At 43.7% G+C, this 281893-nt stretch overlaps 1 protein-coding gene across 3 annotated transcripts; it reads right to left on the reverse strand.

Moving 5' to 3' along the window:
• Nucleotides 1-19889: 19889 nt before the first annotated feature.
• On the reverse strand, nt 19890-226801 carry fam193a (family with sequence similarity 193 member A). 3 transcript variants are annotated; one of them, XM_078215168.1, is made up of 22 exons: nt 226226-226801; nt 109810-109875; nt 97072-97317; nt 86661-86824; nt 82114-82281; nt 80011-80239; nt 78264-78388; nt 76200-76347; nt 70784-70861; nt 66876-66991; nt 65378-65620; nt 63738-63891; nt 59973-60152; nt 55577-55831; nt 52219-52432; nt 50496-50759; nt 44537-44819; nt 43241-43427; nt 39404-39634; nt 36694-37540; nt 30906-30987; nt 19890-20888 (listed from the first exon to the last, which is right to left on the reverse strand). In XM_078215168.1, the coding sequence occupies exons 1-22, from the start codon at nt 226385-226387 to the stop codon at nt 20795-20797; spliced, it is 4536 nt and encodes a 1511-aa protein (XP_078071294.1). In that variant the 5' UTR covers nt 226388-226801; the 3' UTR covers nt 19890-20794. The 3 variants fall into 3 exon arrangements, with proteins under 3 accessions (XP_078071294.1, XP_078071293.1, XP_078071296.1); XM_078215167.1 differs by having other exon boundaries at nt 36694-37543; XM_078215170.1 differs by lacking the exon at nt 50496-50759 and having other exon boundaries at nt 36694-37543.
• Between the last annotated feature and the right edge of the window lie 55092 nt (nt 226802-281893).

Consider the following 281893-nt stretch of genomic DNA (forward strand, 5'->3'; position numbering starts at 1 on the left):
CAGGTCATAACAAGACTTGTCAGCAAAGCATACGGGATTCTGCGTTTCATAAATAGAGGCAAAGAGTACAAAAGCAGGGAGGTTATGTATCACCTTGCTTGGGTCAGGATTCAACTTGTGTATTGGGTCTCGTTCTGGTCACTACACTTTTGTGAAGATATAAATGTCTTTCAGAGTGTGAAGAGGAGGTTTACCAGAGCGGTTCCAGGGATATGATGGATTTTAGTTACAAGGTTAGACTGCAACGGCTGGGGTCATTCTCCTTGGAGCAAAGGCAAATGAAGGGATTTGATAGAATGGTACAAGATTATGATTGGCTTAGATAAGGAACACAAGGAAATGTTGTTCCCATTAACTGATGGTACAAGGACTAGGGGACACAGATTTAAGATCACGAGCAAGAGATGCAGGGGGAATTTGCGGAATAACTTTTTTTACACAGCGAGTGGCAATGACCAGGAACCCCTTGCCCACAACAGGGTGGTGGGAGCAGAAAACAGTGATTTTAAAAGGAAATTGGATGGGCAGTTGAAGAAAGTAAACTTGTAGGGCTACGGGGATACAATGGGGCACTGGGACTGATTTGCTCCACAGGGAGTTGGCATGGGCTCAAATGGCCTCCTTCTGTGCCATAAATAACTCCATGAAACAGGTCATTCAGTCAGCGCTGCTGTTTGTTTCACACAAGCCTCTTCTACCCTTTCTCCTCTCACCCTATCAGCATATCTTTCCCTTTCTTTCTCCTTTGTGTATTTATTTAGATTCCTCTTAACTGCATCTACATTATTGGCCTCAATTTATGCCAGGGGGATTAGTGGGATAAATATGTGGGGTTACAGGGATAGGATGGGAGGGTGGGCTTGGTATGATGTTCTGTTGGAGAACTGGTGCAGACTCGAAGGGCCAAATGGCCTCCTTCTGCACTGTGGAAATTCTATGAATTACTTCATGTTGCAGCATGTTCGACATTGTAAGCACACTTCCTATGCCCTCCTTCCTTTGTGGTTCTCCAGGTTGTACCTTAGAATTGATTAGACAGTCACTTCCTGAACAGCCAAGGGTGAATTTCCCTGGGAAAGTACCTCCGCTCCCATGTACACCTTCCTCCTTTGCAAAGTAAAAATTGGGAACTCGCTTTATTGGACATTAGCAAGTAGAATCCTGCACATCACGTACAAAGGTACAGCACACAGAACTCTTATCATAATTTCTATCAGTTCCTCCAAATAATGAGTTTGAAAGAATGCAGAACGACATATGAACATCACCACAGACACATCAAGAGAGTTTTAATGAAGACCAGTTAAAAAGATCTGATTCAAGTGGTCAGTCTCAGTTGGGATAGTGTTAGGGGTGGGCTAGTTTAAGGATGCTATAATTGGCCTCAGCATCCCTAGGTTAGGGAAGGGACAGTAAGAAGTCTCACAACACCAGGTTAAAGTCCAACAGGTCTATTTGGAATCACGAGCTTTAGGAGCACTGCTCCTTCATCGGGTGAGTGGAGAGGTGGGTTCACAAACACAGCATATATAGACAAACACACAATTGCAAGATAATGGTTCGAATGAGAGTCTGCAACCCGGGATCTTGTGTTCATGTCACACTACATGTTGCCCCCACCATTTAGCCTGGGCTTGCAAAATCCTACTAACTGTCCTGGCTTGAGACAATTCACACCTCTTTAACCTGCGATTATCCCTCTCCACTTGTACTATCTGTACCTGTAAAGACTTGAGTATCTGTAAAGACTCGCATTCCAACCATTATCTTGTAATTGTATCTCTGTCTATATATGACGTGTTTGTGAACCCACCTCTTCATTCACCTGATGAAGGAGCAGTGCTCCGAAAGCTCGTGACTCCAAATAAACCTGTTGGACTTTAACCTGGCGTTGAGAGACTTTTAACCATGCCCACCCCAGTCCAAAACCAGCATCTCCACATGAGGGAAGGGAGATGATGTCGAGATACACAGAATCCTGCAATACAGGAGGAGGCTATTCAGCCCAATGTGCCTGTTCTGGGCTTTTGAAAGAGTGTACTCCTTGTTCTTTCCCACCACAGCCATGCAAATTTCCCTTTGATTATTAATCAAATTTCTGTTTGAAAGTTACGAGTGAATCTGCTTCCACCATATTGTCAGGCAATACATTCCAGATCATCATAACTTGTCATATAAAAACATTTATCATTTTGCATCTGGTCCTTTTGCCAATTACCTTAAAACCACGTCCTCTGAGAACAGTCTGGAGCTAGAGCGTTTTAAAGTTTATATATTATTCACAAGTAAGGCTTACATTAACACTGCAATGAAGTTAGTGTGAATTTCCCCTAGTCGCCACACTCCGGCACCTGTTCGGGTCAACGTACCTAACCAGCAGGTCTTTCAGACTGTGGGACAAAACCGGAGCACCCAGAGGAAACCCATGCAGACATGGGGAGAACGTGCAAACTCCACACAGGCAGTGACCCAAGCCAGGAGTTGAACCCGAGTTCCTGGCGCTGTGAGGCAGCAGTGCTGCCCCACATAAGGTATAAGAGGCCATTCAACCCATCAAGTTCAGTCTACCCAGAATCCATGTATTATTGATGTTTCATGGACCCCCATCCTCCCCAGGTTTACAGATCATTATGCTTTTCCATTGTCCATTGGAATTGTATTTTCACTGGTGTCACCGCTGGTACACTCCCACTCTCCAGCTCCACACTCTTCGAGACTATTAGCTACTTGCTGGATTGCGATTCCATTGGTTTCTGTCTCCTCACCATAATTTGGCATAATTCATTGAATCCGCCATTATGGACACAGGCCATTCAGCCCAAACAGTCTGTGCAGGCGTTTATGCTTTACACAAGCCTTCTTCCATTCTAATCAATAATTGATGTGTGTGCCTGTTCAATGATATTTAACTGGAGACAATATGGCTATCCAAACTGAGCCCAGTCTGGTCCTCAGAAGGAAATCATGATTCAGGGCAAAATTAATAATCACTTGGGAAATGGTGGGCAAATTAAGGAAAGCCAGCATGGATACTTTCTGGAGATTTTTGAAGAGGTAAGAGAAAAGACTGATAGGGGTAATGCTGTTGATGTGGTGTATTTGGACTTCAATATGCTGTTTGATAAATGCCACCTATAGAAACATAAAAACTAGCAGGAGTGGGCCATTCAGACCTTTGAGCTTGCTATGCCATTCATTAGACTCATGGCTGATCATCAAATTCAATAGCCTGATCCCACCTTCCCCCATATCTCTTGATCCCATTAGCCCCAAAAGCTATATCTAATTTCTTCTTGAAATCAGACAATGTTTTGGCCTCAACTACATCCTGTGGTAGCGAATTCCACACATTCACCACCCTCTGGGTGAAGAAATTTCTCCTCACCTCAGTCCTAAATGGTTAACCCCTTATCCTCAAACTATGACCCCCCCCCCCCCCCAGTTCTGGATTCCCCCACCATTGGGAACATTCTTCCTGACTCTACCCTGTCTAACCCTGTCAGAATTTTCTAAGTTTCTATGAGATTCCCCTCACTCTTGTAAACTCTAGTGAATATAATCCTAACTGACTTAGTCTTTCCTCGTATGACACACACCTGCCATCCCCACGAATCATTCTGGTAAACCTTCGCTGTACTCTCTCTATAGCAAGGACACCCTTCCTCAGATAACTGCACCAAAACTACACACAATACTCCAGGTGTGGCCTCATCAATGCCCTATTCAATTGCAGCAAAACATCCCTATCCCTATACTCAAATCCTCTCGCGATGAAGGTCAACATTTTGATTTGATTTAGTATTGTCACATGTATTAGCATACAGTGAAAAGTATTGTTTCTTCCGCACTATACAAAGCATTCCGTTAATAGAGGAGGAAACAAGAGTGTGCAGAATGTGCTACAGTCATAGCTAGGGTGTAGAGAAAGATCAACTTAATGCAACATACTATTTGCATTCTTTGCTGCCTGCTGTACTCGCGTGCTTACTTTCAGCGACTGATGCACGAGGACACCAAGGTCTCACTGACTATCCAAAACTCTCATTGTACACCGATTCAGGTAATAAACTGTCTTCCTATTATTGCCTTCAAAGTGGATAATCTCAAATTTATCCATATTATACTGCACTTGCCATGCAGATGCCTACACGCACAGCCTGTCCAAATCACGCTGAAGCATCTCTGCATCCTCCTCACAGCTCACCCTCCCACCCAACTTGGTATCATCTGCAAATTTGGAGATAATACATTTAGTTCCCTCTTCCAAATCATTTATAATGTGAACAGTTGGGGTTTCAGCACAGATCCCTGCGGTACCCCAAACATCAGACTTGAGCAAAATTAGAGGTCACGGAACAAAAGGGACAAAAGCAACATGAATACGAAATTAGCTGAGTGACAGGAAACTGAATGGTGGTGAACGGTTGTTTTTCAGACAGGAGGAAAGTTTGTAGTGGAGTTCCCCCAGGGGTCAGTGTTCACACCCATGCTCTTTCTGATACATATTCATGACCTAGACATCGGTGTACCGGGCATAATTTCAAAATTTGCAGGAGACACAAAACTTGAAAGTAGTCAGGAAGATAATGTAGAACTTCAAAACTATATAGGGTGGTTAGTGGATTGGGTAGCTGATAAGATTTAATGCAGAACGTGTGAAGAGATTCATTTTGGTAGGAAGGACATAGACAATAAAAAGGGTACATTTCTAACGGGGGTGCAGGAGCACAGGAACCTAGGGATATACATGCACAAAGCAAACAGGATCCTGGGTTTTATAATTGGGGTATAAAGAGTACAAAAGCAAAGAAGTTATGACAAACTAGTATAGAATACAGGTTCAGCTACAACTGCACTGCATCTATAGCTGGGCTTTAGGAAGAATGTGAAGCATTAAAGAGAGTACAGGAAAGATTCATAAGAATGGTTCCAGAGATGAGTAATTTCAGTTACATAGATTGGAGAGGTAGGGGCTGTTTTTCTTGGAGAATGTTGGAAGGAGACTTGATAGAGGCATTCAAATTGATGAGTTGTCTTGAATAGATAGGGAGAAACTGATGGAAGGATCGAGAACCAGAGGGAACAGATTTAAGGTAATTGGCAAAGAAGAGCACTAGTGTAATGAGGAAAAACCTTTTTACACAGTGGGCGATTAGGATTTAGAATGCAGAAGCTGATGGAGACAGTCTCAATTATGGCATTCAAGACAGAATTGGATCATTATCTAAGAAGGAAAAATTTGCAATGGTCTTGGGAAAAGGTATTAGAGGAATTACTCTTGCAAGGGTCAGGGCACACATGACCAGGCCGAATGGAACCTCACACTTTATCCTCAGGCCAAGACAGAAATGGTTCATTCCCGGTCTTTGCGCAATTTGTTCAGTAAGGTGGAAGATTGTCTGGACCTCCAAAACCTCATGTTTCGTTCTGTCTGTGTTGTTGTTTGCTGACGGGAATCTGTTTTGTGATAATGCAATAGAACCACTGAAACATGTGGCAGGAAATGGGAAATAGCACTAGGAAGCATTGACCATTCAAAAATGACTGCAATCCTGAGATATTCTATGATTCCTGTTGCTTAACGTGGGTGTTTCTGTAGTTAAGTCAAAGGACTCATTAATCTTCCTGTCAATTATTTTTTCTCATATGTACTCATTTACTGGCAAGGCTAAAAGAAAAGCAACACAGTTCCCTTAAGTCAATGAATTATCCAATTACCAATAGAGGAAAGAAGCTGCTGCGCTTAATATCCCTCCAACTCCATTTGTCCTAAAGAAAATATTAAATCGCAGTACCTAGGTTTAGAAATTTTAAAATTCTCATTCTTATTTTTAAACCCCTCATGGCGTTGCTCTCTCTCCCCATCTCTACAATGTCCCCCAGCCCGATAACCCACTGAGATAAGAACATAAGAAATAGGAGGACAAACCATACAGCCCCTAGAATCTGCTCCTCCATGCAATATCATCATGGCTGATTACCTCAACTTCACGAATCTGCATTCTTCCAACCATGGCCTCTTGCGCATTCCTGATTTTAATCATTCCATCATTGATGGTTGTTCCTGCAGCTGACGAGGCCATAAGCTCCAGAATTCCCACCCGAAACCTCTCCTACCCTTACAACCTACCTGCTTGACCAAGCTTTTGGTCACCCGCCCTAAGAGCTCAGGTGGCTTGGTGTCAAACTTTATTTGATAACCACTTCTGTGAAGTGCCTTGGTCCTTTGACTACAATTGTCGAGTACCCTGGTGAGGCGTGCGAGAAGGCATGCTGGATGTCTGTGAATAAAAAGATCTGGTCAGTCCAAGGGAAAATTGCCGAGTCTTTATCCTGGGAGAGGGCAGAGTACCAGAAGTACCTGCAGCATTCAGATATTCCAAGGAATTGTAAAACATGAAATTTATTGAAGTTAAATTCACAACCTCCTAAAGCGCTTTACAACCAATGAAATATTTTCAGACCCTGTTCTGATGCAGGAAATATGGCAGTCAATTTGCACACAGCAAGTTTCCATAAACACCAATGAAACTACTTCAATCAAGCCATGCTCCCCGTCTAAACACTGGAACCTTCCATATTCTAGCACGGTCATTATAAACCACATGTTTATGTCCTCTAGCTGTTGACTCTCCTATCAGTGGAATTAGCTTCTCCTCACCTACTATTTAACCATCTATTTTAATTTAAATACATCAGTTATTGTATTTAAATATTTCTTGGATGTCAAACTGGGACCAGAGGCAGATGATAGAATGATAGAATCCCTACAGTACAGAAAGAGGCCATTCAGCCCATCGCGTCTGCACCGACCACAATCCCACCCAGGCCCTACCCCCATAACCCTACATATTTTACCCACTAATCCCCCTAACCTACGCATCTCAGGACACTAAGGGGCAATTTTAGCACGGCCAATCAACCTAAGCCACACATCTTTGGACTGTGGGAGGAAACCGGAGCACCCGGAGGAAACCCACGCAGACACGAGGAGAATGTGCAAACTCCACACAGACAGTGACCCAAGCCGGGAATCGAACCCAGGTCCCTGGAGCTGTGAAGCAGCAGTGCTAACCACTGTGCTACCGTGCCGCAGATCTGAATGGCATTGTCCAGCATCCTCTTTTCAAACTCTTTCATGTGAGCATTGCTCAAGGCCAGCATTTACTGCCGATCCCTAATTGTTCTCGAGGATGTGGTGGTGAGCTGCCTTCTTGAACCGCTCCAATCAATGTGGCGTATGCACACCCACAGTGCTGTGATGGAGGAAGTACCAGGATTTTCACCCAGCGACAAAGGAACACCAATATCATTCCAAGTGACTTGGATGGGAATGTGGTGGTCTCCCATGCATCTGTTGCCCTTGTCCTTCCAGGTGGCACAGATCATGGGATTGCAAGGTGCCTAAAGAGGCTTGGTGAGCTGTCGCAGTGCGCCCTGTAGATGGTGCACCGATGTTGGAGTGTGAATGTTTTCAAAGTAGTGGGTGGGTTTCGATCAAGCTTTGTCCTGCTTAGTGTTGAGATTAAGTGTCATTGGACACTATGATGTGTCATTATGCCCTCTACCACCAGGCCCCAAACCTCCTTCTATGTAGCAAAGGGCTTAAAAGAGAAGTTTTGCTGATCTTTACTTTCTTAAAGGTCAACTACAGGAAATGAGAAAATCAATGCCCTGAAACAGGAAGAGAGCACAGATCCAGGTACCAACAGTAGACTCGCATTTTCCCCACCAACACACACACTCTTGGAATAAAGAGATACCCTTTACTTTTTGATGAATTTTTAAAAAAACCACGGTGGTATTTTTAGGGAATTTGTGAGGCAGCTGCAGGCGATACTGGAGTGTACACACCCTTCCCCCCCCAGTGCTGCTGTTTACTGCCTCTCATGTTTAAGATGATACACAAGTAATTTCCAGTATCTTGAGTAGGTGAGGTGCTCTGTCAACTGCTGACAGATTCAACACGATCATCATCATCCCCAAGTGGACAAAATAAGCAGCACGGTGGCACAGTGGTTAGCACTGCTGTCTCACAGCACCTAGCACTGCTGTCTCACAGCGCCAGGGACCTGGTTGATTCCCGGCTTGGGTTGCTGCCTATTGGGAGTCTGCACATTCTTCCCGTGTCTGCGTGGGTTTCCTCCGGGTGCGCCAGTTTCCCCCCCCACAGTCTGAAAGACGTACTGGTTAGGTGCATTGGCAGTGCTAAATTCTCCCTCAATGTACCCGAACAGACGCCGTAGTGTGGCGACGAGGGGATTTTCACAGTAACTTCATTGCAGTGCTCATGCTACATGTCATTGCTACATAATCTGTGCAGGGTGCGGAGGGAGGGGAGGAGAGTAAGGCAGAGACTTCTGGGTTTGAGCAGTACTCAACGCACTCATGCACCAGCACCTGGTTAAGAGGTACGAGGGTCTCAGCTTTATATTCTGTATTGAATGTAACCCAACATTCAGGAGCCAATCATCCCCTTTCTCCTGGTCAGCTATGGCTCAGTTGGTAACACACTTGCCTTTGAATCACAAGGTTCCAGGTTCAAATCCCACTCCAGGGCTTGAGCACAAGAATTAAGGCTGACAGTGCAGTACTGAGGGAATACTCACTGTCAGAGGTGCCGTCCTTTGAATGACCGAGGCCCAATCTACTTGCTCACGTGGATATAAAAGATCCCACAGCCACAATTTGGAAGAAGAGCATGGAAGTTATCACCAGTGTGCTGGCTGTTATTTAATCCTCAACTAATATCACCAAAAAAAAAATCAGGCCATCGTTACATTGCTGCTTGTGGAAGTGTGCCGAGTGTAAATTAGGGATTAGTGGGATTAGCAGTCATACATTGTTTTAAACTGAAAAGTGAACTCTGGAGTCAGTATTCTCTGTTTGCTGTCCAAAAATTTATGCAATGTTGATTTGCCTGGGAACAGCTTTACTGGCTGTTCTGCAGTCAATTTGCCACTCATGGCCCTCTGCTGAGTCACTTTTACTGACATTCCTCAGCTATTTTTCTGGTAGTTTTGCGTTGAACTTTACTTGTTCTTTTTTGGGAGCTGGGGGGAAATTTGCTGATTTCACCAGTAGGATTGTTCAGCTTGCTCAGAGGCCAACAACCACTGAACTAATCAAAAAGGTCCCGATAAAGACATCACTGTTTGACTCTGAGCTCAGGCACCAGTAAGTGAATGTTAAAAATTCCATCGCATGATTTAACAGAGGATAGGGAGAATCCGCTCCCTCCACCCCAACCCTACCACCTCCACAAGTCCCGAACAACATTTCATCCACACCCAAAACCACTGAAAAAAACTGATAGCGGTGCTTACATGTAAAGATGGTAAAGTGGTTATGTCGAATAGTATCACAATAACTGTGGTGCAGGAGGAGGCCATTTGACCCACTGTGCCTACATCAAAATCCTTAACAATTAATCCAAAGACTGTGTTTAAATCTCACGATGGCAGCTTGAGGATTTGAAAACAATTTTTTTTTTAAAGCAACTGTGTTGGATTGTTATCAAAACCCAACTCATTTGTTGAAGGGCACGGTGGCAGAGCATGCTGATGAGGTTTGGTGAAATCGGAGGTTCTCATGGAGCATGAACATCGGCATGTTGGTGCTCTGGACATTGTCATTATTAGCATTTTGACACAGGACTCAGCTGTGAACTTGAGTAATGTGAAAGTGCACATCACCATACCTGGCCTCACAATGACACCCTTGCTGACAGTATGAGGACAACCGTAAAATCTTTTTTTTACTTGAATTCGTTCACAAGATGAGAGGCAAGACGACCATCACAAATTATCCTTGAGAATATGACGGTGAGCTGTCCCCTCGAATACGATTGAGGGGCAGTTAAGAGTTAACCACCTTGCTTGCACCTCCAGTCATACATAGGTCAGACTGGGTAAGGATGGCAGATTTCCTTCCCTAAAGTTCATTAATGAACAAGATAGATATTTATGACAATTCAGTAGTTTCATGGTTACCATTATTGATGCTAGTTTTTTAATTAAATATCTGGAATTTTTAAAAATTGAATTTAAACTGTACATCTGCGTCAGTGGGATTTGAACTCACGTCTCTGAATCATTAGTCCAGAATTCTGGATTACTAATTCAGTTAAAAGACCATGATGTGTGTGGAACCAGTAAAAATGAGGAAGGGGGGAAGTGAGAGGTGCAAGCCAGTGAGCTAACTTTGGTGGCTGACCAGAGATTGAGCAGGCATTTCTTGGAAGTGAAACTAGTTGCAATTTGTCTGCATAATCTGTGCCCCAAGTACTGAATGAGAAGAAGAATTGACACTGAGCAATTGGACCCTCGCAATTCCTTTAATTATCCAATAGGCTATTTTACTCTGTGATGGTTATAAAATTGTCCTCCTTGCCTGGTGACACTGACAGCTTGCTGGGGTGTGGTGCCCAAGGGCACTGCTCAACCTCCCGTACTTCAGCCAAGCTATCACCATGAGCCTTGACAGTGAGTTTCAACAATTATTCAGCTGCAGAAGCAGAAGGATACAGGGTTGAGGGGAGGAGGTGTAAAGACAAAATCACTGCAGAATCCAGTTCTACCCATACACTGTCCAGCAAGAGCCATGAGGCAAGAGAATCAGAGCAAGAACTCTAGCTTATTTTTAATCCCCTTTCTAATTCTAGATACCCTTACACAACCTAGAATCATAGTCATAGAGGTTTACAGCATGGAAACAGGCCCTTTGGCCCAACTTGTCCATGCCACCCTTTTTTAAAAAAAAAACAACCCGCAAGCTAATCCCAATCGCCCGCATTTGCCCCACATCCCTCTGTACCCATCTTACCCATGTAACTATCTAAATGCTTTTTAGAAGACAAAATTGTACCCGCCTCTACTACCACCTCTGGCAGCTTGTTCCAAACACTCACCACCCTCTGCGTGAAAAAATTGCCCCTCTGGACACTTTTGTATCTCTCCCCTTAAAACCTACCCTCTAGTTTTAGACTCCCCTACCTTTGGGAAAAGATATTGACTGTCTAGCTGATCTGTGCCCCTCATTATTTTATAGACCTCTATAAGATCACCCCTTAGCCTTCTACGCTCCAGAGAAAAAGTCCCAGTCTATCCAGCCTCTCCTTATAACTCAATCCATCAAGTCCTGGGTAGCATCCTAGTAAATCTTTTCTGCACTCTTTCTAGTTTAATAATATCCTTTCTATTAATAGGGTGACCAGAATTGCACACAGTATTCCAAGTGTGGCCTTACCAATGTCTTGTACAACTCCAACAAGACATTCCAACTCCTGTATTCAATGTTCTGACCGATGAAACCAAGCATGCCGAATGCCTTCTTCACCACTCTGTCCACCTGTGGCTCCACTTTCAAGGAGCTATGAACATGTACCCCAAGATCTTTTTGTTCTGTAACTCTCCCCAACGCCCTACCATTAACTGAGTAAGTCTTAACTTTAAAAAAAAAATTTATGGGATGTGGATGTCGATGGCTAGACCAGCATTTATTACCCACCCCTAGTTGCTCTTGAGAAGGTGGTGGTGAGCTTGGAGGACTTAAACCACTGTAGTCCACGTGGTGTAGGTACACCCACAGTGCTGTTAGGGTGGGAGTTCCAGAATTTTGACCCAGCGACAGTGAAGGAATGGTGATATATTTCCAAGTCAGTATTGTGTGTGACTTGGAGGGGAACCTCCAGGTGGTGGTGTCCCCAGGTATCTGTCGCTCTGGTCCTTCTAGATGGTCGTGGTCATGGGCTTGGAAGGTGCTGCCTAAGGAATCTTGCTGAGTTCCTGCAGTGCATCTTGTAGATAGTACACACGGCTGCCATTATTCTTCAGTGAGGGAGGGACTAAATGTTTGTGATGGGGTAGCAATCAAATGGGCTGCTCTGTCCTGGATGGTGTCGAGCTTCTTGAATGTTGTTGGAGCTGCACTCATCCAGGCAAGTCCTGACTTGTGCCTTGTAGATGGTGGACAGGCGTCAGGGAGTCAGGAGGTGAGCTAGTCACCGCAGCATTCATAGCCTCTGACTTGCTCTAATAGCCATAAAACTTATATGGCTAGTCCAGTTCAGTTTCTGGTCAATGGTAACCCCCAGGATGTTGGTAGTGAGGGATTCAGCAATGGTAATGTCATTGAATGTGAAGGGGTGAAGATTAGATCCTTCCTTGTTGCCCTTGAGGTGGTGATCATTGCCTGGCACTTGTGTGGCGCAAATGTTACTCGTCAGCCCAAGCCTGGATATTGTTCAGGTCTTGCTGCATTTGGACATGGACTGCTTCAGTATCTGAGGTGTCACGAATGATACTGAACATTGTGCAATCAGTGAACATTTCCACCTTATGATGGAAGGAAAGTCATTGATGAAGCAGCTGAAGATGGTTGGGCCTAGAACACTACACCCTGAGGAACTCCTGCAGTGATGTCCTGGAAATGAGATGATTGACCTCCAATCACCACAGCCAACTTCTTTTGTGCCAGGTATGGTTCCAACCAGTGGAGGGTTTTACCTGATTCCCATTGACTCCGGTTTTGTTCGGGCTCCTTGATGCCATACTGAGATCAGTAGAGACAATATAGCGCTTTTGACATAGTAAAGCAACTCACAAAACTCTGTCACTGCATCATATAGAGTCATAGAGGTTTACAGCATGGAAACAGGCCCTTCGGCCCAACTTGTCCATGCTGCCCTTTTTAAAGAAATGATGAGGACAGGTGTCAAAAGCTTAATTAAGCAAGGTTTTAAGTAGTATCTTAAAGGAGCAAAGGAGTTTAGGGAGAGAATTCCAAAAGTTAGGACCTTGAAGATTGGCTGGCTGGCAGAAAACAGAGTATGCATATATGGGCCTTATGATTGACAGGATGCGATGAGTGGAGTCTAACTGGGGCCATCACTTTTTACAATTTATATCAATGAGTTGGATGAGGGGTGTGAAGGCATGGCAGCTAAATTTGCAAATGACACAAAGATAGTTGGAAATTAGTTTAAAGTTTATTTATTAGTGCCACAAGTAGGCTTACATTAACACTGCAATGAAGTTAGTGTGAAAATTCCTTAGTCGTCACAGCCTGGCACCTTTTCGAGTACACTGAAGGAGAATTTAGCATGGCCAATATACCTAACCAGCACGTCTTTCAGACTGTGGGAGGAAACCCTAGCACCCGGAGGAAACCCATGCAGATAGGGGGAGAATGTGCAAACTTCACACAGACGGTGATCCAAACCGGGAATCAAACCCAGGTCCCTGGCACTGAGAGACAGCAGTGCTAACCACTGTGCCGCCCTTAGTCTGGACTCTCACAAATTAGATATAGCTCTTGGGGCTAAAGGGGTCAAGTGATATTGGGGTAAAGGGGGCGGAGAGATCAGGATATTAAATTCAATGATCAGTCATGATCAAAATGAGTGGCGGAGCAGGATGAAGGGCCGAATGGCCTACTCCTTCTTCTAGTTTCTATCCACAGTGTATGTGCCACTGTCAAAAAACTCCAATAAATTGGTTAAACCATGAATTCCCTTTCACAAAACCATGCTGACTCTTGATTATCTTGAAATTTGCCCAGCTATAATCTCCTTATTGACTGACTCTAACACCTTCCCCACGACAAGACGTCAAGCCATATACCTTATGGTTACAGGTTTCTGCCTCCCTCTCTTGGTGAATAGAGGGGTTATATTAGCTACTTTCCAATCTGAAGGAACCTTTCCAGAATCTAGCAGATTTTGGAAAATTAGCACCAATGCATCTGCTACCTCATCTGGCACCTCTTTTAAGGCCCTAGGATGAAGTCCTTCAGGACCCAGAGGCTTTGTTTAGTACCATTTCATGAGTGGTTGCAATTTCACCAGGTCTCCCTGCCACCTCCTGATTTACAGCTATTATTGGAATGCTTTTTCTAACTTCTATAGTCAAGACAGAAGCAAAATATTTGTCCATTTTATCTGCCATTTCCTTATTATCTACTATTAACTCTTGAGAGGACCAACACTCACTTTTGCTTACTCTTTTCCTTTTTAAATACCTGTGGAACACCTAACCAAAACATCCCTTTCCCTATACTCAAATCCTCTCACTATAAAGGCCAACATACCAGTTGCATGCGATGTTAACAGGATGCCACAAGTGACCTTTCAATCCTGTTTCCAAGTTGCTTTTCCAACTTTGCACATTTCCGTGTGTGGCTGATATGTTTGCTATATTTAAATCTGTGGCTGCATGTAATGATTTCCTTACATGTCTCAACCGGTACGCTCAAATTCACCTTTGAAATGGAGCAGCCAAATGAACATACTTTCCTGGATGTACTAGTTGAGAAATCTGCCAAGGGGATCTCTATCACGGCCTATTGCAAACACAACCTCACTGGTCAATATACGTATTGGTATTCTTACAGTTTCACGTGCCATAAATTTGGCCTTATTGGCAACCTCGGAAATCGGGAAGTATGCCAGGGGTTAGGTGGCATTCCATCAAGGACACATTTCTCATGCAACCCAACAAAAATGCTTGCGGGAACTGGGCCTAGAGGGGATTCCATGGCAACACCCTCTACTTTGGGGAAAATTTATTGAGAGTTTTTCGAGGACCTAACAAATGGCCTGCTCTTGTTCCTATTTCTTAAGGTCCTATGGTGTTAAAACTGAACTCAATTGCATGAATTGCTGAGTTCACAAGTTGAATGGATCATTAAAATTTGAGCAACAGGTGAATCTATATTTCATGCTGTCACTAAGCAGGAGTGGGAATTGCCACTCCCAGTGCAGGGTAATTGCCCATCAGAAGTTTGAACTTCTTGGGCAATTCCCATACAATCCTTACCTGGGAACATCTGGCAGGTGGGGGTTCCACAGTGCATCTTTGGGGTACCCTCCAGATACACTGCCCTGGAGCTCGGAGCTTTATGCTGAAGGCACTATTTAAATATAAATTGCTGTGACATGGCATTTGTGCTTAACAAATGCTTATCTTAGTACAATATAAAGGGAAAGACTCTTAGTACGGTAGAGGATCAGAAGGACCTTGGGGTCCGGGTCCATAGGACTCTAAAATCGGCCCCGCAGGTGGAGGAGGTGGTTAAGAAGGTGTATGGTGTGCTGGCCTTTATCAATCGAGGGATTGAGTTTAGGAGTCCGGGGATAATGATGCAGCTATATAAGACCCTCGTCAGACCCCACTTGGAGTACTGTGCTCAGTTCTGGTCGCCTCACTATAGGAAGGATGTGGAAAAGATTGAAAGGGTGCAGAGGAGATTTACAAGGATGTTGCCTGGATTGAGTGGCATGCCTTATGACGATAGGCTGAGGGAGCTCGGTCTTTTCTCCTTGGAGAGACGAAGGATGAGAGGAGACCTAATAGAGGTGTATAAGATGTTGAGAGGCATAGATCGGGTGGACTCTCAGAGGCTTTTTCCCAGGGTGCTACGAGAGGACACAGGTTTAAGGTGCTGGGGGGTAGGTACAGGGGAGATGTTAGGGGTAAGTTTTTCACACAGAGGGTGGTGGGCGAGTGGAATCGGCTGCCGTCAGGGGTGGTGGAGGCGAACTCAATAGGGTCTTTTAAGAGACTCCTGGATGAGTACATGGAGCTTAATAGGATGGAGGGTTATAGGTAGGGATGTGCTCGGCACAACTTGTGGGCCGAAGGGCCTGTTTGTGCTGTAGTTTTTCTATGTTTCTAAACAACGTAGGTGCAGCTTGGCTAAATGCAGAGCAGAAGTAGCATTTACTCTGCTCTGGTAACATGCTCCAGAAAAGTAATAAGCAGTCAACAAGTTACACAAATGCATCCGGTGATAATCAAGGGCAGAATCCACTGCTACCATCCCCTTCAACACGGATTCTGAAGGAAGCAGAGAAAATACAAACCCATTTCCTACCTGTCGGCAGATGTCTTCAGAATGTTGTGCTGCTCTGTTCTGTTGGTTACAAATTTACACTTGAAACAGTGTGGGTTGTTCACCAAAGGGTTTGGCTCCACAGCCAGTCTGGACTCTCACAAACCAAGGATATCCAAATGCACAGCAGCACCTAGCCAGTATTCACTCCTTTTGTACTGGATACCTTTATATCGACGGTCAGACCAGTCCAAACTTATCGACCTGTTCTATAGAAACGGAGGTTCGGCTTAATTCATAGACAATGTTCAGGCCATCCAATAACAGGCTGCACTTGCATAGGGCCGTCAACATAATGGAACACATTATTGCACTGTAGAGAGATGGAAACACTGGGCAATGTGCAATAGGTGACAAAAAAACAATGGGGTAGTGACTGAAAAATCAATGGGACAGTTATTTTTGGGAGGGCAAGTTAGAGATCAAGGAGGTAGCCTGAATATGTGGGATGAAAATGCATCAGAATTAGTGGGGGGGGGGGGGGGGTCATGAAAGGTGGCCGGAAAACAAAAGAGTATTATATCGTGGGATTTGAGCCAGGCAAGAATGCCCATTTCCTATTCAAGAATTGACAGCACCCAAGGCTATTTGGCTCATCACACCAGTGCCAGCTCTCTGGAAGACCTAACCATTTGAGTCTTGTTATCTTGCCCTTACCCAATACCATTTTATTTAGTTTTCTTTTTTCAGAAATTTACCTGCTTCCCTCTTAATAACAGATTTGATCTCCCTCAAAGTTTGAGTGGACATTCCACATCCTAACAACTTGCTGCACTTAAAAACGTTCCCTTACCTCTTGTTCCATTGTCGATGTTCTCCAACTTGCACTCTCACGTTACTGAATAACCACCACTGAAACATATTTTCCCCAATTTACTTTTCACTGCCTTCCTCACACTTAAAGAGTCACTTTCATACCCTCCAGGGCCTTGACATTCTTTGAGGTAGAGCATCTAAAAGTAAATACAGTATTCTGGGAGTATCCTAACCAGTGATATCTATAGGGTTTTCACTTCTGTAATCAAGTCTCTACACAACTTTACACAATGTCAGCTGTGGCTCAGTGAGCAGTGCACTGTCATAGAATCCTGACAGTGCAGAAGGAGGTCATTTGATCTATCGGATCTGCACTGGCTCTTTGACAGAGTGTCTTACCCAGATCCTCTCCCCACCTTTATCCCCGTAACCCCACACATTTACCATGGTTAATCCACCTAACGCACACATCTTTGGACACTAAGGGCCAATTTAGCATGGCCAATCCACTTAACCTGCACATCTTCGGACTGCAGGAGGACCTGGAGGAAACCCAGCAGATACGGGGAGAATATGCAAACGCCACAGACAGTTACCAGAGGCTGGAATTGAATGGGTCCCTGGCACTGTGAGGCAGCAATGTAAACCACCGTGCCACCCTCAAAGTCGAATGTTTGTGTTTCAAGTATAACTCCAGATACCTGACAACAGTTAGATTTGCACTCCAGTGCAGTAACTGAAGGAGTGCTGTACTGTTGAGAAGCCACCTTTCAGATGAAATGTTAAACTGAAATCTCTTCTGTAAATATAAAAGATGCATGGGACGATTCAGAAGAGGATCAGGGGAATTCTCCCCAACGCAGAGTCCAATATTTACCACTCAACATTGATAAGAACAAAGGAGGTTATTGTCACATTGCCATTCGTTGATGCTTACTGTAACTGCTGTATATCTACACTACAATAGTCACTACAAATCAAAAAAATCTTACTGGCTGCAAAGTACTTTGGGGTATCCTGAGGCTGTGAAAGGGGCTATATAAACTCAAGTCAATTATCAATTTGTCATTCACTTTTAAAAGTTTGTTTATCTGAAGAACCAAGTCTCTCCTGAATTTTGCTGAAAAGAGATATGTTGCTAAAGTTTTTCATCTTATACTCATCAGAACAAATGGGAGAATGGCAAATTTCAAATGATCACAACAATTTATACGACAGGTAAAAAGGGAGCTGATTGATTGCAAGTTGACTCTGGGAGAGGCAATGGCCTAGTGATATTATTGCCAGATCCAGAGACTCAGCTAATGTTCTGGGGACCTGGGTTCAAATCCCACAGATTCTAACATAAGAAATAGGAGCAGGATTAGGTCATCTAGCCCCTCCAGCCTGCCTCGCCATTCAATAAGATCATGGCTGATCTGAAGTGGATCAGTTCCACTTACCCGCCTGATCCCTATAACCCTTAATTCCCTTACCGATCAGGAATCCATCTATCCGTGATTTAAACATATTCAACGAGGTAGCCTCCACCACTTCAGTGGGCAGAGAATTCCAGAGATTCACCACCCTCTGAGAGAAGAAGTTCCTCCTCAACTCTGTCCTAAACTGACCCCCCTTTATTTTGAGGCTGTGCCCTCTAGTTCTAGCTTCCTTTCTAAGTGGAAAGAATCTCTCCACCTCTACCCTATCCAGCCCCTTCATTATCTTATAGGTCTCTAAAAGATCCCCCCTCAGCCTTCTAAATTCCAACGAGTACAAACACAATCTGCTCAGTCTCTCCTCATAATCAACACCCCTCATCTCCGGTATCAACCTGGTGAACCTTCTCTGCACTCCCTCCAAGGCCAATATAACCTTCCGCAAATAAGGGGACCAGTACTGCACACAGTATTCCAGCTGCGGCCTCACCAATGCCCTGTACAGAAGCAGCAAGACATTTCTACTTTTATATTCTATCCCCCTTGCGATATAGGCCAACATCCCATTTGCCTTCTTGATCACCTGGTGCACCTGCAGACTGGGTTTTTGCGTCTCATGCACAAGGACCCCCAGGTCCTTTTGCACAGTAGCATGTTGTAATTTTTTTCCATTTAGATAATAATCCAATTTGCTATTATTTCCTCCAAAGTGAATAACCTTGCATTTGTCAACGTTATACTCCATCTGCCAGATCCTCGCCCACTCACTCAGCCTGTCCAATTCTCTCTGCAGACCTTCTACGCCCTCCACACGATTCACTTTTCCACTTATCTTTAGATGGTGGAACTTGAATTCAATAAAAGAAAAATCTGGATTTAAGAATCTACTGATGACCATGAAACCATTGTAGATTGTTGGAAAAACCCATCCAGTTCACTAATGTCCTTTAGGGAAGGAAATCTGCCGTCTTTACCTGTCTGGCCTACATGCGGCGTCAGACCCACAGCAATGTGGTTAACACTCAAACTGCCGTCAGGCAACCAGGGATGGCAATAAATGCTGGCCAGCCAGCGACACCCATGTCCCATAAAAAAAATAAAGATTGGCGGTCCCATGGAGAAAGCAATGGAGAATGACTGCTCCTTTCAAAGGCGGCTTGAACATATTCCTTCTGCTGACATAAAATGGGCTCCTGTGTACGAATATGTGTTGCTTCTGGCAAGCATAAATGAGCCATTACACGCTTGACTGATTACCTTAAATTGGTTACTGTACCAACAGCGCACTCAGGAATATTCAGCAAGTGCTGCCCATTTGCAAAATCACCTATTATGAGCAACTGAAGGAACATGTTGTTTGATTTGATTGGCCAAATACTGGAACATATGGCCGACATACTGTAGAAGCACAGAAATTCATACATTACATTGCCCAACTATGTGGTAGGCATACTTTTTTTTGGACTGACAGCAACATCCTGTAGACAGAAAATGCCACCTGCATAGCAGCAATGTGAAACGGCTTCCTTAACATGTTTAAATTTTTGAGAGACTTTGCTTTCCTCTGTGATATAAGTTGTGATTGTTTGAAACTTGCTATTCTCGATTGGTCGTGATGAGTGCAAGACGATAAGCATCGGCACTATGTCTCTCTTCTCAGCCACATTCAAGTTCAGTACTAGCAAGTCTCTCTTACTTCTCCATGCCTTTTCAAGTGTTACCATTTACTGTACAAGTCCTCTTTTCAATCTTCCTCTGCATATTAAGAAATGCAAAGCACCAAAAGACATTTAGATGTTGAGAGAAAAAGGCAAGTCAGACATTCACCTTTCTGCCATACTACTGTATTCCATCTTTCAAAAAGAAAGACATGATTTTTTTAATATTACTTAACAATATGTTAAAAAAGTAGCCAGTTTAGGCTTCAGTGTTAATACAATTATACACTCTATAACAGGTCGATAGTGTGAGCATTGTTCTTTTGAATTCATTCTGCAAGTATTCTTACACAAGCTGGCTACAAGTCAGAAATCAAACACAATATAGCGTAACCTTGTACACTTTAAACAGTGAATTTGTGAAGGAGTACTGGAGGCAACTGGGTTTTCACTGCCCAGTTCAGTATGAGCATTCCCTTCATTCAAACCATTTTGTTGAGGGAATGCTGGGATCAATGAAGAGTAAAAATCGATGAAGTCCATTCCCTTGTCAGTAGTCGGACTGTATGTACAGTGCTGAATGCAAGACGTGAATAAAAAGTCACGGCAGACTGATGCAAAGGAGGGAACAATCAGATTGACCTTCACCCGAGCATAAGCTTGGGCAGAACACTAGGGAAGAAGAGTCAGAGACGGAAGGTTGTTTGAGTTCCAAACCGAGCAGGTTATGACTACTGTTGAACAAGTCCCACTCACAGACTACAAACACACAAGCAAACAAAAAAAATAAATCAGGTAAGGAGAAAGTGGATTAACAGCTGGCCAACTCGTTTTCCAAAAACCGTAAGGAAGTCCTAGGGGCCAAGGCGTCCTGCACCTATCCCAGTGCAGAACCACACACAGCAGTGGGGGAGATGGGATGGTGAGGGTAGGGGAAGGATGAAGGAGAGAGAAAGGCAAGGCAGTTCCAGAACAACCTGGTGAGCTCTCAGCGCAGCAGAGTACTGTATATCCGAGTGAGAATATTCAGTGGAGTCACAAGTTAGTTCCTGTAGGGAACTTTTCATCTGATCAGTGAGCAGCAAAGGTGGTTTTCTTCAGGCTGAAGTTAGACCAGTTGATGGAGAGTCTCTGTCTGTTTTGCCGGGCTGAATCTAAGCAGAACCTGGGAAGGAAAAGGAAGACAATTACTTAAAAGAACAGAAACTGCTGAAAGTACTCATCAGATTTGGCAGCATCTGTGGAGAAACAAGAATTAATGTTTCAGTTTAAGACCTCAATAAAAAATGCAATGAATTGAAACCCAGGGACATAATTGGTTAATTGAGTGGACGCCATAAAAACTACCACCGTGAACCAACTATTTATTTAAAAACCTATCCATGTGATCAGCCTCCACAGTTTTGCGTCCACCTCTCCTCTCCCCAGAACTCTTACCTGGACTGCCATCCATGAGTGACCATCACACTCTCCATTCTTTTACCAGTGGGATAATAGTATTTCATGAGTCTTGATTGAGAGTGCTTACTGGCAAATTCAGTAAAAGGATGGGATCTCAGATCCAAGCTCAATCTTGTTCCTGATCCACACCTTTGCGTGAGGAATTATGAAACAGTTATCAGGATTGTGTCCATTGGCCAATATCCTGCTCCAGGCCCAGGGTAATGATTAGTACTCACATTATGTACGGGTTTCTTTTCTTTTAATTTCATGGAATCAATACAGGTTGATAGCACAGGAAGAGGTGTTTCCATTCACCACGTTTATGCCCCATCTTTGCAAGGGCAATCCAAAATTAATCCGTGCTCTCGCTTCATGGCTCTGGGGGAGATAGCAGTGTAGTGGTAATGTCGTTGGACTAGTAACCCAGAGACCCAGGCTAATACTCTGGGGATGTGGGCTCAAATCACCAAGTCAGTTGGTGGAATTTAAAATCAATTAATAAGTCTGAATTTAAAGCTCGTCTCGATAATGGTGACCCATAAAACTATTATCGATCGTTGTAAAAATCCATCTGGTTCACTAATGTCCTTTAGAGAAGGAAATCTGCCGTCCTTACCCGGTCTGATCTACATGTGACTCCAGACCCACAGCAATGTGGTTGACTTCCAAATGTCCTCGCAAGCCACTTAGTTGAAGTGTAATTAGGGATGGACAATAAATGCTGGCCTTGCCAGCAATGCGCACATCCCATGGAAGAATTTTAAAAATTCATCGCCACTTTAAATGTTTAACTTATTCTCCCTTTAAAAGACAGAATAGTCTCTTCTATCTCAGTTACTCCCTGTGGGCAAAGCGCCAAATGTTCGAAAAATCTACCAGGTGAATCAACTACTTTGAAACTCTCTCCTTAGTCTCAATCACAATTTTAAATTTGATAACCATTTATCGCAGACTTGGTCACCACCAGTCTTTTCCCTTTCACTTGATCAAAGCATTTCTCAATTTTAAACACATCAAATATCTTCTCGTAACCTCCTCTGCACTAATGGAAATTGTCGCCAAATCTCAAATCTTTTCTAGTTTGCCATCCCTGAAATCACCCAAGTGAATCACCCATTTCCATTCTACTGCTTTAACATCCCTTCGAAAATTGTGCACTCAGAACAGTGTTCGGTGGTCTGCATCCTTTTTGTACAAACTTATTCTATTCCATATCTGTGGTGTCAGGTATAATTGGATAGCACTGTAAAGTTAACACAGTTGTGACGGACCAAATGGCCTCCTTCTGTACTACAAGATTTTATGACCTTATAGATTCTGAAGGACTTTCTCCTCTCGTCAGCAAATTCAAGTGCATCAAGTCTTTGCGAACATTACATGTGCAGTGGACAATGGGGAGCCTGCGGATATGGTGTATCTGGATTTCCAGAAGGCATTTGACAAGTTGTTGCACCAAAGACTGCTACATAAGATAAAAGTGCACGATGTTATGGGTAATGTATTAGCATGGATAGAGGATTGGTTAACTAACAGAAAGCAAAGAGTGGGGGGTAAATGGGTGTTTTTCTGGTTGGTGGTCAGTGACTAGTGGTGTGCCTCAGGGATCAGTGTTGGGACCGCAATTGTTTACGATTTACATAGATGATTTGGAGTTGGGGACCAAGTGCAACGTGTCAAAATTCGCAGATGACACTAAGATGGGTGGCAGAGCAAAGTGTGCAGAGGATGCTGAAAGTCTGCAAAGGGATATAGATAGTCTGAGTGAATGGGCGAGGGTCTGGCAGATGGAGTACAATGTTGGTAAATGTGAGGTCATCCATTTTGGTAGGAATAACAGCAAAATGGACTATTATTTAAATGGTAAAAAATTGCAGCATGCTGCTGTGCAGAGGGACCTGGGTGTCCTTGTGCAGGAATCTCAAGGAGTTGGTTTGCAGGTGCAGCAGGTAATTAAGAAGGCAAATGGAATTTTGTCCTTTATTGCTAGAGAGATGGAGTTTAAAAACAGCGAGATTATGTTGCAGCTGTATAAGGTGCTGGTGAGGCCACACCTGGAGTACTGTGTACAGTTTTGGTCTCCTTACTTGAGAAAGGATATACTGGCACTGGAGGGGGTGCAGAGGAGATTCACTAGGTTGATTCTGGAGTTGAGAGGGTTGGCTTATGAGGAGAGACTGAGTAAACTGGGGCTATATTCACTGGAATTCAGAAGAATGAGGGGGTATCTTATAGAAACATATAAGATTATGAAGGGAATAGATAAGATAGAAGCAGGGAAGTTGTTTCCACTGGTGGGTGAAACTAAAACTAGGGGGCATAGCCTCAAACTAAGGGGAAACAGATTTAGGACTGAGTTGAGGAAGAACTTCTTCACACAAAGGGTCGTGAATCTGTGGAATTCCCTGCCCAGTGAAGCAGTTGAGGCAACCTCATTGAATGTTTTTAAGGCCAGGATAGATAAATTTTTGAACAGTAAAGCGGTAAACAGTAAACAGTGAGCGGACGGGTAAGTGGAGCTGAGTCCACGAAAAGATCAGCCATGATCTTATTGAATGGTGGGGCAGGCTCGAGGGGCCAGATGGCTTACTCCCGCTCCTAGTTCTTATGTTCTCATTAAGTCCTTGTTGATGTACACGGTTATTATTGAATAGGTCACTCTCTAAATTCTGGGTGCAAATCAATCCATTTTGACATCACAACTAAATCAAACAAGATTGTCCACAATCACATTTCAAAACTGAATTGGCCAAGCACCTGGAGAGGAAGATTTGCAGGGCTACAAAGGAAGAGTGGGGGGTTCTAACTCGCTCTTGGAGAGCTGACACAGACAGAGGGGCTAAATGACTTCCTCTGTGCTTTGCAGTGATTTTAACTGTAGTCGGTGCTTACCAACAACAACATCAATGAGCTGCTATTTACTTATGGCGAAGCAAATCAGATGCTGGAATCTGAAACAGAAAATACTGGAAAATCTCAGCAGGACCGACAGCATCTATGGAGAAACAGAGCTAATGTCTCTCAACAAAGAACAAAGAAAATTCGGCTTTCCAAGCCTGCACCAACTACGCTGCCCGACTGAACTAAAACCCCTACCCTTCCGGGGACCATATCCCTCTACTCCCATCCTATTCATGTATTTGTCAAGAAGCCCCTCAAAAGTCACTATTGTATCTGCTACCACTACCTCCCCTGGCAATGAGTTCCAGGCACCCACCACCTTCTGTGTAAGAAACTTGACTCGTACATCTCCTTTAAACCTTGCCCCTCGCATCTTAAACCTGTGCCCCCTAGTAATTGACTCTTCCACCCTGGGAAAAAGCTTCTAACTTTCCACTCTGTCTATGCCCCTAATAATCTTGTAGACTTCTATCAGGTCGCCCCCTCAACCACCATCGTTCCAGTGAGAACAAACCAAGTTTCTCCAACCTCTCCTCATAGCCAATGCCCTCCATACCAGACAACACCCTGGTAAATCTTTTCTGTACCCTCTTCAAAGCCTCCACATCCTTCTGGTATGCGGTGACCAAAATTGAACACTATATTCCAAGTGCGGCCTAACTAAGGTTCTATAAAGCTGCAACATGACTTGCCAATTTTTAAACTCAATGCCCCGACCGATGAAGACAAGCATGCAGTATGCCTTCTTGACTACCTTCTCTACGTGCGTTGCCACTTTCGGTGACCTGTGTACCTGTACACCCAGATCCCTTTGCCTATCAATACTCTGAAAGGTTCTCTCTTGTTTTGTCTGGGTCATCCAAACTCGAAATGTTAGCTCCACGGATGCTGTCAGACCTGCTGAGATTTTTCAGCATGTTCTGCTTTTTAAACTAGTGCTGTTCTTGCATTCAGTGACTTTAACAAGATGTGAGCAAGCAAGTAACCACAGCTGTTTTTGCTTGGAATGAACAGAGCACTTTTTGGTTCAATATTTTGACACTGATACTAATACAATGTTATTAATTTATGTATATAGCTGCTGCTGCCAGGCCAGCCCATCTCATACTGCTCTCGAGAGGTGCTGGTGAGCTGCTTTCTTGAACTGCTACAGTCCACGTGAAGCTACACCCACAGTGTTGTTCGATAGGGAGTTGAACCTCGCAATGATATGCTGGTTAATGAGTGCCTGATGATCACTTTTGGGCTGCTGTCAGTGACTGCCCATTGATAACCTGGATATTTTAAGTGGTGGGGACCGCACTTCAACCCCCCCCCCCCCAAACCCTCCCAAATAGAGTTATGGACAGGAGCACAGTTAATTTAAACAGCCCTGATTTCTTCTTAAGATAAAGGCAAAATACTGCGAGTGCTGGAATCTGAAACAAAAACAGAAAATGTTGGACAAACTCAGCATTTGAGAATGATCTATGCAAGATCTTGCAGTACAGAAGGAGGCCATTTGGCCAGCCCTGACGGAGGTTTATCCAGACTTGAAACCTTGGCTCTATTCTCTCTCTATAGATGCTATCAGGCCTGCTGAGTTTCTCCAGCATTTCCTGATTTTTTTTCTTTCTGCTCTGCCCTTTTTGCACGAATACAATAAAGAGGAATGAGGGAAAGGGAGGGTAGAAACAAGATTTCTACCAAGGGAGAAGGCACGTAGACTTGAGTTCGTCTTGAAGGCACACACTCCGATGTTCCAGTAGTTTGCAGTTTTGACAAGGGGTCAGAGTTCTTTCTGCTCCCACCTAGTTGATGGTAAGATTGTAGACAGCGCAGGCTGTGGTCTAGACCTACTTTTTCACTTGGAGGTCAAATAATAATTGCCGATAACTTCCAACAGCTTGTTAGTTAAAGGAATTCAGACAGCTCAAGTCTCGGTCATGTGGCACTGGTTTCAAGTTGTTTAATGAGGCCCCTGGTTGAAAATCAAAGTGCGTTGGAACAGGTAATGTTTAGGCCATTAGCACCAGATTGGAGGCTGGGAATTGTAAACAGCTGCTTTTATTCATAGCTGACTGGTGCAAACATCTCATCTGCGAAACTATTGTTGGTTTGGTTGAAATGTTAAACGATGCAAGGAGCGTTTCATTCCAGGAGATGCGAGGTGTTAGCCTTTGTCCACTTTCAAACCGCTCAGAAACTTATAGCAGCTAGCATGTGATCAGCTGGAGCAAAGAGGTGTCAGGGAAGGAAGGATAGGAAGTGCTAACATGTGATCAGCTGGAGCCATTTTATCAGTCCAGCAATTGTTCATTTTGGAAATCCGAGAAAAAAATAATTTGATAAAATCATCTCAGAATCCTCATAGTGCAGAAGGAGGTCATTGAGCCCATCGAGTCTGCACCGATTCTCCGAAAAAGCATTCTACCCAGGCCTACCCCGCTATCCTATTTCCGAAACCCCACACATTTACTACAGCTAATCCATCTAACTTACATACCTTTGGACTGTGGAAGGAAACCAGAACACCCGGATGTTAGGGAACTTGCATGTTAGCATGGATGTTAGGGAACTTGGGGAAATAAATAGTGATGTCTTGAAGAGTGTACATATTACAGAGGAGGTGGTGCTGGAAGTCTTAAAGTGCATCAAGGTAGATAAATCCCCAGGACCTGATGAAGCGTATCCCAGGACATTGTGGGAGGCTAGGGAGGAAATTGCGGGTCCCCTAGTCGAGATATTTGAATCATCGATAGTCGCGGGTGAGGTGCCTGAAAATTGGAGGGTGGCAAATGTTGTGCCTTTGTTTAAAAAGGGCTGCAGGGAAAAGCCTGGGAACTACAGGCCAGTGAGCCTCACATCTGTGGTGGCTAAGTTGTTGGAAGGTATTTTGAGAGACAGGATCTACAGGCATTTAAGGACGCAAGGACTGATCAGGGACAGTCAGCATGGCTTTGTGAGTGGAAAATCATGTCTCACAAATTTGATTGAGTTTTTTGAAGGGGTAACCAAGAAGGTAGATGACGGCAGTGAAGTTGATGTTGTCTACATGGACTTTAGCAAGGCCTTTGACAAGGTACCGCATGGTAGGTTGTTGCATAAGGTTAAATCTCACGGGATCCAGGGTGAGGTATCTAAATGGATACAAAATTGGCTTCTGTTGAGGGTTGTTTTTCAAACTGGAGGCCTGTGACCAGTGGTGTGCCTCAGGGATCAGTGCTGGGTCCACCGTTATTTGTCATTTATATTAATGATTTGGATGAGAATATAGGAGGCATGGTTAGTAGGTTTGCAGATGACACCAAGATTGGTGGCATAGTGGACAATGAAGAAAGTTATCTCCAATTGCAACGGGATCTTGATCAATTGGGCCAGTGGGCTGACAAATGTGAGGTGATGCAGTTTGGTAGATTGAACCAGGGCAGGACTTACTCAGTTAATGGTAGGGCGTTGGGGAGAGTTACAGAACAAAGAGATCGAGGGGTACATGTTCATAGCTCCTTGAAAGTGGAATCACAGGTGAACAGAGTGGTGAAGAAGGCATTCGGCATGCTTGGTTTCATCGGTCAGAACATTGAATACAGGAGTTGGGACGTCTTGTTGAAGTTATACAAGACATTAGAAAGGCCACACTTGGAATACTGTGTGCAATTCTGGTCACCCTATTATAGAAAGGATATTATTAAACTAGAAAGAGTGCAGAAAAGATTTACTAGGATGCTACCGGGACTTGATGGATTGAGTTATAAGGAGAGGCTGGATAGACTGAGACTATTTTCCTCTGGAGCGTAGGGGGCTGAGGGATGATCTTATAGAGGTCTATAAAATAACGAGGGGCACAGATCAGCTAGATAGTCAATATCTTTTCCCAAAGGTAGGGGAGTCTAAAACTAGAGGGCATAGGTTTAAGGTGAGGGAGGAGAGATACAAAAGTATCCAGAGGGACAATTTTTTCACACAGGGTGGTGAATGTCTGGAACAAGCAGCCAGAGGTAGTTGTAGAGGCGGGTACAATTTTGTCTTTTAAAAAGCATTTAGATAGTTACATGGGTACGATGGGTATAGAGGGATATGGGCCAAATGCGGGCAACTGGGATTAGCTTAGGGGTTTAAAAAAAGGGCGGCATGGACAAGTTGGGCCGAAGGGTCTGTTTCCATGCTGTAAACCTCTATGACCTGGGAAAACTCACATAGGCACCGGGTGAAATGTGCAAACTCCACACAATCACCCAGGCCGGAATTGAACCTGGGTCCCTGGCGCTGTGAGGCAGCAGTGCTAACCACCATGCTGCTCTTAATCCGGCAGATCGAGATATATTTTCCTTCTCATCTTAACCGGGACAATAGTGGCAATCCACAATAGTTTGGAAACCACAGGGTCCACTTTCAAACTGGTCCAGTTATTTAAATAGTTTGCCACCAGTGTTATAATAACACAGGTTGTAAAATTTAGGCTCATGCCCACAACATTGTTGAAACAGTAACAGATGAAGTACACAGTTGTTTGCAGAAATATAGAATAGCTACAGCACATAAGCAGGCTATTTGGCTCAGTGTGGGCTCACTCCAAGAACAGTTTAACTGGTCTCTCTCCCCTGCCCTTTCCCTGATGCCCTGCACATCATCTCTCTTCAGGTGCTTCCCAAATTCAGATCTGAAAGCCCAAATTGAACCTGCCTCCACCACACTCTCAGGCAGTACATTCCAGAGCCCAACACTCGTTGCACACATTTTTTTGTACCGCATCATCATTGGTTATTTTGCCAATCACCTTAAATGAGTGTCCTCTGAACAAAGAACAAAGAAAAGTACAGCACAGGAACAGGCCCTTCAGCCCTCCAAGCCTGTGCCGATCATGATGCCCTAGCTAAACTAAAAAAAAATTTCTGCCTTTACTTGGTCCGCATCCCTCCATTCTCTACCTATTCATGTACCCACCCAGATGCCTCTTAAATTTTGCTAATGTAGCTGCTTCCACCACTACCTCTGGCAGCGCGTTCCAGGCACCCACCACTCTCTGCGTGAAAAACTTCGCCCGCACATCTCCCTTAAACTTTCCCCTTCTCATCTTGAACCTGTGCCCCCTTGTAATTCCACCCTAGGAAAAAGCCTCTGACTGTCCACCCTGTCTATGCCTCTCATAATTTTGTAGACCTATCAGGTTACCCCCTCAGCCTCTGTCTTTCCAGTGAAAACAGTCCTAGTTTATTCAACCTCTCCTCATAGCCATCACCCTCGAGACCAGGCAACATCCTGGTGAACCTTCTTTGCATTCTCTCTAAAGCTTCCACATTCTTCTGGTGGTGTGGGTACCAGAAATGCACGCGATACTCCGAATATGGGCTAACCAAGGTTTTAGAACATAGAACATAGAAAGCCACAGCACAAACAGGCCCTTCGGCCCACAAGTTGCGCTGATCATATCCCTACCTCTAGGCCTATCTATAGCCCTCAATCCCATTAAATCCCATGTACTCATCCAGAAGTCTCTTAAAAGACCCCAACGAGTTTGCCTCCACCACCACCGACGTCAGCCGATTCCACTCACCCACCACCCTCAGTGAAAAACTTACCCCTGACATCTCCTCTGTACCTACCCCCCAGCACCTTAAACCTGTGTCCTCTCGTAGCAACCATTTCAGCCCTCGGAAATAGCCTCTGAGAGTCTACCCTATCCAGACCTCTCAACATCTTGTAAACCTCTATCAGGTCACCTCTCATCCTTCGTCTCTCCAGGGAGAAGAGACCTGTTTTATACAGTTTTCAATCATTCTGCTAATAAACAAAGAATAAAGGAAAGTACAGCACAGGAACAGGCCCTTTGGCCCTCCAAGCCTGCGCCGATCATGATGCCTGCCTAAACTAAAACCGTATGAACTTATGGAGGCCGTATCCTTCCAGTCCTATCCTATTCATGTATTTGTCTAATTGCCCCTTAAATGCCACTATCGTACCTGCTCCCACCACCTCCCCAGGCAGCGTGTTCCAGACATTCACCACCCTGTGTGTAAAAAAAACTTGCCTCACACATCTCTTCTAAACTTTTCCCCTTGCACCTTAAACCTATGTCCCCTAGTACTTGACTTTTCAATCCTAGGAAAGAGCATCTGACTATCCACTCTGTCCGTACCTCTCATAATCTTGTAGACCTTTATCAGGTCACCCCTCAACCTCCGTCGTTCCAATGAGAACAAACCGAATTTATCCAACCTCTCCTCATAGCTAATACCCTCCAGACCAGGCAACATCCTGGTAAACCTCTTCTGTACCCTCTCCAAAGCATTCACATCCTTCTGGTAGTGTGGCGACCAGAATTGAACACTATATTCTAAATGAAGCCTAACTAAAGTTCTATACAGCTGCAGCATGACCGATGGGAGCAGTTTCTCTTTATCTACTCTGTCTTAACCCCTCATGAGTTTGAAACCATTTTGTTTTTGAGATTAATTAGAAAACAACTGTTGGATGCAGTCTTAGACTTCAAATGTTTACAGCATGTTTTTCATTTGTTTAGCCCTGTTTGAAACAGAGTCGACAGAGAGAGATTCAGGCTATACACCTCATCTGTATTGAGTTAGCTCTTAGAAATAATGGCAGTAGAGATATTACAATTAACCACAGTAACTCTAGATATAGAGTCAGAGAGTCAATATAAATAGCAGAGGCAGTGACCATGCAGTTCTTTAATTTAAAAAGCTCCCTGTTCCTCCTTATGTAATGATCTGTGTAGGTGTTCCTGTGGTGGAGGATGCTATGATCAAATAACCCATGAAATGCCACAGACAAGACTGGCAACGATGAGGTTACAGCATGGTAACGTCACCATTAATATGTAAACCACCAAAATGCACATTACCTCTTGAAATATTCCACTTCACGCTCGGTCTCATCCATTTCCACACTGTCCAAATCGATGTCTTTAGGTAGGAACACATCATCTATTTAAAAGAATATATAAATTGCTCATTAATGAATTCATTCAGCTGCAAATGTTAGATTTCTTTCAGAAAAGTGTATTTTGGGTTCCAGAATGTGAGCAATTTGTTGGGTCCTATTTACTAGGTTGCTGAGAAGGCCAATCTTATCGCAGTGAATCCCAACGGTTCCATGAGAATCGTGTCTTTGATGGAAGGGCAATTACTTTCCTACCTCTTGCATATTCCTAATATGTGGAAGATACGTTAAACCTGTAGCTGCATGTTATAATTTCCTTGTATACCTTAATGGACATCTTCCTGCATTCAAATACATTTATGAACTGAAGCAGTCAAATGAACTCCCTTTCCTTTTTTACGGTCAATATGCGCGTTGAGATTCTTACAGTACTATGTGCTACAAGATTGGCCTTATCGGCAACCTCGTAAATAGGGCCCAAGCAAGCTTGATGGTGAAATTGGCTGCATCAAAGGCATTCTGCGGCATAATGGCACCCTGAACTGATGTTCACACAACCTCATGACTGGGCCTAAGGCTGTCACTTTAAGCCCTGGAAAATGCCCTTAGATTACACTGCAAGGGCATGGTATCTCAAAAATATGAGCAACAGATGAAACTAGCTACTTCATATTGCTACAATGCTGTAGCAGCACGAGTGGTATGCGCCACAAACAGTGTGCTACTGTCGAGCCAAACAATGTTCTGCCTATCACACAAATGAATAATACGGTATCTGAATTTCAGTGCCAATGTGATGTTAGGTATGTAGGTCATACCTCCCAAAGACTGACAGATCATATTGAACAGCACAGCCCTTCTACTGTTCACAATGGGCAAGGTACAGACTTGACCCCAACACAGTGCCCAATAGTAATGGAGATTCCGCGATTGGACAACATTTGTTAAATAATCCTTAATGTGCTAACAATTACACTGATGACCTACTGTCAGTTGGGCTCACAGTGTGGTGAATTTGTGTGTACTAGATGCTACACATAACTAATACACAGGGCCGGCCCTGTTCTTTGCAGACAGGAAGAACATATACACACTTTCAGTTGAACAAAGTCAGGGACAGCTGTTCACTGGTTCATTCCTCAGGTCAATGCCATGACCAGAGTCAAGCTGCCTAGTTAAAATTTTGAATAATGCATGGCAGTTAACTATCAGTCATCATCAACTGGTGCATTCAAATGGAAAAGAACAGGGTGAAACCTGGAAACCTTTTTTCTCCCCCCGCCCGCCCCACACACACACACACAAAGGTCAGCAGAAATTTACTCCTAGAAGGCTGTGAATGCTGGACCAATTAAACCCAAGAACATTAGAAATAGGAGGCGGCTTACAGTCCCTGGAGCCTCCTCCACTATTCAATGAGATCACAGGTGATCCAATCTTGACCTCAACTCCTCTTTCCGCTTGTTTTTCATAACCCTTCACTCGGCTATAGTTTACAATCTATTTCAGTCTTGAATATCTTCAATGACTCAGCCCCCACAGCTCTCTGGATAGATAATGTCAAAGATTCATGACCCTCTGAGAAGAAATTTCTCATTATCTCCCACTTAAATGGACATTGCCTTACTCTAAAACCGTGCCCCCTAGTTCTAGATTCCCCCACAAGGGTTTAAGACTGAGGTGAGTAGATGTTTGTTAGATGAGGGTGTTAGTTAAGTTGAGGTGTAGGTCGGTCACGTTCTGAATTGAGGTGTAACTGGCTCGTGGCTCTTACATCAATATGCACAACCATTCACTATAACCACTGGGACACCAAAAACCACTGCCATCATATCGTTGTACAACTCCTTGCTCAAACTGTAGCCTGGGTAACCAACTTAGATTTCCAGGATGGATACCTTCCAAACCCATGACCTCTATTAACCAGAAGGACAAGGGCAACAAATGCATGGGAACATCAACTGCAAGTTCCCGTTCAAGTCACACACCATCCTGACTTGGAACTATATCACCATTCCTTCACTGTCTCTGGGTCAAAATCCTGGAAGTCCCTCCCAGCACTGTGGGGGTATCTATACCACATGGACTGCAGTGGTTCAAGGTGGCAGCTCACCACCAACTTCTCAAGGGAGACGAGAGATGGGCAATAAAAATGCTGGCTGAACAGAACAAGAATGAAATCATTCAGCTGCAATGAAACAACTGCCCAATGAGGAGCGATTACTTGGCTGTGAAAGCAGAGGGTGGTTGCTGCCTGTCCAGACACACCCAATGGGTAGCTGGTACCACTGAGGGGGAAGGTTTCAAAATTGGTTGGCAAAAGGGAGAGAAATAAACTACCAGCGTCCAAGCAGTTTATTGAGTATCAGTACTACATTGCAAAACTGTAATAACTCAATGTCAACAATTTATGAATACTGCCTAGTTCCACTGAATACCTACAGAGAGTTGAGGAATTCATTATGTAGTGAATCAAAAACATGGCGTCAGGTAGACCTAAGAGACACTGAGAACAGAGTGAAGAAGCAACACTGATTGAGAAACAAAATTGAGATTTTCCATCTGGAGACCATAAAAAGAGAATAGGAACAGGAGTCGTCCATTTGGCCTATCGAGCCTGCTCCACCATTCATTTTGATCATCCCTTCGCTCCAAGAGCTATAGCTAATTCCTTCTTAAAAAGATACAATGTTTTGGCCTCAACTGCTTTCTGTGGCAGCGAATTCCACAGGCTCACCACTCTCTGGGTGAAGAAATTTCTCCTCATCTCAGTCCTAAAAGATTTACCCCTTAACTTCAAACTATGACCCCAGGTTCTGGGCACACCCCCCCATTGGGAACACCTTTCCTACATCTACCCTATTTAGTCTTGTTAAAATTTTTAAAGTTTCTATGGGATTCCCCATTGTAAAGGGGAGAAGAAAATAAAGTACCGAAAGAAAATGATCAATTATAAGGGGTGAATTTTAAAACCTCAGAACAAACAATCAAATAAACAGATGATGGTGAAAGATGAAGGCTTTCAACAAAGATCAGTTTAGCCACACAAACTAGGAAAGACTCAAGGGATGGGTTTTTTGGCCAGTACTGCTGCTTCTCAACATTAAACATCAACCCTCGAGAAGTTCAGATATCAGGTACAGAAGGCCAAGAGATATACAGCACAGAAAAAGGTCCTCAGCCTATCGTATCTGCGCTGGTCAAAGACAAACCACCTATCTATGATAATCCCATTTTCCAGCACTTGGTCCATAGCCTTGTGTGCTTTGGCATCACAAGTGCTCATCTAAATACTTCTTAAATGTTATGAGGGTCTCTGCCTCCACCACCCTTTCAGGCAGTGAGTTCCAGACTCCTATCACCTTCTGAGTGAAAGACTTTTTCTCATATCCCACCCCCCGCTAAACCTTCTGCTCCTTACCTTAAATCTATGCCCCCTAATTACTAATCCCTCCACCAAGGGGAAAAGTTTCTTCCTGTCTATCCATGCCCCTCATAATTTTGTACATCTCAATCATGTCTCCCCTCGGCTCCTCTGCTCCAAGGAAAACCAGTCTATCCAATCTCTCTTCATCACTAAAACTCTCCAGCCCGGTCAATGTTCTGGGAAATTTCCTCTGCACCCTTTCCAGTGCTATCACATCCCTCCTATAATGTGGATTCCAGAACTGTGCACAATACTCTAGCTGTGGCCTAACCAATGTTTTATATAGTTCCAGCATAACCTCCCTGCTCTTAAACTCTATACCTCGGTTAATAAAAGCAAGTATACCATATACCTTCTTAATCACTTTACCACTTGTTCTACTACCTTAATGGACTGGTGTACACGCACACCAAGATCCCTCTGCTTCTCGGTGCTTACCAGGCTTGGCTATGATGATCTTCCTGATGAATGGAATGTAGGAAGTTTGTGTTTGCACACACTTTGTGATTATTACTGAGGTAGGAAATTTAGGTCAATGTGGAGTTATTTAGAGTATGGTTAAATGTCATTGTGGGAAAATACATGACTTTTAGTGTTTGGCAGCAAGCTAATCTAGCTAGTCTCAGAGCTCCCTCTCCTGGTGGAAATGTACTACAGGTTGACAACTCCAAAAATAGCTCATTACGGTATGCAGCTCAAGGCCTAAGTCATTGGAATCCTCATGCAAGAAAGTGTGTGTAAGAAATATTGCGGGAGCATGTAAGGGAATGGGGGCATGAAAGGGAGAAAGGAAAAGGGAGCAAAAGGCAGCATGCGAGAAAGAGAGAACAAAAAAGAATTTGTTTTGGGAGAGTTGCAATGCCAGCCAGGTGTTTTTCTACCTATCCCAGGTACCTCAAGATAACATTGATAGTTTCCAATTTCCAACAACCTGACTTTAGAAAATATTGGGAATAGTGTTAACTCAGTGCCCCCCCACCCCCCCCTCCCCCCCACAACCAATACCAGAGCCAAAGTTTAGCTCATTCTTGGGTCTAAATTGGCTTCTGAGCTGTCAGCCAGAGTTCCAGTACCAAAGTTACTGCTGTCACATCTGAATTTGAGGTATTAGGACTGGAAAACCTATTATCCAGCACGAACACATTTTGGGCACCAAGTGAGATAAAGATCTTTTAGCTGTTCTGGGGAAATGAGGACCACATGTGACTGCGTACCATTTGGCCCAAGTGTTTATCATTATACGGAAATAGAGTGAAGCCTATGAATAGGGGGCTGAGGAACTGGAATGGGCCATTCGACCCTTTGAGCCAGCTCCACCATTCAACAAGATCATGGCTGATTGTGGCCTCAAATGCACCCTCCTGCCCCTTGACTCCGTTTGTCTATCAAAAATTTATCTAACTCTGCCATGAATAAATTCAATGCCCCAGCCTCTACTACTTCCTGGGAGGAGAATTCCACAGACCAATGACCTTTTGTCTACCTCCCACTTTTTAAACAGTGGCGTCACATTTACTGTTTTCAAATCTGCCGGAACCGTCCCAGAGTCCAGCAAATTTTGGTAAATTACCACGAGTGCATTCCCCCGCCATCTCTTTTAGTACCCGAGGATGCATTCCATCAGGGCCAGGAAACTTGTCTACCTTTAGCCCCATTAGCTTGCCCAACACTACCTCTTTAATGATAATGATTGTTTCTAGGTCCTCACCTGCCTTCTTGTCATCAATCTTTGGGTCCCTGGCGCTGTGAGGCAGCAGTGCTAACCACTGTGCCACCGTACCGCCTCAAACTTCCCAATCGCTTGCTGTACCTTGATACTAACATTTTGTGATTCATGTCGCAGGGCACCCAGATCGCTCTGTCTCACTGAGTTCTGCAACCTCTCTCCGTTTATGCTGCTTTTTTATTCTTCCTGTCAAAGTAGACAAGTTTACATTTTCCCACATTCTACTTCATCTGCCAAATATTTGCCCACTCACTTAACCTATCTATACTCCTTTACAGACACTCTACCTCCTGCTGACAACTTACTTTCCAACCTATCTTGGTATCATAAACACATTTAGCCACCATACATTCAGTTCCTTCATCCAAGCCATTGATAGAGATTGTAAATTGTTGAGGCCCCAGCACTGAGCCGAGTTGAGCCACTGCGGCATTCCACTGGTTATAACGTGCCAACGCAAAATGTCCCATTTACCCCTGCTCTCAATTTCCTATTACTTAACCAATCCTTTATCCATGCTAATATGTTACCATCTACACCATGTGGTATGTAGTAATCTCCAATGTGGCGCGTTAACCAATGCCTTTCAAAACTTACCGATTGAGTTGTTCAGCTTATCACCTTTCTTCTTTTTGTTTTTCTTGGTCTTTCCTTTGGGCTGGGGCGACTCCGCAGTGTTTTTGTTAACTTGTTGCTGATCATTAGAAGGGGCAGGTTCACAGACAGCCAGCACTTTGTCTTCCTTCACGTGGTTGAGCTTCTTCGCGTTGCCATTAATTCCTTTCTTCTCCTCCTTCCTTTGCTCTGTCACCATTTGGCACTCGGACAGCTTTGGTTTGGGTGCCCCCAATTCTGCCTGACATTTGGCTGAGCTTTTCTGGTGCACCTCGCAGGGTCTGAAGCCCTCAGCTGGCTTCAATGGCCGTTCAGTACTCTGTTTGACCATCTGCGATTTTAACTTCTGCTTGCCGTTTACTTCACTGTGCACCAATGTGGGATCTGGGCTGAGATTGGCCTCCGGTTGCAAGGCCTTTGTCTCTCGCTGAGATGGAGCCTGGAGCAGTCTGGGGTCTTTCCCGTTAGCTGGTGCCTGCTGTGTTGTATTAGGTTCTGGCATCGCTCTCTGCTCCTCTTTGCTGTTTGCCTGCGTGGGTGGAGAGTTGGGAGGTTTTGCTACAGTGTCAGGTTGCTGGGATTTGCTGTTATCAATCACTAGATCCACAGCGGTTTCTTTTAGCCGTGCATTTTGTAGAAAGCACTCGCTTTTTTGGGACTCTTTCATTCTCTCCTTTTTCTTTTTCTTGGCAGATCTGATTTGCTGCAGCTCTTGAAGCCGTTGCAGCTCCTGTTTTAGACGCTCTTCCTCTTCCCGCCGCCTCTGCTCCTCCAGAAGTTGCAACTGTTCTCTCTCACGGGCTTCGGCTTCAAGTCGAGCCTTCTCTTCCTGCTGGAGGAAAACAGCGCTAAGTTTATTGAGCTAAAGCTTTTGTCGCAATTATAAAAAGGTGTGTTACTCACCGAGTTGTAGTCCTTTAGGTCATCAAATAAACTCCCCACCCCAAGATGGGTCATAATTGGGCCCTAATTGCTCCATGCCTCAAGTTAAGTCTACAGAAAATCACTTGCTGAGGCAGGCATGTTTGGAAACCTGTTAGGTTAACTTTTTTTTCTCCCCAGGCGCTAATTGGCCTATTGAGTATTTCCAGCATTTTCTGCTTTTATCACAGAAACCAGCAATGATACAAGCTTGCTTTGCCAACTGCTGTTAACAACGTTGCCCAGCTGGTTTCAAAGCTCTAAGCACGGGCAGCATGGCGGCACAGTGGTTCGCACAGCTGTCTCTCAGCACCAGGGACCCAGGTTCGATTCCCGGCTTGGGTCACTGTGCGGAGTTTGCAAAATCTCTCCCGTGTCGGCGTGGGTTTCCTCCGGATGCTCCCATTTCCTCCCACAGACCAAAAGACATGCTGGTTAGGTGCATTGACCAAGGTAAATTCTCCCTCAGTGTACCCAAACAGGTGCCAGAGTGTGGTGACTGAAGAATTTTCACAGTAACTTCATTGCGGTGTTAATGTAAGCCTAATTGTGACTAATAAATAAACTTAAAAAAACATGAACCCCCCCAGGTACCTTTTCGGATTGTGCCATTTAATCTTTATTGCCTCTCTCTATTCCTTCCGTCAAATAATAAACCCAATGTTCCTATAAACTCCCGTTCCTAGAATTCAAAATCCATTTGGAGTTCTCCATCTCATTGTTACAAAAACCACTTCTCAAAACCCCAGTCTTAAAACTAAAAATGTTTAAAGCACAGATTCAACCTAATGTGCTGGTTTACAAAAACAATCCAAAATTACTATTGTCCCACACTCTTCCCACAGTCCTGTATCTGTAGGTAATGTAGGGATATGGAGGGCCACAAGATTATAAACTGTGATTGAATACAATTCTATTGCTGCTGCCGATGGCCTCCATGAGATGCTATGGGCCAGTTTTGAGCTGCTAGATCTGTTCTGAATCTTTTCCATGTAGCAAGGTAGTCGTGCCACACAATCTGATGGGGGGTATCCTCAGTGTGAAGATGGAACTTCATCTCCACAAGGATTGTGTGGTGGTCACTTCTACATGTACTGTCCTAGACAGATGCATCTGCAACAGGTAGAGTGAAGAAGACCAGGCCTAGTCGGTTATTCCCTCATTGGTTCCCTCACCACCTGCTGCAGGGCCAATCTGGTAGATATGTCCTTCAGAATTCAGCTATGGCGGTCAGTAGTGGTGCTACCAAGCCACACTTGGTGATGGACATTTAAGTCCCTACCCATAGTACAATCTGTGTCCTTGCCGCCCTCAATGCTTCTCATTCATTTAGGAGCAAACAGCATCTTGCAAAAAAAAAGACTGGTATACATATGTTGAGAAGGGAGTTTGGAAGATATTAACATCTTATTTTCAAGGCGGAGTTTGGGAAATTAATTTACTGCACTCAAAACAGTGACATCAGGGTGGCTTGAGAGGGAACTCATTGATATCTAGCCTGAGATGGAATAACATTGAAGAGTTGAATGGTCAATTCTGTCTCTAGATCTTTAAGTACTGCTTTCAGAATGGGGGCAACAGCTTGTATTCCCAATCTGATTCACATGACAATCAATACTTATCTAGACAAAGTGAATTGTGACCAATTATTGAACCCCAAAAGCGACCACATTACCCATCTGAATCATAACCCTAAAAATCATTCAGTACAGTGTAAACCGACTGTAAAGGAGAGGTTCTTTCCAGCCTGCAGTGTGGAGAAACCTCTTACCTTTCGCTGCTTGTGCCGTGCTCGCTTAGCTGCCCTCGAGCTGCTGACTGGTTTAGATTCTGTGCTATTTATAAACTGTAATAGGTCTTCTACTTTTCTATGATCTACTATCTGCTCTTTTTCGAGGATCTGGTCTGCTTTCTTTGGCTGCTCCTCTTTTCGTTTCGTGAGCCGTAAACGTAGCTTCTCCCGCATTTCTGCATAGTTTCTACTCGTTGGTGCAGCAGGTGGCTGAAAGACATGGGTAATAACAGTCAATTGCAGGGCCCTGCTGTTGTGTGTTCAAATTAACAGAACTTAACAAAGTTAGTCCAACAGCAAGTTTAAACCACTATGCAGTTAAAAATCACATACCATTTAAACAAGCCAGAAATAAAACTTGACCGTTTTTGCAACTGTTAGCAAAGTAAGTCATGTTAGTAATACTGCTGTGCTGAAGATGCAATCTGTCAACACAGTGGACAGCAGATGCACAGCCCTGACAACCTTAGACTATATCATGCAAATTACTTCCTGTTCATATGTATCTAGTGTGGTCGAATTCATGAACAAAGTTAAGGCGGAAACAAAATGCAGTTAAAAGGCGGAAGCAAAATGGCTTTTGGAAATAGGATGTGAATTTTCTGCATGGTTTTTATTCTCTCCCAATTTTGTGGCCATTTAGCAAAAATCATTCAGGGTGCTGCTGAGAGTGCTGCACTTTGACTTGGAGCCCCCTCACCCACCACCTCCAACCCTACACCAAAATTAGCAATGGCCAGAGCTCCCATTAATCTCTATCTGGTAACCCCTCTATCATCCATAAACATAACTGTGGTGAACATAACATGTTTGATGCTCAATTACAATGGCTTTGACTGTTAAATCACCACTGGTTAGAGTCATAAATGAGTAATGGCTCTTTGGTGAGGCATCTCAGGGTGCCTGTGGAACTAGCCCCTAGAGATATTAACCACCTTCAGAGGAGAGAGAGACAAGGAGGGAAAAAATTAAAACAAAAAAAATCCTGCATCATCATAAGGCCATGTTATACAATTAACTGTTTTCCTTAAAACAACTAAAGTACATTAAGTGTTAGGCTGCATACTGACCCATAGTCAACTCATCCTAATCTCCATTTCCACTAACTGTTACAAACATCCAAATACTGGTGAGAAGCTGGTGCAGGAAGATGGAATAACAGCACTCTTCAAGTTAAAGTTCCATTCTTTTGCTTGCTTGTGGAAATTCGGCGAGTTGTATGGTCTGTAATGTTTTACTGCCTCGGGTGAAATTGTGTTAGCTTTCACCCCATAATGCATTCTTTTCGTTAAGGCAATGGAGAATTCTCTGAAGGCAGCACCACCTCACCAGCTCTCAGCTATGAAGTAGCAAACTTCAACGCAGTCTTTGCATTGAAGGCAGCACAGAAACTGTACTGTATCATTTGCATGCCTTTCAAAGTGGCTTCGCTTTTGGTAGAAACTCTAGCAGCTTAGCAAATAAATGGGTAACTGGGCAACCTGGATCAGAAAGGCCTTTACGCTCAATTTCTGATAAGTGCTGAATTAGCTGATTGCAAATGGGATGATGGTAGGAGTCCTAAACTGACCTCTGGGGCCTAGGAAGAGGAAAACTGGTTACTGATCTCTATGTAATGTGCTTGTTTGAGATAACCCGTGGATTTCCAGCTGGTATCAAGGTTCCCTGGGCCTCCAAAATGCTGTCAAATTATGCAGTTATTAACAGTACCCATATAAAGTAACATACACAAAGTGGTGACTATATGTGCTATGCATATTCTTAGCCCCCAAAGAATGAGTCACGTTTCTTCCTTATTGATGCTACCCAAAAATAAATAAGACATCTTATACAGAGTTTAATTGTTGCATTACAACTCCAAACACTTGAGAAAACTTTGTATTTTTAAACACTTAACGCAAATTATGGATTAAATAAACTGTGTTACAAATATTTAAATACTGATCATAAAGGTTCCAGAGCAGAGAGAGATTGAACACACAACTGCGCTTTTTCAACCTCGCAAGGTGCCACAAACAACACCATGAATCAAAATACATGTGCCACTGGATGAATGGGGCCTCAATTTAACAAGTGATCCAAAGTATGGCATCTCCAGCAGAGCAACATTTTGTCAGCAGTGCCGAGTTCTGGAATGGACTTGAACTCATAAATCTCTGCTGTTAGTCGAGTTGGAAGCATGCTTGTATGAAGCAAAGCTTTCTCTTTTTGTTTTCAGGTTCTGCTGCCAGACTTAGCCTTCATGATCCTCATCAACCCAAAAACCTTGATCATTGGCTATGACTATGGCTATGATCATATTTCATTCCCGCACCCTGCAGTATAAATATCTCCCACTTTCTCTGCCTTTTAGCTTTGACAAAGGGTCATCTGGACTCGAAACATCAGCTCTTTTCTCTCCTTACAGATGCTGCCAGACCTGCTGAGATTTTCCAGCGTTTTCTCTTTTGAAACCTTGATCATTCCTTTGCTCCAGTGTGGCTGCTGGATCGACCTGCAACTGTCACTTGTTCCAGCCAGTGAGGTGGATGGAGATACAGAGCTCAAGAATAAAATTGATATAGGATCTACAGTACAGGTCTAGCCCAGTGCGCATGCTCTGCACAAACCTCTTCCCACTTCACGTTAAAAATATTTTAATAAAAGTGATGATACACTATGTGCACAGTATCAATATTAGCAATTCTCACCAAATTTAAAATAGGGAAGACATCTGATTACGCTAAGAAATAAAGTTATGCTTGCCACTGTGGGTGTATAGGTCGCCCTTCTTTTGAATGGGAGGGGGGTGGATCAGAGCTAAGTTAATCTTTCTACATGTATTATCAAATATAAACAGAAAATGTTGAAAAAACCCAGCAAGTCTGGAAGCACCTATGGAGAGAGAAAGAGAGTTAGCATTTCAAGTCCAGACGACTTTTCTTCAGAATACTGTCATCCTTAATTAAAAGAGCAACTCCACTGCCCTTTCTTAGCTTCAATATTCAGATCCCTGTCTTGCAACACTGGTGCAGGTGACAATGGCACCCCTCCCACAAACATTCACTCCCTCCACTACCAACAGATAACTGAACAGTGGCAGCAGTGTATGATCGACAAGATGCATTGCAGGAATTCACCAAGGCTCCTGAGACAGCAGCTTCCAAACCCACGTCTGCTACCAGCCAAAAGGACATGGGCAGCAGACCCAGGTTCCCTTCCAACTCACTCACCATCCTGACTTGGAAGTGTATCGCTGTTCCTTCACTTGGTCAAAATTGTGGAACTCGCTCCTTAACAGCGGTGTGTGTGTACCTGCACAACATGGACTGTAGCAGCACCTCACCACCTTCTCAAGGGCAATTAAGGATGGGCAATAAATGCTGGCCTAGCCTGCAATGCCCACATCCCTTGTGTTTATCTAGCTTCCCCTTGAGTAAATAAATTTCTCCTGAATTTATTAGATTTATTAGTGGCCATCTTATATTTTTGGCTTCTGGTATTGGACTCCCCAATAGGTGGAAACATTTTCCCCACTCTTACATTGGAGTTAGTCGGTGGCTGCTTTAGCACTACAGTCCACACCTATTAAATATTACAAGGCAGTGGGTCTTTAATTCTCAAGAGGAAATAGCAATCCCATGGGAAAATACACTCTTTCATTGTGAGGCAACAAACAATATGGTGCCAACAGTCCTCTGAAAGGTTGAGGTGCAGGTATGTGTGTGGTGGAATATAATTGATAGCGAAAGCAGCAGCTCTGATTGAAATGCTAGACTACATCTCCATCCGGCCACTACACCCCCATCAGCTCCCCGAAAGGCAAGAGTCACTTACCCCGCCGTGCCCAAAGAATTCACAGTAGCAGCAGTCACAATACTTTCCTTCCTTCTGATTGGTTGATGTTGAGGTACTAGAACTGTGTTCTGAGCAGCTGTCTTCATCTTGACTCTCTTCACCATCAAACTGCTGATGATCGTACACATTGCTACTCTCACACGGATGTCCCTCGCAGTCTGGGTCACTACAGAAGTATTAAACAAGCAGTTAGACTATGGTTGAGCTTTCATTCCCTACAAGATCTCATACCTAGTTATCAAGAGACACTATTTTCATGACCAGCTTGCTTTCAAAGGTTCGATTGGAGGTTACTATTCTATGAATTACAATTTATCTTCAATCACAGTTCTCCCTCACTTGCTCCAACCTTTAGCTTGCTTCTTTCCATTCTTCTTGTTGTTCAGTGATACCTTTTGCTGTCCTGTAAAGCAATTGGAGACTCTTCTCTATATGTCAAGTTGCAGTTAACTCCAACCCAACTGCATTTATGTAACAACTTAAGGCTCTCAGACATTTATCTACGCACAAGGAATTATGTAGGCAAATGTGGCAACTAATTAAAGTAAGAAGTTTAACAACACCAGGTTAAAGTCCAACAGGTTTATTTGGTAGCAAAAGCCACACAAGCTTTTTCTACCAAGTAAACCTGTTGGACTTTAACCTGGTGTTGTTAAACTTCTTACTGTGTTTACCCCAGTCCAACGCCGGCATCTCCACATCATAACTAATTAAAGCACAGTGCAATCCCACAGAGCAGCAATACATATTTGGTTGCGGTGCTTAAGAGAGCAACACTGGCTAGGGCATCAGCAGAAGTGGTTTCAAATGGAGTTATAGGACCATTCACCTGAACAAACTGAAGAGGCAGTAGTGACCTTAAGTTCAAATCTCACCCAAAGGTCAGCATCGTCAACAATGCAATATTCCCTCAGTAATGCATGATAGCATCAGTCTACAATATTTATTCAGATGACGGACTTACCAAGATTGGGCATCAGGGCTTCAATGATGACCGAATTTTCTATGCAAGCAAAGTGGAATGGAATCAGGATCAGTTCTACTTCCAGCCTGTGTCTAACATCAGTGGCCACAACACAGAATGGTCAACGTTGGGCAACATTTTCACACCATTGTGACTCAGTTGCTGTCATTCCAAAGAATCCACCATGAAATCTATATATAAATCTTGGATTCAGTTTGTTCCAGACTTGCTTCATGTGATTTATTAAATGGAAACACTTTCCTGAAACAATAAATAATCTTACTAGTCACAGATACTGTTCGTGTACTCACCTGCAGACACTGGCTGAAGCACTCACTGAACCTTCTGTAGTAGCTGCAGGGGGTGCGGTTGAGGTTGGACAGAGCCCAGAATGGGGATCAACAAAACCTGGGGCAGTTGAAGCTGTCTTTGGAAAAGGCGAAGTCACAAGGTTAGGCATGTGAGGTGCAGAGGCAGGGGACAGCGGCGTGGGTGTGAGAGATGGAAGAGATGTTAAACCTGTGGGGCTGTTCCTAGGTGCGACTGGTGTTGGATGTCTGTGGTCTTCTTTACCTAAATTGTGGAATACTTCACCTGTGCCAAAAACAAAACACAAAAGGAAGTCAATAACTTAGGCCACCTCCAACAGAAATGTGAACACCAACGTATTACAGCTTTGGATCAACATATTTCTTCAATTGTGGAAACACTTGAATAGAAAACATTACAAATAACAATGAATTTTACGTTAGATAAACTGAAGCTTAGCATTAATTTTCCATATTAAGTCTGTAATTATTTTAAGCGATACCTTGTCTGCATCGCAACTTTTCAGACAATCTGCTCTAGGCCTCAGGCTATGGTCACTGTGTTTAAAATATTTTAAAAGTTTTTAACAGAATAGATGCTGATTAACAACTCCCTGTGGCTAACAGTGAGAACAGTGTAGGAAGGTGCCCACTTTAAGCTGTCTCATTCGGCTTCATTTTGCTTTAAGTGTCATGGATATCAGAATCGGTATATACATTTAGAGTCAGGAATTTCACTTAAGCATCATTATGTGCTCGAGCCAATACAGTGAGACACCCAATTGGGGCCATTTTGGAAAGGCCTCACCCGTTCCAAAATTCCGCAGCTCGCCACTTCCCTGCCCAATTTTCACCGATAGCCGCTTTCCTACCCGACCATCTCACCGATAGTCTCTTCCCTATCCGACTATGTCTCCCATTCACCAATTCCCTGCCCGACTTTCACTTCCACTCACTGCTTCCCTCTCCGATTCTCTCCCCCTTGTGATGATACCGTGGCTTTTAGAAATGTATTTTTATCATGTTTCTTCTAAGGGGTATGTTTAAAACGGTACACGGTGCTGATATGTCTGGGAAAACATGCAGCTCCATGTTGAGGATGCAGGGTAATGACTGAATGGCTAATGGTGCGTTTGTCTAAACAGAGTTAATGCATTTGTCTTTACATAGGATCCCTTGGGATTTCAGAATAGCGTTTTGATTCAGTTGATTGACAGAGTCATGTATTATTGGGCAGAGCTAGGCTTGCAGGAGAGACTGTCTTAAAACAGATAGTTTCTGTCTGTTCTGAAAAAAGCAAGATGTATGTATCCCTCTGTCGCTCGCTCTCTGGAAGTACTTGAGAACTCTAGGATTGGCAATCTAATTACAAGCTCGCAAGCCTGTGTTTGCTAACTGATCTTGAAGAGGTATATTGCTTGAATTGGAACTCATAGGGATAGTATAGCAGTTAAGAATTGTATCTTGTCAGGTTTAAGCATTGATCCAAACTTAAAATGTTAAGCCATTTCATTTGTTATGGTTAAACTGTGTTGTTAAATAAAGTTGTTTTGATAAAAGCTTCCCAAGTTTGTCAGTAGAATTGTGCCTGGAGTGAAATATCCTACCCTCACATCAATGCCAATATAGTAAATTGGTGGGGTCGAGTCTGACTTCATAATACACCTTGGGGTTTCTGAACTTGTACCCTAACACCGTTCACTGCTTCCCTACCCGACACTCTCTCCCACTCGCTGCTTCCCTGCCCAATGGTCTTCCCATTCACCACTTCGTTGTCTGACGCTCTCTCCCTGCTCACCTCTGCCCTGTCTGATTCTCTCCCCATTCGCCACGGCCCTGCCCCACTGTCCCCCTGATCATCGCTTCCCTGCCCGACTTTCTCTCCTACTCCTGCTTCCCTGCCTGACTCTCATCCCATTCACCACTTCCCTGCCTGACTCTCTTCCACTTAGGAATGCAATTACAATTTTAAGCAAGGATTTCCTATAATATTAAAAATGAGCTATGATATTCAGGAGCAATGTCAGAAAGCACTTGTTCTTCACAAAGAGTAGAAATTTCGAACGCTGTGAATGCTGGCAGATAACAAGAGCTGTCAAGACTGAGGCTGGAAGTCTTTGTTTGGTAAAGGTATCAAGGGATATGAACCAAATGTAGGAAAACAGAGTTGAGGTGCAATTAGCTGTGTTCGAATTGAATGTCGGAGCAAGCCCAAAGGGGCAGAATGGCTTACTCCTGTTCCTGTTAGTCAGCTCGACTTTCCACAACAGGATATTTTTAATCAGTGCTTTGCCAGGCCAAACACAAAGCACAGAAGAGTGTTCAGTACTTGATTCGAATCTCCTGCCCACCAGCTGGAGAAAGAAACTGAAAACTTTATCACCCAAGAAATTTACTCCTGATCAAAAAATTTGTAAAATACATCCTCTCTGCATCAATGGGGACAAAGTGGAAAGGGTCAAGAGCTTCAAGTTTTTAGGTGTTCAGGTCACCAACAACCTATCCTGGTCCCCCCATGCCGACACTATAGTTAAGAAAGCCCACCAACGCCTCTACTTTCTCAGAAGACTAAGGACATTTGGCATGTCAGCTATGACTCTCACCAACTTTTACAGATGCGCCATAGAAAGCATTCTTTCTGCTTGGTACAGCTCCTGCTCTGTTCAAGACCGCAAGAAACTACAAAGGGTCATGAATGTAGCCCAATCCATCACACAAACCAGCCTCCCATCCAATGACTCTGTCTACACTTCCCGCTGCCTCGGCAAAGCAGCCAACCTAATTAAGGACCCCACGCACCCCGGACATTCTCTCTTCCGCCTTCTTCCATCGGAAAAAAGATACAAAAGTCTGAGGTCACATACCAAACGACTCGAGAACAGCTTCTTCCCTGCTGCTGTCAGACTTTTGAATGGACTTACCTTGCATTAAGTTGATCTTTCTCTACACCCGAGCTATGACTCTAACACTACATTCTGCACTTTCTTGTTTCCTTCTCTATGAATGGTATGCTTTGTCTGTATAGCGTGCAAGGAATAATACTTTTCACTGTATGCTAATACATGTGACAATAATAAATCAAATCAAAATCAAAACTGGCTCAGTTGTTATGACATTTTTCTGGCATTAATGCATCTTTTGTCTGTTGTTCAACACAGTCATGCCTCTCTATTGACAACCAATCATTGACCATGTCATATATAACCAACTCTCAGCTCCCATGAATAAGAATTGAGTCAAATGAATACACAAGTGGTTGTGGCCTATAGTATCTTGTAGGTGTTGATTTCTAATAAAACTTGTTTTTCTTTCTTAAAAGGTTTGCGCTACCAACTCTTAAGTGCATAAAAAGTGTTAATTTTTAAAATCTGTGTCAACAATAGGGTAGTCGGGTCTGAAGGAGGCAAAGGTACAAGTAAGGAACATGTTATCAGGAGTAAGCCATTTAGAACCTTGAGCCAATTCCGCCATTCAACTAGATCATGGCTGATGCACCCAAATGCCATTTTTCCATACTTTGCCCATAACCCTTGATGTCTTTATTGACTAGAAATCTATCGACACTATCTTGAACATCCTCGATGACTGTGCCTCCACTGCCCTTTGGGATAGGGAATTCCAAAGATTCACCACCCTCAGTGAAGAAATTCCTCATCTCAGTTCTGAATGGTTTCCCCTTTACTCTGAGGGTTTAGTAACAGCAGCTATGGGGTCAAACAGAATCCTGGCAAAATACTGCAGCTGCTGGAAATCAGAAATAAAAACAGAAGATACTAGAAATACTCAGCACTTCTGGTAGCATCTGCAGAGAGAAAGAAACAGTGTTAATGTTTCAGATCTGTGACCCTTCATCAATATTGTGAATGGCTTGTCTCAACCAAAAGTAGCCAGGGTGGAAACAATGGCAAGGGAAACAGATGCCAACATTGTGATTTCAGTGAAGTTCAGATGACCTATTTGCTGCACAAAACTGAAATAACGCTCGCAGATTCTGTTTCCATACAGCAGGTGACTGCAAACTTGACAGGAAATGAATTCAATTTACATTGAGCTGCAGTGCTAAATCAAGCCTGATGCACTTTAGCTATAGCAATGATAAATTAGTGAGAAAGTGTCCCCAAGATACTGCAGCCTAATAATTAGGATACCGCTGAGTTGAAGCTCAATTTGTACAATGCATACAGCCAGTAATGTCAGGTGTCAAGCTGTCTTCTCTCAAGCAGACAACACTGATTTTGTTCCATTCAGAGGGAAGTGCCCAGCCAGAGCAACCTTCCTCACAACTGGAAAAAGATTCAGAGAAGGCTGTGTACTCGCATTCAGCGCCAGCTGTAACCGTTGCCATCAAACCTCATACTGGTTACTACAGAGCACACATTACAATGGCCAAACACCTGGGCCCTCAACAGGAAAAAATGTGTTTATCTTGAGCTTTTGCAATGTCTGAATTTTTCAAAACGCTTTACTTCTGGGATATAGCCACTCTGGCAACATAGGAAACGTGGTAATCAGATTATGCAAAGCAAGAACCCAAAGAATAACTGGATCTTTTTTTTAAAAACAGAAAGTCAGTTGATGAACTGACTAGGATGTCCTGTTCAAATCCCATCAAGGCGTCTCATGGAATTTAAATTCAATAACAAAATTGAGAACTGAAAACCCGTCTCAGCAATGGTAAGCATGCAACTAGCATTGTATGTCATAACCCACATGGTTCACTCATGTCCTTCAGGGAAGAAAATCTTACATCTTTGCCTGGTCTGTTCTACATGTGACTCCAGACCCATAGCAATGCGCTCGACTCTTAAATCTCTTTGAAAGGGTTCAAGGGCAATCGGGGATGGATAGCAAATGATCGTCTCCACACCCTCACTCCATGAAAGGATACATTTGAAAAATACGGCACACAATACAAAGGGCAAACTGTGTGGCTCTCAACACACAATTATCTGGTGTTGACAAAGCTGCATTATTGTAGCTCACTCCCCAGAAGGAAAGACTTCTGTCTAATGGCTCGCTGCAGTGGATCAGTTCATTTATCTTCTGAGTAACTGAACTATGATGTGGAGATGCCGGCGTTGGACTGGGGTAAACACAGTAAGAAGTCTCACAACACCAGGTTAAAGTCCAACAGGTTTATTTGGTAGCACGAGCCACTAGCTTTCAGAGCGCTGCCCCTTCGTCAGGTGAGTGGGAGTTGACTTCACGAACAGGGCATATAAAGACACAAACTCAATTTACAAAGTAATGGTTGGAATGCGAGTCTTCACAGGTAATCAAATCTTAAAGGCTTTACAGTTTACAGCCTTTGAGACTTGATTACCTGTAAAGACTCGCACTCCAACCATTACTTTGTAAATTGATGGTATGTCTTTATATGCCCTGTTTGTGAACTGAAACCCCACTCACCTGATGAAGGGGCAGCGCTCCGAAAGCTAGTGGCTCGTGCTACCAAATAAACCTGTTGGACTTTAACCTGGTGTTGTGAGACTTCTCACTATCTGAACTATACAGTTGAGCATTGGGATTGCAGGAGCGCACTACAGTCAAAGGAGGGCAGCACTGGGCTCAACTGTATAGATGTCAAAACTAACATGATGTATAATCATTTGGGAAAAGCTACTGGTGGCTTGCCCATTAGTTCTGGAAATGGAACTCTATACGCAAGCGAAAGACCCTTCAAGAAAGAAGGAAACTAGGAGCAATTAACAGGGAAAACACTAAGAAAATAAAAGGCAATTTGTACCAGACAAGATTCAAAAAACATTAAAAATTAAACCTTGGATCCAGTGTGGATTTTTGGGCCAAATGGCCTCCTCCTGTGCCGTAATGACTGACTGAATCTAAACACATTTTAACATACAGTGAATAAAAGAGAATTGATAAAGAAAGCCTCTATAACTTTGATATGTCAAATGATTTAGCTTCACCTGAAGTGAAACTCAAAGTGGGCTGGCTTTACCTAGTGATGTAGGCCTTTTAGATGAAACCTTAAACTGATTGGAACTAGATTGCACGGTAGTAGCTGTTGATGAGACAGAGGAAGTGGCTGAGGAGGTTGCCATGATGACTTTGTTTGTTTCCACAGAAGGAGGGGGGTTGTAGAGACATTTTTTCCTAGATGCGGGCTTTTTCTCCTTGGTGTCCGTGACAGCTGTGTCTGTGCTAGTTGTGGGAGGAAGTGCTTCGGGCCTAATCTCTGGGAGTGGTGACCCCAACATATCACCTGTGAAACAATGACAAATAGATAGTAAACATTGCAAACCCTCCCTGCGAAATTACTAGACCTGCAGTCCTTCATGGCCACCTTAATTACAGATCATACCCTGGTCATGTTAACATCACTTCAGTTTTTATAAAGGAATCTATTAATTTTATTTTTCTCCAGTGATAGGACAGACAGCTAACTGGCCTATAAAGAAGTAGGCAAGAATCCAGGACAATTATCTTACCCACATGAAGTTCATTTTCTGAAAAAATGTTTATGTATGGATACAGCACAGTCTTTTGAGAATGATTCAACAGGTTCCCTGAGATCAGTGATAATAGGTTGTACAAGTGTGTTAAATGGGTTAATTAAATTTGCCAAGTGAGGTATCGTAGGTAACCTTGGTCTGGTGCAGCTTGTCCGCTTGACTTGTAGAATTGGTGAGGAAGTTGTCAGTGTTTCCTCCCAGCAACACACTGCTGATTTATTATTGATTCTCTCCTCTCCATCCAGGGCAGAGAGTAAGGTCTCACCACCTTTGGTGGCTAGAATCACCACTAATGAGCTGAACTCTCTTTTCATCGTCTATCACTACTTGTAGTGAACACATGATAAGGAAAGTTTACCAAATTCCATACTGAGATAGCAGGGTTCTTCCCTTGCATGTGGGGAATTGTATGATTATTTTGCAATTGAGTTGGTGGGGGGTTTTGATACTGAATTAATTTGAGAAGTGACTGGATGCTGCAGTGGGAAGAAAGTTGGCACTCTCAAATAGCAAGACCAAAATCCAATCAACTATCCTTTTTACCTAAACTCATTATGTAAATTTTACTGATGGGTCATAGAACATTTCATTTCAGATATTTAGTCAACAGCAAACCTTCCCAGATCAAGAATAGCAGAGCTAATTAGAGTAAACCTTCCCAGGTCAGGAATAACAAAATGACATGCAGATTAAACCTCCTACTCTATCCTAACAAGATATCTCAGCTCCTGCATCAGACAAGCACCTGATTACTGCAAGGCTGCCACGTGCTTCCATTTCCCATAATAGCCATTCTGGGTTCCCCTCTTAGTAAGGTTCTTTTAGTGCTGAGGTTTTGCGCTGCAGGCACATGCCTATAGGAGTTGGACAGAGACTTCCCAAACTCAGCACGCATATGATCCTTATAGTTCAAGGACTTTCACACCATCAGCTGGCTTTAAATATAAGGCCAAGAGAAGTGGCTGACCCTCTGCCCCCACCCAGCTGCCTATAATATTTAAAAAGGAAAAGGGTACAGTGAAGTAAATTTCTACTGAAGATATCAGAAACAGTGCACAGAAATTTCAAAATATCTGCATGATATTCAAAGTTACACTAACAAAGGGCAACATCAATTGAATAATCATTCAGTCAGGCAGCAGCAATTCACAAGACTGTGTTGAAGGGTTTCTTTCTAAGTGCGCTGAAATGTAAAGAGCAGCTCCTTACCAGATAATGTTTCTGGTAGAAAAGCAGCAGGGTTCCATGGCTTGTCCCCGTTTATTAATTCTGATCCCCATAGACTTGCTAATTTGTGGGACGTAAGGAGCGGGTTGTTCCAGTCAGTACTACCAAAACAACTTGGGTAAATGTGGTCCTGGAGGGAAGCATTGAACACCTGATGTTTGCTCGTATGATTGGGAGGTGGGGCTGACGGAAGAGCCTGCAAAGCAAAGCAAATGACAGTTATAATTATTCACTCCACGAGTAATTATCATGTGAATGACACTGTTCTCAAACTTGCATGGTGAAGCTTCTAGCAAGTCAGATGTAAGAGTCTGACCTGGTAACCTTCTATTTATTGGGTTGAAAAATTAATGATGGCCACAAGACTTCAATTTCAGCAGTTTCAGAAGATATCAAAGTGATGTTATAATTTATTCTAGGCTTCATAGTGGTGGTGGTGGGGTGGGTGGGTGGTGGGGTGGGTGGGTGGGGCGCCAAGACCAGTATAAATGATAATGGTTTTGATTGGACACATGCTGCACCTGCTTTTCTAAAGCACACTTTATAAAGAGAGAAAATGTTTATACAGTACCTTGTGCTACTTCCAGCTGCACACAGCTGGTGGCACTTGCACCTCAAGTCACAAAGCTACACCTTCAAGTTCCACTCCAGGGCTTGGAGTACAAAAATCACGGTTCTCACTCCAGTGCAGTGCTGAGCGAGTGCTGCACTGTCAGAGATGCTGTATTCTAGAGGTGACTGCTTACCATTTATGTAAATCACTTGGATGAAAGATCAGAAGCTTTGGTTGCTAAATTTGCTGGTGTTATAAAGATAGGTAGGAAAGTAAGTCGTGAAGCGGACATGTGGAGGCTACAAGGGGACATAGACAGGTTAAGTGAATGGGAAGAGGGGTCTGGCAAATGGAGGTATAACGTGGTAAACTATGAAGTTGTCCACCTTGGCAAGAATAAAAAGCACATTATCTCAATGGTGAAAGATTGTAAAGCTCTGTGATTCAGAGGGGCCTGGGTGGCCGAGTGCATGACTCACAAAATACTAGAATGCAGGTACAGCATGTAATTAGGAAAGTCAATAGAATGTTATCATTTATTGCAAAGGAACTTGAATATTTCTTGGCTGTTGCTGGCAGGAACATCTCTGCTTGTCACTCCTTGCTATCCCAAAAAAGGTTCTTCGTGAGCCTTCACCTGGAACTGCTCTGCTGCTTTCAATATTGCTTCTACCATATTAGGTCATGGTTGTACGGCAGAACCTGTTTTGCCATACAATAAGATCATGGTTGATCTGTGTCACACCACCATCCACCCCACTATGGCTCCATATACTTAATTAAATTTGACAAGAAAAATCTATTGATAAGAGATTTAAAATTATTAACTGTTATAATCTTCCAAAATTCCTATGATTCTAGAAGGGCCCCAGTAGATTGGAAAATAGCTGACGTCACACCTTTATTCAAGAATAGTGGGGGACAGAAAGCAGGAAACTACAAGCCAGTTAGCCTAACATCTGTCAAAAAGGAAATTGCTAGAATCCATTATTAAGGAAAATTAACACTAATGTATCACTACCTCATTTGCGACCTCTTTTAGCAGCCTAGGATGACGCTCTTCAGGATTGGAGACTTGTCAGTCCTCAGCTCCAGTTTCCTCACTACCGCTTCCCTAGATTGTAATTTCACCAAGTTCCTCTCTCTTCCACCTCCTGATTTATAGCTATTGCCGCAATGTTCTTTCTATCTTCAATAACGAAGACAGAAGCAAAATTTGTTCATTTCATCTTCCATTTCCTTATCAACCATTAACTCTCCACTGTCACTCTCGAAGGAGGACCAACACTTGCTCTGCAGTTTAAATAGCTGTAGAAACTCATTATCTGTTTTCACATTTCTAGCCAACTTCCTCTCGGACAGTAATTTCTTTCTCCTGATTAACCTTTTAGTTATTCTCTACTAGTCTTGATATTATGATCAATCATCTAACCTGGCATTCAACTTTGCAATTATATGCTTTTCCCTCAAGTTTCTTATTTTCCTTAACTTCTTCAGTTCACCGCAGACGGTGGGTTCAGCCCTTAAGAATTTGTCTTCATAGAAGGAGCATACTTATTCGTAGTATTCGGAAATATCTCCTTAAAACTATCACTGCTTCTTTATCAATCTATCTCTAGCCTAGTATCCAATTCACTTCACCCAGTACGGTTCATGTGTTGACCATCCCAAAGGTACAGTCCCCACATCCTAGTGTTGATGCCAGTGATCGACAAACGGAAACCCACTCCTCCCACACCAATCTTTGAATCATGCTTATTTGCCATTTGCCAATTTGCATGTGGTTTGGATAATAATCCAGAGATCATGACCTTTGAGGTTCTGCTTCTTAATTTGGTGCCTAGCCCTTCATGTTGACTATACAGAACCTCTTTCCTTGTCCTGCCTGTGTCGTTGGCACCAACATCCACCACGCCAATTGGGTCCTTACAATGGAAGGGGGAAAAAGGTTCACTAAACTCACTCCTGGGATGAGGGGCTTACCTTATGAAGAAAGATTGAACAGGTCAGCCTGTACCCATTGGAGTTTAGAAGAATGAGAGCTGATCTCATGGAAACATACAAGGGGATCAAGGATTATATGGGGCAGATGGCAAAGTGGGGATGAGACCACAATTAGATCAGCCATGATGTTACTAAATGATAGAGCAGGCTCAAAGGGCTGAATGGCTTACTCCAGCTCCTAAACCCAATGCTCCTGAGCTAGAATCTACCTTTTTGTGGGAGAGTATTCCATACTCTTTGCGGGGGAAAAGAAGTGTTTCCTAACTTCCATCCTGTTTGGTCGAGTTCTGACATTAAGGTTATGGCCCCTTATCCTGAAGTCCGCCATCGACAGGTCAAGTTCCTACATCAACCCTCTGAAACAACTCATAGAAACATAGACAATCCACAAACTGTGGTGGGGCTGAAAAGTCCTGGCTTTAATTTAAGATTTTCTTTTCAGAGAGAGGATAACAAAGAACGAAGAGCAATATTAAAAGTAAATTTGCACAGATTAATGGACTCATCTTGAGTAACATTTATATCAGAACGGCTGGGTACCTAGCCACATACTTCTGGGGAATTTCAATTGCTTGCCAAAACATCATTAGCAACAGTATCACCACTTGCGAGGTATTAAGTTGGAAGTGAGAATCCCAAATATGATGCACATTAAATCGAAGCTGTTGTGCACACAAATTTTAAATGTGTTGCCAGATAAAATCTTTCAGAACGGTGCTAATGCACAAACTAAGAATATGTGGAAAGGAAACCCTCTCCTTTCCAAGCAGAGAAAAGCCTTACCTTGTTGTGCGTGAACGGTGGAGTTGTTGCGTAGAGGGTTGGATGGAGAAGTGGCCGAGGCAAGTGAGGGATAGTGTGCAGTGGTAAATGTCCATGGATGTGGGGGTAGAGATGAAGAGCGGGGTGGGAAGGCTTCTCTGTGGGTAAAAACTGATGGCCGCTGGGAAGACGCCCGGCCGCAAGTGCGGATGTGTTCAAACCAGAGCCTTCTTGCTTGCAGACGTGGCATTCACAAACATTCTGAACCTGGTCAGCCTTTAGAAAAAGAGTAAACATTTTCAGCAGCTTTATCTGATATCAAATGCTCTTTTAAGACGTGCCTTGGATTAGAGTGGCTCCACAATTGAGACACTACAATGTCTGAAGCAGCTGAGGCAGCCAACAGCACAGGGAATGACCATGAATTGCCTGGTGACGACACTGGAGCACCAAACCATACAAAGTCACATAGCATGGCTGTCATAAGCCCGATATGCAGGAGGGATTTACTTGTACATTGCATCCAGCAAGGTAAGTGGTTGAACTCGGGCCACAATCTCATGGTAAATCCCTCAATTCTCCATTCCTACCATGCGAGGTGCAATTTGGTTCCAGAGGACTAGAATTTTGCACAATAGGCACAGAGGCAAGGGAAATGTTGATTTCTAAGTGAAAATGGGAAACAACAAATCTTTGCCCTGAGTTTCCCTCAAGGTGTTCAATCTTTTTAATATTTTTCTCTCCAGACTTTTACGCTAGTTGACAATCATTTTCCTTAAAATGATACAATTAATCCATCAACATTGTGAACAAATTGGTAAATCAAGAATTGAACACTGATCTTTTACAGCTGTCAGGGATCAGGATGTTTGACTAATGGTGGTTACTGAGGGAATCTTAAGGAGGACACTCCCCCAGGTCTGGGAATTCCACTGGGTCGGAATGGCCTTATGCCACTGACAGTCAACGTGAATAGTAGCTTGAGGGACTGAATCTGTAGTGTTACTAACTTCCGCAGTTTAAAAATGAGAGATTTACCAATCAATTAAACACAAAATCATCTTGATGCATTAAATTGTAATTAAAATATTTTGGGGTGCTGTTTCATAACTAATGCAACGGCACAATTCTATTCAAAGAAGTTCCCAGTTTAACAGCCTTCAAATGATACAATGTTTGTAAGAACAAAATGCCCCTTTTTTAGTTTTAAATGCATAAACTAAATGCCGCCTGAAGTAATTATTCTGAGAAAAGGATCAAGAATTTATCACAACATCTACTACTAGCACTAGCATAGCATCTTTAGTGTCCTGAGATCACAAGTGTTGGAGCAGGAGCTAGTGTAGGTCAAAAAGTCCAGGCATTGGAAAGTGAGAATTTGGTCAGCAGAGTTTAGATGAATGGGAGTTTGTGAAGCACCAAAGGACTGCTATGACAGCATGTGGAACAGCTGAGCTTAGTTCACAGCACGGACAAGGCAGTGAAACAGCCTGACAAGCTACAGCATGTAGGTGGAAAACGGTGAGTGCAATGATAGGAATCAGGGCCACGATTCTCCCATCCCACTGCATTAACTTTATAGCATGGTGGGCTGGGAGATTCTCACGTCGACTGATTTGCGGGGTTTGTGCAAATGTTCATGTCCCACTTGTGTCTCCCAGCGCGGGATTTCTGGTGGCATCTGCTCCATGCCAGAAATTGGCAGGGAGGTACAAAGACCATTTACATGGTTATTGTAATAGTTTAAATATGATTAGCAGGTCCAGGACTGAAGTCTCCGGGTCCGCTACATCTCCCATCCCGCCAGAGTATTTCACTCCAGCGGGGATTCCAGTAGCTCCCCACTTTCGGGGAGTTAACGCCCACTGGAGTGGGGGGGGGGGGCAATCAGGGCCCCCCAGAGGGCCAGGGTGCGGAGGGAAGTTGGACCTCTGGGCATTGGCACCCTGGCAGTGCCAGCCTGTGCCCCCTGGCACTGCCCATCAGGCATGGGGGGGGGGGGGGGGGGGGAAGAGAGAGAGAGAGGAGGAGGCGGAGCGGGGAGAAGAGGAGTCGGGGCTGGACAGCAAGGGGAGCATTGAGAATAGAAAATAGTAGTGAGGGGTTTGAAAATGCCGCCAGCATAAGTTAAAATTGACCAATTTGAGTCAAAAACATTCACCAGCTTTTGCAACTGCTATTTGAAGATTAGTGATAACTATATGGGATGAAGTCATATGATGCAATTTACTTAATCAGGCATCCCCTCACTTAACCATAAATCCCGTTTTTTACTTAGAATTACAGCATTTAATAGCACTTTGATCTTTTACAGCTGTCAGGGATCATTCAAAGAGCTTCAAAATATCATTCTGCTCCCCTGCTGCTTTTTCTAGACATTCCTAAATTATTCTGTTTCAAATATCTATCCTGCCCTCTTTTAGAAGCTATTGTGGAATCTGCTTCTATTAAAGTTTCTGGCAGGGAATTCCATGCCCCAAAAGCACTGCATAACAATGAGAAAAAAAATCTCTCAACCACCTCCTAGGTTTTTTGGTAGTGATTTGAAAACGTGCTTCTCCGGTCACTGATTTATCAGCCAAAAGTGTTTTGTCCTCACCCACCATATTAAACCCTTCATATGAAATCCTGTCAAATCCCCTCTTAGCATTAACATAAAAGCAAAATACTTTGGATGCTGGAAATTTGAAATAAACACAGCAAATGCTGGAAAAACTCAACAAGACCAGCACTGGGCAGCATGGGTAGCCCAGTGGTCAGCACTGTTGCTTCACAGCGCCAGGGACCCGGGTTCGATTCCTGGCTTGGGTCACTGTCTGTGTGGAGTTTGCATGTTCTCCCCGTGTCTGCATGGGTTTCCTCCGGGTGCTCCGGTTTCCTCCCACAGTCTGAAAGACATGCTGGTTAGGTGCATTGACCCGAACAGGCGCCGGACTGTGGCGATTAGGGGAATTTCACAGTAACTTCATTGTTAACGTAAGCCTTACTTGTGACTAATAAATAGACTTTAAAAAAAGATATCTGCTGAGAGAGAAGCAGAGTTTGGTCAAGTCCAACATGACTGTTCTTCAAAAAGTCATGCTCGACTTGAAGCATTAACTCTATTTCTCTCTCTCCACAGATGCCGCCTGAGCCACTGAGTTTTTCAACGCTGTTTTTACTCCTCTTAATGTTCGTTTCCTGAACCAAACAGCCAAAATTTTTCAAGTGTTTCCCAACAACTAAAGCCTGGTATTACTGCCGTGATTCTCTTCTGCACTTTGTCCCATGGTCTTGTCATCCTTCTTAAAGTGAGGTGTGCAGAATTAAACAATTTTAACTGCAGCTTAACCAGTACCCAATATCCCTGTTTAAAAATGGCTATAATTCCACAGATTTGTTTTGGTTGAGAAAAAGATTTATCAAATTACCCATCACCCTCAATACATTATTATATCTATGCCCAATGATTTCCTTCCTCCTTTTACAATCGGGACAATTGAGATAAACATAATTTATAACTATCCAAATTGACAACACACAATCGTCATGTGCACTGAAGTGGTCAGTTGCCTATGAGTTAAGTTAGGTTTACAGGCTGGCAAAGCTATTTATGAAAAGCAAGGTAAAAATCTGCTGGCTACTTTTAAAAAGCAGCATCTCTTCAAAATTCTGTTTGTAGGTCATTAAACCTATTGACTGCGTCATTAAGTTAAACACAATTTTCCTTGACTCTTACCTCTCGTCTTCCTTGCTCCCCAGAGTTTCGTTCCTACAAAAGGATCTAACTTCCAGTTAACCATTGAAGATTACAGAACATTCAAGCTCATTGTATCTATGCCAATCCTTTAACCATAATCCCCTCATCTTCCCTCTGCTGCTAAAGTTTCATTACTTTTACCTTAAAAGATGCAATGATCTCCCTCTCAACATGTGAAAAACATCCCATGCTTCAACAGCCATCTAAATAAAGGGTCATTAACCAAACCCCTCTCCTTAATATCTTAATTTTAAATTCATGACAGAATGTGACAAACTTTCCACAGCAAAGCCTTTCCCTGCTTACTCCATTACAACCCTTCGAAATTTCATAAAAACATAAGCAGAATAGGCCATACAGCTTTTGGTTGAGGTACATGATCATTGCTGATCATGTACCTCAACTCCAATTCCCTGTCCTATCTCTATAACACTTCATTATCTGTCTAAAAATCTATCACTCAGTTATGAACATAGCTAACAACTAAGTGTCCATAGCTCTCAGGGGTGGAGAATTCCCAAATCCAAATTCTAACCATCATAACTAGTTTCTCAACCCTTGCAGTACACAGCCTAGTCTATACACGAAAATGGCTGACTTTATTTCCAGAAACTTTTTGCATTTATTTCACATTTCAAACCTTGGTCTTTTCCCCCTTTTTGTCAGGATGGTACATACCTGCTGACTGGGATATGACGGTGGTGGACTGTCCCTCCTCACTTCCTCCTTTCTCGTGGTTCTCTTCCCAGGCATTTCCTCGGTATGGGACACAGGGGGGTCACTGCTGCTCTCTCCATCATCGCCATCTTCGTCATCAACTTCTGAAGAGCTACTACTGGTACTGCTTACCTGGGGAGACTAGAATGCAAATTTAAAAAAGGTATTAAGGAATGGACACATTAACTTGTCGGTAGACAGCACCTTTTGACCTCAGCATGTCCCAAAGCGCACCATGGCCCCTGCAGTAATTTAGGCAATATGAACATAGAACATAGAACAGTACAGCACAGAACAGGCCCTTCGGCCCACGATGTTGTGCCGAGCTTTATCTGAAACCAAGATCAAGCTATCCCATTCCCTACCATCCTGGTGTGCTCCATGTGCCTATCCAATAACCGCTTAAATGTTCCTAAAGTGTCTGACTCCACTATCACTGCAGGCAGTCCATTCCACACCCCAACCACTCTCTGCGTAAAGAACCTACCACTGATATCCTTCCTATATCTCCCACCATGAACCCTATAGTTATGCCCCCTTGTAATAGCTCCATCCACCCGAGGAAATAGTCTTTGAACGTTCACTCTATCTATCCCCTTCATCATTTTATAAACCTCTATTAAGTCTCCCCTCAGCCTCCTCCACTCCAGAGAGAACAGCCCTAGCTCCCGCAACCTTTCCTCATAAGACCTACCCTCCAAACCAGGCAGCATCCTGGTAAATCTCCTCTGCACTCTTTCCTGTGTCTCTACATCCTTCCTGTAGTGAGGTGACCAGAACTGCACACAATATTCCAAATGTGGTCTCACCAAGGTCCTGTACAGTTGCAGCATAACCCCACCCCTCGTTAATAAAAGCTAAATATGGCAGCCAACTTATGCACAGCAAGCTCCCACAGATAGTAATGAGATAAACTGGTGCATAGTTAGTCCTGATTGCAGAGATGGAGATCCTCTCCACTTTGAGCCAGCAGTTTGCGGTGTCGGTGGCAGCCATGGTGAAACCAGCAAAGGAGGGGCCGCCGTCATACTGAACAGAACGGATTATTGTAAAGAAGTGTACCAACAACTGAACAACCAGGAACACTACAGACAGTTACCCGCAGATCCGACCAAAGAACAGGCCTGCCAACTCAACAGACTGATTAAGATCTTTGATCCGGAACTTCAGAGCACCCTCCATGCTCTCATCCCACGTACTGCCCGCATTGAAGATCTCTACTGCCTCCCGAAGATACACAAGGCCAATACACCCGGTCGTCCCATCGTATCAGGCAATGAGACCCTGTGTGAGAACCTCTCTGGCTATGTTGAGGGCATCCTGAAACCCATTGTACAAGTAACCCCCAGTTTCTGTCACGACACTACAGACTTCTTACAGAAATTCAGCACCCATGGAGCAGTTGGACCAGGAACACTCCTGGTCACAATGGACATCTCTGCACTCTACAACAGCATCCCCCATGATGACGGCATTGCTGCAACTGCCTCAGTACTCAATGCTGACAACTTCCAATCTCCAAATACAATTATATAACTCATCCGTTTCATCCTGGACCACAACATCTTCGTCTTCAACAACCAGTTCTTCATCCAGACACACGAAACATCCATGGGGACCAAATTCGCATCTCAGTCTGCCAACATCTTCATGCACAGGTTCAAACAAGACCTCTTCATCGCACAGGACCTTCAACCAATGCTATACACTAGATACATCGATGACATTTTCTTCCTTTGGACTCATGGCGAAGAATCACTGAAACAACTACATGATGACATCAACAAGTTCCATCCCACCATCAGACTCAGCATGGACTATTCTCCAAGCCCACGGATAACCTCACGATGCTCCACTTCTCCAGCTTCCACCCTAAACAAGTCAAAGAAGCCATCCCCTACGGACATGCCCTCCGTACACACAGAATCTGCTCAGATTTGGAGGAACGTAACAGACACCTCCAGACGCTGAAAGATGCCCTCATAAGAACAGGATATGGCGCTCGACTCATCGATCGACAGTTCCGACGCGCCACAACAAAAAACCGTACTGACCTCCTCAGAAGACAATCACGGGACACGGCGGACAGAGTACCCTTCGTCGTCCAATACTTCCCCGGAGCGGAGAAGCTACGGCATCTTCTTCGGAGCCTTCAAATGTCATCGATAAAGATGAGCATCTCGCCAAAGCCATCCCCACAGCCCCCTACTTGCCTTCAAACAACCACGCAACCTCAAACAGATCATTGTCCCCAGCAAACTACCCAACCTTCAGGAGAACAGCAACCACGACACCACACAACCCTGCCACAGCAACCTCTGCAAGACGTGCCGGATCATCGACACGGATGCCATCATCTCACGTGAGAACACCATGCACCAGGTACACGGTACATACTCATGCAACTCACCTCACGTTGTCTACCTGATACGCTGCAGGAAAGGATGTCCTGAGGCATGATACATTGGGGAGACCATGCAGACGCTACGACAACGGATGAACGGACACTACTCGACAATCACCAGGCAGGTGTGTTCCTTTCCTGTCAGGGAACACTTCAGCAGTCAAGGGCATTCAGCCTCCAATCTTCGGGTAAGCGTTCTCCAAGGCAGCCTTCAAGACACAGAACGCAAAGTCGCCGAGCAGAAACTGATAGCCGAGTTCTGCACACACGAGGACGGCCTCAACAGGGATCTTGGGTTTATGTCACTCTATCTGTAACTCCCACGACTTGCCTGGGCTTGCAAAATCTCACTAACTGTCCTGGCTGGAGACAATACACATCTCTTTAACCTGTGCTTAACCCTCTCTCTAATCACATTGTCTATACCTGTAAAGACTTGATTACCTATTAACACTTGCATTCCAACCATTATCTTGCAATTGAGTCTGTGTCTATATATGCCCTGTTTGTGAACCCAACTCTCCACTCACCTGATGAAGGAGCAGCGCTCCAAAAGCTCGTGCTACCAAATAAACCTGTTGGACTTTAACCTGGTGTTGTGAGACTTCTTACTAGTCCTGACTAGCCAGTGATGCAAAAAGGAAGACAGAAATTGTGCCTAGGCCTGGACATGCCAGGCCCTAACCACAACATAGTCTCAGCAACCACAACATAGTCTCAGCAGGGCAGTGGGGAAAAGATACATGCTGCTTGGAATGAAATCTCCAACTGTCCCTGTCTTCAAATCCTATGCAACATGGAGCAGGGATCAATGAGGCATGCCAGCTTAAGAGACAAAGGGGTTTAATTAGGTACACTCCTAGAACCAAGGATTGGAATTAAAATTAACCCTTCCTAATCCAAATATGAAGCAAAAAGAAACAAGCGAAGAGTTAAATAACAGAGAGAATGTGCAGAAACAAGAAAAATCTGATTTTATTGTATTTTTAAAAATATAGCTTAGGAGTAAACTGGAGGAATCAGTTAGAGGGATCATAAAATCAATAGGTATCAAATAGCTTGTTCCAAAGCAAAATGTCTTGGTGAGAACAGAACAAGTCCTGTGCGGTTACAGGCACCCCTTGTTTTGATTTATTCAAAGCAGACAGAGCTACACAAAATCTATTATTTGTATAGGAAGAATAAGTGAAGGAAAATGCTCCATAAAAATTCAAGCCAACTAGCTTGACCACTGTAATGGAGGCAGAAACACTGAGGCGAAAGTTTATGCAGCACAGGGACAAGCTCACACCCCCAACTTCTATTTCTTTATGTTAACATACCTCATCCTTTAATGCCATATTTTCACCCCCACCGTTGAGTTCTCCATGGATGCCATTCATGTTGGCCACTACTTCTGCATCATCATAGCTGTTGAGTGGATATATATCAGCAAATTTAGCTGATAAAGGGGTCACATCTTCATCATCACTGCCACTGAGGAGAAAAATAAAACAACCATATGATGTGGTTAGGCAGTAAGGTGTTTAATAAGATCCCATGGTACTAGTGGAAGAATAGCAAATTAGGTTTCCCCAGTGTCCTGACCAATATTTAACCTCCCAGCAATATCACTAAAACAGATCATCTCTCGTCATTCACCTCAGTGCTACTTTTGGGATATGGCAGGTACTGCAAAATGGTTGCAGTATTTCCTACACTAACACAACTGCCACTTCAAACGCATTTGATTAGATGGTCACACGGACTAGTGGATTGACTGCCTGCTTCTGTGCTGTATATTAGATAGCCACATGAACAGACTGGGAATAGAGGGATACAAACGAATGGTCTAGTTGGGCACATGAGTGGCGCAGGCTTGGAGGGCCGAAGGGCCTGTTCCTGTGCTGTAAAGAACAAAGAACAATACAGCACAGGAACAGGCCCTTCGGCCCTCCAAGCCCATGCCGCTCCCTGGTCCAAATTAGACCATTCTTTTGTATCCCTCCATTCCCACTCCGTTCATATGGCTGTCTAGATAAGTCTTAAACGTTCCCAGTGTGTCTGTATTGTTCTTTGTTCTTTAGATCCTATGAAGCACTTCAAAATGCCCTGAGGTTGTGAATGGCACTACATAAATGCAAGATGCAAGTTCTTTCTGGCTGAACAGACAAATAGGACAATGGTTTAACAGTTCACATGGAGGAACAGTATCTCAGGTAGTGCAGCATTCCTTCAGTCAGGTGTTGGATTTCCAATCAATTTTGAGCTCAGGTCCTGTGTCTGTCTCAAACTTACATAATCTCTTTGGGCCCAGAGAGGAGAATCCTCTAAGTGAGTCAAACAGCACAAGCATACACAAGCAGTTTTTGTCTGACTCACTTTTGACTGCAGCAGGTAATACTTTGTGTACAGAAATGGCTCTAGACAGAGTGCAGAGGAGAGTTACAAAAATGTTGCCCGGGCTTGAAAATTGCAGCTATGAGGAGAGATTGGACAAGGTGGGGTTTCCTTAGAACGGAGGTGGTGAAGGGGTGATCTAATTGAAGTGCGCAAAATTATGAGGGGCCTAGGTAAGGTTGACAGGAATGCCTTGTTTCCCCTAGCTGAGGGGGGCATAGGTGATTGGTAGAAGAATTGGAGGTGACATAAGAAAAAACCTTTTCACCCAGAGGGTAGTGGGCACCTGGAATTCACTGCCCATGTTAGTGGTTGAGGCTGAAATGTTCAACTCATTTAAAAGGTACCTGGATCTATCAAGTGTTGTGACCGGCAAGGCTATGGACCAGATGCTGGAAAGTGGGATTAAAATGAGCAGCTAGGTTCGTTGTTCTACAGACACAAAGGGCTGAATGGACTCATTCTGCACCATAACTTTTCTATGGTCCTGGTGAGAATATGTTTTCCTCCAACTCTGCTCACCGTCCTAATAATTGAAACATGTTAATAACATCACAAATAATACTGAACTCAAGATACTTACAAGGTGGGGGCGGAGTTGCTATCAGCCAGGATGAGCCGTGGGTGTTGCTGAATGGTGATTGGTGAACTCGAGCCAGATCCCGAGCTTGCAGATGACATGCTAGGCGGGCGTATCTCCGAGAGGTAATCTGGCGCAGATTCTACTTGCAATGGTAATGTGTTAATAGAAAGGTCATCAGGAATAGGTGAATCCATGATGCCACATGTGAGTATATGAGAAAGGCTGCAGTCGTCACAGGTACACCTGCAAAAAGGTCAAAGCAAAGCTGAAGCATCTGAATGGGTCCTTTGTGTAATGAACAATATCACAGGGGACTGGCTGGTAGAGAGAGTTAAGTGCGCTCTCTTTACACATCTGGTATCTGGGCATGTACTAGGCTCCAATTTGTGTAATGAAAGGCTCCTTTCTCTTTCCCTCCAGGATTGGAGACAGGCATGTCATAAATTTGAAAAAAAAAACACTCCCATCTCAGGAGGCAAGAAGTTTGTTCTGGTCAGGTAAGGACATTAGCATTGGGGAATGCGAACTATTTCTCCAAGGGCTCTCACAAAAGCTTAGCTACCTTAAATAGCAAGCTGCATAAACAGTGAAAGCCCAAATTCTGATGAAACCAATGGGATTGAATGCATGGCTGCTTTCATACCGTTTACCAGATTTTACTCTCCACTGAAGTCAACTGTAAACCCAGCGTTCAATCCAATCTTTTGAGTTCCCCATCCAGTAAGTTAGGTTAAAATTATCTCAATTTCTGCTGATTTAAAGACTTCTTTAGTAGGAGGCATTACAACTGACCTCAGCATTCCAAGTTCTGGAAGGAGAATTGGATACACCCCTCAAATTTAATTGCTATCCAGCAACAATGGTGAAGATATGTGATTGCCTGAGTGTCAAGTTGAGGACCAGGTCAACCTAGGCTATTGTGCCCTTCGAGGCTGAAAGATCCATTAGCACTCAGCATCAAAGTTTATGGATGAAGAATGCTACTTGGGGCAAGATACCCAGACATCAACTGCACCCAGCAAGAAGCCAACATCACCAGGAAGGGAGAGTACTAGCGGGATAAAAGGTAAAATTTCAAGGCTAGAGGACTAAAAGAAGGCCCACAGATACTTGTGAATAAACAGACTGAATCTATAAATAGCAAGGGCATGAAAATCACAAAGAATGCGCACAGAATGAGGCATTATATACAGTAATGTGGGAGAATGTCAGCTAAATAGCCAACATACAAGAAAATTCCACCCCACTTCCACTGTGGGGGCCATAACGAATGCATGATACAGACTACAGCAGTTCAACTCGGCGACTCACTATCACCTTCTCAAGGGCAATTAGGGATGAACAATAAATATTGGCCTAGCCAGCAATGTACGCATCCCATGAAAGAATAAATTTTATGAAGGGGAGAAGGAAAATGAGAAAAAAATTAAAAATTATTAGTTAAATATTTAATACACTGAAATCCTTAGCACCAGATGCATGTTCTCTAGACACTTACCTGCGTCTATAGTTACAGTTGGGGCAATCAGGCATGCTCAACCGCGACGACAGCATATGCCTCATTGTGTCTGTGAAATTATTCTCCCCAGTTAGTGCTTTCTTGCTGTTTGTAAGCTGGGGAAGAAAATGGTGAACCTTAATAGGTAGAATCTGAACATAAATAAATCAATGTCAGGAAGAAGGGCCATTACTCATTAATATTTTCATGAAGAGATAAGGAATGATTGTCTTTTATCTCCTGGACCTTGGTCTCAAGTCCAGCACAAACTGATGGAATGAAAATTCTCCCTCTCTGATGGAACTGAGGAATCCTACACATTAAATCATATCAGGCAACCTCAATCCAATTCTGGCCAGATAAAACTGACTCAACTTCATCAAAGGTCAATGATGGCATAAAACTGGAAGAAAGAAATAGCAAAAATAATGTCACACTGGGAGACCAAAGGCTTCTTTTGAGTTAGGGGTATGGTTGAAGCACACTGCTGCTTGCAACAGAGTGGAGGGAATAGCAAATACCTGGTCCGCGAGTGCTTGTGGTTGGCTATGGGTGCCTGAAATGGAAAGCATTCCAATTCCCAACTGACTGATATCCCTCACCTTGAAGAGCACAAAAATGTAAGAACTTGGAAGTGCCATAATTATATCCTCGAGGTCTACAAGTACTTCACATCCAATGTATCTAATTGCCTCTTGAATAATAGTGATTTGCTCCATCATTTTCACTGATGGGTAACAGCAAACATTTAGTGCTCTTTCAATGAACTTTCCCATGGAGCTAGCTCAAAACATATTTTTCCTAATTTCTACCTGACCTCTGGCTTTACTTTAGAATGATGTTGAGATGCCAGTGTTGGACTGGGGTAAACGCAGTAAGAAGTCTCACAACACCAGGTTAAAGTCCAACAGGTTTATTTGGTAGCACAGGCCACGAGCTTTTGGAGCGCTGCTCCTTCATCAGGTGAGTGGGATTTCAGTTCACAAACAGGGCATATAAAGACACAAACTCAATTTACAAAATAATGGTTGGAATGCGAGTCTGAGACTCTCATTCCAACCATTATTTTGTAAATTGAGTTTGTGTCTTTATATGCCCTGTTTGTGAACTGAAATCTCACTCACCTGATGAAGGAGCGGCGCTACGAAAGCTAGTGGCCTGTGCTACCAAATAAACCTGTGAACTTTGACCAGGTGTTGTGAGACTTCTTACTGTGTTTACTTTAGAATCACAGGATATCATTCAGCTCATCAAAATTGTGCTCTGATTACCCATTCTTGCCCGTTGAAGTTTCACTTAGCTTACTTTATCTAACACTTTTTTTGCATATTTGAAATTAATACCTGGCTTTGCCCGACCGACATATACTGCTGACCGATTTTGTCATTGTTGAAGTTGATGTTTGAACACTTCATAAAGATGGATTGCCTCTAATACAAAGAACAAAGAACAATACAGCACAGGAACAGGCCCTTCGGCCCTCCAAACCCGTGCCACTCCCTGGTCCAAACTAGACCATTCTTTTGTATCCCTCCATTCCCACTCCATTCATGTGGCTATCTAGATAAGTCTTAAATGTTCCCAGTGTGTTCACCTAATTGGTCATCTTCTGGGAAGTTTTGTTCCTTCCCATTTCCTTTCTACTGTTTTGTGGTCAGCTGACCATCACAAAGGATATTGTTCTTAACGATCAATGTATTGAATGCAATGAAAAGTGAAGCATAGAAGTGAAAATAGAATAGTGTGCGCTCAATAAAACCAAGGTAGCCAGGTCAAGCCAAAAGAAAATCCCCATGTTTTATTTTACTGTCGACTATGGCTCAATGGGTAGAATTCTAGTCTCTTAGTCAGACGGTTATGGTTCAAGTTGGGACACTTGGGAATAAGATCCAGTGTGATACTCCAGTGCAGAACTGAGGGACCTCTGCACTGACTGATGAACTACTGTCAGAAGTGTCGACTTTTCAAATGAAACATTAAACCAAGACATTGCCTGTCCTCTTGGGTAAATGCAAGTGATCCCATTGCATGATTCTGAACAGTAGTTGGGGAATTATCCTCAAGTTCCTGGTTAACATATCTCCTTTAATCAACACCACTAAAACAGATGATCTGGTAATGATTATGAGACTGTTCATGGGAATTTGCTGTGTTCAAACTGGCTGCTGTGTTTCCAACTGTTCTTAGATTTAAAAAGAAACTTAATTGGCTGTAAACTCCAAAGATGTGCGGGTTAGGTTGATTGGCCATGCTAAATTGCCCCTTAGTGGCAGGGGGATTAGCAGGGTAAATACGTGGTGTTACGTGGATAAGGCCTGGCTGGGATTGCTGTCGGTTTAGGCTCGATGAACCAAATGGCCTCCTCCTGCACTGTAGGGGTTCTCTGAAACTGCTTCGGTGCATCCTGATGTCATGAAAAGTGCATTATAAATACAGGTTTACAATTCTTGTAATTCTTTACCGTGCATTGTCTAATTCTTTTCATTCAAAGTCGCTAATTTATCTCAACTCAATTTTTATTCCAAAAGGTGTGTGTTGTTTTTGTTCAAGTCACTTAATTTGAATCACTGGATAATCGGAGTTTTTCTGGCATAAACTGTGTCTACAAATACCATTCCTCTAAGTAACACATCTTTTTCAAATACTGAATGAATTGCTTTGTACTGTATTTCCTCTCACTTTTCCTAAATGGAGATGGGAGAACAGGGCTGACAGGAACCATCAAGCAGCAGCAGGCTATGATTGGGCTGTCTCTGGTGGTGAGTTCATGATTGGGATGGACTGAAGATGTTATATCCACGATGGACTGAAAGGCTCCTCCTCTGCTGTGACATTTCTTGACTTTCTTGCATCAACTTCAACAAAACATTGTGACCTCTGCATCTAATACCTTTTCCAAAATACAATGTCCTGATGATGCAGCACTCCTTAATTGATGCACTCAAGTGGCAGACTGGTGTGGAGCTTGAATCCACAATCTCCTGACTATGAAATGACCAAGCCAATCTAACAGTCAATTTTATATTCTATGCACTTCAATGTGTTAGAGTCACTCTCTAAAGAACAATGTACAATAGGATAACTTCTCTTGTTGTTGCTTCTGTTGCTTTGCTGGTCATCACTTTGAAATTCTGAAGCTGAAATCAGGGGGTCCATTTCACCATCAACTGAGCATGATTAGTGAATATGACCGCAAATGGTAATATTCACAGGAAAGTGTTTCTCTGTTCAATTCTGGTGCATCGGCCCTGAATGAAGAAATGCAACATTGACAACAACTCTCAGGAGGCTTTTGCCTTGGACTGAACCAGATGGAGACAGAGTTTATGGGAAGGATCTGAGCGTTTTGAGAACCAACTATGACAAATCGAAGAGGGAAAGCAGTATTGACAGAAAGAACACGCCTTGGCCTGAACTGATAATACGCGACCAAACATCCTGCATGACAATAAATGCCCGACGTGCCATAAAGTCTGCAGATTCCAAAATCAGCCTCATCAGCCATCTTCTGGCTCATGGAACACCTCCATCCTCGCTAGAGGGGGATAGCAAATAATAGCAATCCACAGTAACATAGGAGCAGCAGTAGGCTATTCAGTTCCTTGAATTCATCCTAAAACTCAATAAAGCCATGCTTGACCTTTTCCTGAGATTCTTTTATCCACCTTGATTGCATAACCATCAAAGCCTTTGCTTAATAAAAATCTATCAGTCTCACTTAAGAAATTTTCAATGTGTTTTAGGGGGATTTCCACTATCCTTATATGTGAAGAAGTGGTTCCTGACATTACCCCTAAATGGCCAAGCACTAACTTTAAGGTTTTGTTCCTCTGTTGTGGGCTCATTACCAAGTCAAGACATTTATTTCACATTATTTGCAGACACGATAGTGGAGGTTGCCATTTTACCTGCTCTTCCAATAACCGGCGCTGTTTGAAGAACTCCCAATCTTCCTTTAGCATGCGCTGTTTGGTCTTCATCGCCATCTAACAAGGAGGAAAAACACCAGTCAAATTGGACCCAATAATTACAGCACAGCCCTTGGTTCACTGCTTTTTTTTTTCCCAAATTGAAAAACTGTTGGCTTATCAAGCTGCAGGTGTTATCTTGACTCAGCAGAAGCTTTGTCACCATTGAGTCAGGAAAACGTAGGTTCAAAGTCCACTCCAGAGACCTGAGCACATAGACCAGACTAATAGTTCAGAGTGCATTATTCTGAACTGACTTTTGAATGAGGCTTTAAACCAAGGATATGAAAGATCACATGGCACTATTCAGGAAAGAGCAGGGAACTAATCCTCAACTAACCCTTAAAAGGCAGATCACCTGGTCACTTATCACACTACAATGTTTTGTGTTTTGCTGTGCACTACTTAACCACCACATCTCATAGAATCCTACAGTGCAGAAAGAGGCCATTCGGCCCATCGAGTCTGCACCAACCACAATCCCACCCAGGCCCTATCCACATATCCCGACATATTTACCCACTAACCCATCTAACCTATGCATCCCGGGACACTAAGGGGCAATTTAGAATGGCCAATCAACCTATCCCGCACATCTTTGGACTGCTTATATTATAACAGTGACAACACTTCACAAAACCTTAACTGGCTTGAAAGCGCTCTGGCATGATACCAGATGGTGGGTTCACAATAATGTAAGTTCTTTCTCTGCTTTAAAAGCATCTTAGAAATGTCACCTCCATCTGTAAAACTTCTGGAAATGATGAAAACGGAAATGACTTGGGGTTGTTGCACTCATTTTCTTCAAAAGGGATACTGAAAGCCATTTTAACACAATAGGTGTTAAACACTGTACTGCAATAAATCAAAATAAAATGAGGAGTTTCAATTAATAGCAGTTAATTTCTGTGATCGATATTTTATGGAAACTATGTTTTCAGCTTTAACTATGAAAGTTACTTAAATAACAAAACGCTTCAAGAAAAAGGAAAATGCTCAAAAACTGTTTTCAAATGAAAATAAAATTCTTGGGATGTCACTGGAAAGTCCAGCAGTTACTGCCCAATCCTAGTCATCACTAGTTTGATGGAACTATGTGGCTTTCTGGTTACAAACAATGAATGTTACAAAACGGTTCTGCTTTAAAATGTCTTGTTAATTTAAGCTGAAACAAAATGTTCTAAATGGTGGAGGAAAGTGATCATTCTAAACTTCTTCCTGGAGACAGACCCATCTGATCTGGTTGTCATGGAGAAAGAAATCCAAACCCAAACCTACCGAAAACCAATTGACAGTTTTCACACCTTGACATAAAAGGGGAAGCTCATTTTCAGAGCCAGAGACAGACAGAAAGAAACAAAGCAATCACTGATGCGTGGAGAAGTTCCAACTACGGAGAGCACGGTGAACTGTTGTGTTAACAACTAAACAGACTGCTTGTAAAAGTTGGTTTTCTGTTTGAAAGATAGGAAACAGGGCTGATGACACAGGTGGAGATTTAAGGATTAAAGATCAAGGAGACACCAAGGTGAGACTTACTCGCAAAGCTTTTGTTTGAATACTCCGGCTGAGTGGAGTGATTTTTGAAGGACATCTGAAGATTTCACCTGATATGGATGAAAGAAGTGAGCCAGCTGGGAGTGCCTTGGGACTTAATCTTGCATTGCTACCCATCTGCCAGAAGTGCAGTACACAGAAAAAGGACTGAAAAAGAATCTCAATGATCATCAGAGTTGTGGACTTCTTCAAGCTCCCTAGTTGTTTTTGCCGATGCCAAGCTTTTTATTTTACTTTCACGAGGGGTCATAGGTTCAAGGTGAGAGGAGGGTGGGGGGGGGGGAGGTTTAACACGGATATCAGAAGGACGTATTTTACACAGAGGGTGGTGAGGGCCTGGAATGCGCTGCCGGGCAAGGTGGTGGAGGCGGACACACTGGGAACGTTTAAGACTTATCTAGATAACCACATGAACAGAGTGGGAATGGAGGGATACAATAGAACGGTCTAGTTTGGACCAGGGAGCGGCGCGGGCTTGGAGGGCCGAAGGGCCTGTTCCTGTGCTGTATTGTTCTTTGCAAAAAGTAATTTTCAATTTTCAAATCAGATTAAATCCTATAATAGCTGCCCTTTCCGTCACTGCTTCCTTACCATCCAGCATTTTGGGAGGGAGTAAGGAGAGAGGTGATGGAAGAGAGGGGTGATGAAGAGATGGTCAGTCAGGGAGATATGTTGTTTGCGAATAGATGTTGGTTGGCAGGGAGAATAGGTGGGTGCCATTCTGTTGATTGATCAGGTAGGAAGACATTGGGTTGGGCTGAATGGTGCAAAGCAACTGGACATGGCAAAGCAAGGCAAAGAGCTATCCTTTTAAAAAAGACAACAAAATCTAAAAATAAAAACTGGAACAGAGGATTTCCCAGTGAAAGAACTACAAAATTATGGTTACCAATCTGAAGCAGCTAAATGTTGGAGACAGTTTCGGAATTTGAAGCGCACTCCCAAGTTCAAAGAGGGAATGATGTGTGGAGGTTAACTGTAACCTGACAGAAGGCTCAAGTCCTACATGGGCGGCACGGTAGCACAGTGGTTAGCACTGCTGCTTCACAGCTCCAGGGTCCCAGGTTCGATTCCCGGCTCGGGTCACTGTCTGTGTGGAGTTTGCACATTCTCCTCGTGTCTGCGTGGGTTTCCTCCGGGTGCTCCGGTTTCCTCCCACAGTCCAAAGATGTGCGGGTTAGGTTGATTGGCCAGGTTAAAAATTGCCCCTTAGAGTCCTGAGATGCGTAGGTTAGAGGCATTAGCGGGTAAAATATGTGGGGGTAGGGCCTGGGTGGGATTGTGGTCGGTGCAGACTCGATGGGCCGAATGGCCTCCTTCTGCACTGTAGGGTTTCTATGATGATGATTCTACAACTTGGTCCAGTACTACAGGAGTCAGCAAAAGAAAAATAAAATCCACATAGTGGCATCAGTGTCCTAGGCTCAACCACCTTCAGCTTCACCTTCATCAATGATGTTCCTTCCATCATCAGGTCAGTTGTGGGGATAGAAACATAGAAAACTACAGCAGAAAACAGGCCCTTCGGCCCCACAAGTTGTGCCGAACATATCCCTACCTTTTAGGCCTACCTATAACCCTCCATCCTATTAAGTCCCATGTACTCATCCAGGAGTCTCTTAAAAGACCCTATTGAATTTGCCTCCACCACCACTGACGGCAGCCGATTCCACTCGCCCACCACCCTCTGTGTGATAAACTTCCCCCTAACATTTCCCCTGTACCTACCCCCCAGCACCTTAAACCTGTGTCCTCTCGTAGCAGCCATTTCCACCCTGGGAAAAAGCCTCAGAGTCCACCCGATCTATGCCTCTCAACATCTCATATACCTCTATTAGGTCCCCCACTACGTCTCTCCAAGGAGAAAAGACCGAGCTCCCTCAGCCTATCCTCATAAGACATGCCACTCAATCCAGGCAACATCCTTGTAAATCGCCTCTGCACCCTTTCAATCCTTTCCACATCCTTCCTGTAATGAGGCGACCAGAATTGAGCACAGTACTCCAAGTGGGGTCTGACGAGGGTCTTATATAGCTGCATCATTATCCCCGGACTCCTAAACTCAATCCCTCGATTGATAAAGGCCAGCACGCCATACGCCTTCTTAACCACCTCCTCCACCTGCGGGGCCGATTTTGGGGTCCGGGTCCATAGGACTCTAAGGTCCTTCTGATCCTCCACAGTGCTAAGAATCTTTCCCTTTATATTGTACTCCTTCATCCCATTTGACCTGTCAAAATGGACCACTATGCATTTATCTGGGTTGAAGTCCATCTGCCACTTCTCCGCCCAGTCTTGCATCCTATCTATGTCCCTCTGTAACTTCTGACATCCCTCCAGACTATCCACAACCCCACCAACCTTCGTGTCGTCGGCAAACTTACCAACCCATCCCTCCACTTCCTCATCCAGGTCATTTATGAAAATGACAAACAGCAAGGGTCCCAGAACAGATCCCTGGGGCACACCACTGGTGACCGACCTCCATTTCGAAAAAGATCCATCTATACCCACTCTCTGCCTCCTTTGGGCAAGCCAGTTCTGGATCCACTGGGCAGCAGCCCCTTGGATCCCATGCCCGCTCACCTTTTCTAGAAGCCTTGCATGGGGGACCTTATCGAACGCCTTGCTAAAATCCATATAAACCACATCTACCGCTTTCCCTTCGTCAATGTGTTTAGTCACATTTTCGAAGAACTCCACCAGGCTCGTAAGGCACGATCTGCCTTTGACAGAGGATGTTGGCTGATAACTACAGAATGTTCAGCATTATTCGTGACCCCTCAGATACTGATGCAGCCTGTGTCTAAATGCAGCAAGACCTAGACAATACTCAGGCTTAGGCTGACAAGTGCCAAGTAACATTCGTGCCATACCAGCACTAGGCAATGACTATCACCAACAAGAGGGAATCGAAGAATCCACAGAACCATAGAAAAGTTACAGCACAGAAGGCGGCCGTTTGGCCTAACTTGTGCATGCCAGCCAGTAGACACCCAGGTGCCCTTTCTAATCTCACTTTACTGCGTCCAGCCCATAGCCCTGCAGCTTACAGTACTTAAGGTGCAGATCCAGGTATTTTTAAAGAAGAGTTTAGGGTCACTGCCTCCAACACCAACATCACCCCATGACATTCAATGGCATTGCCATTGTTGAATCCCCCATTATCAACATCCTAGGGTTACCACTAACCAGAAACTGAACTGGACGAGCCTTATAAAATACTTGGGCAGCAAGAGCAGGTCAGAGGCTAGGAATCCTGTGCCAAGTAACTCACTTTTTCAAATACTTTCTAGAAAACAAACTATAGCCCAAGACTTGCATCAGTAAGTCATTTTAAGACACACAGCAATTAATACTAGTGGCATTATTACTAGACTATTAATCCAGAAACTCAGCTAATGTTCTGGCGGACCCGAGTTCAAATCCCGCCATGGCAGGTGGTGGAATTTGAATTCAATAAAAAATGTCTGGAATTAAGAATCTACTGATGACCATGAAACAATTGTTGATTGTCAGAAAAAAGCCATCTGGTTCATTAATATCCTTTAGGGAAGGAGATCTGCCATCCTGATCTGGTCTGGCCTACATGTGACTCCAAAGCCACAGCAATGTGGTTGACTCTCAACTGCCCTCTGGCAACTAGGGATGGGCAATAAATGCTGGCCCAGCCAGCGATGTCCATGCCCCACGAATGAATAAAGAAAAGCATGTGCATCTTTAAGATGGAAAAGTTTGGGGTAATGTTCAAGTTGGAAAGTTGAAGTTGCAAAGGGATTTCAATAAAATAAAGCCTCACCTGTTCATCCACGTAGTCATCTATTCGCTTCTGACACTCCAGCCACTCTGCAGCGACTCTACTCATCTCCTGGTCCATCTGTAGGTACCGCTGTAGTAACGTACTATACATATCCTCACTGTATGAGTCATGAGATGCCGTACCCAGCCTTAAAAGAAATCAATCAGCATCATTTAAAACAAACAGATGAGAATATAGACTGTGTGGCCCACTGTTCCACCACATGGTGCAATCAAGTGCACTGCCTTCCCCAACTGCTGGTAATACTAATTACTGTGTGGGTGGATATAAATAACAGGGGGAGAACCTTCAGCAACCAACTTCAGGAAAATGACTGCATTATACAGCAATTACAGAGGAAAGTATTCACTAGAACTGATAAAAAAATTTACCATTAAAAGAAATTGTAGGGCAACATGGAAAGATCCGGAGAATAAGACAGATTGAACAGCTCTTTCAAGGAGGGGAGGCAGTGGAATTGTGCTATTGTCACTAGACAAGTAATGCAGAGACCCAGAGCAAGATTGGAGGACCCGAGTTCAAATCCCACCAGAGCATCTGGATATAAAACCTCTAACAATGGCCATGAAACCATCGTCGATTGTCGTAAAAACCCCTCTGGTTCACAAATGTTATTTAGGGAAGGAAATCTGTCACCCTTACCTGACCTTCATGTGACTCTGTGGTTGACTCCCAAATGACCTCAGAAATGGAGGCCAATAACCCATAAACACATTTTTAAAAAATGGAGCAGGTATAGGCTTAATGGGCCCATTATATTTCTGATCTAATGAAGGGATACAATGAGATAAACAGTTCCAGACAACAGTGCTTTTTTTCAAAGATGCTTAATGTTTAAAACGGAAATTCTGATGTCTGAATTCTGTTTGCAGAATTAGACCAAACAACAGGTCACGATAACTCCTGTTCAGACAAGGAGAGAGCTCACTGCAGATGAAAGGATTTCCCAGGAGCTCAGACTCAGGACACACACCTGATCAATGATTAAGTTGCAGAAATAGAGATAGCTCAAGTTGTGCTTCAATAAATCATACAAGTTCTCACATCACAAAGGCACTATCTTCCAGCACAATCCCCAGCACTTACACAGCATGACCCAGGGAGAAGGATAAAATGCCAGTGCACTCATTTTGTTTTGATATTGCGCAAACCCCTGATAACACTGCTCAATACAAAAGCGAAGGCTTTGCAGTTTTATAGGAAGTATAGTCCACAAGATTTTGTTGGCATCTGAATCTAGACCGAGATCAGAATGAGCATTCACTGTTAGAATACATCGGGCTTCTGAGCCACACCTGGTGATGTTTAGCACACAGCTCACCATCATGGCAAAAACCATTGCCTAACAGGATGGAAGACTGCCACAGGGCTCACTGAAGCACGAACATATCCAACTGTTAGATTTATCGAAACTGTTTAAGCATACTTTATTTTAGCTCTTAACCATTCCTTCCCGTTCTAAAGGCTTTAACTCAAGGCTGGGATGCAGTTTTATCTGCAGTTCAATTTCATGGCCATTTGCCTGTCTGGTACCTCTGCTATTGTTCAAATGTTGACAGGCTATTTGACCACAGGGAATATTACATCAATCTTATTGTCACTTAGCGTTAACATACGATGAGATTTCCAATACACATCATTGACTAGAGGTTAGCAGAAGGAACCCACCGCCCAATCCATCAGGCCAGTTGCAGAAATCCTGCCCAACGAGGCAGAGACCAGCGTATGGGATTAAATATATATTTAATACCCACCGTGCCGCATATGTTCAAATGCAATTTCACATAACTCCCATAATTACTCGATACACAACGAGCTTGATCTAAGAGGCAACAAGCATAGCTAGTATCTCAGCAGAAGACAATATCCTTAAGAGGTTAGTTAATTGGATGCTTTACACTCCACAGAATCCAAAAACTGGCTGCCACAAAAAAGACTTCTTAGTTCAACAACACAAAACACTAAACTATAAATAGTTATCCTTACGTTTTTGGATTTAATGCTCTCTTTTAGACAAAGTGTTCCAGTTATAGAGGAGCTTACCGGAGTTGTGCTACTAGTGATGGTAAACTACTCTGCAGAAGTGGCTCAGAGAACACCAAGTTTTCAAAAAGGTGCTTGTTATGAAGTTCCCACGTCACCTGGAATTTCTTCAAATGTTCACTTTCCTATGAGAGAAATCAAGGAAGACATTTATAGTCCGTACAAGTGGAACAGGTTTTCAACATACAAGGGATGTAATGGTGCAGAGAATTAGATAATATCCTACTGGAGACAGGTTCAAATCCAGCTCTATTGAAAATTCACAGGCTGGAACAGTTTGACAGATTCAACCCAGTGACCATGGGTTTGCATCACAAAAATGCCCCTGATTTGATAATCTCACTCAGAGAAGCGAAACATAGAAACTGGTGCAACAACAATAATCTCTCCCTCAATGTCAGTAAAACGAAGGAGATAGTCAACAACTTCAGGCAGCGTAGTGGAGAACATGCCCCTGTCTACATCAACAGAGATGAAGTGGAAATGGTCAAGAGCTTCAAGTTTCTCTGTGTTCAGATCACCAACAGCCTGTCCTGGTCCCCCCATGCCAACACCTCTACTTTCTCAGGAGGCCAAGGAAATTTGGCATGTCCACTATGACTCTCACCAGCGTTTACAGATGCACCACAGAAAGCATTCTTTCTGGTTGTATCACAGTTGCTATGGCTCCTGCTCTGTCCAAGATCGCAAGAAACAAAGCCCAGTTTATCATGCAAACCAGCCTCCCATCCATTGACTCTGTCTACACTTCCCACTGCCTCAGAAAAGCAGCCAGCATAATCAAGGACCCCATGCACCCCAGGCATTCTCTCTTCCACCTTCTTTCGTTGGGAAAAAGATACAAAGGTCTGAGGACACGTACCAACCGACTCAAGAACAGCTTCTTCCCTGCTGCCATCGGACTTTTGAATGGACCTACCTCGCACTAAGTTGATCTTTCTCTACACCCTAGCTATAACTGTAACACTACATTCTGTACTCTCTCCTTTCCTTCTCTATGCACGGTATGCCTTGTCTGTATAGCGCGCAAGAAGCAATACTTAGCATTGTATACTAATACATGTGACAATAATAAATTAAATATAGAAACTAGAAGCAGGAATAGGCCATTTGGCCCTTCGAGCCTGCTTGCCATTCACTATGATCATGGCTGATCATCAAATTCAATATCCTGATCCCGCCTTTGTCCCATATCCCTTGATCCCTTTTGCCACAATAGCTATACCTAATTCCTTCTTGAAATCACACAACATTTTGGCCTCAACTACATTCTGTGGTAGTGAATTCCACGCATTCACCGCTTTCTGGGTGAAGAAATTTCTCCTCACCTCAGTTCTAAAAGGTTTACCCCTTATCCTCAAACTATGACCCCTTGTGCTGGACTCCCCCACCATTGGGAACATCCTATCTGAATCTACCCTGTCTAACACTGTTGGAATTTTATAAGTTTCCATGAGATTCCCTCTTACTCTTCTAAATATTTGGGACAACTTCTGCATTTTTGGCTCAGTATCAAAGAGGACACAAATGACAGTCTGATATTTTAGAATTAAGCACTTTTAGGAATAAGTGTTGTCTTTTGCTGGGTTTTGAGGGTGCATGTTTAATCATTATGTTTTGGGCAGCACAAATGTAGCTCATAGGCTTGATGGAACGTATGGCCTTTTCTTGCTGGTCAGTGCTTCTAACTGTCACATGAGAAATGTAGCACACAGCATTACGGCAATTACTTATTTTTGCGACTTACCAGTGTTATGAGGAAGGTGCTGATTGTGCGAGCAGCTTGACAGAGTGCGCTGTATTCCTCCAATAGGAGTGAGATGAACTGATGAGCCTGTGGTGGGCCCTGCACCACAGTTGTGACTTTGGATCCCAGTGACAGATGTCGGAGCAAGCGTACCTTCATTTCAAGAACATATTCCCTTGCCTGCTGCTCTAAGCGTTGGTACAACTGGTAAGGGTCTCGTTCGCATAGCCTTTGACCAAGGAAACAGAAGAGAGCACATTAATCATCTATTACAAGTCTTGGTTTTTCCCAAGTTAAAAAACTCTGTTTAAAATTAATTAAGCCTAGTCCACCAAGCACGTGCAATATCAGGAATAAAGCACTAGAGTTAGGGAGACATTTTGCAAACTAATTATACACATATGGGACTAACTTTTAATTCATCATCAACTGCTAATGCAAGATGCCTTCTGTAGCATGCATAATTTTATTTTCTATTGTATTTTGCATCAGTTAGTGTAGTTATAAGTTGACAAAACTTTGTGATAAACAAATGGGGTTTAATAGAGTTAACTGTGCAACTGGAGAGAAGTAGGAACAGATATCCAAAATCATGCCTAAGCCTGGAGGGAAAACAACACCCGAAGAGGAAAAACTGGTTTTGGGATTATACAAATATTGCCACAAGATTCTCTGTTTATTGACTTCTGTAACAAGTGTACCTAGATTGGAATGAGCATTACATAAAGTAGAAACCATGCAACAACAGAAATATAAATTTCTGCCTTTTCTGTCGTTACATGGATTCCTTTCCCTAAACCTTTATGGACAACTAGCCTATGTTTGGTTCACATTAATGCAAAAACATTCCGTCATAAACTCAAACATTGGGCAGCATTTTGAGACGGATACAGATCAGGTTGGGGGACTGCAGCCAAATTGCCATCAGGTCCAGGCAACTGAAAGCACTGCCATCGAGAAATACTGCAGCAAATATTACTGGGAACACACACACGGTCTGAATTAGAGGAGCACAGATATCTTGGAAAACTGTGGAGCTGGTGGAGGTTACAGCGATTGGGAGGGTAGGTCCATGGAGGGATTTAAAAACAAAGATGAGGATTTTAAGCTCAAGCTGTTGCTTGACCTTGTGCCCATATAGGCCAGCGAGCTCAAAAGATGATAGGCGAATGGGACTTGCTGAGAGTTAAAACACAGATTTCAATTCTTCCTGTAATCTTTCCTCAGAGCAAATCCTTCAAGTTTCGGACTAGTCTCACGTGCTGTTTTAAATACTTAAAATTATATTGTTCCCACAAATTGTGTTTTCAGTTCATTTTAAGTTAACTATTGACAATTTGCTATCTTCACTTTAATTTTAATCCTTTTTTTAAGAAAAATCTGTTTAGGAAATAGGAATTTTGAATTGGATCAAGCGACCAGCTCAGAAAACCAAAAGGAAATACTGATATTCCGCTTTGCTCACTCAACAAGTCTCTTCCGACTACTGCAAGGTAACATATTTGAGTTTACGGCACAACACATTTGTTTTCATTTAACCTGCAATGAATGTTCTGCACACAATTGGGTTTCTGATGATGGGACTAAGACATAAGGTCTGTCTGGGCTCAGGTGTTGCTGAGGTATGGGGAAGGGGGTAACAATTAACTGGTTTCAGAATGTCTATTACTGGAAGCATTCATATTCAGGCCAGGATCGTGCTCAGTTCTGCTTCAGAAGTCATACTAAAGGGCACGAACAACTTGCAGGGCTATGGGAAAGAGTGGGGGAACGGGACTAATTGGATATCTCTTTCCAAGAGTTGGCACAGGCATAACGGGCCAAATGGCCTCCTCTTGCGCTGTATGATTCCATTATATTTTCACTGTTTAAATCAACTCAGTAACTTCTGACACAGAATTTTGGTCACAAATGCTATATGTGAACTGCGTGCTGAAGGCTGCTGATTCATTAAGTGGTTGAACACCAAGATAACATGAATCATTTCATACAGCAATTAAAATAGATAGCCAGTTACAGTCAATCTCCAGTGACTTTGCCTACATTCCCCACAACCAAGCTTGGTTTAACCATAGAAATTTGCATACTTAATAAATCATTTACCTGTCTACCAGTTCTTTCATCCCCTCCTTATCTGGCACCAGCGATTGATCCTGATCATCAGCCAACGGTGTCCCAGCTTGGCGGTAAATACATCGAACCATATAACGTACCTCTGACCAATAATGCTGAAGCTGCTGAGATTCTCGCTCGTTCTCTGCCGATATTTCTCTGCAAAGAATTAGGTCATTCAATAACAATTAGTTCAATCCCTGAGCAGCAAAAATGTCCAATTTTAATCAGCCAATTTCTTGAAATAAATCAACCGGCTCCTGTTTACAAAACAGTGTCTGCATGTATGTTAAACTTGCTGTATGTGATATCTCTTTAAGGGCACTCTTAGGCAAGGTCCAGACAACTCGTACTACACACAGATCAGCTGCCTCAGAGTCTCTTTACTCAACCAGCTCAATCATCTTCAACTCTCGAGTCCTGCCTCACATGCAGCTGGACATCTGGACTGAGGTTTCTTGGCTTTGGAAGGGCTGCAGCCCAAGTTCAGAGAACGATACCAGGATTAAAAAGGTTCAATTATGACAAAAGGTTGCACAATGCTAGACTTGTTTTACCTTGCACATAGAAAATTAAGGCATGGGCATGGAAGTGTTTAAGAGGATTTAATAGGGTATGTAGAAACTATTTCCTGATGAGAGGGTCTTGCATAAAAGGGGATGGCCCCCTTAAAGTTAGAGCTAGGTAGTTCAAGGATAATGTCAGAAGCACTTCCTCACATTAAGAGTAGTGGAAACCTGAAACATTCTGCTTCAAAATGTCATTGAGGCTGGGAGTCATAGAGGTTTACAGCATGGAAACAGGCCCTTCGGCCCAACTTGTCCATGCCGCCCTTTTTTTTTTAAAAACCCAAAGCTAATCCCAATTGCCTGCATTTGGCCCATATCCCTCTATACCCATCATACCCATGTAACTATCTAAATGATTTTAAAAGACAAAATTGTACCCGCCTCTACTACTGCCTCTGGCAGCTTGTTCCAGACACTCACCACCCTGTGTGGGGAAAAAATTGTCCCTCTGGACACTTTTGTATCTCTCCCCTCTCACTTCAAACCTATGCCCTCTAGTTTTAGACTCCCCTACCTTTGGGAAAAGATATTGACTATCTCGCTGATCTGTGCCCCTCATTATTTTATAAACCTCTAAGGTCACCCCTCAGCCTTCTACGCTCCAGGGAAAAAAGTCCCAGTCTATCCAGCCTCTCCTTCTAACTCAAACCATCAAGTCCCGATAGCATCCGCATAAATCTTTTCTGCCCTCTTTCTAGTTTAATAATATCCTTTCTATAATAGGGTGACCAGAATTGCACACAGTATTCCAAGTGTGGCCTTACCAATGTCTTGTACAACTTCAACAAGACATTCCAACTCCTCTATTCAATGTTCTGACCGATGAAACCAAGCATGCCGAATGCCTTCTTCACCACTCTGTCCACCTGTGACTCCACTTTCAAGGAGCTATGAACATGTACCCCTAGATCTCTTTGTTCTGTAACTCTCTCCAAAGCCCTACCATTAACTGAGTAATCAGTAAACAGAGTCATCAGAGACTTTCAAAGTTGAGATCGATAGATTTTGGTTACAGAACCCTAAGATTTACAACTGATCTCACGACAAGCTGATTGGCATACTCCTGTTCTTAAGTTCCCATTGATAGTATAGCATGCTGACAGTTAAGTGCAGGCACTGAATCAATTACTTGAAAAAGATAATTTAAATTTTGGTATTTGCTTCTTGCTAGGCAAAATACACAGGGCACGTAACATTCCCCAATTCGTGGTCTCAGTTCCTGCAATGATGTTTATCTATCTCAGTAGAATTACCAGGACCATACTCAGAAGTAACTCCCACAAAAGACCATTCCGACATGCACACCTGAACAGGAAATGCCGAACTATTTTATTATAGAAGACATCACAGCAAAACCCCACCTCAAGTGACTGCCAATATTTACATTAAATAAAAGCAAATTGCTGCGGATGCTGGAATCTGAAACAAAAACAGCAAATGCTGGAAAATTTCAGCAGGTCTGACTGCTTCTGTGGAGAAAGAATAGAGCTAACGTTTTGAGTCAGAATGAGCCTTCCTCAGAGCCCAGCTCTGACAAAGGGTCATCAGACTTGAAACGTGAGCTTTAAATTTAGTTGTTTGGTAGTACAGGTTTTAAGTATTGTTTTTAAAAAGGAGACGTGCTGTCGAAGTTTGTCATCTTGTACGCATCAGGACAGATTCTCAAGAATACAAACTGTATAGGGAACAACAATTTATGTTGCCTAAGAAGAGATTGTTGAGTGGTTGGCAAGTAGACTGATTTTGAGAGGCATTACCAAATTTGGGAGATCAACAACATGGATAACTTTCCTGCAAGTCGAACTATCAAATTTCACAAGTTAGACCCAAGTTGTATCAATTTTTTTTAAAAGTTGAAGTTATTTATTAGTGTCACAATTATGCTTACATTAACATTGCAATTAAGTTACTGTGAAAATCCCCTAGTCGCCACACTCCAGCGCCTGTTCGGGCCAATGCACCTAACCAGCACGTCTTTTGGACTGTGGGAGGAAACCAGAGCACCCATATTCTCTTCCAAATGTATTGATGCTGCTAAAGTGATAAAGTGTCCTATGATTGAGTGAGTATTTATGTGAGATAAGATTGAACAGACCAGTTACTAATTTACATTGCGTTTGGTCTGAGGTTGGCAAACCTCTTGAGCTTTTTTTGGTCAGTTTGTACTGCAAGATTGCCTTAATAGATGACCATACCATAAAATACCCACTTGAAACTCATTGGAACGCAAAAACTAGGAGCAGGAGTAAAAAATTCAGCCCCTCCAGTCTGCTCCGCCATTCAATATGATCATGGCTAATCTCATCTCGGTCTCATCTCCACCTTCCTGCCTGCTTCCCAAAACCCTTCATCACGCTATTAATTAAAAACCACTGCTCTCTGGGGGTAGAGAATTTGATGTGGAGATGCCGGCGTTGGACTGGGGTAAACACAGTAAGAAGTTTAACAACACCAGGTTAAAGTCCAACAGGTTTATTTGGTAGCAAAAGCCACACAAGCTTTCGAGGCTCTAAGCCCCTTCTTCAGGTGAGTGGGAATTCTGTTCACAAACAGAACTTATAAAGACACAGACTCAATTTACATGAATAATGGTTGGAATGCGAATACTTACAACTAATCCAGTCTTTAAGAAACAAAACAATGGGAGTGGAGAGAGCATCAAGACAGACTAAAAAGATGTGTATTGTCTCCAGACAAGACAGCCAGTGAAACTCTGCAGGTCCACGCAACTGTGGGGGTTACAGATAGTGTGACATGAACCCAATATCCCGGTTGAGGCCGTCCTTGTGTGTGCGGAACTTGGCTATCAGTTTCTGCTCAGCGACTCTGCGCTGTCGTGTGTCGCGAAGGCCGCCTTGGAGAACGCTTACCCGAATATCAGAGGCCGAATGCCCGTGACCGCTGAAGTGTTCCCCAACAGGAAGAGAACAGTCTTGCCTGGTGATTGTCGAGCGGTGTTCATTCATCCGTTGTCGCAGCGTCTGCATAGTTTCCCCAATGTACCATGCCTCGGGACATCCTTTCTTGCAGCGTATCAGGTAGACAACGTTAGCCGAGTTGCAAGAGTATGTACCGTGTACCTGGTGGATGGTGTTCTCACGTGAGATGATGGCATCTGTGTCGACCGCTCGACAATCACCAGGCAAGACTGTTCTCTTCCTGTTGGGGAACACTTCAGCGGTCACGGGCATTCGGCCTCTGATATTCGGGTAAGCGTTCTCCAAGGCGGCCTTCGCGACACACGACAGCGCAGAGTCGCTGAGCAGAAACTGATAGCCAAGTTCCGCACACACAAGGACGGCCTCAACCGGGATATTGGGTTCATGTCACACTATCTGTAACCCCCACAGTTGCGTGGACCTGCAGAGTTTCATTGGCTGTCTTGTCTGGAGACAATACACATCTTTTTAGCCTGTCTTGATGCTCTCTCCACTCCCATTGTTTTGTTTCTTAAAGACTGGATTAGTTGTAAGTATTCGCATTCCAACCATTATTCATGTAAATTGAGTCTGTGTCTTTATAAGTTCTGTTTGTGAACAGAATTCCCACTCACCTGAAGAAGGGGCTTAGAGCCTCGAAAGCTTGTGTGGCTTTTGCTACCAAATAAACCTGTTGGACTTTAACCTGGTGTTGTTAAACTTCTTACGGTAGAGAATTTCGCAGATTCACAACCCTTTGAATGAAATACTTCCTCCTCACAGAACTCTGCTTTTTGATTAGTGAAATAAACCAACTTTATTTGGAAGCATTATCTGATTGACAGATCCGTCTGGAGCATTTCTTCTTTCTCCCCATAGTTTTCTCCTTTCCTTGTGTTCTGAAGCTTGCAAGGAGAGTATTCCTTACACACTGCTGTCTTTCCATGTCTTGCTCAAGTGGTTGCTTTTCACATGATCAATGATATGAACAGATTATTTAATGACTGTCAGGGTGGGAGAGTGCGTGTCCAGAATGATAAGAAACACTTACCTGCGTTCATTGCATGCCTCACAGTTGCAAGCTATTTCTGAAGGTGCAGGGGTGTTGATATCTGTACTGGATACAGATTGCGTTCCGACAGCCAGTCTTCCACCTATTGATTCCTGGGGTGCTCCATTATTTGCCATTGGCATATGCAGCAAGAAGTCCTGGTTCTTTAGTCACGCGGCACAGGGAAACAGAAATAAAATTGAATCAGTGATGCACAACACTGAAAAAAGCATCTAGCAATGGCAGCCCAAACGCAGCCAAACCTGGCTCAGTACTCTCAATAGTTCTGGGTTTAAACTTAATTTCCAGGATTTAAATCACCATCTAGGCCAAAACGCCAGTGTAGGACTGAGGGAGTGCTGTATTGCTGCGGTCCTAACCTTTGGATAAGATATGCTGCCAGCAGTTCTAGTGGATCAGGTGGACATTAAAGGTTGCATGGTATAACGTGAAGAGCAGCAATGTTCTCTTGGCCAATTTCCCTCCTTCAACTACCAAAACATATTAACTGGGTTGCTGGTTATTGCTGCAAACATTACATCCTCATTTAATAATTAAGAGCTACTGGACAACAAACCAAATAGAAATCCAACATTAAAAAATTAGTACTTCATGCCCTGCAGTGACTTATTAATAAAAACAAGTGCTTCTGGCAAGGTAAAATGTCAATCAAAATAGCTCAAGCTGCCAGTTAATAGCTAAAATAATGGTGAACCAAGGAGCGAATCAGTGAGGAACTTCAAAGTAGTAAATATTAATAAAGAAAAGGTAATGAAATTAATGGGACCACAACTCACCAAATTCCCTGATAGCCTGCATCCTAAGGTTTTAAGGAGGTAGTTGGAGAGATTGTGGACACATTTGCTTTGATCTTCCAAATTTACTAGATTCTAGAACTGCCCCAAGGATTGGAAGATAGCAAATGTAACACGTGATTCATGATAGGAGGGAAGAGGGAAACAGGGAACCGTAGGCCAGTTAATTTGACATCAGCAAATGCTAGAATCTATCATGGATGTGATAACAGTGCCCTTAAAAAAATCAATTTGATTAAAACGAGTCAACATAATTTTATGACAACGCAGTGTTGACAAATCCATTTGAGCTTTATACGGTTTTAATTAGCAGGATGGAAACAGCGAAATCAGATGTAGATAGACATGCCAATGAGGAAGAAAGATCCTGGGAAAGGTATAAATCAACCATGGTTAACCAAGGAAGGTTGGAATCAAACTGAAAGAAAAAACAAACAATATGGCAAAAATTAGTGGGAAGGTAAAGGTTTAGGAAAGTTTTAAAAAACAAAAGCTGACCAAAAAAAGGAGGGAGAAGATAAACTATTAGGGTAAACTAGCAAATAATATAAGGATCTTATGGATGGACAGTAAGAGCTTGTTTAAATAAATAAAAGGGAAGAGGGAGGCCAAAGTGAACATGCGCCCCTTAGAGAAGACGACTGGAAAAATAACAATGAGAACCAGGAAACGACAGAAGAAATAAATAAATACTTTGTGCCAATCTTCACAGAGGTAGACACTAATAGCATTCCAAAAATGTGTGGGTTAGGTTGACCTGCCATGCTAAATTGACCCTGGTGTCAGGGAGATCATGATTTCCACTCCATCTGACGAAGGAGCAGCGTTCCGAAAGCTAGTGGCGTTTGCTACCAAATAAACCTGTTGGACTTTAACCTGGTGTTGTTAGACTCCTGACTGTGTCAGGGAGATTAGCAGGGTAAATATGTGGGGTTACGGGAATAGGGCCTGGATGGGATTGTGGTCAGTGCAGACTCAATGGGCCGAATGACTGCCTTCTGCACTGTTGGGATTCTATGAAAAATACTGAATAATCAAGGGGCAAAGGTGGGGGAGGAAATAAATACATTAATTGTCACTAGAGAAAAAGTACTCGGGAAACTAATGGGACTAAAGGCCGATAAACCCTCTGGACCTGATGGGTTGCATCCTAGGATATTGAAGGAAGTACCTCAAGAGATTGGTAATAATCTTCCAAGAATCCTTAAATTCTGCAAATATCCTAGAGGATTGGAAAACAGCCAATATAACAACACCCTTATTCAAAAAAGGAGGAAGACAAAAAAAGGTAATCATAGGCCAGTTAGCCCAACATCTGTCACTGTGAAAATGTTGGAGTCGATTATGAAGGATGTAATAGCAGAGCATTGAGAAATACTCAATATAATCAAGCAGATTCAGCATGGTTTCATGAAGGGGAAATCATGCCTGACAAATTCATTCGGAATTCTTTGAGGTGATAACAAGCAGGATAGATAAAGGGGAACCAATAGATATAATATACTTAGATTTCCAAAACACGTTCGATAAGGTACCGCAAAAAAAGCTACTTTGTCGGATAACTAACATACGCTCTTCCAGCTTCTTCCATCAGGAAAAAGATACAAAAGTCTGAAAACACAAACCAACCATTTCTACATTTCTAAGAGGGTCATACAGGGTAGATTCACAAAGAATGTTCCCAATGGTGAGGAAGTCGAGAACTAGGGATCATAGTTTGGGGATAGGGGGGGGGGATCAGGATATTGAATTTGAGGATCAGCCATGTTCATAAAGAATGGAGGAGCAGGCTCGAAGGGTCAAATGGTCTGCTCCTGCTTCTAGTTTCTATGGTTCTATAAATGTATGGCACGGTTGTTTAATCACACAAAAGCTGCAATTTAGTTGTAGTCAGCTGCTTGGAATGGTCTTGCATGAAATTGGAATCCAAGTTGAAGGAAATTCACCTTGCGATCTGGCCATACTATTCCTGACTTTGACCGTGATCAAGGGGACAATGCATTATTAAAAGAAAAATGTTCCCTGACCTTGACTTTAAAAAACAGAATTTTTAAAGTTATTTTCAAAGGCCACATCAATACATCAAAACCAGCAGCAAGAGAAGAAATGAAAGCTGAATTTAGAAGATTACAAACATGAATGATCAAGAATCTATTTAATAAATTCCATCAATTTCATCTCATCCCACCGACCGGCAGAACAATATTTAGAACTATTTAGTATGATAGGAAACAGAGTTCTAACAACCCAGCTCCCTAGCAGTGAAGGACAAAGGTACTGACAATTAAAAGGCAAACACCCTTACAAAGATGTTCAGCCAACCAATTTGCACTACTCAAGAAAACAGCTCAACAAACCTAACGCGAGTACAAATAACATGAGACACACCTGCAGCACTGAGATTTTACCACAGAATCCAAAATCCTACAGTGCAGAAGAGGCTTTTCGGCCCATCAAGTCTGCACCAACCCATGAAAGGCCCTGACCTGCCCACCTAATCCCACTTGCCAGCACTTGGCCCCTAGCCTTGAATGTTATGGCGTGCCAAGTACCCCAATGTCAAATACTAACATTCATTCCAAATCTGCCTGGAGGAGGATCAGGAGTAGACACGACACTAGTGATCTGCTGCACACCTACAAGGGACCCAGATGCAAAATGTATTCATTAGAAAGGAATCGTATCACATGGGAATGTTAACGCTTCATGGTAACAATCAATGACTGAAACAACCAACAGCAACAACTGGAGACAGAATCTCCAAATGGCCAAGAAAAATTAAACACAGCATTGGAGACATCAACAAGGTAGGAACAAGCATAATCCCAAAGCTGTCAGCTTCAAGAATTCTGTACCCTCTCAGCTGTGCAGTGGAGATGTCAAAAACATGAAAGGGTTTCTAATCTCTCAAGTATTCAATAAAAGGATCTTTCAACATTTATTTTTGCCATCATTTTTCACAGCCTAAAACAAATTAGTAAATATTTTAGTGCCAAATTCATAGTGTCCAAAAACAGTGTCCTGTATAGAAGATTTGTCCTGATCACTGTGTTTGAAGCTCCCCTGTCGACTTTACATAGGGCAAATGATAGTGAAGCATCTAATGGGCCCAACCAGTCCATATCAGTGTTCATGCTCCAATCAAGCCTCCTCCCATCTTTTCTTATCTAACTTTATCAGAACTATGGGCAGCACAGTGGTTAACACACTGCTGCCTCACAGCATCAGGGACCCGGGTTCAATTCTGGCCTTGGGTGACTGTGGAGTTTGCACATTCTCCCTGTTTGTGTGGGGGTTTCCTCCAGATGCTCCTGTTCCGCCCACAGTCCAAAGATACGCAGGTTAGGTGGATTAGCCATGGTAAAATGCATGGGGTTATGGGGACAGGGTGGGGAAAGTGGCAAGTGGGATGTTCTTTGGAGAGTCCGTGCAGACTTGATGGGCTGAATGTTCTCCATCTGCACTATAGGGATTCTATGATTCTAATCATCTATTATTTTCTATCTCAAATGCATGTTTAGTCGTTTCTTAAATGTATTTATACAATTCAGTTCAGCCACTTCTTGTGGCCCTGACTTTCACATTCTCACCACTGGATAAAGCAGTTTCCCATTTTTACAGTATTTTCTCCATGTTCCTTTTTCTGCTCTCTCTACCTTTCTCATTTAGTCCTAAATGAGCTTGCTGGCATCTTACTGAAGTGACCAATTCTTCACGAGTGGGCTGGGACAGCAAGCCTTGGCAGGTCTTCACAAAGATAAGCACAGGGAGAGGTGTCATTTGGCCAACTTTGCTTTTGCTTCCACAACAAGCCACAATCCCAACCTTCGGCCACTGGGAAAGGAAACAGCCTAAATCTGATCCTAGACTCGGGTCACAAAAATACACGTTGTCTATTAATATATATTTCATTTCATATGAATTGTAGAATTTAATGAATAAATTGTTTGAATTTAATCACAATTTTAAAATGTTTTTATTGAAGATTTTCCAATTTTACCAAATAATGCAACCACCCCCCAAAATTCAGCATAGCTCAGAACAATCATTTTTCTACACGTACTTACAGAAAAGACCAGATGTTATTACAATTGTTTTGGATTATCGATTAAATTCATTGTAATCAACACCTCCCACCGCGTGGATAATGAATGGATATTACAAAGAGTGGGGGATATCAGGATTAAGCCATGAACACATGGCACATTGGTGCACATTCTCACCCACAGGATGACAAAGATGGAGCTACACAACATAAGAAAACATCTGTAGGATCAAACACAACCAATCAGAAACTTAAACAGTACCTCAAAACCTCCAAACAATGAAAGGAGACCTCAGAAAGACGGGAACATCAGGATACACAAGAACACAAGAACTAGGAGCAGGAGTAGGCCATTTGGCCCCTCGAGCCTGCTCCGCCATTCAATAAGATCATGGCTGATCTTTTTGTGGACTCAGCTCCACTTACCCGCCCGCTCACCATAACCCTTAATTCCTTTACTGTTCAAAAATTTATCTATCCTTGCCTTAAAAACATTCAATGAGGTAGCCTCAACTGCTTCACTGAACAGGAAACTCCAGATTCACAACTCTTTGGGTGAAATTCCTCCTTATTTTCAGGCCATGACCCCTCGTTCTAGTTTCACCCGCCAGTGGAAACAACTTCCCTGCTTCGATCTTATCTATTCCCTTCATGATCTTATATGTTTCTACAAAATCTCCCCTCATTCTTCTGAAGTCCAATAAGTATAGCCCCAGTCTACTCAGTCTCTCCTCTCTCTCTACAACCCCAAACCTAAAACATGGCGTGACAGTGCACACACTCACTGGGTAACAGGAACAGAGCTACACAGCCTCATGGGAAGCTTGGAAATAAAACAGAGCTCAGGTATCTAAATTCACCCTCGGGCCCAACAGATAACAGGATACCTTTCATTAGAAGTATAAATATCTACTGAGATTTACTAGGATGCTACCGGGACTTGATGGATTGAGTTATAAGGAGAGGCTGAATAGACTGGGACTTTTCTCTCTGGAGCGTAGGGGGCTGAGGGGTGACCTTATAGAGGTCTATAAAATAATGAGGGGCATAGACAAGGTAGATAGTCAATATCTTTTCCCAAAGGTAGGGGAGTCTAAATAGAGGGCATAGGTTTAAGGTGAGAGGGGAGAGATACAAAAGTGTCCAAAGGGGCAATTTTTTCACACAAAGGGTGGTGAGTGTCTGGAACAAGCTGCCAGAGATAGTAGTAGAGGCGGGTACAATTTTATCTTTTAAAAAGCATTTACATAGTTACATGGATACAATGGGTATAAAGGGATATGGGCCAAATGCGGGCAATTGGGATTAGTTTAGGGGTTTTAAAAAAAAGAGGGCGGCATGGACAAGTTGGGCCGAAGGGCCTGTTTCCATGCTGTAAACCTCTATGACTATCTCCATACCTGGATGGATTTTCTAAAGTAGCTGCCACCCTTGCCTACACAGTAAGAGATATTTAGATAAAAGAGCCAATAAGCAATGATTATCCACAATTGGGATAACCCAGGGAAGGACAAGAACCTCTTTCTCCCGACAGGATGGCGTGCTTGTCACTGTACATTTTAGGAGTCAAACTACCAAATTAGCCACCATCACAACCCACACAGCCAATGAAAATATAGGATACCAAGCCATGAAAGGTTACACAACCAAGGATTGCCCGACCATGCTCAGGCACGCACTAGTAAATATTTTCCCAACCCCAGCTATGCTGGAGGCTCCAACAACAATAAAACCCTGTCTTTTCCAGGATACATGCTCTGTCTGTACCCTCACAGAAAACCAACATGGATTCTTTAACTTCAAAATAATAAAAAAAACCAAAAGAAAAGCACAACATCATTAGTTCTAAAGACGGTTTTGAGGACTGACCATGCCCACCATCTCTATACCAAACTGATTGCCCACCACCCTGCTCTAGCGCTGTTATCCATAATTAAAGTCAAGGATACCATATAATGTAATCCTCCATAAGACATGCCAGGATTACAATACAAGAAAAAGGATAAATATCGCACAACCCTGCCATATAACCATCCCAGCACACTCCTAAATAGAACGATGAAGACCCATTACAAGTCCACAAGCAGAAGAAATATCTCCGTATTACAAATATTATCCTAAGGATCAAAATTTGACACAGGACCAGAAACAGAGTGGGCATAAATCTTACCCACACCATTCCCCCATGGAACAACCAAGATTGAATGCAAATGATAACACACTTTAAACTAACGTCTCCCTTGTTCCACCGCCAAAGCATACCGGTGGATGAATTCCGTTATAAATAAATGGATATCCCTGGCTTTCAAAAAAAACAGGATAACAAGTGACATATGCCACAGTGCTCAAAAATCAGATACCCTTATCAAGATAAAATAAATCACAAAATCCCGATTATAATCACAAAGGGAATAGTTCAGGCTTAATATTGCCATCCATGGAGCTTGAAAAGGCCAAAGCCTCGATAGGATTGTTAATGGATCCATCAATAGTTTCATCGAGGTCTCTGCACTTCCGCTGTGCTGTCGCTCCGAAGTCCAGCGGAGACGAACCTAGGCCCCAGCAGGTGTCCAGCTACCTCCAGCCCTTCTTGACGAACACTGAGGTCAAGGCAATGTAAGACCAGTGATCAGGGCACATAGCTGACCCCAGATCTCGAAGACTGGATACAGTATGCCTCTTGGAACGTGAAACAACTAGCTTTCAAATTGACATTATGAAAGTATGGCAGCCAGTTCTCAAATTCAGTCAGGAATTTATCCTTGGCTCCTCTCGGGCAATTGGCCACACAGACACCACTCCTCCAGCCCCGTCTCCCTGAATTAACCAGGATGTCTGACATGCCATGTAGTAGGACTTTCAAGGACTGAAGGTGAGCCTCCACCGAGGAAACTGCCCTCTCAACTAACAGGATCTTTCCTTCACTTCACCTTTTTTTGGGGTATCTTCAGGTTCATCAATGAAAGCACCAATGTTTTGTTCCAGGGAGCCGAGACCGTCATCCACAACCTTACTCACAACAGTAGCCTTCATCACAATGCCTACAACATCGCTAAAGCACGAACCTGTTCATCAACTAAACAGCCAGTGCGAACAAGGCCTTGATCAAGCAAGGATTTTCTTCTCTTTTGCTGGGCTCCCTATCATCCAAACCTAACCAGGATCTTCCAGGAACATAGCATGGAATATACACTTCAGGATTAGAAAATTATGGGTTGTGCATCAGGACAAATAAAGGATTTTAAAAAATAAGTGGCGCCAGAGCTCGGAAAAACACAGCCGTTCTCACATTTCCATCACGTGACCCTTTCAGAACATAAATTTGAAAAAAGTTCAAACATGAATTGTTGCTCAAAGATAAATTTTAAAGGAATCTGTCCTACTGAGGAGCATAATGCCTTGCAAGGGAAACAAAATTCTCTTATGGACATTTTCTCTTGCAGCTAGTTCAGGAATCCTATCGATAACTTTAAACACCTTGATCAATCCAACACTTCATATTGGACATTACCTTGGGATCCGTGCTCTGTATTGGTGCAATTAATCATGCACTCCGTATTGTCTGTTTACAAAGACATTTATGAGCCAAATTCTTTGCAGCCTGCACTGATTACAGTGCATCCTTATGTTGTAGAATGTGGCGATCTTCCTGTGTTGCGAAGTGTGCTTGAAAGCAAATCCAACTATCAAACAATAGCTCTGATTCTGAGCACTCCATGGGGACAGGACCAGGTGATACAGCAAGCTAACAGACTTTCCAACCTTAGAATAATAGTTCAAACACAGCATAGACTAATAGGATAAAAGCTTCCTTCCCTAATCGCAATGGCCCTTGCTTCAAACAAACTCAAGTAGCATCAGTGCACTTCTTGGTGATTAAACTGGTAATCTCACTTGTGAAACACCCTAAAGTTGGCTGGTAAGAAGTGGAAAGATTGCCATTGCAACAGTGGGAGTTGCACGCCTTAGTCGGAATTTAAGAAATATTGTTGGAACAGAACACAGGAAGCTTTACTCTGCATTTGGTCTGTGAGTGAAGAAGTTGAGCATGAAGAAACTTCAATGTTCTAAAATACTTGCGGGAGGATCACAAATTGCTTCTAAAACCTTATCGTAGTAACGAGGTCAGTTTGCTAAATGCTCAAGGTAAAAAGCACTTGTACAATCCCTAGTGCAGAAGAGCCAACCATAACCTTCCAAGGCCCTCTAGATTCAGGAATTCTGTCTTTGGATTTCTGATTGCAAATATCACAACCTTTGTTTAAAGAAGACTGAGAGGCAGAAACCAGGAAATGACAAACCTGTCTGTTTAACCCAAGTTATGAGCAATCTACTGGAATCCATCAAAGGGGACAATGTGACTCTGCATTTCGACAAGTATGAGTGATCAAAAGAGAGTTAGCACGGATTTGGGTAGGTTATGTATGTCACGGTTGACTACTTTCATTTTTTTTAAGGCCTTGAATCCAAGGAAGAATAACCAGACTGTTCTCTTGCAATCTGAGACTGGGGACTTAAACATTCATTTATGGGATATTATCACCAGCATTTATTGCCCATCCCTAGTTGCCCTTCAGGAGGTGGTAGTGAACTGCCTTCTTGAACAGCTACAGTCCCAGAGGTGTAGGTACACCTGCAGTGCTGTTAGGGAGGGAGGGAGTTCCAAGATTTAGACCCAGTGTAGAGCAGCAAAGTGATTTGGGTGTTCCAAATATATACAAATCATTACAAGGTAGTGTATAGGTACAAAAGTAAAGGCTAATGCATTGTTGACCTTTATCTCAAGAGGGCTGGTAAAGCTGGGATAATTGCTGCTTCAGTTGCACAAAGCTTTAGTGAGACCCGATTCTGGAGTGCTGCATTCAGTTTTGGGTACTGCACCTCAGGAAAGATATATTGGCCTTGGAATGGGTACAGCACTAATTCTCCTGAATAATCAGAGGGCTTAAAGGGTTACTATCTGACAGTCTAGTTTGTATTCCTAGTGTTTCGATGGCTGAGGGGCAATCAAAACTAAGTGTTTAAAATGATAGAGGCTTGAAAGAGAAGATATGGCAAATCTCTTTCCTCTGGTGACTGAATCCAGAACAAGGGCACAATCTTACAGTCAAAGCTAGGTCTTTTAGGAATGAAATGAAGAAGCATTATCTCATACAAAGGGTAGTGGAAATCTGGAAGCCTCATTGCAAAAATCTGAGGAAATTGGGGAAATCCAAAATTATAGGACTGACAATGATAGATTTTTGAGAGCCAAGGGCTTCAAGCAACATACAACAACGGTGGGCATGCAGAATTGAAGTACATCCAACACCCTAATGGCCACAAAATTCCTGATGAGGCGAATGGTTTACTCATACTTGCATAAATTCCATTCAACTCATTTGAATGTTTTAAGTTTGTAAACTCTTGATTTTCACAGTAAGGCTGCAAGCAGAATTGATTAAAGAGGAAAAGTGGAAACAAACAATTTGACGTTTAGAATTTTAGAAAGAAAATCCAACAGTACCAGGTTAATCTTATAGAAAGAGAATATTAACATTGTCCTACTTACCACCAGAGATTGCTCCAGAGAAACCTGCCGATCATCCTTTTCAACTGTACGCCTGCAATCTGGACACACCCAGAGTGGAAGGTGCAACATGCTATTGGTTTTTGGAGATGTAGAAAGTGCCATTTTGTTTGGGTTTGTAATCCCACTCTCTGAGAGTGAAGAGTCTTTGCGTTCGCTTCGACACAGAAGACATCGTTCTCCTGTCGAGTACGGTGCCCTCTGACCCAGGCCAAAAGTGAAGGGCGTCTAGATGGAATAAAATAGGAGGTGAATACACCATGAGGAAGCACAAGAACAATAATAAAGTATTTAAACATCTACGTTTTTAAACATCATCATGTTTCATTGATTTATACGGCATTGAGGAAAAATTTCCAGTTGATCTAAGATTCCAGGATTTTCTGATATTCTGAGATAGTGTCCTGCTATTTCCTTCATTTTTCTGAGGGAAACTCGGATCAGCCAGTCACATTTCACTCTGATCTAGAGTGTAAACGTAGTATAATGTAAAGACTGAAGGTAAGATAAACTGTTACTTGCTTGTCAAACTTGCATAGCTTTGCAAACAATTAGCTAGCTGTTCTTAGAGCCAGAAAACAACAATTTATCTGACTTTAGTCAGCATGATTTTCAACCTTGCTGCCAAAACCACATTTTCCTACTTTTATCCCTAATGAAGTGATGCAGTGAGAGTTCTCCAAACACCCAAACCCATAGAGTATCCTGCTAAATATCAACCCAGAATCCAGAACCAGAGCTCCATTTTCGGGACTGTCTGGAACGTAACTTGAAACATGCACATTCTGGCATTGAGATGGTAACCTTTGGGTCAAAATCCTGAAATGACCTCCTTAACAGTTCTGTGGGTGCACCTACACCTCAGGGACTGCACCGTTTCAGGAAGACAACTCGCCACTACCTTCTGAAGGGCAACTAGGGATGGGCAAGAATTGCTGGCCTAGCCAGCGACGCCCACATCCATAAATGAATTTTTAAAATGCTGCTATTACAACAAAGGCTTACTTTGAGAAATACAAGTCACCTTTTCCACAAAGGAGAAAGTGTTATGGAGTCAGTTACTCGAGGGGGACAGTACAAATGAATTCATGAGACAACTGAATGACAGAAGAGATTGAAAGATTATGGCGAGAAGGTAGTTAGGTGGGTTTGACTTTTCAAAATAAATCAGAATTGCGTGACTGGGATGTCAGTCTTGATACGCCTACTCAGTCGGCATGGAGAAAGTGCACAGCAGAGATTGGGAACTGTCAAATAATGAAGAAAATCAATTGAAACACATGTGAATTAACATCCTTTCTAAAACAACTTTCACACAAAAATATTGAAAGGAACATTTTGGACCACTGCAAATATACAGGTCAATTGGAGCACAGCTTGAACACTATTGTCTTGGAACGTCTTCATCAAGACTAAGCTGGATGAAGGCAAGCAAGTTCCTCCAACAAAGAACAATACAACACAGGAACAGGCCCTTCGGCCATCCAAGCCTGCACCGATCATGTGTTCCTAACTAGACCATCTGTTTGTATCCCTCTATTCCCAGTCTGTTCATGTGGCTATCTAGATAAGTCTTAAATTATCCTAGCGTGTCTGCCTCAACCACCTTGCCTGGTAGTGCATGCTCCATGGCAAGCAGTGTCAAAAGAAGCTCTCTGTCTATCAGACAAAATGCTCCAGGCTTCTAACTACTGAAATACACGCAAGCAAGGTGGCCGCCTCAAATCTACAACAATTGTCATTCACAAAACTAAATGTTTCAAATGGGTCAGACAGCTGAACACACAAGAGCGGAGTCTATGCTCGCATCTATCAGAAATATGCTAAATGAAAGGAGGTTTTGAGGGATCAAATAGGGAAAGATTACTTCTACTGCTCAGGTGATTTGCTTTCAGGAGGCATAATCTCAAGATCTGCCCTATAAAGTTAAGACTGGCCAGTCTGTGCTTCCTTTCGCAAAAACAGTTGTTCCTGTACTGTTATCCTCTCTTCTCAAAGCAACCAAGACTTTGATATCTTGCTGCATCAACAAAAAAAAACAAAAGCTTCATAAGAATCATCATCCCAATAACTCAGATTGTCCTGGTAACCCCCATCATTCTCATGACTCCTGTGGACAGTCAATGGAAATGCAGATCTTAATTGTGCATTGACCAAAGTGCTCAGGATGTGTCTTCATTGTCTGATATTGAACATATGAAAATTACATATGTTTTTTGGTACCTTCAATGTAGAAAAACAAATAGTGGAGTTGATTCGAGCAGCCGAGTGGCCTACTTCTGCTCCTATTTCATGTGTTAAATAAATGTGTTGCTGATGATAATGGGATTCGAACAAGATCTTGTGTTTATATAGGACCTTGAATAAAACATCCCAAGGTGCTTCATAGGAGCATTAAAAAATATCTGGCCCCTTGCCACATAAGTTTGCTCAAAGAAGTGGGGTTTGAGTATCTTAAAAGAGAGGTAGAGAGTTGGAGAGTTTTAGTAAGGAAGTCCAGAGCTTCAGGTCCATGCAGCTGAAGGCACAGCAACCAACGGTGGATGCGGCTGAAGTTGGGGATGCTTAAGGAGCCAGAATTAGAGGAGCAGATATCTGGGATTATTGTGGGGCTGGAGGAGATGTCAGACAGACGGAGGAGTTAAGGTCATGACTGATTTGAAAACAAGGATGAGAATTTTAAAATCAAGGCATTGCAATCAAACCTTCAATAAATGCAGAAAAAGAAAGGAAATTATGACAACTCTGAGGGTTTTAGTGGAAAACACTAAGTCAGCAAGCTTGTGTCTGTATAAAGAGCACCCATGGCTGCAGAAAGCAGACAGATTGTAAATAAAAACATGGGAAAAACCCAACGACTGTGGCCCTACACGATGGAGTGTTTTTTAACGAGCTTCTGACCTTGGTGCCCTTTACTCTTTGTAATTCAGCATACCAGTATTCCTTTTCATACTGAAATACTGAAGGAATGAGAAAGTAAAAGGAAGAGATGTGCTTTTTTATGGGTGCACATATCACGTCACCAAACTATTAAAATTTTATCACAAACAATTCGAGTCATGATGGAAGTATTGTTTAGTTTTTCAGGCTTCCCAAGTAAAGGTAGCCAAGCAAAATTCTTGTGGAAGAATCAAGGAAACTAAGTGCATATTTTGAGTTTCTGAATGCCACAATGAATAGCTTGTACGTTCTGAGAGTGCAGTGTTTTTTGATAGTTGTGTCTGAAAATCTCAAGTCATGGCACAGCCTTCCCTTCGAAGCATACAACAGTGAGGAATTCAATCAAGCCCAATAAGAGCAGATGGAGTTTTCATACTGTGTCCATTTCAACTGTGAAAGAGCTTGCATTAGATTTTCCCCTTATAACATGAATGATGCCTGGAGAAATCATAAGACGTACAGCACCAGAGTTGCAGAAAATTCCCTGGTACTGAGGCAGTAAACTGAGAGCATTCCGGATGAAGGGGGTTGCACAATCTTCAAATGCTTATGTCCCACACTCACTATCATTACAGCCTGGGAAAAGGAAAGGGAGGGAGGGAGGGGGGAGCGAGGAGGGCAGAATGTACTACTTAGTGGACGTTTGAACAATCAACATATGGACCTTAGAAAATTACTTGCTGCAAGACTTCAGAAAATGTGATTTATTAGAGTTTGATAATCTGGAACATCTGTTTGGGCAACAAACTGAGGTGAAGCCATCCAGGTCTGTGCATTGTTTTGCTCAGTTGGTCTTTCATCCACAGTGCACAGTCTTGCAAGCTTAAGCCAAATTGTTCTCATGTGAGCCTTGCTTGAGCAACACAGGGGGAAAAAAAGCTAGACTGTCAGGTCAGACAATAGATTTCTCTCTCCATTTTCAAACGTCAAGGAAGCATGCTCAAATGAATCAGTGACACAAGGCAGGACAAAAGTTGTCTCCAATTTTTGCTTCTTCTCACTTGTTCGCCATTCCACTATGTGAAATGCATTTTTCTTTTTGATACTTCAAAACTTCTGACTATAATTCACCATTTGGGGGAGGGAATGTGGTCAAAACAAAATAGGATGAAAATTAGAGAGAACTGAAATCACTTGAAAGGGTAGGCTTTCTGAGACATCTGAAGTCAGTGAGACAGAGTGAATGTGTATAGTAGAGGTAGAGGTATTTAGATGGAACAATACCAGTGCTGAGACAAGATGGCCAAGACCTTGTCAATCAGGAAGCGATAGGGAAGAAAAAGGGAGAACACAGTGGAGCAATTTTACAAAATTCAAGGAGGACTGGTATTTGTACAGCTTCTTTCATGACTTAAAAACCTCTTAGAATGCTTCAATGCCAAAGTACTTTTGAAATGTAGTCACCATAATAAATGATAAAGATAATGTTAAAGATAAGCCAGGCAACATCCTGGTGAATCTTCTCTGCACGCATTCGAGTGCAATCACATCCTTCCTATGGTGTAAGCCAAATCGTGCACTCCAACCTCACACAAACATGTTAATGATCAGATGGGTCATAAAATCATGGAAACCCTACAGTGCAGGAGGCGGCCATTTGGCCCCTTGAGCCTGCTCCATAATTAAAATCGTAGCTTGTCTGGCCATAGAATCTTACTGTACAGAAGGCGGCCATTTGGCCCATCCGAGTCTGCACTGACCACAATCCCACCCAGGCCCTATCCCCGTAACCCCATGCATTTACCCTAGCTAGCCCCCTGACACTAAGGGGCAATTTAGCATGGCCAATCCACCTAACCCGCACATCTTTGGACTATGGGAGGAAACCGGAGCACCCAGAAGAAATCCACGCAGACAGAGAATGTGCAAACTCCACACAGACAGTGACCCAAGCTGGGAATCGAACTCGGGTCCCTGGCCTGTGAGGCAGCAGTGCTAACCACAGTGCCACCATGTCGCCCCAAAAAACTTATCTGGTCATTATCATATTGCCTGGAACTTGCCACGTACAGAATAGTTTAAGTTTATTTCTTGATTATTGTCACAAGTAGGCTGACATCATCACAATGAAGTTACTGTGAAAATCTCCGAGTCGCCACACTCGACGCCTGTTCTGTGCCACCCAAGCTGATTGTGGCCTAAATTCCACAATCCCATCTACTCCCCAATATCCTTTAATTCCTTTGTTAGTCCAGAATCTATCTACCACTGCCTTAAAAATATTCAACGACCCTGCCTCCACTGCTCTCTAGGGAAGAGAGTTCCAAAGACTCCCAACCCTCTGGAGAAAAAAATTCTCTTCATCGCTGTCTTAAGAGGAACACCCTTTATTGTTAAACTATGCCCATTCGCTATGTATTCTCCTACAAGGGGAAACATCCTTTCAGGATCCACTTTGTCAAAACCCCTCAGGGTTTCAATAAGGTCACCTCTCGTTCTTCTAAACTCCAATGGATATAGACCCAGCTGTCCAATCTTTCCTCATAAGGTATTTCCTCCTGGCGATCCCAGGTATCACTTCAGTGAATCTTCTTTGAACTAGTTCTAATGCATTTATATACTTTCTTAAATAAGCAGACCAAATCGTTCAAAGTATTCCAGGTGTAGTCTCGCTTGTCCAACTGTAGCAAGCCTCTCCTACTTTTAGAGAAGTAAAACGATGTTATGTTTCAGTCATGATGTGGAAATGCCGGCGTTGGACTGGGGTAAGTACAGTAAGAAGTCTCACAACACCAGGTTAAAGTCCAACAGGTTTATTTGGTAGCACAAGCCACAAGCTTTCGGAGCACTGCCCCTTCATCAGATGAGTGGGAGTTCTGTTCACAAACAGAGCATATATAGATTCAAACTAAATTTACAAAATAATGGTTGGAATGCGAGTCTTGACAGGTAATCAAGTCTTAAAGGTACAGACAATGTGAGTGGAGAGAGGGTTAAGCACAGGTTAAAGAGATGTGTATTGTCTCCAGCCAGGATAGTTAGTGAGATTTTGCAAGCCCAGGCAAGTCGTGGGGATTACAGACAGTGTGACATGAACCCAGGATCCCGGTTGAGGCCGTCCTCATGTGTGCGGAACCTGGCTATCAGTTTTTGCTCAGCAACTCTGCGCTGTCATGTGTCGTGAAGGCCGCCTTGGAGAATGCTTACCCGAAGATCAGAGGCTGAATGCCCGTGACTGCTGAAGTGCTCCCCCACAGGAAGAGAACACTCCTGCCTGATGATTGTCGAGCGGTGTTCATTCATCCGGGCTTGCAAAATCTCACTAACTGTCCTGGCTGGAGACAATACACATCTCTTTAACTTGTGCTTAACCCTCTCTCCACTCACATTGTCTGTACCTTTAAGACTTGATTACCTTTAAGACTCACATTCTAACCATTATCCTGTAAATTGAATTTGTATCTATATACGCCCTGTTTGTCAACAGAACTCCCACTCACCTGATGAAGGAGCAGTGCTCCGAAAGCTTGTGGCTTGTGCTACCAAATAAACCTGTTGGACTTTAACCTAGTGTTGCGAGACTTCTTACTATGTTTCAGTCACGCAGGGCATTGGTGAGACCACATCTTAAATACTGTGTGCAGTTTCAGTCCCCATATTTAAGGAAAAATGAAAATGCACTGGAGGCGGCGGTTCAGACAAGTTTTAGAGTCAGAGTTTTATGAAAAGTTTTTCCTCCAATCCCCTCTAAATCTCAAAGAAGAAAATTACAGCACAGGAACAGGCCCTTCGGCCCTCCAAGCCTGCACCGACCATGCTGCCCGACTGAACTAAAATCCCCTATCCTTCCAAGGACCATATCCCTCTATTCCCTCCTATTCATGTATTTGTCCAGATGCCCCTTAAAACTCGCTATCGTATCTGCTTCCACTACCTCCCCTGGCAGCTGTTCCAGGCACCCACCACCCTCTGTGTAAAAAACTTGCCTCGTACAACTCCTTTAAACCTTTCCCCGTACATCTCCTTTAAATCTTGCCCCTTGCACCTTAAACCTATGCCCTCAAGTAATTGACTCTTCCATCCTGGGAAAAAGCTTCTGACTATTCACTCTGTCCATGCCCCTCATTTCATCTCCTTAACATCCCCACCCCACCACCCCTCCCCCACCCCCCACACCAAAGCACATCACCTCACGCTTTTCAGACTTAAATTCCATTTGATACTGTTCTGCCCATCTGACCAGCCCGTCTGTATCATCCTGTAATCTAAAACTTTCCTCCTTGCTATTTACCACACCACCAATTTTCATTTCATCTGTGAACTTACTGATCATACCACCCACATTCACATCTAGATCATCAAGGTGCACGATAAACAGCAAAGGATCCATCCCCAATCCCTGTGGTACCACTGGACAAAGGCTTCCAGTCACAAAAACAACCTTCCACCATCACTCTCTGCCTCCTGCCACAAAGCTAATTTTGGATTCAATTTGCCAAATTATCCTGGATCCCATGGGCTCTTAACTTCCTGACCAGTCTCCAAATGTGGGACCTTGTCAAAAGCCTTACTGAAGTCCATGTAGACCACATCAAGTGCACTGTCCTCATCTACACACTTAGTCACCTTCTCAAAAAATTCAATCAAATTTCCGCTAGTTACATCCTCAAAAAACTCCAGTAGATTTGTTAAGCATGATTTGCCTTTTATAAACAAACGTTGACTTTGTCCAATCACATTAATGCTTTCCATTGTCACATCTTTTAAAATAGACTCTAGCATCTTCCGAGTGGGGTTACATTAGCCACCGAGGAGCTGCTCCAGATTCCATAGAACTTTGGAAGATGACCACCAATGCGTCCAATATTTCCAGGGCTACTTCCTTTATTACTCTGGGATATAGATTATCAGCCCCTGGTGATTTGTCAGCCTTTAACCCCATGAATTTCCCCAGCACCATTTGCTTACTAATACCGATTTCCTTCAATTCCACCCTCTCACTAAACCCTTGGTTCCCGAACATTTCAGAGAAGTTATTTGAGCCCTCTTGTGTTAAGACAAAATTAAAGTATCTGTTCAATTCTTTTGCCATTTCTTTGTTCTCCATTATAATTGCCCCGGCTTCTGACTGGTGAGTGACCCAAGTTTGCCTTAATTAATCTTTTTCTCTTCACATATTTATGCAAAGTTTACGGTCAGTTTCTATGTTCCCTGCAATTTTATTCTCATGCTCTACTTTTCCCCTTTTGATCAATTTTTTTGTCCTCTTTTACTGAATTCTAAAATGCTCCCAAACCTCAGGCTTGCTGCTTTTTCTGGCAATTTTATATGTCCCCTCTTTGGATTTATTATCCTGAATTTCTTTTGTAAGCCATGGCTGAGCCACCTTTTCCCTTTTACTTTTGTGCCAATGAATAATTGTTGTAATTCGTGCACACTATTTAAATATGAACCATTGCCTATCCACCGTCAGCTCCTTTAGTAAGGTTCCCCAATCTATCCTTGCCAGTTCGCACCCCATATCTTGATAGCTCCCTTTATTAAGATTCAGTTACAACTAGTTAAATGTCACAGCTGGGGGCTTCATGAAGGACCGCCCTGTAGGCTTCGCTGTACAGTCCATTTACAGCTACATTTAGCATCAAGTTATTTTCTTGTCGTATAACCGGAGCACAAAATGTAGCTCAACTTCTCAGTTGCAAGGTATGATAGGTGTCACATCACTTGTAATTTATAGACTTACAAAATATTACTCTGTGAAAGGGTGAACATAAATGATTGACATAAACTCAAATTACCATGAACAAAAGAATGATACAGTCTCCCTCTTCAATATAAATCATCAGGAAAGCTTGTGACTAATCAAGTGCAGTTTGTACAACTGATGTCAATTCTAATGATTTTATCTGAAAAAGTATGATGAAAGTGCCATTTATGCATGCTGACCTGATTTAACCAGTTTAAATGATGTCTATTATAATGTGGATGAACAACCAAGGACAGTTATTTCAGGAACTTGATAAAACCCTATAAAATTTCTCCCATGTAGCATCTTACTTTTTCCCCCATATAAAAGTCAATCAGAGCAATAGGCCAGTCACGATCTATAAGCAGGCAAACAACAGGATAACAGCTGGTGACTAAGATAATGAGTTTGAAATCAGGATGAAACGATGTGCATCATTTCATCATCCACATGGAAAGCAAGCTGCGATTTCAGGTACAGCCAGATTGCTGTCCATGTGTTTACACTCCTTGATAAGTAGTCAGTTTAGTGAAGAAATGTTCATACAGGCCAATATAACCAATTAACCACTCAGGACAGTTAATGCACTGATTTGGAAAACGGCCTTTTGTCCGCTTTGTCCAACTACCCAGTGGGCAAACTACACTCACCCTAAGAAATCTATAACAACGCATAGCTCTGGGATTTGGCAACACTTATGGAGTGGTGCAGAATCTGGCAGAAACAAGCAAGGTGAGCCAAAGCTGGATATGAGGGCCTAGGAAAATTTCAGATACTGTTTTTTTTGCATTGTTTAAACATACAAACATAGAAAAACTACAGCACAAAACAGGCCCTTTGGCCCCACAAGTTGTGCCGAACATATCCCTACCTTTTAGGCCTACCTATAACCCTCCATCCTATTAAGTCCCATGTACTCATCCAGGAGTCTCTTAAAAGACCCTATTGAGTTTGCCTCCACCACCACTGACGGCAGCCGATTCCACTCGCCCACCCTGTGTGTGAAAAACTTCCCCCTAACATTTCCCCTGTACCTACACCCAGCACCTTAAACCCATGTCCTCTCGTAGCAGCCATTTCCAACCTGGGAAAAAGCCTCTGAGAATCCACCCGATCTATGCCTCTCAACATCTCATATACCTCTATTAGGTCTCCCCTCATCCTACGTCTCTCCAAGGAGAAAAGACTGAGCTCCCTCAGCCTATCCTCATAAGGCATGCCACTCAATCCAGGCAACATCCTTGTAAATCTCCTCTGCACCCTTTCAATCTTTTCCACATCCTTCCTGTAATGAGGCGACCAGAACTGAGCACAGTACTCCAAGTGGGGTCTGACGAGGGTCTTATATAGCTGCATCATTATCCCCGGACTCCTAAACTCAATCCCTCGATTGATAAAGGCCAGCACACCATACGCCTTCTTAACCACCTCCTCCACCTGCGGGGCCGATTTTAGAGTCCTATGGACCCGGACCCCAAGGTCCTTCTGATCCTCTACAGTACTAAGAGTCTTTCCCATTATATTGTACTCCTTCATCCCATTCGACCTGCCAAAATGGACCACTACGCATTTATCTGGGTTGAAGTCCATCTGCCCAGTCTTGCATCCTATCTATGTCCCTCTGTAACTTCTGACATCCCTCCAGACTACCCACAACCCCACCAACCTTCTTGTCGTCGGCAAACTTACCAACCCATCCCTCCACTTCCTCATCCAGGTCATTTATGAAAATGACAAACAGCAAGGGTCCCAGAACAGATCCCTGGGGCACACCACTGGTGACCGACCTCCATTTAGAAAAAGACCCATCTATACCCACTCTCTGCCTCCTTTGGGCAAGCCAGTTCTGGATCCACAGGGCAGCAGCCCCTTGGATCCCATGCCCTCTCACTTTTTCGAGAAGCCTTGCATGGGGGACCTTATTGAATGCCTTCTAAAATCCATATAAACCACATCTACCATTTTCCCCTCGTCAATGTGTTTAGTCACATTTTCGAAGAACTCCACCAGGCTCGTAAGGCACGATCTGCCTTTGACAAAGCCATGCTGAGTATTCTTGAGCATACTAAACCTCTCTAAATGCTCATAAATCTTGTCCCTCAGGATCTTCTCCATCAGCTTACCAACCACTGAGGTTAGACTCACCGGTTGGTAATTTCCTGGGCTATCCCTATTCCCCTTTTGAAAATAGGAACCACATCCGCAATCCTCCAGCACCTCTCCCGTCTCCATCGACGACGCAAAGATGATCGCCAGAGGCTCTGCAATCTCTTCCCTCACCTCCCACAGTAACCTGGGGTACATCCGATCCGGACCCGACGACTTATCTATCATGATGCCATTCAAAGATTCATAACAACATAATGTTATCTATGAAAAGATCCTCTCAGGGTAAAGTAGAAGTCAGTAGTGCTTCGTTCAATTTCTTTCACAAACTAACATTTTGGGAAACTATGAGACGTGACATGTGGCTCGTGCAGAATACTCGGGACAAAAGGGTGACTTTGGACAAAGTTCCAACAGCTCACCACGGAAGCTTTCCTTGTTCATATATGGATGTGTTGCGGAGTAAACGATTTGAGATTGATTGCTGTGATGAATCAACAATCCCTTTATCATGGTTTCATCCAACTGTCTGGATAGTAGAAGGCAAAGTTGATGGGACTTCAGCCTTTATTCCATCTTCTGTGATTGCTGACCAAATCTCAAATGACAGCGCTCAGCTGAAGCTGCGAAGATTGAAGCCTGGTTGTCCTGGGTTTGGAGATTTCATTTTTAAATCAGGTTCAAGTTTAATTATTATTGTCACAAGTAGGCACAAGTCACACTGCAATGAAATTATTGTGAAAATCCCCTAGTCGCCAGGGGACCAGTTCGGGTACACAGAGAATTTAGCATGGCCAATGCACCTAACCAGCACGTCTTTCGGACTGCGGAGGAAACCGGAGCACCCGGAGGAAACCCATGCGGACACGGGGAGAATGTGCAGCCTCCACACAGTCAATGACCCAAACTGGAAATTGAACCCGGGTCCCTGACACAGAGGCAGCAATGCTAACCACTGTGCCACCGTGCAAGAAAGCTTAGCAAAGGGCCGTGGTCTATTGTGTGGCAACAACATTAAAGAGAGCATGTAAAAGACTATATATAGTAAATCAGAGTCATGATCAGGTATCCCCAATCTTGGGTTTTAAATGGTTCAAGAACCTAGCAATGGTAGAGAAGATCATTGGTTGCATGGCTGGATTAGAGTCATGATGTGGAGATGCCGGCGTTGGACTGGGGTGAACACAGTAAGAGTTTTAACAACACCAGGTTAAAGTCCAACAGGTTTATTTGGTAGCAAATACCATTAGCTTTCGGAGCGCTGCTCCTTCGTCAGATGGAGTGGAAATGTGCTCTCAAACAGGGCACAGAGTCACAAAATCAAGTTACAGAATACTGATTAGAATGCGAATCCCAGCAACTTGCGGGCTATCCTGTCTAGAGACAATACACATCTCTTTAGCCTGTGCTTAATGCTCCCTCCATCCACATTGTCTGTATCTTTAAGATCTGGTTGGCTGTAGGGATTCACATTCTAATCAGTATTCTGTAACTTGATTTTGTGGATCTGTGCCCTGTTTGAGAGCACATTTCCACTCCATCTGACGAAGGAGCAGCGCTCCGAAAGCTAATGGTATTTGCTCCCAAATAAACCTGTTGGACTTTAACCTGGTGTTGTTAAAACTCTTACTGTATTAGAGTCGGCAGACTGTATACTGCTGGTCACATGATAATTCCATCTCTCGGAATTCAAATTCTTGTAGAGCTGGAACTAGCAACCATCTGTGACTACATAGACACAGTAGCGCAATGGCCATGATATTCAGGAGTTCGAATCCCATTTGTTTTTCCAACCACGTAGCTAGCATCTGGGTAACAACATATGTTTTCAAAGCTACTTCTCAGGTCCATGAAGCGTGGACAATAAATGTGGCTTTGCCACCCTTAACCTCAAATCAAAAATAATCAGAATCCTCAGGAACCCATCTTATCTATAAATCATTGCATAATTTATTTAAGCAAAAGATGAAATATATAACTGATCCTACCTGAGGAACCTCTGTGAACTCTGATCCCACAGACCCATCTGACAACTGTGTGCCATTTATGGAAACCTGAAGAACAAAATATTGACACATGAGTAAAAGAAAACATTAGAAAGCTAACCAGAAATCAAAAAGCAGAATACTTGTGGATGCCAGAAATCTCAAATAAAAATAAAAATGCTGGAAACACTCTGAGGTTATAGCAGCATCTGTGCAGAGAGACAGGGAGTTAGCATTTCAGGTCTGTGACCTTTCACCAGATGAAAAACAGTTCATGCCCATTTGATGAGAGGTCACAGATCTGAAACATTAACTACTGTTTTTCTCTCCACAGATGCTGCCAGACCTGATGGGTTTTTCCAGCATTTTTTGCTTTCATCTCTCCTCATTCATATCGTTTGTCTTTGGCATCATCCTGACTTATTAAAAATATTCTAAGATCAGTCCACCCATCCTTAATTTGGATATTGGCCAAGAATGTCCTTCGTGCCTCTCCCATTCCTCTGACAACACCACTCCAACAGAAACACAGTGGGAACACCTGAAGCGTGGGTCCTTCTGATGTAAAAGCTGGCAGTGCACTTTGTGACAAAACACCAGGACATTCCTGCAGGTGTTCTGGTCAATGTCCCATTCAGCCTGGATTTACTGGCTATATAAATGCTAGCCGCTGTTGTTCAAAAATGCTCAGAGCACCCTTTATGGCCTTCAAATTGGAGGCTTCTAGCTCAGTGCACCAGGCAGCATTCAGAGGACATGCAGGTGAAAGGACCGACTCCAGTCCACTAATCCATCCACTTTGTCACTGGGATTTCAGAAAATACAATTGTCATGGTAAACATTCAGTGACAATCAGCCAGCAATATAATTACAGATTGTATTCCTTCAAACTTTAGGCTGTCCCCAGGTGCATTAACACTGCTGGCAACTACTTGTTCCAGATCTCTTGTTGCTTGTGTCAATAGTAGGATGTGTGATAGTTACGCATAGCACAGAAGAAATATATTGCCACAACACCAAATTATAATTCTTCTCGTACCATTATGCCAAGCAAACCTAGTGACAACACTGGTACTTGGCACAATGCCCTCTATTTTAAAATAATTAAGGATTGTCCACTGAAGCATACGTGAATTTTAAACTTACATGACCCGAAAAGTCTAGGGAGGGTCACGTGATGAGAGCACGGGAATAACTGTGTTTCCATGAGCTCTGGCACTACTCAGCCTGTAATCCTTTTGGTTATCGCGTTTACACAGCTTGTAATTACCTAACCCTGGAGTGAGAACTCCATTTTATGTCACTGGAAGATTTCTGGCTGAAGGTTGGTGACAAAATGCCAAGAAATTCAAAGACAATTATCGACAAGAGGGCAGTCAGAAGTAACTTGGGTGAAGGTGACACCAACATGGCAACCTAATGAACTGTCATGATTCCGCACATGAGGACGGCCTCAACCGGGATCTTGGGTTCATGTCGCACCATCTGTAATCCCCACGACTTGCCTGGGCTTGCAAAATCTCACTAACTGTCCTGTCTGGAGACAATACACATCTCTTTAACCTGTCCTTAACGCTCTCTCCACTCACATTGTCTGTACCTTTAAGACTTGATTACCTGTAAAGACTCACATTCCAACCATTATTTTGTAAATTGAGTTTGTGTCTTTATATGCCCTGTTTGTGAACAGAGCTCCCACTTACCTGACGAAGGAGCAGCGCTCCAAAAGCTAGTGGCTTTTGCTACCAAATAAACCAGTTGGACTTTAACCTGGTGTTGTGAGATTTCTTACCTAATGAACTGACAGGCTCTCGATCCAGCACTCAAAAGCATTTGATTTGATTTGTTATATGTATTAACGTAAAGTGAAGAGTATTGTTTCTTGCGCGCTATACTGACAAAGCATATTCATTCATAGAGAAGGAAACGAGAGAATGCAGAATGTAGTGTTACAGCCATAGTTAGGATGTTAGAATGAAGTTTTAGAAGCATAGAACAAGAGTAAAAGATAGAATTAGAAGGTATGCTGGGCACAGCTTGCAAGAAGTCGCCTCGCTTGCATTACAACTGATGACTGCTAATATTAAGGTATTTGATGAGAAACTTGGTTTATTAGCGCAAAATATCAGTGCTCATGCTATAGAACTTCAGAATACAGGCAAAAAGCGAATTGAAGTGGAGGAGAGAATTGTTACTGTCGAAAATGCCACTTCCTCGGTTGAGTTAAGGTCCACTTTCAATCCTTGGAAAAGCAGCTGCGTGGTAGATCAGAATTCCCTGCTAATCTGGAGAACCAAGGCCGGAGGGAAAATGCCCAGATCATCGGTTTGCCAGAAGGAGCCGAGGGTAAGCTCCCAGTTAAATTCTCTGAGAGCTGGCTACAACATTCCCTTAATTCAGGAACACATCAGAAATGTATTAAGTTTGTAATCCCACCTCTGAGGCCTAGGGACAATCAATGACCCTGCTCCATAATTATGCATTTTCATAACTTCAAGGATTGCCAAAGAGTATTGGAGGCAGCGTGACGTAATTGGGCCTTGCTCTATGATGGACCAAAGGTCTCTTTCTTTCAAGATTTCTCAGTGGTGATACAACACAGGCGCAGGAGCTTTGATGAAATTAGAAAAAAACTAAAGACCATTGGAGTGCAATATGCCATACCGTATCCGACTATACTGGGGGTGACATTTGACAACTTTATAAAGACGTCCGACAATCAGGGTATAGCTGTGGCTTTTGTGAACTCTGTGGAAGGCAACAATGTGGAGTAGCAGTCTGCAGTTCACTGTAAAATCCAGACTCGATCCCTTGTCATTATTAACTCCTTCCTGATTCTGTGTTGGTATTTATTACTCTGACAGGGACGATCTAATAATTGAACACTACATTGAGTTTTCATCCTTAAGATTGGCAGGACTTCCATTTGTCCTTAATGGAAAATATTCCTCAGCGTGCTCCTTCTAGTTAAGTAATACGCTGTGCAGATTGTACAACACTGGAGGGATATGTAAAAACTATCCTTTCTTTTCATCCATACACTTACAATGGCGGTATATATTTTAAGGTCTCCTTTGCTCTGATCATGGTAACCATGAGTAACACCAGTGCTGGGAGGTGGGTGAGTGGCTTAAGTCTTAATAGCAAGGGTTTGAATGCAGAATGGGTGCCCTGTACTTGCCCTTTTCGTGACATATCTTATTTCCTCTTTTTTTGATAACAAAGATTCCTTGAATTATGGAAGGTTTGTAGGTATAGCCCTAAAGGGTCCTACTGTTGGTGAGGAAGACAGCCACAGAACTAACGGTTTCACGGTTTTTTATTCTGGGGTTAAATAATTGTTGATCGGTTCCTGCAAGAGTACAAACATAAGAACATAAGAAATAGGAGCAGGAGTAGGCCATCTAGCCCCTCGAGCCTGCCCCGCCATTCAATAAGATCATGGCTGATCTGACGTGGATCAGTACCACTTACCCGCCTGATCCCCATAACCCTTAATTCCCTTACCGATCAGGAATCCATCCATCCGCGCTTTAAACATATTCAGCGAGGTAGCCTCCACCACCTCAGTGGGCAGAGAATTCCAGAGATTCACCACCCTCTGGGAGAAGAAGTTCCTCCTCAACTCTGTCTTAAACCGACCCCCCTTTATTTTGAGGCTGTGTCCTCTCGTTTTAACTTCCTTACTAAGTGGAAAGAATCTCTCCGCCTCCACCCTATCCAGCCCCCGCATTATCTTATAAGTCTCCATAAGATCCCCCCTCATCCTTCTAAACTCCAACGAGTACAAACCCAATCTCCTCAGCCTCTCCTCATAATCCAAACCCCTCATCTCCGGTATCAACCTGGTGAACCTTCTCTGCACTCCCTCCAATGCCAATATATCCTTCCTCATATAAGGGGACCAATACTGCACACAGTATTCCAGCTGCGGCCTCACCAATGTCCTGTACAGGTGCATCAAGACATCCCTGCTTTTATATTCTATCCCCTTCGCAATATAGGCCAACATCCCATTTGCCTTCTTGATCACCTGTTGTACCTGCAGACTGGGCTTTTGCGTCTCATGCACAAGGACCCCCAGGTCCCTTTGCACGGTAGCATGTTTTAATTTGTTTCCATTGAGATAGTAATCCCATTTGTTATTATTTCCTCCAAAGTGTACAACCTCGCATTTCTCAACGTTATACTCCATTTGCCATATCCTCGCCCACTCACTCAGCCTGTCCAAATCTCTCTGCAGATCTTCTCCGTCCTCCACACGATTCACTTTTCCACTTATCTTTGTGTCGTCTGCAAACTTCGTTACCCTACACTCCGTCCCCTCCTCCAGATCATCTATATAAATGGTAAACAGTTGCGGCCCAAGTACCGATCCCTGCGGCACGCCACTAGTTACCTTCCTCCAACTGGAAAAACACCCATTAGTTACCTTCCTCCAACTGGAAAAACACCCATTTATTCCGACTCTTTGTTTCCTGTCGGATAGCCAGTCCCCAATCCACTTTAACAGACTACCCCCAACTCCATGTGCCCTAATCTTCTTCAGCAGCCTTTTATGGGGCACCTTATCAAACGCCTTTTGGAAATCCAAAAACACCGCATCCACCGGTTCTCCTCCATCAACCGCCCTAGTCACATCTTCATAAAAATCCAACATGTTCGTCAAGCACGACTTTCCCCTCATGAATCCATGCTGCGTCTGATTGATCGAACCATTTCTATCCAGATGCCCTGCTATCTCCTCTTTAATAATGGATTCCAGCATTTTCCCTACTACAGACGTTAAGCTGACCGGCCTATAGTTACCCGCCTTTTGTCTCCTTCCTTTTTTAAACAGCGGCGTAACATTAGCCGTTTTCCAATCAACCGGCACTACCCCAGAATGCAACGAGTTTTGATAAATAATCACTAACGCATCCACTATTACCTCTGACATTTCTTTCAATACCCTGGGATGCATTCCATCCGGACCCGGGGACTTGTCCACCTTCAGTCCCATTAGTCTACCCAGCACTGCCTCTCTGGTAACATTAATCGTATTAAGTATTTCTCCTGCTGCCAACCCTCTATCGTTAATATTTGGCAAACTATTTGTGTCCTCCACCGTGAAGACCGACACAAAAAACTTATTTAAAGACTCAGCCATATCCTCATTTCCCACTATTAACTCCCCCCTCTCGTCCTCCAAGGGTCCAACATTCACTCTAGCCACTCTATTCCTTTTTATATATTTATAAAAACTTTTACTATCATTTTTTATATTAATTGCTAGCCTAGCTTCATAGTCTATCCTTCCTTTCTTTATCTCTTTCTTAGTCTCTCTTTGTTGTTTCTTAAATTTTTCCCAATCACTTGTTTCTCCACTATTTTTGGCCACTCTGTACGCAGCTGTTTTTATTTTAATACTCTCCTTTATTTCCTTCGTTATCCACGGCTGGTTCTCCCTTTTCTTACAATCCTTGTTTTTTGCTGGAATATATTTTTGCTGAGAACTGAAAAGGATCTCCTTAAAAATCCTCCACTGTTCCTCAGCTATCCTACCTGCCAGCCTGCTCTCCCAGTCTACCTTAGCCAATTCATCCCTCATCCTATCATATTTCCCTCTGTTCAAACAGAGGACACTGGTTTGAGACCAAACTTTCTCCTCTTCCATCTGAATCAGAAATTCGACCATATTGTGGTCACTAGACCCAAGAGGGTCCTTCACAATAAGATCCTTAATTCTACCTACCTCGTTACACAATACCAGATCCAAAATAGCTCGTTCCCTCGTCGGTTCCGTAACATGCTGTTCAAGGAAACTATCCCGACAGCATTCTAAGAACTCTTCCTCCATTCCACCCTTACCGACTTGAGTCTGCCAGTCAATGTGCATGTTGAAGTCCCCCATGATTATTGCCGTTCCGTTTTTACACGCATCCCTTATCTGCTTGTTTATAGCCCTCCCTACCTCAACATTATTATTTGGGGGCCTATATACCACACCTACTAGTGTCTTTCTCCCTCTACTATTCCTCATCTCTACCCACTATTCCTCATCTCTACCCAAACAAGTCTCATATCTTTTAAAAATGCTTGATAATGTGTTGCTGGCATTTCTGGTATAGCTAGAGATTGGGGAAATATGTTTTAATGCAAGATCTGGGTGCATGGGTTCAAATCCCACCATGGCAGATGGTGAAATTTGAATGTAATAAAAATCTGAAATTAAAAATCTAACGATCATGAAACCATTGTTTGTCATAACCCATCTGGTTCATGAATGTCCTTTAGGAAAGGAAATCTGCCATTTTTACCTGTTCTGGCCTACGTACGACTCCAAATTCACATCCATGTGGTTGACCCTTAAATGCTCTGAAATGGAAAGTTGGGATATTGACTCACCTGAAGAAGGGGCTTGGAGCTCCGAAAGCTTGTGTGGCTTTTGCTACCAAATAAACCTGTTGGACTTTAACCTGGTGTTGTTAAACTTCTTACAATAAATGCTGGACCAGCCAGCGAAGTTCACACACCGTGAATGAATTTTTAAAAATGTCCTAGTGGGACAGGAAAATCTTTGGCTGTTTAGCCATTTTCTTTGTATCTACTCTCTCTGGCTGAATAAGTAATGGTAGTTACTTATTCGGCCAAAGAGAGGAAAATGGAATTCCTGATCCGCATACGCTGATCCAAATTGAATACATTCCGGAAAGTATGGGGCCCTATCTCAAATATATACGTTCCATAACATCTGACTTACTCCTACAAGGTTTTCCATAGGCGATGTAACACTGCTTCTAACATACGATATGCGAGGGTGTGTACTTATCCTTCTTTCCCCAATCCTGGTGATTGTCCTCTCTATTTTTTGTGTATGTTGAAGCACCAGGTATACTAAACATACTGAACCAACTGCATTGGTTTCCTCCTGTCTTTTCTACATTCATATGTGGAGAAATGATTAAACTGTACTGCACCAGTTTTGAGGGTGTGTTACGTTATTTGTAGAAATGCTAAAACTCTGATAAGGCTTTTTTATAAAAGCTTACACTGCAGAAACATTATTAATCATTCCAGACAACAAGTAGGAGCAGTTTGATTATGAAACATGTCAGAAGGGGCAGAGGGATCATCTCAATTAAAATTTCCATTTGGAAACCTTTTAGTGTGGGTTCAGTAATCGGATGCCCTGGACTTATTAAAGCTAAGCAAATAATGACAAGCTTTTATTGGAGAGAGGAGAATAGGCATGTCTATTTGGAAGCAGCTTAACCAATTCCCTACTAACCTAGTGTAGGCAGCCTTTGTGTACATTATGACAAGGCTTTTGCCTTTTCAGGGGAATCACCATCACATCAATTCCCAATTCTTCAGGTACACTAGCAGTGACACATGGTTAAGTCCTTACATTAGGTCATCTGAGAGAGACAGCACACAGTTTATGTAACAAGTTATTTTGTGACCCGCACAGGTTTTTTAAAAATCGGTTACGAGTATTTTGCTATTTGAAAAATAATGAAGTTTCCCCCACAACCAAGTCTCTGGCTGGGATGGATGACCGCCTACTCATAGCAACCGACAATGCAAATCAAGCAGCTAATTGCAGGCTCCAAGCACTTGGTTTTTCTTTGGAATGTTATGAATTTTCGTAAGCCAATTCAATGCTTTGTTCTTTGCAGAAATACCAAAACAAATAATTTCCAAAACTGTGCTTCACTCTTTGGCAAAGGGTTACGTGAAGTTTCTGAACACAGCTAGTTTAACTGTCTTGCCCACTGCCACTAAAGCTCTCTGTTTCACCACGTTACCTCTAGTCTCTGGTTTCAAGCATTGAAACATTGACAATGCACCAGTCAATCTGGCTTAATAGATAAGGGACAACTTAAGGCCTTTCTTTCACTTGCAACAATGTGCAATTGAATGGGCCAGCAGAAATAGTCTAAATCTGCTGTGGCTATTACAGAGACCTGGCTCAAATGAGGGCAGCACAGGATATTAAATATTCCTGGTTGCAAGGTGTTCAGGAAAGATAGGACAGGAAAAGGAGGGGAGATAGCAGTAGGAGGAGCGCTCATTGCAGAGTGGCCCAGAGGGATCAAAGACAGAACCTATTCAGCTTAAACTAAGGAACAGAGAGGATGCAATTACATTGTTCAGTTTAGTCTATAGGTTACCAACTAGTAGGAAAAAGAGTTGGTTAGCTCAGTTGGCTGGTTCGTGGTGCAGAGTAGAGTGATGCCAAATTTCCTTACTGGCTGAGGTTATTCATGAAGACCCACTTTCTCACCCTTGCCCCTCACCTGAGGTGTGATGATTTTCAGGTTAAAATTATCAGTCAAAGGGAGACCAGCCTATGGCCATCTGGTATAATGGTTACTTTACCTTTTTAGATGTAGAGGAATAATGTGCAAGAAGTATGAAGTAGTGATAAAGGGACACTTTAGTTACTTAGACTGCAATAGTAATCGTGTAAAGGGCAGAGGGTCCTTAGCGTTGTGAAGCAGCAATGCTAATCACTGTGCCACCGTGCCGCCCATCATTTCCATTCCCAAATGCAAGGTTATTCACTTTGGAGGAAATAATAGCAAATTGGATTATCTAAATGGAAAAAATTACAACATGCTACTGTGCAAAGGGACCTGGGGGTCCTTGTTCATGAGACGCAAAAACCCAGTCTGCAGGTGCAACAGGTGATCAAGAAGGCAAATGGGATGTTGGCCTATATCACAAGGGGGATAGAATATAAAAGCAGAGATGTCTTGCTGCATCTGTACAGGGCATTGGTGAGGCCGCAGCTGGAATACTGTGTGCAGTATTGGTCCCCTTATTTGCGGGAGGATATATTGGCCTTGGAGGGAGTGCAGAGAAGGTTCACCAGGTTGATACCAGAGATGAGGGGTGTTGATTATGAGGAGAGACTAAGCAGATTGGGTTTGTATTCGTTGGAATTTAGAAGGTTGAGGGGGATCTTATAGAGACCTATAAGATAATGAAGGGGCTGGATAGGGTAGAGATGGAGAAATTCTTTCCACTTAGAAAGGAAGCTAGAACTAGAGGGCACAGCCTCAAAATAAAGGGGGGTCAGTTTAGGACAGAGTTGAGGAGGAACTTCTTCTCTCAGAGGGTGGTGAATCTCTGGAATTCTCTGCCCACTGAAGTGGCGGAGGCTACCTTGTTGAATATGTTTAAATCACGGATAGATGGATTCCTGATCGGTAAGGGAATTAGGGGTTATAGGGATCAGGCGGGTAAGTGGAACTGATCCACTTCAGATCAGCCATGATCTTATTGAATGGCGGGGCAGGCTCGAGGGGCTAGATGGCCTACTCCTGCTCCTATTTCTTATGTTATGTTCTTTCCAATGGTTCTTAAGAATGAGATGGACCAAATGGATCCTGTGTCAGTGGGAGAACATTTAGGGGACAGACAGTGCTCACTGTATCATAAAGTTTAGGTTGGTTATGGAACAGCCCAGAGCAAGAATAATCAGTTGAGGGAATGCCAACCTCAAAAGGGTAGAAATATAAAAGTGCTGGAAAATTCAGCCGGTCTGGTAGTATCTGTGGAGAGGGAAACAATTTCAAGTCGAATAGGACTCTGCTACCTCCCTTTAATTCTGAAGAAATGTGATGGGTTTTATGTTTTTGTAAAAGGGAGGAGGAGCAGGTGGACAAAAGTGAAAAAACATACAATCATATGAATTAGGAATAGGTAGGAAGAACATAGAGAGACAATACAAAGAACAAGTCTTCTTCTGCCTGAGTGTGCTTCTATATTAACAAGCTTTTCAACCACCTCCTTAGTAAATGAGTATGCATTATTACAGGACAACCTTCATGCAGCACCATTCCCCAATCTGCAACAGAAAACAAGGTTGGTTTGTTTGACTTCTCAACATCCACCAGCATTACTTTATTATAGTATTCATCATTTAACTCACGACCCCAAGACCCTTCATATTGGGTCCAGTGCAGCACAACTGTTGAAATCGACTCTCACAATCTTGCTAGATATGGGATGTTTGTTGAATTGGAATTCAGTGCTGGTCTTACTTACTTACTTACTCTCTCAGAAAGCAAAAAACAACTGCTGGGTGATTTGGGCATCCCAGCTTCCATTCACCAAGTGAAATGCCCCTATTTAAATATGACTAGTTAAACAAATAAGTCAATACCAGAGGATGTATTTAGCATCAAGGAAGAATGTGACAAAATACAAGTCATGAAAAAGTACTTGCAGTGTGGGCCCGTACAAAATGGAGTTTACTTACAAAACCAATCATCAACTGATTAGGCCATTCTAAAGTGCTTAGCAGTAAAAGAAGAGGAAAGATAACATATAATGAAAAACTATTTTCTTTATGACCAGACCAACTAAGCAGTGACTGACATGCTTTGAAGCCAGTTTATTTTTAAGACAACATCTTTAAATATCAGAACCGTCACAAATAGATGAGTCGAGACATGAACTGGAGTAAATCTGAAGTTGTCAAAATAGTATGAAAAGATTTATAATAGAAAATTAAACCATGATCCCAAATTGTGGTACTGCAGGCTGTACTGCAAAAATTCAACTAGGGGTAATCGCTGTTTAGAACAAATCATTAAAAAAAGACAGGAAGCTGCCGTTCATATCAGACACCAAGACAAATCTTTATAAATGTATAGAAAACATTTCTTCCCACAGCCAATTTACCCAGCTCCTCTCCTGTGGGCAGAGACACACATTATTCATGCAAAAGATGAGAGAGAATCAGCAGGCTGTTCAAAGACAAAGGCAGAATCCAATCCTGTCCCAAACTGGTACCTGCACTTTCCCGAACAGGGATCACTGGGTTATAACTAGGAGCGGGAACTCCTCTGTTCGAGCCTAAGGATGCTCAAGACTTGTGGCACCGTTAGAAATCGAGGTCAACTAACTGAGAAGGATTGGTGATCTGAGAGCTTTTCTTTCTGACTCATTACCACACCGGATTGCTCACTGGCCTACTGAGCCTATCATACATCTCTGAGCCAAATAATACTCAGAGGAAATATTTTTCTTTTTAACCTTACTGCTCGATTTCCACTGTTAAATTTGCTGCAAAAAAGCACTATAAATAGAAAACTTCCCTTCACTTTCTCTCAGGTTACTGTGGTAAAATCACAGCAACCTCATTTGACTTGGCTACAGAAGTCAATAAGGCCCCAGCATGATCCAGTGGTCTACACCACATTGGCTGATCTCAGAAAGCCTCACCCTCTTCTGGATTGCATTGAGGACCACCTCCCTTCGGAAAAACCAAGCCAACTGGCCCACGTAGAGACAAGCGCTAAAATTTAGTTCAGCAGGTTTCAAAGCCAAATTTGCAACTCCATCATCATCCCTGGGTACATCCTGTCCCAGAGGTCAGATCCAACGGAGGTGATGGAACAGTGGGATACATTCTGGGGGGAGTTGCCCCGGGAGTCCTCAAAATAACTCTGATCCCAAGACATCTCAGCATAAGGTCAAACATAGGCAAAGAAACCTCCTCCTGATGACCATCTACCACCCTCCCTTAGCTGATGAATCCTCCATCTTGAATATCGCTGGTAAGCACGGAAGGTTGCAAGGGAACAGACTCTGGGTGGAGGACTTCAACGTCCATCATCAAGTGGCTCGGTACGCCACCACTGACCAAGCCCTGATAGATATTTCTGCCAGATTGGGCCTGCAGCAGTTGGTGAGAGCACCAAAAGGGAAAACTCCACTTGACCCCACCAATCTTTCTGTGGCAGGTGTATTTGCTATGGTAGTACTGGTAGGAATAACTACTGCACAGTCCCTGTGGAGATGTATCCTCTTACTGAGGATACTGTCAATCAGATTGCATGGCATAATAACTGTGCGAAATGGGATAGATTCAGAAGATCTAGCAGCTCAGAGCTTGGCATCCATGTGGCTCTGTGGGCCATCAATCACAATATGTAACCTCATGGCCTTGCAAGTAGCTCATCCCATTGGTTCAATGAAGAGCGCGGAAGCTCAACCCTAGTTCAATGAAGAGTGTGGGAGGCCATACCAGGAGCAGCGCCAGGCATACCTAAAAATGAGATGTCAGCCTGATGAACTTACAGCTCAGGCGGGATGTTGAACAGCAAAATAGAGTATAAAGGGCTAAGCAATCCCAGCCAATAGATTAGAACAATGCTCTACCGCCCTGCCACATTCAGTTGTGAATGGTGGTGGACAATTAAATAACTAACTAGGGGAGGAGGCTCCACAAACAACTCCATCACAACTGAGATGTCCAGCATTTCAGTCCAGCCAATTACCAGCCCATCAGTCTGTCCCCAAACATCCAAGTAATGGGCTGATAACTGGCAAGATTTTTCACACCACTCAAGCGCCAGATAATGACCATTTCCAACAAGAGAAAACTTAACCATCTGCCCTTGACATTCAACAGCAAGACCATTGCTGAATCTCCCACTATTAACATCCTGAGGGGTAATGCTTACCAGAAAATGAACTTGCCCATCCATCCCAGTGCCCCGCAAGTCTGTGTCCTCAGCCCCTTACTATACTCCTTATACACTTGTGACTGCGTGGCCAAATTCCCCTCCATTTTCAGGTTTGCTTATGACACCACTACAGTGGTCAGATCTCAAACAGCAACAAAACAGAGTACCTAGTGAAATGATGTGATGAAAATAATCTCATCCTTTTTATAAACCTAACAATTGTGAAGGAATGGTGAAATATTTCCAAGTCAGGGTGGTGTGGGGCTTGGAAGGGAACAGAGGTGGTGGTGTTCCTATGTATGTGCTGCATCTGTCCTTCTAGACAGTAGTGGTTGCAGATTTTTTGTCTGACAAGCTGTGGTGAGTTCCTGAAGTGCAACTAGTAGATGCTACACATCTACTGCCACTGTGCGTCAGTGGTGGAGGGAGTGAATGTTTGTAGATGAGGTGCCAATCAAGTGGGCTGCTTTGGCCTGGATTCTATCGAGTCTCAAGTGCTGTTGGAGCTGCACCCATCCAGGCAAGTGGGGAGCATTAGATCACACTCCTGACTTGTGCCTTGTAGATGGTGGACAGGCTTTAAGGAGTCTGCACCATGGACTATCTTGAATGTTGCTAATAAAACATATGCAGATCAAACTCAGTATATTAATTTCGAAACTACAATATGCTGTAAATTACTTACAGCAGATGTGTGAGAAAAGAATTTCTACTATAATTACTCAAAGGCAAACACTTCTGGGGTAATGCTAAAATGAGAAGCTGCTCAGAAAAATTGAACATGATCAAATTGGTGTTACTGTCTCAGTGATCCCAGATAATTCATTCCCACAGCTATTCCTTTTATAAATCCACATAAAAGATTGCAGCTTGAAAAGTCTAAACCGTAGCAACACTAAGCAACAATTTAGAGTGATCTAATTAACAGAGGTTAGAAATTCATACACTTGAGAAGCAATTGAACATTTTTAATTCAAATTTACGTCATCTTTCCCACCCATCTTAAAAGCTTTAGTCCAATTACACGTGGTATTCATACTGCAACATTGCAGTGTATGTTGCAAGCGAAGGCCAAGTGTCAGTTAATGACAAAGATAACTGACAGAACTCGGGTGCTGGCTAATACCTAGAGCGAAAGCCTGAGGGCACTATTTCACAGTTTGGAAACTACTATAACCAGCGGAATCATTTTACAGATGCAAGTTCTGGTTTTATTATGCCCTCAAATCTATTTTCAACAAACTGCAAGCAAACCTCTGTTATTAAGTAATAATTTACCCGAGGGCCTAAAAATGTCACAGACTACAGCAAGGGCATCCAAACTGCAACTTTCTGGGCAATTTTCAGCCTCTGATCTCCAGCAATCTTGAGAATCACAGAAGGAAACCATTTGGCCCATCATGTCTGCACTGGCTATTCAAACATGCATTACAACTTAGTGCCATTCCCTTGTACCCTCGCACATTGTTTCTATTCAAGTAATCATCCAATGCCTCTTGAATGCCTTGACTGATCCAGCCTCCACACCACACTTCCAGGCAGTGCATTCCAGACCCGAGCCACTTGTCGAATGAAATTGTTTATTCTCACTTCACATTTGCTTCTTTTGCAGAACATTTTAAATCCATTCTCTCTTGTTCTTGATCATTTACGAGCAGGAACAGTTCCTCCCTATCTACTCAGCCCAGCCTCCCATGATTTTGAACATCTTTATTAAATCTCCTCTTAGCGTTCTTCCCTCCAAGGAGAAAAGTCCCAACATATCTTCATTACTGAAGTTACTCATCCCTGGAAACATTTTTGTAAACCTCTTCTGCACTCTTTCCAATGCATTAACATCCTTCCTTTGGTACACAATATTCCAGCTGTTTTGTACAAGCTCAGCATAACCCCTTTGCTCTTGTACGTTATGCTCCTATTAATAAAGCCCTGACAACTCAGTCTCAGTTGTTATCATTTCTCATTCCTTAGTTTGTTTGTTCAAATTTTGTAGGCCACAGGATTTGAAAGGGGGATGCCTGTTAACACTGGTCTCTCCTATGGACAGGGTGGCTAGGAAGCAGTTAATTAAAGGTCAACAACGAAGGGACATAATTTTCATGTGACGGACAAGAGGTTTTGAGGGGATCTGTGGAAATCTTTTTTCACCTGGGGGTGGTGGGAGTCTGGAACTCATTGCCTGAAAAGGTCGTGGAGGCTCAAAACATCACATACACACAAAATTGAGGATGTTTAATGTTTAAAATAGTAACTATGTAGTACTTTCCCCTATATGTATAGTATTCTCTGCCTTTCATGATTGGTTATTCTACTTCAGTAGGTTCCGTAGCCTTGGCAAAAGCTTAATGAAAATAAAAAGTTTGGACTAAACCACACTGTCCAGTTCTGGGGGTCGCACCGTAGGAAGGATGTGAAGACATTAGAGAGGGTGCAGAAAGTATTCACAAGAATGATTCGAGGGATGAGGAACTTCAATTTTGAAGACAGATTTAAGAAGTTACGACTGTTTCCTTAGAGAAGAGATTTGAAAGAAGTATTCAAAATCATAGTCTGGCCAGAGTAGATGGGGACTAAGTGTTCCCACTCATGAAAGATTATTTCCCTTGTGGGAGAGTCTAGGACCAGGCATAATCTCAAGGTAAGGGGTCATCCATTTAAGACAGAGATGAGGGGGAGTTTCTTCTCTAAGAGGATAGTGAATCTGTGGAATTCTTTACTGCAGAAGGCTGGAGAGGCTAGGTCATTAAGTATGTTTAAGGCTCATTTTTAATCAGTAAAGGAATCAAGGGTTATGGGGATTAGGCAGGAAAGTGAAGTTGAGGACTATCACATCAGGTCAGTTATGGTCTCAGTAAATGGCAGAGCAGGCTCAATGGGCTGAATGGCCCCCTTCTCCTCTGTCTCACAGAGAATGAGAAGTCAGAGATTGGGGTAATTTGTAAATGATGCCAAAGTGTTGCAAGGAGAGATGAAGGATTGGAATGTACTGCCTCAGAGGGTGGTGGCAGCTGGTTCAACTGCAACACTGGACAAGGAATTCATCGGAGAAGGAAGAACATGCAGGGTTATGGGTAGAGGATGGGGAAAATGGTACTACGCATGGGGAGTGGGGGGGTAACAATTCTGCGATTTTTGTCCAAACTCATCTGGCAATTAACAATTGTTCATTTGAAAGTAAGCAAAGTGCTACACTTCAAGTAAAGGACTATTTGTCCCAGTAACGTCAGAAACCAGGAAACAGACATTTGCCACTAAACGGTCAGGAGTTTTGCTGCAAACAGTAGAATGCAAAATATGCTTTTCATAAAACCAATCTTTGCACACTTGGGTAGGTTCCATGTTGTACTGTTTAGGCACAGGAATTCTGATGTTCAGATTTACATTTGTAGGAAAGCGATTGTCATTTACAGATGCATGACTTTCATAATGCAGTTTGGGAAAAGGTGTTCTTGAGGGAAGGGGTGAGCCTCTTGCTGAGGCTATTATACAATTGGAAAACTCTTCAGCGGTGTCTGTTCCACTTATCCACCAACGCAAAAGGATATTCCACACTGAGCTAAAAGCTCCATCCAACCGTTCCACATTTATTTTGACTGCATCCTCTTGCCATGCCACTGGCATCATTGCTGTTGGATGCTATGCATCAGTGTCTCAAACAGGCTGGCCTGTCAGCTTCCCTCAATGCGGATAAGTGCCAAGCCTCCACTTAATGCCTCATTCAGGCATCCCAAGGCCCAGCATTTAAACTATTTCAAGCCGATTACGTTAAGCCATAATTAAATTATTAATTCAAAACAGACATTAATTAAGCACTGGCTGAAAAGTGCTTTCAAAATACTGCAGAATGTAAAGGAGAAAGTGAAGTATCTTTTGCTTAAATAATCTGCAAATTTATTTAATCAAGTGTAAAGTTTCAGGGAATTCTGACTTGATTTTTGATTGTAAACAAAAGCATTAATTTGCTTCCTAGCTTTGGAGACCTGCGATTGCTCTCCCTCTCCACTAGGCTGCTCTTTTGCTATCCCCCTGCATTGTGGGACAAGGAGCACAATTCCAACCCATTCTGAGTTGTGTTCAATATACTTCTGTTCACTTGAGAATGACAGTTCTAAAGCTTCACTCAAGTTGGTCCAGAACCATGCCCTTTCCTGTTCCACTGCTTTAAAACATCCCTATCAATCTTAGATCAGAGAGCAGCAAGCAGGAATAAGGATTAGTCATAATTAGAAATTATGCTGGGAATTTCTTCCACTTAAAAGCAGGAATTATATTCAACCAATACTTGCCCCATTGATTTTCCTTTGCTCCTTGTGAATAATATTTTAACACACCTGCAGGCTTTTATTCCTTACTTGCCAAGACATACATAGATGGCTGCATCAGGCATTGTGAAGGTCAAGTTTGCTGTTTACCATGGTCTCCAAACACTCAGCAATTTTGCAAGCCAGACAAGACTACACAATTTCAGGCCACTCTGACCTAAACATAAGCCACAGCACATACTCAAAAGGTTGCTTCATTCAGTCCAAGTGCATGTCAGCCAACTACTCTTACAAATATCCAAGTAACATTGGTAGATGGACAGATGCAGTTTCTTGGACCCAGCTCTCATGACGAGCCAGTCAACCCAAAGGACGAGCGAGTTCAGCTTTCTGACCTCAAGTAACCTAATGTTACTTCGCCAAAAGCAATATACTGTAAACGGTGGGAATTTGAAAAAGAAACAAAATGCTGGAAATATTCAGCCGATCTGCGGAGAAGAGAACAGAGTTAACTTTTCGGGTTGGATGACCTTTCATCAGAACTGATAAACCGAACCTGCTGCACGTGCGCTTTATTAACCATATTCTCAACTTGCTGGACCACCTTCAACAAATTGTGTATATACAACCCTAGGATCCACTGCTCCTGCATCCCCTTGAGAATGGTGTCCATTATACTGTCCACGTTCTTGCTACCAAAATTCGGGGGAGATGGTGGCGTAGTGCACGATCACTGGACTAGTAATCCAGAGGCCCAGGTATATGCCCTGACGTGAGTTATGAGTCATTACCTGGTCTGGCCTCCATGTGAATCCAGCCCCACGGCGATGCGATTGAGTCTTAATTGTTCTTGAGGGTAATTAGGGATGGGCAACAATTGCTGGCCTTGACGGCAAGGTCCACATCCATGGGAGAATAAACTTAAAAATGCATCACATCACATTTCTGGGCATTAAATTTCAACAGCCATGTGTCCACTCACTCCAAACTCAAAGCAGAAAACCCTAAAGCACTCTTGTTGATCACACGAAAAGGGTATTTCTCTTATATGACTAGGGCAGAAGTCAGCAATCTTAAGAGGACCATTTCTTAAATATAGTCAGAAATGCAGTATCTTATGGGCTGTTACTTAAATGCCAAAAATGGAAAGAGTCATAAACAAGAGACACATTAAACATTTTTACAGAAATGCTAATTTGTTAGTTTCTCACACAAATGTTTTTATTTGTTCATGGGGTGTGGATGTTGCCAGCTGGGCCAGCATTTATTGCCCTTGAACTGAGTGATTTGCTCAGCCATTTCAGAGGGCAGTTGCCCTGGGTTTGGAGTCACTTGTAGGTCAGACTGGGTAAGGACGGCAGATTTCCTTCCCTAAAGGGCATTAGTGAACTAGATGGGTTTTTACAACAATCGATAGTGGTTTCATCATTAGATCTTCAATTCCAGATTTTTATCAAATTCAAATTTCACTATTTGCCCATGGTGAGATTCAAACCCAGGTCTCCAAAATATTACCCTGGCTCTCTGGATTACTAGTCCAGTGACAATACCACGATGCCACTGCCTCCATAATAAACATTTATAAAAGCAAAACAAACCATATAATTATCAGCAAAAGGGGTTCATTTGATCAAGGTCTAGAGTGGTTTGAGACCTTAAAGTTGCAGACTCCTGGATGAAGATGAACCAAATTCAGGGCAGGAGAAATGTACCCTGACGCTAGTGTAGGTTGGCCAACTCTCTTAGACTGCCCTCAAGTCCCCTGATTTGCAAAACTGATCTCTTGGGTACTGCCTCGAACAACCCAGGAAAAGTGGTTGCAGTTGACACTTGCATACATCTGGTACAAGCTGGCACGCAAGTTAAAACCCTGTACTGATTGTGGCCATGATGTGGAGATGCTGGCACAATAAGTTATTGTGGCATCATATCTAGAAGCTGCTAGGATCACTGCAGCAGAATTCACCCTATCTCTATTATGAGTTCATGAGCTCAGGTGTAGCTGAGACTTGCGGCTTCAAGAGGGAAGAGGAATGAGTACATCCTGGTGATGGTAATATATTTTCTTGAACATATTTGCAACCACAAGATCCTGTCCTTCCTCCAGTATGTTGCGTTATCCTAAACTTCAAGCCACAAAGATTTGGTGGCTCACTCTCACCCCACATCACAAAAGTCACATGCTGAAGAAGAAATACATCCTTCCAGAATTGAACAAAGAACAAAACAGCACAGGAACAGGCCCTTCGGCCCTCCAAGCCCGCGCCGCTCCCTGGTCCAAACTCGACCATTCTTTTGTATCCCTCCATTCCCACTCTGTTCATGTGGCTATCTAGATAAGTCTTAAACGTTCCCAGTGTGTCCGCCTTCACCACCTTGCCCGGCAGCGCATTCCAGGCCCCCACCACCCTCTGTGTAAAATACGTCCTTCTGATATCCGTGTTAAACCTCCCCCCCCCCGCCCCTCACCTTGAACCTATGACCCCTCGTGAACGTCACCACCGACCTGGGAAAAAGCTTCCCACCGTTCACCCTATCTATGTCTTTCATAATCTTATACACCTCTATTAGGTCACCCCTCATCCTCCGTCTTTTCAGTGAGAACAACCCCAGTTTACCCAATCTCTCCTCATAACTAAACCCTTCCATACCAGACAACATCCTGGTAAACCTCCTCTGCACTCTCTCTAAAGCCTCCACGTCCTTCTGGTAGTGTGGCGACCAGAACTGGGCGCAGTATTCCAAATGCGGCCGAACCAACGTTCTATACAACTGCAACATCAGACCCCAACTTTTATACTCTATGCCCCGTCCTATAAAGGCAAGCATGCCATATGCCTTCTTCACTACCTTCTCCACCTGTGCCGTCACCTTCAAGGGTCTGTGGACTTGCACACCCAGGTCCCTCTTTATGGTTCTGCCATTTATCGTATAGCTCCCCCCTACGTTAGTTCTACCAAAATGCATCACTTCGCATTTATCTGGATTGAACTCCATCTGCCATTTCTTTGCCCAAATTTCCAGCCTATCTATATCCTTCTGTAGCCTCTGACAATGTTCCTCACCATCTGCAAGTCCAGCCATTTTCGTGTCGTCCGCAAACTTACTGATCACCCCAGTTACACCTTCTTCCAGATCGTTTATATAAATCACAAACAACAGAGATCCCAATTGGAAACCCAGTGAAAAGTAAAGTTTATTTATTAGTCACAAGGCTGACATTAACCCTGTAATGAAGTTACTGTGAAATTCTCCTAGTCGCCACACTCTGACGCCTATTCGGGTCAATGCACCTAACCTGCACGTCTTTCAGACTGCGGGAGGAAACCGGAGCACTCGGAGGAAACCCAGCAGACACGGAGAGAATGTGCAAACTCCACACAGACAGCGACCCAAGCCGGGAATCGAATCCAGGTCCCTGGTGCTGTGAGGCAGCAGTGCTAACCACCATGCTGCCCAAAATGTTTCGCTGTAATTAAATGAATCTACTACAAATATCAGCAAACAGAGCAATTCAGATGCTGAAGCAGACTTCAGTTCCAAACATTCCTGTTCACTGGAGGATCAAGTCTCAGATTTTGTTTAATGTTTGAGGGAGATGGGCCAAGTGAGGGGGAAGAAAATAAAAATGTGAAGGCACTTTGACTCATTTACTTCCATCTTCCTAAGAGAAAGACTGGAAGTTAAAAAGACAGCCATGCTCAATAAATTTAGTAATTAGCCCTCAAGTCATTCATGCAGCTTTTAAAAGCAGTTTATGTAACCATCTCAAAAAGAACTTTCTGCAGCTTTCAGATTCCACAGCATTGGTTCAAAAAGGCTCTCTTAATTGGATAAAGGGGAAGGGCGACGACTGCAGCACATAGGATGGATTTTCACATTCAGGATGGATTTCACGTTCAGGTTTCCATTCACCAGATTCAACATCTCTATTCAGTTAGTGAATCAGCCCCAGTGTTACTTTGCAATGCCACTAGATTTTGAGGGAACACTAATAATCCACAGCAAACCATGGCCTTATGCCAAGACATTTCAGTGCTGTATCAATGCATCTCATATGAATCTCTTAATCCATCATCACAAATTGCAAATCTGTACGTACTTGCATTTTATAATGATGTTGTAATGCTTAAAGCGCAAACAACATTAGTAAAAATGCAGAGAGGAAACCCAATTGTGGTGCCGGGTATTTTAAGTTAATGTGAAAGTAGTCCTAAGATTTCAAACATCCAGTAATGCTGAAAAATACTTTCCCAAATTTTAATGAAAGCACCAGGGCAGGACTATTTGTACAGCTCTGTAACAGTGCTCAGGGTACAGAGCTTTCAGCACATTTATCATCAAGTAACACAATGTTCCAGAGTTCAACTCAGAACGTACTCCAAAGTCAAACCACAGATCAGGTTTGCCAACCTAAGCAGCCATGCAACAAACCCTTTTATCATCTGCCCAGCTTACATAGTGCACCCCAGTCATCCTCAGAGCCCAAGTTCACATTTACACTCAATTTTTAAAAAATCAGACCAACTTAAAGGTGGAAAATAAATGTCATTCTTTTAAATTATCTACAGAATTGTCAATACAAAACTATTCTGATAATCCTCCACTGCCCTGAGATGTTACCTCCATTTCTCTAGCCATAGATGCTGCCTGACCTGCTGAGTGTTTTCCAACAACCCTTTTTTTCCAGTTATCCGTATTGCAGCATTTTGCTTTTGTGAAGTATCTCAGGCCTCAGCCTCTATACTTTAACAAAATAGTTATAGAAAACAAGTTCAAGGTGAGGGGCAGGAGGTTTAAGGGGGATGTGAGGAAGAACGTTTTTACCCAGAGGGTGGTGGTGGTCTGGAATGTGCTGCCTGGGAGAGTGGTAGAGGTGGGTTGAATCACATCCTTTACAAATTACCTGAATGGGCACTTGGCATATTATAGCATTCAAGGCTATGGTCCAAGTGCTGGTAAATGGGATTCGATAGTTCCAGTGTTTCGCACATGGCGGTGCAGCTTCGATGGGCTGAAGAACCTCTTCTGCACTGAGAGACTCTGTGACATCCTCATGGCTATTTCTGTAACTTTAAAAACCGGACAGAAACTTTTTTTAAATGGCTGGAGCCATAGCTGTCTGTGACCTTTGAAGTAAAAAGAGCTTTCTGGCAGTATCAGGGAAATTCACACCCCGATCACTGAAGAGATACTAATGACATTCCTGTGGACTGCACAGACCAAATTCAAAGGGAACTATACAAAAACCATCTGCGTTTCATAAGTCGGATTGGCCAACCAGAGTCTATTTGTCTGCCAAGAGAAAGGACCTTGAAATGATTCTTCAATTCTTAATGGTTGAGATATTCCACAATCTCAGGGACTCAAGATGAGGGATACAAGTCCTTTGTTAAAAACAGGGTACAGAGGTGGAATTCATATTACACGGACCTAGCTTGTGGAACCAGTAATATTGCCTTGTGGAACTGTAAAGCTCAGTCTATCATCTAACCAACAGAAACACAGAAAATGGGCCCTGCCTAGAATGGATATCTAACACACTCTACTGGAATTTCCGTACCATCGCCTACAAGACTGATTCATCTCCACATGCTTATCTCATCAGGTGAAATCAACTCTAAAGGAAAAGTGAATTATACAGCATCAGTTTTTATCCTACCAATTTCTGTGAAGGAATACCTCATTAGACTTTTGTTATGGATTCTGGAACCTACGTGAAACAATAATAAGTTTCTTGGTTCTTTTCTCTATTCCTTTTTTATTATACGGAGACCCTCCTCCCACAGTTTGAGAGTGTAAGTGTACAAATAAACTAATCCTTTGAGTTCATCCTATCTTGAATTTGCTGTGGGGTTAGTAATAAAAAATTGGATCACACCAAAACTGAGGGGTTGGGAAATATGCTACAGCTTAGAAAGGCAAAGCAAATCAAAACACCTTTCTGTTTAGGGACAGGTTGAGAGAGCAGAAATCAAGGCTGTTTAAATCAACACCCCTCATGTCCATAACATTTATCCCAACAGAAACAATTTGATTTCAACAATAGAATCTAAATATTCTGTAGTAGCATTCCATATAAAATGGCTGATTAAATGACAAGCTAATGAATAATTATTTTGTTTAAATTGAAAAACTTAGGTAAATGAAAGCACTGAAGAGATCACAAGATAAAATGGGTTGAATCAAGTAGCAATTAAATGATTCCAAATATGAGTTTTTAAAGACTCATCGATGGTAAGAGGAAAGCTGCACAGAGATATGAGGCAGAGTCCTGGGACAGAGCAAATTATACTAGCTTGATTTCAATACTCTGAGCAAATAGAGAGGAAGTTGCAAGGTCATGTATCTGCAAATTAATCAATAGACAAGAACGAAATATTGAGATCGCTGACTCCAAAATAGAGAATAAGATGCAGAAAAGATGAAATCCTGCAGTGATGGGCAAACAGCAAGACCTTATTTTAGTTTTTCTCATGTCACCCCTAACAGCTTTAGCCGTTATTTAACCTCAACCATGTTGGCAGCAGTTACCCTGCATGGAGAAAGTGACATAACAGCAACATTGCTCCTGCCTAAATAATGCAGGATGAAACTTGGCTGGAATGCATTGCATGGTTAAATAGCCAGTCGACTCTGACTGCCTGGTTGCGCACACATGAACAAGTCATTTGGATGAAGTGTCACAGTGTTGCTGGCACATTATGCAGAGTTGCCAACTAAGGAAACGGGAGGGGTGAGTGCAATGAGATGATACCTTTTTAAAAAAATGTAAGGGAAATTTGGTGATTGTGATGTATTTCTTAAATCAATATCTGTTAACATATTACTTCTGTAACTCGATTTCAGATAGAGGTATTTGTCAAATCACTTCAAATACAGTCACAATATAGTGACACGCTTATAAATGTGGGTGTTCAGTAAAATGTCCACCTCTGAAGAGGTAGCACATTATTGGAGACGCAATCGTTTATTTATGCCTTTGTTCACAACACCCGAAATCACCGGCTGTGCTTTATGCTGATTTTGGAAGAGACATGAGGCATTTAGTCCCAGAAAACAGTTTGTAATTAGAACATTTCTTTGAATTGTTTCATCATGTTCCGAAAAGCGACCCTATTTTTTTTCCAATGGGGTGGGGGATAAAGAGTAAAAATCACAAATCTGAAGAGTTGGCAAAAAAATTCATCTGTTTTTAACCTGTTGTTATTTCAAGTAATCTCAACAGATTTTTAGTTAAGAGCATGGTGATACTTCTTATATATTCATATTTCCACTCATCTATTCTCCCACATCTTGCTGTCTTTACGAATTCTAATTTAGCCAAAATGGCACAGATACTGCTCATGTCATTTCAGATGTGGTTTGATACTGCTCCTCCACTGCTATCACCTCTCCACCCCCAGAGAAAACAAGACAAATACAAGATGCTGAGTTACAATTATGTCTTCCAAGGAGCCGGCTGCCGAAGAAATGGAAGGTCCAACCATAATATAATGATTTAAGCGACGAGATTACAGCAACTTAAATCCACCACCTGGATGCAAAACGAGTGTTAAATTACAATACTGCTGATGTCACAGGCCCCTCTGGGAACGGCTTCAGCCAGTCTTCCCAGCCCAACCAAAATACAGCATTACACACAACAAAACCATCTGGCACAAACAGTAATGCCACTTAGAAAGATTCAGATAATTTTATCCATAGAATACAGCAAATGAAGCTTATTGTGAACAAATTAGCAGGCCCAGGACATCACTTGTTAGTCTGGGTTGGCAGTGCGCAGTTTTGACATGCAGCATAGCCTCATTCCCAGCCAGAGAATGGTGCACAGCAAGGGAGCTGGACAGCACATTAGCGAGGGAAGGAGTGAGTGGGGGCAGAGAACAGCTGGAGAAGAAAGCAAGCAGAAGGATCTGGAACAAATTGGAGGAAAGAGGCGAGGAATGATCACACATTTAGGGGTTGGGGCTGAGGAAACTGCACCCACATTAGCAGAGGTAGCAGAGAGGAGAATAACATTCTAAAGATCAAACCTTGAGAGAAGATTTGATTTACCGATTTAATATGCTGGGACGGTGTGTGTTCTGAAATCACATTGACAATCAGATTGTATGAGATGATTTTTGTTTGTTCAGACAGAAAATTGGGATGAGTCTTAAAAGCACTAGAACGTGTTTACGATTAGAAAGATTAGCCATTCAGGGTGGCTGAAGTCAACAGCAGCAGTAACCAGGGATCAACCGTGGATTTTTTTTACTGGTGTTACACTGGGTACTCTCTTGACTTATAGACCATAAATCACTTCTGCAATACCAAGCAAGGGGCAGCAATTCACTTGTCAGGTACCACAAAAACAAAAACAGAACACACGTTTAGGGGACATTGTGGAATATTCTGTGTCAATTGTAGACGATGAGGTAAACAAGGTTATCTTGAGCCAAATACATCTTCTAAAAATGAATCTCTAAAGTTCCTTCCAAATGGACTACAAAACTCACTGAAATCCATCAGTCAGAGTTTGTTTTGTGTGAACTAATCATCTCTCAATTTTGCCAAAAGATGAAGAGTAAGAATGATTTAATAAACTGAACTTCATCAGCTGTGCAATTCAAATTTACAACCTGCTTTTTGATTAGAAAAGCTTGGTGCAATGCTTTTCAGTGCATCATCTTTGAACTGAACTCAGATGGAATTTGCAAAAACAAGTTGTATCCCTGCATCAATGGGACAAATTAAAATCTTTCTAAAACAATATGCATGCACATGAACTGGTAGCTAGGATATCATGTGGCATTAAACCATATCCCCCCTTCCTGTCTTCAATTGAGCATGATTAACCCAGCTGTCAAGCAAGTAATTTGGTGAACCAAATTTCTATGCTTGCCACGTGCTGCACGATTTGGTGCAGGTACAAAATTGTGCATTCCAAGTCTGAGCAACTTCAAATCAGTCATCACAACAAATCTAAAACAGCCAGAGCCAGGAATGTAGTTGTTGGATGCGTGGTATATGGACAACAGGAAAGCATTATGTTCCTCATTACTCAGGCAGGGTGATCAGTATTTAGTTGTAAAATAAGGGCTTTAAAGGAAAGAGATGAGGTAGAGAGAAAAGGAATTCCAGAGCATGGATCCTGGATGACCATGTCCCAGGTTTGGTCTCCATTTTGTGCTGAGTTAACAACTTGTTTCAAGCCAAACGCGTAGACATGCTTTAGTTAGCCTCCGCATTTCTGGATTTGAGTAAGGTGTCAGAAATAAAAAAAGCGCCTGGATTCTTTGCTGGAAGGGAGAGGCGAGCAGATGGTAAATGGGAACAGGAGTGGGCTCAGCTTTGATATTGCCCGAATGATTGAATATCCTGCCGACACCGAATGTACATCCTTTCACATTGAAAAAAATTCACGTTCGGTGGAGATGGTGCAATGATCAATTTCACCAACGTACATCAACAGGGAGTCAACACCTTAGAGAGGGGAGAAATTAGCAGAAAAAAGATAAAGGGGAAAAAAACAAGTGAGAGACTCAGCCATCTGCTCTATTCTTCAGCACAGGAAGGTGTTAGGAATACATACGTCTCGGAACATATAAAGCAGGATCACAAAAAAAATTCAGCAGGGATAAGAGTCAATTAAATCTCCTTTATTTCTGCAGATTTCAATTCCCCTCGCTCTCTGCAAAACAGAATCTTATTTTTTTTTAAATTCACGTAAAGCTATGATTTAACAAGTTTAAATTTATTTATTAATATTTACTCTTATGATTCTAACACTGGCCAGAATTCTTTGAAAATGACTCTCTTTATAAAGGAATAGAGCTTTTTTATTAGCAATTCTTTGAATGTATCTGTGCTCCCTGCCCACCCAGTTCCATTTCCCCTCTGGGAAACACAGTATGTTACTGTGCGTTACTCCACCCTTGGAAACAGCAACGTAAGTGGAATCAGGCCATCACATGTACCCATCAGCTAAGTGGCTTTACATCTGCTGTTCGATATAAATCTTCCAAACTATCAGGGTGGAAAAAATCTACAGTAACCAGTAAAAACTATAGAGAGAATGATATTTGTGTTTGATAATGCGATGCATGCAACACAAAAGGTTAGCAGCACGGACAGCAGTGCCTCTTCTTCAGATACCGCCACCTGAGAGTCGTTTTGACAAAATCAGGGCTGGTAGTGGACAGCAATGGACACACTGCAACTTTCTCAGCACTGCGTGATTCAAAATGGCAGTGCTTATGGTACAGCAGCATTGACACTCAATGGAGGTCATTTTAAAAGCTATTCAATAAGCTGGTAAAATAAGATTCCAATATCTTCAAACCCATACTTGCCTGATCGGCTGGATTTGATTTTGAGTTGCAAAGTTTCTTAGGCAAATTCTTCTGGTTTACTAGATAAACAGCACTGGCTAGTACAATACCGACCTACACAGATGAGGAGTGCCCAACATTCAATCCCTGGATCTACGAAGTGTAACTCTGAGCTGGGATGACATCAGTAATGTACTAAATTTACGAACACACACTCTAGACTAACAGGGGCATCTCTTACAAATGCTGCCAGACCTGCTGAGTATTTTCCAGCACTTCGCTTTTATTCTTGGATAAGTCAGCAAGTTTCGAAAGGATGAGGGCAACATTTTATTTCTCCTCAGTAGATGCCATTCAAATACACTAATTTCCTATAATGCAATAGTGCAGTCCCAATCCTACAAAAGATATTTTTAATAAACTGAGCTTACATCCTAAAATTCACCCAATATGATGACTAAGTAATGCATTAGCAAGGCAATTTCACATTTAACTTTGGGTTTCACATCCTAACAAAATATATCTGCACTAACTGAACACAGAAGAACAAATTCATATACTCGCCAATAGCAACCATGTGCAAAATTAGTTTTGAAAGAGGAAAGGTTTCCAGTAGTGCCTATTTCACATCAACTATTACAAATATCCATTCACTAAGATAACAGTCTATTCAAAAATATAATTATCACATCTGGAACAAGTCTACAGTTATATTTCACATACCATTAAGCAGTTACACTTGCATCACTAAATAAACTCTGCATTAAACATTTCAGCAAGATCTACAGTATGTGGAGAATATAGCAAGCTGAAGTTAGAATAGTTTACACTGAAAATGTCAGGGAAAGCTCTCATCGGATCATCTGATCCCCCCAAAAATTGTAACGTTAGGAGCTTTGCTAATGAGAATAAAAGTACTAGCATTTATATACCATTTTTCCAAGATGTCCCAAAATACTTCACAGCCAATGAAGAACTTTTAGTTTTGAAGTGTAGTGTAGGAAATGCAGCATTGAATTTGCACATAGCAAGGTCCCACAAACAGCAATGCGATAAGGACAGATTTTAGTGATGCTATTTGAAATACATATTGTCCTTAAAAATAGGCCATTGGATCTTTTAAGTCTGCTTGAGAGGACACTGGGCCTTTGTTTAATATTGCAACACCTTGGGCAGTGCAGCAGTCACTCTCAAGTGTCTGCAAGTGTCACTCGAAACTTCATGCTCATATCTTTGGTAATTATTTACATTTTAAAAAATAAACAGAGTTTAGAGAAATGTTCGTGTATGAGGTGGGAAAGAAAGCAGTAAAAAGTTATTTCTGTAACACGTGAAAGTAATTGATAATAAACTCCTACTTTACAAAAAAAAGCCCAAGCAGACAGAATTTCCTCAGTGCAAGTGCACTCAGCTGACCTGGTCAACATTTCTGGTCAGTCTACTCAAGACAAAATTAAATGCATCATAGTTTTCAACCACTCGGTACAGCCAGGATTCACTTATGACACCATTACCAAGAAAGATAGGTGAATATTATCTCAGGCCCTCTCATCTGAGAAAAGAGCAATCTACTCAAGACTTCATAGTGCAAGATTTAACACAGAGACAATCTGGTAGAAAAAGACACAACCCATAACAAAGCAGGCAGTGTTTCGCAGTTTGCGTTGAAGAACTAGAGGAAGAGGCATATTATTTTGTTTTGTAGAAGACTGTGGTCAGGCGTCACTTGAAATATTGCGTCCAGGTTTGGTCGTCTCACATGGTGAATGATATTTAAGCTTTGGAAAATGTAAATATTCCCAGTATAAAGCATTTTCGTTAGCAAGATAGGCTTAAAGAGTTGACAGGATGGAGAAGTGTAGACAAATGGACTATCTGATTGAGGTTTAAAAGACAATGAAAGGAACGGATTCTGTGCCAATTAAATAGATTCGGGAAAACCAGGGTTCCGAATTTAATTTGTACAAGGCCACACACGAGTTTAGATGTTGGGCAGTGGTTCTTTTCCTGAGCTAAGTGCATCTCCAGATCAGGCTGCCCTCTCGTGCAATAGATGTTTACACGCTGAATTCTTTTAATTGAGAGTTAGATTCACTTCTGGTTGGAGCAAACATCTCCTCGTACAAAAGAAACATATTTCAGGGATGATCTCCTGGACTAGTTTTGATTGCCTCGATGGGCAAGAAAACTCACGCAGATTTTTCTTCCCCAAATTGACCTTGATTTTTAGTCTGGATTTTCAGCTCTCCCAAGGAAAACATCTGGTTTTGGAAGGGATGGGAAGCGATTATATTAACTTGCACAAGGTTTGACACATTGTGGGACAGGCTGAATTGTTAGAGAGTTTTCACTGTTCCGTCATTGTTTCTCCATAACCCACAAACTTTCATACATGTGCACACATTTCATTTTAAATCCATCTCAACTGAATTGATATTTAAGCAGCATAATCACAATTTAATCATGTTCATGTGGACAATTTTAAATTAGAGACTGTAAAACTCTAAGCACTAGACTGTAAAACTCTAAGCACGAGACAAACACTGCACAAAATTTAACCTTAGATTACAAACTAATACAGAGGTCTTGACTCAGCTTGTTAACATGGTTCCATTTCCTAAAAGTTAACATTCTTCTTTGTCTAAACCGGTTGAAATAGCAGAGGCACTCAATGAATACTTTGCTTCAGTATTCACAGTGGAAAAGGATCTTGGTAGTTGCAGTGCAGACTTGCAGTGGACTGAGAAGATTGAGCATGTGGGCATTAGGAAAGAGGATGTGTTGGATCTTTTTGAAAAGCATCAAGTTAGATAAATCGCCGGGACCGGATGGGATGTACCCCAGGTTACTGTGGGAGGCGAGGGAAGAGATTGCTGATCCTCTGGCGATGATCTTTGCGTCGTCAATGGAGACGGAAGAGGTTCCGAAGGATTGGAGGATGGCGGATGTGGTTCCGTTATTCAAGAAAGGGAGAAGAGATAGCCCAGGAAATTATAGACTGGTGAGTCTAACCTCAGTGATAGATAAGTTGATGGAGAAGATCCTGAGAGGCAGGATTTATGAACATTTGGAAAGGAATAGTATGATCAGAAGTAGCCAGCACGGCTTTGTCCAAGGCAGATCATGCCTTACAAGTCTGATTGAGTTTTTTGAAGATGTGACTAGACACTTAAAGACGGGGGAAGAGCGGTAGATGTGGTTTATATGGATTTCAGTAAGGCATTTGATAAGGTGTCCCATGCAAGGCTTATGGAGATAGTGAAGGGGCATGGGATACAAGGGGACGTTGCTTTGTGGATTTAGAACTGGCTTGCCCACAGAAGGCAAAGAGTGGTTGTAGATGGGTCTTTTTCAGAGTGGAGGTCAGTCACCAGTGGAGTGCCCCAGGGATCTGTTCTGGGACCCTTGCTCTTTGTGATTTTTATAAATGACCTGGATGAGGAAGTGGAAGGTTTTTCACTCAGAGGGTGGTGGGTGCGTGGAATCGGCTGCCGGTAGTGGTGGTGGAAGCAGATTCGACTGAGTCTTTTAAGAGACTTTTGGATAGGTTCATGGGGGTTAGTAAGATAGAGGGTTATAGATGAGCCTAGAAGGTAAGGAAATTGTTCGGCGCAACTTGTGGGCCGAAGGGCCTGTTTGTGCTGTAGCTTTTCTATGTTCTATGTTTATGAGTATGTTAAGCATTTGATGTCGAGGAAAAATTCCACACAGTCAACCAAGGCCGGAATTGAACCTGGGTTCCTGGCGCTGTGAAGTAGCAATGCTAACCACTGTGCCACCATGCCACACGTTAGCACCTGGCACTACAAATATTTACTGAACTGAAGAGCGGAGGAAGCAATTATGATTTAAACTCCACACGTGCAAGCAGTTTGCTTAACACGGTCACAATAACTGATTTGACTTGATTTATTATTGTCACATGTATTAGTACACAGTGAAAAGTATTGTTTCTTGCGCGCTATACAGACAAAGCATACCATTCATAGAGAAGGAAACGAGAGAGTGCAGAATATAGTGTTACAGTCATAGCTAGGGTGCAGAGAAAGATCAACTTAATGCAAAGTAAGTCCATTCAAAAGTCTGACAGCAGCAGGGAAGAAGCTGTTCTCGAGTCAGTTGGTACATGACCTCAGACTTTTGTATCTTATTATATGATAACTGGGTTATAAAGCTGGTGGGGAAGGTCCATGCAGATTAACTGTACAATCTACATCACTGGATGTGACAAGGCGGCTGCCCATGGCCTGAAGATAGATAGCCAGCAATAATCAGTGTTTGCGCTTCAGCACCTCCCCATCCTGGGCTAAATGGAAAGCCACCTCCGAAGCTAATTCAGTAGCAATTGCGTTATTTCTTTTTGCTGTTGACTTTGGGCTGCCGTTGGTAGCAGTGATGTAATAAAAAAGGGAGTAAAGTGCAATACTAACTGACACTGAAAGCTGTGGGACCAGTTGTGACATGACACAAAATTCTCAACTTATATCGCAAGTTTAATTTCAACTCAGTCAGCAATATACGCAAAACTAGGTAAAACTTTAGTAGAGATATCAGAAATGTTCACCTTTCAGGTTCTTAATTTACTTCAAAAGCACACGGGTCTGCACCTAAGTATGAACTTGTCTTCTGTTCTCAGCCTGTTTGATGCATTATGCATTTCCAGCAATGTCTGTTTGTTTCAGATTTTCCAGTATTTCCCTGAATTTCGAGGTCAGAAAATTATGAATTTGAGTCTGACACCAGAACTTGAGCCAAGTTGGCAATATTCAGTGTGTGCCTATCTTGTCTGAAAACAAACATAAGAAAGGAAAAGACCATTCAGCTCCTCAAGCATGTTCCGCCAGTCAATTAGACCGTGACTGATCTGTTTCTTAATTCCATTTACTTTCAGTAAAGACAGAAGAAATGTTACTCTTAAAAGAATGAGATGAGATTAAATAGGCCAAAAGAGCTTGCTTATCTGTATCAATCTTCCAAGTTTAACATATAAACCAATTATTTCACTCTTTTGTTCTTTGACAACTTCACAAAACAGAATAAAGTACAGAAAGTAGAGCAAAACCAGCAGCTCAAATCATTTCTAAAATAAATGAAGTTGATATGCATTTCAAATAATAAAAAGGTTAAAAGGCATCAAATCTCAGGGTGGTGCATACGCTGAAACTGTATTCGCTTCTGCTCAGAGCATTCGTACCTTGTCAGGTGCTGTTTATTCTATATGCCATACAGACAGCTCTGAGGATTTTATTATTTTCTTATTCTATGTGAGCAAAGTGAATCACAATTTATCGGATGACATCATTAAGTCACCCAATTCAATTAAAGAAAAAAGTGACTCACTGAGAACAAACCATTTAGATCATTCTCTGTGACTGGGGCTGTGGATTACTGTCTGTCGTTTCCTACATCACTGCAACCTTGGACAAGGCTGATGACACCACCCTCTTCCACATATCAACTGCCGTGCAGCTTCGTATTTCTCGCCAATCGCTGCCAGAGTATCCAAAAGTAACTTCACCTCTCTCCTGAAATCCCACCTTCAGAGTTTCTTAAAAATGAAGCATTGAACCCTTCCTCTTACTCATGTGTGCTCCCCCTTGGAAACATTATCCAAAAACAGTTACCATTTCAGTGCCGGGCCTGCAATGTTAACTCTGTTCCTATTCCACAAAAGCTACCAAATCTGCTGAGTATTTCCAGCATTTTCTGATCTCATTTCAGATTTCCAACATCTGCAATATTCTGCCTTTGTATCCAAAGACAGAGTCATGAATGCTGATGTTCTTCCTCTATACATCTTTCAGCCTCTTCTGCTGTTTCTGGGCTGTCCCTGCAAAATCCAATTTTGGATGAGCCACAAATTCCTCCAGTTAAACATTGGCAAGACCATATCTATTGTCATTGGCACTACCTACCACAAACTCCATAACCAAGCCACCTATTTCCTGGCTGGCCTCAGTCACTGGCTCAGGTTAAAATGGGCCATCTGCGAGTGGACACGATTGCACCACAACTTGAGCTTCCATTCTCCCATACACCCTCTTTAACAAAGACCACCGGATTCCACCTCCACAACATTACCAGCCACCACCCAAGCCTGGTCTCACCTATTGCTAAAACATCTCATGCATGGCTTTGTCACCTGCAGCAATAATATTCCAACACTCTCCTGGTTAACCCTATCATCCTCTAAACTCAAGCTGATCGAAAATTCAACTGTCCATTCCAGGATGTTGCCTGGTATGGAGGGGAGATCCTATGAGGAGAGGCTGAGGGATTTGGGATTGTTTTCGCTGGAAAGGCGGCGGCTAAGAGGGGATCTTATTGAAACATATAAGATGATTAGAGGTTTAGATAGGGTGGATAGTGATAGCCTTTTTCCTCTGATGGAGAAATCCAGCACGAGGGGGCATGGCTTTAAATTGAGGGGGGGTAGTTATAGAACCGATGTCAGGGGTAGGTTCTTTACCCAGAGGGTGGTGAGGGATTGGAATGCCCTGCCAGCATCAGTAGTAAATGCGCCTAGTTTGGGGGCGTTTAAGAGATCCGTTGATAGGTTCATGGACGAAAAGAAATTGGTTTAGGTTGGAGGGTCACAGTTTTTTTTTTTAACTGGTCGGTGCAACATCGTGGGCCGAAGGGCCTGTTCTGCGCTGTAATGTTCTATGTTCTATGTTCTTATTCCTTAAGTTTAAAGTTTATTCATCAGTGTCACAAGTAGGCTTACATAACATTGCAATGAAGTTACTGTGAAAATCCACTAGTCATCACACTCCGGCACCTGTTCGGGTATACTGAGGGAGAATTTAGCAAGGCCAATGCACCTAACCAGCACGTCTTTCGAACTGTAGGAAGAAACTGGAGTACCTGGAGGAAACCCACACAGGGCCAATGTGCAAACTCCGCACAAACAGTGACCCAAGCCGTGAATTGAACCTGGGTCCTTGGCGCTGTGAGGCATTAAGTCTGGTTCTCACAGATCAGGCCTCGCTGAATCCCAGTTCCACATCACTGCTGCTTGATCATGCCTTTGTGAAGTGCCTTTTGACTTTTATTTAAACATGAAAGGCTATAAGTGCAAGTGTCTGTTTGACACGTGCTACACAGCTGGCTGCCACTAGAGGCCCTCTGGAGTTACACAAAATACAACAGTTCCACTTGTGGAAGAGCACAATGCAATTTACAGTAATTTACCCAGATCCAGTGAACTTCATACACTTCCATAGTCAGCACATGCTGGCCAGCCAGTCAGCTTTTAAAACAAATACAATACAAAATTGGCTGCTCCTTCAACCTGACTGATCTCCCCTCCCCATACAAATTAAGAGTCTTATGTCAGGATCATTATGGACAAGATCTTAAGACAGCACAATTCTAATTGACTATTAGCTTCCAAGTGTCCAGAGGGCCTTAAGCATTTTTCATCTACAAATGGTCCAAAAAGGTTAAGCAGAAGCATGTAAACTTTAATTTTTGGCAGAAATTTCTGTCTTCACAGTGTTTTGAATGTATACATTTCTCAAGAGATCCAATAATGTCAACAGCAAGTTGAATGTCCATGCCAAAGTCAGTCATTTTGACTAACACCGTATAAACACTGCAAGAGCTGAACTTTATATTTTAACCTTTCAGTTTAAGTTGCTCAGAGATTTGACCAATATTATGAAAGCCAATTCTGGAAGTGACTGTAAGCAATGTCTAAACATTACCAATTGCAATTATTCTGTTTAAATGAATATTCAGCGGACCGTTTGGATAAACTATTACATATTTTTAAACAAGCTATTTCAAAAGCTAACAAAGTGCACACTGAACATTTCAGAGATCACAAGAGTCACTGAAACAAACTATCTTGGATATTTTTGATTGCATTGTAGAGCTGCCCGACACAGCTCTAAAATGAAATGTTGTTCCCAGCTGGCTCAGCCCCCACACACTCAGGGCTTTACCATCTCCAGTTTCTATCAGCACGAGCAAACAGGCAGCTCTGAAAAGAAGTCAAATGGGCTGGAAACATTAACTCTTTCTCTCTCCAAGGTTGCTGCCAAACCAGCAGTTTTTGTTTTTATAGGTAAAGCCATGACTCTATGGATGCGGATAGAGGCAAAAGGGAGAAAAAAAGCATTTACAAGAGGCCCCTTGTATTCTGAGCATCAATGCTGGATAATCCCAGCCATAGAAATCAGTTCCTGCAATAGAGCGATTGAAACAGTATTTTATTTATAAGAAACAGAAAAGAAACATGAGGGAGAAATGGTGATGGAACATTTATGTGACTCTATTCTATGGTAATAACTCCTCTTTTATGCTTACTATTTACAGACAGATGCTTATAGGATGGATTCACAAAGCAGTTGATTAGTAAAACACTAACACCCAGTGCACGATTCTTTCAATGCTGCCATCCCGGGTGATAGGCAACATATTCTTTACACCTCACATTCCAAAAGCATTGAACCTCTGCCTGTCAGTGTCCTATCCTTAGCAGCAGTATGTGAAATGAGAAATGGCCTCACTCTTATATTTTCTCATCTGCTCATGGTCTCTCCACTGCTCACACAATTATGTTTCCATTGTTCATTATAGAAAAATAATTTCCAACCAGTAATCACCTTCTCCATCTCCACTCATCTCATGCTGTGAACACTAACAGTTCTCACACATCAGAAGGCATGCAACTTATACTCGCGTTTACAAGCCTTTATCTACCATAATAATACTCAGCTCTGTTACTCACACATTTACAGAAAGTGACAGATGTGGAGGCCCAGAGGATGACATCAGTGGCTGTTTGAATTGATGAGCCTGGTTAAGTGTTAATTAGAACTCAGATAATACTTGCACTCTCTCCACGGAGTTGGAATAGAATGCTGTCCCAAACAATAATCCCGTGAATGGTGGCATTAGCAACAAAGAATCATTCAGTCACTTGAGCAAACAATTTGTTGGAGAGCAATCTAACTGATAAGCCACAAGGTGAGGAATTTTCACTATTCAGTAATGACAAATAGACAACTAATGGAATGATCTCACAGCTGAGTTAACAATACTCAGTTCCCTGTCAATACATCTCAAGCTTCAATGATTAGTTTATGAGAACCAACATTTAATTTTTTGGGGGTCATGGGTGTCGCTGGCTGGCCAGCATTTATTGCCCGTCCCTAGTTGCCCTTGAGAAGGTGCTGGTGAGCTGCCTTCTTGAATCGCTGCAGTTCATGTGCTGTGGGTTGACCCACAATGCCGTTAGGGAGGGAATTCCAGGATTTTGACCCAGTGACTGCGAAAGAATGGCAATATATTTCCGAGTAAGAAATCTCACAACACCAGGTTAAAGTTCAACAGGTTTATTTGGTAGCACAAGCCACTAGCTTTCGGAGCGCTGCTCCTTCATCAGGTAAGTGGCAACTTCCCACTCTAGTTTCCACTATTCAGGAACATGGCAAATTATTCTTGAGTGTTGCTGTCAATGCCAACATTTATTTTCCTTCGCTAATTAGTTTTGTGGTGGTGGTTCTGGTGAGCCGCCTTCTGGGACCACTGACGCCCATCATGTTGCGTCACCCCCATATAACTGTTCGCAGAAGAGTTCTAACAACCTGACACTGCGGCAGTGAAGGAATGGTGATATTGTTCCAAGTTAGAATGATGCATGGCTTGGGGGGGGGCAACTTGCAGTTGGTGATTTTTGCATGAGTCTGTTAATTCATCACTTTTGTATCTCACACTTTTAAAAATAGGGCTTTGGGTTTCTAAACGCTCCTATCCTGCTTGCCACCATGGTATGTCATCAGCTGTCTTGTGCCACCCTCACATCTACTGCAGCTGGTCCACAATTGCTCTGTGACAATGATCCAACTATTCATTATTCCTTCACCCCGGTATTCTCTTTACAGATACACACAAAAGAGCAGGATTTTTCAGTTGCACTCGCCCCAAGACCGGAAAATCCCACCCGAGGTCAACAGACCGTTGCATGGTCTTGCCCCGCCTGCTACAATTATTGTGCCAGGCGGGACAGGAAACCTCTGCCCAAATTTGGAAAGATAAAACAATCTACCATATCTATCTAATACTATAATGTTCAGGCTAAGTATGCAATACATGTAAACCAATTGGCAAACTTGGACAGACACACCATGCTCCAAGTAAATGACAGACGTGACTTAAGCAGATTCTTGAATTCTCAGCAACTCACCAACACAATTGTCACACTGAGCCAACCAATCTCACTGAAACCCTGTCTCTCTCACAAGAGTGTCTAATCTCTGCATTTGAAGAGCTTAAATTGGAATTCTCTCCAAATGTCGCTCCTGCAGCTTCAACAAAAATCCATCTCCAGGGTTTCAATCTCACTATGAGATTAATCTCCTCAATCAATTTGCACATCCAAGCTTCACCTCTGTAGCACAGCTTCAGATCTTCAACCATGCCTAGCAGAATATTCACTGCCTCAAAAGGGTATGAAAAACCTATCTACTTGTTCCAGTGTGCCATCATCCTATTCAACCTTCACTAGTTGCTTCTGATGTAGCCCTTCAGACTACCATTGCATTTGACTTTTTGATGTTCATACTAAATCCATATTCTAACCATTTCTAGGTTTTAGAACAATTCAACGTAGGCTAGACATGATAGAAAGTTTCCTGCCGTGAAGGATAGTCGTAGGGCTTTACAGCAATCTGGTAGCTTTCATGGTTTCCCACACGCCCAGGGCTAGGTCAGCAAATACCAGATTTATTGGATTCATTTTATATATCTGCTTTCCAGCATCATTACCAGACATCTACTACAGTTCTTTCAATGCCACAGTCATCTATGAGCCTGAACCTGAACATTATCCAGGTCTTGCTGCGTGCTTCCTTGATGCCACATTTGGTCAAATGCTACCAACCCTCAAGTTATGGGAAGTCAGGCTCACTTCATCTCTTTGGTCCATATTTGAACTAAGGCTGAAATGAGGTTTGGAGACTGGCATAAAACAAACTGAACAGTAATTAGGTTATTGTCAAGTAAGTGCATCTTCTCAGCACAGTCAACAACTCCTTCCCATCATTTTACTGAGCTAGAGTTGGGGGCAGGGCAGCGATTGGTCAGATTGGATTTGTCCTACACTTTACTACTTGGTCCAGTAAAAGCCATTGTAATAGTTCAACTGGAACGGCTTGGCCAGAGGTGTGGCTAGTTCAGGAGCACAAGTCTTCAACACTGCAGCTGGGACATCATCAGGGCTCAACGCCTTTTCAGCTTTCAGTGCACCCAACCATTTTTTGATATCACATGGGGAATGTTGTGTTATTCTGTAAAGAAGGGTGTGTGTGCATATAAATTATTTCATTAAACTGGGAAAACAATAATGGAGACCTTTTGACCGGAAGAGTTGAAGGAAAGGGAATAAAGGTGCTAGATCGATCAGTAAGGGTAGGCAACAACACCTTCTCTACAATCATCCTCAACACCGGTGCCCCACAAGGCTGTGTTCTCAGCCCCCTACTATACTCCTGATACACCCATGACTGTGTGGCCAAATTCCCCTCCAATTCGATTTTCAAATTTGCTGATGACACCACCATAGTGGGTCGGATCTCAAACAACGATGAGACAGAGTACAGGAATGAGATAGAGAATCTGGTGAACTGGTGCAGCAAAAATAATCTCTTCCTCAATGTCAACAAAATGAACGAGATTGTCATTGACTTCAGGAAGCATAAAGGAGAACATGCCCCTGTCTACATCAATGGGGACGAAGTAGAAAGGGTCAAGAGCTTCAAGCTTTTAGGTGTCCAGATCACCAAACTGTCCTGGTCCCCCCCCATGCCGACACTATAGTTAAGAAAGCCCACCAACGCCTCTACTTTCTCAGAAGACAAAGGAAATTTGGCATGTCAGCTACAACTCTACCAACTTTTACAGATGCACCATAGAAAGCATTCTTTCTGGTTGTATCACAGCTTGGCATGGTTCCTACTCTGCCCAAGACCGCAAGGAACTATAAAAGGTCGTGAATGTAGCCCAATCCATCACGCAAACGAGTCTCCCATCCCGTCTACACTTCCCGCAGCCTCGACAAAACAGCCAGCATAATTAAGGACCCCACGCACCCTGGACATTCTCTCTTCCATCTTCTTCCATCGGGAAAAAGATACAAAAGTCTGAGATCACATACCAACCGATTCAAGAACAGTTTCTTCCCTGCTGCTATCAGCCTTTTGAATGGACTTACTTGGCATTAAGTTGATCTTTCTCTGCACCCTAGCTATGACTGTAACACTACATTATGCACTCTCTCCTTTCCTTCTCTATGAACGGTATGTTTTGACTGTATAGCGCGCAAGAAACAATACTTTTCATTATTTTAATACATGTGACAATAATAAATCAAATATAAATCAAATCAGATGCATGCATTTGTAATGAGACTTTCCTGGTCAAATGGTTTTGTAAGTAAATAGGCTAGATTTAGATATTTGCATTAGGAGGTAGCTAGTGATTTGTTAAATCAAAGCTTTTACAGCTTGCAACATTTATTAATTAAAACGTTATTAAGTTTTATTTGACCCAAAAGAAAGAAGTCACAGGAAAACGAGAAAGATTTTTATATTTTGGAAAAGTTAATTTCAAAGAAGTGCTGAGGACAACGGAATCGCAGATGAAGCAAAATAACCTTTAAGAAGAGATGCTCAGAGCTTAATGGTTGACTAAGTGAGGAAGACCTGCTGGAAACAACTCTGAGCTGGAAGAAAAGGTGCAGTTTGATTCAGCCGTCCAGTCAAGCCAGAAAAGTTTTGAGGATGCAGAAAGCAGTTTTGCTGTACAGTTTTGTATTTCCAAAGCAGAAGGGAAGGAGTTTGAGAGGTTATGTAGTGCGCCTTATTAAAGTGACAGCAATTTTGCCTTCAGGTAATATTACTGGATTTTTATAGTTAATTACCCGTCAGGGAGTATTGCCTGGGTTTAGTTATGGGTCTGACCAAGTAGGAAGTCTTTTTGGGGGAATATTTTCTAAGACTAATTTTTAACTGGAATCTTGTGAGAAGTTTTCTTTTCTTGTTAATAAACCTGTTACTCTTAATTTTTAAAATTTCAACAGTGTTACTGGATTTTATGCTGCTGAGATTAGTATGTTTCTTCTCATTTTTGGAATACAAAATAAAAGTGTATGGTCCAGTAAGCCAAACTTCCCTCTGGACTTTGATTTGCTCGGCAATTAACATCTGCTGTGGTCATAACACTGAAACATGACTTCTCTGGTGCTGGGGACCTCAGGAGGAGAACGAGATCTATCATCCATTGAGCAATTCTGGCTGAAGACGCTTACAAACGCCTTATGCTCGTCTTTTGCACTCGCATATCGGGTTCTGCCATAATTGAGAATGGGGATGATTTCCATGATTCCTCATCCTCCCATAGTTACTTAACTGTCCATCATCTTTCATGATCAGATGTAGAACTTCAAAGCTTTGATCGAATTTGTTGGCTGCGGGATCTCTTGGCCACGTTTCATATAATTGTAAATCTTGCATTGTAGCTTCACCAGGTACATCTACTGCTGTTCTTAGCATGCTTCCTGCTCTCCCCATTGAATGGGGTTTGATCTCCTGCTGTGATGGAAATGGAGTGAGGAATATGCCAGGCCATGAGGTTTCACACTGTGGTGAAATACAATTCTACTGCTGATGGTCCACAATGCCTCAAGGATCCCCACTTTTGGGCTGCTACGGCTGTTCTGAATTCATGCCATTTAGCATGGTCAGAGTGCCACACACAGCATGGAGGGTTTCCTCCATGTGAAGACAGGACAATCATCTCTACAAAGACCATGCGGTGGTCATGGACATTTGCATCTGATAGAGTAAAGATAAGATTAAGCTTTTTCCCTCTTCCCCACCCAAATTCCACAAGTTCATCTGGCGGCTGTGGCCTTCAAGACTCTGCTACTTCAGTCAGTAGTGGTGCTAACAAACTACTTTTCTTCTGAGTGGTGTTCAACATAATGCGCTGTTTCATCAACTGAGAGGGGGTGGGAAGTGATTACCATGAGGATTCCTTACCCATGTTTGATCTCATGTCACGAGATTTCAAGGCATCTAGTGTCAACGTTGAATTCTCCCAGGACTAGACTGTCCATGGAAATGGAGGGATCTGATAACCTTGTATGTTAATACATGTGACAATAATAAATTAAATCAAATTTTGTCAGTTTCTTTTTCCTTAATAAATAGCGATGTAAAGTAGTCATTAAGTATTCTAGTCTTGCTCTATGCCTCCAAGCATACATAACCTTTTTGTCCCAATAGGACCCATAGAACCATAGAACCCCGATAAGCCGAATGGCCTCCTTCTGCACTATCAAGTCTGCACTAACTCTCCGAAAGAGTATCTTACCTGGCCCAACCCCATACTATCCCTGTAACCCCATGCATTTACCATTGCTAATCCACTTAATCGACACATCTTGGGACACTAAGGGGCAATTTAGCATGGTCAATCCACCTAACCTACACATCTTTGGCCCCACACGCCTCTTATGACTCACTTACCTTTTACATAATGGAAGCTGGTTTTCAGTTTCCCTTTCATGCAGGCTGCCATTCTATTCTCATATTCTCTCTTTGCCAGTCTTATTCTCCTCTTCTCTGAACACAACTAAATTCTCCCTCAGTGTACCCGAACAGGCGCCAGAGTGTGGCGACTAGAGGATTCATTGCCCTGTTAATGTAAGCCTTACTTGCGACTAATAAATAAACTTTAAAAACTAAAAAAAGTATCCGGAAGTGGATTATGGAAAAGTAACTGGAAGAGCTCCAACAAGACAGATAAACTTTAACCTTAGAATGAGTAATGCACATTGGCATGAAAACATGTATATAAACAAAGGGTGTTTATTAGTGACGACCAACACATTGTAAAGCTGCAACAAATCATTTCAATTTTCAACACCATGTTTGTGGTACCCTGTATAATTATGGGCATCCTACCCCCAAAATCAGACCAATGGCATTGGGGTAGGGACTAACCACCTGGTTAATTCCAGAGATAATCAACAGATTACCTTTAAGTTCATTTATTAGTCACAAGTACACTACAATGAGGTTACTGTGAAAATCCTCTAGTCGCCTGTTCGGGTACACCGAGGGAGAATTTAGCACGGCCAATTCACCTAACCTGCACATCTTTGAATTGTGGGAGGAAATCAGAGCACCCGGAGGAAACCCGCATCGACACGGGGAGAGAGTGCAAACTCCACACAGACAGTGACCCAAGCCGGGAATCGAACCCGGATCCCTGGCGCTGTGAGGCAGCAGTGCTAACCACTGTGCCACCCTGCCGCTTTCACATGCTCAATGATGTCGTCTGCACTCTCAAAAATTCAGAGTGCTGGTCAAATTAATAGGTCAAAGAAACAGGTGAGGACTAGCTTTCAAAGTTACATTAGCCCATCACTGCGCAACTATGGATTTATTTTACACACACGATGCACCAGCACTCACCTAGAAACCACCTATCACAAAACATCATTTTTAAAGTAGTGAAACAAAGCGGCTTCATGATGTGTATTACCTTATTTACCTCCCTAGTCATTATTTGAGATGCTTTTAACCTGTCTCTTTTCCAGGTCCCGTGACACTGACCTCTGTCCATTATGCTCTCCCATTTACATTTGCCGGGTGCCTGCTGGCCTCCGATACAAAACACAAAGACCCAATCTGCATTTGCATTAAAGGACTGCAAACACATGGGACTGGCTACATGCTGCTCGCTTGCTACAACAGGAGGCGATTAGTCAGAGGACAGATTCACAGACCCTCGTCTTCATTCACACTGACTCTATACAAGGCAAATCATTTATAATTAAGAGCAGCTGACGGTGAGGGATGTGGGGGCGGGGAGAGAGGTGGAGTGCCTGTGATTCCCTGACACAAAATTGCTTCCCAAAGCCTTAAGCTCAAACTGATTCCAAGGCGCAGGATACAGACTCTTCAAACAAAATATATAACGGAATTTAGCTCACTTACCTTTGTCCATGTCCACCAGTCTGGCCATGTCTGTATTGGAAGTGCTAATGGTTTCCTGACAGCATTAGTGAGGGACATTTCCATTCTCTATTGTGACCCACCTCAATCAGTCCCTCCTTTCTTAACACTTAAATTCAGCAAACGGGAATTTGCATCATACCCCAAATCATCAGGTTATGATGCCTATATAATTAATAAAACAGCTCCACTAGATTCTTGAAGTCACACCTGCATTTTTGGAAATGGTGGGATCCTGATTTTGGAAACCCAGATTCGAGCCCCAGTTCTTGGTCAATGTTTCTGGGGGTGGAGGGGGAATCACTACGTCAAAAGTGCTTTGTGACGGGCAGCACAAATGTAAAAGTAAAGCTGCTACCCACCATCATTGCAATTACAGCAGCACTATAGTGGAACATCCAGGCTGGCAACTGGAACTTAATTGAATTCTACTCACTAGCTCTCTCAAAGCTGTGCAAACACCAGCAGAACTGTCAAATAAACGACGGGTGAAATAAAACTCTGAAATTGAATTATGTGCACCAGACCACATACCTGCATAAAGTGAAGGCAAGTATGTGAAACACAGAGGAGGGGGGGGTGGGGAAGAAAAAAGTAGGGATGGGGAAGAAAAAGGAGAAGAAGGAGGGGGGGAGGAAAGGAGAGAGAGAGGGGGGGGGGGGAGAGAGAGAGAGGGGGGGGGAGAGAGAGAGGGGGGGGGGAGAGAGGGGGGGGGAGAGAGAGAGAGAGGGGGGGGAAGAGAGAGTGAGAGAGGGGGGGAGAGAAAGAGTGGGGGGGGAAGAGAAAGAGAGGGGGGGAAGAGAAAGAGAGGGGGGGGAAGAGAAAGAGAGGGGGGGAAGAGAAAGAGAGGGGGGGAAGAGAAAGAGAGGGGGGGAAGAGAAAGAGAGGGGGGGAAGAGAAAGAGAGGGGGGGAAGAGAAAGAGAGGGGGGGAAGAGAAAGAGAGGGGGGGAAGAGAAAGAGAGGGGGGGAAGAGAAAGAGAGGGGGGGAAGAGAAAGAGAGGGGGGGAAGAGAAAGAGAGGGGGGGGAAGAGAAAGAGAGGGGGGGAAGAGAAAGAGAGGGGGGGAAGAGAAAGAGAGGGGGGGAAGAGAAAGAGAGGGGGAGGAGAAAGAGAGGGGGGAGGAGAAAGAGAGGGGGGAGGAGAAAGAGAGGGGGAGGAGAAAGAGAGGGGGAGGAGAAAGAGAGGGGGGGAAGAGAAAGAGAGGGGGGAGGAGAAAGAGAGGGGGGAGGAGAAAGAGAGGGGGGAGGAGAAAGAGAGGGGGGAGGAGAAAGAGAGGGGGGAGGAGAAAGAGAGGGGGGAGGAGAAAGAGAGGGGGGAGGAGAAAGAGAGGGGGGAGGAGAAAGAGAGGGGGGAGGAGAAAGAGAGGGGGGAGGAGAAAGAGAGGGGGGAGGAGAAAGAGAGGGGGGAGGAGAAAGAGAGGGGGGAGGAGAAAGAGAGGGGGGAGGAGAAAGAGAGGGGGGAGGAGAAAGAGAGGGGGGAGGAGAAAGAGAGGGGGGAGGAGAAAGAGAGGGGGGAGGAGAAAGAGAGAGGGGGAGGAGAAAGAGAGGGGGGAGGAGAAAGAGAGGGGGGAGGAGAAAGAGAGGGGGGAGGAGAAAGAGAGGGGGGAGGAGAAAGAGAGGGGGGAGGAGAAAGAGAGGGGGGGAGAAAGAGAGGGGGGGAGAAAGAGAGGGGGGGAGAAAGAGAGGGGGGGGAGAAAGAGAGGGGGGGAGGAGAAAGAGAGGGGGGGAGGAGAAAGAGAGGGGGGGAGGAGAAAGAGAGGGGGGGAGGAGAAAGAGAGGGGGGGAGGAGAAAGAGAGGGGGGAGGAGAAAGAGAGGGGGGAGGAGAAAGAGAGGGGGGGAGGAGAAAGAGAGGGGGGGAGGAGAAAGAGAGGGGGGAGGAGAAAGAGAGGGGGGAGGAGAAAGAGAGGGGGGAGGAGAAAGAGAGGGGGGAGGAGAAAGAGAGGGGGGAGGAGAAAGAGAGGGGGGAGGAGAAAGAGAGGGGGGAGGAGAAAGAGAGGGGGGAGGAGAAAGAGAGGGGGGAGGAGAAAGAGAGGGGGGAGGAGAAAGAGAGGGGGGAGGAGAAAGAGGGGGGAGGAGAGAGGGGGGAGGAGAAAGAGAGGGGGGAGGAGAAAGAGAGGGGGGAGGAGAAAGAGAGGGGGGAGGAGAAAGAGAGAGGGGGGGGAGAAAGAGAGGGGGCAGGGGGGAGAAAGAGAGGGGGCAAAGGGGGAGAAAGAGAGGGGGCAAAGGGGGAGAAAGAGAGGGGGCAAAGGGGGAGAAAGAGAGGGGGCAAAGGGGGAGAAAGAGAGGGGGCAAAGGGGGAGAAAGAGAGGGGGCAAAGGGGGAGAAAGAGAGGGGGCAAAGGGGGAGAAAGAGAGGGGGCAAAGGGGGAGAAAGAGAGGGGGCAAAGGGGGAGAAAGAGAGGGGGCAAAGGGGGAGAAAGAGAGGGGGCAAAGGGGGAGAAAGAGAGGGGGCAAAGGGGGAGAAAGAGAGGGGGCAAAGGGGGAGAAAGAGAGGGGGCAAAGGGGGAGAAAGAGAGGGGGCAAAGGGGGAGAAAGAGAGGGGGCAAAGGGGGAGAAAGAGAGGGGGCAAAGGGGGAGAAAGAGAGGGGGCAAAGGGGGAGAAAGAGAGGGGGCAAAGGGGGAGAAAGAGAGGGGGCAAAGGGGGAGAAAGAGAGGGGGCAAAGGGGGAGAAAGAGAGGGGGCAAAGGGGGAGAAAGAGAGGGGGCAAAGGGGGAGAAAGAGAGGGGGCAAAGGGGGAGAAAGAGAGGGGGCAAAGGGGGAGAAAGAGAGGGGGCAAAGGGGGAGAAAGAGAGGGGGCAAAGGGGGAGAAAGAGGGGGAGAAAGAGGGGGGCAAAGGGGGAGAAAGAGGGGGGCAAAGGGGGAGAAAGAGGGGGGCAAAGGGGGAGAAAGAGGGGGGCAAAGGGGGAGAAAGAGGGGGGCAAAGGGGGAGAAAGAGGGGGGCAAAGGGGGAGAAAGAGGGGGGCAAAGGGGGAGAAAGAGGGGGGCAAAGGGGGAGAAAGAGGGGGGCAAAGGGGGAGAAAGAGGGGGGCAAAGGGGGAGAAAGAGGGGGGCAAAGGGGGAGAAAGAGGGGGGCAAAGGGGGAGAAAGAGGGGGGCAAAGGGGGAGAAAGAGGGGGGCAAAGGGGGAGAAAGAGGGGGGCAAAGGGGGAGAAAGAGGGGGGCAAAGGGGGAGAAAGAGGGGGGCAAAGGGGGAGAAAGAGGGGGGCAAAGGGGGAGAAAGAGGGGGGCAAAGGGGGAGAAAGAGGGGGAGAAAGAGGGGGCAAAGAGGGGGCAAAGGGGGAGAAAGAGGGGGGCAAAGGGGGAGAAAGAGAGGGGGCAAAGGGGGAGAAAGAGAGGGGGCAAAGGGGGAGAAAGAGAGGGGGCAAAGGGGGAGAAAGAGAGGGGGCAAAGGGGGAGAAAGAGAGGGGGCAAAGGGGGAGAAAGAGAGGGGGCAAAGGGGGAGAAAGAGGGGGAGAAAGAGGGGGAGAAAGAGGGGGAGAAAGAGGGGGAGAAAGAGGGGGAGAAAGAGGGGGGCAAAGGGGGAGAAAGAGGGGGCAAAGGGGGAGAAAGAGGGGGGCCAAGGGGGAGAAAGAGGGGGGCCAAGGGGGAGAAAGAGGGGGGCCAAGGGGGAGAAAGAGGGGGGCCAAGGGGGAGAAAGAGGGGGGCCAAGGGGGAGAAAGAGGGGGGCCAAGGGGGAGAAAGAGGGGGGCCAAGGGGGAGAAAGAGGGGGGCCAAGGGGGAGAAAGAGGGGGGCCAAGGGGGAGAAAGAGGGGGGCCAAGGGGGAGAAAGAGGGGGGCCAAGGGGGAGAAAGAGGGGGGCCAAGGGGGAGAAAGAGGGGGGCCAAGGGGGAGAAAGAGGGGGGCCAAGGGGGAGAAAGAGGGGGGCCAAGGGGGAGAAAGAGGGGGGCCAAGGGGGAGAAAGAGGGGGGCCAAGGGGGAGAAAGAGGGGGGCCAAGGGGGAGAAAGAGGGGGGCCAAGGGGGAGAAAGAGGGGGGCCAAGGGGGAGAAAGAGGGGGGCCAAGGGGGAGAAAGAGGGGGGCCAAGGGGGAGAAAGAGGGGGGCCAAGGGGGAGAAAGAGGGGGGCCAAGGGGGAGAAAGAGGGGGGCCAAGGGGGAGAAAGAGGGGGGCCAAGGGGGAGAAAGAGGGGGGCCAAGGGGGAGAAAGAGGGGGGCCAAGGGGGAGAAAGAGGGGGGCCAAGGGGGAGAAAGAGGGGGGCCAAGGGGGAGAAAGAGGGGGGCCAAGGGGGAGAAAGAGGGGGGCCAAGGGGGAGAAAGAGGGGGGCCAAGGGGGAGAAAGAGGGGGGCCAAGGGGGAGAAAGAGGGGGGCCAAGGGGGAGAAAGAGGGGGGCCAAGGGGGAGAAAGAGGGGGGCCAAGGGGGAGAAAGAGGGGGGCCAAGGGGGAGAAAGAGGGGGGCCAAGGGGGAGAAAGAGGGGGGCCAAGGGGGAGAAAGAGGGGGGCCAAGGGGGAGAAAGAGGGGGGCAAAGGGGGGAGAAAGCGGGAGAAAGAGAAATAGAGGGAGTCCGAAAAGGGAAGTGAATAGAGATAAATCGAATAAAGTACAGAAAACAGAGGAAGAACGGGTAACAGTCAGAACACAACTATAATACTTGTAACGTTTAAATAATCAATATACTGCTTATGGGAAAAGGATGCATTTATCAAAGAGGCGATACTGAAGGTTTTCAGAACTGAAATGACTGGGAAACCTGCTGAAGTTGACTTGTGGAACTGACAGCGTTCCCAGCACTGAGCACCTGGCAGCCTGAATTGGCCTGTGCAACCTAATGAATGCTTTTGATGACACAGCTTTGATATGAGGCTTTTCAAATCTGCATGTGCAATTTCTCTAATCTGCTTGCTATGAGAATCTAACAAGTAAATCTAACACAGGCTTTCTGCTTTGCAGCAGCTAATATTTACAGGGCACAAAATGCAACAGCAAGCAGATGCAAAAGTGGAAAAACTAGGGCTTGAAAAAAATCCTGCAACACAAAATCAGTGTAAATGGTGTAACAGAGGGAAAAAATCAACACAAGTCTCAAAGGATTATTCAGAGCCTGCTTAAATCTGAAATGGTCACCTGCCTCCTTCAGTAGCCATGTTGTACAAAACACTTATAGAGCAGAGATCAGGAAATGAAATCCCTTTGGGGGTCCCACATCATTAGGTTGAGGGGCCTGGGACCTATTGGGCCATATGCTGCAGGCAGCATTGAGAATTCTAAACTTGTGTGTTCATCTTTCTGCTTGGAGCATTTGGTGTAGTTTGCCACATACCAATTTTAAAAACACTTTTACGTTGATAACTGTTTCCTTTTCAATAGCGTGCAGATGTTTTAAAAGTTAGAACAAGGACACTCAGGTGCAGATCTGTAATTGCAATGGATTCCGGAATATTGTGAGATTTTCAGGTAGCTCCTACGAATATGGCGAGTAGTCGATATTAAGGAAGGGGGGTGGGGATGGGATGGATAATTGTTTGCTTCTCCACGGCCATGAACTGCCCTGTATTCACACAGCAAACAAAGTCAAATAGAAGCAGTGCCAGTGAAGTCAACTGGCATGAGAATTTAAATGTAACACATCCAGATCTATGTTGCTGGTTATCATATTGGTACCCGCTATCCCAACATAAGTCCACTTTAACACTGGGCCTTGAAGCCTGCACAATCTTCTAAATCCAAGTCAGAAATAAAAGGTGAATTCTTTTTTAAAGTTTATTTGTTAGTGTCACTAATTCTAGATTAGCTTGAAGCTATTTTAATTGTGTGTTTCAAAGCAGTGTCACTGTATGCCAAATAAAGGAAGAGGTAGACATCACAATGGTATTATAAGAACTAGGAGCAGGAGTAGGCCATCTGACCCCTTGAGCCTGCTCCGCCATTCAATAAGATCATGTCTGATCTTTTGGTGGACTCAGCTCCACTTACCTGCCCGCTCACCATAACCCTTAATTCCTTTACTGTTCAAAAATGTATCTATCCTTGCCTTAAGGAAGCCCTCAACTGCTTCACTGGGCAGGGAATTCCACAGATTCACAACCCTTTGTGTGAAGACGTTCCTCCTCAAGTCAGTCCTAAATCTGCTTCCCCTTATTTTGAGGCTATGCCCCCTCGTTCTAGTTTCACCCACCAGTGGAAACAACTTCCCTGCTTCTATCTTATCTATTCCCTTCATAATCTTATATGTTTCTGTAAGATTTCCCCTCATTCTTCTGAATTCCAATGAGTATAGCCTCAGTCTACTCAGTCTCTCCTCATAAGCCAACCCTCTCAACTCCAGAATCAACCTAGTGAATCTCCTCTGCGCCCCCTCCAGTGCCAGAATATCCTTTCTCAAGTAAGGAGACCAAAACTGTACACAGTACTCCAGGTGTGGCCTCACCAGCACCTTATACAGCTGCAACGTAACCTCCCTGTTTTTAAACTCCATCCTTCTAGCAATGAAGGATAAAATTCCATTTGCCTTCTTAATTACCTGCTGCACCTGCAAACCAACTCCTTGAGATTCCTGCACAAAGACACCCAGGTGCCTTTGCACAGCAGCATGCTGCAATTTTTTACCATTTAAATAATAGTCCATTTTGCTGTTATTCCTACCAAAATGGATGACCTCACATTTACCAACATTGTGCTCCATCTGCCAGACCCTCGCCCACTCACGTAGACTATCTATATCCCTTTGCAGACTTTCAGCGTCCTCTGCACACTTTGCTCTGCCACCCATCTGTGTCATCGACACACTACACTTGGTCCCCAACTCCAAATCATCTATGTAAATCATAAACAATTGTGGTCCCAAACTGATCCCTGAGACACACCACTAGTCACTGATTGCCAACCAGAAAAACACCCATTTACCCCCACTCTTTGCTTTCTGTTAGTTAACCAATCCTCTATCCATGCTAATACATTACCCGTAACACCGTGCACCTTTATCTTTCGTAGCAGTCTTTGGTGCGGCACCTTGTCAAATGCCTTCTGGAAATCCAGATACACCACATCCACAGGCTCCCCATTGTCCACTGCACATGTAATGTTCTCAAAGAATTCCACCAAATTAGTCAAACATGACCTTCCCTTCATGAATACTTTACTGATGTTCTTAACCTCAAACCAGCTCCAAAGGATTTAAGAACTTATATTTCACTCAGTAAAACTGCAAGTTTCCAATTCCTCCTTCTTGAATATTTAATATATTTGACAGGACCACAACAGGCAAATCCGACTGAACTTCAAAAGAAATAGCATACAGTCATCATAGGAAACAGGTGCTCACAAGTGTGAGCGGTTCAGATGTTATAAACCGTTGAGTCTTACTAACATTCTTTCAGCGCCATTCGAGCTAAATCTTGCAACCAACTCCAAATTGTCAACTTCACAAATAATCAACATTGCATGAGCTCCACTAACACTGCTTTTCTAACAAAGGCAGGAAATATAATTCAGCCTTTGCATAAACATTCCCCCATATTTTAATATATATGTTAACAGTTTAATTTTAGAGTTCAATCACAGCTCTGCTCAAACACAAATTTTGGAACACACCAACGAGAAACATGTTTGATTCCAAAAGAACAAGCTTCAATTTAAGCATGTCAACACATTTGCCCAAACACTGCAGGAAGAAACATGTAAATCTAGAAATAGGTCAGTCAGGAAATCCTACTGCACGCAGACAAGCAAAGTTAGCGCATACATTAATTGTTTTAACAGTGGTTTCATTGCTCAATAGTAAGGCAGCCAGTCCAATTTAAAAAAGCAGAAATGACGAAAAGCTATTTCTTCAGAATAAACAAAACTAACTCCTCAGCAACTGAGGCCTCACTGTCATAATAGCATGCATACCTTTACAGATTTTTAAAATTATTTTAATGCAGGTATTGGCAAGTTAGTATTACAATAAGTGAACAGTTCTGTTAAAATACAAACACACCATTAATGCTCCCCTATCTGTGAAGATGCATTTGCCTCCTCAATTAACATTCGTGCTAATTCCAAAGTTCCCAGTGAGATTCAAATACTAATTAAAGGAATAACATATTAAACAACTGTACATTACCGGGTTGGCAGATTCACATGGTTAAGAAGCCACTTAGTGAAACATTCCAACTTCCAACCCAAGATGCGCTTTCAAGCATTCAGATAGTCTGTGCTTTGTCTGCAGGTCTCTATATTTTGGCAGTTTTATCTCATACCATAATTTATGTACAATTTCAGAAAACATACAACACAGCAATGGATCATTTCTACATGCTGATATTTATGCTCCACACAAGCTTTCACCCACTCCTCTACATTTAACCTTCTGTTCCTTTCTAGCTTCTCAAAAGATGCTCTGCCCCACAGCAATCTGACCCCAAAGAAAGAAAAATATGCACTTATACAGCACTTTTCATGACCATAAAGTACAAAGCCCTTTACAGGTGATTAAGTACTGAAGTGTAGTTGCTGCTGTGACGTTGGCTATGATAGGGTGGATAGTGATAGCCTTTTTCCTCTGATGGAGAAATCCAGCACGAGGGGGCATGGCTTTAAATTGAGGGGGGGTAGTTATAGAACCGATGTCAGGGGTAGGTTCTTTACCCAGAGGGTGGTGAGGGATTGGAATGCCCTGCCAGCATCAGTAGTAAATGCGCCTAGTTTGGGGGCGTTTAAGAGATCCGTAGATAGGTTCATGGACGAAAAGAAATTGGTTTAGGTTGGAGGGTCACAGTTTTTTTTTTAAACTGGTCGGTGCAACATCGTGGGCCGAAGGGCCTGTTCTGCGCTGTAATGTTCTATGTTCTATGTTCTATGTTCTATGAGGCGGCCTATTCGATGTTTGTGGGAGTTTGCTACACACAATGTGATAATGATCCAGATTAACTATTTTTTGTGATATTGACTGAGAAATAAAAATTTGCCAGCACACCAGGGATAACTGCTTTGCTCTTCTTTGAAATAGTGCCATGGGATCCTTTACTTCCGCCAAAATAGTGGTACAGTGGTAAGCACTGGTGCCTCACAGCGCCAGGGACTTGGGTTCAATTTCCGGCTTGGGTGACTGTGTGTGGGGAGTTTGCACGTTCTCCCAGTGTCTGCATGTGATTCCTCCGGGTGCTCCGGTTTTTTCCCACTCTGAAAGAGGTGCTGGTTAGGTGCATTAGCCATGCTAAATTCTCCCTCAGTGTACCCGAACAGGTGATTTTCACACTAACTTAAAACTTTAAGCAGCCAGCTGGCCCTCAGTTTAATGTCTCATCTGAAATAAGGCACTTCTGATAGTGAGGCTCTCCCTCAGTGCTGCATTGAGTATCAGCCTGGATATTTGTCCTTTAGCTTTGGAATGAGATGTGAACCTGGAACTTTGTGCCTCCTAGGCAAGAGTTCAACCAACTGAGACACAGCTAATACGGTCCTTGTTTCTTGAAAAACAACATTTAACCTCAATTTAAAACGATGCATTACAAATCCTAGATTCCCTGAAAGCAGTTTTCCTTAAAACAAACTCTGCAATATAAATACAGCATGAGAGGGGCACACAGAATACTGCTCATTATAGGTGGAGCTCCTCCTTCAGGTCACATTCTCCTGACACTCTTGTTTTAATAAATGAACAAAACATTAATTGGTTCACATTAAATTGAATGTAAACTTCTATGGTGTACTGGCAAAACCAGAGAAAGCAAAACTTTATGAGAGGAGCTGCTTCAACATGCTGAGGAATTACTAGTGAGGTGCTCATGAGTGTTGGGACCACTGCCATTTGGAGTTATGAACAGCCTGGAGCCAAGCACAGAGACAAAGTCAAGTTTGCAGATGATACCAATTGGGGGTCCTCAAACAATGAGGATCAGGCAAAGGCGAAACGGGGGAGACCACAGTCTAGGCCCTGCTACTAAAACAAACTGAGGAAGTGGAACTAGTGTTAAAGGCCACAGGCCATATCCAGAGAATGTTGGACATCAAATGTATACAGCAATTGCAAACATAACCTGCAATTCATGAGACACCATAGCATGCCGTAGCTTGAACTGAAAGACACTGAACTGTATTGCACTTTACATAACAATTCAGATGTGATGTTGCATAATGTAAGTGTACTTTTATGAAAAGTACGTTTTTTTAAAAGTGTTGTAGTATGTCGATTATAAGATTGTGTTTTGGACTGTCTCTAACAAGCTTGGGTGGCTTGGTTGTTCAAGGTTAACGGGGACCCAGGTTATTTAACTGGGAGGAAGGCATGAGAATTTCACACCTGTAAAATAATGGCATTAACAATTGTTTTGACTGTGGGTAAACTATTAATCTCCAAATGTCAAATTTTACAACCTGTTGCATTTTAAACTATTTAATTCCAAGACAGAATGGAGTAGAGGGCTGCAAGAGGACTTCTACCTGGATGCAAAGCCCACGTGATTCACGTTGCCATGGAGATATGCTATGGGAGGGAAAGTCCAGAGAAAGTCATTGTTAGACCAGGCTACAGGGTTTCCAAAGAGATCATAAAATCACAGAAACAAGTCAGTCTGCACTTTACAGCCAACGAAAAATAGCTAGGCACAAGGTGCTTACCAATACAAACCAAGCTGACAAACAAGTCACTGCTTTGTGTGTGTGGGTGGGGGGGTGGGGGGGGGGGGGGGGGGGGAGAGAGACAACGGAAGGATAGCAGTGAGAAAGCAAAAATTGGTTAACAAAATGGTACAATCCACATCCTAACTTTCAGCAGTTAGCAGTCTACTCTTTCGACATCCGTATCAACATTCTCCATCCAGACAGTGATGAATCTGTGGAATTCACTATCACACAAAGTAGTTGAGGTCAAAATGTTGTGTGATTTCAACAAGGAATTCGAGGTAGCTTTTGGGGCTAAAGGGTTCAACGGCTGAATGGCCTACTCCTGCTTCTATTTTCTATGTACGCTTCTATGTAGTAGAATTGTACATTATAGTTATCCGTGCATTCAGTTTCTACTTTTATACATTTTTTCTTCTTTGGATGCAGTTTCTAAAAAAGCTGGGACAGGATGCAATGTTTAGCCAGCCAATTTAATAGGTGGATCAAACACTTGGACAACTCAGTCCTAACACAGACACAAATGCATAGTTAATGTAGCAAAATAGATTCTCCTACAATGACAATGGCCATGGATTGTCCAACATACTGTTCAGATAACAAAGCCACCTTTCATAGTATGGAATGCACTAAGTGCACAGCACAAGTTCAATATAAATGCCCAATATCAGATTGAGTTATAATAAATAAATGCATACATCCCATTATTTACAAATCTAACAGTGCATGCATTTATATAGCATCTTTCATAACCTCAAGACATCCCAATGCCTTCTGTGACCAAACGGGCCATCTAAAATGGCGATTTGTAAAGCACTCTGGGACAATTGGGCAAGAACTAAAATGACAGGCTGCAGCCTAAAAGACAGAGATAAACAGGCTGCAACTCAGACGGCTGAATAAACAGGAAATAGGCCATCCCAAAGACAATGGACACTCTCTGGTCAAACGGACTTGTTTACCTTAACCCCTTATTTGGGAGGAAGGTATGTGACCTACATGCCTCCAGCACCTACAGGCATGGCCATTGGGTACATACAGTAAGAAGTCTAACAACACCAGGTTAAAGTCCAACAGGTTTATTTGATAGCAAACGCCACTAGCTTTCAGAGCATTGGGTACACACCCGGAGATCGGTGTGGCAGCACCTGATTGGATTGTTATTGATCAGGGTGATCAAGCCCTGATCGATTGATTAACAAGAATCAGGGGACTGCCCAAAAGGACACAAAACCAGGGAGGGATAAAAGTTGCTGCACAACAGAAGAAGCTCTCTCTCTCTCTGACCCCACGGACGAGCTACAACACCGGTGACCATCGCCAGCGACAATCAGCATGAGGAGAGCCACCACACCCGAGAAGGAAGGAAGACTAGAGCCAGAGTGCCAGACCAGACCAAAGGACCAGACTACGCAGAGGACGACTGAGACCAGCGCACAGATAAAGGCCAATATCTGCTTGGGTACTTGCCAGTCACGCAAAGTCAAGTCAAGGTCTTGTATTGGACTTGAACTCTCGCATTTTCTGTAAAGATAACTTATTGTTGGTTGGGTGGGTGATTATTGATTGTGTCTTAAATAAATATTGATTGAACTAACCAGACGTCTGCTCGCAGTTATTTGTCCACCGTATAAGGATTAAAACAGACTGTGCGGCAGGCACAACATTTCTCGGTTCATTCATTGTTTTCAAGCATAATCATGGCTGTAATGTAAGAAATGCAGCAACCGATTTGCACACAACAAGGTTGCACAACCATCAATGAGATAAATGACCTGCTTGTGTGTTTTTGGTGATGTTGCTGGAGGGATAAATTTTGTTCAGGGCATTGGACAAACATCGCTGCTCTTCAAATGGAAGCGAGTAGACAGGACTTCAGTTTAACATCTCGTCTGAAAGATGGCACCTTCAACACTGCCCCAATAAAAAGGGCTCAACTTTTGTAAACCACTTAAGTCAGGACAGGAACAGCAACCTGAGAGCTGCATGAGTACCCAAATCCCATCAACCCAGTAAAAGGTCTAAGTTAGGCAGAGGTCAGGTGGCTCTTTAAAATAGTTATTTGGAGTGTAGGACTTGAGTATCACTGAAATATGACATGCCAAAGCTTTTCATCGTGCACTCATCAGGACATTCACAAGGATACTAAATGTAAAGAGAACAACACCTTCTTGAGATGTGCCGCTTGGTTGGTAAATGCACTCTGATTGATTGGCACAGGCGTTACCATTGAGAATGCACTATTTAACAGATGTTAAATGCATCATGAATGCACCATTTAACAGTATTCGTCCCATGAAGTATGAACTGTTTCCTTTACATTTGGTACTCTTACCTTGTGCTGCATTTTCAGAAAAATGAACCAAGATTAAAGGAGGCCCGATGCAGGACAAACACTGACAGACCCATTCGGTTAAAAAACTATTCCTGTTCTCTCATGATAACGTAAAGGCAGAGGCTTGCAAACAAAACCACAAACCACCAAAACACCTGAAAACATGCGAGAATGAAGCGTTTCACTATTGCTGGTTGCTGCCAGCTCCCGAAGCATAAATCTTGCATACTAGTGTCAGCTATAAAGCAAACTTTCCAGATTCACCCAGTTCAGGGCTGTCACCATTGCCAGCCACAATGACTTTCACAAGCCTGGCAGGTTTATATTGGTATTGCTACCAACTTTGCAAGACCCATGTGTTGGGAGTTGACAATTCTAAAGTGGCAATGGAGTAATATAATCTACTCTTCAGCCCCCTCCCCTCTCCCACCCTGCAAATTAACACACCAAGCACTCCATTACCTATTAAAACAAAATAACATTTTCAAATAATTTAATCCCACAAATGAAATTTAGCAAAAGCTGAACTTTGCAGAGTACTCATGCAGCATCTGGGGACATTGGTGAGATGTATTTTTGATTTCCTATTGATGTTACAGTTGCTGCATTAACACAGGTGGAACTGGAATCAGTGTCTGAAGTGGGGAATAAGGGAATCATTTCAACTTGGAACCAGTTCGACCTTTAACACCTGACTTATACCCCGCAAGTTTGGAGCTGGGTACAAAACTCAATTCATCCTATTGCACTGTTTAAGCACCAAGAACACAGAGGAGAAACTAATTACCAAGTTGCATTTACCTAGCAAAGCAACAAGATGAGCTGCAACCATTCCATACATGTCACATCTGCAAATTAAAGCACACAGTAGCAGTCAAAAATGGTCAAAATTAATAATATTTCAGAAAACAGCAAGAACACCTGTAAACTTCACAGCCTTTTCCTATCAAGAAAATTCACATTGTCAAACAGTTCACAGGACAGCTGCCCTAAAAGCTGATCATTTTAAGGAATTCAGCCAGTCAACAGCTAATAACGTACCTACAACCCCAGCCCAAATATGGCACGAGGGTGAGGTGGGAAGTGTGAGCCTCTGCAAGGTGCCCTTCTGGTTTCTCTTCAACAGCTTCAATACATGGAAACTTGACAGGTTCCTTTACAGTAACCCAAATCACACATTTTCAAATATTCAGTGGCTGAGCAATAGGAGACCGACGGCTACGATTGCAAGATGCTGACCCTGGCAGGACGGGAAGTTGCTGTAGAATGACAATGACATTCTTCACAATTTTCTGTTTGCTGACGACTGCATACTCACTGCCAGTTCAGAACTGGACAGTCAATGTAGTGCGGACTAGTTCTTCAAAGAATATGACAATTTCAGCCTTACAATCTGCACGAAGAAAACTACTGTACTAACCTGTTCCAAGTAAGCCCTACCTTGAGCCGAAGGTTTCAGCCAATCACCAGTACCTGTGTGGTGGATACGTCAGCAGCACAGTCTCTCGAATGGTCTATACTGAATATGTGACACGTGCAAAGATTGCGAAAACAATTCAACACACTTTGAACAACAGTCTGGGAACAAAGATAAGTGTGTTTAGACTAGAGCAATTAGTCCTGCCCACTATGCTCTGCACATGCAAGATGTAGACTGCGCATCAACATCATACCAAGAAGTTCAATCATTTTTACTCAAACTGCCTTCAGACACTTCTGAAGATCAGATGGCAGGACAAAATGCCAGACATTGAAGAGTTCACCCGAGCTGGCATGTCAAGCATCCATACCGTATTGAGGCAGTCACAACTGAGTTCGGCTGGTCATGCAGCTAGAATGCCTGACACTAACTTACTGAAGTGAATCTTCTATGGAGAGTTGGCATCTGGGGTGCAATCTCATGATAGTCAAAGGAGTTATGACATCAACTTCAAGTCCTGGAGAAGCTCACGCAGAAATACAGCATCTCGGACAACCAAAGAAAAAGTAGTGCAACTTCCTCTGAAAGCAGTCATCTCTCAGAGGTAGAGAAAATGCAAGAGGAGGAAATCCTAAGCCAATAATTCATCAAAAATGTAATCATCTGCGGAATTTGACCCGACATTCAGTAGAACCATTTGAGCACAGTTGGGCCTTGCAGTCACCTACATACCCACCAGAACCCTTGCAAACACCTCAGATGATGAAAACGGTCATCATCATCTCAAAGGACAAACAAAAAGAGCGAGGCAATCCAGTGAATGGGGGTATGCATCCAGGAAATGCCCAACCAGTGTTAGTGACTTTGTAACAGAAGATGGAACTTGAACAGAGAACCCAAGGTCAGGGAGGATAGACAGAGGTTAAAGGTGGAGTTTCAGAGACAGAGGAAATATCAAGGATATGATGATGCAGTGAACCACAGTCACAAAGGGTTCTTGATGGGGAGGAACAGGGTCAGGTTAATTAGCAAGAATGAATCTGAGGAAACTAAGTTGAACTGGGGGAGGGGGTGGCAGAACTGTAAAAATGTAATTACCTATTTTAGTGCAGGGATTGCTTCAATTTTCTTTTATTTGCAACAATCAATTAAAACAATATCCTTTGCATCATTTCCTGGTGTGCAGCTCCCTTTTGTAAATAAAAGCAAATTACTGTGGATGCTGGAATCTGAAACCAAAACAGAAAATGCTGGAAAATCTCAGCAGGTCTGGCAGCATCTGGAAGGAGAAAAAAGAGCTGACATTTGAGTCCAGATGATCCTTTGTCAAAGCTTTTTAAACGTCAGCTCTTTTCTCTCCTTGCAGATGTTGCCAGACCTGCTGAGATTTTCCAGCATTTTCTCTTTTGGTTCTCTTTTGTAAATGTTGCGCATACTTTGGCAAGAGGAAGGGGCTACATTCAAACCCCTAGATTTTGTTTTGCTGTTTTCTATTATCAGAAACTGACGATTCAATAATGAATTTAGGTCTACACTTCACTCTCTCTTATAGGCATGGTTCACTGTACAGGAAATTTCAGAAATCAGGTAATTGGCTTGCGTCGTATTAGTCATTTAAATTCTGTAATGTGACTAATAAAAACACTTCACATTTTTTAAAAGTGGCACTTTTAACCCCAAGTGCACGCACATTCACATATGTACATGCTCATGCACAGACAAGTCTCAAGTTCAAACAATAGGCTGCGCAAAGGTAAGTTTAGATACCTGTTGAGGTGACCATAGCACAGCACATAGCTGCCCAACTGGAAAAATGTCACCCTGAGGATGCTGTCAAAATTCCTGGAACACATTGCTGCCTTATAACTGCAATCATTTCTACATTGATCAACAGCAATGCCCGGTGAGATTCTAAAACACAGTAATGCGAAAGTCGCTTGAGAAGGCCTCCTCACACCACCTGTGCTTCACACCATACGGAATATAACTGAAGTGTGGAGTCAATGCCGGCTTAGTAATTCAACAATTTGAATACATCAATTCAAGGTTTGTTGCAAATTCAAGATCATTTACAGGTAAATGGAAAGAGGATGTTGTCAGCTGTATTTTGCATGCAGCTTTTTTCACACTAATTACAACGAGGCAACATAACAATGATTCTGCACCCAGCAACTACCAGTCTCAGTCAGGTGGCATAATATGGGCGCAACCTAAGCAAGTGGCAAGTAGCATTTACCAAGATACCAAAATTGTTAAATTTGCACATCGTCACAAAAACCATTAAATGAGTTGAAGCAGTAAAGCGAATTTGGTGCAGTAATTGGTTAAACATAGAACAGGACAGCACAGAAGAGGCCCTTCAGCCCACGATGTTGTGCCGAGCTTTATCTGAAACCAAGATCAAGCTATCCCACTCCCCATCATCCTGGTGTGCTCCATGTGCCTATCCAATAACCGCTTAAATGTTCCTAAAGTGTCTGACTCCACTATCACTGCAGGCAGTCCACTCCACACCCCAACCACTCTCTGCGTAAAGAACCTACCTCTGATATCCTTCCCATATCTCCCACCATGAACCCTATAGTTATGCCCCCTTGTAATAGCTCCATCCACCTGAGGAAATAGTCTTTGAACGCTCACTCTATCTATCCCCTTCATCATTTTATAAACCTCTATTAAGTCTCCCCTCAGCCTCCTCCGCTCCAGAGAGAACAGCCCTAGCTCCCTCAACCTTTCCTCATAAGACCTACCCTCCAAACCAGGCAGCATCCTGGTAAATCTCCTCTGCACTCTTTCCAGCGCTTCCACATCCTTCTTATAGTGAGCTGACCAGAACTGCACACAATATTCCAAATGTGGTCTCACCAAGGTCCTGTACAGTTGCAGCATAACCCCACGGCTCCTAAACTCCAACCCCGTTAATAAAAGCTAACACACTATAGGCCTCCTTCACAGCTTTATCCACTTGAGTGGCAACCTTTAGAGATCTGTGGATATGGACCCCAAGATCTCTCTGTTCCTCCACAGTCTTCAGAACCCTACCTTTGACCTTGTAAACCACATTTAAATTAGTCCTACCAAAATGAATCACCTCACATTTATCAGGATTAAACTCCATTTGCCATTTTTCAGCCCAGCTTTGCATCCTATCTATGTCTCTTTGCAGCCTACAACAGCCTTCCACCTCATCCACTACTCCACCAATCTTGGTGTCATCAGCAAATTTACTGATCCACCCTTCAGCCCCCTCCTCTAAGTCATTAATAAAAATCACAAAGAACAGAGGACCAAGCACTGATCCCTGTGGCACTCCGCTAGCAACCTGCCTCCAGTCCGAAAATTTTCCATCCACCACCACCCTCTGTCTTCGATCAGATAGCCAGTTATCTATCCAATCGGCCAACTTTCCCTCTATCCCACACCTCCTTACTTTCATCATAAGCCGACCATGGGGGACCTTATCAAACGCCTTACTAAAATCCATGTATATGACATCAACTGCCCTACCTTCAACAACACACTTCGTTACCTCCTCAAAAAATTCAATCAAATTTGTGAGGCACGACTTGCCCTTCACAAATCCGTGCTGACTATCCCGGATTAATCCGCATCTTTCTAAATGGTCATAAATCCCATCCCCAAGGACCTTTCCCATCAATTTACCAAACTAAGTAAAAATAGCACCAATCACACCAGAGTGAAAGTGGCCTCATAAAAGCACTGCTCAGATTCGAGTAATTGCAAACTAATACTGCAAAGGGTTCAAGTAGCCAAAAGTTGGTACAATTACAAATGGGGATTTAGATAGAGATAAATCAGTTCTCCTTGTGGCCAGTATAATTGTTCGAGGACCACAAACAAGACTGCCAACTGCTGCAGTGAAGGCAGACTGTACTGAAAGACCCAAGAAAGTGGTGGACACTTTCTTAATTCAACAGTGATTCAGACGAGAGGGAGTTAAATTCCTGTCTGTGTGGGTCCCAAATCTGAATTGACAGAACAGTACATTGGAAAGAAACATTCTTTCGTCATCAGCTTAATCACCAGCAATAGGAACCCAACATTTTAGATACCAAACCTACACAAAACACATTTAGAAACTCCTATACTCAAACATATCAACAGTGTTACTATAAATATTAAAGCAGAATTATAGCTATAAATACAACTGAGCAAATCAATTCTATTGGGCAGAGTCTAAATATACAATGACGTTATAAACTGAATACCAGAGGCAAAGACTGCAAACTTCAAAGTTAAATGTACTGTAATGGACCAAACTAGGTTACACATTAACTAATGTGTATGCTTCTTTTAAAGACTTCTGACAGTTGTGTGTCAAAAGTTATAGGGATTTTATCACAACGTTTTGTCTTATAACCTGACAACAAAGAAAATTACAGCGCAGGAACAGGCCTTTCGGCCCTCCAAGCCTGCACCAACTATGCTACCCAACTTAACTAAAACCCCCTACCCTTCCGGAGACTATATCCCTCTATTCCCATCCTATTCATGTATATGTCCAGACGCCTCTTAAAAATTACTATTGTATCTGCTTCCACTACCTCCCCCGGCAGCGAATTCCAGGCATCCACCACCCTCGGTGTAAAAAACTTGCCTCGGTACATCTCCTTTAAACCTTGCCCCTCGCACCTTAAACCTATGCCCCCTAGTAATTGACTCTTCCACCCTAGGAAAAAGCTTCTGACTATCCACTCTGTCCGTGTCCCTCATAATCTTGTAGACTTCTATCAGGTCGCCCCTCAACCTCCGCCGTTCCAGTGAGAAACTGTCTGCAACTATTCTGTGATTCTATGCACAGAGATGGTGTTATCGTGGGAGCTCAATCTGTAGTTTTCTTTATAAGAGGAATACTTGTCTCAACTGAAAAATAATAATTTCCCCTTAACTGTTGAACTTAGGATATTTCAGGTGAAGAATTATTTGTCAATTTAGTCACAAAACAGTCCTGTATCCAAGTTGAAATACTACTTGGGAGTCAAGTACTCTGTCTGTTGTTTCTCAAACAGAAAGTAGCCAGTCAGCGAGTCCAAGCCAAACAGCATGGATTGCCTGAGAGAAAAACACTGAAAAATCGCTTGGAAAACAAGCTGGGAGAAAACAAACAGTGGAATATTAAGACACAACAACGGGAGGCAAATGGACCTCAGACAAGTACTTAGTCAGGAATGACAGAAATCCATTCAGTTTCAATATCTTGCCTCATGTAGAACATGATTTATTTTATTGATTCTCTCAGGGATGTGGGCATCTCTGGCTAGACAAGCATTTATTGCCCAGCCTTAATTTTTTTTATTCATTCGTGGGACATGGGTGTCACTGGCTGGCCAGCATTTATTGCACATCCCTAGTTGCCCTTGAGAAGGTGGTGGTGAGCTGCCTTCTTGAATCGCTGCAGTTCATGTTCTGTGGGTTGACCCACAATGCTGCTACGGAGGGAATTCCAGGATTTTGACCCAGCGACTGCGAAGGAACGGTGATATATTTCCAAGTTGCCCTCAAGATAGTGGTGGCGAGGTGCCTTCTTGAGCTGCTGCAGTCCATGTGGTGTTGGTATACCCACAGTGCTGTTAGGGAGGGAGTTCCAAGATTGTGACTAGCGACAATGAAGAAAAGCCAATACAGATCCAATCAGGACGGTGTGCATCTTGGAACGAAACCTACAGGCGGTGATGTTCCCATGCATCTGCTGCCTTTGTCCTTCTGGATGGTAATAGTTGTGAGTTCGGAAGATGCTTGGCGAGTTGTTGCAGTGCATTTTGTGAATGGTACCCAATGCTGTCACTGTGTCAGTGTTGGAGGAAGTGAATGTTTGTGGATGGGGTGGCCATAAAGCAGGCTGCTTTGTCCTGGATGGTGTCAAGCTTCTTTAGCGTTGTTGCACCTGCATTGATCCAGATAAGTGGAAATTATTCCGTCACACACCTGATTTGTGCCTTGTAGATGGTGGGCAGGCTTTGGGGTAAACACAGTAAGAAGTCTCACAACACTAGGTTAAAGTCCAACGGGTTTATTTGGTAGCACAAGCCACTAGCTTTCGGAGCGCTGCTCCTTCATCAGGTAAGTCTACATGACGAAGGAGCAGCACTCCGAAAGCTAGTGCAGAAAAGTTAAACCAGGTATGCCATTTCAGGTGCTACCAAATAAACCTGTTGGACTTTAACCTGATGTTGTGAGACTTCTTACTGCGTTTACCCCAGTCCAACGCCGGCATCTCCACATCATGGCTTTGGGGAGCCAGCAGGTGGGTTATTGCAGAATTCCCAATCTGCGACCTGCTCTTGTTGCCACAGTAAATGTTTATATATTTTTATTAATTCGTGGGACATGGGAGTCACTGGCTGACTGGAAATTATTGCCCATCCTAGCTGCCCTTGAGATGGTGATGGTGAGCCACCTCCTTGAATCGCTGCCATCCTAATGCGTGGGTTGACCCACAACGCCATTATAGGGAGGAAATTCCAGGATTTTGATCCAGCGACTGCAAAGCAATGGCGATACATTTCCAAGTCAGGATGGTGAGTGGCTTGGAGAAGAACTTGCAGGTGGTGGTGTTCCCATGTATTTGCTGCCCTTGAGCTTCTAGATGGAAGTGGTTGTAGGTTTACAAGATGCTAAGATTCTTTGGCCAGTTCAGTTTAATTCTAATTAATGGCAATTCCTAAGATATTGATAGTGGGGGATTCAACAATGGGGTAATGCCATTGAATTTCAAGGGAAGGTGGTTGGATTCTCTCTTGTTGGAAATGGTCATTGCCTAGTACTTGCATGACATGAATGTTACTTGCCACTTTCCAGCCCAGGGCTGAACACTGTCCTTGCTGCAGACTAAGATTGCTCCAGTATCTAAGGAATCAAGAATGGTGTTGAACTTGTGCAATTATCAGTGAACATCCCCACTTCTGACCCTATGATGGAGGGAAGGACATTGAAACAGCTGAAAATAGTTGGGCCCAGGACACTATCCTGAGGAACATGTGCAGCCATGTCCTGGAACGGAGATAATTAGGGAATACTACAGATGACCAGAAACAAATGGGCGGCAGGGTGGCACAGTGGTTAGCACTGCTGCCTCACAGCGCCAGGGACCCGGGTTCGATTCCCGGTTTGGGTGACTGTCTGTGTGGAGTTTACACGTTCTCCGTGTCTGCGTGGGTTTCCTCCAGGTGCTCCGGTTTCCTCCCACAGTCTGAAAGATGTGCTGGTTAGGTGCATTGGCCCGAACAGGCGCCGGAGTGTGGCGAATAGGGGAATTTCACAGTAACTTCATTGCAGTGTTAATGCAAGCCTTAGTTGTGACTAATAAATAAATAAACTTTAAACTTTAAAATGACAGGAGAAATCAGGAAGGGAGTCACAGTGATGGAAGCAAATATGGGCAAAGAAACTCAACTCAAGATCAAGCAACATGTCCAGCAAACACAACCATTGTGGCCTTCAGGACAGACAGAGGACCAAGATTTGTACACTAAGCCAGAAGTAATTTCAACTTGTCCCAGGCGTAATACCGGAGAAGCAATTGAAGAGCTGAATGATATCCTGAAGAGGATGCGGAAGATAAAGCTGAATGACATCATCGCAGCCAGGATAGACCCAAGCCTGCTTCATGAGCCATGGTTTGATGAGTAGCACTTTCTCCTCTGAGTCAGAAGACAGTGGCTTCAAGTTCCACTCCAGTGATGAGCTCAAAACTGAACTTTTAAACCAGTACAGTACTACAGTTGCACCGTCTGAGGTGTCAACTCGGATGAAAAGTTAAACCAGTTATGCCATTTCAGGTGGACATAAAAGCTCCCATAGTATTATTCTGAAGAGGAACCAGGGAGTTCTCTCTGATGCCCTGGCTAACATTTATCCCTCAATCAACACCACTAAAACACATTAGCTGATCATTAACACATTGCTGATTGTGGGAGCTTGCCATATGCAAACTAGCTGCTCTGTGCAGGACACTGGTGAGACCACTTCCTGCATACTGTGTACAGTTTTAATCTCATTTAAGAAAGGACATACATGTATGAGTAATTCAGAGAAAGTTCACTCAACTAACACGTCAGGTGGGGGGTTATTTTATGTAGAAAGGTTGGACAGGTTGGGCCGGTTTCCATTAGAGTTTAGAAGATTGAAGTCCTGTAATCTTACTGAAACTGAAGAGATTTGACAGACAGGGTGATGCTGAAAGAATGTTTCCCTTTGTAAGAGAGCCTAGAATACAGTTTAAAAACAAAGGGTCTCCCATTTAAGGAGATGAGGTTTAAGGAGATGAGGAGAACCTTTTTCTCTCAGGGGTTGTGAATTGTTGGAACTCTCTCTCTCTCCCCCCTCGAGTACTGGAGGCAGGAACAATTAATATTTTTAAGACGGAGGCAGATAGATTTTTGACTGAGAATGGAGTCAAAGATTATGGAGGGTGAGGGTAAGTGGGATGTGGAGTTGAGGCCACAATCAGATTGGCCAGGATCTTACGGAATGGTGGCGGGTCAGGCTCGAAGGGCCAAATGGCAAACTCCAACCCTTGATCCCTATGTCCATATGGTTTCCTATACATTTCAAAAGCACATAAGAACTAGGAGCAGGAGGAGGCCATTCGGCCCCTCGCGCCTACTCTGCCATTCAATAAGATCATGGTTGATCTTTTCATGGACTCAACTCCACTTACCCGCCCGCTCCCCATAACCCTTAATTCCTTTACTGATCAAAAATCTGTCTATCTTTGTCTTAAAAACATTCAACAAGGTAGCCTCAACTGCTTCACTGGGCAGGGAATTCCACAGATTCACAGCCCTTTGGGTGCAAAAGTTCCTCCTCAACTCAGTCCTACATCTGCTCCCCCTAGTTTTTGGTTCACTCGCTAGTGGAAATAACCTCCCTGCTTCCATCTTATCTAACTGGCTGTCAGGTGTTTTTGGATGTCCTGGTGTTGTGAAAGATGCTATATAAATGCAAAGCATTCTTTTTTATCTTAACTGTATAGAAATAGGAAAGGGCATTGGAGAGATATGTTGAATTGGGTCAGACATTAAAATGATCAGGAGAGGCAGTGCCACAAAGTTGGACAGCTGTGAAGAAAGGACCAAATTATATGAAGCTTCAAAGAAGAAACACAGTAAACTATGGTCACAGTCACAGAGGATTACAACCAGAGCAAATCTGATGGGCAGACAGAATTCAAGTGACAGGCTCTCTAACAAGGATTGTGAAATTATAGAGCAATAAAACACTGGAGCACAGGCAAAGAGGGAAAGATATGAAACAGCACATTATACTACCCCGCCGGTTCTAACATCATCTTTTGGGAAGTCACTTTCAAAGATACATAAAGTATAGAGATAAGTTGATGATTTTCACAATTAAGGAGCTAACAAAGAGAAGTTGGGTCAAGAGCTCGAAAAAAATAAAACGTAGACCTGATTTGACCAGGGTATGTTGCTGGTTCAACAGGCTGTTGCAGTAGATCTCCAATAAACTCAAACTTCTAGGGTTACTAACAATGATACCACTCTTCCTCATGCCTTGTCAGCCAAAGAGCTCATGGGATTGGAGGCAATATATTGGCTAACAGAAGGGTGGGATGAATGGGTCACTTTCAGGTTGTTATGCTGCAGCTAGTGGAGTGCCACAGGAATCAGTGCCTCAACTATTTACTATCTACATCAATGACTTGGATGAAGGAACCAATCGTAACTGCAGTCAAATTTGCTAACTACACAATGAGAGCAAGTTGTCAGGAGGACACAGAGATCTGCAAAGGGAAGTAGATGGGTTATGTGAGGAAAATTTGGCAGATGGAGTGTATTGTGGGAAAATATGAGCTTACCCACTTTGGTAGGAATTGAAAAGTAAAATATTATTTAAGTGAAGAGAAATTACGGAACAATGCCATACACAGGCATTTTGATCTGAATGTAGAGTGGAGTATAAAAGAATAAGCATTAGTTCAGACAAGGCTCACTCGACTGATTCCTGTGATGAAGGGATGAAAGGTTGAGCAGATTTGGCCAGCACTCAAGAATTTAGAAGAACGAGGGGTAATCTTTATGCAAGAATCTGATGGGACTTGGCAGTGTGAATGATGAGAGGATGTTTCCCCTCATGGGGAAAATCAAGATCTAGGGGGCAGAGTTTCAGAGCAAGGATTTTCCATTTAAGATGAAAATTTTCACAGGGTCCTTAGTCTTTGAAATTCCCTTCTCTTCCCCAGACACCAGCGGAGACTGAGTCATTGAATATATTCAAGGATGAGTTAGGCAGATTTATTGATTTAAGGGTTATGGGGAGCAGACAGGAAAGTGGAGTTGAAGCCATGATCAGATCAGCAAATGGTTATCTAACACAAAGGTCACTCACCTTTCCCCAACCCCCCTTGTTTGGTAAGCAGGTAGTTAATAGTGGATGGATTCATGAAAAGAGATGAGTTTACTGGAACTTTGCTTATTAAATAGACTCCTCGCATAACTCTGGCTGATTTCAAATGCAGTTTTTTTTAAAGTAACAATGATAAAAATCCATCTTATGTACAGGTGGTCTGCAAGCCAATGAAACCCCATGCTTCAGGAGATTTCCAAAGCTGTAAGCCAACAAAAATGTGAAACCAACTTCATTTGTGCAACATTGCTAATTCAAAGTAGTTTTCTTCTTTAATTAGAAAGCATAAAATAAATGACTTCCAATTAAGATTAGGCTGTTTTCCCAAACCTACAGCTGTAACCAAAAAAGCACTCAAGAATAAAAACTATAATGTTCAAATTTACAAGTCTTAGTCGTGCATTTTTCTACCTCCCAACTGCATGTACCACATATTCTCCTCCCACGCAACTCCCGCAGTGGCTCAGCTGGCATTTATTACCCACTTCCAGATGCCCTTCATAAGGGGGTGGTGAGCTGCCATCTTGAACTGCAGTCCCAGAGGCACAAGTACACACCCCCACTCAGGAATAAAAACTATAACGCTCAAACTTACAAGATTTACTCGTGCATCTTTCTACCTCAACCCCATACACCACACTCTTCACCGACCCCCCCCCCCCACACACACACAACTCCCCCACTAACAACTCGTTTGATAGCTCAAGACAAAGGAAACAAAAAAAATCACTTCAGAAAGCCATTGCCATCACAGAGTATCCCTAAATGACTTGCAACATGATTAGATAAAGTATCTTTCCAGAATCATTTTTAAAATTCAATTACAGGATGTAGGCATCGCAGCCTCAGCCAGCATTTATTGCCCATCCCTAGTTGCTCTCCATAAGATGAGCTGCCATCTTGAACCAGAGTCCCAGAGGCATAGGTACATCCTTAGTGCCGTTAAGCAAGGAATTCCAGGATTTTGACGCAGTGACAGGAACAACAATATATTTCCAAACCACGATAGTAAGTGGCTTGGAGGGAAACCTCCAGGTGGTGGTGTTCCCTTCTGTAGGTTGGCAAGGTGTTGCCTAAGGAACCTTAGTGAGTTCCTATAGTATATCTTGTAGGTGGTTCACATGGCTGCTATTGTTCATTGGTGGCGGAGGAATTTAATGTTTGCGGAAGGGGTAGCAATAAAGGGGGCTGCTTTCTCATAGATGATATCGAGTTTCTTGAGTGTTATTAAAGTTGCACCCACCCAGGAAAATGCAGAGTATTCCATCACACACCTGACACTTGTGCCTTGTATAGAATGGACAGGCTTTGGGGAGCCAGGTGGTGGTTGTTGATGGCTGATGAATTCCTAACTTGCAACCTGCTCTTCTAGCTATAGTATTTATATGGCTAATCCAGTTCAGTTTCTGGTCAATGGTAACCCACAGTAAGTTGATAGTGGGGGATTCAGCGATGGTAATGCCTTTGGATGGTTAGATCTACTCTTGTTGGAGATGTTCACTGCCTGATATTTGTGTAAGAAGTTTAACAACACCAGGTTAAAGTCCAACAGGTTTATTTGGTAGCAAAAGCCACACAAGCTTTCGAAACTCTAAGCTCGAAAGTTTGTGTGGCTTTTGCTACCAAATAAACTTGTTGGACTTTAACCTGGTGTTGTTAAACTTCTTACTGTGTTTACCCCAGTCCAACGCCGGCATCTCCACATCATGATATTTGTGTGGCATGAATGTTGCTTGCCACTTGTCAGCCCAAGCCTGGATATTGTCCAGGTCCTGCAGCATTTGCTTCAGTATATGAGTCGTCAGGAATGATGCTGATCATTTTGTGCTCAACACTGAACATTCCCACTTCTGATCTTGTGATTTAAGGAAGGTCATTGATGAAGTAGCTGAAGATGATTGGGCCTGGGACATTCCCCCAAGGAATTCCTGCAGTGATGTCTTGGAGCTGAGATATGATTCACCTCCAATCACCACAACCATCTTCCCTTGTCCCAGGTATGACTCCAATCAGCAAAGGGTTTTCCCGATTTCCACCAACTCCAGTTTTGCTTGGGCTCCTCGATGCCATACTTGGCTAAATGCTGCCTTGTGGTCAAGGGCAGTCATTCTCACCTCACCTCTGGAGTTCAACTCTTTTGTCCATGTTTGAACCAGAGTTGTAATGAGATCAGGAGCTGAGTGACCCTGGCAGAACCCAAACTGAGTGTCCATGAACAGGTTATTGCTGAGTAATTGCCACTTGATTGCACTGTGACGGCCCCTTCCACCAATTTGCTGATGATTGCGAGTAGACTGATGGGGCGGTAATTTCCCAGGTTTGATTTGTCCTGTTTCTGGTGTACTGGACATACCTGGGAAATCTTCCACATTGCTGGGTAGATGCCAGTGCTGTAGCTGTACTGGAACAGCTTGGCTAGGGGCACGGCAAGTTCTGGAGCACTCTTCACAATCTGGCTGCAACATTGTCTGGGGTTGTAGCCTTTGCAGTATCCAGTGCCTTCACCTGTTTCTTGTCATCAGGTGAGTGAATCAAATTGGCTGAAGACTGACATCTTTGCTGCAGGCGACCTCAGGAGGCCAAGATGGATCTTCTGGCTGAAGGTTGTTGTGAATGTTCCAGCCTCATCTTTTGCACTGATATGTTGGACTCCTCCATCATTGAGGATGGGGATATTTGCGGAGCCTCCTCCTCCAGTAAGTTGCTGAATTGTCCACCAACATTCACTGCTGAAAATGGCAGGACTGTCGAGCTTAGATCTGATCCAATGGAATTGCTTAGCACTGACTATTACTTGCTGCTTATGCCATTTGGCATTCAAGTAGTCCTGTGTTGTAGCTTCACCAGGTTGACATCTCATTTTTAGATATGCCAAGTATTGCTCCCCACATGCCCTCCTGCACACCTGGTCCAAAGGAAGGGGTAATTATGAGTGGGAGGCTAATTTTTTGTTATCGGTGTCGGATGTGGGAGTTCATGGAGTCGCCGAGCCTCCCGGAAGTCCATATCTGCGCCAGGTGCGTCGAACTGCAGCTCCTGAAAGACTGCGTTAGGGAACTGGAGCTGCGGCTCGATGACTTTAATCTAGTCAGGGAAAATGAGAAGTTAATAGAGCGAAGTTACAGGCAGGTCGTCACACCAGGGCCACGGGAGGAAGGCACCTGGGTTACGGTTAGGAAGAGTAAAGGTCACGTACCAGAGAGTACACAAATATCATGATGTGGAGATGCCGGCGTTGGACTGGGGTAAACACAGTAAGAAGTTTAACAACACCAGGTTAAAGTCCAACAGGTTTATTTGGTAGCAAAAGCCACACAAGCTTTCGAGCTTAGAGCTTCGAAAGCTTGTGTGGCTTTTGCTACCAAATAAACCTGTTGGACTTTAACCTGGTGTTGTTAAACTTCTTACACAAATATCAAATAAGACTCCAGGATGGTAGTCTGCCTCCCTGGTGCCGGGGTCCTGGATGTCTCTGAGCGGGTAGGAAGCATCCTAAAAAAGACGGGTAACCAGACAGACATCAATGTCCACATTGGTGCCAATGACGTAGGCAGAAAGAGCAGGGAGGTCCTGAGAAAGCAATTCAGGGAATTGGGTAGTAGGCTGAAAAGCAGGGCCTCGAGGGTAGCGATCTATGGACTACTCCCAGTGCCACAAGCTAGTGAGGCTAGGAACAGGGAGACTGCACAGCTGAACGCGTGGCTAAAGGACTGGTACAGGAGGGAGGGTTTCGAATTCGTAGATCACTGGGAAGTCTTCAAGAGAAGATGGCACCTGTACAAGGAGGACGGGTTGCACCTAAACTGGAGGGGTACGAATATCCTAGTTAGGAGTTTACCAGGATGTTGCTTGGTATGGAGGGTCTCAGCTATGAGGAGAGATTAGGTAAACTGGGGTTGTTCTCCCTGGAAAGACGGAGGATGAGGGGCGACCTAATAGAGGTGTATAAAATTATGAAGGGCATAGATAGGGTGAACAGTGGGAAGCTTTTTCCCAGGTCGGAGGTGACGAACACAAGGGGTCACGGGTTCAAGGTGAGGGGGGCAAGGTTCAACACAGATGTCAGGGGGACTTATTTTACACAGAGGGTGGTGGAGGCCTGGAATGCATTGCCAAGCAAGGTGATTGAGGCGGACACGCTGGGATCGTTTAAGACTTATCTAGATAACCACATGAACAGACTGGGAAGAGGGATACAAAAGAATGGTCTAGTGGGCACATGAGCGGCGCAGGCTTGGAGGGCCGAAGGGCCTGTTCTTGTGCTGTATTGTTCTTTGTTCTTTGTTCAATGTGCCCATGCCAGCTCTTTGAAAGAGCTATCCAATTAATCCCATTCCCTGATCTTCCCTCATAGCTCACAAAATGGATTCCTTTGCCAATGGATAACAAATTCCCTTTTGAAAGTTCCCACTGAATCTACTTCCATCACTATTATGGGTAGTGCATTCTAAATGATATCTTGCTGCGTCAAAAAAATCTCATCTCCTGTCTGACTCAACACAAATAAGTACCTCAGTCTCAAACTCAGAACAGCAGTCTTTAATGTACCAGAACAACAAGTTTTCATTTTTTACATCAGCCACCCCGGCATAAAACCCATCAGGAATTAGACAAGACTGCCAAAACTTATTTCACATACAAGCTTTCAGCAGAACTTCCAACCCATCGGCATGCAGTCTGTGAATTTCAATACCTTAGCCTAATCTGTTAATTTCCTTCAATTCAACTTTCAGTACGTGAGCTCCTATCCAAAGGTGTGAGGATGGGGGAAACTGGGCATGCAAAACTATCTCTGCATCTGGTTCTTAAGGAAAACACTAAATACTGAACTACTTTACACTAACAATTCAGCAATGCCTTTACCAACAATTCCAAAGATCTTCTGTATCCTGTCATCAAATTGAGCAAAGTAGGCCTGGTGTATTGACAGATAAAATTATGCTACAACAAATAAGGTTATCAACAGGTAAACAGGTGGCTATTTTTAGCTCTTGTAGGAAGCCACTGAATGATGTTTCTTTGATGTGCAAACTATATTCTCATCCAAGTCGTTTACATAAATGACAAAAAGCAGTGGATCCAGCACCGATTCCTGTGGCGCACCGCTGGTTACAGGCCTCCAGTCTGAAAAACAACCCTCTAACTCCTACCGGCAAGCCAATTTTGAATCCAATTAGCTAGTTCTAACTAGTAGAGTTGACCGTGTGGAACCAGTGGATGTTGTTTACTTAGAAAGCTTTCGACAGGGTCTCACAAAGCAGACTACTATGTAAAGTGAAAGCACATGGGATTGCAGGGAATGTCTTGAGATGGATACAAAGCTGGTCAGGTTCCGCAGGGACCTGTGCTGGGCCCCAACTGTTCACATTATCTATTAATGATTTGGAAGAGGGAACTAAATGTATTATCTCCAAATTTGCAGATGATACAAAGTTGGGTGGGAGGGTGAGCTGCGAGGAGGATGCAGAGATGCTTCAGCGTGATTTGGACAGGCTGAGTGCGTAGGCATCTGCATGGCAAATGCAGTACAATATGGATAAATGAGAGGTTATCCACTTTGAAGGCAATAATAGGAAGACAGTTTATTACCTGAATCGGTGTAAAATGAGAGGTGGATACTCAAAGAGACCTTGGAGTCCTCGTGCATTAGTCGCTGAAAGCACGCACGCAAGTACGGCAGGCAGTAAAAAAGGCAAATGGCATGGTGGCCTTTATAGCGAGAGGATTTGAGTATAGGGATGTTTTGCTGCAATTGTATAGGGTGTTGGTGAGGCCACACCTGGAATATTGTGTGCAGTTTTGGCGTCCTTATCTGAGGAAGGATGTCCTTGCTATAGAGGGAGTACAGTGAAGGTTTACCAGGTTGATTCCTGGGATGGTAAGTCTGTCATATGAGGAGAGACTAAGTCGGTTAGGATTATATTCACTGGAGTTTAGAAGAGTGAGGGGGATCTCATAATTCTAACAGGGTTAGACAGGGTAGATTCAGAAAGAATGTTCCTAATGGTGGGGGAGTCCAGAACTAGAGGTTATAGTTTGAGGCTAAGGGGTAAACCATTTAAAACGGAGGAGAAATTTCTTCACCCAGGTGGTGTTGAATGTGTGAACTTCACTACCCATAATTTAGTTGAGGCCAAAACGTTGCCTGATTTCATAAAGAAATTAGATATAGCTCTTGGGGCTAAAGGGATCAGGATGAATATTGAATTTGATCATCAGCCATGATCAAAATGATGTGGCAATGCCAGCGTTGGGCTGGGGTGGGCACAGTAAGAAGTCTCACAACACCAGGTTAAAGTCCAACAGGTTTATTTGGAATCATGAGCTTTCGGGGTGCTAATGGAGCAGTGCTCCGAAAGCTCATGATTCCAAATAAACCTATTGGACTTGAACCTGATGTTGTGAGATTTCTTACCATGATCAAAATGAATGGCTCAGCAGGCTCGAAAGGCCAAATGGCCTACTCCTGCTTCTAATTTCTATGTTTCTCCCTGGATCTCACGTGATCTAATCTTACTGACCAATCCACCATGGGATACCTTGTTGAAAGCCTTGCTAAAGTCCATGTAGGCAGAGTCTACTGCACTGCACTCATCTATTTTCTTGGTCACCCCTTCAAAAAACGCTATCAAATTTGTAAGACACGATTTCCCACGCACAAAGTACTGACTATCCCTAATCAATCATTGCCTTTCCAAATGCATGTAGATCCTGCCTCTCAGTATCCCATCCAACAACTTACCCACCAACAGCATTAGGCTCACCGGTCTGAAATCCCCTGGAGAAATATTTGTTTAGGATCTCGTCCGTCTCCTGTGGCTCCACACAGACAACCTCATTAATCTTTAAGGGGCCCTATTCTCTCCCTCGTTACTCTTTTGCACTTAATATACTTGAATCTTTTTGGATCCTCCTTTACCTTATTTGCTAAAGATAACTCATGTCCCCTTTTTCAGAGAGAATTTTTGCCCTCCTGATTTCCCTTTTAAGTGTACTGCTACACCCCCCTATACTCCTCAAGGGATTCACTTGACCCCAGCTGCCGATACCTGACATATGCTTCCTTCTTTTTATCGTTTCTTTCAAATACATTTCTTAATAATGATTAAATTGGACTTTTATATTCTGAGCTTAGCATTGTACGTTGGCTTAGCTTTGCACATTTGATGGGCAGAATCAAATTTTTGATTTGCAAGAATTAGAATTCAAGAGTTTAGCACAATGCAAAACACAACAATTATAAAATTTGAGAAGTCAAGCTAAAGATAATAATATTGAACTGCTGCAGTCATAATAATAATAGTATTATTTGGGTAGAACTTGCTTCACCCATTTCTACAGTTCTTCCTATCCAACTGTAGACAACCAAATCAAGGAATATGCAAAGGGAAAAAAAATAGACCTGGAATAGTTACTGTCACGGATTGCAGGATGTGTCAGTTTGTGTGTGTGTGTGTGTGTGTGTGTGTGTGTGTGTGTGTGTGTGTGTACCGGGGCGGGGCAGTCACTATTGCTGTCCACGAAGGAAGCTGGTACATACTAGCTTCTGTTCAAGGCAGCATTTCTCTCTCAAAAGTCTGGCCAATCTTCTCTCTGTTCTCTTTATGGAAAGACCATCACCGCCACAAAGTCACACACCATTCTGACTTGGAAATGCATGGCCATTCCTCCATTGTTGCTGGGTCAAAGCCCTGGAACTATGAGAGCACTTCTTTCATAGAAGCTGCAGCAGTTCAAAAAGGCACCTCTCCACTATCTAAAGGTCAATTCGGGGTGGGCAATAAACGTTGACCTTGCCAATCATGCTGACATCCCATGAACTAACAAATTTTAAGTATTATTTTTAGTTACGAACATTAATCTCTATGGCAGGCCATGAAGCAAGTGGGTCTTCAAGATGACTGGAAAGCCTACGGAACGGAAGGTTCAGGCTGTGACAAAAGCAGAATCGTCATCTTGGCTTGGATTTTCTCTGTAGCCTCTTGCTCTCAGAGCACTGAGCCCGAGACAGAAATGCCATGCATTACTTTTTACCATTTCACCGTTGACCATCTTGGTCTCCTTTAGTCAAATAGAAATTATTGGGCCAACAATAGATTATCTTAAGATAGCGAAAACAGACTCAAATAGGCAAGAGACTGGATTCAAATAGTGCATTTCAGTAGAGTTTTTCTGCATGGTTGCAATCAATTTAGGAGTGGCATTGTGGTATTGTTAATCCAGAGACCCAGCATAATGCTCCAGGAACCTGGGTTCAAATCTAACCATGGCAGATGGTGGAATCTGAATTCAATAAAAATCTGAAATTAAGTCTAATTATGACCATAAAACCATTGTTTATTGTTAAAAACCCATCTGGTTCAATTATGTTCTTTAGGGGAGGAATCTGCTGTCCTTACCGGGTCTGGTCTATATGTGACTCCAAATCAGTGAGTTCCTTTTACAACTGTGCACTCACAGAGGAATATAGGAATTAGGAGCAGAAGTCAGCAAATTCAACCATTTCAGCCTGCTCTGCCATTCAATCAGATCATGGCTGATCTCTTCCTGGTCTCAAATCCATCTCCCTACCTGCTCCTCATATTCCTTTTTGATTAGAAATATATCCATCTCCTTCTTGAAACTATTCAACATATATTCAGTGATCTGGTGCACATGGGCACAAACCCAGGAAAATTTCCCATTATGCCTTCTCCAACTGTAGAAAACATACATTTATACAATCATAGACAGGGTTTCCTAAACTATGTGAAACATTGGAGACTATGTAGAAAAGTTTCACAAAATGTTTACAAGGATGAGGAACTTTAGTTATTTAGATAGATTGAAGAAATTGGGACTGTTCTCCTTGGAGAAGGCTGAGGGGCAATTTGACACATCAAAATCACGGAGGATCTGGACAGGGTAGATTGGAAGAACCTGTTCCTACTCATGAAAGAATCAAGAACGAGGGGGCATAGATTTAGTCAAACTGGCAAAAGAAGCAAAAGCGACAAGAGGAAACTCATTTCATGCAGCAAGTGGTTACGGTCTGGAATGCACTACTCAAGTGTATGGTAGAGACAGGTTCATTTTGAAAAGGAAGAATGTGCATAGTTACAGGGAAAAGGCCAGGGAATGTCACCAGGAATAATGCTCAGAGCTGGTGCAGACACCAGACTGAAAAGCCTCCGTCTGCGCTATAACTATTTTGTGATGTCATGTATGTAAACAACTGATGCTGATATTGATGCCAAGACACTGAGGCTTGGAATTACATAAATGATTACATGAAAAATATTACCTACAAAGATTCTGCAATATTGTAATAACACCAATATTCTGAATAAGCCCAATGACATCACTGACTGGCATGTGGGCTCATGTCATTTTTGTATTATTGTGGGCATGGTCTGTTTCCTGGAAAATAAGATCCTACGCAACATTTTCCCCACACCCTCTGTGCTTTATGATGAATAACTCCGACCTTAACTTTCCCTTTAATGTCAAACACCTTGGCTATTTATCAAGCAATCATTCACATAAGTGAACGGTCAAAGCTGAGGTTCTGATAATTTTGAATGAAGATCTATTATGTTTTCCTTGATTCTACAATGCAGTAGGCAGATCTGCCATTCAGCTGAGTGTAGGCCCTACCACAGGTTGTACTTAAGAAGCAAAGTAGTTCTTACTTTGTCATTGCACCACCTCCTGGCTGGAAGCAGATGTACTACCACACACTGCAAGTCAACTAGAGAAGCTGGAGTTGTTCATCATAAAGCAGTGAAGACTAGAAAGAGATTTGGTGGACAAGTCCAAGAGTTTTGATAGAGTCAGAAGAAATGTTTCCATTGGCAGAAGGATCAATAACCAGAGGCCACAGATGTAAAGTAATCCGCAAAAGAACCAGAGGTGACGTGAAGAAACTTATTTTACGCAGCCAGTTATGCTAATCAGGAGTACACTCCCCACAAAAGGGGAATGGAAGAAGATTCAAAGTACCTTCCCAAAGGGGAATTGGATCAGTACCTGAAGGGGAAAGCATTTGCAGGGGTATGAGGTTTGGGGAAGGCATTAATTGCGTGCCAAAGAAGCAAATCCCTGTGTTCCCCAACCGGAAACCATGGATAAACAGGGATATATCCACTGCTTGCCTAAGTTTAGGTCTGAGGCGTTCATGTCAAGCGACCCTGACCTATACAAGAAAGTCAAATATGATCTAAGGAGACCCATCAAAGATGCCAAATACTGAACCAAGCTAGAGTCCCAGGCTAGCCATACGGACCCCTCGCTGACTATGGCAAGGTCTGCAAGACACAACAGGCAACAAGATGAAAGCATGTAAAATCGTCAGCTCCAATGCACCCTCCCTGATGAGCTCAATGAATTTTATGAAAGGTTTGAGCAAGAGGTCAGCATGCCCCCCCCCCCCCACCCTGGAAACCTCGGATGAACCTGTATCTGAGGTCACTATTGCAGATGTCAGAGCAGCCTTCTAAAGGTCAATCCACGGAAAGCGACTGGCCTGGGTGGGGTACCTGGCCAAGCATTCAGATCCTGCGCAGATCAGCTGGCAGGGGTATTCGCAGACAGCTTCAACCTCTTTTTACAACAATCTGAGATCCCTATCTGCTTTAAGAAGACGACCATCATCCCAGTACCAAAGAATAGCCAAGCAATGTACCTTAATGACTATCGTCCGGTGGCTGTGACATCCATCATTATGAAGTGTTTCGAAAGATTACTCATGGCACAAATCAATTCCAGCCTCCGGATTGCCTGGATCCACTACAGTTCGCCTACCGCCGCAACAGGTCCACAGCAGACGCCATCTCCCTGGCCCTGCACTCAACCCTGGAACACCTAGATAACAAAGACTCCTATTTATTGACTACAGCTCAGCCTTCAACACCATCATTCCTACGAAGCTCATCTCCAAACTCTGTGGCCTGGGCTTCGGTTCCTCCTTCTGCAGCTGGATCCTGAACGTCCTAACCCACAGGCCATAATCAGTAAGGATACGCAACAACACCTCTTCCACGATCATCCTCAACACTGGTGCCCCACAAGGCTGTGTCCTCAGCCCCCTACCAAACTCCTTGTACACCTATGACTGTGTGGCCAAATTCCCCTCCAACTCCATTTTCAAGTTTGCTAATGACACCACATAGTGGGTCAGATATCAACCACAGCGAGACAAATTACAGGAATGAGAGACAATCTGGTGAACTGGTGCGATGACAATAAGTTTTCCCTCAATGTCAACAAAACGAAGGAGATTATCGTCGACTTCAGGAAGCGTAAAGGAGAACATGCCCCTGTCTACATTAAAGGGGACAAAGTAGAAATGGTCAAGAGCTTCAAGGTTTTAGGTGTCCAGGTCACCAACAACCTGTCCTGGTCCCCCCATGCCAACACTGTAGTTAAGAAAGCTCGTCAACACCTTTACTTTCTCAGAAGACTAAGGAAATTTGGCACGTCAGCTACGACTCTCACCAACCTTGACAGATGCACCATAGAAAGCATTCTTTCTGGTTATATCACAGCTTGGTATGGCTCCTGCCCTGCCCAAGACCACAATAAAAGGTCATGAAGGTAGCCCAATCCATCACTCAAACCAGCCTCCTGTCCATTGACTCTGTCTATACTTCCCATTGCTTCGAAAAACAGCCAGCATAATTAAGGACCCCACACACCCCAGACATTTCTCTCTTCCACCTTCTCCCGTCGGGTAAAAGATACAAAAGTCTGAGGTACGTATCAACCGACTCAGCCATCAGACTTTTGAATGGACACCCTAGCTATGACTGTAACACTACATTCTGCACCCTCTCCTTTCCTTCTCTATGAATGGTATGCTTTGCCTGTATAGCATGCAAGAAACAATATTTTTCACTGTATACTGATACATGTAACAATAACAAATCAAATCAGTAATTGGATAGCTGTTTCCAAGAGCCAGCATAAGCAATATGGTTCCTTTCAGTGCTGTACAATCCTATGAAACCACGTAGCACTGGATCATCTCGCTCTCCAGTGACTCCAAGTCTGCAGCCCAAAGTTTATGCGTGGTGCACCATGGACCGAAAGATTTGAACTCCATGAATAATCCTTCTATTTCTGACGGTCCTCTGTATCCAAATATATTAAATGTTCATCAGCCTACTTGCAGGAAAATGAAATACATTTTGAACGCTTTTATCTAGGCTGTCACTCCAGCACATTATTCAAAACAGATAGAGAAAACACAATAAAATATTAAAACTGTCAACATGCTCAATTAGAACAAAGCATCACGACTGGCTTTCCCAGAACCCATTTCAATTAGCAAACAGTCTAAAGATATTTTTCTCTAAGAGACCCATACATTAAAATAGTTAAGTATGCAGGTAAACATGGCAACATTCAAATCTTTACAGAATTCTGCTCAGTACTAATAAAGCATCACCAGAGCATGAAGGATGTCAATACCTCAGCACACATAATAGTTTTCCTTTAGAAAATTTGGAAGAGTCACTATACAGTACCTTTAATATAGTGAAACATCCTAAAGTGAATGTCCATAGCACAGAAATAGGCCAACCAGTTCATCCACGCTACACACAATCCTCTTTCCATTCTACTGCTTCTAACCTGAACATGTCCTTCCACTACTTACTCCCTCAATATACGTCTTTAACTTCCCCTTCAAAGCATCTAGATTATTCACCAGTCAATATAATCAAGAATTCCCACGCACCCCGGACATACGCTCTTCCACCAGGAAAAAAGGTACAAAAGTCTGAGGTCACGTACCAACTAACTCAGAAACAGCTTCTTCCCTGCTGCCTTTTGAATGGACTTATCTTGCATTAAGTTGATCTTTCTCTACACCCTAGCTATGACTATAACACTACATTCTAGAATCCATCGTTAAGGATGAGATTTCTAAATTCTTGGAAGTGCAGGGTCGGATTAAGACAAGTCAGCATGGATTTAGTAAGGGGAGGTCGTGCCTGACAAACCTGTTAGAGTTCTTTGAAGAGATAACAAATAGGTTAGACCAAGGAGAGCCAATGGATGTTATCTATCTTGACTTCCAAAAGGCCTTTGACAAGGTGCCTCACGGGAGACTGCTGAGTAAAATAAGGGCCCATGGTATTCGAGGCAAGGTACTAACATGGATTGACGATTGGCTGTCAGACAGAAGGCAGAGAGTTGGGATAAAAGGTTCTTTCTCAGAATGGCAACCGGTGACAAGTGGTGTCCCGCAGGGTTCAGTGTTGGGGCCACAGCTGTTCTCTTTATATATTAACGATCTAGATGACGGGACTGGGGGCATTCTGGCCAAGTTTGCCGATGATACAAAGATAGGTGGAGGGGCAGGTAGTATTGAGGAGGTGGGGAGGCTGCAGAAAGATTTGGACAGTTTAGGAGAGTGGTCCAAGAAGTGGCTGATGAAATTCAACGTGGGCAAGTGCGAGGTCGTACACTTTGGAAAAAAGAATAGAGGCATGGACTATTTTCTAAACGGTGACAAAATTCATAATGCTAAAGTGCAAAGGGACTTGGGAGTCCTAGTCCAGGATTCTCTAAAGGTAAACTTGCAGGTTGAGTCCGTAATTAAGAAAGCAAATGTAATGTTGTCATTTATCTCAAGAGGCTTGGAATACAAAAGCAGGGATGTACTTCTGAGGCTTTATAAAGCACTGGTTAGGCCCCATTTGGAGTACTGTGAGCAATTTTGGGCCCCATACCTCAGGAAGGACATACTGGCACTGGAGCGGGTCCAGCGGAGATTCACACGGATGATCCCAGGAATGGTAGGCCTGACATACGATGAACGTCTGAGGATCGTGGGATTATATTCATTGGAGTTTAGGAGGTTGAGGGGAGATCTGATAGAAACTTACAAGATAATGAACGGCTTAGATAGGATGGACGTAGGGAAGTTGTTTCCATTAACAGGGGAGACTAGGACGCGGGGGCACAGCCTTAGAATAAAAGGGAGTCACTTTAGAACAGAGATGAGGAGAAATTTCTTCAGCCAGAGAGTGGTGGGTCTGTGGAATTCATTGCCACAGAGGGCTGTGGAGGCCGAGACGTTGAGCGTCTTCAAGACAGAAATTGATAAATTCTTGATTTCTCGAGGAATTAAGGGCTATGGGGAGAGAGCGGGTAAATGGAGTTGAAATCAACCATGATTGAATGGTGGAGTGGACTCGATGGGCCGAATGGCCTTACTTCCGCTCCTATGTCTTATGGTCTTATGGTCTTATTCTGCACTCTCACGTTTCCATCTCTATGTATGGTATGCTTTGACTGTATAGTGCACAAGAAACAATACTTTTCACTGCAAGTTAATACATGTGACAATAATAAATCAATTCAAAATCACCTCATCTGCTCCCTGTGGTAGTGAGTTCTGCACTCATCATAAGAGGACAAAAGAAGTAGGCCATTCGGCCCATTGAATCTGCTCCACTATTCAAGGAGGTCATGACTGATCGGATATGATAATCCTCAACTCCACTTTCCTGCCTTACCCTATAACCCTGGATTCCCTTACTGATTAAAAATCTGTCTATAAGCTTTAACCATCCAGCCTCCACAGCCCCTACGGTAAAGAATTGCATAATTCACTACCATAGAAGAATCATAGAAACTCTACAGTGCAGGAGGCCATTCAGCCCATCAAGTCTGCACCGACAACAATCTCACCCAGGCCCTATCCCCGTAACCCCGCAAATTTACCCTGCTAATCCCTCTCACCTACGCATCCCAGGACACTAAGGCCAATTTAGCATGGTCAATCAACCTAACCCACACATCTTTGGACTGAGGGAGGAAACTGGAGCACCCGGAGGAAACCCATGCAGACACGGGGAGAACGCCACACAGATATGGACCCAAACCAGGAATCGAACCCAGGTCCCTGAAGCTATGAGGCAGCATTGGAGGAAGAGGAGGATGATCTTGATGATGATACAATTTCTGATCGGAGTTTAAGAAAATGTTCCGCTGCTGCACTGGATGTGCTGGCTAATGTTTTCCGGGATGAATTGTTGCCATACGTTCTACCACTGCTGAAAGAGCTGCTATTTAACCCAGATTGGGTGGTGAAGGAGTCTGGAATTCTGGTGCTTGGAGCTATCACCAAAGGCTGTATGCAGGATATGATCCCTTATCTGCCAGACTTATCCCTCACCTTATTCAGTGCCTGTCTGATAAAAAAGCTTGTGCTTTCTGTGCCACCCTCAAAAGAAATTCCACCTCATCTCTCTCTTAAATTTGTGACCCCTTACTCTGAGATTATGCCCTCTGATCCTAGACACACACGGTGGCACAGTGGTTAACCTCGCAGCGCCAGGGTCCCAGGTTCGATTCCCGGCTTGGGTCACTGTCTATGTGGAGTTTGCACATTCTCCCCGTGTCTGCGTGGGTTTCCTCCAGGTGCTCCGGTTTCCTCCCACAGTCTGAAAGACGTGCTGGTTAGGTGCATTGACCCAAACAGGCACCGGAGTGTGGCGACCTGGGGAATTTCACAGTAACTTCATTGCAGTGTTAATGTCAGCCTTACTTGTGACTAATAAGTAAACTTTAGACTCTCCCACAAAGGACCACAGCCTCTTAGCATCTATCCTGTCAAGCCTCCTGAGACTCCTGTGTGTCTTAATGAGATCATCTCTCATTCTCCTAAACATGTTGAAGCTTATTCTTCTTGGATTTAAAGTGATCATTTACATCTGATAATTTGAGACTTTCCCACGTGGATTTTCAGAATTATTTTCAGAATCTTCAACAACTCTACCAGGTCATCTCTCAACCTTCTCTTTAGAAAATGTTTCATAATGGGGAAAATGAAGAAACTACAAAGGAATGAGGGGGGGGGGGGGATCAGAACAGAAAATGCTGGAAATGCCCAGGTGAAGCAGCATCGGCGCAGAGAGAAACAGAATTAACACTTCAGGTCAATTGCCTTTAACTCAAACTCTGCGAAACAGAGTGTCAGTTGAGTGTGGGAGGCTGCAAAGGTTTGGCTGGCACGTGGGACATCTAACCATGGACAAAGATTTTGCAGCCAATGAGCTAGGATATTGGCAACAGTGCAGGCTTGCACTGACAAATAACAGGGAACTAGATTTAGTACAGGATGTGATGCTGGTGTGACAATAGTTTTTAATCCAGAGAACAAAGCTTCCATTAGCCCAAGCTCTGGCAACTGATTTAGCTTTCTGAACATCAAATCCTTGTCCTAATGATGTGAGCAAAGCTAACTTATTATGTATCTCTGATACTCTGTTACAGTGAGCAATTTACAAATGACTGGCTTCCACATCACGTAAAAGTGGCGTCACATGTAGAACACAAGTACAAGTGACAGGTTCTCTTGCTCATTGGATGTTTATAACAACACCTTTTCCTGGTGCCAGACCAGAAACTAGCAGATTCATTGCATTCAATTCACAACTCGTCATTGAGATATTCCAACACAGCATCTAGGTTGTTAGTTCAGTGTCTTTTATAGCTAAACCACTTAAACCCTAATGCAACTTGAATTCTAAATGACTAGTCGGTGTATGCAATGTAATTGACAGTAAATCACAAAGGTGTGGGATGGGGAGTAAATGAAAAGCAATTATCTCCTCGGTCTTCAATGCATTGTGCTGAAAATTAATACTAAATGGAAAATACAAGTACAGAAAATAAGGAAATATGAATAAAAGAAAACAGACAAAGAACTGCTGTCATAAGATAGCTTTCTATACCTGCTCCTGCAGTGTCCTTTCAAAACGTTATCGCCTTTTAGCAACCATTCAGCAAGCCCTCCTTGTCTTCTGATCTTACTTCACAAAGTCCTTGAACTCATCATTACTACCTAGCTATATGTTCACCTATCTCACCAGCCCCTATCCCAATCCTTCCATAACAGCTTAGAGTATTGCAGTATAGTCAGTAAAAGGTCCTAAAGCACTTCACTGTAGTATTATCAAACAAAATTTCACACTCGAGCTACACTAGAAGACATGAGGGTAGGTGGCCAAAGGCACTCCTGCTGTCGTATGACAAAATCTTCAATGACTACTTTCTCACTACAATTGTTGTATGCTATGCCTCTGGCTTCCCTGTACAATATCCAATGAAAGTTAACTATTCCATTTACCTCCAGTGTCTTTTCTTCATTGCGTACCACACAGCAGCTACCCTTGCTTGGTTCCACTCCGATCTATACCAATGTAGCCAACGTATCTCTAGGAATGATTTCACCTTCCAAACCTGCACAGTAACTCTCAACATTACACCCTTGGCTCTCCCATTTCCCTCATTATACATGCTTCATACAATATTGCTGATGTAATTGATAACTCAGTTTCCAGATGGATATGGATCACTTCCAGTTCAACACTCCATCTGAGAAACAGCTTGATGGATATCAAGTCATTGATCGAGGCAGATTGGCTACACTTGCATAAGTAGGAATGGAACTAGATGTACTTCTACCTCCACCACCAATGCTCACTTCCACATTTACTTAATCACCAATGCTTCTGTTAAGACAATTAGCCAAATTTTGGCTTCCTCCAGACAATACTTCAATGCCTTTTCCACTGTCTTATCTTATCACATCTGACTTAAACTTCAATTTCCCAATATTCCTAAACAGGATCTATTTATTAATTGACTGTTCTAGTGACCTCCATTAGCTTAGTGCCCATCAAATCTAAAAATTCACAGCCGTACTATCTCAGTGGTTGGTAAGCTGATGGAGAAGATCCTGAGGGACAAGATTTATGAGCATTTGAAGAGGTTTAGTATGCTCAAGAATACTCAGCATGGCTTTGTCAAAGGCAGATCGTGCCTTACGAGCCTGGTGGAGTTCTTCGAAAATGTGACTAAACACATTGACGAAGGGAAACCGGCAGATGTGGTTTATATGGATTTTAGCAAGGCGTTCGATAAGGTCCCCCATGCAAGGCTTCTCGAAAAAGTGAGAGGGCATGGGATCCAAGGGGCTGCTGCCCGGTGGATCCAGAACTGGCTTGCCCAAAGGAGGCAGAGAGTGGATATAGATGGGTCTTTTTCTAAATGGAGGTCGGTCACCAGTGGTGTGCCCCAGGGATCTGTTCTGGGACCCTTGCTGTTTGTCATTTTCATAAATGACCTGGATGAGGAAGTGGAGGGATGGGTTGGCAAGTTTGCCAATGACACAAAGGTTGGTGGGATTGTGGATAATCTGGAGGGATGTCAGAAGTTACAGAGGGACATAGATAGGATGCAAGACTGGGCGGACAAGTGGCAGATGGACTTCAACCCAGATAGATGCGTAGTGGTTCATTTTGGCAGGTCAAATGGGATGAAGGAGTACAATATAAAGGGAAAGACTCTTAGTACTGTGGAGGATCAGAAGGACCTTGGGGTCCGGGTCCATAGGACTCTAAAATCGGCCCTGCAGGTGGAGGAGGTGGTTAAGAAGGCGTATGGTGTGCTGGCCTTTATCAATCGAGGGATTGAGTTTAGGAGTCCGGGGATAATGATGCAGCTATATAAGACCCTCGTCAGACCCCACTTGGAGTACTGTGCTCAGTTCTGGTCGCATCATTACAGGAAGGATGTGGAAAAGATTGAAAGGGTGCAGAGGCGATTTACAAGGATGTTGCCTGGATTGAGTGGCATGCCTTTTGAGGATAGGCTGAGGGAGCTCGGTCTTTTCTCCTTGGAGAGACGTAGGATGAGAGGAGACCTAATAGAGGTATAAGATGTTGAGAGGCATAGATCGGGTGGACTCAGAGGCTTTTTCCCAGGGTGGAAATGGCTGCTACGAGAGGACACAGGTTTACGGTGCTGGGGTGTAGGTACAGGGGAAATGTTAGGGGGAAGTTTTTCAGAGGGTGGTGGGCGAGTGGAATCGGCTGCCGTCAGTGATGGTGGAGGCAAACTCAATCGGGTCTTTTGAGAGACTCCTGGATGAGTACATGGGACTTAATAGGATGGAGGGTTATAGGTGGGCCTAAAAGGTAGGGATATGTTCGGCACAACTTGTGGGACCGAAGGGCCTGTTTTGTGCTGTAGTTTTCTATGTTTCTATCTTCCAGCCCAAAAGTATCCTCAGGTCTTGTACTGACAATATTAATAGTGATATCAGTTGTTTCTTCCCTACTCTATGCAATTTAATTTCCAAATCCCTCCATCTTGCGATCTCCATGCCCACTTTTAAAAGCCTTTTTTAAACTTCACTCTCAGACATCTATCCTAATTGTTTTATCACTGTACTACTTAGCAACCATTCCTTCACCATAAAGCACTTTGAGGTCTTTTACCATGTCTAGGTCGGAGATGATGAATCATTCAAATATAATAATTTCACTCTAAACAGCTCTTTGATATAATCAGAAAGGCCAATTAACCATGCTAATTATATCCCAACAAGAATTAATGGGTTTACCTTCCAGTTTTCATTTGCACCCAAGTATGATAGCATTGAATGAGGGGTAAAATATTACCTGATATTGTCTGATTGTGCTCCTGTGAAGTGCCCCGGGACATTAAAGGTGCTGTATAAATGCAAGTTGTTATTGTTGTTTTAATTAAGTACACCCAAGCACTTCATATATTCAGATACCACACGTATATCTTTCTTCCTGTAAGAAGAGGGAATCCCTTTGGATGGATAACCAATCTAACACTGGATACAGAAAACTCTTTTGTAATGCATTCTAACTATCTTCTCAAACGTCCCATACACCTGTTAATTCAAACAGTAGCCTATAATCCAGCAAATAACAAAGTCAAAATCCTGGAACTCCCTCCCTAATGGCACCGTTGACGTACCTATACCACATAGACCACAGTGGTTCAAGAAGCCAGCTCCAAGCCACCTTCTCAAGGGCAATTAGGGATGAGCAATGAATACTGGCCTAGACAGCAATGTGTACATCCCATTTACACTACAGATACAAATTCACTGTCATTTATTTAGCTCTCGCCTCCAAGTGTGTCATGTGGTTATGGCAATAGACTATAAACTTTAAGCTTCCAATTTCAAATTTCATCATGACACCAGAAATAAAAAAATGATCTTAAAAGCTGTTTGATGCCTCCCCTCATGTTTTAAAAAAAAAGCTTGCCAACAATATATGTGTCTATGTGGCTAACTCGTAATCTACTCAGGGTATCTCAAAATGGACAATACATACCAGCTTGCAAGTGTCACCCACGTCCCAGAAGCAAATAAAGAACTAGTTATAGAAGAATTACAGGTCAAGGAATTGAGTGTAACACCCTGTTCCTACACTGAGTTCTTGTAGGCTAGTTCAGAATGCCAAATTATATCTAATTCACATTTAACTAGAGTGCTGTGTGATCAGGGAACACAAACAGGAATAGGCTATTCACTCCCTCAAGCCTGTTCCACTATTCAATTAGATCAATCGGATCTATATCTCAACTTGATTTTCCTACCTTAACTTTATGTCTCAATGCCCTTGCTTATCAACCTCAATCTTGAAAACTTCAATCCTCCCAGCATTCATAGCCTCTTTGGGAAGTGAACTCCAGATTTCCACAACACTTTCTGGAAAAAATGCTTCCTGCAGTCACTCTGAAATAGGCAGACTCCACTTTTAAGATTGTCACATGGTTCTTGATTCCATACCAGAGGAAACCCTTCTCTGAATCAATGCAATTAACTCCTTTTAATATTTTACATGCCTTCCACAGGTCATCCCTCAATTACCTACACTCTGAGGAATACAAGCCACGACTATGCAGCCTATCCTGAAAATGTAACCCTCTAAGCTCTGGTATAATTTGGCCGAATCTATTCGAAGGCTGATGTATCTTTTCAGAGGCTTGATACCCAGGAAGCTAAATGAAGGGACCATGAAAGGCCAAAACATATACGGGCGAATACGATATTTACAGAATTGTTCAATGAGCCAAAACACCAGAAATTGCAGGCTGACAGTGAATGAAACAAGGACTTTTCTCTCCGCAGCAATCACTACATTACAATGATTACATCACAACAATTACATCTGCACTCTCTCATTTTCTTCTCTATGAACGGTATGCTTTGTCTGGAAAGTGCACAAGAAACAATACTTTCACTGTATGCTAATACATATGACAATAATAAATCAAATCAAATGATAAATTCAACAATTAAGCCATACGACCCACCTCACTAAATGTTCCCCTTCCTTTTCCAAAAGTGTCAATGCTTGCAAGTATATAGTTGTAGAGGTGCTCTCCAGCGTTTCATCCTAGCAGCCAGACTTCATAGGCAAGCCGAGACAACAAGCGTCATCTAGATATTGTATGTTAAGAACATCACTTACCCTGGTCTCACTCAAAATCCACCTGCCAACAAGGGTCACCTGACAGTGAAGAGAAGCAGGAACACCTGCTAATTCTGCTGACCCCATCACAAACCAAACTGCAGCATTGCAAACATTGCCCAGTAGAGATCAGCTTACCCGGATTGGGAATCCGGGTAATTCCAAATATATTACTATTTTGCCAAGAAACATCAAGTTTTCTGCAGCTGAATGAAGAAATAATATTCACAACTTCAGGTAAAAGGCAAGTTCTGGCCTGGTATTGTTCAAGGATAGAGAAGATTTGTTCCACTGGGATGTAGATTATCAGAACCTATCCAATTTCAGATCTAACAAGTGAATGGCAGAATTTTAAAGCACACATCCATTAAATGAAGAGAAATATTTTTCAACTAATATAAATTAAGATCAAATTTCACAAGTCAAACAAATAAACATGCAAACCTGTATATATTCCAGTACAAGGCTAAATATTTAGGTCACAGGAGATTGAAAGTAGAGGGTATCCACCTTAAATATGAGCATAAATAGCAACATATTGCACTAAGTTTGAAAGTAAGCTTTGAAAGTTGATATGGTATAAATAATATGCATTTCACTGGAAAACAGTATGAGAGTGATTGAAGAAATAAAGACCACCATAAAGATTCTCCATTATCAAGCAAACCCTAACCTCATGCAGCACAATTTGCTGACTGCTGCAATTTTATTCAAAATCGCACAGGCTGTGTTCCGCGTTTCTAATCAAATAAACCACAAGATGTGTTCCCCTGCACAAATTGCAGACTATTTTCACGTAATCCAATATCCGCTGCAATTGTTTGGTCCTGATGCCTACTCATGTAAAGTTTGAGTAACCAAGAACACAAAGAAATGAGACTTGCAATTCGACAATGCCTTCCATCGCCTCAGGATGTCTCAATGCAATTTACAGCCAAAGAACTTTTGAAGCATCATCACTGTTGTAACGTAGGAATGCAGTAGCCAATTTGCACACAGCAAGCTCCACAACAGCAACAAGACCGTGTAAGTCATTTTTATGACATTGATTAAGGGATGAATATTGGTCAGGACACCATTTATGTCTGATCTTCCAATCTCGAAACATAGTTTCAATTTTTATACTCTGCTACAGCCAAATTCAAATCTATTTTGAGTTGAAAGTCAGGAAGCCTGCAGTGCCACACAGTGGTGGGGTCCAACTCTGCTGACTTACTGGCCTTGCAACTGCAGGGATGTGATGATGAATGGAGGCAAGCATTTTCCAAAGGAGGGGACAGGAAATTGCCCTAAGTTACCCATCATTACACTGACAGTTACAACGTAAAACACTTTGCCAATAATGATAATGCTTTCTTCTCTCTTACCTTCATCAAAACTACTAATCTTTTACCTCACTCTTACTCTCAATAGAAGAATGTGCAATTATAAAAACACCTACGAACAAGCACCAGCAATGTTCCATTGAATGAGCTTTCTAGCTTTAGTCTATTTCCTACTATTTGAGAAGAGCTCCCAAAGCTTGTAACTGAACCATATAAAACCAAGAGGCCCCAGTTTGTTATGTCCGTGTTGATAAGCTGAGATTATGGACCTCTATTGTAGTGTGAAAAAAAGCCATGGTCGTAGCATGAAAATTAAATTTATCTGAATATATTATATACATGAACTTATTCAAATCATGTTTTGTGTGTAAAACTGTAAATAAAGGCACTTATTTGCAACTTATAAAAATGTTCCTCAGGAACAAAAGGTAGAGGTCACAATATCTACAAGTTCTTAGTTGACTTTCCCACAGACAGAAGCAGGGTTTTGATCAAAGACCTAAATAGCGATTAGCATTTTCATTGTATCAACTTTTACTAAATCTCAATTACTTTGTAGAATGAAGGTGACACTGTTACAATGTTCCTGTCCATTATAAAACAGAACATCCTGTCATTCAGGCAGCACCAATTTATTAAATATACACAGAAAAGCTTTGCATCTATTGCACAATCACACTTCGAACAAAGCACCTGGAATATTTTTGGGCCTCATCTCATTTCAACCTGAACTTTCATGAATATTATATCTGAACCAATTCTCAGCTAAAAAAGTAGGAAACTATCAAGTTGGAAAACTGACTGTGAAACCTCAGGAAAATTACACTGCAGTCCACGAAAAACTCATACAAAATACTTTCAAAAATCCATTTAGCAGAGAAAGAAAGATTAGCAACCCAGTAGAGACAAAACCAATTATATAATTTACAAGTTATAAGCTTAGGTTCATGGCGCCCAAGATTCAGGATGTGACAGAAATAAACTCAGAGAATGAATCAGTTCTTATCAATTTCCAGATTAGTTTGGAATAGTACCAACAGTACAGACTGTTATTGGGGTCCTTTTTCATATCTATTTATTGGATATTGGCATCGCTGGCAGGGCCAGCATTTATTGCCCGTTCCTAATTACCCTTGAACTGAGCAGCGGGCATGTTAGGAGTCAACCACATTGCTACGGGTCTGAAGTCACATGTCGACCAGGCCGGGTGAGGATGGCAGATTTCCTTCCTTAGAGAACATTAGTGAGCCAGATTTTTTTTTAAACTAACAATTGACGGTCATTCCAGAATTTTACTGAATTCAAAATGTCACCATCTGCTGTGGTGAGATTCGAACCCAGGTCCCCAGGGCATTATCATGGGTCTCTAGATTACTTGGCAAGTGATACCACTACACCAGCGCCTTCCCCGAAAGCCGGGAAGGTAGAAATCAGTTTGATTTTTCTGTAGAAGGACAAAATGATGTAAAACATTAACTTTTTGAGAGCTTAACTGATCAGAAGTGTAAATGTACATACCTATGAGCACTGACTTTTGCAATTTATTAAAGCTGTAAGTATTTATTCGCTCCAGAGAGTCTTCTCTCACCCTCAGTTCCTCTCTAGGAAAAATACTCCACTGTGGTTACTCAGCCCAATATGCCAACCTACATTCAGCTACCTTAGCACCAATCATAAACATGCATTCTTACCAAATCTGATTAGCAACAAATTTACTTACCATTATCCTCTTTACCACTCTACTGGACACATGGTCCTGAGACATTATTTTTCACCACTGCATGCACAGATTTAATTCTTCCATAACTCTGGTACATGAGGGGAATAAATCTATTTAGCTTCTCAAAGTGGAAGTATATACTCTTCACTCCTCATTTACCCCGTCCCTCCCAGGAAATAATAACCCACTCACTCACAAATGGCATTACTGATTGGTTCTCTTCAATACCCTGGCCAAAACGTACCCTTCAACCAGTTTCATGAAAGCAAATTATCTGATCATTACCATTATTAGGATGTTGTGTGTAAATTGGCTGCCATGTTTCAGAGATTACAACAATGATTAAACTACACAAGCTCTTCATCGATATCATTGGCCAGGTCAACATTTATAATCCATCCCCAAATGTCCTTGGTAGTGGCGGCTACCTTCCTTGTAGCTGACTGAAACAACTGAGGACCTTGCAAAGCCACTTCAGACAGTAATTAAAAGTCATAATGATAGAAACATACTTGAAAAGGTTAAACTATGAATTCCTTTGAAGAAGAAAATTTTCAACAAAGAACAGTACAGCACCGGAACAGGCCCTTCGGCCCACCAAGCCTGCACCGATCACGTTGTCCTATCTAGACCAACCGCCTACATCCCTTTATTCCCCATCTGCTCATGCATCTATCCAGATAAGTCTTAAATGTCACTAACGTACCTGCCTCAACCACCTCACTTAGCAGTGCATTCCAGGCCCCCACTACCCTCTGTGGAACAAACTTCTCCTGCACATCTCTACTGAACCTTTCCCCCCGTTACCTTGAACTTGTGTCCCCTTGTAATTGTCATTTCTGCCCTGGGAAAAGGCTTCCAACTGTTCACCTTATCTGTGCCCCTCATAATTTCATAAACTTCTATCAGGTCACCCCTCAGCCTCCACCTTCTCGGAGAACAATCCCAGTTTATTCAACCTCTTCTGATAGCTTCCTTAATAGGCAACATCCTGGTAAACCTTTTCTGTGCTCCCTACAAAGCCTCCACGTACTTCTGATAGTGTGGTGAGCAGAATTGGACACAGTATTCCAAATGTGGCCTAACCAACGTTTTATACAACACTAACATAATTTGCCAGCTGATGAAGACAAGTATGCCATATGCTTTCTTGATCACCTTTTCCACCTGTGCTGCCACTTTTAAGGATCTGTAAACCTGTACTCCCAGATCTCTCCGTGTGTCTATGCTCCTGATGGTTCTACCATTTATTTTATAGTTCCCACCTGAATTGGATCTACCAAAATGCATCACTTTGCATTTGTCCGGATTAAATTCCATCTGCCATTTCTCCGCCCAATTTTCCAGTCTATCTATATCCTGCTGTATTCTCTGACAATCTTCATCACTATCCGCAACTCCACCAATCTTAGTATATTCCACAAACTTGCTAATCAGACCAGCTACATTTTCTTCCAAGTCATTTATATACATTACAAATAGAGATCCCAGCAGTGATCCCTGCGGAACACCACTAGTTACAGACCTCCATTCAGAAAAACACCCTTCTACCGTTACCCTCTGTCTTCTATGGTCAAGCCAGTTCTGAATCCATCTAGCTAGCTCACCCATGATCCCATGTGATTGAACCTTTTGCACCAGCCTGCCATGAGGGACCTTGTCAAATAGTTTAATAAAGTGTAAGCAGACAACATTCACAGACCTTCCCTCGTCAATCATTTTTGTCATTTCCTCAAAAAACTCAAATTACTGAGACATGATCTCCCTCATACAAAACCAAGCTGTCTGTTGCTAATAAGACCATTCAGTTCCAAATGTGTATAGATCTCCAAGAATCTTCTCCAACAATTACACTATTACTGACGCCAAGCTCACTGGTCTATAATTACCTGGGTTATCAACACAGGTAGATGGATTTTTGTTACTAAAGGTTACAGGACCAAGTAGATATGTGGAGTTAAGATACATATCAGCTATCCTCTGACTGAATGATGGAACAGGCTTTATTTTATTTCATCAGTATGGACATCGTTGGCAAGCCCAGCATTTGTTGCCCATCTTAATTGCCCTTGAACTGAGTAGCCTGCTGGGCCATTTCAGAGGACAGTCAAGAGTCAACCACATTGCTGAGTCACTTACAGGCCAGACCAGATACTAATGGCAGATTTGCTTCCCTGAAGAATATTTGTAAACCAGATGGTTTTCTCAGGGATGAATGGCCAATTCATGTTCCATAGATTTAAAAGGCAACCATGTGGCCAATTATGCCTGTTCTTTGAAAGAATCCCACTACCCTGATTTTTCCCTGAAACCATGAAAAGGTTTCCTTTCAAATGCAAGTTCAGTTCCCTGATTCAAGCACATTGGTACTGGACTGGAATCACATACTGGCTTTCTTTCATAAATGGACATTAATAAAATTGGGTTTCAGGCTCAAGCGCGATGCATACCCTGCTCCATTCTGTAAAGGTGAATTAGTCTGCAATCACTGACTCAGTGCATTTAACTCATTCAGCTGAAGGTATTAGAGGGCTGAAAGTACCTGTGAAACCACACCCAAGTGCAACTGGCCTTCAACTGGAGAGGGAGCAAAAGAGAAAAACCAAAGATGGATGGGTTGCTACCTGAACTCTTGTAAGAAATGACATGTTTGTTACTCACTCCCAACCTTTCATAACTGAACAAATCATCAATTTAGACACATTTGGAATAAAAGCCACATGCCAAATACAATTCAAATTGAGAACTTAATGCAAAGTCTGACACTGCAAAAAGTCTGTTTAACCTAAACCAAGAATGTGACTAGTCTGACTGATCAGTAAATGCATTCTTAACCATACTCAATGACTGTTTTGGAGACCAGATATTGAAGCTGGTTTTGAAGGTATGATTCCTGCAATACAGAATTTTTGCATCTTAATTTTGAATTCAATTATTTCAACAAAAGGTCATATGCCCAAACAGCTGCTCCTGCTCCTCCCAAAAAAACAATTAAGCTGTTAAGTATTTATTCAGTATTTCAGTAAGGAGCCATAAGTAGGTGTTCCATGCTCCTTACAACATTGAGTTTCCAAAATGGACGATATCTGGAGTGTAATTTAGTCTGGTTGATGTCAGGATGAAGTACCACTAATTTAAACTGTTGAATTGACAGAAGTGCAAAATAAAAAACTTGCAGTTGCACGATGGCACACTGGTTAGCATTGTTGTCTCACAGCGTCAGGGACCTGGTTCAATTCTGGCCCCGGGTGACTGTCTGTGTGGAGTCTGCATGTTCTACCCGTGTCTGCACGGGTTTCCTCTGGGTGCTTCAGTTTCCTCCCACAGTCCAAAGATGTGCAGGTTAGGTGGATTGGCCACGTTAAATTGCCTCTAGGGTCAGGGATTTACAGGGTAAATACATGGATTTACGGCCTGTGTGGGATGTTGTCGGTGCAGGCTTAATGGGCTGAATGGCCTCCTTCTGCACTGTAGGCATTCTATGATACAAGAACCTTATAACTACAGTGATCAGAGTCCACAGCAAGCACTATTTTTGTTAGGCCATATTAGTACCAACGTGCAAACAAAACTAGTAACAGAGAAAAAAAAACTTCCCCATCCCTGTGCTAGCAATCAACTGGGGTATAATTGTTTTTAGCGGAGTTGGTGGCATGGTGGTAATGTCATAGGATTAGCAATCTAGAGATCCCGGCTGTTGCTCTGGGGGCATAGATTCAAATCCCAATGACAATAGGAGAACTTGAATTCAATTAATAAAAATCCAGAATATGAAAGTAATCTCAGTAATGGTAACAAAGAAATTGTTGTAAAAGCCCGCCTGGCTCACTAACGTCCTGTTGGGAAGGAAATCCGCCATCCTTACCTGGTCTGATCTACATGTGATTCCAGACCCACAGCAATGTGGTTAACTCTGAAATGTCCTAACACATCACTCAGAGCAATTACAGATGGGCATCAAATCCTGGTTTCACAGCAATGCCTACATCCCATGGAAAAGTATATAAAAATGGAAAGCTTGGACTGGAAAAATCATATTGGCAAAGGTAGCGTAGATGAGTTCATAGAATGTTTGAGGTAGTTTCTTAGAACAACACCTTCTGGAGCCAACCAGAGACCAGGTTATACAAGATCTGATAATGTGCAACAAGATAGGATTAATCAATAACCTCAGAGAAGGCACCCCTTGGTAGCAGTGATCATAATATTATTGAATTTTACATCCAGTTTGAGGGTGAGAAGAATGTGAAGACTAGTATTTTAAACTTAAAATAGGGGCAATTACGACGACATGAAAGCAGATCTTGCTAAATTGAACTGGCAAATAAGGTTAAACGATAGGTCAAGAGGGACTTTAGAAGGATGTTTCAGAATAAATACATTCCAATCAGAAAGAAAAATTCCAAAGGGAGGACCCACCATCCATGGTTAATTAAAAAAAGAGTTAAAGAAAATCTCAAACTTGAAGAAAAGGCATATGATTGCACAAAGACAGATGGTAGTTCAAGAGATTAGACAGGATAGAAATGACAGCAAATGGGAAAAATTAGAGTACAAGAAAAATATAAAAACAGATAAGAGTTTTTATAGATATTTACATAAGAGTTAACAAACATTGGTCCTATAGAAAGTGTGTTTATGGAACACAATGGAAAGTAAGGAGACAGTGAATGAATTGAACAGATATTCAACCTTCACCTTGCAGGATACAAGTAACATCCCACACATAGCTGTGAATCAGGAAGTGAAAGGGAGGAACGCAGAAAAATTACAATCACCAAGAAAGTGGTATTGAGCAAATTCTTGGGGCTGCGGGCAGACAAATCCCCAGATCCAGATGGACTTCATTGGGGTTTTGAAAGAAGTGGCTAGCGAGATAGTTGATTTATTAAATTTAATTTTCCAAAATCCCCTAGATTCAAGGAAGGTTCCTTTAGATTGGAAAATAGCAAATGTAACTCCTTTATTCAAAAAGGGAGGGAGAGAACAAGACAAACAGGAAAGTACAGGTCAGTTAGCCTAACATCTGTCAGAGGGACAATGTGAGAAGCTATTATTAAAAACGTTGAAGGAGAGTACCTAGAAAAATTCAAGGCAATCAGGCAGATTCAACAAGGTTTTGTCATAGGGAAATTATATTTACCAACTTATTGGAGTTTGTTGAAGGAATCACATTTGTTGAGGATAAAGGGGAACCAGTGGATGCACTGCACCTAGATTTCCAGATGGCATTTGGTAAAATGCCATACATCAGACGTTAGGGTGGAAAATAAAAGTTCATGATGTAGGGGATAACATATTGGCATGGATAGAAGATTGACTAGCTAACAGGAAGCAGAGTGGGCATAAATGGGTCTTTTTCTGGTTGGCAAGATGTACTAAGTGGTGTGCTACAAGGAACAATGCTGGGGCCTCAACTTTTTACAATTTATATAAATGGCTTGGATGAAAGGACCAAAGGTATAGTTGTGAAATTTGATGACAAAACAAGGATAGAAAGGAAAGTAAATTGTGAAGAGAACACAAGGAAGCTACAAGTGACATAGATAGGTTAAGTGGTTGAATAAAGTTCCTGCAAATGGAGTATAATGTGAGCAATTGTGAAATGGTTCATTTTGGCAGGAAATTTAAAAAAAAGAAACTTATCTAAATTTAGAGAGATTGCAGAGACCCGAGATGCAGAGGTATCTAGGCATGAATCACAAAAGGGTAGTACACAGTTACAGCAAATAATTAGGAAATCTAACTGAATGTTATCATAGATTGTGAGGGGAATTGATTACAAAAGTAGGGTGGTTATGCTTCAATTGCACAGGGCACTCGTGAGATCACATCTGGAATACTGTGTACAGTATTGGTTTCCTTTTTTGACAAAGGATGTTAATGTGTTCGAAGCAGTTCAGAGAAGGTTTACTTGACTAATAGCAGGAATGGGCAACTTGTCTTATGAGGAAAGGTTGGAGGTTAGGCTTGTATTCACTGGGGCTGAGAAGAGTAAAAGGCGACTTGATTGAAACATACAAGACCGAGGGGTCTTGACAGAGTGCATGTGGAGAGGATGTTTCCTCTTACAGGAGAATCTAGAACTAGGAGTCGCTGTTTAAAATAAGTGGTTGTTCATTTAAGACAGATATGAGGAGATTTTTTTTTCTCAGAGGGTCATGAGTCTTTCGAACACTCTTCCTCAAAACGGAAACAGTCTTTGAATATTTTTAAGGGAATTTCTCAAAAGTGCGTGCCAGGAACAAACTGCATAAAAGAAAAGAATTGTAAACAAAAATATACAAAATACTGTGTGAAAGACAGATTTGAAAAACTAGACAACTCCTGAACCGGAGTCAGCCAATTATAAGATAGCCTGACATTGCAGGTGTGTTTAAATATTCAGTCTTCCAAAATTGTACTGATGCCATTAGAGAAGAACATTTTAAAAATTAACACTTCCAAGTAGGCTAACTGATAGTTAATTAATGTGCTGCAGCACAGATTAGTGCACTCAGAGAGCATCCCTAATCCCATCGGCAGTATGGCTTGGGAGGCACTAAGTAGATGCATTTCTGCCGAAAATTAGGCATTATGGTAATAGATAACCAGCAGCCTCCTGCTTAACACCAATATAGCTAGAGTCAAGAGCAACAGCTGCTGATGACCACATTGGCTGGAAGTCAGAGGTATAAAAAAGATGTGATGGGAGGGAAGGGGTGGAGGTAGTAACTTCCCATCATCACTCTGCAATTATGCAAGGGGCCAATACTTCAAGTGATCTATGTGCAATTTTGCAGATGTTGAATCTCCCCATTGATATGCAATCACAATTTTGCTACAAAGCAAAAAAGGGGACAAATTGAACCTCGACCAGTTCCCAGCATCCAGCTGCTAGGGATCATTGGCAAAGGTCCACCTGTCCTTTAAATTGGAAGACAGTGCTTAATACAAGGTAGACATAACCTTGCTTTTGCACAGCGACAGCATGCTATTGGAACAAATAATCTCTGGTAATAAACTATGATGTTAGTCCAAGCCTGCTGAAGATTTGCAAATAATCTATGCCTCACCTCAACAGGATAGAATAAAAGTACAACAGGAAATTTCCTCATCTAGAGCCTAAAACCTTTCCCAACCATTCTAATTGTTTTGTCTTTCTCCATTTTGTTGATGATTCCACTCAGCTTCCCAATAAATTGCAAATACATCTAATGCGAAGCAACCTGTCATTGCATTGAAAGTGAGATTCACTGTCCAGCATGCTCTAACTAACCTTTCCAAAGAACTCAAAATCACTTCCTTCAGACTTTCCTTCTCCAAAATATTTTGCAGATTTTAAACCAGGTTCAGCCTCTTCCAATCACCACCATCTAATATATTTCATCTTCCCTTTGGCTTTTCAGTCTTGGGAGGTCCTGAAACACATGCTTTGACTCTTCAGCATGCGTCAATTGTTAAAACACTTCAATTGGAAGACTAATAAAATAATGAGTTATGACATTTCAGTTTGGGCTATTTTTTTCTGCATAAACTACAGAATATTTGATGTTTGATTAATTCTATTCAATTTACTATACTACTTCACAATGTGCAACCTTAGAGAGTTAATCCAATGAGTAGTTGAGTCATGCATATTAGGTTCAATCTGGAGTGAACATCTCAGCGCCAAGACAACATCTGAAACACCCCAAGGCCTGCACTCGAATGATGCCCACTTGGATCCAATGGTGGACATATTCTATGATTCTTAGAACAGGGATGTTCAACTTATGGTCCGAAGATCACATGCAGGACCTACATTCCGTCAATCAACCCTTTCAAGGCAGGCAACTCAGTCTTACTGGTTTAAGATATTATGTTTTCTGAGTTGACCTGCTTGCATTTTGTGGGCCTGGATTTTTGCGAAGAGCTGTTCTTAGCACTGTGGCCTCATTAGAAGGTTAAATCTGAAATTAGGACCCAAAGTCTGTTAGTATCAGCAACTTGAAATGCAAACAAATTAACAGAAATACGGAAATGAATGTTACAACTTGCCTCTCAAGCTCCCGTGATATGCACCTACATGCCCCATGAAGGCAAAAGCTTGGAGAGACAGCTTCCATATGGAAAATACCTAAGATAGAGTTAAAGCCGAGGATTCATATCACAGCTATGAATAGTTTTACAGAAAAAGACATCTGACCGCGACTCCCACAAACCCAACTCAAGTAGGTAACAGCCTTAATTATAGAAAGGCTCCTGGATAGACCGAAAGGAAGTGTTTCAACATCCCTTCTGGGAACTTTCTTTTTCTGTTGCAGCACACTCAGCTAAGAGTCCTTGATTGTTGTAACACTTCAGACTTCCAATGTTCCAAACATTTCATTGTCCAATCTTGGTTATTACTCATTGCATAGAGTCTTCCAACTGAAGGCAGATTTAGAATTACCGTTACCACTGTGTCCATCAAGTGATTTTTGGCAAATCTTTCATTAGCTCAGAAATACTGCGTGGTGAGTGGATGACTTAAGTTTTGTAGTCTTCATAGTTATTCAGGAAACAGAGCAGCAGCAAAACAGGATATAACATCAGCAGTTTTGCACAGGTGTTGAAAGCTAAGTATGCACTCACCTGCAGACTTATCTACTGCCAGTGCCGTTCGTTAATGGTGTAGAGTGCAAAAATGCATTAGATAAGTATCACCCCAATTGTTTCAATTGGCATTTTTAACATGGGCATGGCATGTGAAAAGAACATTGTAAATGAGCTAAGAATCACACAACACAGAGGTTATTTGACGCAACGTGCTTTTTCTAAGAGCTATCTAATTATGTCCACTCCCTCTGTTTCCTGAAAATTTTTCCCTCTCAAGTTTTAATTCAATTCTCCTTTGAAAAAATTACTATTGAATAAGTACCCACAAATGCTGTAAGCAGGGCATTCCAGACTATAACTTGCCGCATAAACATTTTTCCATGCACCACCGCTGTTTCTTTTGCTAATTACCTCAAATTCATGTCTTCCGTTTACTGACCCTTCTGCCAATGGAAAATTTCTCCTCCTTTATTCTATTGAAAACCTTCATCAGGAACACATTCTTGAATCACTCTACATAAAGTAAATTGTCACAAGTAGGTTTACATTAACACTGCAGTGAAGTTACTGTGCAAATCCCCTAATCGCCACACTCTGGGCACATAGTTTGGGCCTGTTCGGGTACACGGAGGGAGAATTTAGCATGACCAATGCAACTAACCAGCACGTCTTTCGGACTGTGAAAGGAAACCGGAGCACCTGGAAGAAACCCACACAGACACAGGGAGAACGTGCAAACTCCGCACAGTGATTCAAGTCAGGAATCGAACCCAGGTCCCTGGCACTGTGAGGCAGCAGTGCTAACCACTGTGCCACCCATAACTGAAGTCTGACAACTTTCATACCATTCTACTAAATCTCTCCTGTTAATTCATAAATAAATTACATTCAAACCACTGCTAAATCCCTGCAATCTATGTGCATGTTATACACTATTTTGTTTTACCATGAAGGATGTTGATAAACATAGATCAGATACCTAATATAATAGACATAGATTCAGTTGTTTTGCTTTGCTGAACCTCATCCTGTAGTGATCCATTCAAAAGTAGCCATAAGAAAGAGCACAACCATGCTGCAAAACATTTGAGCTTCCATGTGGACAAGGGCACTTCTTTGTGTGATATTGAGTGGTACAGAATAGAATGGTCCAGTCCCAGTGAGTTATATGATCAAATGCACAGGCATCACCTTCCATATTCCTGGGTCAAGTTCAACACAAGTTAAACATAGGCTATCGCTCACTTGCCACTGCCAAAACCCGAACAAAGCTTCCCAAGCTACACAAGTAACTATTGCTTCCCACCTTTGTGAACACACCAAGTGAAACTGATGTCAAATTCATAGCAATTCTGTATCATGGAAATCAGAAATAAGTATTTGCATTTCTGTGGTACCTGCTACTGCTTCAAAACGTTCCAAAGCATTTTACAGCCATAATACTCCTCCAGTCATATAGGAAATACCTCTCTTTACAACAATCTGAGGTCCCCATCTGCTTCAAGAATATGACCATCATCCCAGTACCATAGAAAATCCAAGCAGCGTGCCTTAATGACTATCTTCCAGTGGCTCTGACATCCATCATTATGAACCACCACAACAGGTCCATAGCAGATGCCATCTCACTGACCCTGCACTCAACCCTGGAACACCTAGATAACAAAGACACCTATTTCAGACCCCTATTCATTGACTACAGCTCAGCCTTCAACACCAGTATTTCTACGAAACTCATCTCCAAACTCTGTGGCCTGGGCCTCGGCTCCTCCCTCTGCGACTGGATCCTGAACTTCCTAACTCACAGACCACAATCAGTAAGGATAGGCAACAACACCTCCTCCACGATCACCCTCAAAACCGGTGCCCCACAAGGCTGTGTTCTCAGCCCCCTACTATACTCCTTATACACCTATGACTGTGTGAACAAAGTCCCCTCCAACTTCATTTTCAAGTTTGCTGATGACACCACCGTAGTGGGTTGGATCTCAAACAATGACGAGACAGAGTACAGGAATGAGATAGAGAATCTGATGAACTGGTGCGATAACAATAACCTCTCCCTCAATGTCAACAAAATGAAGGAGATTGTCATCGACTTCAGGAAGTGTAGTGGAGAACATGCCCGTCTACATCAATGGGGACGAAGTAGAAATGGTCAAGTGCTTCACGTTTTTAGGTGTCCAGATCACCAACAACCTGTCCTGGTCCCCCCCCCATGCTGACACTATGATTAAGAAACCCAACCAATGCCTCTACTTTCTCAAAAGACCAAGGAAATTTGATATGAGCTACGGCTCTTACCAACTTTTACAGATGCACCATAGAAAGCATTCTTTCCAGGTATACCACAGCTTGGTACGGCTCTTGCTCTGCCCAAGACTGCAAGAAACTACAAAAGATTGTGAATGTAGCCCAATCCATCACGCAAACCAGCCTCCCATCCATTGACTCTGTCTACACTTCCCGCTGCCTCGGCAAAGCAGCCAGCATAATTAAGGACCCCAAGCACCCCAGACATTCTCTTCCAGCTTCTTCCATTGGGAAAAAGATGCAAAAGTCTGAGGTCACATACCAACCGACACAAGAACAGCTCCTTCCCTGCTGCCATCAGACTTTTGAATGGACCTACCTCGCATTAGGTTGATCTTTCTCTACACCCTAGCTGTGACTGTAACACTACATTCTGCACTTCCTCGTTTCCTTCTCTATGAACGGTATGTTTTGTCTGTATAGCACACAAGAAACAATACTTTTCACTGCATGCTAATATATGTGACAATAATCAAATCAAAATGTGGTAGCCAATTTGAATTGGACTAACAGCAATGAGTTTCCTGTTTTTCTTTCATGAGATGTGGCTATTGCTGGCAAGGCCCAAGGTGGTGAGCGACCTTCTTGAACCGCTGCAGTCCATCTGTAGGTACACCCACAGTGGTTAGGAAGGGAATTTCAGGATTTTGACCTAGTGAAGGAACAATGATAGTTCCAGTCTATCATGTAGTTTGGAGGGGAACTTGCAGGCATCTGCTACCCTTGTACTTCTGGGTGGTCGTGATTGCGAACTTGGAAGTTGCTGTCATAGAAGCCTTGATGAGTTGCATCTTGTATATGGTACACACCACCTCCACTTTGCGTTCATGGGGAAAGAGGAGAATATGAAGTTGGTGGATGAGATGTCAATCAAGCCAGCTGCTTAATCCAGGCTGGTGTTAAGCTTAGAGTGTTTTTGGAACTGTACTCATCAAGGCAAGTGAACACTATTATCCTGAAGAATTCCATATCTTGGGACTTTGATGATTGTCCAAACAATCATAACCCAGCTGATTCCTACTAACTTCAATTTTGCTAGAGCTCCTTGATGTCACACTCAGTCAGATGCTGCCTTGATATCAAGGGCAGTCACACCCACTTCACCTCTAGAGTCCAGCTCTTTTGTCAGTGTTTGAGCCAAGGTTGTAATGAGGTCAGAAGCTTATTAACCCTGGCAGAATCCAAAATGAGCAATGAGCAAGTTATTGCTAAGTGCCAGTTGATAGCATTATTGTTGGCATCTTAGATCACTTTGTCGATGATAAAGAAGTGGCTGATGAGACAGTAACTGGCTGGATTTGATTTATCCTACTTTTGTGGATGGGACATATTTGGGCAGTTTCCCACAATGCCAGCTAGATAACAGTGTTGTGGCTGTACTTAAACAACTTGGCTAGGAGCACAAATGGTTGCACAGCACAGGTTTTCAGTACTATTGCCATTGTTGTCAGGACCCATAGCCTTTGCCATGATTGTGCTCGAGGGATAAATATTGACCAGGACACTTTCCTTACCTTTAAAATATTGCCTTGGTATCCTCTAGAGCCACCTGAGTAAAAATCAGTTTGCTATCTCAGTCAAAAGATTTAACCTCTGCTAGTGCAATGCTGCTTTAGTACTTCACAGAAGTATCAGCCCAAATTCCTGTGCTCATGTCTCTGGAGTGGGACTTGAACCAACAACAGTTGGACTCAAAGGTAAAAGTGCTAATAATCCTCATCAGATTGAGACAGCAGATATTCATTTCACTTAGAATCATTACAACAGAGACAAAAGCATGGCCAGTTGGGGCCGTTTTCAAATCCAGATTAAGGAAATAGTATGCTAACCCCACCCCAACAAAGGTATATTTCACAATAATTTACATTTCCCATCATCCCACTCCAACTCATTTTGCCAGCAAACATCAATTCTCCACTCTCCCCCCCCCCCAAACGCTTCTTAAATGGGAGACCCCTTTTCTTTAAATCATGTTCTACTCTCCATAAAGGGAAACATCCTTTCACCATCCACCCTTCAAGTGCCTTCAGGACCTTATGTTTCAGTAAGTTTATCTCTCATTCTTCTAAACGTCTATCGATACAGGTCCAATCTTTACTCACAAGATAACCCCTTCTTCCAGGGAATCAATCAAATGAATCTTCTCTGAACTGTTTCTAATGCAATTGTGTCCTTTCCTAAATAAGGAGAGCAAAACTGTACACAGATGTGATCTCACCAATGCCCTGGACAACTACAGCAAAACTTTCCTATTGTTTAATTCCAACCCCCTTGCAAGAAATAACAACACGCCATTTGCCTTCCTAATCACTTGTTGTACCTGCATGCTGATGTTTTGTGACACCCAGATCCCTCTGTATCGCAGAGTTCTTTCTTTGCCAAAGAACACCACAGTCTTGGAGGACATTCAGAAAAACATGGCTGGTTTGGAGGGGTGAAGGGTGAAAATGTACTGTTTAACTACATTTCATTTAAGAAAATGAATACAGAGGAATAATGTAATTCCCAAGCCAAAAGTTACATTAAATAAATCCAAGGCAATGATTGTATTTAAGTCTTCAATGGGAAATATCATTCATAGAAACATAGAACAGTACAGCACAGAACAGGCCCTTCGGCCCACGATGTTGTGCCGAGCTTTATCTGAAACCAAGATCAAGCTATCCCACTCCCTATCATCTTGGTGTGCTCCATGAGCCTATCCAATAACCGTTTAAATGTTCCTAAAGTGGCTGACTCCACTATCACTGCAGGCAGTCCATTCCACACCCCAACCACTCTCTGCGTAAAGAGCCTACCTCTGATATCCTTCCGATATCTCCCACCATGAACCCTATAGTTATGCCCCCTTGTAATAGCTCCATCCACCCGAGTAAATAGTTTTTGAACGATCACTCTATCTATCCCCTTCATCATTTTATAAACCTCGTCACCCCTCAACCTCCTCCACTCCAGAGAGAACAGCCCTAGCTCCCTCAACCTTTCCTCATAAGACCTACCCTCCAAACCAGGCAGCATCCTGGTAAATCTCCTCTGCACTCTTTCCAGCGCTTCCACATCCTTCTTATAGTCAGGTGACCAGAACTGCACACAATATTCCAAATGTGGTCTCACCAAGGTCCTGTACAGTTGCAGCATAACCCCACGGCTCTTAAACTCCAACCCCCTGTTAATAAAAGCTAACACACTATAGGCCTTCTTCACAGATCTATCCACTTGAGTGGCAACCTTCAGAGATCTGTGGATATGGACCCCAAGATCTCTCTGTTCCTCCACAGTCTTCAGAACCCTACCTTTGACCCTGTAATCCACATTTAAATTTGACCTACCAAAATGAATCACCTCACATTTATCAGGGTTAAACTCCATCTGCCATTTTTCAGCCCAGCTTTGCATCCTATCTATGTCTCTTTGCAGTCTACAACAGCCCTCCACCTCATCCACTACTCCACCAATTTTGGTGTCATCAGCAAATTTACTGATCCACCCTTCAGCCCCCTCCTCTAAGTCATTAATAAAAATCACAAAGAGCAGAGGACCAAGCACTGATCCCTGCGGCACTCCACTAGCAACCTGCCTCCAATCCGAAAATTTTCCATCCACCACCACCCTCTGTCTTCGATCAGATAGCCAGTTACCTATCCAATCGGCCAACTTTCCCTCTATCCCACACCTCCTTACTTTCATCATAAGCCGACCATGGGGGACCTTATCAAACACCTTACTAAAATCCATGTATTTGACATCAACTGCCCTACCTCCATCAACACACTTAGTTACCTCCTCAAAAAATTCAATCAAATTTGTGAGGCACGACTTGCCCTTCACGAATCCGTGCTGACTATCCCGGATTAATCCGCATCTTTCTAAATGGTCGTAAATCCCATCCCGAAGGACCTTTTCCATCAACTTACCAACCACCGAAGAAGGACTAACCAGCCTATAATTACCAGGGTCATTTCTATTCCCTTTCTTAAACAGAGGAACAACATTCGCCACTCTCCAGTCCTCTGGCACCATCCCCATGGACAGTGAGGACCCAAAAATCAAAGCCAAAGGCTCTGCAATCTCATCCCTTGCCTCCCAAAGAATCCTAGGATATATTTCATTAGGCCCAGGGGACTTGTCGACCTTCAGTTTATTCAAAACTGCTAGTACATCCTCCCTCCGAACATCTACTTCCTCCAGCCTATTAGCCTGTAACACCTTCTCTTCCTCAAAAACATGGCCCCTCTCCTTGGCGAACACTGAAGAAAAGTATTCATTCATCACCTCTCCTATCTCTACTGACTCCATACACAAGTTCCCACTACTGTCCTTGACCGGCCCTAACCTCACCCTGGTCATTCTTTTATTCCTCACATAAGAGTAAAAAGCCTTGGGGTTTTCCTTGATCCGACCCGCCAAGGACTTCTCATGCCCCCTCCTAGCTCTCCTAAGCCCCTTTTTCAGCTCATTCCTTGCTAACTTGTAACCCTCAATCGAGTCATCTGAACCTTGTTTTCTCATCCCTACATAAGCTTCCCTCTTCCTTTTTACAAGACATCCCACCTCTTTCGTGAACCATGGTTCCCTCACTCGGCCATTTCCTCCCTGCCTGACAGGGACATACCTATCAAGGACATCCAGTATTTGTTCCTTGAAAAAGTTCCACTTTTTATTAGTGCCTTTCCCTGACAGTTTCTGTTCCCATCTTATGCCCCCTAATTCATGCCTAATCGCATCATAATTACCTCTCCCCCAATTATAAACCTTGCCCTGCCGTACGGCCCTATCCCTCTCCATTGCAATAACAAAAGACACCGAATTGTGGTCACTATCTCCAAAGTGCTCTCCCACAACCAAATCAAACACTTGGCCCGGTTCATTTCCCAGTACCAAATCCAATGTGGCCCAACTTTACTTCCAATTCAAAATGTTTCCAAGACCAATACAAACCATTGTGGCTATGATTCTCAGACTATGGAACCTCATCAACCTTGAAGGAGGCACCTAATTTTTCCACTCAGCATCTCAGGAGATCATCGATCGGATAGCCAAACTCGCATCCCATTATAAGCATTTCTCATCATACACAAGTAATAGTAATATAATTCTCCACACTAGTTGTTTGGTATGAAAGAATGGTGTAGGTTGTGTTCAAGATTTCCACTCAGTTCATAAAAAGGACAATTCCACCACCAGTCTACTCTTGATTGTCAACGAAGTGATGGAAGAGGTCATTGATAGTGCTATCAAGCAGCATTTACTTAACAGTAACCCGGTCACTGGCACACAGTTGTGGTTCCACCAGGGCCACTTAGCTCCCAACCTCATTACAGCCTTGGTCCAAACATGGACAAAAGAGCTGAACTCAAGAGATGAGACACAAATGCAAAGCAATAACTAACTCAAACAAGATAAAATCTAACCATCGCCCCGTGACATTCAACAGCATTATCATTGAATCCCCTACTCTAAACATCCTGGAGGTTAACATTGACAGAAACTGAACTGCACCAGCCATATAAATATTGTAGCTACAAGATTAGGTCGGAGGCTAGGAATCCTGTGGCAAGTAATTCACCTCCTGACTCCCCAACTAGAAGGACATGGGCAGCAGATGCCTGGGAACACCATCCTCCATGTTCCCCTCCAAACCATCATATCATCCTAATTTGGAACTAGTATGCCATTCCTTTACTGTCGCTGGGACAAAACACTGGAAGCCCCTTCCTAACAGCTCTATCGATGTACATACAGCACATGGACTGCAGCGGTTCAGGAAGATGGTTTCTCATCAGATTATCAAAGGCAATTGAGAATGGGCAACAAGTGCTAGCCTCACCAGTAACACACACACCCCGTGAAAAAGTTTTAAAACTGTTGCCTCTACCACAACTATTTTAGCAGGGAACATGACATTCTATGAGCAAGGACAAATTTTTGCTCTCACCGGATGCTCCTCTCAAGCTGTTATGGCATGAAGCAGCCAGAACTCCTTTATATATCAAAACAGGCCTCGCAAACTCACATTTATACAGCAACTTTAACAAGTAAAACATCCCCAAGAAAGTTAACATTTTTCACCAATCCACATTATAACAGGCGACCAATAGCTCAGAGTTAGGTTTATAGCAGTAGTTTTGACGAGAGATGGGCAAAGGGATTTGGAAATGGAATTCCAGGGCTTTGGGTCGAGATAACTTTAGGCTGGATGAGGATGGTGAAGTGAAGAAAATCCAAGAGTAGAATTGGAGAAGCCTAAAGAGTTGTAAAGCTGGAGGAGATTACAGAGATAGAGATTAAAGAATTTGAAAATCAGGATGAAAATTTTAAAATCAAGGCATTGAGACTTTGCCAGCCTGGAGTCAATGCAAGTCATTGAGCACAGGGGTGGCGATTGAAGCAGACCTGGTGCAAGCTCAAGCTTACAAGGTGAAATTGGCCAGGAGAGCATTGGAATAATCAGGCCTAGAAGAAACAATGGCTTGAATGAGAGTTCCAGCAGATGACCTGAGCTTCCTGTCAAAGGGTTAGCTGTGAAAGCAGTCAGTGACATCAGAGCTTGGACTACCGCAGTCTCAGCTCAGTAAAGCTACATGGTCCAGGCAGAAAGGATTCAAGGGAATACCTGGGCACAAACATATTTTCCTAAAAACAGTTGAGAAATGCAAGAGACAGTGTACAGTTTGGATTTTAAAATGTTGAGACCATGATGGAATGCATTGATTTATCCCTCCATCCTGTTTCAATCTCTTGCTCCTATATTCCAAGTAACAATCTCTCTTTATGCACCTGTGACAGACAATCTGACATAAACCATATGACTGAAGTACAATCCTCCTCACATTATACTATTTTTAAATTGGATTTGATTGTGACAGGGTACAGTAGCATAGTGCGACTGAATTAATGGTCCAGAGACTCAAGTTCAAATCTCATCACTGGCAATTGGAGGAACTTAAATTCAATTAACTAACTAAATCTGAAATAAAAAGACAGCATCAGTAATGTTAACATTGGAACTACTGGACTGGCATCAAAGTCTTCACTGACTCACTGATATCCTTTCAGGAAGCCAACCTGCCCTCCTTACTCGGTCTGATTTATATATTTTCAGACCAATAGCAATGTGGTCAACTCTTTCCTAGCCTCTGAAGTGGTGGATGGAAACAAGATACATAATTGTATGCTCCCACTGAGGGAGTGCCTTCATTGCACAGGCCACACCAGTTCAAGGCGGCAGCGCACCACCAACTTCACAAGGGTGATTAGGTATGAGCAATTCAAATCCCATATCCCTTGAAGAGGGATTGGAGGCATTAGAGAAGATTCGTGGGATGAAGTGGCTGTCTTACGAGGAAATGTTGAGCAGGCTGGGCCTGTATCCATTGAGAGTTTAAAAGAATGAGAGGTGATCTTATTGAAACATAGGATTCAGAGGGGAATTGACAGGGTAGATATTGAGAGGATGTTTCCTTACATGGGGCACCTAGAACTAGAGGACAAAGTATAACAACGAGGAGCCAATTTACGATGGAGGAGGTGGAATTTCTTCCCTCAGAAGGTCATTAATCTTTGGAATTCTCTCCTGCAGAGAGCTATAGATGCTGGATCATTGAATATATACATCCAAGGTTACATAGACAGATTTTTGATCTACAAAGGAGCCGAGGGTTATGGAGGGCTGGTAGGAAAATGGAGTTATGGCCACAATCAGATCAACTATGATCTTACTGACTGGCAAAGCTGGCTTGAGGGGCCAAATGGACTACTCATGGTCTTATGTTTATTCTTTCATGAGATGTAGGCATCACTGGCAAGGCCAGCGTTTACTGCTCAGTCCTAATTACCATGGAAAAGGTGGTGGTGCGTCACCTCCTCGAACCACTGCAGTCCATCTGGTTATTTTCTTATCTGGAACACATGGTAGCTGCATAAGTGCAGGCAGGGTACAGTGCAGGAGTAATAAAGTTGACTGTGTTGCAGTATTCAGGTTGCACATTTCTTAAATCCCCAACTTAGCTATTAAGGACATTTGTTAACCTAAAAATGTAACTGAAATGTAGTGTTGAGTTAGTGTTACAGGGCTTGCATATGGAATCTCTTGCACAGCACAATGATTTTTCATTTCTATCCTGTGAAACTGATCATATTTTCACACGAACACACAAATCAGGAGCAGGTCACTCAGCTCTATGGCCTGCTCCACCATTTGATAAGATCATGCTCATTCTGACTGTTGCCTCTAATTTCCCATTTACCCCCAGATAGAAACGCACAAATTACATAGCAGCATCAGACTTAGGGGCAGTTATAGCCATGAGAATTCATAGAATCATAGAAACCCTGCAGTGCAGGAAGAGGCCATCTGGCCCATCGTGTCTGCACCGACCACAATCCCACCCAGGCCCTACCCCCCTATCCCTACACATTTACCCGCTAATCCCTCTAACCTACGCATCTCAGGACACTAAGGGGCAATTTTAGCTTGGCCAATCAACCTAACCCGCACATCTGTGGGAGGAAACCGGAGCACCCGGAGGAAACCCACGCAGACACGAGGAGGATGTGCAAACTCCACACAGACAGTGACCCAAGCCGGGAATCAAACCCAGGTCCCTGGAGCTGTGAAGCAGCAGTGCTAACCACTGTGCTACCGTGCCACCCCATTCACATTGCTGTCCCATACATTGAGTGATTTTACTTTCCCCAAAACATTAGCCACCAGTTAAGTTGAAATGAAGAATTTCACATATCAACTCAACATCTTCTGAAGTATCCAGCAGTAAAAGTGCCAGAAGCGCAGATGAAAATATTATCCCTAATTAGAATCAACAACTAAATCTAAACCACAATATATAATTATTTATTTCATATTTAATTAAGGGTCAATTCCAGGCAACAAAAATCTGTGTGTTAAATGAGTTCAACTAATTTCTATAAGGAATACCACACAATTGTTCTTTAAGAAAAGACAGCAGTGCCATTTCATAACTGCATGCTTTGGCAATGAGATTTGGAGAACTGCACGCAAGTGAACAGAAATACCAATGCAGGTCATTTGACCCACTGTACCAGTTCCAATGTTAACTTATCACCAGAGTCTTCGATTATAATCCTGTTTCTTCCTTTCTCCCTTTGATATGCTTCAAATATTTATCTCACTCATTCTTTATGTAAGCAATTCAGCTTCATTAATCACTTGTGATGCTATATTGTAATAACCACTGGCATTTCTCCTGATCTCGAACCAGGGGATCAGAGTCTCAGGTCAAAGGGATTGACTATTTAGGGCCATGATGAAAGAATGTTTCAGATTTATCAAGGGGCTTTAACCTAACTTAACAGCAAATTCGGCATTTTTGTCGTCACTTTTTAACGAGGAATGATTTCTTCATTCTGAGGGTGGCGAATCTTTGAAATTCTGCACTGCAGAGGGCTGTGGAATATTTGAGTATTTTCAAGAATTGGCTACTAAGGGAATCAATGGACCTGGGATAGTGAAGGAAAGTGACATTGAGGTAGAAAATCAGTCATGAACTTAGTGAATAAGAGAACATGGTCTACTCCTGAACTGGAAACACAGTAGGGATCAACAGGGCGTTTTCACAGTTTGACAGGCAATGACTAGAGGAGTATGCAAGGATCAGTGCTGGGGTCTCAGCTCTATACAATCTATATTCATGACTGATACAAAGAGATAGAGTAATATATCCAAGTTTGCTGATAATACAAAGATAAGTGGGAATGCAAATTGTGAGGAGGACATAAAGAGGAAGCAAAAATACATAGAAGTTTGAGTGGGTAAAAATGCTTCATACCAGCAAATCTAAATTGCACTTTTGCCATGGTCCCTATTCTGAAGTACCCAAAACTGCACATAGACTTACAATGGTGAAATGAAGTTTTTTCAAATAACATATACTGCATTTTATGGTAAACAGACTGGATTCTTCTACTGAACTAACTTTGTTGGGATGATTGGAAATTTGAAGTGCAGCAATTGAAACATACAAACATTAACATACAATAAACATACAAATTAGTAATAGGTCAATTTTTGGCCCCTCGACCCTGCTCCGCCATTCCATAAAGCCATGGCTGATCTGACTGTAATCTCAACTCCACTTTCCCACCTATGCCTGTCAATCTTTCACCCCCTTGTTAATCAAGGATCTATCTAGCTCTGCTTTAAAAAAGATTCTGCTTCCACCACCTTTTGAGGAAGAGTGGTCCAAAGAGAGACGACCCTCAGAACATAATTCTCCTTATGTCTGTCTTAAATTATGGACCCCTTATTTCTAAATAATGACTCCTAGTTCAAGATTTTCCCACAAGAGTAAACATCCTTTCCACATTCACCCTGTCAACCACTAAAGAAAGTCAATCAAAAAGGGGGTTGTATTGGTCAGAAAATTATAAAGAGTCCATCAGGAAGGATAGAACTACCAATTCAAAATATGTAAGTGTTTCTATTGGCACTGATGTTCAAACCAGTGTTATAAAATTGCAGTTACAGGTATTCACATCCAAATGTCATATTTTGTAACATAAGAACAAGATAGGCCATTCGGCCCCTCAAGCCTGCTCTGTCAATTAACTAGTTTATGGGTGACTCTTTGAAATGCACACATTTCAGAGTCATCTAAAGATTGATAGGAGACACACACTTAGATTGACAGTGGACATTTTTGAAAACAAAACTCTGACACTAATCGATAAAAGTTCGCTTTAAAGCTTTGAATGAATTATTTGGAATACAGAATAAATTTTAAAATAACCAGTCAACAAAGTGATTTTGATTATCCAAGCTTTGCTCCATCATGAAATGGTTATTGCAAATAACCACTCAATTTGTGCACAGGATTTCCGGTAATGTATAGGAGTACAGGGCTCTGATGAAGAGTCACCCAGACTCGAAACATCAGCTCTATTCTCTCTCCACAGATGCTGTCCTACCTGCTGAGATTTTCCAGCATTTTCTGTTTTTGTTTCAGGATCCAGCATCTGCAGTAATTTGCTTTTATTATAGTACAGTAATTGACTTCTCCTTCATCGAAGTGTCAATCTTTCAATCAACAAGAAGCAAATGGAAAATTATTTTTCATGGTTTATGTTGCCCTCATTCAATGAATTAAAGTCTGAGTGCTTCATTGCACACCTGCAAACTGCTCACTCAGCTTGCAGAAGGATCTCAAGTCTCTAAAATGATAACACTAGTTTCTGTTCAGCTGCTCAATTGACAAAATCACATCACTTACAAACTAATCTGGTACAGCATACACAATCTGTAAACTTTTTTAATTAACCAAATTTCTCCAAATTAAGCATCTCAATGACCAAGATTAAGAAATTCATAGCAACAGGTTTAAATAGAATGAACAAAGGAAGGTAATGACAACAGATATGTTTTCAAAGCTCATCTAACTTCTCAGAAATTATCATGATCCAAAAATTGAAATGATAAAGGAGGATCTGAATGGCAATTGAAAAAGAAATGGATTATATAAAATGTAAAACATAAATGCACACATTTCAACTAAATAGCTAAATAAACCATTCTATGGCAAAGCATGATTTTTTTTCATCTGCTGCATACAAATGATTGGACATTTCTTATGGCAGATGGGAATTTGTACTAAACTTGCAAAGTGAAGCAGTTATATTTGGATGTTTATGCCAATAAGACCATGGACTATATAAAAAATAAAAGATTGCCATTAAACCAAATTCTGTTTTGTAATCTGTCCTATTGCAACTTAAGCTGAAGTACATGTAGAAGTCTGAATTGCCATATGTAAATTTGTAATACTTAAACCAAAGCTCAAGACTTCTCCATTACAAAGGCCACCTGCTTCCACCTTCCTATCACCAGTCTCCAGTCAGCCCATCTGTTGCTGAAAACCTTCACTGATGTCTTTGCTACTACCAGATTTGAGACTATTTCAATGCCCTCCAGACCAGCCTTGCAACTTCCATCTCATATAAATTTGAGCTGATCCTAAACTCTGCATCCCATATTCTAACTCCATGCCGTGCTAGCTGACCTACACTGATGCCTGGTTTGTCTCAGATTTTAAATTATTTAAATCCCTCCAAGACAGCACTCCAACATAACACTGTCCCCTTCCATTCCCACCAACCGAAGCTCTAAAATTCCCTCCTTAAATCTCTGCCTCTCTCTCCTCCTCAAAGGTTATCAAAACGTACCTTTGACCATGTTTTCAGTCAACCCTCTAAAGACAACCAACTTAATATCAACCTTGTCTATTAGAATCCAATGAAGCACCTTCATCACCTGAAGGTCCATTTTTCTATGACATACGCACAAAATAAATCCAAACCATTGCTCTAACAAGCACCTCAGACTCTTTTTGCAATTTATGTAGGGCACAAAGTTTCAAAACTAAAGAGTTGAATTTTTTTTAAAATTCTAACAGTCTTCCTTCACTCGTTAAATCACAGTTCACTGGATTGCTTATTTCAAAACTAGAATATCAAACAACAGCTTCCAAGATCAAAATTGCACACGAGAAGTCAACTTTATGTATGAAACCCGAGTTCCCATTAGAAAGGGTAACTTTCTGTCATGATCTATGGTCAAGTTCAAAGTAAACACAAGAATTTGTTTTACTGCCAGACATTGAAACTTCAATCACTTTGCAAATTTGATTGACAGATACTTTTATTACCCCTACCATTAATGTGTATTGCCAGTCGTCCCAATGCAATATTTCTTTGCAAAAATTTTCATTAAACGTTACTGTGATCAGCTAACTATTTTTCACCCAAAACAGCACTGAAATGCCATAATAAGCATTCCTGAGAGAGTATACTGCGGGTATGCAAAATATTCTTCCAAATGCAATTCCCTTTACAGCACAATATACACTATCATTTTCATCGAGATAAACAAACACCGAAATACAGATGAGAAAAAACAGATAGTGTAGAAATCCAAATAAACCACCTGTCTGGTATGTAAAAAAAACATGCAGGTAGACTTCAAAAATAATAAAGGCGCACAATTTGAAACAAATGTAAGAGATGATCAGACTGCGCTGCTCAAAAACTTAAAGAGGACTGGAGAATTCATTACTACACTCTGTGGAAATATAGTGCTAACTACTTTGTGTTTGTGTGAGGAAAATATGTGAAGGATGCTCTCAAAGTGGGGTTAAAGAGTTGGAAGGAGCCCAAATCTTTGAGAGTGAGGGTGGCGGGTTGGGGTTGGTTCACTAAATGGTAAAGAGGGGTTTTGGTTGGGAGTTGCAGGGTTGAAGAGTTGCAGGTAGCAAAGGCCTAGCGAGCGAGGCTGAATTTACAACGCCCTTTACATGTCCCTCTCTGGTACACCGGCTAATTTTTGGTGTGTGTGTGTGTGCTATTTTACTCCCCCTGGGCCTTGCACACACACATATATATATAAATATATGTAATGCAAGAGGCTGCATGCCTCCCTGATTTACCTCCCCGTGTAAGGTGCCGTTGGTCCCGCCGCCTCCTCCTCCACCGCTGCTGCTCCCATTGCTGGACGAGGGCGTCAGGCTTTTTTGTTGACGGCTCACTGTCTTGCCACCGCCCCGCTTATTTTTCCTCCTCTTCGCCCGTTTGGCGTCGGCAGGGCTCATTGCGACTGTGTGGGCCGGCAGGGGGGAGGGGAGGGATGCTGGGGAGGATGGCTCGGCCTGACCCAGGGAGGGAGCAGGCTGTCTGGAGGGAGCTGAGGGAGGGAGGGAAGGCCGGGGCGGAGGAGGAGGAGGGGAGAAGAATCGTCTCCTCTCCTTTTTGGCTCTTCTTTCCTCCCCACCCTCTCTCTTTCTCTTCTCTCCGATTATATTGTTTGGAGAGGGGTTTTTTTTTGTTTGGGTTGCTTGTTTGTTTATTTTTTTTCCCCTCCTCCTCCTCCTCCCCCCGCCGCCGATGCGAGCAGGAATAAGCAGCGAGAGCCGCGCTCTTTGCTCCGGGCTCGGGCTCCGCTCTCGGCGCCGCTGACAGGATCCGAACCGATTCCAATATGGCGGCGAGTGCAGGGCCCTATCCCGGCGGCCCCCGCGCCGGCTCACCGCGCCTGCGCCGCCCGCCGCCCGCGCTGCATGCCGGCCATTGTAGTTCCCTGCTCCCTTCCCCCCCCCTCAGCCTGCCAGTCCTCCCTGCCCTTCCCCCATCCCCTTCTCCCTGCCCCCCCCCCCCATCCCCTTCCCCTCCTCTCTGGGTCTCTCAGCCTTTCTTTCTTTAAAACCTGTCAATTTTCACTCCCACTAGGTCTTTCCTTTTCCTTAAACCTCTCCACCTTTTCTCCCTCTGGATATCCCTTCTTTTCATTTCAACCTTTTTCCCACTCTAGATCTCTGAATCTGTTCTTATGTTTTCTCTCTTCCAGCCCTCCCCCCTCTCTAGGTCTCTTAGTCTTTCTTTCTTAAATCTTTCCGTTTTTATCCCTCTCTGTCTTTCCTTCTTAAAGCTGTCCACCTTTTCTCCCTCTGGGTATCCCTTCCTTCTGAAACATTTCAATCTTTTTCCCACTCTAGATCTCTCAGCCTTTCTTTCTTAAACCTGTCAATTTTCACTCCCACTAGGTCTTTCCTTCTTCTTAAACCTCTCCACCTTTTCTCCCTCTGGATATACCTTCCTTTTCATTTCAATCTTCTTCCCACTCTAGATCTCTGAATCTGTCCTTATGTTTTTTCTCTTCCAGTCCTCCCTCCTCCCTGGGTCTCTCTGTCTTTCCTTCTTAAATCTGTCCACATTTTCTCCCTCTGGACATCTCTTCCTTCTGAAACATTTCAATCTTTTTCCCACTCTAGATCTCTTAGAGTTTCTTTCTTAAACCTGTCAATTTTTACCCCGTCTAGGTCACCTGGTATTTCCTTCTTCTTAAACCTCTCCTTCTGGGTATCCCTTCCTTATTTTTATTTCATTTTTTCCATTCTAGATTTCTTAATCTGTCCTTAAACCACTCAACATTATGTTTTCTCCCTTTAGGCTTTATGGTAGAAATCATAGAATCCTACAGTGCAAAAGGAGGGCATTCAGCCCTTCAAGTCTGTACCAACCATAATCCCACACAGGCCCTATCCCCATAACCCCATACATTTGCCCTCGCTAGTCCCCCGGACACTAAGGGAATTTAGCACCGCCAATCCACCTAACCCGCACATCCTCGGACTATGGGAGGAAACCAGAGCACCCAGAGGAAACTCATGCAGACACAGGGAGAACTCCAGACAGTGACCCAAGCCGGGAATCGAACCCGGATCCCTGGCACTGTGAGGCAGCAGTGCTAGTCACTATGCCGCCCCTTTCAATAAGAACGTAAGAACCAAAAGCAGGAGTAGGCCATCTGGCCCCTCAAGTCTGTTCCGCCATTCAATAAGATCATGGCTGATCTTTTTGTGGACTCAGCTCCACTTACCTGCCAAACTTTCCCCCTTCTCTTACCCTTCTTTCTTTAGGCCTCTGACTATTTGCTTCTCCTCTTCCACCTAAGTCTCTCAATATCCCACCCCAGGATAGGCCTCTAACATCTTTTCTGTTTCCAGGCCTCAGTCCTTCCTTTTCATCCCTCGGTGCTCCCCGCTTAGTTTTTCACTCTTGTCCTCGCTTTTCCTTCTTTTCTCCCCAGCCATACATTCTGTATTTTTTTTGCAATGTTATTGTCTAAAAGCCTGAAAGTTTTTTTGATGGAGAAAATAAGATTAATTTTGATTTGATTTCTTATTGTCACATGTATTAACATACAGTGAAAAGTATTGTTTCTTGCACGCTATACAGACAAAGCATACCGTTCATAGAGAAGGAAACGAGAGAGTGTAGAATGTAGTGTGACAGTCATAGCTAGGGTGCAGAGAAAGATCAACTTAATGTAAGGTAAGTCCATTCAAAAGTCTGACAGCAGCAGGGAAGAAGCTGTTCTTGAGTCGGTTGGTACATGACCTCAGACTTTTGTATCTTTTTCCCGACGGAAGAAGATGGAAGAGAGTATGTCCGGGGTGCATGAGGTCCTTAATTATGCTGGTTGCTTTGTCGAGGCAGCGGGAAGTGTAGACAGTCAATGGATGGGAGGCTAGTTTGCGTGATGGATTGGGCTACATTCACGACGTCCTTGCGGTCTTGGGCAGAGCAGGAACCATACCAAGCTGTGATACAACCAGAAAGAATGCTTTCTATGGCGCATCTGTAAACGTTGGTGAGAGTCGTAGCTGACATGCCAAATTTCCTTAGTCTTCTGAGAAAGTAGAGATTTGGCAGGAGAGTTGGTAACCCGAGGACATAATTTAAGGTGGTTGACAAAATGAGTAGAGGGGAGATTAGGATATTTTATTTGTTTATACAGTGAGTTGTGGTCTGGAATATGCTTCTGAGTGAGTGACAAAAGCAGATTTACCAATACTTTTAAATGGGAATTGGATAAATACTGAAGTAGAAATCATAGAAACCCTACAGTACAGAAAGAGGCCATTCGGCCCATCAAGTCTGCACGAACCACAATCCCACCCAGGCCCTACCCCCATATCCTACCTGCTAATCCCTCTAACCTACGCATCCCAGGACACTAAGGGGCAATTTCAGCATGGCCAATCAACCTAACCCGCACATCTTTGAACTGTGGGAGGAAACCCACGCAGACACGAGGAGAATGTGCAAATTCCACACAGACAGTGACCCAAGCCGGGAATCGAACCCAGTTCCCTGGAGCTGTGAAGCAGCAGTGCTAACCACTGTGCTACTGTGCCGCTATTCCCCTATGAGTACTATGAGAGAAGGCACTCATTAGAGAACCCTTTCCGAATCACAATGGGGCACTTCTGTTGTACGTGTTATGTCAATCTCTTTGGAAGACCCACCCCCAATCTTGGTCATTGTAGTCCTTTGTTTGTCTCACTTTCCCCTTTTCCTTCACCTAAAATTTTTGGGTTTTTTTCCTCTCTTTCCACCATCCTGGAGGCACTGACCACCATTCCCCCAGGTAGCTCGCCCAGCTAGCTCTTTATTTTTGTGCGAAGCTGACAAACTGATGAGCATGGGGGTGATGTTTGGTCCAGGGAGGGTGGATAAGCTGAGGGGATGGTATCAGTCCTGTACACGTGCCCAACTGAGGGGTAATGGGGAGTGAAAATCCTGGTTGATTTTACCCCCTTCCGAGTCCAGAAAACCTAAGGCAATTGCAGCTTTCACCCCTGTCCCACCTGGCCCCTGATCCTTCCACCTGCACTTGTTAACCAAATAACCCAGGTGAAGAGTATTGCTTTTCTGCCAACCTTCTCTTTATTTACACCTTGCCCATTCCCACTCGCCTGCCACCACACTCCACACCCCCCCCACTTCCCACTTCCCCCACACCACCCTCTACACCAACCACCCCCCCTCCCGCCAGCATCACCCACTACCCTGCTGCCCCCCCCCTCCAGTGCTTTTATGTCTTTGGCAGGTGGGAAAATTGAACTACATTCCCACAATGCCATGGGCCCAACAATCCATCAGAAGAGAGGGACTGGCCGTGTACAGAGAGTGCAGTGGGAGCTGTAGTTTTGAGTGGTGTTTTGGGCATTGCACTGTGGTGTTTTGAGTGGTGTTTTGGGCATTCCCCCAACTATCACATAAGGCAGCCAGGTAAAAGGCTCGTTTTATGGTGAAATGCAAGTGCTGTTTGCTTATTGAAATTTTACTTTGACGAGGGAACAGTATGTAAATTACAGCAATTTTTACAAAAACAAAAAAAAATTGTCAAGAACATAGAAACATAGAAGATAGGAGCAGGAGGAGGCCATTCAGCCCTTTGAGCCTGCTCTGCCATTCATTACGATCATGGCTGATCATCCAACTCAATAGCCTAATCCTGCTTTCTCCCCATAACCTTTGATCCCATTCACCCCAAGTGCTATATCCAGCCGCCTCTTGAATACATTCAATGTTTTGGAATCAACTACTTCCCGTGGTGATGAATTCCAGAGACTTACCACTCTCTGGGTGAAGAAATGTCTCCTCACCTCCATCCTAAATGGTCTACCCTGAATCCTCAGAATGTGTTCCCTGGTTCTGGGCACCCCCATCATCGGGAATATCCTCCCTGCATCTACCCTGTCTAGTCCTGTTAAAATTTTATAAGAACAAATGAAAAGTCTAAGATAAGAAAAGGTTCTGTGAAGGTCACCTCTCATCTACTCCAAATCACCAGCCTCTGCACAGAAAGTAAACTATTTTAACAAAATGCTAGTTAAACTCAAAAACCAAAATGTCTTAATCAAAATATAAGCTTTGAATTAATTGCAGCAGAAATTATATATTGTGCTGACATCACAAGGCATCTTTTATTTTTCATTAACCTATCTCTTTTTGTTCTCTCCAGTCTCCAAAGAGATGAAAAATTCTTGATCTGGTTTCTGAGGGAAACTTTACAACAGTTGTGAAGCTTATGATGTTGAGTGACCCAAGGTCAAATTGTGAGTTCACCAAATAGATTTCCAGATGAAAAGACCGGGATATGATCAGGATAAATATTGTTCAGGGTAAAGCTGTATGTCTTTCACAAATACTTCTGAAATAACCAGATGACAAACTGGTAATAATTCAGATTTCATTAGATCATTAAATTAATTCTGTACAGATGGGAGAAGCCATTCAATTCAGCCCATTTCCACCCAGAGAAAGCCCGACATCTCCTCCAGATCAGGTTCCACTCCTCCAGTAGAAAAACAGTTCTAGGCAGTGATCACCCATTGCATTTATCAATCTTCCTTGCTGCAATACTCCATTTCACACTCAGCAATCTCCCCATTAGAGTGGAGCTAAACTACAGAACAAACAGGAATCTGTCAAGCCTCTGCTGCCTGCAGACCAGACCCATAGTCGTCCCATCCTTTATCATTGAATTACAGTATAACTATACCGAGGCATACGAGAGCATGGGCCTTACACTAAACACCCAGAAGACAAAGTTCCTCTATCAATATCTGCCCCCACAAACGCCAGTTCAAAATCCACAACAAAGCCTTGCACAATGTGAACCACCTTCCATACCTTGGGAGCTTACTGTCAGCAAGGACAGGCATTGACAACAAGGCTTACACCAGTATGCTAGTGCAGCTTTCGGTTGCCTGAGAAAGAAAGTGTTTGAAGACCAGGACCTTAGACCTGGTAGCAACACCTCTACTTTCTCAGAAGACTAAGGAAATTTGGCACATCAGCTACGACTCTCACCAACTTTTACAGATGCACCATAGAAAGCATTCTTTCTGGTTGCATCACAGCTTGGTATGGCTCCTGCTCTGCCCAAGACTGCAAGGAACTACAAAAGGTCATGAATGTAGCCCAATCCATCACACAAACCAGCCTCCCTTCCATTGACTCTGTCTACACTTCCCGCTGCCTCAGGAAAACAGCCAGCAAAATTAAGGTCGAGACGCACCCCGGACATTCTCTCTTCCACCTTCTTCCGTCGGGAAAAAGATTCAAAAGTCTGAGGTCACCTACCAACCGACTCAAGAACAGCTTCTTCCCTGTTGCCATCAGACTTTTGAATGGACCTTCCTTGCATTAAGTTGATCTTTCTCTACACCCTAGCTAAGACTGTAACACTACATTCTGCACTCTCTTGTTTCCTTCTCTATGAACGGTATGCTTTGTCTGTATAGTGCGCAAAAAACAATACTTTTCACTGTACAAGTGACAATAGTAAATCAAATCAAATCAAATTCATGGTCTCCAGAACTGTAGTGATACCTGCCCTCCTATAAAGCTCAGAGATGTGGAACTATGTACAGCAGGCACATTAAAACCCTGGAGATGTACCACCAGCGCTGCATCCACAAGTTTCTGCAAATCCATTAGTAGGATAAGCATACCGACATCACTGTTTCTCATTCGGGTTAACATCCCCAGCATCAAAATATTGGCCACACTTGATCAGTTCTGCTGCGCAGGCCATATCATATGCTTCAACAACAGAAAATGCTGGCGAACCTCTGACAACATCTGTGGAGAGAGAATAGAGCCAACGTTTCGAGTCAGGATGACCCTGCGTCAGAGCTGAAGGCAAAGAAAATCAGACAAGATTTATACGATGAGAATGGGGAGGGGTCTGTAATTGGACAAAGGGAATGTATTTTGCCTTTATCATATCATCCGCTTGCCTGACATGAGACTCCCGAAACAAGTGCTCTACTCGAATCTTCGATGTGGCCACTGAGTGCCAGGAGGGCAGAGGAAATATTTTGAGGATGCCCTCAAAAGCCTTCTTGAAAAAATGCAACATCCCCACCCATACTGAGGATTCCCTGATCCAAGATCGCCTGAAGTGGAGGAAAAGCATCCAGGAAGGAGCTGAACACTTTGAGCTTCATATTGGCTAGGACACCTTCCCTCTTCATCTTTGAATATTGCTGTGGTTATTTTACACTTACCCGTGAGGGGAGATGGGGCTCTGTGTTTGACATCTCATCCAGAAAAGAATTTCCAAAAGTCCTGCGCTGGAATTGTCAATCTAGACAATGTAGTCTCAAGTGGACATTTATTTTTTTATCTTTTCATGGGATGTGGGCATTGCTGGCAAGGACAGCATTTATTGTTCATCACAAATAGCCCTTGAACTAAGTGGCTTGCTCAGCCATTTCAGAGAACAATTAAGAGTCAACCACATTGCTGTGGGTCTGGGTTTACGTAGTAAGAATCTTTCAATGAACAATTACAACAATTGACAATATTTGCCATGGTCAGACTCGCTTACAATTCCAGATTGAATTCAAATTTCGCCAGCTGCTGTGGCGGGATTTGAACTCATGTTCCCCAGAGCATTAGTTCTGATTACTAGTCCCATTCCAATATGCCACCATCTCCCCACAATTGAACCCATAATCTTCACATTCAGAGGCGAGAGTGTCACAGTTGAAATACAACTTATAGACAGTGGCTCAGTGGTTAGCACTGCTGCCTTACAGCGCCACGGACCTGGGTTCAATTCCTGGATTGGGTCACTGTCTGTGTGGAGTTGTATGTACTCCCTGTGTCTGTGTCTGTGTGGGTTTCCTCCGGGTGCTCCGGTTTCCTCCCACAGTCCAAAGATATGCAGGTTAGGTGAATTGGCCACACTAAATTCTCCCTCAGTGTTACCCGAACAGGCACCAGAATGTGGCGACTAGGGGATTTTCACAGTACTTTCATTGCAGTGTGAATGTAAGCCTACTTGTGACTAATAAATAACTGAAATATATTCTCCCTGACAGCTACTCTAAATGTTTCTTTCACCAATGTTAACTTATGACTCCTGTAATCATTGCAGTAAGGCTCCATTTAACTTTATTTATGCTTTCTAATATCTTTCAGTAAGCTCCATTTCTGTCACCTTTTTTACAAGGATGAGCAACACTCTTTTCTTTAGTCTTCCCTCTACTGACAACTAAAGTCGAACTTAAGCCTTCTCTATCTTGGTGATCAAAACACACAAAAGCACAAGAGATAGGAACAGGAGTTGAGCCTGCTCTGCCATTCAATATGATCCTGGCTGATCTTAAGCATCAACTCCACTTTCCCCCCACTCCCTCTATCCTTTGATTCACCGCGAGACCAAACATTTGTCCATCACACCCGTAAATATACTTTACAGCAGAGCATTCATGACTCTCTGGGGTCGAGGCTTTCAAAGATTCACATCAGTTTGAAGAAATTTCTCCTCATCTCATTCCTAAATGATTGGGCCCTTAAACTGAGACTGTGCCCCATGTTCGAGATTCCCCAGCCTATGGAAACAACCTTTTGATGTCTACCCTGTAAAACCCCTTCAAAATCTTGTAGGTTTTAATGAGATCACTTCTCATTCTTCTGAACACCAGAAAATATAAACCCAATGTGCTCAGAGTCTCATCACAGGACAGCCCTCTCATCCAGGGACCAATCTGCTGAATCTTCGTTGTACAGCCTACAATGCAAATATATCCTTCCTGAAATATAGAGATAAATTGCACATAGTATTCCAGGTGTGGTCTCCCCAAAGCTCTGTAATATTGTAGTAAGAATTCTGGCAAGACAATACAGTGCTGACTTTGCAGTGTGATCAAGTCCCTGTACAACTCTGTACAACTTGACATGACATCCTCCATCTTGCAATCAACCAAATTGGAAATATAATGGACAATTCTGTGTCATGAAGGTAGCTTGGTTGCCTGAAAGAAAGGAATGAGAGCCCCTTTAGCCCATCGTGCTTCTACTAATTCCTGAAAGAGCTATCCAATTAATTCCAACCCTCTGCACTTTTCCATCATCTTGAAATAATTGTCTCTTCAAGCACTTATCCATAAGGAGGAACAGAAGTAGGCCATTCAGCCCATCGAGTTTGCTCTGCTCTGTCATTCAATTAAATCACGAATGATCTGATATGATAATTCTCAACTCCACTTTCCTACCTTATCCCCATAACCCTGGTTCCCTTACTGATCCAAAATCTGTCTATCTCAGCCCTGATCCAATTGTCTTTCAGAAGTTACTGTTGGATCTGCTTCCACCATCATTTCAGGCAGTACATTCTAGATATACGTCAATTTTCCAGAGTTAATGTCTGAAATTGTTTTCTCCAGTCCCCATGGATTGGAGTGATTAGTGTCATAAGTAGGCTGGGATTTGAACGCAGGTACCTAGCTCTGTGAGGCTGCAGTGCTAATCACTGTGCCACCGTGCCACCCTAGACTGATAGAATTAAAAAACAGAAGACTTCTGCTCCAGGACTTGCCGCTCCCCTAGCCAAGCTCTTCCAGTACAGTTACAACACTGGCATCTACATAACAATGTGGAAAATTGCCCAGGTGTGTCCTATACACAAAAAACAGGAAAAATCCAACCCGGCCCAACCGCCCAATCAGTCTACTCTCGATCATCAGTAAAGTGATGGAAGGGGTCACCGACAGTGCTATCAAGCAGCACCTGCTCAGCAATAACCTGCTCAGTGACGCCCAGTTTGGGTTTCGCCAGGGTCACTCAGCTCCTGACCTCATTACAGCCTTGGTTCAAACATGGACAAAAGAGCTGAATTCCAGAGGTGAGGTGAGAGTGACAGCCCTTGACACCAAGGTCACATTCGACCGAGTGTGGCATTAAGGAGCCTTAGCGAAACTGGAATCAATGGGTATCAGGGACAAACTCTCCGCTGGTTGGAGTCATACCTGGTACATAGGAAAATGGTTGTGGAGGGTCAGGCATCTCAGCTCCAGGCCATCTCTGCAGGAGTTCCTTAAAATAGACCAAGGCCCAACACTCTTCAGCTGCTTTATCAATGACCTTCCCTCCATCATAAAGTCAGAAATGGGGATGTTTGTCGATGATTGTACAATGTTCAGCACCATTCGCGACTCCTCAGATATTGAAGCAGTCCATGTTCAAATGCAAAAAGATCTGGACAATATCCAGGCTTGGGCTGACAAGTGTCAAATAACATTCGGTCCACACAAATGCCAGGCAATGACCATCACCAATAAGAGACACTCTAACCACCTTGAGATTCAATGGTGCAACCATCACTGAATTCTTAGGGTTACCATTGACCAGAAACTCAACTGGACTCACCACATAAACACAGTGGCTACAAGAGCAGGTAAGAGGCTAGGAATATTGCAGCAAGTAACTTATCTGCTGACTCCCCAAAGCCTGTCCACCATCTACAAGGCACAAGTCAGGAGTGTGATGGAATACTCCCCACTTGCCTGGATGGGTGCAGCTCCAACAACACTCAAGAAGCTCGACACCATCCAGGACAAAGCAGCCGGCTTGACTGGCACCACATCTATAAACACTCAATCCCTCCACCACCGACACTCAGTAGCAGCAGTGAGTACAAAATACAAGATGCACTGCAGCAATTCACCAAAGATCGTTAGACAGCACCTTCCAAATCCACGACCACTTCCATCTAGAAGGACAAGGGCAGCAGATATATGGGAACACCAACACCTGCAAGTTCCCTTCCAAGCCACTCACCACCCTGACTTAAGAACATAAGAAATAGGAGCAGGAGTAGGCCATCTAGCCCCTCGAGCCTGCCCCACCATTCAATAAGATCATGGCTGATCTGAAGTGAATCAGTTCCACTTACCCGCCCGCTCCCCATAACCCTTAATTCCCCTACCGATCAGGAATCCATCTATCCGTGACTTAAACATATTCAACGAGGTAGCCTCCACCTCAGTGGGCAGAGAATTCCAGAGATTCACCACCCTCTGAGAGAAGAAGTTCCTCCTCAACTCTGTCCTAAACTGACCCCCCTTTATTTTGAGGCTGTGCCCTCTAGTTCTGGTTTCCTTTCTAAGTGGAAAGAATCTCTCCACTTCTACCCTATTCATCCCCTTCATTACCTTATAGGCCTCTATAAGATCACCCCTCAGCCTTCTAAACCCCAACGAGTACAAACCTAATCTGCTCAATCTCTCCTCATAATCAACACCCCTCATCTCCGGTATCAACCTGGTGAACCTTCTCTGCACTCCCTCCAAGGCCAATATATCCTTTCACAAGGAAGGGGACCAAAACTGCACACAGTATTCCAGCTGCAGCCTCACCAATGCCTTGTACAGATGCAGCAAGACTTCTCTGCTTTTATACTCTATCCCCCTCGCGATAACTGCCAACATCCCAATTGCCTTCTTGATCACCTGTTGTACTTGCAGACTGAGTTTTTGCGACTCATGCACAAGGACCCCCAGGTCCCTTTGCACAGTAGCATGTTATAATTTTTTTCCATTTAAACAATAATCCAATTTGCTATTATTTCTTCCAAAGTGAATAACCTCGCATTTGCCAACGTTATACTCCATCTGCCAGATCCTCGCCCACTCACTCAGCCTATTCAAATCTCTCTGCAGACCTTCCGCTTCCTCCACGCAATTCACTTTCCCACTTATCTTCGTGTCGTCAGCAAACTTTGTTACCCTACACTCAGTCCTCTCCTCCAGATCATCTATGTAAATAGTAAACAGTTGAGGCCCCAGTACCGATCCCTGCGGCACGCCACTAGTCACCATCTGCCAACCAGAAAAGCACCCATTTATTCCAACTCTCTGCTTCCTGTCGGATAACCAATCCCCAATCCACGTCAACACCTTACCCCCAACTCCGTGTGCCCAATCTTCTGCAGCAACCTTTTGTGAGGCACCTTATCGAATGCCTTTTGGAAATCCAAAAACACCGCATCCACCGGTTCCCCTCCGTCAACCGCACTAGTCACATCTTCATAAAAATTCAGTAAGTTCGTCAAACACGACTCTCCTCTCATGAATCCATGCTGCGTCTGCTAGATCGAACCATTCTTATCCAGATCGCATTCTATTTCTTCTTTAATGATGGATTCCAGCATTTTCCCAACTACAGACGTTAAGCTAACCGGCCTGTAGTTACCCGCCTTTTGTCTACTTCCTTTTTTAAACAGCAGCGTAACAGTAGCCGTTTTCCAATCAGCCGGCACTGCCCCAGAGTCCAGTGAATTTTGATAAATAGCCACTAACGCATCCGCTATTACCTCTGACATTTCTTTCAGTACCCTGGGATGCATTCCATCCGGGTCCAGGGACTTGTCCACCTTCAGTCCCGTTAGTCTACCAAGCACTGCCTCCCTAGTAACAATAATTGTATTGAGTACCTCTCCTCCTACCAACACTCATATTTGACCCTTTTTAACAAGGCACGCAGAGAAAAGTTAAGAATTAAAACACTAAGATTTGAAACTCACCCTTGCTCACCCTTACCCTGAAGCCCTGTGACCAAAGCCCTTACAGTTCACACTCTGCTTCCCACTCACTCCACTGCCCGCTCCCGACGCTGCCCGCTGTGTACTGCAGCCTCCCTTTTATACTTCGCGCGCTTTAAAAAACTACAAAATGTCCGCCCACTTGACCCCGCGCCTGGTCTACTTCCGGTTTAAACTTAAACTTTTAAATCACTACAACCCCGCGAAAAAATAAATAATTAAAGTCGCTCCCTTACCCTTTTCACTGTAACCACCAAACACTCCTCTCTCTCTTGCTCCAGATGAACAATCCAGATGAACTTGGAAATATATCGCCATTCCTTCATAGTCGCTGGGTCAAAATCTTGGAATTCCCTCCCCAACGGCATTGTGGGTCAACCCACAGAACATGGACTGCAACGATTCAAGAAGCTCATCACCACCTTCTCAAGGGCAACTGGGGATGGGGAATAAATGCTGGCCAGCCAGCGACACCCAACTCCCACAAATGAATTTTTAAAAAGGAGCTCTCCAATTAATTCCACTCTCCTGCTTGTTTCCATAGTCCTGAAATATTTGTCTCTTCAAGTATTTATCCATTAGTAGGAACAGAAGTAGACCATTCAGCCCATCGAATCTGCTCGGCCATTCAATTAAATCATGAATGATCTGATATGATAATTCTCAACTCCACTTTCCTGCCTTGTCCCCATAACCCTGGTTCCCTTACTGATCCGAAATCTGTCTATCTCAGCCTTGATCCAATTGTCTTTCAGAAGTTACTATTGGACTCGCATTCCAACCATTATCTTGCAATTGAGTCTGTGTCTATATATGCCGTGTTTGTGAACTCAACTCTCTACTCACCTGATGAAGGAGCAGCGCTCCAAAAGCTCGTGATTCCAGATAAATCTGTTGGACTTGAACCTGGTGTGTGAGCCATCTTACTGTGCCCTCCCCAGTCCAATGCTGGCATCTCTCCACATCTTGGTCCTCTGAAATGGCCTTGCGAGTATTCAGTTCAATGGCAGTAGGGGTGGCCAATAACTGCTGGCCGGGCCGGCGATGTTCACATCCCATGAAAAATTAAAACAATACACAAATTACTAAAAGTAGCGACACAGGTATAAGGCCATAGAAATAGCAAACAGAGCACTGGGAATAATTTCTCCCACATTCTGAAAGACGTACTGGTTAGGTGCATTGGCCGTGCTAAATTCTCCTTCAGTGTATCCAAACAGGCACCGGAGTGTGGCAACTAGAGGATTTTCACAGTAACTTCATTAATAAACTTTAAACTTCTAAAGTTTTTTATTTATTAGTGTCTCAAGTAAGCTTACATTAACACTGCAATGAAGTTACTGTGAAAATCCCCTCGTTGCCACACTCCTGCGTCTATTTGGGTACACTGAGGGCAAATTTAGCATGGCCGACACACCTAACCAGTACATCTTTCGGACTATGGGAGCAAATCAGAGCATCCACAGGAAACCCACACAGACACAGGGAGAATGTGCAGACTCCACACAACTGTCACCCAAGTCAGGGATTGAACCTGGGTCCCTCGCTCATGTGAGGCAGTAGTGCTAACCACTGTGCTACCGTGCCAGCCTAGACTGATAGAATTGAAAAACAGATATCCTGCTAAACTTGTACAAAACTTTGGTTACTGTTTGGAACTGCTAGACACTGTTCTGGTCTCCATATCATAAAAGGGCCATAAAGGTATTGAGAAGATGCAAAAATGATTTATAAGGATGATAGCGCAACTGAGAGATGAAACATATCTGGGGGAATCTTTCTTCTCCAGGGAAGAAAAGGCTGAGTAGCGACGTGATTGAGGTTTTTTAAGATTTTGAAAGTGTGGATCAGGTAGAGGAGATGTGAGAGACCAAAACTAGAGGCCATGAGTATGAAAATAATGACTAATAAATCCAATAGGAAATGCAGCAGAAATTTATTTTCCAAGATAGTGTTTAGAATGTGGAACTTGCTACTGCATGAAGTTAAGGCGAATAGTACAGATGCATTTAAGGGGAAGCCAGATAGACACATAAGGGAGAAATGAATAGAAGGATTATTCATTAGGAACAATGGAGGAAGTTCATGTGGAGCATTAACATTGACATAAATCTATTGGGTCTAATGACCTGAATCTGTGCTGTACACAGGAGTGAGCGAAAGAATGATCAAAGTAACCGGTTTCAAACAGAGTCTTATGTTGGGCTTTACCTGTTGCACAAAGTTCTAACTTCAACTTCCAAAATTTCTAGAACCTTCAGTATGGAATAGAATCCTGTTTCCTTCAGAAACAAAGTCCTTTATGATGTACCTAGGAAGTTATTGAATTTGTACGGTGTCCTCAGAGGGGAACAATTCATGGTCTCCCACTGGTGTATTTTCAGGAGGGGAGGCATGTAAAATGGAATGGGTGGCTAGCCCACTGCCTTGTGGCCCAACCCCAAGCTGTCCCCCATAATATGCTGGGTGGGTTAGGTGACAGCCAGCCTTTGAGGCCCTTAACTGGCCAAATGATGTCAATTAAAGGCCTGTTTCTGCCAGTGCAGCAATAACCTGCCCCTTGGAAGACCAAACAAAGGAGACCAGCCCGCTCTTTCACAACCTCAGGCTAAAATGAGGGAAGGAAAGGGGCCCTACCTCCTATGGGGATGTGTGCCTGGGCCCATCGGAGGCACCCCCCATCAAGATGGTACATCCCCTGGCTTCCAGAGCTCGATTCCCCATATCCTGTCCCTCACACCCAAGGGTTCCCGATCCCTTCCCGACCAAAAGTCTGGACTCACTTGCAAATCTGGAATCCGTGCTTGTAGTTCCAGCAGTGGCCACTACTGAGCTGTGCTGCTGCTGGGGCTACTAGCTCTCAAGGACGAGACTTCCTTTCCCTAAGGAGTGGAAGTCCCACTCCCAGCACGGCAGCCAGTTGGCTCAAGACCAACTTGTCAAATGGGTTGTGAACTCTTCCCACCACCTGTAAAATCACCCCAAGAAATGAATGTTTGTCTTTTTGTAACACCTGCAGAAGGTCCCCTCCCTGGAACATGTTATTCAGTATCATTCCTTATTGCCATGATGCATATCATTAATGTTCGAATTTATTTGTTTGTACGTGTAATGCTTTCCTCTGCCAAGTGGCTAACTCTCCATCTGAAAGGTAAGAAACGATTGGTTCGCTCCAAAGAGAGAGAGATGGAACTGTATGTTTTAATTCGGGAATTGAATATCTCTAGCTGGACCAACATTTATTGCCCATCACTAATTGCCCTTGAGAAGGTGATGGTGAGCTGCCGTCTTGAACCACTGCAAGCTGTCTGGTGTAGGTACATCCACAATGGCATTAGGGAGGGAGTTTCAGGATTTTGATCCTGCAACAGTGCAGGAATGGCGATGTAGTTCCAAGTCAAAAGGTGTGTGACTTGGAGGGCAACTTGCAGGCAGTGGTGTCTCCTGGCCTTCTTCTTCTAGATGGTAGAGGTTGCAGGTTTGGAAGGGAGCCTTGGCAAGTGCATCCACTGTGCACCAGTGGTGGAAGGACTGAATATTTTAAGTTGTAAGATCGGGTACCGATCAAGTGGGCTGCTTTGTCTTGGATGGTGTTGAGCTTCTTGAGTGTTGATGGCGCTGCGCTCATCCAGGAAAATGGAGATTATTCCTCACACTCTTGACATGTGCTTTGTAATTGGTGGACAGGCTTTGGGGAGTTAGGGAATGAGGCTGCAGAATTTCTAGCCTCTGAGCTGCTTTTGTAGCCACAGTGTTCTTATGGCTGGTCCTTCTCAGCTTCCGGTCAGTGGTAATCTCCAGGATGTTGATTGTGGTAATAACACTGAATGTCAAGCAGTGATGGTTAAATTCTTTCTTGTTGGAGAAGGTCATCGTCTGCACTTGTGTGGAGTGAATGTTAGATGCTATTTATCAGCCCAAGCTTGAATGCTGTCCAAGTCTTTCTGGTGCAAGCATCAGCACATCTTAAGTTTAAGTTTATTTATTAGTGTCACGAGTAGGCTTACATTAACACTGCAATGAAGTTACTGTGAAAATCCCCTACTCGCCATACTTCAGTGCCTGTTCAGGTACACTGAGGGAGAACTTAGCATGGCCAATGCACCTAACCAGCACGTCTTTCAGACTGTGGGAGGAAACCCACACAGACACAGGGAGAACATGCAGACTCCGCACAGACAGTGATCCAAACTGGGAATCGAACCCGAGTCCCTGGTGCTGTGAGGCAGCAGTGCTAACCACCGTGCCACCGTGCCACCCATATGTGTATGTAGAAGTAATAGTTGAACTGCAAATCCATGAAGATCCTCAGAACCTACCGAATACGTGACTCAAATCAGACGAACCTCTCTGGAACTCTGCCAATGCTTTGAATGTTGTAGGTTTTGACAAAAAGGACAACTGGTGAAATTTCTGGGCTGACCAGTATCACAAACAAAGATCTGGTGAGTGATCCAACAGTAGGGTCTCCAAGATTTAACCCCTTTGGAAAACAGTGGTCTACACTGACCAGGATCTGCTCTCTCCACACAAGGACATCACGGTTCCTCTACAAATGGAATTTCAAGGACAGTCCAGCATGTGACTTGTTCACCTGGATTAGATTATTCACTATATTGTCAATGAATGTAAGTCTATGAAAATTTACTGCAGGATTCAAGGCTAGGCATCTAACAACACAATGCTGTGACTTGGCTGTCCAACTTGGACTTAGACTTGTAAAGCTGCAAGATTTCATGTGCAAGAAGACCTTATGTTGGAGGGAAGGTCATCGATGAAGCAGCTGAAGATGGCTGAGCCAAGGACACTCCCCTGAGGAACTCCTGCAGTCATGTCCCGGGACTGAGATGATTGACATCCAACAACCATCTTTGTGCCAGGCATGACAGCAACCATTGGAGCATTTTCCTACAGATTCCCATTGACATCAATTTTGCTAATTATGTCTCCTTGACGTCACACTTGGTCAAATTCTGCCTTGATGTCAAGGGCAGTCACTCTCACCTCACCTCTGGATTCAACTTTGGTGTCCATGTTTGGACCAAGGTTGTAATAAGGTCAGTAGCTGAGTGGCCCTCTCCTGGTACAGTGGAGCAAACTAATGTATTATCTTCATTTTTGAGAAGGCCTCCCAGATCCACACCTAAGCCACCTTGAACGTAAACGGCAGCAATTGCAAAGAAAACCATCAACTCCAAGGTCCCCTCCAAACAATACACTATCCTGATTTGGGCAAATAAGAATCATTCCTTCATTAACACTGGGTTGAAATACTGGAACTTCCTGCACTGCGGGAGCAACATAGACTGCCGTGATTTAAGGGGCAATTAGGGTTGAGCCTTGTGTAAACATTTTAAGAAATCAATTCGATAAGTGATGGATTTGATGCTATTTCCCACTCACTTCTACTCAGTAAGGAAAGCAAAGCTCTCTTCAGCTATAAACTCTTGGTTCCTTGGCAACTCAATCTGATTGATGGTGGTGCAAAGAAAGGTAGCTGGAGGTATTGCTAAAGAATGAGAATTTTCAAAGCACCAACAAGATTCACCTGAGAAGGCAGCCAGGACCTTAGGTTAATAATTCATTTGAAAGGTGATTTTCTGACAAAGCAACACTCCCTCGGTACTGGACGGGAGTGTCAGCTGGCATTGTCACGTCATAAACCCTTTAATTACAATGCAGGCACAATGTGAAATGAAACCAAAATCCACCGAAATGCAGGCACCTTTGTTTAATGTGAAGCTAACTGACATTTTAATCCTTTCTTATACAGGACAACACAAAATGAAACTTACTTCAAGCCATACCTGGTTTCTAATATGCCAACGTGCCACCAATGCCTCTACTTTCTCAGGAGACTAAGAAAATTTGGCATGTCTGCTACGACTCTCACGAACCTCCACAGATGCACCATAGAAAGCATTCTTTCTGGGTGAATCACAGTCTGATATGGCTCCTGCTCTGCCCAAGACCACAAGCAACTACAAAAGTTGTGAATATAGTCCAGTCCATCACACAAACCAGCCTCCCATCCATTGACTCTGTCTACGCTTCCCGCTGCCTCGGCAAAGCAGCCAGCATAATTAAGGACCCCACACACCCCGGACATTTTCTCTTCTACCTTCTTCCTTCGGGAAAAAGATACAAAAGTCTGAGGTCACGTACCAACCGACTCAAGAACAGCTTCTTCCCTGCTGCTGTCAGACTTTTGAATGGGCTTACCTTGCATTAAGTTGATCTTTCTCTACACCCTAGCTATGACTGTAACACTACATTCTGCACTCTCTTGTTTCCTTCTCTATGAAGGTATGTTTTGTCTGTATAGCGCGCAAGAAACAATACTTTTCACTGTATGTTAATACATGTGACAATAATAAATCAAATCAAATCAAAAAGTTATATGGGTTAGATTGATTTAGAGGGATGTGGGCCAAACATGGACAATTGGGACTAGCTTAATGGTAAAAACTGGGCGGCATGGAAAAGTCGGGCTGAAGGGCCTGTTTCCATGCTATAAACCTCTATGACTGTATGACTCTAGAAACTCAGCTAATGTTCTGGGGACCTGGGTTCGAATCCCACCATGACAGATGGTAGAATTTAAATTCAATAAAAAATATCTGGAATTAAGAATCTAACTGATGACCATGAAACCATTGTCGATTGTTGGAAAAACCCATCCAGTTCACTAATGTTCCTTAGGGAAGGAAATCTTCCGTCCTTACCTGGTCTGGCCTACATGTGACTCCAGAGCCACAGCAATGTGGTTGACTCTCAACTGCCCTCTGAACAAGGGATGGGCAATAAATGCTGGCCAGCGACACCCATGTCCCACAAATGAATAAAAGAAGAAATGTTACTGAATCCAGTGGCCTGGAATTATAAGATAAAAGCAACTTACTGCGGGCACTGGAATCTGAAACAAAAACAGAAAATGCTGGAAAACCTCAGCAGGTCTGACAGCATCTGTGGAGAGAGAATAGAGCTAATGTTTTGAGTCAGGATAATCGGCATTTTCTACTCTTGTGACAGGAATAATAACGAGAGAAAGGGAGTTCAAATCCCACTGTGGCAACCTGAATTCAGTTTAAAGGAATTTGATAATTGAAAACAAAGTTAGTAAATTGGTATTGCTAAAAGTGACAGTAAGGCTGTTGGATTGTGTAAAAACCCACAATAGGAAAACAAAAACCATTCCTTACCCAGTCAGGTCTCTATGTTCCAGTCCAACACCAATGCAGTTGTCTCTGAATTGGCTTTGCAAGCCATTCAAAACCACAAGAAGTCCTACAAACAGGCAAATTAAGGGTGAGCAGCAAATGCCAGCCTTGCCTGAGACTTTCCAAAAATTAATACAACACAAATGTACCCCCTGCATAAACAAATACTGAGTCAGCTAATTCAGCAGGATTGGGAGACATGGAACCGGCACCCTTTCAGCTTGTAGCCACGCGCTGCCTTAACTTGCTGAGCAATCAAAGGGACCCAATCAGGTTAGAAATCTGGCAATGGGCTCCCGGAAACAAGTGTTGTACAACCTTCCAGCTGGAACACTGAAGGATTGGTGGATGCTTGACAGACTAATCGGAAATTCAGTCTTTAAGTTTCATTTATTAGTGTCACAAGTAGGCTTACATGAAGTTACTGTGAAAATCCCCTAGTCGCCACACTCCGGCGCCTGTTCGGGTACACTGAGGGAGAATTTAGCATGGCCAATGCACCCAACCAGCACACCATTCGGACTGTGGGAGGAAACCAGAGCACCCGGAGGAAACCCACCCAGACACGGGGAGAATGTGCAATCTCCATACAGACAGTGACCCAAGCCGGGAATTGAACCCAGGTCCCTGGCGCTTTGAGGCAGCAATGCTAACCACTGTGCTACCATGGTTTTGATTTGATTTGACTTATTATTGTCAAATGTATTAGTATACAGTGAAAAGCATTGTTTCTCGTGCGCTATGCAGACAAAGCATACCGGTTGTAGAGAAGGAAAGGAGAGAGTGCAGAATGTAGTGTTACAGCCATAGCTAGGGTGTAGAGAAAGATCAACTTAGCGCGAGGTAGGTCCATTCAAAAGTCTGATGGCAGCAGGGGAGAAGCTGTTCTTGAGTCGGTTGGTACGTGACCTCAGACTTTTGTATCTTTTTCCCGACGGAAGAAGGTGGAAGAGAGTATGTCTGGGGTGCATGGGGTCCTTGATTATGCTGGCTGCTTTTCTGAGGCAGCGGGAAGTGTAGACAGAGTCAATGGATGGGAGGCTGGTTTGCGTGATGGACTGGGCTTCATTCACAATCCTTTGTAGTTTCTTGCGGTCTTGGTCAGAGCAGGAGCCATACCAAGCTGTGATACAACCAGAAAGAATGTTTTCTCTGGTGCATCTGTAAAGGCTGGAAGTAAAACTGTTTATATTTGTTAACTTGGATGAAGAAATGTAGATTATATTGTTTTTTGCTGAGTACTACAATGATAAAACATGCCATTGAAGCAAGTGTTGTCCATTGCATACAACATTCAATTTAGTAATATACAATGTAATTTGGACCATTAGCATAGAATATTAAATCAACCATCAAATCCTCATCAATTTCTTATATGTACTCCTTGTGGTAGCATATTAATCATAGGTAACACTGAAAATAGAATGCCGATATTTGTTGGATTTTGTGTTCATTTTCTTTTAAAGATAACGTCACAAATTCATGACCTGCAAATGTACGATTACATGGAGGAAAAATTCAAAATTGTGGATGAATTTGATCATTTAAAAGCTGGCCAGCCTCTCCCTGTGATCATTACATCCCAGAGAGTTCAGCCGGCAGGATTGAATTGAGTTATAATGAAGCACGGTGGGTGGCAGGAAATGAAGGAAATCTCCAGTGGATTGTTAAATAAAGATCCTTTATCCAGGTTTGTTCCACCCAGAAACCAAAACCATTTAAACCTTTATTTTTCCAAATATCCACTTTCTTCTGCTGATAGATCACAATTTGCACGAATAATCTGTCAAACATGCAATGAATGGAATCAAGCGAAGAATATTTTTTTGCTAACGCATTCTGTAAATATCTGTTTTAACGGTGAGATTCTGGTTAAAGATTTTCCTCTCCTCCCCACAGACTTCTCTGTATCTTCCCGATCCCCACCTACTCCAAGCGGCAGCGAGAGCTGAGGCAGCCCCAGCAAATGCATTAGTAACCACTTCTTTCTATCTGAGTGATAAGGAGGACTCATTCTTTACAGAGGACTGATCGGGCAGGTTGTGGCATCCCTACAGCATGGAAGGAGGCCATTTGGCCCATCAAGTCTATACCAACCACAATCCCACCCCGGCCCTATTCCCATAACCCCCATTAACCCCGCTAATCCCCCTGACATTAGGGGCAATTTAGCATGGCCAATCAACCTAACCTGCACATTTTTGGACTGTGGGAGGAAACCGGAGCACCTGAAGGAAACCCACACAGATATGGGGCGAACATGCAAACTCCACACAGACAGTGACCCGAGGCTGGAATTGAACCTGGGTCCCTGGCGCTGTGAGGCAGGAGTGCTAACCACTGTGCCACCGTGCCGCCCCTTTGGTTAGTATATAAAGCAAGGTTTAATGCAAACTCTTATTGATCTGTGCATGATGAAGATGAGAATGACACACGCCACTCATTTAAAATGAACGTTTGTGGGTGACCATGTTTGTTGTGGCAAAACCTAAGGAGCAAATTGCTTACAATAAGGAAAGAAGTTGTATTTATACAGCGCCTTCTATGATCTCAGGACATGCCAAAGAACTTTATAGCTACGGAAGTAAATTTGAAGTGCAATCGCTGTTGTAATTTTGGAATCGTGGCAACCAATTTGTGCACAGTAAGGCCCCAAAAATAGCAATAAAAGAAAATGCCCAGATTAGCTGCTAGTTGAGGGATAGATATTGGCCAGGGAGCCACGGTGAACTTCCCCGCTCTTATTCAAAGTCAGGTCCATGTATACCCCAAGAGGGTGAAGAGGGCCTCAATTTAACATCTCATCCAAAGGACAACAATTTACAACACTGCAGCACTGTCTCAGTACTTACTACATTGGGAGTGTCAAATAGATTGGGTGGATTGGGGCGGCACGGCGGCACAGTGGTTAGCACTGCTGCCTCACTGCGCCGGGGACCCGGGTTCAATTCCCGGCTTGGGTCACTGTCTGTGTGGAGTCTGCACATTCTCCCCGTGTCTACGTGGGTTCCCTCCGAGTGCTCCGGTTTCCTCCCACAGTCTGAAAAACGTGCTGGTTAGGTGCATTGGCCGTGCTAAATTCTTCCTCAGTGTACCCGAACAGGCGCTGGAATGTGGCAACTAGGGGATTCTCACAGTAACTTTGCTGTTTAATGTAAGCCTGTTAGTGACAATAATAAATAAATTTTTTCCTTCAAAGGAATTTTATGAGATTTTTTTCGAAGTGTCCAGCGTGAAAACGCGAGAGTTCCTGATCCGTTTTTCAGGTGATTTTTCACACCCAATCTTTGACAAAATGGACTAGACCATTTCCAGCTGCGACAGGCAGTGGGCGGGGCCTAACTTGCCTGCAGCTCAGATCGGAGCCAGAAACTGCGCATGTGCAGGGAAAAAAACAGAGCCCTCTGGGCCAGATACAGCCTGCTCCTCCCCCCACAGACATCAGAGACCCCCACCCAACAATACTGACCCCCTACCAGCCCCCAGACCCCCTTCCCTGGGTCCCCTAGCACATGGCCCCCCTCATCACCCCCCCCCTCCCCCACCTCCGCCGACCCCAATGGCTGACTGACATGACCCTCTCCCTCCTCTGCCCCGATCATCACAGAAGCACAATTCCTCCCCCCCCCCCCCCACCCCCCGACCCCATCAGCACACCTGCAAGTGCTGACTTGGCTTCTCCTCCATGGTAACAAGACAAACTGCATTAAACTCTCTGCAATGCTCTAACGGGCGTGTAACTCACCCAAGCTGCTTGTAGCTGATTTGCCCTCACAAAGGAGAGCTCCATAAAAACCCCAAGGATGGACAGACAGGCAGGCAGTGCAGGAAGACATGGCCTCCAGGAAGACAGCTCCCTGATTTTCAGATGCTGATCTGGCCGGGTTGCTGGAGGCAGTGGAGGCAAGGAGGGATTGACTGCCATGGCAAGAACGCAGCTGGTCTTCCAGGACTGGCAGAGCCAAGTGATGCTGGAGTTTCTGGAGCTCCCGTGGAGTGATCCAGAGGCCCACAGGAATCCCGGGGGAGGAGGAAGGGCTCAAGCCCATGCCGGGGCCTTCCACCCAGGAGACTGCGACTGTGGCTACACATTCTAACTCCCCCCTTCCTGACACCGGGGCATCTCATAGAACATAGAACATAGAACATTACAGCGCAGAACAGGCCCTTCGGCCCACGATGTTGCACCGACCAGTTAAAAAAAAAAACTGTGACCCTCCAACCTAAACCAATTTCTTTTCGTCCATGAACCTATCTACGGATCTCTTAAACGCCCCCAAACTAGGCGCATTTACTACTGATGCTGGCAGGGCATTCCAATCCCTCACCACCCTCTGGGTAAAGAACCTACCCCTGACATCGGTTCTATAACTACCCCCCCTCAATTTAAAGCCATGCCCCCTCGTGCTGGATTTCTCCATCAGAGGAAAAAGGCTATCACTATCCACCCTATCTAAACCTCTAATCATCTTATATGTTTCAATAAGATCCCCTCTTAGCCGCCGCCTTTCCAGCGAAAACAATCCCAAATCCCTCAGCCTCTCCTCATAGGATCTCCCCTCCATACCAGGCAACATCCTGGTAAACCTCCTCTGCACCCTCTCCAAAGCCTCCACATCCTTCCTGTAATGTGGGGACCAGAACTGGGGCAGCGGGATGAAGAGGGTGTCATGGATATGTCCCTGACACCTGGAAGGTGGACAGGGCCCTCAAGGTCCAGGGCCTTCAGAAGACGCTCGCCAAGGGCATCTCAGGCAACGAGGCGAGGGAGGCAGCTGGCCACTTTCACCTCTGATGTACATCCTGGGGAGACACCAAGACGTAGTGGTAGGCCATGTAAAGTTAAGAAGTTGTAGTGGCACAAAGATGGCACCGGTGAAGGATGAGGTGGGTAGAATATTTAAGCACTTTAAAGCCTCACGTTCACATGTTTTTATAGTATCACTTATTCTGAAAGCACTATTATTGGCAACAATAAATGTTATTTCACTCCACACCTCTGACTAACCTGTCTCTAATTAGCCTCAAACAGGGATGTACTTACCCCGACGGTCACCAGACGGACTCTGCACATTGATGTCAGTGGGGGAGGCCCCCCGACGCACTGCTACTGAGAAAATCAAGACGCTCAAATAATTCACTGGCTACAATGGGTGGCATTCATTGGCAGCGACTTATAGCATCTGCCATGACAGCCCCAGAACACACAAGAGATTCCCTGTCTCCCCCCACCCATCCCGGTGCCCTGCATGGGGGTTTACTGCTCCCTTACCCACCACCCAGATGTGGGCCCAGGTGCCAGCGTGCATGCGGAGCCAAGTTCAAAGTGGGTACCCCATGTTCCCCACGAGCCATCCCTGCATCCTGGGCTCCTCCTCAAAGACCTCCAGGACATCAGATATCCTCGGGGCGAATGGCGGCCACATCCTGCCTCCAGCGGCCCTCTAATTCTACTCCTGCGGGTGGTAAGACCTGGGCCTCCTGCTCCCCTTCCTCTGCTCCAGCAGCAACCAAAAGTTCAGCAAGATCAAGGGGTTGCATTGCAAAAGCCATCTTGTCAATCTGAGGAGAGGGGGGATTTGAGTAAGGGGAGAGGCACATAAATACACACGCACACGCAGTGCGATTTTTCCACCAGCTGCACAAAAAGATGGCAGCTTCACGGTGAAGCCCACCAGATACGGTGGAACGGTGCCCCAGCCCAACACACACACACTCCCCATACCCCCCCACATACCCCCCCACAACACACACTCCCCATACACCCCCACACCCCCCACAACACACACTCCCCATACCCCCCCCACACACACACCCAGCAACACACACTCCCCATACCCCCCCACACACACCCAGCAACACATACTCCCCATACCCCCCCACACACCCCCCACAACACACACCCCCAAAACACACACTCCCCATGCCCCCCCACACACCCAGCAACACACACTCCCCATACCCCCCCACACACACCCAGCAACACACACTCCCCATACCCCCCCACACACACCCAGCAACACACACTCCCCATAACCCCCACACACCCCCCACAACACACACCCCCCACAACACACACTCCCCATACCCCCCCACACACCCAGCAACACACACTCCCCATACCCCCCCACACACACCCAGCAACACACACTCCCCATACCCCCCCACACACCCCCCACAACACACACCCCCCACAACACACACTCCCCATACCCCCCCACACACCCCCCACAACACACACTCCCCATACCCCCCCACACACACCCAGCAGCACACACTCCCCATACCCTTCCCATAGACCCCCAGCAACACACATTCCCCATACCCCCCCAGCAACACACACTCCCCATGCCCCCCCCCACACACCCCCAGCAGCACACACTCCCCATACCCCCCCACACACCCCCAGCAGCACACACTCCCCATACCCCCCCACACACACCCAGCAACACACACTCCCCATACCCCCCCACACACACCCAGCAACACACACTCCCCATACCCCCCCCACACACACCCAGCAACACACACTCCCCATGCCTCCTACAGATCCTAGAATGGCAACACAGACCCCCCCGTTCCTCCACCCCACTCAAACACACAACCGGAACCCATGCAGTAGTGGCCACAGACAGTGCTGCTTGATAAGTCCTGAGGCTGTAGCACTAGCACTTCAGAGAGTTTCCAGCCCATCCCCCACCTGCAACAGTGCTTGCTGCTGACAGCACTAGGACCCAGAGTCAGCGCTAAGACCCGAGGTCCGCGCTCTGACCTGGGTCTGTGCTGAGAGGCTGAAGTCGGACAACAACAACAGCCCCTCACCCCCCCCACACACTTGCAGCACCCCCCCTGACCTGAAACGCTACATGGCCACCATGAAACAGCCCCCTCTGAGCAGCACGGGGCAGTTTGAACGCAGAAACTCCTCGCTCAGCCTCTCTCCTCAAGCACCTGAATCCGACTTTTATACATGAGGTGTTTTCCTGACCGATCCGGCTGCAGTGAGTGAGGTCATTAAGGCGGGTGAGCTGGGATGATTGGGAGTGAATCTCACTAATTACATTATGATGAATGCAAAAACAATGCAAATTGATGTTTTGCCCGTTTTGGGTGGGGGTCCCGAGCGCGCCAAATTTTTTTTTCATAAAATGGGAATGAGCGTGAAAATAGGCAGCATTCCTACTCATCGCATCACGCCCAATTTCCCGCCACAAAATGGGTGCGATGAGGTCATAAAATTCCACCCATTATATGCATAAGACACGAAGACTCAGGCCTGGGTTTTCCAGTCCCCCCCGGCCGTGGAGCTGACTCGCCATTGGCTGCCAGCAGGATCTTCCAGTCTGCTGAAGTCAGTGGCCATTAGCGTTTCTTGTTGGCCGTGCTGCCAGGGAACCTACTGTGGGGGGGGGGGGGGGGGTCACCTTCGGCAGAACCGGAAGATCCAGCCGGCGGGTAGGGCTGGAAAATCCTGCCCGCAGTCTTTGAACTGAGGGGCAAGGTGTGCTGAGCCACTGTGCTGCAGCTGATAATCACCAGGGAAAACTCTGTGGAGGGGGAAACCCCCCTCAACCCCTCACCAACCCTGGGCTATATTGTGACTGCATTGGAGCTTTGTTCTGTTTTAGAAAAGTCTTGCAAATGATTGTCATCTTTGTTTAATTCTGAAGAATATTATTTTTAATTTCCTTTATTTCAGCTTAACTGTTCAGCGGGACAGGAAGTGATTCACACTGTGCCCTACAGCAGCTCTTCATCCTGGTACTCTGTATCAAAGACTTTCATTTATATAGAGCCTTTCACAATGCCCCAAAGTACCTCAGAGCCAATGAGGTACTTCTGAACTGTAGTCATTGTTGTAATGTAACAGACAAGGGCCGGAATGCTACCGTCCCGCCCGCCACGGGAATCGGAGTGGGCGAGGGGCCGACCATGGAAAGGTCTGTTGACTTCGGATGGGGTTTTATGGTTTCAGGATGAGCGAGGCAGTAAAACCCGCCCAATGTGTGGACAGCAAGCAGCCATAAGCCATAATAAGCAGATAAACTCCTTTCTGTCATGTTGGTTTGGGATGAATATTAATCTGGGCACCATCCTGTTATTCTCTGGAAGCACAGCACTCCCTCAGAGTGAAGGCCTGGATTAACTGCTCAAGTCTCTGGACATTGACTTGAACTTGGACCTTGTAACTCAGAGGCAAGAATATTATTCACTGAACTACAACCTTTCGTTAATAACTAGGCCACATGGTCTGACTGAGCAGCAGCGATGTTTGCACTGGAAAGAGTGAAGCTGGAGGTGACAGAGGGACAACCTATCAAACTGCAGGTTTTGTCTCATATTCCATGGATATCTAGGAATGCCTGAAATCATGACAAGAGTCTACAAAGATACTTAAAGAGCTTTCAACTCTTCAATGGCCTTGGCTTGTATGAAGAGCTATGATGCCAGTCTTGCGCTTCCCACTTTATTGCACTGGTGAAATGCACAGAGGCCAACCTTTCCCTCATCCATTAACTCTGAGACTGCTCACTGCAGGACTATAATGGATCAGGATTTACAGGAGCTAGATACTGATGGTCAACCCTTGCAAGACCTCTGCTCTCCCTTTGGCCTGCTTCTCCCTCACTTCTCACCATCTCTCCCCATCTTTCCCCATCACTCCTCATCACTCCTCCATCATTCCTCCATCATTCCCCCATCTTTCTTATCTCATCCCATATCGCTCTCCCATCATTCACCCATCTCTCCCCATCTTCCGCATCTCTCCCCCATCTCTCCCCATCTTTCTCATCTCGCCCCATATCGCTCCTCCATCATTCATCCATCTGTCTCCCATCTCTCCCCCATCACTCTTCCATCATTCCCCCATCACTCCCTGACCTCTGTCCCACCAACTCCCATTTTTATGTCATCTCTCCTCAGCCAACCCCACATCTCTTCCACTTCCCTCTGTCTGTCGCTGACACCCTTAATCATATCTCTCTCCAGTATTTATCTTGTCCAATTCTCTTCTGGTGTCTCTGGCTACACAAACAACAACAACATTGGCAGGAAAGCTCTGAGCATTTCTGTAACTTGTGGAAGATTACCAGTGTGCAGATACAGATGGGAGCAGCATGGTGGCACAGTGGTTAGCACTGCTGCCTCGCAGTGCCAGGGACCCGGGTTCAATTCCCGGCTTGGGTCACTGTCTGTGTGGAGTTTGTATGTTCTCCCCATGTCTGTGTGGGTTTCCTCCGGGTGCTCCGGTTTCCTCCCACAGTCTAAAAGACTTGCTGGTTAGGTGCATTGGCCGTGCTAAATTCTCCCTCAGTGTACCCGAACAGGCGCCGGAGTGTGGCGACCAGGGGATTTTCACAGTAACTTCATTGCAGTGTTAATGTAAGCCTACTTGTGACAATAACAAATAAAGCAATAAAACATGGAGGATGAAAGGGCGACCTCATTTTAACTCAACCTTGCACACTGAGAAACTGAAGAGATCGGATCTGCCATTCACCTCACACCCCCTGCCCCAGCCTCAGTGGAAAATAACATTGGCGGGGTGGGGGTGAGGGGATGGTGGGGGGTGGGGGGATGGTGTGGGGGGGTGAGGAAGGATGGGGGTGGGGGAGGGGGAGTGTAAAACAGGCGGCCATTTCCATCCAGTCAGCTGGCAGCTGGTGTGATTCAATGAGAATGAGCTGCCGAGTTCAAGCCAATCTCCCACTGACGTTTCTGGCGATTGGAATCCCGGCAGGTCAGTTTTGAAAACATTTCCGCAATTTCAAAGCAGAACCAGCTGAACAGATGTTAATATTTTCTTGTACATTTGGAACTGGAGGGATTGAGGAGGAGAAGGGGCTGGGGGCTGGGGGCTGGAGGGAAGTGCGTGGGCCAATGGGATGGATGGTGTGGATGGTGGGGACATTATTATTGGACGGAAAGAAAAATAGTCATTGCAGTTTTTTAAAAAATGGCTGTAACGATTTAATCAGCCAATTGGAGTTAGCCTGCTTGGATATGAGCTCCCTGATTAAGGGCCAAATTGATGGTCCAATCAGGGAGCCCCATACTCTGTATTTAAACGGCAGTGTCAGTTCCTCTGGCACCCTGGACGTAGACTGCACACTGAGAGAACGCAGTATTGTGTTGTTGGTTCTTGTAAACAAAGCAATTTTGGTGAAGGGACTTCCACCTCCGAGGACTTATTATACCGGCGTAAAATCCCAGAAAATAAAACTTGTTCTAGATTCCAAACCAAGTCACTCATCACCAGGTTTTCAAAGAAAGACGGTGCCCCCCCGGGGAGAAAATGGTCGGAGGTTTCAGCTTGCCGAGGTTGGTGTTTTATAATTAGTGCATTGATGAAACATCACATCAAAGAGCTGTTACTGGCAGAGCAATTTTTACATGAAAATAACTTGTTGAGAAATATTTGTAAAAGAATAGCTTCTGTTTTATCATTGAGGCAAAGGAGTTTCATCAAATTCAGGATGATGGATAATTTAGCCGCTTTAACTCTTTTTAGATTTGTTATCCTTGGGCACACATATTGAAAAGAACTTAGAATTGACTCAAAGAATCCTACAGCAGAGGAGGAGGCCATTCAGTCCATCTAGTCTGCATGTTTTGTCCCGGGATGCGTAGGTTAGAGGGATTAGCGGGGTAAATATGTGGGGTTACGGGGATTGTTGTCGGTGCAGACTCGATGGGCCGAATGGCCTCTTTCTGCACTGTCGGGTGTCTATAATTTCTATGAGTTTGTACTGATCACAACCCTTCCCAAGCCCTATTCCCGTAACCCCATGCATTTACCCTAGCTATTCCCTCAACACTAAGGGGCAATTTAACATGGCCAATTCATGTAACCCGCACATCTTTGGACTGTGGGAGGAAACCGGAGCACCCGGAGGAATCCCACGCAGACAGGAAGACAACGTGCAAACTCCACACAGACAGTGACCTGAGGCCAGAATTGAACCTGGGATCCTCGTGCTGTGAGAGGCAACATAGAATCATAGAAACCCTACAGTGCAGAAGGAGGCCATTCGGCCCATCGAGTCTGCACCAACCACAATCCCACCCAGGCCCTACTCCCACATATTTACCTGCTAATCCCTCTAACCTACGCATCCCCGGACTCTAAGGTGCAATTTTTAACCTGGCCAATCAACCTAACCCGCACATCTTTGGACAGTGGGAGGAAACCGGAGCACCCGGAGGAAACCCACGCAGACACGAGGAGAATGTGCAAACTCCACACAGACAGTGACCCGAGCTGGGAATCGAACCCGGGACCCTGGAGCTGTGAAGCAGCAGTGCTAACCACTGTGCTACCGTGCCGCCATAAACATGAATTGGCTGATTTGTTTGCAACTACCACTCAGCAGGGAGGTGGGGGTGGGGGGGGGCGGGGGAGGTCTTAAAGCACCTCTATTATCATTCTATAAAATAAAGGGTACAACTCTAAAGAGTGCAGGAGCAGAGGGACCTGGGTGTATATGTGCACAACTCATTGAAGGTAGTAGAGCAGGTGGAGAGAGAGGAGTTACTAAAGCAAATAGTATCTAGGGCTTGAGTAATAGGGCCATGGAGAACAAAAGCTGGGGGTTACGCTGCACTTGCTGTTGATGTGTTGTAAATGGACTTTCAGAAGGACCTTCAGATGCAGTGCCACACAATAGACTTGTGAGAAAAGTTATAGCTCATGTAATACAAGAGACAGAAGCAACATGGATGGCAACATGGATGGCTATCTAACAGGAAGCAGAGAGTTGGAATAAATGGGTGCTTTTCTGGTTGGCAGTTGGTGACTAGTGGCGTGCCGCAGGGATCGGTGCTGGGGCCTCAACTGTTTACCATATACATAGATGATCTGGAGGAGGGGACCGAGTGTAGGGTAACAAAGTTTGCAGATGATACAAAGATGAGTGGGAAAGCGAATTGCGTGGAGGATGCGGAAAGTCTGCAGAGAGATTTGGATAGGCTAAGTGAATGGGCGAGGATCTGGCAGATGGAGTATAACGTTGGTAAGTGTGAGGTTATCCAGTTTGGAAGGAATAATAGTAAAATGGACTATTATTTAAATGGTGAAAAATTACAACATGCTACTGTGCAGAGGGACCTGGGGGTCCTTGTGCATGAATCGCAAAAACTCAGTTTGCAGGTGCAGCAGGTGATCAAAAAGGCAAATGGAATGTTGGCCTTTATCGCGAAGGGGATGGAGTATAAAAGCAGGGAGGTCTTGCTGCAATTGTACAAGGTACTGGTGAGGCCGCAACTGGAGTACTGTGTGCAATTTTGGTCCCCTTATTTGCGGAAGGATGTATTGGCCTTGGAGGGAGTACAAAGAAGGTTCACCAGGTTGATACCGGAGATGAGGGGGTTAGCTTATGAGGAGAGATTGAACAGATTGGGTCTGTACTCGTTGGAGTTTAGAAGGCTGAGGGGTGATCTTATAGAGACATATAAGATAATGAAGGGGCTCGACAGGGTAGAGGCAGAGAGATTCTTTCCACTTAGAAAGGAAACAAGAACTCGAGGACACAGCCTCAAAATAAGGGGGAGTCAGTTTAGAACACAGTTGAGGAGGAACTTCTTCTCTCAGAGGGTAGTGAATCTCTGGAATTCTCTGCCCATTGAAGCAGGAGAGGCTACCTCGTTAAATATGTTTAAGTCACAGGTAGATAGATTTCTGATCAATAAGGGAATTAAGGGTTATGGGGAGCGGGCGGGTAAGTGGAACTAAACCACTATCAGATCAGCCATAATCTTATTGAATGGCGGGGCAGGCTCGAGGGGCTAGATGGCCTACTCCTGCTCCTATTTCTTATGTTCTTATGTTCTTAAAATTGACTGAATAATAGGAAAAAGAGAGTAATGGTCTGATATTTTTCGGGCTGGAGGAAGGTGTTTCCCAGGGGAACCTTGCTTTCCCTGATATATATTAATGATCTGGGTGTCGGTTTAGCTCAGCTGGTTGGACAGCTGGTTAGTGATGCGGAGCGACACCAACAGCGCAGGTTCAATTCCCATACTGCCTGAGGTGTGGTGATCCTCAGGTTAAATCGCCACCAGTAAGTGCCTATTGTTATGAAAGGGAGGGTGATCTCCTCTCTGAGATCTAACACTCAAAGAGAAGTACCTCCCTTCATAATCTGTGTGTGAGAAATAGTAATATCTGCTATTCAGCAACTTTTGGTGGTTAAATCACAATAACTACCTGAGACTCTCTGTAGAGCATCAAATAACACTTTGTTTATCCAACTAACAGTGAACAGGTTAACTGAACTATTAACAAACCGAATAGAACACTTCAAATGGAATGCTGTTTAGATAAATACAATTCCCACTTATTAACAAGAATATAGAATTTTTAGTCACTCTCAAAATACAACCAGGTTTGTCATCTTCCAGAATTTTCTGTCTTCTTTGCTGGTTTCTTCTGTCTTCACTATCTTTTATTGGTACCTTTGCAATTGTGATGAGGCTTTCTTTTAAGACATAAATGCAGCTATGTGAGATTCAGCAAGTCTCTCTCTCTCTCTGAGAGCTGAACTAAGCTGTTACTTGGCAGGTGGCAGATGTTTTTCTACCGTTTGTGCCATTGCTCCCATCTTTTATATCGCTGATGACATAACAACATCCCCACAATAGGATTGGTTTACAGGTTACCAAAACATCAAATTCAAATCTGATAGGCTGCTGTTATTCAAATGCCTATTATAATTTGACTGGTTAAAATTCAGAAATATGTTCTGATTCAACTCCCTGAAGCTTGTTAACAAGGCAACCCTGCTGTTTGGCCCTTCAATACAATGTTTCAGTCTGTGTACTGCAAGCACCTGCAGCTCTTCAGTACGGAAAAAAAAACTACGTTTTTTAACAGAACCATGAAATGCTTTCTCCTCCTAACATTTTACATTACATTTTTTTTACAATTTTACAAACACCAAATCCTAATATTCTACTCAACTTCGCAAAACTATGGTCGTCTGGAGCTATGGCAACTTTATTAATGATCTAGATCTTGGTGTGCAGGGGATAATTATGAAGTTTGCGAATGATACATAACATGGAAGTGTTGTAAACTGTGAAGAGAACAGTGTAGAAATTCAAAAGGATGTAGACAAGTCAGTGGAGTGGACAAATAGATGGCAGCTGAAATTCATTGCAGAGAAATGTGAGGTGATGCATTTTGATAGGAAGAACATGGAGAGACAGTATAAAATAAGGGGTACAATTCTTAAAGTGGGGCAAGAGCAGAGGGACTTGGGTGTATAGGTGCATGTAGTATTCTGGACTTTATTAATAGGGGCATAGAGTACAAGAGCAAGGAGGTTATGCTGAATTTAGACATTAGTTAGATCTCAGCAGGAATATTGTGCACAGTTCTGGGTGCCACACGATAGGAAGGATGTGAATGTATTGGAGAGAGCGCTAACGAGGTTTACAAGAATGGTTCCAGGAACGAGAAACTTCAGTTATGAGGATAGATTGGAGAGAACATAAGAACATAAGAACTAGGAGCAGGAGTAGGCCATCTGGCCCCTCGAGCCTGTTCCGCCATTCAATAAGATCATGGCTGATCTTTTTGTGGACTCAGCTCCACTTACCCGCCCACTCACCATAACCCTTAATTCCTTTACTGTTCAAAAATTTATCTATCCTTGCCTTAAAAACATTCAATGAGGTAGCCTCAACTGCTTCACTGGGCAGGGAATTCCACAGATTCACAACCCTTTGTGTGAAGAAGTTCCTCCTCAACTCAGTCCTAAATCTGCTTCCCCTTATTTTGAGGCCATGCCCCCTAGTTCTAGTTTCACCCGCCAGTGGAAACAACTTCCCTGCTTCTATCTTATCTATTCCCTTCATAATCTTATACGTTTTTATAAGATCTCCCCTCATTCTTCTGAATTCCAATGAGTATAGCCCCAGTCTACTCAATCTCTCCTCAGAAGCCAACCCTCTCAACTCCAGAATCAACCTAGTGAATCTCCTCTGCACCCCCTCCAGTGCCAGTATATCCTTTCTCAAGTAAGGAGACCAAAACTGTACACAGTACTCCAGGTGTGGCCTCACCAGCACTTTATACAGCTGCAACATAACCTCGCTATTTTTAAACTCCATCCCTCTAGCAATAAAGGACAAAATTCCATTTGCCTTCTTAATTACCTGTTGCACCCGCAAACCAACTCCTTGAGATTCCTGCACAAGGACACCCAGGTCCCTCTGCACAGCAGCATGCTGCAATTTTTTACCATTTAAATAATAGTCCATTTTGCTGTTATTCCTACCAAAGTGGATGAGCTCACATTTACCAACATTGTACTCCATCTGCCAGACCCTCGCCCACTCACTTAGACTATCTATATCCCTTTGCAGACTTTCAGCATCCTCTGCACACTTTGCTCTGCCACTCATCTTAATGTCATCTGTGAACTTTGACACACTACACTTGGTCCCCAACTCCAAATCATCTATGTAAATCGTAAACAATTGCGGCCCCAACACTGATCCCTGAGGCACACCATTAGTCACTGATCGCCAACCAGAAAAACACCCATTTACCCCCCACTCTTTGCTTTCTGTTAATCAATCCTCTATCCATGCTAATACATTACCCGTAACACTGTGCACCTTTATCTTATGTAGCAGTCTTTGGTGCGGCACCTTGTCAAATGCCTTCTAGAAATCCAGATACACCACATCCACAGGTTCCCCATTGTCCACTGCACATGTAATGTTCTCAAAGAATTCCACCAAATTAGTCAAACATGACCTGCCCTTCATGAACCCATGCTGCGTCTTACCAATGGGACAATTTATATCCAGATGTCTCGCTATTTCTTCCTTGATGATAGATTCAAGCATTTTCCCTGCTACAGAAGTTAAGCTAACCGGCCTACAGTTACCTGCCTTTTGTCTACCTCCTTTTTTAAACAGTGGCGTCACATTTGCTGTTTTCCAATCTGCGGGAACCAGCCCAAAGTCCAGCGAATTTTGGTAAATTACCATTAGTGCTTTTGCTATTTCTCCCGCCATCTCTTTTAGTACCCTGGGATGCATTCCATCAGGACCAGGAGACTTGTCTACCTTTAGCCCCATTAACTTGCCCAACATTACCTCTTTCATGATAATGATAGTTTCTAGGTCTTCACCTGCCATAGCCTTCCTGTCATCAATTTTTGGCATGTTATTTGTGTCCTCCACTGTGAAAACCGACACAAAATACCTGTTCAATGTCTCAGCCATTTTTTCATTTCCAGCTATTACATCCCCCTTCTCACCCTCTAAAGGATCAATGTTTACTTTAGCCACTCTTTTTTGTTTTATATATTTGTAGAAACTTTTGCTGTCTGTTTTTATATTCTGAGCTAGTTTACTCTCACAATCCATCTTACTTTTCTTTATAGCTTTTTTCGTGGCTTTCTGCTGGCCTTTAAAGATTTTCCAATCATCTAGGTTCCCACTAATCGTTGCCACTTTGTATGCATTTTCTTTCAATTTGATACCCTCCTTTATTTCCTTAGATATCCATGGCTGATTATCTCTTTTTCTACAGTCCTTCCTTATCAGTCCTTCCTTATCACTGGTATATAATTTTGCTGAGCACTGTGAAAGATCGCTTTGAAAGTCCTCCACTGTTCCTCAATTGTCCCACCATAAAGTTTTTGCTCCCAGTCTACCTTAGCCAACTCCTCCCTCATCCCTTTGTAGTCTCCTTTGTTTAAGCACAAGACACTGGTATTGGATTTTACCTTCTCACGCTCCATCTGTATTTTAAATTCAACCATACTGTGATCGCTTCTTCCAAGAGGATCCCTAACTGCAAGATCATTAATTATTCCTGTCTCATTACACAGGACCAGATTTAGGATAGCTTGCTCCCTTGTCGGTTTCATTACATACTGTTCAAGGAAGCTATCGCGGATACATTCTATGAACTCCTCCTCAAGGCTGCCTTGAGCGACCTGGTTTGACCAATTGATATGTCGATTAAAATCCCCCATGATAATTGCTATACCATTTTTACGTGCATCAGTTATTTCTTTGTTTATTTCTCACCCCACCATGATGTCATTATTTGGTGGCCTATAGACTACGCCTATCAGTGACTTTTTCTCCTTACCATTTCTAATTTCCACTCAAATGGATTCAACCTTTTTTTCCATAGAACCTATATCATCTCTCACTACCACCCTGATGTCATCCTTAAATATCAGAGCTACACCACCTCCCTCACCTTCCTGTCGGTCCCTCCGAACAGTCTGATACCCCTGGATATTCAACTCCCAGTGGTGACCATCCTGCAACTATGTTTCTGTAATGGCCACCAAATCATACTCCTTCGCAATGATTTGTGCTGTCAACTCATTTACCTTGTTTCGAATGCTACGAGCATTCAGATAGAGTGCTCTTATGCTAGTTTTGTACCTTCTTTTTGAATTCTAACAGAGGTTGGGACTGTTCTCCTTGGAGGGAAGAAGGCTAAGAGGAGATTTGATTGAGATGTTCAAAATCATGAGGGGGCTGAACAGAGTAGATAGAGAGAAATTGTTCCTGCTCGTAAAAGAATTGAGAAGAAGAAGGTACAGATTTAAAGTGATTTACAAAAGAAGCAAATGTGATGTGAAAAAAAGCTTTTTCACAAAGTTAGCAGTTTGGGTTTGGAATGCACTGCCTGGAAGTGTGATGGAGGCAAATTCAATTGAGGCATTCAATGGATGGACTATTTAAACAGAAACAACATGCAAGGATACGGGGAAAATGCAGGAGAATGACACTGAGTTATAATGCTCATTTGGAGAGTCGGTGCAGACATGATGGGCCAAATGGCCTCCTTCTGCACCGTAACAATTCAGTGATTCTGTGATATTACTCTGTCTTGATTGGGAGATCTGAAAGAGACACCTGCAAATTCCAGACAGGTGTCAAGTAAGGCTGTGTGATAGTAAGGCTGTGTGATAGTAAGGCTGTGTGATAGTAAGGCTGTGTGATAGCCATCATACTTCTTACAATCTACCTGACAACGGCCTTCACTCTGTAAAAGATCAACTCTTCTGGTGTGAGTATTAAATACCACCTCGATGGAAAACTCTTTAACCTCAGTCGTCTTCATGCCAAAACTAGACTGACATCTATAGACAGGATGGGATTTTACTGCTTCTCTCCTCCCGAAAACGGAAAATCCCGCCCGAGGTCAACAGACCTTCCCATTGTCTGCCCCTCGCCCACTCCGATTCCCATGGTGGGCGGGGTGGTAAGATTCCATCGAAAGGATCTACAGTTTACACATGACTGCAGTGTTGTTGCCCACTCTGCACCAAGTCTGTAATCTACTCTCGACTCTTCAAACCTACAGAGAAGAAATTTGGCATTCTCTGGATGTGCCAAAACAAAGTTCATAAATAAACCCCCATTTGGTCAGTCAATTATTCCACCTGCCACTTATACTGAAGGAGAGACTCTGGAATATGTTGAAAACATCCTATACTTTCCACAACTACCTCTCTAAAGACCACCATTCATGAGGCTGCAGGGGGGCCGCGTGGCCTAGTTCTGCTCCAAATTCATATGCTCTTATATATTTTCGAGCAAGATTCAACACCAGATCGGCTGCACCTTCTCAGCCTCGTACAAACGATGGCAGTGAGTGTTTGACAACCAAGACCAAAGTCAACAGCAGTCCCAGTGTACAGAGAAGTGTTGTCAGCACATACTGTACTGCACTGAGACCTGGACGGTGCATCAGCAACACATAAGAACACTAGGACAATTCCATCATCAATACCTCTGCCGTATTCTCCACATTCAATGGGAGGACTGTTGAACAAATACAAAGGGGCGGCATGGTGGCATTGCTGCCCCACAGCGCCAGGGACCCGGGTTCAATTCCGGCCTCGGGTCACTGTCTGTATGGAGTTTGCACATTCTCCCCATGTCTGCGTGGGTTTCCTCCGGGTGCTCCGGTTTCCTCCCACAGTCCAAAAGATGTGCAGGTTAGGCGAATTGGCCATGCTAAATTATCCTTTAGTGTCAGGGGGACTAGCTAGGGTAAATGCATGGGGTTATGGGGATGGAGACTGGGTGGGATTGTGGTCGGTGCAGACTCGATGGGCCGAATGGCCTCCTCCTGCATTGTAGATCCTATGATTCTATGAAATGTGAATGTCCTTGCAAACTCTTGCAAAATCAACCACGCTGGACTGGACGCTGTGTCTGGATGGATCAAAAGCATCTCCCACGCCAAGTCTTGTTTTCCCAACTCTCAACTTGTCCATCGAACTGCATCACTCTTTGAGTGACAATATCTTAATGATGAGGCAACAGAGGAGGAACGGAAAGGAAGCCAATCCTGGACTCTGGATCCCCCTGAAACATGAGACATCCTGCCTCGTGTGCTCAAAGATCTGTGGGTCGAGAACAGACCTGTTCAGTGTCCTGAATGCCCATGCCTGAAAGTCAGGACCCTGGATAAATATCACCCTCGTATGGAGGGGCAGTTGATGCCGCAGCTAGGGGTATTAGCCGAGAGTTCGTTCTCAGTTCTCTGCAATGGAATCCGAAGGCACAACTTTCTGCCTTTTTTATTCAATCGTGGGGCACGGGCGTTGCTGGCTGGCCAGCGTTTATTGCCCATTCCTAACTGCCCTTGAATTGACTTTGTAGCGATTGATGTTCATAGAAATCATAGAAACTCCACAGTACAGAAAGAGGCCATTGGGCCCATCGAGTCTGCACCGACCACAATCCCACCCAGGCTCTACCCCCACATCCCTACATATTTTATCCGCTAATCTACGCATCCCAGGACACTTAGAGGCAATTTTAGCATGGCCAATCAACCTAACCCACACATCTTTGGACTGTTATTGTTATTGAGTGTCTCGCTCGGCCATTTCAGTTGGGAGTCAACCACATTGCTGTGGCTCTGGAGTCACATGCAGGTCACATTAGGTAAGGACAGCAGATTTTCTTCCCTGAAGGACATTAGTGAACCAGATGGGTTTTTCCGACAATCGACAATGGTTTCATGGTCATTGGTAGATTCTTAATTGCAGATATTTTTTTTGAATTCAAATTCCACCATCTGCCGTGGCGGGATTCGAACCCAGGTTCCCAGAGCATTAGCTGAGATTCTGTGATAATAACACTAGGCCACCGCCTCCCCTCGGCAAAGGCAATAGCAGTGAGACTGAGGTAAAGCTGATAGTTTATCAGGAAACTCAGCCAAAAGACACTGGACTCCAAGATATATTTGGCACATTTATATTTGGTTGACGGTCACCTGTGTTTGACAGGTGGTGGGAGGACGAGTAAAATTCCCCGGGTGGCCTCACACCTTCCTCCCTCCAGCCCCAGACCTGCCCGTAATTTTACATAGGGTGGACAAGGCCCAGGATGACCTGGTCTCCCATTCCCCAGGACAACCTGCCCGCTCTCTCCCCAGGACAACCTGCCCCCCTCTCCCCAGGACAACCTGCCCGCTCTCTCCCCAGGACAACCTGCCCCCCTCTCCCCAGGACAACCTGCCCCCCTCTCCCCAGGACAACCTGCCCCCCTCTCCCCAGGACAACCTGCCCGCTCTCTCCCCAGGACAACCTGCCCGCGCTCTCCCCAGGACAACCTGCCCCCCTCTCCCCAGGACAACCTGCCCCCCTCTCCCCAGGACAACCTGCCCGCTCTCTCCCCAGGACAACCTGCCCGCTCTCTCCCCAGGACGACCTGCCCCTCTCTCCCCAGGACAACCTGCCCCCCTCTCCCCAGGACAACCTGCCCCCCCTCTCCCCAGGACAACCTGCCCCCCTCTCCCCAGGACAACCTGCCCCCCTCTCCCCAGGACAACCTGCCCGCTCTTTCCCCAGGACAACCTGCCCGCTCTCTCCCCAGGACGACCTGCCCCTCTCTCCCCAGGACAACCTGCCCCTCTCTCCCCAGGACAACCTGCCCCTCTCTCCCCAGGACAACCTGCCCCTCTCTCCCCAGGACAACCTGCCCCTCTCTCCCCAGGACAACCTGCCCCTCTCTCCCCAGGACAACCTGCCCCTCTCTCCCCAGGAGGAATCTACCCACTCTCTCCCCAGAACAACCTGCCCCTCTCTCCCCAGAACGACCTGCCCCCCTCTCCCCAGGATGATCTAGCTGCCCTCTCCCCAGTTGAGGCTCTGGCCTCAATTTTGAGAGTGGTGGGAGGTGTTCAGGGGCAGAGGGGAAGCTCGGCAAGTGACCCTTCTCGGCCTTCCTGCATGAAGTGGGGGTAGGGTTAGGGTTAGGGTGAGGATTAAGTTTAGACTTAGGTACATTACTGAGATCAGAGCAATGTAAAGAGGAGACTTAATAGAGGCATTCAAAATCACAAAGGAGTAAATAAGGAGGAAATGTCTCAGCTGGCAGCAGGATCAGTAATCACAGGAAACAAATTAAAGATTGAAGTTTTTGGCTAAGGGATACTGGGGGAATGTGAGGAAGAGCTTTTACAGTGAGTGGAACTCGCTAATCCGCTGCCCCCGAAAGTGTTAGAAGATCAGCGATTATTGATGACTTCAAATTGGATGAGGATTTGAAGGGTTACGGGGATAGAGCCGGGAAAGGGACTAATTGGATTGTTCCAGGAAGAGCACGGATTCGATGGGCCAAATAACTACATTCCATGCTGTAAATGACTCCTTGACTCAGTTTATTGGTAAAGAAACTAGGCAGGGCTGGAGGGGATGAGGAGAATATTTTCTACACAGCGAGTTGGCGTGAGTTTGGAATATACTGCCTGAATTAAAACAGTTACCCACAAAAGAGGATTGGATAAATAGTAGGAAAAGAAGAGGAAAGAGTTGGAGAGTGGGACTAATTGGACAGCTCATTCAAAGAGCTGGCAGAAGCACAATGGGCTGAATAGCCTGCTCTGAAATGTATTATTCTGTGATGCTAAGCCAGCAAACTGCTGAGGCCTATTGTCTTTCTGTCACATCATCCTTGGTGAGATCAGTGAACAGTGCCCACGCTGGAGATTGAACCCTCAGGGTCTTTACACTGAATTGGCAGGCGCGCTGGCTGATGCCTATTGTTGATACGGGACAGCGAGAGCTGTGATCCCCAACTACCAAAAAACACATTCAAAGATTTGTCTGATTCTCAGGTGCTGACATTTTCATACGTTCACCCACAGCCTGCACCCAAAAACCAAAACTGAAAGTAAAATTCCAAAAACAACAACAAGCATTTACGTAGCACATTTATAGAATCATAGAAACCCTACAGTGCAGAAGGAGGCCATTCGGCCCATCGAGTCTGCACCGACCACAATCCCACCCAGGCCCTACCCCCACATATTTACCCGCTAATCCCTCTAACCTACACATCCCAGGACTCTAAGGGGCAATTTTTAACCTGGCCAATCAACCTAACCCGCACATCTTTGGACTGTGGGAGGAAACCGGAGCACCCGGAGGAAACCCACGCAGACACGAGGAGAATGTGCAAACTCCACACAGACAGTGACCTGAGCCGGGAAACGAACCCGGGACCCTGGAGCTGTGAAGCAGCAGTGCTAACCACTGTGCTACCGTGCCGCCCATTAAGTTAGTAAAATATCCCAAGGTGCTTCACAGCAATGCAATCAACCAAAATTTAATATCAAGGCACATAAGGAGAAATTAGGACAGGAAATGGGTAGATTTTAAGGAGCATCTTGAAGGAGAGAGGTCGAGTTACGGAGGTTCATTGAGAGAATTCAGAGCTTAGGACAGTTAAAAGCATGGCTGCCAGTGGTGGAGCAAAGAACATTAAGCCTAAGTTCATAAATTCTTGAACTGGCATTATGCTACATGCTGCTGGGTACTTTCTGCTGTCTTTTCTTAGAAGGAGTGCCAGTTTGACGGAATTCTTCCCTCTCCTTCAGGTATTCCTGTTTCCATTCTTCGTACAATGCTGAATCGTTAGAATGGTAAGTAAGACATTCCTTCAGTGCAGCATTTTCTTTTCTGAATTTTACAACCATTAAAAAGTCCTCTTCTTGGCAGCATTTGGTAAAGGCTTCCAGCTTATAAGATATAGGAACAGAATTAGGCCATTCGACCCATCCAGTCCGCTCCGCCATTCGATCATGGCTGATATGCTCCTCATCCCCATTTTCCTGCTTTCTCCCCATAACCCTTCAACCCATTACCAATTAAAATTCTGTCCAACTCCTCCTTAAATTTACTCACTGTCTCAGCATCCACCGCACTTTGGAGTAGCGAATTCCACAGATTCACAACCCTTTGGGAGAAGAAGGACAGAAGGACGTAGGAACAGGAGAGGTCTATTTGGCCTTTCAACGTGCTCCACCATTCAATAAGACCACAGTTGATCTTTTATCTCAGACCCCACCTTCCTGCACTATCTCCATGTGTCTTAATTCCCTTCATGCCTAGAAATCTAATAGTGTCTGTCCTGAATGTACTCAAAGAATGAACATCCTCAGCCCTCTACGAGAGAGAATTCCAAAGATTTACAACCCATTGAGTGAGGAATTTGCAGAATCGGTCTGCAGTGGAGAGAGTTTGAGAGGCTGGAGACAGATTGAGGTAAAAAGACCAAGGCTGGAGTTTCCTCAGCACCATGCCATTCCTGACTTTGGAATATAGTGTTCAATTCTGGCCACCACACTACCAGAAGGATGTGGATGCTTTGGAGAGGGTACAGAAGAGGTTTACCAGGATGTTGCCTGGTCTGGAGGATATTAGCTATGAGGAGAGGTTGGATAAACTTGGTTTGTTCTCACTGGAACGACGGAGATTGAGGGGCGACCTGATAGAGATTTACAAGATTATGAGGGGCATGGACAGAGTGGATAGCCAAATCAGGATGGTGAGTGACTTGGAGGGAAACTTCCAGATGCTGCTGTTCCCAGATATCTGCTTTCCTTGCCCTTCTAGATGGTAGTAGTCATGGATTGGAAGGTGCTGTTGAAGGAACTTTGCAGTGCATCTTGTAGATGGTACACACTGCTATCACTGTACGTCGGTGGTGGGTGCTTTGTCCTTAGTCAGAGCGTTAAATGTACTGGCATGCCTCATATTTGGCACGCATTGATGGTTCCAGGGAGGTAGAGGCTTTCCTTATTGTGGAAGAAACAATGTTGTGTATGTTTTTATTCACTCTTTATTGAATGTTCATGTTAGCGTCCAATGTTGTACTTGGCATTCTGGGGGACATGGCTGAACTCTAGGGTAGAAAAGTCAAGTACTAGGGACATAGGTTTAAGGTGCGTAGGGAAAAGTTTAGAGGAGATGTGCGAGGCAAGTTTTTTACACAGAGGGTGGTGAATGTCTGGAATGCGCTGCCCGGGGAGGTGGTGGGAGCAGGTACGATAGCGGCTTTTAAGGGGCATCTAGACAAATACATGAATACGATGGGAATGGAAGGATACGGACGCCGTAAGTGCATACGGTTTTTGTTTAGCAGGCATCATGATCGGCGCAGGCTTGGAGGGCCAAAAGGCCTGTTCCTATGCTGTACTGTTCTTCTTCTTCTTCTGACATCATAAACAGTGGTTTGTACCACTTCCAATCTCTATTGTGTTTTGAGAGGGCTATGGTGTGAAAAGTAAACAAGCTGGGAGAAGTAAAGAGTCGTTGCTGAGTAACCAGGGGCCCCTTGAGTGTACAAAAACAGAAAATGCTGGAAAACGTCAGTAGGTCTGACTGCATGTGTGGAGAGGGAATATAGCCAACGTTTTGAGTCAGGATGACCCTTCATCAGAATATTTTGCCCCTTTAGTGTCGTAAGGTTTTTGAGATTGTGTTGTTAACTGATTTCAGAGCAGACGGTGACAGGCAGCTAGAGAGGGAACATCTCTCTCAGCTCTGCAAGAGGAAAAGCCATACAATGGAGTAATAGTTAAAAAAGCCACTGCCAGGAAACTTGAAGAGCAGTTTGGCGCAGGAACTCACCAAGGTTCCTTCGGCAGTACCTTCCAAACCCATGACCACTACCATCTAGAAGGACAAGAGCAGCAGATAACTGGGAACACCAGCACCTTGTAGTTCCCCTCCAAGGCACTCACCATCCTGACTTGGAAATATATCACCATCCCTTCACCGTCGCTGGGTCAAAATCCTGGAATTCCCTCCATAGCAACATTGCTATTAAGGAGGGAGTTCCAGGATTTTGACCCAGCGGCAGTGAAGGAATGAGAAATATTTTCCAAATCAGGATGGTGAGTGACTTGGAGGGGAACTTCCAGATGCTGCTGTTCCCAGATATCTGCTTTTCTCGCCCTTCTAGATGGAAGGTGCTGTTGAAGGAACTTTGCAGTGCATCTTGTAGATGGTACACACTGCTATCACTGTACGTCGGTGGTGGGTGCTTTGTCCTTAGTCAGAGGGTTAAATGTACTGGCATGCCTCATATTTGGCACGCATTGATGGTTCCAGGGAGGTAGAGGCTTTCTTTATTGTGGAAGAAACAATGTTGTGTATTTTTTATTCACTCTTTATTGAATGTTCATGTTAGTGCCCAATGTTGTACTTGGCATTCTGGGGGACATGGCTGAACTTGCAGTCCTCCCTCCAATTCATTATAAAGGACATTGTCTCAGATCACTCTCAGTAAGGATAATTGAAATGCTGGAGGTGAACTCAAAACCCGCTGAGGACTCTGCCAGCCAACACCCTGAGATGGACACACATTTAGGCAGCACTGAAACCACCCTCAGGCCCCTCATTTTCTTACACTATCTGCTCCCACCAATCCCCCACCACACCCAGGCTGCTGGGTCCTTCCCTCTTCCGCACGTCCATGCCCTGACACCACCCTCTATCCTTCCCGGGATTCCTCTTCCATTCCTCACTCCACAACCCCCCCTCACCATGGACGCCTCCTGCTGGTCTCAAGCCTCCATGCCATTCTCTTGCTGCAGTCCCTTAGACTGTAGTTAAAATGAAAACCACTGTTTAGATTCTGTAAATGTAAAATCAGTGCTAATTAACCTTGAGGAATGTATCTGAACAGACCGATTGCTAAGTTGTTAAATTACTGTTTTTCCATCACTGCTTATAAGCTTAACCAGGCCTTTCCACTCTTTCAGCCTTTCTCTTTGTAATATTTCTAGTTTATTTATTAGTGTCACAAGTAGGTTTACATTAACACTGCAATGATGTTACTGTGAAAACCCCCTAGTCACCACACTCCGTCCGGCGCCTGTTCGGCCAATGTACCTAATCAGCATATCTTTTGGACTATGGGAGGAAACTGGAGCACCTGGAGGAAACCCACGCAGACACGGGGAGAACGTGCAAACTCCACACAGACAGTGACCCAAGGCCAGTATCGAACCCGGGTCCCTGGCGCTCTGAGGCAGCAGTGCTTACACTGTGCCACCGTGTCGCCCCAAGTCCGCTGGATTAACCTACATTTCTGATGGTTTTATGTGGGGTCGGAAGGTGCACTGAAATTCCAGCCTCGATAAATGTCCTTCCCCATGTCTGCAGGGCATTCTTGTGCTTAGAAGAAATTGGACTAATCAGTCATCCCTTCCAAGGCTGGGGGATGATCCCACATCACTAAAGGTATTTTTAGATTTCTCCCATAAACTAATTGATAGGGACTGCCGCCTCCAATCATTTGAAGTGAGTTATTTGCATAGACTGACCGTGTCAGGGCAGATGTTAGTTTACAGTTTACGGATGGGATTTTCCGGCCGCGCTCACCCCAAAACTGGAAAATCCTGCCCACGGTCAACAGACCTTTGCATGGTCCGCCCCCTTCCCCCACTCCCCCCTCCCCTGCCTGCTACGATTCCCGTGACGGGCGAGATGGGAAAACTCACCCCTCCAGCTCAGTTGCTTAGCTAAGATTTTGTGAAGCATTTCACCAATTATTGCCAGCTTTCTTTCTCAAACCCCATCACTAAATGGGGCTAAGTGGGACTTTCCATTTCCATGTTCATTACTATGATGTTCAAAGATTCACACATACTTTTAAATTCAACACTGGCAAATTTCTCCCTCATTGTCAGGTGGGACATTAGTCAGTGCTCCCGGTCCAGTTTCTATCCATTTTGTCCATTAACCCATCCACAATTACCTTTTTGACTTTACTATAACTGCATTTATAAATTTTGTCCATAAATTTTAAGAGACTATTCAAACCTTCCTAAGTGTCCAATTGATGGACCGGTAGCTCTGAAAATACTTTGCACTTGCTTCTACGGGAAGTGAAAATGTCACAGTCATACTTTGCTTTCTCTTTGGTAAGGACCTGTCCATAAAAGATCCACTTCATTTTTCCATTGGTCATAAGGTTCAGCTTCATAGAATAACAGTGCAAAATCATAATTTACACTTGTTTCCAGCAATACTTCACCAAAGCCACTCCAATTACAACCTTCTGTCTGAAAATAAATATTGGCTTCCAATCTTATTCTTTAGACCAACTATTAACTGTTACCAACGTTAATAGAATCCAAACCAGCTGCTAAAATCAAATCTAAGATACAAAGCTTTTCTTTAATGAGAGAGTTCATTGACTTTGTTTAGTCTCATAGCCCGCCTCACATGCCCAGTGTCCCAGCTGTCCCCTCATAATATATGCTCAAAGTACTTCATTAAACAATGCCCTTTGTGTGTGCATTTTAAAATATAATTAACATATCATCAACAGGACCTCTCCAATTGATGTAAATAATTTTAGGATTGTCAACTAGTAGGGCAAGGATTAACTGAACAATTGAAGGCTGGCCAGCTTAATGGCAATGGTGAAGAGACTTTTACAGAAAATAATTGGATCAAAATTAGTTGCCACTTGGAAAAAAATGAGTTAATAAATGAAAGCTGAAAGAAACTGAAAGTAAATTGTGTTTGACAAAATTCCTCGAGCTCTTTGATGAAGTAACAAACCTGTTGTCGAGGCTGGTGCGGTTGGTGTTGTGCAGAAAGGGTTCAGAGGAGGTTCACAAGAATGATCCCAGGAATGAAGGGTTTGTCGTATGAGAAGTGGTTGAGGAGTCTGGGTCTGTACTTGATGGAGTTCAGAAGGATGAGGGGGGATCTTATTGAAACTTACAGAATACAGAGAGGCCTAGATAGAGTGAACGTGGAGAGGATGTTTCCACTTCCTGGAAAGAGTGAGGCAGCCTCTACCATCACTATCCATAGCTCCAGACTACAAGATGCATGTAAAACTGAATGTTGCCACAGTAACTAAGATCTGTTACATAGCAGTACCATCAAGGCCTTCAAGGAGGTGCGGAAGAGATTTACTAGAATAGTACCAGATATGAAAGGCCTCAGGTAAATTGAGAGACTGGAGACCCCAATCTCTCGGCTGGGGTTGTTCTCCTTTGAGCAGAGAAGGTTAAGAGAGGATTTATTTTAAGTGTTCAATGTCATAAAGGTTTTTGATGGAGTAAGTAAGGAGGAGAAAGTATTCCCATGGCTGAGGGATCAGTAACAAAACAACATTTTTCTTGTTCATGGGATGATGTGGGCACCGCTGACTGGGCCAGCGTTTATTGCTTATCCTTGAGCGCTCTTTTTTCCAAAGAGTCAACCACATTGCTGTGGATCTGGAGTCACCTGCAGGCCAGACCAGGTAAAGACAGCAGATTTCCTTCCCTGAAGGACATGAGTGAACCAGATGGGTTTATGGTCCTCATTAAACTTTTAATTTCAGATTCACGGTGGCACAGTGGTAGGGCAGCACGGTGGCACAATCATTAGCACTTATGCCTCACAGCGCCAGGGACCCAGTTCGATTCCAGCCTTGGGTCACTGTCCCAGGTTCGATTCTGGCCTTGGGTCACTGTTCTGGGTTCGATTCCGGCATTGGGTCACTGTTCTGGGTTCAATTCCGGCCTTGGATCACTGTCCTGGGTTCGATTCCAGCCTTGGGTCACTGTCCTGGGTTTGATTCCGGCCTTGGGTCACTGTTCTGGGTTCAATTCCGGCCTTGGGTCACTGTCCTGGGTTTGATTCCGGCCTTGGGTCACTGTTCTGGGTTCGATTCCAGCCATGGGTCACTGTCCTGGGTTTGATTCCGGTCTTGGGTCACTGTCCTGGGTTTGATTCCGGTCTTGGGTCACTGTCCTGGGTTTGATTCCGGCCTTGGGTCACTGTCCTGGGTTTGATTCCGACCTTGGGTTACTGTTTGCGTGGAGTTTGCACGTTCTCCTCGTGACTGAGTGGGTTTCCTCCGGATGCTCTAATTTCCTCCCACAGTCCAAAAATGTGCGGGTTTGGCGGATTGGGCATGCTAAATTGCCCCTTCGTGTCCCAAGATGTGTAATTTAGGGGATCAGTGGGGTAAATGTATGGGGTTAAAGGGGTAGGGTGGTGGGTAGTCCTGACTCTCTGTCAGAGGGTCACTGCAGACTCAATGGGCTGAATGGCTTCCTTCTGCGCAGTAAGGATTTTATGATTCTATGACTCTATGAATGTGAATTTCACCATCTGCCATGGTAGGATTTGAACCTGGTTTCCAGAGCATTACCCGGGGTCTCTGTATTATCAGTTAAACAACAACACCAATGTGTCACCGCTTCCCCTTGTTTAAAGTATATATTAAAGGTAACTGCAAAAAGTTACAGAGGAGAGATGTAGAGTATTATTTTTACTCGAGTTGTTGTGATCTGGAATGTGCTGTCTGAAAGGGCAGTGGAAGCAAATTCAATAACAACTTCCAAAAGAGAATTGAATAAATATTTGAAGGGGAAAATATTGCTATGGGGAAAGAGTTGGGGATTGGGACATACTGGATGGATCCTAAAAAAGACCAGCAAAGACGCAGTGGGCTGAATGGCCTCCTGCTGTTCTGTTTGTCGTTATGATTCGAAGCAAGAAAATAATACTTGATTACAGTTGGTACTCAGTCTCCGGTAAGTAAGTGATATTGGAGTTGGGAAGATAATTATAGGGTGGTTTTGTCGTCTTTTCAATGAATGTTCTAATCCTTTCCCACTCTGTGAATCAAGCCTTGTGTCAAAGGTTTAAGAGGATTAAGGATCCCTATGGTTATCTCTATGTTCATATCTGTTCTTTTCAAGGATAAGGAAGCTGCACCAATGAAAATGGAGCCAAATTTGGGATTTGTCTCTATCCAATTTCTTCAAATAATAGCGAGCTTTTGTGTTCATTGAGTTAAGGAATGTCCGTGTGGAACAGTGTCAGGCATCAAGCGATCCCAGAGTGGGTTACACACACAGAATCTACAGTTTACCAAGAGTGTCAACCCAGCCCCAGGGGGAGACTCTCGTCTCTGATTAGGAAGGTTGTAGGCTCCTGATCCACTCCAGAAACTTGAGCACAAGACCAAGGCTGACACTTTGGTGCCATGCTGAGGAAGTGCTGCACTGTTAGAGGCATTGTATTTCAGATGAGATATTAAAGTGAGCCCTATCTTTCTTCTCAGGTGGATGTCAAAGATCCCACAGTCACTGTTTCATGGGGGACTCTCCGGTATTCCGACCAATAATTACTCCTCAACCAGGTCACTAAGTAGCAGATTATCTGGTTGTATCACACTGCTGTAGACGGAGGTGGAGGTGAGAGGAAGGAAGGCAGGCTCAGACGAGGCAGGTGCCATCTTTAAAAAGACAACCAATATCCCCGGAGAGAACCGCAAGGGGGTCCGTAAAGGCAGAGACTGCGAGAGAGCAGAAAGCAGAACAAGGTTCTGAAAAAAGATTCATGGAGGTTCCTCCCCCCAGCCTTTACAAGCTCAGAGGGAAGTCCTGTTTCCTCAGGCCAAGAGCAAGAGGCCGGCTCATCAAACCATGCAGGCATTGTTAGAGGTCAGCAGCCTTGTGGTGGTACCACAGTGGCTGCAGTATCTGAAAAATATCAATGACCTGTTACATTCATGAGTGCAACACGTTACACTAAGCTCGCAGGAATATGAAATTGAAGAATGGGGTGCCCACCCAGTTACCAGCAATGCCCATGTAGTGGCATTGACTATCAGATGCGTGTTAGCCTCTCTGTTAAGGAAAGCAGTTGGTCAGAATTGACAGCTGTACAGCCAGTACTGAATGGACACATGCAGGAAGTAGCCCAGTGGTTCCCAGCCACTAGCATAGGTGTCGTTTGTCTCTTTGTTGGAAAGGTAACAACGGAAATGTCTGTGTTTGCAAGAAAAGAGAGCTCAGAATGCTCGAGAAAGATCAAGGACTGGAGGCAACGTCCCACATACACCACACACCAACAGAGGAAAAGGCATTGGAGCTGGAAGGTCTGGGGCAGGGCAGGTAATGCTGATGTTGAGATGCTTGTGGAGTCCGAGAGAGCGAGTGGCCTAATGAATGGTTGCAAGAGACCCACTGAAAGCACAAAGTATTGTCCTCATGTGTTTATTTACTCATTCACAGGTTATCGTTGGCTTGGCCAGCATTTATTGCCTATCCCTAGTTGCCCTTGAGATGGTGCTAGAAAGCTGCCTTCTTGAATCGCTGCAGTCCCTGAGGTGTAGGTACACCCACAGCACTGTTAGGGAGCAGGTTCCAGGATTTTGATCCAATGGCAGTGAAGAAATGGCGATATATTTCCATGTCAGGACGATGTATGGCTTGGAGGGGAAAGTGCAGGTGGTGGTGTTCCCATGTGTCTGCTGCCCTTGTCCTTCTAAACTTTTATGTTTATTTATTAGTGTCACAAGTAGGTTTACATTAACACTGCAATGAAGTTACTGTAAAAATCCCCTCGTCGCCACATTCCGGCGCCTGTTCGGGTACACTGAGGGAGAATTTAGCATGGCCGATGCACCCTAACCAGCACGTCTTTCAGACTGTGGGAGGAAACCAGAGCACCCAGTAGGGGTCATAGGTTTGGAAGGTGCTGTCGAAGGAGCCTTGATGAGTTGCTGCGGTGCATCTTGTAGATGGTACACACGGCTGCCACTGTGCATTGGTGATGGGTAGAGTGCATGTTATGGATGTGGTGCCAATAAAGTGGGCTGCTTCATCCAGGATGGTGTCAAGCTTTTGTTACATATAAAGGAGCTATTAAACTCCTTTAAGTGCCAACAATGTTGGTCCCACTTAATCAGCCTTGGGTAACAGTGTGGAATTTGCACGTTCTCCTCGTGTTTGTGTGCGTTTCCTCCGGGTGCAATGATTTCCTCTCACAGTGTAAGTTAGCCATGGGAAATGCTTGGAGTAACAGGGCAGGGGAGGCGGGGGGTGAGATGCTCTTTCAGAGAGTTGGTGCAGACGTGACAGGCCCAATGGCCATCTTCTGTTTTGTAGGGGTTCTATGGTTCTTAATAGATGTGGGGGGGGGGGGGGGGGAGCACAGTTTGCTTTACGTAACTGTGAGAATGAGGGGAAATGTAAATATCTAAATAAGTAAACCCTGAGGACACTATCTAAAGGGAGCAAGGTGGGTGGGGGTGTCTCCCTCTAAGCCTTCCCAAAGACATAGCCTTTGACTTTGCAAAATTAATTTTATAGCCAGAAAAGGAGCCAAACCTCCCCACAATATTGATAATAATAGGAACAGAGACATGCGGCTCCGACATAAACAGCAACTTGGGAAACATAGGCATTGATTATTGAAATGCTTTCCTGTGCAGCAGCCCCTTAACAATCACATACCTACCCTCCTTATCCTTCATGCAGTTCTTCAATCTTAAAGGCAGCAGTGCGAACCAATGTGCCACCATACCATGTACTCGAATCCTCTCACTATGAAGGCTAACATACCATTTGCCTTAACAAAAGCAAATTACCGCAGATGCTGGAATCTGAAACCAAGAGAGAAAATGCTGGAAAATCTCAGCAGGTCTGGCAGCATCTGTAAGGAGAGGAAAGAGCTGATGTCATCTGGGCTTGAAACATCAGCTCTTTTCCCTCCTTACAGATGCTGCAGAGATTTTCCAGCATTTTGGTATACCATTTGCCCTTTTCACTGCCTGCTGCACCTGTATGCTTATCTTCAGCGACTGGTGTATGAGGACACAGGCCTCGTTGCACATTCCCCTCTCTCAATTTATAGCTATTCAGATAATGACCTGCTTTCCTGCTTTTGCTACTAAAGTGGATAACCTCACATTTATCCACATTACACTGCGTCTACCATGCAATTGCCCACACACTCAGCCTGTTCAAGTCACACTGAAGCATCTCTGCATCCTCCTCACAGCTCACCCTCCCACCCAGCTTTGTGGTGTCTGCAAATTTGGAGATAGTAAATTTAATTCCCTCTTCTAAATCATTAATAGGCATGATGAATAGCTGGAGTTCTAGCACTGATCTGTGCTGTGTAAACGCGATAAATAAACCGATTACTGGCTGGGTAACACCAGGGCTGACAGAAACAGGTATTCCTGAGCTTGGATCACATGACCCCTACCCCATTCCAGTTTTTGGTTAGACACACCATGGCCATATCTAGGTTAATATTTCAGTACTGGGGCTCTGCTACAATGCCGGCAGTATTGTTTGCTGTAAGAAACATAAAATATCAAATGATATTAATCTGTAGAAGAGCAGAGGAGTTATCCCCGGTGTCCTGGCCAATATTTATCCCTCAAACAACATTTAAAAACAGTTCATTTAGCCATTCTCTCATTTGTAGGAACTTGTTCCACAGAAATTGACTGCAGTGGCTCCTAGTACAGTGAGTACACTTTGAAAACGACTTCATTAGTTGAAAAAGCCCCTCGGAACATCCCAAGGCTGTGAAAGACACTACATAAATGCAAGTCTTATACTTTTCATTTTACTGGTGTAAGAATACGGAGAATGATTGGAGAGGGTTAATTATGAAGTATTCTTTCCAAGAGGCAGCAAAACTGTGTGAGACGGAAGGAATACTGTGCATAAGCTGCAATTGCTCCATCTGGTGGCTGAAGCATTTATCCAGTTTTATCATCTTCAGCAATGTTTCTACATTTCATGACATGAATCTTCCAATCGACAGCTGATCGGAGATCAGGATGCATGACTGAAGATGTGTGTCGGGCCACTGTGAAGGTCCCGATATACAGGCCTCATTAAGAGTTGCCTGGGACGCTTCAACTTCCGACGAGGAATGTCCTGGAATGTCTCTGACCCAGTATGGACTGTTCAGCTGTACTAACCTGGAGGTTCCCCAGGGAATCGTTATCCCTCTATTACCTAGCAGGACAAGGGCAGCAGAGACATGGGAATACAACCACTTGGTGGCTCTTCCCACCACCCATCAAGCCACTTACCATCCTGACTTGGAAATATATCACCATTCCTTCAGTGCCACTGGGTCAAAATCCTGGCATTCTCACCCTAACTGTGGATGTATCTAGACCCCAGAGACTGCAGTGATTCCAGAAAGGAGCTCACCATCACCTTCGCAAGGGCAACTAGGGATGGGCAATAAATGCTGGCCGAGCCCGTGATGGCCATATTCCAGGAACATAAAAAATGTTTTAGTTTAAAAACCCTATTCTAACTACCGAGTAACTACAAAACACTGCCCAAACTCCTCCCATTCCCAACCACCAGAGTACCTTTGCAACCAGACTACCCACCCTCTGTAGCCTTACAACTATCCATCGACCACCCTGTGACCCAAATACTGCCTCAAGACCCCATCTATCCCCTCACCCACGCCAACTATCCTTCCGATCCAGCAGAACATAACGCAACCACTACCTCACCCACCTCCCACCCTACCTGTCACCTCAACCAAAATCCTACACTCCTTCCACCCTACCCACCTGCCACCTCACCCATCTGCCACCCACCACATCTGCCATCTCATTCACCCACCACCCTATCTACCCCCAACCTCACAACCTGCCACTCAACCCACTTGCCATCTCATTGAATGGTGGACCAGACTCGATGGGCAGAATGGCCTACTTCTGTTCCTATGTTTTACCACCTCACCCACCTATCCATTCACTAACATCCAGACTGGATCTTAATAGATAAGGTAGATAGCCAACATCTTTTCCCAAAGGTAGGGGAGTCTAAAACTACAGGGCATAGGTTTAAGGTGAGAGGGGACAGATACAAAAGGGTCCAGAGGTAGTAGAAGAGGCAGGTAAAATTTTGACTTTTAAAAAACATTGACAGTTACATGGGTATAGAGGGATATGGGCCAAACGTGGGTAATTGGGGCTAGCTTAATGATAAAAACTAGGAAGCATCAAGAAGTTGGGTTAAAGGGTTCGTTTCGATGCTGTAAACCTCTATAGTGCTAAGGTTTCCTGTTTTGCTTCCACTCTGCTCTGACGGAGTTTGCTGAGGGATGCTTCGCTGTGCATTTCTGGGAAAATTGGCTTCGGATGATTCCAATGGAGATCTGAGGCAGCATCAAGTTGGCCCGGGGGGGGGGGGGGGGGGGGGGAAGGAAGGAGGAGAGAGAGAAAGAGTTTTGGCTCAACTTCAAAAGCATAACAACTCTTTCAGTGAAATTTTTAATTCCTACAGTGTGTTGATCGATTTACACTTAAATGTTGTAACCTTACACTAAAGCAGGCCAAGAATTTCTTACCCCAAACCAGGTTAAGGCTACCCAGACTTAATGCAACACAGCTGTAGGAAGAGGGAATTTCAATGCCATCAGTTCAGGATAGAGTTAAACAATTAAGAGCAACCTGGTCTTGAGCACATTGATCTATCCCCAGCTACACTAGAATGGTCCCAGGCTAGAGTTCTCCAGCTGTAAACACAGCCAATACATTCCTGATAAATAGGATTTCTATAAATACACATATTGATAGATATACAGCCAATCTGTAGACTTGTGCGAACTATTGAGTGCAGAATGGGAACATTCCTGGCGATAGTTACAGGAACCTGGCCAAACAAGGACATTGTTGAGAACCAAACAATAAAAGAGCACTTGCTTAAAGGGTGCTTGGCTGAGCTGTACTCAACCTAAGACTGCTTACTACAGTTTCCATCAGTGACTTCTAACCAACGCCACTAGGGCAAAGAGACCCACGATTCCCAAAGCCAAAAAGACAGGAATCCCTTTCCAGAGAGACTCGTAAAATGGGGTTTTGGTGCTATTCAATGACTATACTCCTTCAAAGCTGCTTTAATACCAGGACAGAGGAGGATGACTGAAGATTTGCAGTTCTTATTTATTCATAGTATGTGGGTGCCACTGGCTAGGGGCATCATTTATTGCTCACCCACAATTGCCCTCGAGATGGTGATAGTAAGCCACGTTCTGGAACCGCTGCAATCCAGGTGGTGTAGGTACACCCACACAGTGCTGTAAGGAAGGAGTTCCAGGATTTTGACT

This window comes from Mustelus asterias, chromosome 6 (genome assembly GCF_964213995.1).
Source record: "Mustelus asterias chromosome 6, sMusAst1.hap1.1, whole genome shotgun sequence".
Lineage (NCBI taxonomy): Eukaryota > Metazoa > Chordata > Chondrichthyes > Carcharhiniformes > Triakidae > Mustelus > Mustelus asterias.

Bases quoted from the DNA above. Each gene is read 5' to 3' on its own strand.
- fam193a (XM_078215167.1), bottom strand. From the start codon at position 226,387: ATGAGCCCTGCCGACGCCAAACGGGCGAAGAGGAGGAAAAATAAGCGG. The intron at 60,153-63,737 runs GTATGTTAACAT...TTTGCATTCTAG, and splicing joins ATATGGCATTAAAGGATGAG to TCTCCCCAGGTAAGCAGTAC. The intron at 37,544-39,403 runs GTAAGAGGTTTC...GTTTTCCTCCAG, and splicing joins CACGGCACAAGCAGCGAAAG to CAGGAAGAGAAGGCTCGACT.